Source organism: Panthera tigris, chromosome C1 (genome assembly GCF_018350195.1).
Source record: "Panthera tigris isolate Pti1 chromosome C1, P.tigris_Pti1_mat1.1, whole genome shotgun sequence".
Classification (NCBI taxonomy): Eukaryota; Metazoa; Chordata; class Mammalia; order Carnivora; family Felidae; genus Panthera; species Panthera tigris.
The window spans coordinates 97,986,628-98,271,004 of NC_056667.1; the positions used below are offsets into that span (position 1 = coordinate 97,986,628).

At 45.2% G+C, this 284,377-nt stretch overlaps 3 protein-coding genes and 1 long non-coding RNA gene across 4 annotated transcripts; 2 read left to right on the top strand and 2 right to left on the bottom strand.

The window, feature by feature from the left end:
* The first annotated feature begins 18,455 nt into the window (after positions 1-18,455).
* Positions 18,456-66,036, top strand: VANGL1 (VANGL planar cell polarity protein 1). Its single transcript, XM_042993807.1, has 8 exons — positions 18,456-18,540; positions 27,212-27,415; positions 34,383-34,515; positions 38,641-39,248; positions 58,589-58,722; positions 60,267-60,399; positions 61,287-61,521; positions 65,738-66,036. Exons 2-8 carry the CDS (start codon positions 27,345-27,347, stop codon positions 65,996-65,998), a joined length of 1,575 nt encoding a protein of 524 aa, XP_042849741.1. The 5' UTR covers positions 18,456-18,540; positions 27,212-27,344; the 3' UTR covers positions 65,999-66,036.
* A 12,149-nt stretch (positions 66,037-78,185) lies between these two features.
* CASQ2 (calsequestrin 2) lies at positions 78,186-141,938 on the bottom strand. The gene is made up of 11 exons (XM_007073457.3): positions 141,402-141,938; positions 118,689-118,773; positions 115,817-115,917; positions 114,336-114,447; positions 108,927-109,000; positions 103,099-103,229; positions 101,612-101,657; positions 94,212-94,266; positions 83,900-84,000; positions 81,690-81,764; positions 78,186-80,143 (listed from the first exon to the last, which is right to left on the bottom strand). Exons 1-11 carry the CDS (start codon positions 141,633-141,635, stop codon positions 79,931-79,933), a joined length of 1,227 nt encoding a protein of 408 aa, XP_007073519.1. The 5' UTR covers positions 141,636-141,938; the 3' UTR covers positions 78,186-79,930.
* Positions 141,939-144,864: 2,926 nt separating this feature from the next.
* Positions 144,865-253,843, top strand: LOC122240749. Its single transcript, XR_006220484.1, has 6 exons — positions 144,865-144,890; positions 167,153-167,235; positions 204,299-204,401; positions 242,748-242,841; positions 250,841-251,116; positions 253,645-253,843. It is a non-coding gene; the product is annotated as an uncharacterized LOC122240749 (long non-coding RNA).
* On the bottom strand, positions 206,435-206,866 carry NHLH2 (nescient helix-loop-helix 2). The gene has a single exon (XM_042993808.1). The coding sequence runs from the start codon at positions 206,864-206,866 to the stop codon at positions 206,459-206,461; it is 408 nt and encodes a 135-aa protein (XP_042849742.1). The 3' UTR covers positions 206,435-206,458.
* Positions 253,844-284,377: the final 30,534 nt, after the last annotated feature.

Sequence of the window (284,377 nt, forward strand, 5' to 3'; positions counted from 1 at the left end):
AGGGGTCCAATGGAAACAGATACAAGTAATATGCCTGATCCAGAATTTAAAACAACAATCGTAAGGATACTAGCTAGGCTTGAGAAAAGCATAGAAGACACCAAATTAGAGGTGGGGGGGGGGGACCATAGCAAATTTTTAAAAATAATAAGCACATATTTTAACTACATGGTATGCCCCCCAGAATTGACAACAGTTAGAAAATAACAATTTTCTAGTTATGACCTCAACACTGACCCAAGAAGAGATAGGACCCTGGAAAAGAAGTTGAATCAGGAATTTTGATTCTCATGGGATCTCAAAGGAGGATCTCTACAGACATGCTCCAAAAACTGTGTAGAAAAATAAGGGGAACAATTAGGATTACTCTTAACCCACACCTATACTGAAAGACCATTTACTTACAAGTGGGCAATGAAGCTTTACAAGGAGCAAAGCAGAGCCAGCTTCGGAGACCTCTCTGGAGTAGAGAATTTAGCGGGGATTTCATGAAAAAGGCACAACAGGATTCGAGCAGGAACAGAAGGAAAATAGCCTCCACCAGAAAGTAACACCAGGAGAACCTTCTGTCCTGAGTGGGGAAATACCGATGGTAAGTTTGAGACCAAGTAGATCAGAGAAAAACACCTGAGCCTTGAGGACCTTAGGGAGAGGGACATCCCTTAGAGGCTTGATAGTAAAAGGAAAGGAGAGGAAACATCTGAATTTCAGTGTCCTCGGAAACAGCATCACAAAATCAGAAGCCACACACCCTTCATGAAGAAGCTGAACTTCGGGGCGCCTGGGTGGCTCAGTCGGTTGAGTGGCCGACTTCGGCTCAGGTCATGATCTCGTGGTCTGTGAGTTTGAGCCCCGCGTCAGGCTCTGTGCTGACAGCTGAGCCTGGAGCCTGTTTCGGATTCTGTGTCTCCCTCTCTCTGACCCTCACCCGTTCACGCTCTGTCTCTCTCTGTCTCAAAAATAAATAAACGTTAAAAAATTTAAAAAAAAAAAAAAAAAGCTGAACTTCATTGTGCCAACTGAAGAGGGCACTGTTGAATTAAGAAACACAGCAAACTGCGCTCAGTCTGGGTGCCCACAAAAGCAGAGTCTGAGACCAGGTTTTGCGTGCAGGTAATCTGAGAAGATCTCAAGTAACAGGAGTGGAGCGTGAGGGCCAAGGTTACGTTATGGAGCTGATTCTTGCTGTGCGCTGGGCCCAGTCTTGCTGGGAACCCTCTGTGGAGCCCTGTAGGATGCAGACTCATCTGCCCTGGAGATAGAAGAGGGGAGTGTTTATTTAATCCACTGGTTGAAATTTAATTGAATCTCATTGGTTCACGTGGCGGCCACGAAGATGTGTTGGTCAATGTCCTTTCGAGATTTCCAGGTACTCTGGGCTGGCAATGCGGAACCTGCTTGGGATTCTCTCTCTCCCTCTCTCTTTCTCTGCCTCACCCCACTTTTGCACACATGCTCTCTCAAAATAAATAAATAAAACTTAAAAAAAAAAAAAGGATTTGGCATGCAGCTGTAAGGAGTGAGTACACTTAGCCCAAAGTCTCAGCTGCAGGGCCTCCGGGATCGGCCTCAGCTTCTGAGCCGGTCCTGCCTTTCTGGAGCAGCACCCAATTCACCAGTGAGCATGGTGGGGGTCCTGGGATCTTGCCATTTCTGCCCAACATGGGAGTCCTCTGCTGGGCAGCATTTGTTCCAGATCTCTCTGTGGGCCCAACGCTTTATCAGATCTGCCTCACCAACCGAGGCTCTCCCTGTCCAATCCGGCTTCCTCCAGTTTCCTTTCACAGGTGTCTGATCTGCGGGTGGTATCTAGGGGCATTTCCTACCAAATTCTCCCCCTGCCCCCATTTTATCTTTCAGTAAGCCCATGCACCCCTCACTCTGTCTCGGCATCTGTTTCTTGGAGGGCTCAGCTGAACTGCCCCGTGGATGTTAACTCCTTTGGACTTCAAGGTTGTCACATGTCGGAGGACGGCCCAGTGCGCTCTTGCGGGCGCATCACAGGGCAGCAGCGGAGAAATCCCAGAGGAAACAGCTGGAGGTATTCAATGCAGCTGAGGCCAGGTGCCATCAGTTGATGCCTGTGCCCAGGTGGCTGCCTCAAGGAATGACCAGAGCGACACAGGTGACCTGAGAAGGTGGGAAGCCAGACATCAAAGGTGCCTGATACAACCAGTCACTGTTGGCACACTCACATCCGTCCCGGACACACCGAACGACACAGCCTTCGGTGTGTGGCCAGACTTCATACAGAAGACGTAGCAAAACAGAGTGCGTGTTGCTGTAACTTCAGTGGGTCTAGGTTGCTTGCCTGGTGTGATGCTTCAAGACCCTCATCCTCGGGGGGTCGGGGCCCTGCTGGGGGCACAGTACTTCTGTGCGGCAGGAACCTGCCTCCAGACCATCATGGCAGCTATAGGGCCAATCATCCCTCCCAATATATATTTTTTTTTATGAAATTGATTGTCAAATCGGTTTCCATACAACACCCAGGGCTCGTCCCAACCGGTGCCCTCCTCAATGCCCATCACCCACTTTCCCCTCCCCCCATCCCCCATCAACCCTCAGTTTATTCTCAGTACTCAAGAGTCTCTTATGGTTTGCCTCCCTCCCTCTCTGTGACATTTCTCCCCCTTCCCCTCCCCCCTGGTCTTCTGTTGAGTTTCTCAGGATCCACACATGAGTGAAAACATATGGTATCTGTCTTGCTCTGCCTGACGTATCCCACTTAGCACAATATCCTCCAGTTCCATCCACGTTGCTGCAAATGGCCAGATTTCATCCTTCCTCGTTGCCAAGTAGTATTCCATTGCATATGTAAACCACATCTCCATCCCTTCGTCAGTTGATGGACATTTTGTCTCTTTCCATAATTTGGCTATTGTTCATCCCTCCGAATCTTGCAACTCCTTTCTTGGCCTGCCGCTCCGCTGCGAGAAGGAGCCCGACATGACCAGGTAGCAGCTATAGCTTTGTTTTATTGGAATCCTCACTGTGTCCCCTGGTGGAATATGTATAATGCACCCTCCCCCCCCTCCCCACTAAGTGAACAGCTGGCCAGGATGGGAGAAGGTTAGTCCCCCCTGGACTTCCCCCATTTTCTAAGGGCAGCATTTTGGGGCTCCTCATATTTGGCTTGAAGGTAAGGGATTCTCCCCCACACGGGGGAGAGGAGAAAAAACTATAGCGTTCTCCACTTCGCCATCCCTTTCAGAATTTCCTGCCTTCCTCACTGATTTAATGCTTTCTCTTGATAGGCCCAATGTGGGCAAGAAACCTCTGGGCCAGCTCAGCTACTCCTTAGCACGTCCTGTGGGGATGGGTCCAGGGCCTCTCTCTAGAATCCAATGGTATGCATCATCCACTGCTTTTAGCTGTGAGGCTTCAGCAGAAATTCTGAGACCCCCATCAAATGTCCAATTCAAGATGAAAGTAGGGTCAACCTCATAGAAATGGAAATTAAAGCAACAATGAAATATCACTCTTGACATACAGGGTTGGCAGAAATTATCACAAATAATCACAGGGGTGCCTGGGTGGCTCAGTTAGTTAAGCATCTGACTTCGGCTCACGTCGTGATCTCACAGTTCGTGGGTTCAAGCCCTGCGTCGGGCTCTGTGCTGACAACTCAGAGCCTGGAGCCTGCTTCAGATTCTGTGTCTCCCTCTCCCTCTGCCCCTCCCCTGCTCATTCTCTGTCTCTCTCTGTCTCTCAAAAATAAACATTAAACATTTTTTAAAAATAGAAAGAATAATCACAACCAATGTCAGACAGGACCTGGAGACACCCTGCAGGCTGCTGATGAGAATTTGGTTATCGATTTTTCTTTCCTTTTTGTGGTACAGGGAAAGAGGCTTTTGTATCTGGATGACACTAATTATAGTTCACTGTGTGTGTGTGTGTGTGTGTGTGTGAGTGTGTGTGTGTTTAATCTAATATGCAATATATTGAAGTTTTAATTTTTAAAACCTAGTTTATCCTAAACCTCTAAATTCAACCTACAAATCATCCTGTTCTATTTACAAATTCAACAATTAAAAAGGATTTTCAAAAATCATTTCTACTGGCTCTTTGATCAATGCTCAACTAGCAAGTTTCACAGGTTAAATCCTTTTTAAACATTTACTCCCCCTTATTTTTTAATTAATCCTATTTCCTTAGACATTTGAAAATACAATCACAATTTAACATGTTGGATTCTTCCAGGCAATTGAGACTCTTGTCGTGGCAGACTTAACAAGGAGAATTATTCTCAGCAATTATTCTACTACCATAAATTAATAAATCGGTCTTGCAAATGTGGCATTTCAGATTCTCTTACCCATTTCAAACATCATAAAAACAGAAAAGCAGACAAAGCGTATACAAGGCAGCAGAATGATTTCAAGAATTATTACAAATCCCACACGATATCACCAACCGGAAGGAATTTGGCGTCCATTTTTCCATTTTCTGTATACTTATTTGTAGAGCTGTCCAGGGTTAGAGATTGTTCCTTCAACCAGGGGAAACAAAATTACAGCCTCAGCTGAACGATCCTGTTCACGATGCAGATTGAAAAGTTGACCCATCTTACTACCTGGTGGGAGATGGGTCTCTCTTCCACGGCACCGCTTACTTGCCTCATCGCCCACTTTCTCGGGAGTGCCGTGTTGACACAGGTGTAGGTGATGAGCCGACAGGGGGTGGTCCCACAAGAGAAAGGAACCTCATTCGTAACTCCAGGGTGGTGAGTCTGCACATCTCACACTTAGAGTCTGATCTCTCCTCCATGCTAGAATGAATGGAAAGTGCCATGCAAGCCCACCCCTCTAGAATGCATTCTTCCCATTTAAATCAAGCAGCTTCAATGGGGTGCCTGGGTGGCTCAGTCGGTTGGGCGGCCGACTTCGGCTCAGGTCATGATCTCGTGGTCCATGAGTTTGAGCCCCGTGTCGGGCTCTGTGCTGACAGCTCAGAGCCTGGAGCCTGTTTCAGATTCTGTGTCTCCCTCTCTCTGACCCTCCCCTGTTCATGCTCTGTCTCTCTCTGTCTCAAAAAATAAATAAACGTTAAAAAAAATTTTTTTAAATCAAGCAGCTTCCACAACAGGCTTTCCTCTTTGTAAAAATGCGATTCTTGGTTCAGATAGTTCTCTCATATTCAGCCGGGGGAGTAGCAGCACAGTGGCAACACTCTTATTAATGAATCTTCCGGAAACAAAGCCCTTTCGTTTCAGAATTCGCCGTGGTTGAAACACGCATACGTATACGCACACCTCATAAGTTACGTTGGCATGTTATATAGTTTAGCAAATTGTCCACTTAGCCCTTCCCTGTTCGTCCAGGCGGAGTCACAGACACACTCTTTCTGCCTTCACTTCTTTCTAGTTTCTCAACTTCCATGCCTGTCGTTCAGGGGACTGGACCCAATACTTGGCCACCAGGGGTGAGCCTGCACGGGCTCAATTCGCAGCCTCATCCTGCTGCTGCCTTGCTGGTCTGTACCCAGCCCCAGACTTCAGTGTCCGCGGTTCACAGAACATTTCTCTAAAACACCAGAAGCCTCCCCTCGTCCCCAGCCTCCTTGGCCTGGACCCTCCCCTCCTCTATCAGTGTTTCCTCGAGGGTGGCCCACGATCACTCAACACAGAATCACCTGCAGTTGCTTGCTCGACTGCCAAACCCCAGGCCACATCCCAGACATACTGGATCTCTGAGGACAGACACAGCAGTCTGCCAGTTTGAAAGATGACCGCATGCGCTGCAGAGTTTGAGAACCATGCCCTCGATCATTCTTGTCTATGCCTTCCTTGGACCGATGGAGATGGCATGCTGTTCCCTGTGGTGAATGACCTTGGAGTGAAGGCTCTATTGGCCCTCTGCCTGCGGGCATCACCTCTTACCGGCATGACCTTTGCAATGAGCTCTTTATTGGGGGTAATATTCAGTCAGTTTACCCAAATCCCAGCATGCCCTGTCCCATGGCTTGACTTCTATTCTTGCTTAATTTGACTTGACTGCTTTTGTTTTTTAATCTAATGATAATTTATTCCATGAGTGCCCCACTTTTAACAACTTGAAATGCTAATGACCCTGTGAAGCTTTGCTCTGGGCTAAGTGAAGATTCCACATCATCGGGATATTCTCTGAGAGGTCACTCGTCACAGACTGATGGGTCTCAGGCCAAAGAACTACTTCTTCCAATGAATCATAGAGCTGGAAGCCTGTAATGAATTATACAGCGGCAGTGTGATGCCCTTCCAGGCAGGGGACAGCCCCCTTTAGGAAAGGTGGTCAATTCTCTTAGGAAGGTGAGGCTCTTCCTAAGGTTTGAGCTGCCAAATGAACAGTCCACTCAGCTGCTGGGCTGGCCACGCTCCTGGAGAGCAAGTGTGGGCAGCTGGCTCTGCACGGCTACAGGTAGAACAGGGAAGCCCATCCTTTGCCCCCTTCCACTGATGAACAGAACCCCACGTCCATCCAGGTGGGCCCTCGCTCCCACTCTACCCAGCTCTAACACCTGCCTTGTGGGTTTTCACCATCCTATCCTCCCTGGCTTCCGCGAGCAGACAACTGCTAGATGGACCCACACCAGTTATTAATAGTTTGCTGTGTTACCTCGTTTTCGAATCTATCTATCTCGTTATTCTTATCCTCTATCTCGTCTCTGTGAGATACCCACAGAATCTTAGAATGTCAGACCTTAGATCATCTGGCCCAGCTCCTTCTTCATGAACAAAGAAATGGGATGGAAGTCAGGGAATCGCCTGTAGAGGCCCACACAGTGGTAGCCTGTGGGAGCCCTGCCCTCATTTCCAGAGTCTTCTCTATACCCTCCTACGGCCATATCTGGATGGGAAGAAAAAGGAACAGTCCCCAAACACTGCCCTACCTCTCCTTGTCTATCGCCGTCTCCAGACTTACCCTCGCCTCTGCATGCCAGATCCTCGTGTCCGTCTGTCTGCTTGACAGCTCCTCTTGTATATCCAACCAAACATGTCCAAAACTAACCTCTCCAAAGTTCCTATTTCAGGAACTGGCATGTCTGTTCTTGCAGTTGCTTGAGTCAAGACAACTTGGGGGTCACCCTTGCTCTCCATCTCTCATAGCATATTCTAGGCATCAGTACCTTCACTTTCTATTCAGTAACTTTGCACTGCCTGCACAGTTAGGTCAAAGCCCCAGCCATCATTTCCTTGTATTGCAATGGCATCCCAGACCTTCTCCCTGCATCTACACCTTTCCCCTGCCTGCAGTCTACGCTCTACGCAGCACCTGGGGTATGAGTGTGTCTATGGCTCTCCTCTCCTTCAGGCTTCCCATGGCTCCCATCAGGTACAAGCCATGGTTCTCAGCATGGCCCATGAGACCTGCCTGCCATGACACCCCCCCCCCCCGCCCCACCTCTCCCATGGCTCCCTACTTCTAGGGAGCCACTCTGGCCTCCCTCTTCTCCCTCCCACTTGCCCAGCATGCTGCAGGCTCTAGACGGCTATTCGGCTATTCATTCTTCCCTGCTCTGCTGACTACCCCCCCACCCCCCGAGCTTAGGCACTCACTCCCTCACTTCCTTCAGGCCCTGCTCAAATCTCTCCTCATGAAAGAGGACTTCTGAACACCCTATACAGAATTTAATAGTGACCCTTCCCCCATGATCCCCTTCCCCTTGTTGTGTTCCTCCCCAAAGCACTTACTAACTGAAATACTTTACATTCACTTGTTACTTTTTATTGCCCTGCACATGGGCTCCATGACAGTGGGGGATCTGTCTGCTTGCTGCTAAATCGCCAGCGTGTAGAGGGGTGCCTGTCATTGGTAGCTGCTCAATAAACATTTGGTGAGTGAATGGACAAATGGATGATTCTTGCGGTGGATGCTCGGTGGGGCACTTGACGTCCATTATCTCATTTCATCGTCTTGACAAACCCGTAGGGCAGGTATCGTTATGTCATTATCCTCCCTTTACACTCGAGGAAATGGATTCTCAGAGGGTTAAGAACTAAAACCAAAGTGTTCACAGGGCTCATTGCTGGCAACTGGTAGAGTCAGGATTTGAACTCCGTTCTAATGGATTCAAGGCCCATGCTATTAACTTAAAATGGAACCAAAGGAATCAAACAGACTACCTATCCTTCTTAGAAAGATTAGCATTTTAAAGACTTGGGATGGAGACCATGGTACACTATTGAATCACTGATGGTGGGACTCCATACAGTCTGGCACTAGACCTTCCCAAGCCCTCAGCTTTCATGGAGGGGCCTCTGCTCACCCTGTTTGCAGCATGGGGAGCCTCACCCAGTGCCCATCCGTACAGCTAGCCTGGAACAGGATTCTCACCATGAGCTGTCATTGTTACCCTGCTGGGCTAATTCTGTCTCGTCAGTGGCTGGACACCTGCATCTTACCAAGACATTAGCACTGACAGAAGAGGCACATCTCCAGGGATGTTCTGAAACCATAATAACATTAGCAATCCCATGTTTGCCTGCCCCTCCTGCCCTTTGAGCGCCCTCTGAGTTGTCTCCCACCTTTGCTGGGGCACTTTTCTCCTGCCATTCACACATCCTTTTCTTTCATCTCACATACGCAAGGCAAACACACAGGTTTCCCCCGCTTCCTCAACTTTGGACAGGCAGAACTGCGCGGGGGGGAGAGCGGCTTCGTGGGAGTAGGAAGGGCATTGCAGGTTAGGGGACACTTTGAGGAAGTCCATAATGTCAGAGAAGGGAGGGGCGTTCTTGAGAAATGGCAAGTAGGTGCGTGTCTCTGCATCGTGGATGGTTGGGGAGCAGGCTGGGTGTGCCTGGGAGAGCACAGCTGTGAAGGTCAGTGGGGAAGACAGTGGAGAGCACAGGGCAAGGTATTCATCTGGACCCTGAATCCAGTGGAGATGCTCTCATCACACCATCTCAGTGCCCCTTCACCCTGGATGGGGCAGTTCTTGGCCAGTGGGGTTTCGGCAAGCCACCGAGTCGGGCTTTTTGTTCTTCGTTGATCACTGGATTCTTGCCTCTGACCGAGATGTAAACACCTGTGACCCTCACCCCCTGGGCAACTCCTATTCACCATGTGCTCTCACCTCCCAGGACCCTCAGGCTTTCTGCCTGTCCCATCCCAAGGAAGACCTCATACACTTCTCCTAGCTGGAGAGTCCCAGGCTCATCGCTTACCCACGGAGGACCATAATCTCTCCAAAAGCTCAGTCTTCCACGTGTAACGTGGGAGACTTACCTCTTCTGGCCATTGAGAAATAAAATGAATCTGATGATAAGAGAATGGGGCTTCCTTCCAGGATGAAGAAAACTGGCAAGATTGTCGTCCTCACGCTGACAATGAGGAAAAGCTGGGTAAGCTGCAAAGTGATAACTTCTATGGAGCCCATGAGAAGTCTGCGTTCACGAGGCAACCAAGTAAACCAAACTCCAAAGAGGGACAGAGGCAGAGTGGTACACGCAGTGTCTCCCTTCGGCAGAGCATGGGAGACAGATGTGGCTGCCGAAGAAACGGGTAGGAAGTGAACTGAAATGTTAGCAAATTCTTAGAGGCCACAGGTGGGTCAGCGTGTCCGTTTGGAATAGCTGGGAGCCCTAGAAAGTAGGAAAGCTGCTTCTCTGGCAAACTCTTCCTCATGAGTCTTCTTCACTGGGTGCTCACAAGAAATATTGGGGGCAGGGAAGGAGACTGCCAGAGGCTCCTCTCGGACATAGGAGGGAAGAAGGTAACACATGGCTGAGGGGGACAGGCACAGAGCCCTCCTTGCTTCCCTGGCCCCTTTTCTCCAATGAAGCAAAAGCATTAAGCCACTGAGGGAGGGTTAGTGAACCTCTAGACCCAGGGCTTCTCAGAGAAGGTAGAAAACCCTCCCCAGGACATAGGCAACGAACCGTTGCTGCTGGAAAAAAGAGTAGAAGTCAAAACCCTCTACCCCCAGGGGGCAGCAAGAAATACCCAGGGTCCAGACTTCTACACTGATTCCAAGAAGAAGACTATCATACTGGGATAGAGTAGATCAATGAACAGAAGCGCAAGCACAGAAGCAGACCCATGTGAATGCAGTCAACTCTATTTGACCAAGTACAAGAGCAACACGACGGACTCTTCAGGGAGTGGTGCCCGCACAACCGCACGTCCACGTGCCAACAGCTTTCTTACCGAGCTCAAAATGTAAAAAAGATTGTAAGCCCAGAAGTTAAAGCCTTTTGTAATGAAAAGGAGGAATTTTATTCGATCCTGGAATTTATGATTTATTTGACTTTCAGATTCTCACCAAGGCGAGAAAGAAACACAAAGAACACTGCAGAGGAATTCTTTTTTTTTTTTTTTTTTTTAAGGGAAAGGTAGGGAAAAGAAAAGTGGTAGAGGATGGGGTGGGAAGCAGTCGTTAATCAGAGATGGGAAGAGGGAATAAAGAAACAACAGAAAGAAATCTGTCTTAGCTATCTGTGACCAGCGAGAAATTCCTGACTGGGAACCAGAAGGCCTGGGTTTAGCCTCAGTCTTGTGAGCGTGCGAAATGTCACTTCACATACCTGAGCTTCTGTAAAATATCTGCTTTAGAGGATTGCCAGGAAAATACCTTTAAATGATAGATTTAAAGTTTTTGCGATGCCTGAGATGTAATTGAAGAAGACAACAAATCTTAATTTCTCCTCTTGGCCTGGTCATTTATATGTTTCACAAATCAGCAAAGTTTCCGTAGAAACTCTGTTTTAAAATTCAGGTTTTAATATGATTCAGGTATGATAGGCCAACGGATCAGGAGACAGTTGCCTTTGAAAAAACAGTTCCTAAGAGGAGAGGACACACGGCACTATGCAGGGTCCCATGGGGAGGTACAGGGTCACTTAGGGGGCAGAGGGATGGACAGAGAACAAGGCCCAGAGCCTCTATGGCTGTTTCACGTGAGAAGGAGTGAGGCGGGGCCAGCAGGCTTAGGACCGGCTACCTTGGATAATTTCAGCAGGTTCTGGGAGGAAGGTCTGTCTCTACTTGACTGGTACCTGGTCCTGGGGTGATTAGGGCTAGTAGACAGTGGCCCAGAGCGTGAAAGCCCGATAAAGGGGGTAGATGGGGTATGGGGTCTGGATTGGTGCTTTGCATGGGAAGAGCAGGGTCACAGGGGGGTCTGCCAGCTCCAAGAATTAGCTAATCCTGGGGACGGGCAGTCCCCCGAGGTCAGCAAAGCCCCAGAGGTCAGAGCCTCAGAAGTACAGAAAACAGAAAGGCATGATTAATACAAACCCCAATCACGAAGGTGGATTCATGGTGGTGTTCTGCCCTGCCCAGACTTGCCCCCCCACCCACCCCGCCGCAGCACCCATGAAGACCGTTTATGAGACACGGGTAAGCAGTTCTGAGTGTGGGCCAGAAGCTAGGGCCTTCCTTCCGTGCCGAGTCGGCTCCACAGCCGGGAGGAGCCTGAGCTCAAGCCAGCAGTGCCAGAGGCTGGTTCAGGCTCCGGAAATAATGCCACCTGCTGTTAGTCTAAGTAATTAGCTTAACGCGGCAGGCAGGGTGTTATTCAAGTGTTTCTCATAAATAGGTAATGAATTACTGATGATGACTCCCTAGATTAAAAAACAACACTGAAGGAGAAACTTCCAGGCCCCAGAAGGTATTATTAGCCAGTTCAGCCCTGCCCACGACGGGCCCTGAGGACGACCCTCTGCACAGCCCCGGCAAGTGGAATCGCTTCCAGGAACACCCAGAAGCACCAAGAAGGCCCTGTGCGCTGGCTGGGGTCTTCATCAGGCGCTCTGCCCCTGGCTCTGTCCTTTCACTGATAACAAAGCTGCCGAAGCAGTGCAAGGGGTGACCGTAGGCTTGGCAGGATCCTGCTTCTGAGATCGGGGCCCTCCCCGGCATTTAGTTCCCTCCCAGCCCCCGAGGTAATGATAGCCGTAGGGCCTGGGCGTGGGCCTACCTGCCCAGACTGGCACGGGCACCAGTCCCTGGCCCGGCTGCAGAGCCCGCAGGGCACTTGATCCGAGGCCACGGCTGCTTGTTTAGGCTCCCGTGGGCCCGGTGGCTTTACCCGGAGCTCATCTGCTTTCTGGTCCGCAGACTACACGCCCACACCCAACAAAGCTACTTGGTAGAAAATCCCACCATTGCAACTACTTTTTCACGTTTCCATTGGCTGTCCTACCCTCACCTCGAACTCAGCTCATCAAAGACAACAATTCTTAGACACAGAAGAGACTTTAGAGAGCATTAAGTCTGGGGTCCCCTTAAGGCCTTCAGGGTATGTGAGCCCACAGAAATCATTTGAAAAAACGAGGGAATGTGCATTTTTCTGTGGCTTCGACCCCAGCGGCAATCAGCTTCTCAAAGGCCCCTGAGGAGCCGTCCATACACCTCCTCTCCCAGCCTCCCAGGTTCTGTGAGAGCATCTTGCCTCCTCCTTCACGGAGAATACGGAGATGCCCTTGACCTCTTACACCCACCCTGTCTGATCACCTGTCTCCACCTACGCAAGACCTGTCCTTCCACCGGTCTCCCAAGTTACCTTTCCTTTCTTAATTTCGAAATGGAAGATTTCTTCCCCCTGGTCTATAAACAGGCTCCAAGGGCTTCCTCTGTCAGAACACAATAACAATGACACCTGTCTCACCTCCGCCTGTCCCTGTCTTATCTCTTTGCTTCCCACAGTCTGCATCTCTCTACCCATTTCTTGCTCCTTTATCCACTGCACTGTCAACTGCACATAATCTCCAAAATCTTGATGCGTTGTCAGCAGCCTGTCTCCTCCCGGTTCTAAACCCACACTGCTTAAAAGCAGGGTAGCTTAGGGATTAAAGACGGGGCACCTGGGGTGCATGGGTGGCTCACAGGGTTAAGCGACCGACTCCGGCTTGGGTCATGATCTCACGGTTCATGGGTTCGAGCCCTGTATCGGGCTGTGTGCTGACAGCTCAGAGTCTGGAGCCTGCTTCGGATTCTGTGTCTCCTTCTCGCTCTCTGCCCCTTCCCCACCCACACTCCGTCTCAGTTTCTCAAAAATAATAAATACATGTTAAAAAAAATATTTTAAAGATGAGGCATCTGTGGCCGGCCAGTCTGGGTTCAGAGCCCGGCCCCGCCTGTGAGCTGCTGGGTGACCTTCTGCAGCTTTCTTCACTTTCCTATGCCCGAGTCTTCTCTGTAAAACATAGACGATACAATACTTTACAACGGTGAGGAATAAGTAAGACCTATAAAATGCTAAGTGCGGTGCCTCGTATATAACGAATGCTCAGTGTGCTCTACTAACGTTTGCACCTACACACCCCAAAGGTACTGACATTTCAACATGCCTAAAACTGAACTTACCTTTCCTCCTTGCACTTCTTTCTCCAGGCTCGGCATCTGCCTAGGATGACGCCATCTGTCACTTGGGTTCCCTGTGTCTCCCCAGCCTCCCGTTGGGTCTTCCTGCCTTCGCTCTTTCTTCCCCAAACCACTCTGCACACCTCACCTCAGCTCAGTCCTATTCCTCTCCATGAAAACCCTCCAATAGCTCCCGACTGCCCACCAGATAAAGGCCAACTTCCAGGTTCCACCCCGTAAAGCCTTCGGAATTCTGCCCCCTCTTCCAGGCTGTGCCCACCCCCTCTCTCACTCACCCCAGCCCTGCTTCCTCCCTTATGTTCACTCCTTGCGGAACTGCTCGCAGGTGCATGCTGCCTTCCTGTCCTCCCCCCATGACACCACCAGCATCGGAGCGCCTCAGCCCTCCAGATCTGAGTTCCACGCTGCCTCCTGCATAACCCCCTGCCCCACTCTCCAGCTCATCGGCGCCGCACGCTGCCGTCTGATACGGCCTCCTGGACATGCTCTGTCACACTTCTGTGCCTCGGCCCAGAATGTTGCCTCCCTCATTATCTGCCAAATACTCATCCTTCCAGTTCTGCTCCCAGGGTCATGGCCAGGTGAAGCCATGCAGGCTGAGCTCCCGTCCTGGGACTGGCTCAGTCACAGCGCTCTCAGATGTGTTGCAAGGCTGTAAGCAGCAGCTTCATCCAAGCAGCCTGGGCTCCTGCAGGACAGTGAGGTTGCACATGCCTGCCCACATCCCTTCTCTCTCTTCCTGCTATGTTTTCTCAGTAGTGCTTGTTATCATCTGACCCCAATACACATGTTGCTCCTTTGTCCATCTCTGTCTCCCCTCTAGAATATGTATTTTACCAGGGCAGAAGCTTGGGTCTGTTATGATGTATCCCCAGAGCCTAGAACAGTGACTGGCACATAGTAAGTGCTCAGTAAATATTTTGTTGACTCACTGATCGGTTACATTACCTATCTTTGTATCCTTAATAGTTGATACATCGCCTGCCTTGTGGTAGATACTAAGTGTACGGTTTTGAATGAATGGATGGATGAATGAATACTTTATGGTGTTGTTGCTAGCCTGTTTAAAAAAGTTCAAACACTGGAGTTAGATTCAAAGTTCTCTCTACCTTCTAATCCCGCCACTCAATATCAAATGTGCTGTGTTTAGCATGAGTGCTTATCTGCTACTGCCCTTGACTGTATCCCAGACTACTCGTCTCTTCACACCCCTGTCCACACTCTACACAGAAATACTATTTACACATTTATTCAACTCATATTTATTAAGCACTTGAGATAAGCCAGTCACTATTCCAGCCACTGTCATCTACCTCTGCCTATTCTCTTCTTTCTTTCCTTAAAGTAAGGACAAGTTGACCCTGACTGACCATCCAGGTCCCTGTCACTTCTCTCCTTAGACACTAATAACCCATAGGTTAGCACCCTCATCACTGGCATTATTAACCTAGATAAGATGTGGCTTTTACATACGGGCCTTTTTCACAGAAAACATCTCTGTAGAGAATCGGCACTTTATGACATTTCAAACATTTTGGATGGAAATCTTTCAAAAAAATTTTTTTTTACATTTTTTCCTTTTTAAAAATTTTTTTTAACATTTATTTATTTTTGAGACAGAGAGAGAGAGAGCATGAACAGGGGAGGGTCAGAGAAAGAGGGAGACATAGAATCTGAAACAGGCTCCAGGCTCTGAGCTGTCAGCACAGAGCCCGATGCGGGGCTCGAACCCACAGACCGTGAGATCATGACCTGAGCCAAAGTCGGATGCTCAACCGACTGAGCCACCCAGGCGCCCCTCCTGTCTTCTTAGAGTACTGTATACAGAATATCCATCTAATCTTTATAACTCAGGTTCATCACTATTATTCTGTGATGTGACAGTGTGCCAAGAGAGGTAACTGGCAAAAGGGCAGGAATTTGGGAATTAAACAAGCTTCATAATGACCTTTGCAGACCCTGAGGTCTCCTGAGGTCATCCCCTGTTCTGCTTTGATAAGTATCTTATCTACGGTGGGTTTAGAAATCAGATGATGAAGTTTATCAGAAATGTTTGCAAACTAACTATAGACAGTATCTAAGGGAGGATATGAGAGATTCTCCTACTCATAAAGTCTACCCACTTTAAAGCATGGGTTTTATACAGTCTATTTTGTTAATCAGAGGACTTTCTCCTGTAACTGCTGTTTCTCAGGTGTATTCAGAATTCTTGAGGCTGGATAAGGGACTTTTAAAAATTATGCTTTTGGTGCATTTAGCATTTTATGTACTGTATTCTCTTCTGTTGTTGACTGTCTTTATGTACATGTCATAACTTTTCAATTAGATTGTTCCCTGGTTAGATTATAAACTTCTCAGGGTGTCTAGGTGCCTCAGTCAGTTAAGCACCCGACTCTTGATTTGGCTGAGGTCATGATGCCACGGTTTGTGAGATCGAGCCCCATGAAGGGCTCTGCGCTGACAGCACGGAGTCTGCTTGGGATTCTCTCTCCCTCTCTCTCTGCCCCTCCTCCCCACATAAATAAACACTTAAAAAAAAGATTGTAAACTTCTCAAGGGCAAGTGGTATTTTATAGTCACTCATTTATTTGCTAAGCTTTTTTTTTTTTTTTTTTTAAGCAACTACTATGTGGAAAGATCTTGGATGAAAATAAAGGTAAGACATGGTAGCTTCACATTATTAGGGAGCGAAATGCAAATAACCAATAGAAGCTAAGAAGGTAAGTGAAAAAATCCAGAGTGCTGTGTGAATTCAAATAGGGGAGAGGAATGTTTCCTGGTTGTGAGAACCGGAAAATGCTTTGGTAAGAGGTAGCCTTTGAGCTGGATCTTGGCAGACAGGGAGAATTTTAGTGAGTAGCATTCTAGGCTTTGGGGATACCATGAGAATGGTCAGGAAGGGAGAAATACACACATGAGTTGGTGAAACATACAGTCATTCAGGAGTCTTGAGAGCACCCAACATGTTGTACCCCACTCCCCTACTTGAGTTTGGCATAAATGGAGAATTGAAACAATGGAGTGGCCGTTGGAACCCGCAATTTTACCTTCACTACTAACTCAGGTTAAGTTGGAGGATTCAACTTTAGGCAAGAGCTAAATAAGCCTGATCCTCTTTAGGATAGAAAAAAGAAGCCAGGGCAAGCCTCCAGGTTACACAGACCACCATTCAGCTCCTGACAAGTTTTCCAACTCTTACCTTTTACACTTGGATACTTGAGTTTATTGAATTAAAACATAGAGTGGATGGCACTTAAATGCACATTTATTACCTTAAAATAGAGTTTATTATACACTGTTCCCCTTCCCCCGAAAGCACATAGTAACGGTAGCTAGATTTAATAAACTACGGTGAATTATAATCACTTCCCAAGAAAATTTAGTGAGGATTTGTGTATTTCATGGGGGCTATCCAGGAGCATCATAACTAGGAATGGAAATCCCTGGCCTGTTCTAACATTGAAGAGTCTATGTTTTAAAGATGAAAGACACATTTTTTTTTAATGTTTATTCATTTTTGAAAGACAGAGAGAGACAGAGCATAAGCAGGGGTGGGGCGGAGAGAGAGGGGTACACAGAATCTGAAGCAGGCTCCAGGCTCTGAGCTGTCGGCACAGAGCACGACACGGGGGTCGAACTCACAAACCGCCAGATGATGATCTGAGCTGAAGTCGGATGCTCAACCGACTCAGCCACCCAGGCACCGCGGAAGACACATGTTTTTATAAAGCTCTACATTTCTGCACCTGAGCACGGTGGATAGACAACTGGTTTTACCCTTAAGAAGGTGGCTACCCGCATCAGCAGGACCTGCCCTCTGGAGACAGGTGACAGGTTGGTGAGGGGTGGGCAGATGTCCTGGGGTGGCAGGCTGGGGGTGGGGTTCAAGGTTGGCACTTTGAGCATATGATGTCCTCTGAAGAAGTGTGACATGTGGGAGAGACAATGGGGACGAGAGGGATGGGGCAAGAGGTGGTGAGGGGACAGTGTGGGCTTTGGGGTTGAAGTTCCCCCCCCTCCCCCAAGGCTAGCTTAGGGTGGGCGTGTGTTTCCCCACACCAACTGCCCACAGTACTTCATTAGACATGCCTCTACACGAGAGCTCGTCACGTGAGCAACTTTGGGTTCCAGCCGGATTCCAGACTCTCCACAGGGATGCTCAGCCCTACCCACGTGACACAACTAAGTAAGAAGAATGCAGATATTCAAATAAACAGATGACAACTGTTCAGCGCCTGCCTGGGCACCAGCCACTTTCCATCATCCTCCCCAGACGCTGCAAGGTTGGCATTCCCATCCTCTCACTTTCTGGACAGGGAAACAGACTCAGAGATGGAGCCAAAGGGGTTGAATCCGGACTGAGCCCCCCACCCCGGGGGCTGTGTGCCTTCAGAGGTGTGCTCTTCCAGCAGTTTCCAGAAAACTGGCTGGGGTGGGGATGGGGGGGGGCAGTGACTGCTCTGTCACAGGAGAAGGGAGAGGGTTGGCTGTGGGGGTGTGGGGGTGTATGGTTATTCGTGGGCTCATTTCCTGGGCTGTGTGAACTTAAGTGTGAGTAACGTGTATTGGTTGGGGGTATATGGACATTTGCAGCTCAGTACTTGGGATGTGTGTACATGAGTGTGTGTGTGTGGGGGGGGGGTCAGTCCCTGGTCTGTGTGAATGTATGTGGGGCCCCGGTCAGGGCAAACAGGCTTGGATTTTGTGCACGATTGTGAATATGTGTGTGTGTGTGTGTGCGCGCGCGCGAGCGTTCAAGGGTGCAAGTATGTTGGGGTGCGGGGTGGGGTCGAGGCCGGGACATGCGTTAACGATGTATGAATGAGTGAGTGAGCGAATGATTGAGTGAGTGTGTGTGGTCAGTCCCTGGGGCCTGTGTGTGCATGAGTGTGCACGCGCGTGTGTGAGTGTGTGCGAGCTTCGGGTGTGGAGCGACCGCGGGCGGGGAGGGGCCGGGAGACGCCAGCCGGTCCCGCCCTCCGCTGCAGGTGGGCCGGGCCCGCGGCGGGGCCGGCCGCGCTCGCTGCTCTTGGCTCGCGGCCGCGCCGGGCTCGCAGGGCTGGGCTCGGGCTGCGGGGCGGCGCCGGGACAGGAAGCGGAAAGCGGCAGTGCAGCAGCGGCGGCGGCGGCGGCGGGGCTCTGCCTCTACGGGAGCCCAGCGCAGGCCGCAGAGCCGGGGCCGCTGTGAGCCGAGAGCGCGGGCCGGGGAGCCCGCACGGCCGGCGCGGAGGTGAGTCCCGCGGGAGGCCGGGCGCGGGGCGCGGAGCCGCTCCCCGCCGCGGGACCCCGCGCCCCGACCCCGGACTGGGACCCCGGGTCCCCGCCCTCCTCGCCTCCCGCCCGGGAGCCCGCTCCCCGCCTGCGCACCGCACCCGGATCGTGCCTCCGGGGTCCCACTCCTCTCCCGAGCCCGCGAGGTGCGCCCCTCCTGCCCCGGCCCCTGCCCCGCCGCCCCGGCGCTCCCTCCCCACGCCTCGGACGCCGCCGTCTGCCCCGGCCGCACTTTGGGGTGCGCCTCGGGGTGCGCGTTCCGGCCGGCCGGCGGGGAGTGGCCGACCTTCCCGGGGCACCCGGGCGGCTGTACCGGCCCAGCGGGGCGGGGGGCCGGGCCGCCCTGCGCTCCCTGGGAGTCGGGCGCGCACCGCGGTTCCCACCCTGCCGCGGGGCTCGACCCTGGAGCTGCCGGCCCCGGGCCAGAAACCGGCACAGAGCCGGCCTGTGTTCGCACCTCGCTTGCAAAACTGAGCCGACCCCGGAGGCCTGGGGGGGGGGGGGGGGGGGGGGCGAGTCCGGTTGCGCCCGGGAGAGCGCAACAGGCAGGTAGGAGTTTACTTTCAAAAACGCCGGGGTGGAGCAGAAGGCGTCCGGCAAGTCCCCGCCCGAGGTGTCCCCGTTGGAGGAAATCTCACCGCACCGGGGCAGCCTTCGCCACGGGCAGGACCTCCCTTCCTCCTGCAGCCTTTGAACTGCCCCAAGCAACGCGCCCAGAGAAGTGTGAAGCTTTATAAAAATTTAAACGCGTCGCCGGCGGAGGCAGGCGGGGGGCGGAGCCGTGGCCTGGCGGCCGGGAGGTGAGCGGCTGAGCCTCGGAGCTGAGAAATCTCTTGCTCGGTTTTCGCGTCTTCAAACCAGGTCATCAAGGCCCAGCCGAGGAGGTGTCGTGAGCCCGTTTAGCTCCTCGTTAAGAGATGTCAGAGCGCTTAATATTCTGATGATTGTGTGGCTGGCGCGTGCATTCTGTTGAGCCCTTTGGACCAGGCTGTGGTTGGAAGTGCATGTATTTTTAGACCTTTATGCCAAAAGCCAGCAAGCTGTAAAGAATCTGGCCGTTTTCACTGATATGTTTATGAATTTTACAGAGTTGCTGGAAAATATTATAGCTTGTGTCACCCATCAACAATGCTAATTAGCATTCTTCCTCCTCAGGGTGGGTTGATTACACAGCTCCTAGGCTTTTTAAAGTGACATGGCAGAAACTGCCTAAAACCAGGGAAAAGTAATTAGTCATTTTATGTAACTACTAATTAGAGTTTTTAGAGCTGAATTAAATCAGCGTGATCTAGCTGGGGCTTTGATTTGTGGGAGGAAACTGTTTTATTCTGCAGTTCAGAGAAAAGGACACTCTTCACCTATCCATGAGCCTTTAGAATTCCCAAACATTGGTGTCTGTCAAGGTAATTAGTGAAATTATTTGGTTGCAACTTAATTTGTAAGTAAAATGGCCGCATTTTGAGACGGCATATTTGCAAGGACTGCTTGCCAGGCAGTACATTTTTATTGTCTTACGTGTTTGAGCACCAGGACAGAACCATAAAGGAAAGTTTCCTTACCAAGCACCATTTCCATGTCACCTTAGTCTATTGAAGAATTAACAGGCGTTGAGTGAGGAAGTTATTCTCCCCTCCATCCCCCGATACACACAAACACCCTGTTTGTCACCCCAGACCTCAGCGGCATTTTTGGGTTACATGGGTGCTTATCCCATTGTATTTTAATAAGCAGTTTCTACCTTTGGACCTGCAGCTATTTCAGATTCTTTTCTTCCGGACTCTCTACAACGCTTGGGACACCGGGCCTGTGAGCAGGAGTTGAAATTGCAAAATTCTTTGTGGGTTATGTGTGGTTTGGGACAATTTATGATGGTTGCCTGCCCTCCAATGTGTAAATAAACAGTTCTGGTAATTGCTGTATTGCTATTCGTTTTCCATAGCTAAGCGCACAGGTTCTGGAATTAGATTCTCAGAGTTCAAGCCCTGGCTCCTTCACTTACTGTGACCTTGCTTTCCTTAACGGTAGCGTGACATTAATATCTGATGTCCTTTACATTGTTGTTCTCAGGATTAAGTGGGATATTGCATGCAAATGATTTAAATGGTCCACAACACATAGTAAGCACACAAGTAACTAGTCTGTTAAATTGTTATTGTCATGCGCTCTCTCTGTAAGGTAACTAGCTGTGGTTAGGGGACTAGCTGTGTGTGGGCATGTGATGCGGGCATCGTGCTATGCCATTTTCCAGAAGGTGGACAAGACAGGTTTAAGTGGACCATGTTTCTGCCAGCAGCTTTGGTCTCGCCTGCAGCCTGATGAAAAGGTGCATGCTGCTGTCCCCATTAGTGCCTTTCTGAATGCCATTTATTGGACAGCAATCATTGGACTAGGCACCATGGGATTTACAGAGGAGGTAGTACTCATAAAAATCTGTTTGTTTTTTTTTTAATTTAATGTTTATTTTTTTAGAGATAGAGAGAGAGACAACATGAATGGGACAGGGACAGAGAGAGAGGGAGACACAGAATCCGAAGCAGGCTCCAGGCTCTGAACTGTCAGCACAGAGCCCAATGCAGGGCTCAAACTCACGAACCGAGAGATCATGACCTGAGCCGAGGTCGGACGCTTAACCGACTGAGCCACCCAGGTGCCCCTAAAATCTATTTTTGAAGCTTAAAAATCTAGCAGGGGATAAGGGGGTCACTTGAAAACAGATACTCATCATAGAACCCCAGACATGTTAACCATCCACAGCTCTTCAGAAATCCACACCCTGCTGCTGGGGGGTGTTCCAGGGGTAATTAGTGACTAGAGCCAAGAGCAGTTATTCGAGGAAGGTGAGTTGAAATCTTTGGCAAAACAGGTAAAAAAAAAAAAAAAAAAATGAGTTTAACATTTTCTTTGCTTGTGTATAGTGGCCCAGAATCATTCATTTATCAGAGTTCTGTTGTAATGAAAATATCAATTGGGTTTGTCACAAATGCCACAGGCCTTCTGACCCCCCATCAGCGACCTGGAGGGTGTTTTATGGTTTAGAGAGCACAAGTTCAGCAAAATGTTTTGCAGGGCTTTACCATACCCTTCCCACCCTCCCATACTTACAACCCCAAGGCCCTCCAGATAAACCCAGTGGAACACACAGTTTTTTCTCTGATCCCTTTGATAGTCACTTCCCACCTGGGACTAGTAAAAGGAGGCCCAAGGAACAGAATGGATGTCACTAAATTACTTAGCTACAGTTAACGGTATTAGTTCAAGGTAGAGTAGCACTGACCAAAAAATGTACATATAGTGTAATGCAATTGGTATGGAAGTCTTGTGCAATACTAGGGTATTCTTCCTAAGGAAGAAGGTATTCCTTCCTTGGGGCGGGCTCTGTGCTGACAACTCGGAGCCTGGAGCCTGCTTCGGATTCTGTGCCTCCCTCTCTCTCTGCCCCTCGCCCGCTCACACTTTGTGAGCTTGAAAAAAATAAACTTAAAAAAAAAGATCTTAAAAGTTAATGGAGTAAACCCTTTAGCATTCTATGTATGATAAAAAGTAATATGCACAGTATGCATAAACATGATTGCACCAGAAACTTCTTTCCCTTGGATTTACTGCAGAAGGAGCAGAGTGGCTCTTTAAATACAGTGTATGTCTCCATACCCCTCACAAGATAACTTTCTACCCTCCAAACCAGAGTTCCCGTAATTACTTCATAGCTGTAGGCAGAGCCGTTGATGTTTTTATAATTTCCTTTTCGTCAAGGTTAACTTGTGTTTACCACTGTCATTACCGTAACATATTATTTCCCTCGTATGATTTTCTGAACACTGTGTTTTTCTTTTAAGTAGTAGTCAGGTATATTTTATGTGGGTGAACTTGACTTTAGGGAAAGATCCTCTCTGAGGCCAGTGACCTTCAATTTGTTTTTAATAAGGCATGGCGAAGGGGGTTCTCTTTGACATTTGTGCCTGGGAATCCCAGAATTTAAGATGCTGCCATGCAGTCAAAAGTGCCCTGTGCACCTGTCCCAGCGTTGCCCTCCTGGCCTTCATGAGATGTCACTTGACCAGCCCTCACCCTTTCCTGGTGTTTGCCTCCGTCTCCCACCCAAGCAGTGCCTATAGCGGGTACTACAGGGGTGAAAGGCAGGAGGGCAGTGGTGGGGGGGGGTAGAGGGGGTGGTCAGGATGTTTGTGGGAAGCAGCTGAATGAGACTGCTGCTGATTTTTACTTAGTGCGTCTGCAGTGAGATTGTTGTGTGAGCAAAAAGTTGGTGGTTCTGACATCACCACTAACCTAATCTCTGCGTTACTTTCCTCTTCTGTAAAACTGAGAATGTAAACTAGACAATGGCTAGGGTTTCTTCCACAGTGGATCTGTGGCCTCCAAGGCCTGAGGTCTGCCACAGAAACCCTTACTCAGCACACATTTATTGATTGCCTGGTATATTTCAGGAGCTGAACAGACAGTAATGAATGTGGTCCCTGCCCTCCTGGTGCTTACAGTCTCCACTGGAGCCAGACATTAAGTAATCGTGCAATGTATGATTAGAAATTGTGACATAAAGGAAAAGTATAGGATTCTGTGAAGGGGCCTCATGTAGACTGGAGGGTCCCGAAGGGCCTCTTGAAAGAAGCAGTATTTATTTATTTTTGAATTTTTTTTTCATGTTTGTTTTTGGAGAGAGAAAGCGTGAGCAGGGGAGGAGCGGAGAAAGAGGGGGGCAGAGGATCCAAAGCGGGCTCTGTGCTGACAGCAGAGAGCCGGATGGGGGGCTCGAACTCACAGACTGTGAGATCATGACCTGAGCCAAAGTTGGAGAGCCTGGTGCCTTGAGGGGCCTGGAGCTGGAGAAGGAAGAGTGCAGCCTGGGAGGTGGGCAGGGCCCACACACCAAATGAAGGATTTTGGTTTATGCCAACTGTCGTGGGACACCATCCATGGACTGGTTTCAAGCAGAGAAATGACCTCCACGTTGTGATATGAAAGATCACTCTGGGTGCTGTGCACCTGCCAGTGTGGGTCATCTCTTGGGCCAGGATGATAGAGGGACAGTTCCAGATTCCAGGATCCATATTTATACTATTTTTTTATTATTATTTTGACAGAGAGAGCGCACGCACAGGCGCGTGCACAGATGTGCAAGTGAAGGGGGGGCAGAGAGAGAGAGGAAGACAGAGGATCCGAAGCAGGCTCTGCACTGTCAGTATGGAGCCTGATGCAGGGCTCGATCCCATGAACTGTGAGATCATGACCTGTGCTGAAACCAAGAGTCTGATGCTTAACTGACTGAGCCACCCAGGGGCCCCTATGTTTACACCTTTATGTGACTGTCCTATTCAGGCCAGTGTAGCAGCCTATCAGTTTATTACCCCAGGAACCTGATTCCTTTTCATTACTTTATTATTTTCCTGATAAGGCATCCCTCTGACCTTATTTGAATCCTGCTACTTTCTTGTGCATAGAGGCGAGCTGTCTCGGAAACATAGCATTGCAGTGATAAGCTTCGCCATGGGTGTTCCTGTGGGCTATATCGAAGCTCTTTCGTTGGCCCTTAAAATGAGTCCACCCGGGATTTTGTCCATTTGCCTGCTGTTGCTCGTGCGTAATCCTTACTCAGATCTTGGACAAGAGTAGATCGCTGAAATAGAGACAGCATGACTTAGGAGAAAGGGCCCGAGCTCTGTGTAGACTGGGTTCTGTGGGGAGACCTGCAGGCTTCATAATACACGAGCCCTCTGTCCACAGAGCCTAGGGGAAGTGGGTGGCTGAGCACCAGGAGAGTGACGGAGGCTCCTGAGGACTGACGTCAGCACTTAGGGACAGCAGGATGTGTGCGAGTCACAGGAAAGAGACTGTCAGAAGTGGCACTGGGCTGGACGAACGGCGTTGGTGCAGTGACTGTACCCCCTGGTAGAGGAAATTGGAAAGAGGTAGCCGAGTAGGAGATGTGCCCTGGGGATTCTTTCAGTATTTGTTGAGTACCTACCACGTTCACAGTTTCTTGGTGTAGGCAAATCATAGCTCCTGACTCCAAGGAGCTTATGCGAGAATAAATCCGTGGACAAAGAAGAAAGGGCGAGTTTTGAGACTGAAGGGATAACCCGATGGGGGGAGAGGGAAGGCGCGTTGGAGAAATGGTAGCATCAGTACCATCAAGTCAGAGGCTGACGGGCAACAGAGAGCTCTGGGACGACAGGCCGGGGGCCGTGTGCGTGTGCTGTTGTCACTGCTGTGTCCCAGCAGTGCTTACCGGGGCCTCCTGTGGCTGCTTGCTAAATGCAGAGGTAGATGAATGCAGAAATGGGGTCAGAAGGTCTAGGGAAAGGAGGACAAGGCTGTGACCTTTGGGTTTGGCCTACTTAGAGCTAGTTCAGTGGAGTGTCGAGGGAGGAGGATTGGGGTGACAGTCAAGAGGGAGGGAGTGGCAGCAGATACAGACCACCCCTTTGATGAGTACAGGCAGGACTTGTGGGAGAACGTGGACGTGGGTGCCAGTAGAGTCAGGTAAAGCCCTTCCCCAGAGGGCACTCAGGAGCCCAGGATTTCCTTTGAGGGACGTGCCTGGAGTTGTCCTAGTAGATGGCCGGAGGTTTTAATGAGGACTTGGAATGACATCCTTGCGCGGAAGGAGGAGGGGAATGACGTCTGGGTTGCCATGTGCCTTCCGCAGGGAGCCTGGTTTAATGCTCTCACCAACCTTAGGAGGAGCTCATGTGAAGTGGCCTCATTTTATGGGCGGTGGGTGAATAGTGGCTCAGAGATGTCATGACTGGGAAGCATGAACAGGACCAGCCCAGGTCTCAGGGCCTGGGTCACCTGCCTCTGAGACAGGCCAGCAGCATTTAGCCAGAATTAGCTAATTAGCTCCTGGTACTGAGAGGTTTAGTAATTTGAGGTTTCATAACCAATAAGGGAGTAAAGCCTGGGATTGGAACCCAGCTCCCGATACCGTATCTGTTTCCATTTTCAGATCACCCCTGGGAGAACAGTGGCTGCCTGATTTATCCCAGTTTGACAGATGAGGAAACTGAGGCCGACTTCAAGGCAAGCGGCCCCTCCCAGGTCGTCCTGGACAGTGAAGAGGTCTGGCTAGAACCCATGTCCCCCCACTGCTCGCCTTGGGCTCTTGATGGCAGAGGAGAAATGATGAGTCCGGACACCCAGGCCCAGGGAGGTTCTCCCAGGGTCACAGCCCCTGGAAGTGAACGTGCCTCACTTAGAGCGAATGCTGAGGGCAGACGCATCCTAAGCGGTGTTTGAGGCTGAGGGCCTCTAGGTTTACAGGTTGTTGGCAGGGTCATTGTGGGGGGCGGGGAGGGCATTGGCATTTGCAGCTCCTTTGTTTTCTCTCCACACTTATCTCACTGGCTTTGTTTGCACTGGAAGGAGGGGCCCTGAATGGGTGGAGACCAGCTCTCGGGTGAGGGATACAGGGGCAGACAGACTTGTGGTTCTCAGGCTTCTAGAAGTCAAGGTTGAGCATGTGGGGCTCAGGAATGTACTTGGAAATGTTTCCCATTTATTTCTATTGCAATGCAATATCTAATGAAAACTTGGGGAAACACCCAGGAGCCCGCAACAAATAAATCACCTACTTCCATTTTCTGATGTTCCCTCTTAATCATGTTTACATAAGCCTTTTATATGATTGTAACTGTAACCCAGATTCAGGATGTATCTGTAATCCTGCAGTGTGCCTTTTATTTATTTATTTTTTATTAAAAAAAATTTTTTTTACATCTATTTATTTTTGAGAGAGAGCACGAGCAAGGGAGGGGCAGAGAGAGAGGGAGACACAGAATCCGAAGCAGGCTCCAAGCTCTGAGCTGTCTGCACAGAGCCCGACATGGGGCTCGAGCCCATGTGAGATCGTAACCTGAGCTGAAGTTGGACGCTTAACCAGCTGAACCACCCAGGTGCCCCTGTAGTCTGCCTTTTAAATTTACCATTATATTGTAAAACTTTCCATACTTCGTAATTATTTTAAACAGCTCTATGATTTTTCTTTGGGTGGATGAATCATGTTTTCCTTACCTATTCCTCTGCTTTGGGGGCATTTAGATGATTTCTCACTTTCCACTGTTATAGACGATGCGGTAGTAGTTTTTCTTTAAAAAAAAAAAAATTTGTTCCCTAGGATAAATTCTCAGGTGTTTGGATTCCTGGATTAAAGAGACAAAAAACTTTTTCTCTCTTTTCTTTCTTTCTTTTTTTTTCATTGGTTTTCAGCAACTGCAAGCAACATCCCTTAAAAGCTGCTTCCCTGTGTATTGTTCTTGGGACCAGCAAACTGGCAGTGGGGGCTGGGCACTGTCTAGGCTGTGGGATGGGAAGTCACTTCCTCCAGCCTGAACCCATGCAGCGAGGCTGTGGCCAGGAAATGGCCAAGGGCCAGGTCTCTCCCGGCTCTGGTTTGCCTGCTGCTGTGGAAGGGGTTTGGCCTGCCCTGCACCTGCCTCCCAGACACCCGGGGAAGCTCATTGCTGCCTGGGCAGTGCATTTAACACTCAGACACTTCTTCCTTGGTCACTCTGTTCCATAACAGAGACCCCAGAGGAAGTGGTTGCCGTCATTTATCTTCCAAGATCTTTGGGTTGCCTTTGACAGTAAATCTCTTTTTTTCTCTCCACTTTTCCTAGAATTTGTTCCTGTCGAAGAGCGGCTCCTGGATCTCCAGACCCTTTGCAGTCTTAGGAGGCGAGTAGGTGAAATTCCCTACCTCTGAGGAGAAACACTGCCTGCTCCTTCATCAAGAGCAAGCTCCCCATTGCTATGGATACCGAATCCACATACTCTGGATATTCTTACTATTCAAGTCATTCGAAAAAATCTCACAGACAAGGGTATGTAAGCTCTGGGTTGTTCCACATTTCCTTCTGGGGACACTGGCGGGTGGGTCCAGATTTCAAGAGTCACTTTTCAAATGGCAAAGCCAGGTTGCAGGGCTGCTGATGGCTGGAGGTTCAGTCCATGGTGCGTGAGAAGCTGCTGGACGTTAAGGGCATTTAACTCGCACTGGGAGTAACTATACCACCAATTTATATTTTACAGCTGCCATTACGGTTGACGACCTTAAGTGTTCACAACTGATTTTATTTTATTTATTTATTTATTTTTAATTTATTTTTTTTTAAATTTTTTTTTTTTAACGTTTATTTATTTTTGAGACAGAGAGAGACAGAGCATGAATGGGGGAGGGTCAGAGAGAGAGGGAGACACAGAATCTGAAACAGGCTCCAGGCTCTGAGCCATCAGCACAGAGTCCGACGCGGGGCTCAAACTCACAGACCGTGAGATCATGACCTGAGCTGAAGTCGGCTGCTTAACCGACTGAGCCACCCCGGCGCCCCACAACTGATTTTAAATTAAAGTTTCTCCCTGCAGTGGAAATGTTTTTCATTTCTAAGTGCTTCTCATAGATGACAGTTCTCCCAAAGCTTTACCGAGAATGTAAATGAAAGTTAAAAAAAAAAAAGTGTTAATTTGTTGCTTTTTACCCAAAGCTGCTGACTCATTGTCCACTAGGCATTTGCTGTGAGGTTAATGCACTAGGTGGTGGGATTGGCCTGGTGCCATATCTCTCTCTGACTAGTTTTCCCAGTGAACAGGCCCAGGTTATGAAAAAATGCCATCCGAGGTGATGGGGCCCTGTTGCCCTCCTCTATGCAAAGTGCACAGGTCTGCACTGGTGTGCCTAGAGCCTGCGGTATTCCAGACCTGCAGAATGTTTGGTGAGGAAAGGAACAAGGGAAGGTAGGAAGGAAGAAAGGAAGGAAGGGAGGGAGGGAGGGAGGGAGGGGTGCTACTGTAACTGGTTAAGAATACGGATGGTAAAGTTGTAGTGCTGTGTGCTGCCTCTTACTTAGACTCCTCACCTATGAAATGGGTATAGCAGTACCCTACTTACAGGGCTAGTGAGAGGATTAAATTAGATTGTGCATGTAAAGCGTTTAACACAGCACAAGGTAGGAGGTCACTATCCCGTGGCCGTATCAATGCTGTTAATGGCCTTGGCATGTCAGCATTACATTCAAAGGTCCCAACTGGCCACAGCCCAGAGGTCCAGCTGTGGTCACAGCCCAGTGTGGGCTGGGAACAGTAGTGGAGGTGGTGTTTCCCTGACCAAGCAGTTCCTCATACAAGCAGCTGAATGCAGAGTGGGATTTTGTTTTGTAAAACAGCAGTAAGATGTTTCTGTCTAGTTGACTTACTCGTTGGTGAGCCCACACGGATTTACACAGGCAGCGGGAGGTCTGGGAGGATATTCTCCAAGCTGCCCGCAGCGGTCACCCACAGGAAAGGGTCCAGACACGAGATGGTGACTGATGGCAATTTTGTTTACGCTTTATCTTTCTGTACCCATTCAGTCTTCCCTAAGGGTGTGTTTCATAATTAAGAATATGAACGGAATGAAAGAACATAAAACAAAAATCTCTGAAGATTGTTTAATGACCCGAGACAATGTTTATGAATTGGTGTTATAAAAAAACAGGAGTCAAAACTTTGCACGTTACAATAGTTACATATTCTTATGAGAAAATGAATGGTAACATTGACGATGCTTGTCCTGTTTCTGAGTATCGGGTTATTAAGATTTTGATTGTTGTTGTTGTTTTTGAAACCTCCATTATTTTCTAAATGTTCATGTATTGGTCTTTTAATCCTAAAAATGTGGGGCAGGGATGTGAATGAGCTTGCCCCAGACCCTGGGTAAGCCTTTCTGGCAGCATGTGGAACAGAAGCCTGCTGAGTGAGGCTTCAAGTACCATAGATGAGCCCAGATCCCGAGAAAGTCAGAAACCCTCTGGTGATCAGAGATTCATCACAAATTTCAGCCGCTGGGTACATGTACCAGACGAGTTCTAAAACACCAGAAACAGCTGTTTGGAAACATCATCAGATCTTTGGCTCTAGCTGGAGAAAGCCATTCCGTCAGTGTGCCAAGCTTCCCTTTTCCACATGGTGGTGACAGAAGTAGGAATTTGGGGTTCTGTTGGTGCTTGGAGATGAATCGGGGAAGACGTGTTCTGAGTAGGAACCACCTCTGGCCTCCCCTGCCTGTATGTGTGTCTCAACTGTCACACTTCAAGGCCCCAGGCTGTGCTCTGCTGTTTCCTCCGGCCTCTCAGGGGCCCCCCAGAAATTGATACAGCAGTGCTCTCGTGGTGACTTTAAGAGACAATAACTTCCAATTAAAACAGCCTGCGGAATTCTTAGTGCCTTTTTGGACCCATGCGGAAAGTCCTTGGCGAATGATAGCACAAGCTGAGACTTTTAATAAAGCAATCAAGGAATGTTCCTGAATACCTATTTAGAAAAGCTCTGGGTGAAGGGATGGGGAAAAACAGCACCCACATGCGGTGAGTTCTCTGAGAGCCCTGGAGGGTATGGTAACTGACGATGGGACCCAGCCTGTAGTCTGTGGATGGTGGATGCCAGGGAGTTCTTTGTCCGGGCGTAAAGAATATTAAGTGGTAATAATACCCCTCACTGGCGCATAAGCAGGCCCTAGACCCAGCCAAGGGTATTGTGTCCCTCAGGAGTGTCCCCGTGAAGGCTGCTCTGCTCAGGGATTTGTCAGAAATTTGAATGAAAAGTAGGAAAGGGGAGGGACCTTGGTTTTTGGTAATTTTTAGTAGGCCCCTAACTCAGGAATAATGAAGTGTACCAAACTTGATATGCCCAGTGACTCGGCGATCATCTTTGGGGGACTGGCTGGGTTCCAAACAGATGACAAGTGACTCCTTTTTAACAAAGAGGTCAGTGGTCTGGTTTTGTGATGTCTGCTGTCTCCAGAGGGTGTCCAGTTAACTTGCTGGGAAAATGGTGCGGACTTCAGCTGACCTTGCCTTACCTTTTGCGTTCCTGGAGTTACATACTACAGCTATAACAGTGATGCTAAGGAACTCTTGGCAGGTACCTGCTAGGACCCTCAGGCTAGGATCCTCGTGTGCTGAAATGCATTGTTCAAAAGAGGGCTGCCTGAGCAGTGAGGGAACTGGTGCTTTTGTTCCCAGGCCGCCCCAGAGTCAGTTTGCCAGGTGCCCAGCCCTCCCACCCGACTCCATGCCGACCGGAAGCGGCCAGCCAGCCCCGCAGTCAGCAGAGAAAGGACAGGTAGTGGGTGGTGGTAGAGAAGGAAAGGGAGGAGTGACTGGTGGGGCCGGCTTTCCCCAAATAGAAATAGACCAACAACAGACACAGAGCTGAATAGTCTTCCCAGGAAATGCCGACTGTGGTGGGAACGGAACAGGAATTGATGGGGGTTCTGGCTGGAGCCAGGGCGTTTTACAGCAGCCCCCAAGGGCTCAGCTCTAGAGCCGCCTGGGTAGATGCGTTTGCACACACATACACACACGCAGGTACAGACACGTGCTGGGGCCTCCTGCGTGCCGTCGCTGGCTTCTCCACCCTCTCACCCGCATGCACATGGGACAGTTACACTGATCTGGACTCTGATGGGCAGATGCTGCATAGAGACCGACTCACAGGTAAAGACACCGGTTCCTGTGGCTGACACAGCTGCCCGGCACACCGGTGATCCACACCACTGAGGTGGAGCCGGAGACCCTCCCTGGCGTGCATGGCTTTGTCACAGCCCTCTTGTGGCTTGGTGGCCTTACCCACCCCCCTGCTTCAGTCTCCTGTTTCCACTCTTAGATCCCGCAAACAGCAGGGAGCCCTCTCCCGGAGTGCACTCGACACGGCATTTGGAGCCGTAGAGATGGACATGTGAGCACCCACTGTAGTGAGGCGGCCATCCTGCGGCTCAAAGCTCTGCACCCTGGACAGCACCGAATGGCAGTAATTTTGTTGGACTTCTCCATTTAGGACTGGCTCCGACACCTTCCCGGAGCGGTAACTCACAACTGGTGATTTTTGTAAAAGCCGTGTGACCACGGGCACCGGCCCAGTGTTGACAGACCCCGCTGCTGATGCTGTGTCCTGACGCAACGCATGCTGGCCTGAGCCTTGTCCCCAGCCTCATCCGCTTAACGCTATTTTAATAAAGAAGCCACGCTATGCCGCAACATCGTGAGGCCAGGCGTTACACTCACGGCTCCCATTATTGAGCCCCTGTTGTATACAGGCATGTCACAAACAGCCAGGCTGCCAGACAATCACCCCCAACAACCTCCTCCCCAGAGCATTTGGGGGGAAGCACCTTGCGGCAAGTTTCCCCGGACCGCCCGCATCTTAATCACCGGGGGTGCTGGTGACAAATGCAGATTCCCATTGTCTGCCTGCCAGAATTCCCTAGGGGTGGGGCCAGCGAATGTACCTAAATCCCATCCTGGTGCAGGTGTGGGAAGCACTGGTTTAGGGTATCTGGCTCTGGGGGATGAGAAACCTTCCCGGGGTTATCAGATAGTAGGCTCCTGTCTGGTTTACCTCAGATGTCACCAGGGGAATGGTTAGGCTGTCACTTCTCCTTTGGGTGCTGCGGGGCCCTTTAAGAGCCGCAGGGGTGGAGGTGGTCAGGTTGATGGCTGGCCCTAGAGAGGCTGTTTCCATCCCTGGGTGCCTCCCCACTTGCTTTCTGCCTTGGCAACGTTCAGGCTCAGCACTTGGCACTCAGTGAAAGAATTTTGATTTCCAGTGGAATTTGTGCTGTCACAGGATTTGACCCCTGGGACTAGTGAATAGATAGATGGGTTGGGGGAGCATGTGACTTGGCTGACGGCGGAAAGAGTGATGGATGGGAAAGCGGTTGGGGATGGTGGAAACACAGGGTGGAAGGGGAGGCTCCTGGGTCTGGCTGATGGAGGCCCTGGGGAGCGGGGGTTCTAGGCTTCGTCTACACTCTTCATCCTGAAGACTGCGCAGGCGCGTGGGAAGGCTCTCCCAACTTGTTTTTTGTTTCGCACACTGGGTCCTTTTGAAGTGAGTGTCTTCGGCAGCCCAGAGCGTTGGACCCATCGCTTCGTGCTGTCCAAGTTCACAGTGCCTTTGTGGCTGCCGGACGCAGCTCCACAGGCAGATTTCATGGCTCCGGTAGTTCATCCAACAGAGGGTGTCAGGATGAGCATTAGGAATGTTCGTGCCACCAGATCTGCAGATCAGCGCAGCGTAGCGGGTATGAGACGCGGTGGTGGGAGCAGACCTGGGTTCACATCCTGCTCTGCTGCTCACTACGGCTTTGGGAAGTCAGTTAACCTCCATGACCCTCAGTTTCCTCATCTGTAAAACAGGGACCAGACTACCAGCCTCAGACAGTCACTGTTAGGATTGAATGAAGTTAATGAATTAAAGCACACCGTGAGGTGCTCCCTAAGTCGGAGTGGGAGTGGAATGATTGGCACTGATGGATGCATCTCTAGGTAAACAGACAGATTCTCTGCTGTTGCCCTCGTAACCTGGTTAAAATAAAACACCCAAGTTGACCAGAGCACGTGTATTTCTAGACTCTAATTTAGCAATAGATTGGGATGATAAGTTATGCTCTAGCAGTTGGAGATGCTGTCACTGAGAACTTCTGGGACCAAGAAAGCCTCCCTGCTCTTAGAAGTAAATAACCAATGATTATCCTAGGGAGGTACTGATAAGGTAGGAGTTTGCCCCCAGGAAGTCTGCATGTGATTTTGTTTGGTAAATGGTAGGTTAACAGGACACTGTGGAGAAGGAGTTGGATTGTGTATTAATAGCTCCTTTTATATCTCCTTCTTCGAGGCCCCTGTACTGAAATCTGCATACGTTATCTGTGGGGTATGATCATTATCCCCATGTCAACAGATAAGGAAACTGAGGTTTTCAGAAGTTAAATAATTTGTGCAAGGTCGCACATCGAATAGGGGCAGACCTGAGATCTGACTGATGTCCCCAGAGTCTATGTGTGCAGTGCTCTGTCCTGCCTGGGGGGCCTTGGGAATGAGGGCAAGTGTTTGAGGGAGGACTGATGTCAAGGAGGCCCTATAAGACCGGAGGTTGAGGGAGCTTACTCTTGGCCACCGAGGGGCTCCTTTGGGGGGGGCTCCTGAACTGAGTGTTCACAGACGGGGGTGGGAGTCCCAGTTTCCGTAGGTGGTTAATGGCCAGGTTGTGACCACACTCAGCTTCACACAGTAGTTGATCCCTGTTGTAATTTCAACATTGACCCGAGGCAGGGTGCTCTCACGGTTGCCCTGGAAGACCACCCAGGAAGTGCATCTGGGGTAAAATGAGGCAGCAGCCTGTTTTCCGTAGGAAGCCTGAACATACACACACATAGACAGTTGCACCCCTTGGTGTCATTTGTACTAGCTTTTTGTGTTCCTCTGGGTCCTTTGGACTCAGCCAGAGCCTATGGGAATGACTTTCAGTTTGAATTTCTAGGAATGAGAAGTAAATGCTTCTCTGTGCTGGTTTAGAATTTCCTTTCTTCTTGTGTTGTGCAAAGGTGTAGGGTGACAGTGTGTCCCAGATTTTTTTGGACAGACCAAACTGTAAACATTTTGCAGTGTTGCCCCCACAAGAAAGTCCTAGAAAATGAATTTAGGCAGATTGTAAGCAAATCAAGTCAGCTACAGAAATTCTAAAATTCACAATGTTAGGCTTTGAAAAGGTGTATTTTCAATTCCACTGTTGAGGGTGGAGTGACAGTCTCTGTGTTGGGTCTTTGGATGGCAGGAGGAAAATACTAAGTTGGGAGTAAAAATTAGCTTATTCCTTGTAGGCGGGTGGCTTGGGTGGGTATTGGCTGCGTGCGTGTGTATATGTGTGTGTGTAGAATTTTTCTAAGCTCAAAATCAAATCTGCAATGTATTTTGATGAGAAGTGATTCACGTGGTATAAACGTGCCAGCTGATGATCAGTCATTTTTGTTTTTTTCAGGGAGAGAAATAGAGAGAGACACAAATCACCCCGGAATAAAGATGGCAGAGGGTCAGAAAAATCTGTCACCATTCAAGCTCCCACTGGAGAGCCCCTGTTGGCAAACGATTCCACTCGGACAGAGGAAGTTCAGGTAAGGATCAAAGGCAGTCTGTAAGCACACTGCCACTGGATCAAGACTCTTTTCAGTAAATGTTTTCCTAAGTCTTGTTGCAGTAGGTTCTCTTGGGTTTTTATCTTTATTTTTCTAGCATGATAATTAGTTTATCTATGTCTCGTGGTTTCTTGTTGGTCTAAGGACAGCCTGTCCTGCCATTGGCTGCCTTGGGGATTGTTCTGAAATGCGATTGGTTGGCCTGCTTTGACTATGGTGTTGAAAAGAAGCCAGCCGGGCTGATGACAGGGCAGAGAAAGGGAAAGTTACAGGCTGTCGTCTCCAGAGACTCGTTCCAAAGTGGAACGGTACGGGAGGGAAGGAAATGTCCTCTCTAGCAGCCCTGAGTGGCATGGAGAAGAAGAGGTTCAGAGAGCCCAGACTGACCGCTAAGAGATATATGAAATAAATCGGGGGCTGGACACTTAGATGCCCGGTAGGAAAACCAGGAAGAATGAAATAGGCCCTCAGTCACAGAGAAGGGACACACACATATCAGGCAGGCTGGGGGCTGAGCAGCAAACTGTGGGGCACCTCAGCGTCCGGACAGAGGCGTGGAGCGTTGGGGTCTGTGGCAAACTAGAGAATGCATTTCCTCTGTCAAAGGAGCAGCAGCTCTCCAGCTCTGGACACGTCTTACTGCTCACGGGTGCGGGAATTCTGTGTTTCTGGGTGTACTGGTACTTAAGAAGAGCGGGAAATCAGGATTTTATGTGAAGTCACCCAGTTTTAAAATATTGGCAGTGTATTAAAAGACACCGTGTGGGTTCTTCTCTCTGGGTCCTGACTATCTGGCAGCCCGCCTGAGTTAAATAAACATCTGAGCTGTACTCAGAAACACGCTTGCCTACCTTCCACAGCTCTTGAAATACATGCACGTACAGCCTTGGCCCCGAATAGACCGATGTGTGCTCACACCTGCAGCTGCACACATATGTGCATCTTTAAGCAGACAGAGGCACTTGAAATTGGGATTCCTCAGAGCACACGAGGTGCTCTCAGAACCCAACGCTCAGCTGTGGGATGAAGGTGGAGTTTGGCCAGTGATGAGTAAATGCCGTTAGTAGGAACGTCGCACTGTCTGCCACGGCTCTGGGAGGGCCAGAGGGGTGGCCTTGGCTGGCTGACCCTGAGATTGGACGCCCTCGAAGTGCTGCAGGGCGGCAGTTTCCTTCCGCATGCGGATTCCGCAGTGCTGGCGGCCCGCTGGGAGGACATTTCTTCTTTGCCGCTTCTCTACACCTTGGAGCTCACCGGGAAGCTGTTTGTGTTTACACTAAGTTGATGTGATGGGAAAGGCCCTGACATGGGTTTTTGGAGGCGGTACTTCTCTGCAGCTCTGTGACCAAGGGCAGTCATGACCTTTGTGGGCCTCAGGCTCTTTAGATAGCAGATTTAGAGGATCTTAGGTCCTTTCTGTTCTAAGAACCCCAAGCTTCGGAGGACGCTTCGGACAGCTACGCTCTTTAGGCACAAGGTGTACATCCATTCTTTAAATGTACAGGGGATTTAGTTAGAAACGCTGGCTAAACCATAGCAGTGTGGTGGTCAACGAAATGACCACGAGACACTAGGAATAATTACTTCCACACTGATTATCAACTGAATATTAGGCCCAGTACACAACATGGAATCCAGTATTTACGTTTCACTCTTTCTAGGTGTTATAAAGTAAGTTATTTTATGTAGGCTGTGAACTCACCTTATATTACAAGTTGTTGATTTTTTTTTTAATGTTTGTTTATTTTTGAGAGAGAAAGAAAGACCGAGTGCGAGCAGGGGAGGGGCACAGAGAGAGGGAGACACAGAATCCAAAGCAGGCTCCGGGCCCTGAGCTGTCAGCGCAGAGCCCAAGGCGGGACTCGAACTCACGTACCTTCAAGATCGTGACCTGAGCCGAAGTCGGATGCTTAACCAAATGAGCCACCAGGCTCCCCACAAGTTGTTGATTTTTGACGTTGTGGCTATTTTTTCCTCTATATCGGTGATTTTTTTTTTCATTGAAGGAAATTTACCCACAGAAATGAACAGATTTAAAGTGTAGGGTTTGAGAATTTCAAACAGCTGAATAAACCCAGAGAACTTACACTATTGATACATATGTTTTTATTCCTCTACAAAGTTCTCATGTTCTCCCCAGTCAATTCCCGTCCCCACCCCCACCTCTTCAAGACAGACCCTGTTTTGATTTCTACCGCCATAGATTGGTTTTGCCTGCTTTAGAATTTGATATAATTGGGATCGTACTCTTTTGTTTCAGACGTTTTTTAGTCAGCGTAATGATTTTGAGATTTACCAAGTTCTGGTGTGTTTTAGCAATTCATCCTTTTTTATTTTCGCTGAGTAGTATTCTGTCGTCTGAATATACTACAGTTTGTTACCCATCCTTCTGGTGATAGATAGACATTTGAGGTGTGCCATTTGGGGCTACTGTGAATAAAGCTGTTAAGAACATTCTGGCACGGGTCTTCTTGCGGATGTGTATTTTCATTGATTTTGGATAAAACCATGGGAGTGTCATTGTTGGATCATACAGTTCAGCATATAGTGAAATTTGTATGACACTACCAGACCCGTTTTCAAGAGTGCTTGGACCATTCGGTACTTCCCTCAGACATGTGTGAGTGAGTCTTGGTGGCTTTTGGCTGTTGTCCTAGAGAGTTTGTGGTATGTGATACTTGTAACCTTCCAAGTCGAAGACCTGTTTGTTCATCGGTCAAGACCATTGCCACCGCCCACCAGTCCTTGTCATAGCCTATCTGTTCATAGATCATGATTCTGATCATTTCTAGATCTAAGGTTCTTGTTCAGTTTTGAGATCCCAATTCTTGCTGATTCAGCTATCAACTTAAACTAGATTTTTCAAAGTTGGTGTCTTACACATGAATTTCACCCAGTTTGTCCCTACATCAGACTATTTTCTCCAAGTTAAATCATGTACACAAATCTCTGAGGCAAAAACCTCTTTGGAACCCCTGTGGCTTTTCATTGCCTTTGTAGTGAAGTCAGGTTTGCTTGCCAGCAAAATAGCAGAATTGTTTGAAAATCTTAACAAGTGGATCTTGGTAAAGGAAGAGACTGCTTGCTCCAAATGGAAGCTACCTCAGACTTTAAAAAGAGAGAGGAAAGCACAAAAGTCAGAGACACTGCAATAGTCTGGTAGTTCTGTACCCTCGATATTCCATGTGTCAGTGAGAATGTGTGTTTAGGGAGGAAGTTTTTTGTTTTTTTTTTAAATTTTTTTTTCAATGTTTATTTTTGAGTGACAGAGACAGAGTGTGAGCGGGGGAGGGGCAGAGAGAGAAGGAGACACAGAATCCGAAGCAGGCTCCAGGCTCTGAGCTGTCAGCACAGAGCCCGATGTGGGGCTTGAACTCACGAACCCTGAGATCATGACCTGAGCCGAAGTCAGATACTTAACCGACTGAGCCACCCAGGCGTAGGGAGGAAGTTTTGCGTTGTCCTGGCCTTCCATACTTGAATTTGCTTAGGTTGCTCGCTGAGAAACATTGTCACGGAGTGCTTGACGCTGATACTTCTTGAAGAAAAAAAAAAAAAAATAGCTACAGGTTAGCTGTGATTTGTACATGGCAGTGAAGGTCCCTGGCTCTTCAGAGCTGCTGGGGGGTATTATAATACCTCGCTTCCGGAAGTTGGACTCTGTTGGCCTTCGTAACCCAGCCATGAACTGAGGCGAGAACACAGAGTTTTCTTATGTTACGGGTGAGCCCTCACATGTCAGTCTCACGGCGGGATTGCTTATTGGGCCAAAAAGCCTCTCCGGAGATTCCAGCACGGGGGATGATAATCCACATGATAAGATGAATCCCCCAACAAACACACCAAAAGGGTAGACTGCGTTTTCTCTGTTTGGAAAGGTCAGTATATGACCCCCTTGGAAAAATGCCAGTGAAAACCGTTCAGGTCAAAACCTCCTGTATTTGAAGACTTAAGCCTCCGTTTTCTGGGATGCCCGTGGGTGTGGGCTGGCTCAGAGAGGAGGGCCCTCCGTGGGCACCGCGTGTCCAAATGCTTGCTTCGTGGCTTTTGCCAGTGACCTGCCGCCTGTGGCTCTTCACGCTCCCTGTTTGTGTTCCCCGTCAGGATGACAACTGGGGAGAGACCACCACGGCCATCACAGGCACCTCAGAGCACAGCATATCGCAGGAGGACATTGCCAGGATCAGCAAGGATATGGAAGACAGCGTGAGGCTGGATTGCAGGCGCTACCTGGGCCTCACCGTGGCCTCGGTCCTTGGACTGCTGGTGTTCCTCACCCCCATTGCCTTCATCCTGTTACCCCCCATCCTGTGGAGGGACGAGCTGGAGCCTTGTGGCACAATTTGTGAGGGACTCTTCATTTCCGTGGCGTTCAAACTCCTCATCCTGCTCATCGGGACCTGGGCGCTCTTCTTCCGCAAGCAGAGAGCCGACGTGCCGCGTGTCTTCGTGTTCCGTGCCCTTCTGTTGGTCCTCATCTTTTTTTTTGTGGTTTCCTATTGGCTGTTTTATGGGGTCCGCATTTTGGACTCTCGGGACCGCAACTACCAGGGTATCGTGCAGTATGCGGTGTCCCTCGTGGACGCCCTCCTCTTCATCCACTACCTGGCCATCGTCCTGCTGGAGCTGAGGCAGCTGCAGCCCATGTTCACGCTGCAGGTGGTCCGCTCCACCGACGGCGAGTCCCGGTTCTACAGCCTGGGACACCTGAGGTAAGGGCTGCTGACTGACATCTTTCTAGGAGGCCGCACGTGAGGGGTGAGGACGGGTGCCAGGACCAGAGTCTGACTCCTTCCCTGAGGTTCTGGGAAGACGTGTGTGTGTGTGCGTGTGTGTGTCTGGTGGGGGGTGTCCCTGTCCGTGGACTTTCCTGACTGCGGGGTGGGGTGACACAAATGCTGCCTGTCATCCAGGCTGGAGTTTTGTTGGGCGAGCTCTCAAACATGGCAGCTCCCAACAGAGCTGGAGGAAGGATGCCTAGTGATGGCTGCTGGCCTTGCCCCTGAAATTGGCCTGTGGGCAGTGGACAGAGTGGCCAGCACCTCCAGGCTGCTCAGAATCGCTCATTGTTCCTTTATTTTCCACGCCCAGAGGCGTCCTGGTCTAGGCACTAAATTATATGGCCACCCTAGTGACCCTCCAGTAACGAATCAGGTGCAGGTTGGAGACCCTGAACTTGTGAGAGTTGAGTGTTTTGAAAATGTACGTATGTGGGACAAAGTTAGAAATACATTGAGATGTCATACTTTAAATCTGCGTATATAATCTACTTGGTGGTCAACTAAAAAAGCGGTGGTCGCATTTTATCTCATTTATTTTATTTTTATTTATCCCGACGTAAGCGCTTCGTGTAGATTGTCACGTTTAGTCCTCACAGAACCCTTTGCTATAGGTACTCTTCATCCCAGTTTTTTTTTTTTTAATTTTTTTTTTAACGTTTATTTTTGAGACAGAGAGAGACAGGACATGAACGGGGGAGGGTCAGAGAGAGGGAGACACCGAATCTGAAACAGGCTCCGGGCTCCGAGCTGTCAGCACAGAGCCCGACGCGGGGCTCGAACTCACGGACCGTGAGATCATGACCTGAGCTGAAGTCGGCCGCTTAACCGACTGAGCCACCCAGGCGCCCCTCCTCATCCCAGTATTACAGATGAGGGGGATTAGGACACTTAAACAATGTGTAGAAACTAGTAACGGCTGGCCTTCGTTCGCAGTCACCTAGTTGTCGTGAAGCTGGGCCTAGGTTAATGCCCTCATCATGGTATGTCTCACTTTGTGTGTACGGGACTATTTGTCTGTTTTCTCCCACCAACTGAGGAAGGGGCTGAGGACAGGGGCCGTGTCTCCCTCTCATCGCATCCCCAGTGTCTGGCCCCGGAGCGTGGCATACAGCCAGCACTCACAGGGCTCCTGGTGAACGGATAGCCTGGGATGACCGACTTGGCCGTCTCGTCGGGCTCCCCTGCCTCCTCGGGCGATATATGTTGAGGTGTGTAACCTGCCTGGCACCTGGTGAGCCCTTAGTTAATTGTGGCCATTACGGCCTCTGATCGTGCAGCTGGCAAAGCGGCCAGTATCGGCAGGCGCACCTTAGTGGATCTCAGAACAATGGGCTTTGTCATAGTTCTGGCTGGGACACAGGAAGGTGGCCCAGCCCTGGTTTGCAGCTGGGCCAAACCGGCTCAGTGTTGGCACACACCCTCTTTCGTTCCTCTGGCTTCACCTGGGCCACCCCAGGCCTGGGTGGTGGGGGGGGGGGGGGGGAGGGGGTGGTTAGCATTGGAAGCTGCTGCCATCCTGACCGGTCCTTGGAGGGAATTGGTGTCTGAGTCACGCGCCCTGCACGGCAGAATCCTGTGTTTCGAGTCCTTTGCAGATGCCCGTGGGGCTGTGAAGGCAAGTAAGCCGCTGCTGCTTGTTCATCTCTGCTTTCTTTCCCCCTGTTTTGCGGTGGAGAATGACCAGCAGACTTGCATTAGACACCTGTCAGGTGCGCAGCCCGGCACTGGGGCTCCTGATGCGCGATGGCTGCCTTCAGTGCTCTGTTGCGATGCTCCTGGGGCCCACGGACCCTTCCCGGTTGTTCTCACCATGACCGACAACTGCCCAGCCTCTCCCTGCCAACCCTGAAGCCGCTAACCCCGGCCCCCAGGGAAACCCGAGCGTAGCACCTTGCCAGCAGCCCCGGGGGGGAGCGTGCTGAGGGGGTGCCCTGGTCTTCCTGGTGGCTTCTCTCCGGGCCCTTTGTTTTCCTCCTCTTCCCGCCTTCAGTAAGGCCCTCTTTGTCCTCACATGGAGACCCTGCTTCTGGGGTGGAAAGGTGGCTGGGGAAGGGGAGACGCCTTTTCTACACGAGTGCCTGGCCGCCCCCGTGACAGCCGGTCTGTGCGAGCTGGAGCGGGCTTGGCACCTCTCCTGCTGGCACCGTGTGGGCTCAGTCACCCGCCGACTCTTGGGCTAAATCTGGTCTGCGCCCAGCGGTGGCCGGAAGAGTCACGGGGCCAGAAATAGAACTTCTAAACCCTTTCGTAAAGTGTGGAAACGGGAGGGGTGGGAGAACCAGAGACACAGAGCGAGGCCGGGAATCAGATCAGCTGATGTGCGCCGCCCTTCTCCCCTCCCTTTATGTAAAGCCTTCCCCGTGGCAATGACCTGACGGGCTTAGGTGCAGGGCCAAGGTGAGTTCTTAGTTCTTGTTTTGTCCTCAAAGATGATTTTCTTGAATCGACTGAGCTATTTTTGACAGTTGTCAAAAGAATGCCTGTTCTTTCGTTTCTCGAAGCAAATATGCTCCTCGTTAGCTCTCACAAAAGGCACAGTGGCCCTGTTTGTTGGCAAGAATGGAATTATGGGCTTATTTGAAAACTTCCAGAAAAATAAAAGATTATTGTGGTACAAAGTGAAACGTTGTCAATAGACTAAGATATTACTAACGTTTGTCCAGTGCCTTGGGGATGACAGGGGGCTTTTTAGATGTCTGCTGTCATTTCCCCTCTCTTGCCCTGCCAGGGTGGGGCAGGTGGTATGGGGCTGCTGCCCTTTACAGAGGAGAACCCAGGGTGCCTAGGTGGCTCAGTCGGTCTGACTCAGGTCATGATCTCATGGTTCGTGAGTTCGAGCCCGACATCAGGCTCTGTGCTGACAGCTCAGAGCCTGGAGCCTGCCTCACGTGTGTGTGTGTGTGTGTGTGTGTGTGTGTGTGTGTGTGTGTGTCTCTCTCTCTCTCTCTCTCTGCCCCTCCCCTGCTTGTGCGCTCGCTTGCGCTCGCTCGCTCTCTCTCAAAAATGAATAAACGTTAAAAAAAATTAGAGGGGAGCCCAAGCTGCACACAGATCAGGGACCTGTGTGCCCTCCTGAGGGTCCCACTCCTCCCCTGCAGCACCCTGGGTCTCAGCACATCTGCTTTGTAATTTTGCATGCACACCTCCCTGGTCACTTGTTTTGACCTCATTCTCACAATGAGCTGCTGACTTTTCCAGGATGTCACCAAATATTGGTAAGTTTTGATCTGACCACATTTGGGGAGAAATCCAGAAGAGAGACAAATGGCATTTGATTATCATAGTTAATATATTTCTCAGTTTTGAGCTCTTTAAAGCCAAATGCTGTGAATGTTGGAGCATAGAAGCCAGTCGAATTGACTGAATCTGAGATGTAGGACAGCAGTTTACAGTGAAACCCTAAGGTAACAATCACCTGGTCCTTACCATGTGCCAAGCTCCTTCTTCGCTCCTAACAGAACTCATTTAATCTGAACGGTCCTGGGGGAGGCACCATCATCCTCATCTTCAGAGGAAGGAACTGAGACACAGAAGAGTTAAGCTGGTTGTCTGCTTGTGACTGTGGGAGCCAGAGTTTGAGACCAGGCTGTCTGGTTCCAGAATGTTCTTAACCTTTGGATAGATGCGTCCATATTCGCATCACTGCTTTAAGAACACGTGAACGAACTCGTCAACAATTTGGAGTTGTTCACCGTGGGCTAGGCTGGGTGCTGGCGATTTTTTTAAAATAACGTGATTCTACTGAACTCTCAGCTGCAGGGCTGGAAAGGAGAGAATGCAGAGAGGATTGCCAGAGATGTCCGGCTTGCGCTCTGCAGCCATTCCGTAGCCCATTGGTTCTTTTTGTTCAGTCAGTCAGCACACAAAACCTGGGCCTTGAAACCATAGCGGTAGGCAGCCGACGCCCCCAGCCACCTCGGGCTCCCATTCTCAGAGTCTGCTTGTTCTTACTTTGCATATAGTTCTAACGTTTACTTACCGACTTCTGTACCTCAAACAAGTCCACAAGTAACACATTTCAAGTGAGAGCTGCTATAGGGAGGCATGTGAACATCAAGGAAAAGTGGTAGCCGGGAGTCATCAGCAGAGAGACTGGAACCACAAAAGCAGGTAGAACTCTTGCCTGTTGACAGTGACCCGTGTTCTGTAAGATATTCATTTGGCTGAAGCTCCGTTGTACCTAATTCAGCGAGCAGGCTTTGACTGTGTGGGTTTCTAGGCATGCTTCATTCATTGACGTGGAGAGTATCTTATAAATTGGTGCCGACCCTGCACCTTTTTATCAAGGGTCTGGTTACTGACCATAGAACCACCTGTGCTTTAGAAGAAATGATTCACGGATTGCTTTTTGAACAGTGCAGGTTTATGGTCATGCATGATCGTAGCATTGCTGTGTTGAAAGGGGCTGTCGTGTCCCACCCCCAAAATTCACAGGTGGAAGTGAGAAACATGTCACTGGAGAGTGGCGAAGAGACCGTTTTTATTATAAAGTGGCAAGGAACTTGGCTGAACTGTGTTCATGTTCTGGTGTTCTGTGGCAGGGAGAACTTGTGAATGATGGAATTGGATTTCTAGCTGAGGAATTTTTTTAATAGTTTTTTTTTTTAATGTTTATTTACTTAGCATGCATGCCAGCGTGTAAGCAGGGGAGGGCAGAGAGAGAGAGAGAGGGAGAGAGAGGATCCCAAGCAGATGCTGCACTGTCAGTGCAGAGCCCGACCTGGGGCTCGATCTCATGAACTGTGAGATCATGACCTGAGCAGAAATGAAGAGTCAGGTGCTTCGACTGAGCCACCCAGGAGCCCCGATGTTTAGCTGAGAAATTTCTAAGCAAGGTGTTGAGGATGCAGCTTGGGTCCTCCTTAACTGCTTATAGTAAAATGTGACAAGGAGATGTGTTACAGAAGGAGAGGTCGTTAAGCAAAACGGAATCCAAACTTGAAGGTTTGGAAAATTTTCAGCTTATACATACAGCAAAAAATGATGAAGTGGATACTAAAGAGAACAACATCAAGGGTGTGGTCACACAACTGTTTGATGTTTTCTAAAGTTTATTTGTTTGTTCGTCTGTTTATGAAATCTCTACACCCAGTGTGGGGCTCGAACTCATGGCCCCGAGATCTAGAGTTGTGTGCTCTACCAACTGAGCCAGCCAAGCTCTGTTTGATTTAATCCGGATTTGATCAGCCATTCCAGCAGAAGCCAAGAATAAAGATGGGAAGATGGATTTGTCCCAGTAGTAACACTGTCACCTGGGACTAACGGATACAGAGAAGGGGGTGTAGAATGAAGGAAGGCTGAGAACATGTGTTATCCTCACGAATAGGGAGGAATGACCCCAAAGATGATCCAGAGATCATCGGGCTGCCACTCCCACTACAGGCCCAGGGACCAGGTTCCTTTCTCATTGGCTTCAGAGGTTGTGTCCCCCACTTGGGGCCACTGCTGAGAGCTGCTTGGGCAGGGCGAGCCCTGAGCCCCGAGGACACCGTGTTGAACCAAAGAGGATTACCCTTAAGATCAAGATCTTAGGATCTAATGGAATTGGCCTTGCTAGGTTTTGGACTTGTCTGGGACCCATCAACCCTTTCCTCCAGTTTCTCCCTTTTGGAATGAGAATGCCTATCCTATCCCTATCTCATTAATATATTGGAAGCACATAAGTTGTCTGGTTCCACGGGTTCACAGCTGGAGTGGGATCTTTGCTTCACTGTAGGTTATACCTTGAGTCTCAGCACTTAGATGAGACTTTGCGCTTAGGGCTGGTGCCGGAATGAGTCAAGACCTTCTGGGCTGTTGGGATGGAATTGGCATATTTTGCATGGGAGAAGAACATCAATTTTAGGGGCCAGGGGTGGAATGTTATGGATTGAATTGTATCACCCAGAATTTATAGGTTGCAACTCTAAACACTGGCTTTATTTAGAGAAGGGGTATCCGAAGAAGTCATTAAGGTTCAGTGAGGTCATAGATCTGATAAAACGCATGTTCTTATAAGAAGAGACACCAGAGAGCTTACACACACACACACACACACACACACACACACACACAGGCGCGCGCGTGTGCTCTCTCTCTCTCTCTTTCTCTCACCCCTGTGCTCACGGATCGAGGAACGGCCATGTGTAGATATCATGAGAAGGTTGTCATCTGTAAGCCAGAAAGAGGGCTCTCACCAGAAACTGAATCGGCCAAACCTTGGTCTTGGACATCTGGGCTTCTGAACTCCAAGAAAATAAGTTTCTGTTGTTTAAGCCACTCAGTCTATGGTATTTTGTTATGGCAGCCCGAGCTAAGACGGGAACATGACACAGTGGTGACTCTTGAGCCCAGAGCCCCAGGAAACCATGGGATCAATGAGCGCAGTTCAACCCTGATGAAACAGAGCTCATATTGTCCCTTCTCTGGCTCACGCCTGCGTCCTCACAGCTCGAGTGGGAGCCTTGCTTCTCTCGAATGCACTTGGGTTTTCTAGTTAGAAGTGAGAAAGCGAGAGTCTCTGGGGGAGATTAAGGTTATTCCAGTAATTCCAGGGCAGATCTACCTCCCCTTGAAATCCTAGGTCTGTGATCCTGGGTCAAGCGATATCCAAGCTGGTAATTACACCGCCGATCAGATTTGACCGTCCCGCTGAGCTGTGGGCCCTCCCTCTCACATTCAACACTGGCATCAACGGGTTTGGTTAGGACCCAGCACCATTGGCTGCAAAGCTGGGGAGTGTTTTTAAATGACCACCGGGGATTTTGGTTCATGTCATTTATGATCATGGTTTCGTACACAGTTTTCATTTTTAGAGAGGTGTGTTTTGTTTAACTGCTTTTCATTGAAGACGTTTGCCAGTCCCCTAAAAAAGCAAAGGATAAAAACGAGTAAAAGCTGAGGAGTAGAGTGGAAAGGTTTTTGCTCGGATCTGCGTTGCTGTGGGAGAATTGTGAGGGCTGCCGTTTGCGGTTTGGCCCGGGGGTGCCTGTTCGAAGTGGCTGTAATGAGGGTGTGAGACGCTGGACACTGCAGCCCTGTGTTTGGACAGCTGCCTCTTGGCAGTGGCCACAGCTGGGAAGGCTTCCCTCGCACAGTGTCTGCCCGTAAGCCCTGCTACGAGCCCCTGAGGGGCCAACCCTCACAGAGTGCAGCCACCGAATCGCCAAGGAGCCCGTGGATGCAGAACTGGTCTAGATGGCCTTCCCATGGGGCCACAGGTGGCTAGGACATGCCAACACACAAGAAGGCGGATGGACAGGTGTCTGCATTCCCTGTCCTGCAGAGCCACTGCCCGGCTCCGCTCTGTGCCCGTTTTGGCTCCGTCTCTGCCGGCAGAGATCTAGTGGGCCAGGCTGATGGCCCTCAGAATTCCCGACTTTTCATGCTCTGCTCCCGTGGTTCTTCCCAAGGCCAGAGGTACTGAGGCTGAGAAATGGGAGGCTGGCTAAGAGAATGCCAGTCAGGCATCCCAGGTGGGTCTGGAGGTACCGTAGTTCCTATCTAAATCTCTGTCTTAGCCCCAAGCAGGCAGTTGTCTTTGATGTTTATCTGGTGTGATTCAGCTCAGTAATTTGAAACGCTGAGAAAGCTGAATTTCCATCCCAGGCAGGGCCGGCAGGTGCGGCCCAAATTGGACCATGCAGGGAGGTGGCGGTATGATGGGGTCGGTGCCCTGTCCCGGAAGCAGGGCTGCGGACTCTTCAGGCAGACCGTGGCAATAGCCAAACCTGCCGCTTACAGGGAGGCGTGTCTCAGATTTGCCAGCATTTCTGCTTCAGGAAGGGCCGCCAAGGGGACAGCCCGCCATGACGGGATCACCTCCGAAGGAGGTCTCAAGTGTTGACGCCACACTCAGAACCGCCCGCCCTGTGGATCATGGCATCGTGGCCTAAAAGGGCAACACGCGGGACAGCGTTTTGTTGTCTGGCTCCTGAGACCAGAAGAACCAGGCCGGTGCATGTAGCCGTGAGCTACCTCTCGTCCTCCCAGACTCCTCCCAGGGAGGGAGAGCGTGGTCTCTGCACATGTTCTCAGTGTGGTCTGCCTGACATTCGGGAGGGTATTTTCCAGGGTGATCGTTTGTTAAGAGGGGGGACGTAAAGTGCAGAGAGAAGGGCCCCGGTGCTCCCCCAGACTGCACTTTGGAGGCCATTCCTTGGTGACCAACCCCCTTTGAGCTGCTCCCGGCCTCTAGTGTCTCTGCCTCCTGATGGGGAGCCCCTACAGGGCTTGCGTGCAGCCCCATTTGGTGCCTACGCCAGGGACACTTTCCAACCCATAAATATTGATTCAGAGAACTAGGTTTCTGCAGCTTCCGTGTGGCTGGGGAGCCCGCAGGCCGGGGTCCCCCCCGGGAATCCACGCAGCCTGGAAGGGAGCCTCCCTGGGCCGCGCCAGCGGGACAGGGCCCCAGCTGTGGGGCCTCCGTCAAGGTCGGCAGTCTGCCTCCCATCCCAGGATCTCAGGCAGCAATGTGTGTCGCACCTGGCCCATTGTGACAGAGTCCCTGAAAATCCAGGCTTGTGCCCAACTCTTTCTACCGTCCAGTCCAGGTCTGTCAGTAAACACAAGCCGTTTCCCATTTTCGCCCCTCCCTGTCCTCAAGTTCCAAGGTGATCATTGCCTGTTCCCTGTGTGGGATTCGTGTAAGCCACATCCCCAAAGGCGGTCTCGAGACAAACATTTTAATTAAAAGGCAGGAGGGCCCAGAGATGCAAACGCTCGTGTGCGCGGTTCCCAGGAGAGGTGGCAGCAGCATTGAGGGGTTAATTATACTCGCGTCTCTGGGACTCGGCATGAACATTGCTGCACCTTGTCCTGACTCCTGGTCACCCCAAAGTCACTTTATCTCTACATCCAGGCCAACAGCGAAGGCCACGCATCCAAGCTGCGGCCTTGCTGACTCTTGTGGGGAGAAGTTAGTCAGAACTGAGCCCATCTGCCGGCTCGCCCACACTGGGAGTTGTCCCAGAAAGTCGAACCATTTTAGCGTTTTCTCAAAGACCCCGGGTTCAGGCCTAAAAAGCCGCCGCCGGATCAGGCACGCCTCTAAGAGTAGTAGGAGAGAGGGAGGCCTTGGTTACTGTTAGCATCCTCTGGATCTTCCTGGCCGGCTCTCCCTCTCTCCTACCCACACACTCCCTCTCTGTCGCGCTGTCCCCCCCTCACCATCTCCGACCTTTGCCATCCTCTCAGCCTGGCCCTGCTCTTTCCCTGTTTCCATCCATCTTGCCCTAAATACAGATGTGTTCACTTCCTAAAGCTGCGGCGGGACCACAGACTGGGTGGCTTAAAACAGTTTTCTCTGTCCGTTCTGGAGGCTGGGAGTCTCAAATCTAGGTCCTGGCAGGGCCGGGCTCCCTCTGAATCCTTCCTGGTCTTCCTGGCTTCTGCTGGCCGTCCTTGGCACTCCTTGGTTTGCGTCCACGTAAGTGCAGTCTCCGCTCTGTCATCACGTGGCGCCTTCTGTGTGTGTCCCCTTTTCTTTATAAAGATACCAGTAGGACCTTAACTCACTGTAATTACATCTGCAGGGATCCCATCGTGAGGTCCTGGGTACACACGTGGATTTGGGGAGACACTTCACCCCACCAACAGGGTCTCAAAGCTGTTCTGTGACTCAGCAGGGTGGCCCTGTCGCTGTTACTGTAGTTGTTTGGGAGGGTTGCTTCACACCAGCCTGCTTTGCCCACACCCCTTCCTCTGCCTGGAATTCACCTTACAGCCCGTTGTCCACATGGCGTGGCCATCATCCATCATTTAACGCTTAGAAACTCCGCTTCGCCTCTGCCGCAGATCTTCACCTGAAACCCTCCACCCCTCCCCTGGTCACAGGTTCTGTCACAGTCTGTGGGTCACCACCGACGGGAGCTTAAGCCTCTTAAGGTTCTTTTCACATCTGTTTCCAGGTCCTTGGGATCTAGCGGGTGCTCCTAATTCATACTAGCCTGTGAATGGTGTTGGAGAGACTGGTTGTTAGGATTTTTTTGAGTGTCAGCATCCTTAGCTGGCTAGTAGAGTAATGAGTACTTGCCCTGAAAGCAAGCCCTTGCGGATTTTGCTGTGACTGGAACCCTGCCTCTTCAGTGCCTTCCTGTCGGCACACACCGAGGTAACCAGATTAATGGCAGCTGTCATAGTGTCACGTGGGGCACTAACATGTAAGAAATGCTTCCACGTTTTTCACGCATGAAGAAAGCTGTTTTTGTTGACAGAGCTAAAGGGAGCAGATGAATATTTAAAAAGAAGTGGCTAGGGGCACCTGGGTGGCTCAGTCAGTTAAATGTCTGACTTCAGCTCAAGCCACGATCTCACGGTTCGTGAATTCAAGCCCCTCGTCAGGCTCTGTGCTGATGGCTCGGAGCCTGGAGCCTGCTTCAGATTCTGTGTCTCCCTCTCTCTCTGCCTCTCCCCTGCTCATGCTCTCTCTCTTTTTCTCAAAAAATAAATACACATTAAAAAAAAAAATTTAAGGGGCACCTGGGTGGCTCAGTCAGTTAAGTATCCAACTTCAGCTCAGGTCATGATCTCACGGTTTGTGAGTTCGAGCCCTGCCTCAGGCTCTGGGCTGACAGCTCAGAGCCTGGAGCCTGCTTCAGATTCTGTGTCTCCCTCTCTCTCTGCCCCTCCCCTGCTCACTCTCTCTCTCTCTCAAAAATAAATACACGTGCAAAAAAATTTTTTTTAATTTAAAAAGAACTGGCTAAAACCTGCCTGAGGCCTCCCCACCTGGCCCTGTCAGGGGAGGGCCTTTCTAGCTGCCCGGAGAGACATTAAAGCCTGTAAAGCGCGAGGATCTCAGACCGGCTGAGCTCTAAAACCTGAATATTTCTGATTTTAATAGCATGTCTTAATTTAATTACGGAAGCCACAACCAAATCGAAGGAAAAGCGAACAAAACAGGGAGCTCTCTGTGTGTGCATGCGTATGTGTGCATATTTGCATACACGTGTTTCTAGGCCTCGGTGCCCTTATTTGCGCAGGAAGAGAGTTAAAAGGGGGGAAGTTTATGGCCACAATTGTTTCCTTCAAATATTTGATGAGCTTTCACAAGAAAGGAGGGTTTGGGTGCAGAAGGAAGCGGTGGCAGGACCCCTGGGTAGAACTTAGAGGAAGGTCATTTCAAGGCCAAGTGAGAGAGAACTTTCTTTTCACAGAGAGGCTGGTTGCCATCCGGGGCGCCATAAAGAGAATCGGTATGTGGATTGGGAGTTTGGCCTAGACAGACTCAGATTTCTTTGCTTCTTGTGTCTCTGCCTGGGTGAGCATTAAGGTTCTCTTCCTTCTGCGAAGAGTAACATTTTGTGATTCAGGGGCAGGGAAGCTTAGGTCGTGCTTTCACCAGAGACGCACGAAGAATCGAGCCAGCAGCCAGCCTCAGCCCTTTGCTGCCAGATGCTCATTGCCCTTAGGAGCGGGACCGTTTGCATTCCATGGCCGTGTGCAGTTCACAGATGCTTTTCCTGCCCTTCCTTCGTTTGCTCTTCGGGACATCCGCACGCAGCCCTAGGTGCTCTCTGGCGTCTCGGCTCCGGGGACCGAGAAACAGGCCCCGGAAGGGAAGGGACTGTACAGAGCTACAGGGCCGCGGGAGCAGATTTGGGGTCTAGGCCTTCTGACTCTGAGGCTGCTCCTCGTCCACAGCGTGTGTCATGGGTGCCTCCCGGGAGCAGGGCCCGGTTTGCAGGAGGCTGGGGTTGGCAGGAGACGCTGTGTAAAAACAGGCAGTAGCACAACTCTAGGGTCTGAGGCAGTAAGGAAAGCTGTGCAGAGGGGATGTGTCCTGGCTTATTTCCTGTGGCAGCGCCCTGTGGCCTTGCTTCGGGCCAGGTACTTCGGAATGTAGTATCTCATTTAATCTTTCGAACGTACCTGAAGGGGCGCCTAGGTGGCTCAGTCAGTTGAGCGTCCAAGTCTTGATTTTGACTCAGGTCATGAGCTCACGGTTTGTGAGTTCGAGCCCTGCGTTGGGCTCGCAGCCTCACTGTGATTCTCTCTCTCTGCCCCACCGCGACTTGTGCGTGTGCGCGCCCTCTCTCTCTTCCTCAAAATAAACTGTACAAAGATTTTTATTTTCATTTATTTTAGAGAGAGAGCACACAAGCTGGGGAGAGGGGCAGAGGGAGGGAGAGAGAGAGAGAGAGAGAGAGAGAGAGCGCCTTTAGCAGGCTCTGTGTTCAGTGCAGAGCCTGATGCCAGGCTCAATCCTATGACTCTGGGATCATGACCTGAGGTAAAATCAAGAGTCAAATGCTCAACTGACTGAGCCACCCAGGTGCCCCTAAATAAATATACTTTTAAAAAAAAATACACCTAAACCAGGCAAGCAAGCAACTCCTCCTTGAGAGCAAGAAGGTAGAGGTCTCTGGTTTTTCTCCCAACCTAAATGCCAGCTGACCTTAAAGTCTTGGAAAGCCATAGAATTTGTATTTGTCTCCATTGATATTTAAGCTCAGGAGTTAAGTACAGGTGTCACCAGACTCCAGTCAGATCCTGGCGTATTTGGATCTTGCCCTCTGTCCCTGGAATTAAAAAAAAATTTTTTTTTATGTTTATTTATTTTTGAGAGAGAGAGAGAGAGAGCGCGCAAGAGCGAGCATGGGGAGGGGCAGAGAGAGAGGGAAACAGAATTCGAAGCAGGCTTCAGTCTCTGAGCTGCAGCACAGAGCCCAATGAGGGGCTCGAACTCACAGACCACGAGATCATGACCTGAGCCGAATTTGGATGCTATTTGTTTTTGAGAGAGAGAGAGAGAGAGAATGGGGGAGGGGCAGAGAGAGAGGGAAACATAATTGGAAGCAGGCTCCAGGCTCTGAGCTGTCAGCACAGAGCCCGATGTGGGGCTCGAACTCACAGACTGCGAGGTTATGACCTGAGCCAAAGTTGGACGCTTCACTGACTGAACCACCCAGGAGCCTCTGGTTCTTTTCTTTTCTTTTCTTTTCTTTTCTTTTCTTTTCTTTTCTTTTCTTTTCTTTTCTTTCCTTTCCTTTCCTTTCCTTTCCTTTCCTTTCCTTTCCTCTTCTCTTCTCTTTTCTTTTCTTTTCTTTTCTTCTCCTTTTCCCAGTTTTTTTAATGTTTATTATTTCTGAGAGAGAGGGAGAGAGCAGGGGAGGAGCAGAGAGGCAGACAGAGGATCCACAGCGGGCTCTGTGCTGACAGCGGAGAGCCCAGTGTGGGGCTCGAACCCAGGAAGTTCAAGGTCAGAGAATAAGCGATAGAGCCGAGAGTCGTGCTGTCTGGGGCCAAAGCCCGGTACCAGCTGCTCTGTGCACACGGTTTCCCACAGCAGAGATGCGGAGAACAGTAGCAAGCGTAGCTGTGTAGGACATTGATTTGGTTTGGGTTTGGGCCTTCAGAGTTCATCTTTCAAAAATGTCTTTCAGGTTCTTAGGAACTAAAGCACAAACTCTGCTCCCAGGTGTTTGTCTCTGCCACAGTGCACGGGCAGGGCGAGCCCCTTGTCTCTGTTCCCACGGCAGTCGTAACAGACGCCAAAGGCCATGACACGTCTCATTCCACCGTCTTTGTCCTGAAAAGAAAGTGGGCCAGTAAGGCAACATTGTCAGCAGTGAGTTTCACATTTAAAAGTGGCTGTCGAGGGGCGCCTGGGTGGCTCAGTCCGTCAAGCGTGCGACTCTTGATCTCGGCTCAGGTCATGGCCTCACGGTTCCTGAGTTCGAGCCTCGCATCGGGCTCTGTGCTGACAGGGCGGAGCCTGCTTGGGATTCTGTCTTTCCCTCTCTCTGCCCCTCCCCCGCTAATGCTGTTTCTCTCTCTCTCTCTTTCAAAATAAAAATAAAAAATTTTTAAAAAGGTAAATAAAGGTGGCTGTTGAATTGCCTCAGACATGTGTGCTGACCCGTTGCAGGCCTGTCTTTCCCACGAGTTCAAGTTTGGGTCAGCCTGGGCCAAGCAGAGTAGAGGGGTGTGCTTTCGCTCTGGCAATGATGTCGGCTCTTCTGACCCTAAATATTCCATCGTCCGTGTGGTCTGTCACATACCTGGCATTCCTGTCCGTGTCTTTACGTGCAGGTTCAAGGGAATTTCTGTTACAGTTCTGCCTATCACCGTGCTGTTTTCCACAAATCCGTGTGGTCTGTGAGCAGTTATTTCCCTGGATCGTGATGCAGGGGTGTGTGTTGGAACACGATATTGATTGAGCTCAGCCTTCTCTATCTTGCGGGGGGTGGTCCTTGCCGTGGCTTTTGGGTGAGGCCATGTCTATAATCTGTACGTCAGGCTCCACCTGCCTATAATACGGGGTTTCTGCGTGAGGGTTGTTTAGTCAGATTACTAGTTCTCGGAATATGACGGCGATAAGAGAGATGGCAGGTTTCTCACCAACTTGATTGTTCTTGCCCCCGCTCCGTCCCCAGAGACCGTCCGGTCTGGAGACTGGGACTAGTTGAAAGATTTGCTTTTCTCCATCTCTGAGGCCCTTTTTGCCTTGGAAACCCCATGGTTTTATGAAATGCATGCTCTGGACTGATCGTATGCCTGTTGGGATTCTGGGGTTTCCTACAGGAGCAAGTTGAGCCAGTGAGTAGTATGTACTTGGGGGAAGTCATAGGAGGTGTCCCTTGCACACTGGGGACTTTGATGGCCTTGCTGAAGAGGGAGAGTAGCACGCTTGAAAACCTCACAGGTCCTGTGTGGTGGCTGTTGATGCTGTGCGTTTTAGGGACAGATCAGTGGTGACCAGAGAGTTAGAAAAGGCTTCCTAAAAGAAATTGGGCCTGCTTTGGCCTTGGAAGACCCCAAGTTTGGAAGATGGTGAAGGACAGAGGCTCGGAAAGATACTGAACCTTGACAATGGCCAAGGACAAGGGTGTTCCTGCATCCTGGCATTGTAGGCCATGGCTGAGGCCAGCACTGGTGCCCTGCAGGATGTCCCCTCGGTGGCTGCTGAATTGCTCTTTTACTGGAAGCTAAATGCCATATTAGTAGCATGTCACTTTTAACCTACAGTCAGTTGTCGGACAAACTCAGTCCACGGCATGAATCAGGATCCAGAATAGACATGAAAAAGACCTTAGACTTTGGATTGAAATAGACCTCAGACTCACGTGCCATAGCGGATGACACTTAGCTGGAGCAGAGTTCCTCACCTGGGTCCGCCAAAGCCCTTTTCCCTATTTATACCCAGGCTGAGGATGTATGAGAACAGAAAGATGATTGCCAGAGGCAGGTAGGGAGATAGCACCTAGGAAGGAATCTGATAGCCACAGTGAAGGCTGGAGTATGTGAAGAGATGTGAAGAAACAGCCTTGAGTACCCAGCATGGGGCGTGGGGACAGGTGGCCTCTGTCTCCTGTGGGGTCTGACATTTTCACGGGGATCTGTACGTGGCACAGCTCATAATTAACACATGAAACATTCATCCTGAGTCACCAACAAGGCTTAAGTCACGTGTAGGTTACTGTCTTTAAAAAGGTGAAAAAAGGCATATTGAATTTTTTTTTAAAGTTTGTTTGTTTTGAGAGAGAGCACATGAGCAGGGGAGGGGCAGAGAGAGAAGGAGAGAGGGAGAACCCCAAGTAGGCTCTGCACTCAGCACACAGAGCCCAAGTGAGGTCACGACCTGAGCCGAAATCAGGACGCTTAACCGATTGACTGAGCCACCCAGGTGCCCCACATTTTAATCCAGATTTCGCAAACATTTAAAAAAGATTTTTTTTAATGTTTATTTTTGAGAGAGAGAAATAGACAGTGAGTGAGCCTGAGCTGGGGAGGGGCGGAGAGAGAGGGAGACACAGAATCCGAAGCAGGCTCCAGGCTCTGAGCAGTCAGCACAGAGCCCGACGCGGGACTCGAACTCACGAACCTCAAGATCATGACCTGAGCCGAAGTCAGACACTTAACTGATTGAGCCACCCAGGCGCCCCACAAGCAGTTTTTTGAAGTTGGGACTTCAGTTATGTGTTATTTTTAGTTATGTGGAGCTTTCTGTACCCAGCATTGCTAGATCTGTTGAGTGGTGCACAGACGGTTTTCTATGGACGAGGCCATGCACCCCTCTTAGAGGCATTTCTAACCTTCCCAGGGGAGTCCCTCAGCTCCTGTGTCAGCTTGTCAGCCTGGAGTGGGGCTGGCCCGGTCCGTGGCTGCTCCTGGGAAACTCTGGTACCTCTGTGGAGGTGACAGTCCTGGGGAAGGCGAGCACTGCCTGACTTTTCCCCCTCATTCCGAACTGTTTTCCTGAGCAAAGGTTCTCGAGGACTCGGAGAGCCACACAGGTAACGTCAGCAGCTCCTTTCCCGGGTTCCCTGCCCCATCCCTGCGCGCTCCCCAGGGCCGCCTGGGCTTTGGCGTAAGTGGGCTTCGAGGGAGGCTTGTGGACTTGCCCGGTTTGGAGAGTGTCTGCCCGCAGCCCTGTGCCAGAAGGAGGCAGGGCGTGGGGTGGGCACCCCGGCAAGCGAAGCCGTGCTGGAGCTGCGCCTGGGCAGGACATCCCTTCTCCAGGCAGCACAGCACATTGTCTGTGGTTTCAGGGTAGAGAGGCTGGGAAATGGGGCCACTGGGCTCCCATCCAGCTTTCCCTCTCCTGCCTAGCAGGCCCTGACTGAGTTAGCGGGATCCCCTGGGCTCCTCTCTGCGGCCTGGCTGGACAGAAAAGCCAAACCCAGCAACCACAAGAGGGTTTGCTTTGACGATGGGCCTGAGAATAGCCTGTGAGTTGCCCTTTAAGTTTTAAGTTTTGATCAGGGAAATAACTTTCAGCTGGAATCCAGGAGCCTAGGGATGTTTTCACCTTTCACGTGCATATGGTAGTGTGAGAGGAAATATTTGCACGCCAGCGTGTCTGTGTGCATGAACTGAGACATTGTGTGTGCAGGGACTTCTGGTCTCACCGAGCCCGGAGCCTCTGGAGAGACAGTGCACAGGGAAGGGGGTGGGATGGGTGCTTATGAGGGCGGGTGTGTGTGTGTGTGTGTGTGTGTGTGCGCGTGCACGCGCGTGCACGTGTGATCAGGCCGCAGAGAGTCTCTGGATGGAGGGGTGGGGGTGAAGAAGTTCTTGTCCCGCTTTGGAAAATACCAGAGACAGCCGTCAAGGAAGAGCCGGGTCGTTCTGAGCTGGAGAGCCACTGAGCAGACTTAAGACCGGTGACACAAAACCTCGGCTCAGGGACCCCTTGGCTTGCTCAGGGAGTCTGGACCTTCCCTGCACTCTTCCCTGTGCTCCCTCAACCCACACGTATTCCCGTCAGCTGTCACAGGGCTTGGGTTCTCTATAGGGCTGGCTAACAAGCAGCCCCTTGCATCCTGCCTTTGCATTCCTGGGGCTGGGCAGACGGAGGCACTCAAATGTGGAAGGGATATTGAGCAGCCGTGTGACTGAATGACTAGGGCTTTCAAAACACGCATTTGCTCGTAGGACTCTTACTTCCATTATACAGGGCTGGTCTCACCAGATTCTCCCAGCCTCCCATGAGTGTGCCTGTCGAGGCTGATACTAAGCAGCAGCCGAGGGTAGACCATTGATTGACTGAAGCACTGTTGGGATATAAGTGGGATAGCTTTGCCATGGCCCTGCTATCAGGGAGGTTAGCTGATTGACTTCTGGATCGTTTTAGACTCTGTGCCAAACAAGGGGAGCCAAGCCGGGGTTTGACAGAGTGTCCAGCTGATAGGTTAGGGGGCTGTGTTGTCTTTCTGTGAAGTGCACATCCCTGAGCCACTCAGAGAGTTACAGTGGCCATCCAGGAATGGAGGGCAACCCTGTCCTGGCACCTGGGCTATTGTAAGTGACCCTGGTAATCTCACCCACTTAGCAGGGGCTAGGAAGGAAAATAAGCAGGGCAAGATAAAAATAAATTTGTAGAGTTGGTGTCAGCACGTACACTGTCCCACAGGGGCCACGTGTCACAAGGAAAGAGCATAGGCTGGAGGTTTGTAAATCCAGATTGGAGTTCCAGCTCTCGTGTGTGCCGATCAGAGATTTTTTTTTTTTAAGTTTATTTATTTATTTTGAGAGAGAGAGCACACGAACAGCCGTGGAGCAGAGAGCGAGAGGGAGAGAGAGAGAATCCCAAGTAAGTTCTACACTGTCAGCACACAGCCTGACAGGGTTAGAACTCACAAACTGCAAGGTCATGACTTGAGCTGAAACCAGGAGTCCCATGCTCAACTGACCGAGCCACCCAGGTGTCCCTGGTCAGAGATTTTTGAATGACAGTTTTCTTACCTTGAATGGTTGTGGGAGTCAGACACGACGGTATGCAAAAATCAGTGCTGTATGAACCCAAGTTTTTCTTTGAGGTGGTGAGTGTCCTGACCAAGAGCAGGTTCTTCTGCCACCAGTAGGGAGCGTGGACACCCTCCCTCCTCTGCCCCTGTACCTGTTGGCCTTACCTCTTCTCTGCTGCTCTCCTAGGGGCCTGACCTTGGGCAGGGAGAGCCCGCTGCGTATGCCTCTACTGAGGGCTAGAGACAGCAGAGGGCCAAGGGCAGAAGGCCTCGTAGACCAGGAAAGGTCAAGGTCTCAGCTGAGGGCTCAAGGGGTCTTGCTCCCTCTGAAACATGGAGCTCCAGCTGGCCTGGGACAGATAGGATGGAACCCAGAGGAGGGATCGGGATTAACTAATATCTGCAGGCAGCATGCATTTATGTATTTATGTGTTTATATTTATTTATTTTATGAGAGAAACAGCTCAAATAGGGGAGGGGCAGAGAGAGGGAGAGAAAGAGAATCCCAAGCAGGCCCCGCGCTGCCAGCCTGGCCACCCAGGCGCCCCACTGGAGCCGGCTTCTATCACGTGCCCTCTGCCCTGTGTGGTTGTAGTTGGTTCTGATTTCTAGAAAACCGAAAACCCAGCCTTCCTTACAACAGGGGCGATGGGGCTTAGAGGGAGCCCCTGCACGGAGACCTGAGAAAGCTGAACCTACACTTGGTCCCATCACCCGTTAGCCCCGCCACCATCTGTAAGGCTCTTGACCCTTGTGGGGTCCTCGCTTCCCTCGTTTGTAAACTGAGAAAAACGGGAAAGTTCCGTGCAGCCTAAGCAAATCTAAGTTATAACTGATTCCTTTCTCAGCTGTTGTCTCGGTGGGATGTGGCTAATGACATAGCCCGGGAGAAGGCACAGGAGCCGCTTGATGACGGAACTCAGTCTCACCTTTAAATTCTCGTCCCGGAGACAAATGGGGTGGTGAAACCCAGGAGCCGCTGCCAGTCTGCCAGGTTACCCTTGGTGTCCTGACTCCAGAAGAGGATTTTTTTTTTTTCATTTAGGACCTGCTTATTCAATGAAAAAGCATTGCATTAATTCTGCCCTCTTTTCTCAGTATCCAGCGAGCAGCATTGGTGGTTCTGGAAAATTACTATAAAGATTTCACCATCTATAACCCCAATCTCCTAACAGCCTCCAAATTCCGAGCAGCCAAGCACATGGCCGGGCTGAAAGTCTACAATGTAGATGGTACGTGCCTTGAAATGGTGTCTCTCGTTGGTGGATCTAGGGAGCACAGTTTGGGCAACTCTTTAGCTTCAACCTTATGGTCCGTCTGTTTGGTTCTCCCTCCCCTCAGTGTCCGTCTCTATGGTACATTCTCAGTTCAGAACCATTTTTTTGCTTTGCTTTGCTTCTCTTTTTCCTTTTCTTCCCCCTCCCTCCCTTTTCTTCCTTTTGTTCTTTCGTTCTCTCTCTCTCTCTCTCTCTCTCTCTCTCTCTCTCTCTCTCTCTTTTCTGCAGGCAGACATACTTCCAAAGGAATGTTGATTTACAGCCCACACATGTGGGAGGTTCATTCATTTTGGGATTTTCTGATTGAAAACAATAGTGATGTACGTTTCCTGCATCCTGCTCAGAAAGCCGCTTTTGAAATTTTGGATAAGCTACCCACAGACTCAGCTCCCTAGGTCCGTGGAGTCAGTAACTTTCAGTAGTTCAGGCATCTGGTGAGATACTTACAGGGATTTCTCAATCCTGGCTAGGAGCTGGGGCTGAGTGGGTGGCCGGAGGCCAGAGGCCAGCCGGGGGACGTCAGAGCTGCATTTCAGAGCTATCAGATGGTTAAGTGCAAGAAACAGGACACAGTGTCATTTCTTGCTCAGTGCCTTGGGTCAGGGCAAGAGCTTTGCAGACCCTATAAGAGGATCATATTGTTAACAAGTCGAGTGATTTATGGATGGTGTCCATTTTTACTGGCGATATCCTCCCCATTTTTGGCAGGGGGAGGTGGTTTCATGAGATATACACTCTGGTGGGATTCCCAGAGGGTTGGTAAATTTCACCTGCTCTGAAAACTTAACATAAATTCCCACGAGTGAAACCAAGTTATTAACTAAGTAGTTGATACAGAAGAAAGCATGTGATCTGCCTTGTCCTTCTGAAAAGCGAAGGTGGTCTGTGGGCAGCTGGAAACAGGGCCGCGAGTTCCAAGTCTGTATTAACAGACGGGCCATATTGCCAGACCTCAAGTCCTTTTTTTTTTTTTTTTCCAATAAACACTGTGACCACTGTGATATTCCAACATGGCTTGCTGTCCTGTGCATAATCCGTGTCTCCATGTCCCTTGGCTTTCTTTTTTCTCTGTCCTCGTTCTCCCCGTTGCGTCTCATTCTCTCTCGTTGTCTTGTTGCCGAAACGTGATGTTCCACATACCCTTTGTGGCCAAACTGAAACTTTATGTAGCCGATGGTGAGTAACCTCTTCAGTGTACTCCGTGTGTTGTTTTTGGCCAACGTTTTAATCACCTCCTCCTGAGTTCTTTCTCCATTTCCACTGATCCCAGGGGGTTTGGGGGAGATTTCCTTCCCCCAGGGAGAAGTGTACTCAGTGTACTCACTGAATGTGAGTACAGGAGGTCCTGTCCACCCTCCTGGGAAGCTCCTTCTGAGATTTGTGTAGGTGCGGGTAGGCGGGTAGACGGTACTGACAGACCGCGGTACTAGCTTTCTGCTGTACTTTGCGGCCCCATGGCATTAAAACAGTTCTTCCGCCTCCACTGTCCTTCCCCAAAGGCCCCAGTAACAATGCCACTGGTCAGTCCCGGGCCATGATTGCTGCTGCCGCTCGGCGCCGAGATTCCAGCCACAACGAGTTGTATTATGAAGAGGCTGAGCACGAGCGGCGGGTGAAGAAGCGGAGAGCAAGGTCTGTCATCCCCCCACCCCACCCCGACATAACCCCCTGTCATAGTAGACTTTTTATTTATTTTTTTACTGCCGGAATGAAATCTCAATGTGTAAATGTGACATGCTCAAGCCTTAGGACTGTCTCCCGTCCCAGGGTTTCTCAGACTTCGGCGCCCTCGGGAGGGCTTATTAAAGCACGGATCTGAGGGTCCGGGCCCCACCTGCAAAAGTAACTGACTTACTATTCAATGGGGCTGGAGCTGGGCCCAAGAATCTGCACATCTTACAAATTCCCAGCTGATGCTGAAGCCATTGGGCTGCGTGGCCCACGCTTTGAGGGGCCCCCCTCCTACACCCCCAGGCCCTTGTTGGTTTCCAAGTTCTGATCACGTGAACGGAAGCGGACAAAGTTGGTTTCCATCGTGGATGCTGGGCCCCTTCCTTCCTTTTCCCCCCGAGGCTGCTGGTGTGGGTGGCTGGATCAAGGGGGATACAGCTCTGGTTCTTTGCAAGGCTGCTTCTGAACCGCCGGCCACCCCTCAGCGTGTGCAGAGCCCTGTGTGTGGCCAGAGTTTGAGTAATCTTACAGCTCTTTTCCTGTAACCCTTCGTTGTGGAGATGGAAGGGTTGAAGCGAGGCCCCTGAGCTCATTCGTGGCAGAATCGACTTGAGCGGTCATCCCCCCGTCCTAGGGCTCCTTCCTCTTCACCCCTCTGGCTCCCCTGCCTTCCTTTCTCCCTCTGTCCCCTTTCAGCCATCTGGACTGGCAGCTAAGGAGGTGAGCCCTGGGTGAGCTGGCAGGCCGGGACGCAGAGGCGGGCGGGGGCCCTTCCAGACCCTTTAGCACCGCTCTGCTCTCAAGCCTGCAGCGGGCCCCGTCCTGATGACTGTTCTGTTGCCCGCCAGGCTGGTGGTGGCCGTGGAGGAGGCCTTCATCCACATCCAGCGTCTCCAGGCCGAAGAGCAGCAGAAAGCCCCAGGGGAGGTGATGGACCCCCGGGAGGCCGCCCAGGCCATCTTCCCCTCCATGGCCCGGGCTCTGCAGAAATACCTGCGCACCACTCGACAGCAGCATTACCACAGCATGGAGAGCATCCTGCAGCACCTGGCCTTCTGCATCACCAACAGCATGACCCCCAAGGTGCCACCTGTCCCTGAGCCTGGGAGGTCCCGCCGTCGGGTGTGCCCGGGAGTGATATGGTCAAAGTCTTCTCTAAAGCACCGACTCGTGAGAATTCATGACTCCCGCTTAACTTTGTATTATCTGGGTGCGATTGGTTTTTGTTAAATGGCCCTTTGATAGCCTCTAGGTTCACACAGAGGAAGGACTTTGACTTAGAGACAGTATAGGCAGTAGTTAAAGGAACTCGGCGGGTTCTGGAACCGAGCAGACTCCTTCTAACCTTCCTCCTCCACCAACAAGCTGGTCACCTTGGGCAAACACTTCAGTGGCTCTGCGCCTCACTTTCCTGCTCTGTCCATTGGGGCTAATGGTTAGTACCTACCTCATCGGGCTGCTTTGGGAACTCAAAGAGCTCGTTCATATGAAGTGCTTAGAACAGTGCCCGTCGTATGGTAAAGACTGAATAAATGACTGTTATTAGTGGAGGAAAGAATGCCAGCACTCTGTTAGGCGTTTTGGATGTCGTGGAGTTTGTTTTACTTGAATGGTGTTTTGAATTATGACATGAGCATACTTTCAGGGATATTGCAGGAAACGGCTGTGCATCTCAGAGAGGGCTGTGGCCAAGGAAGCAGAATAGAGTAAATGACCTGTCACCAGACAGAGGGGAGCTCAGATACCAGCTCCACCAGTTGATTGGTTGGTGACTTTGTAGAAGTCACTCTACATTTGTTTCCTCTTTTATAAAATGGGGACAGTGGCAGCATCTACCCGATAGGCCTGTTGTGTGAAAGTCATGTTAAATGTGGCAACACGACGTGTAAATCACAAGGTAGGGAGTAAATGAGCTTGGCGTACAGTGCTCGTGAAACGATTGGTGGCTTTTGTTCTAAGGGCCCGTGTACACGCATCGCCCTGTACATGTACAACGTGTGGCTGTGTTGTCACTCATCAGTAGCAACCGTCAGGAAAGCAATACAGAAATATTCAGTGGGGGTCTGTAAGGTTTCATTTCCAATTTCTTTGACTCACTAATTCCTCTCCTAGAAAAAGTATTCAGCGCAGTCAGATACATACACAAATGTACATGAAGGTGATTTTTGCAAAATAATCTGGAATAACTCCACGCCGGCCATCACTTAAAAATAGAACAGTGGCTTATAAATCACTGTATGTCACCTGTTAAAAATAGAAGAATCTTTGTTAGAATATTAAGTTACAAAAAACGGAATGCAAGAAAGTACGAGTATGATACATCTACACATGCAAAGTGATAGCTGATACCATGTGGGACGGAAGCCGTTTTCCTTTTATTTGAGATGTCTTACTGTCCTGGTTGCTTTCGTTTTTGTTTAAAAAATGTATACTTTTGGGGCGCCTGGGTGGCTTAGTGGGTTAAGCGTCTGGCTTTGGCTCAGGTCATGATCTCACAGTTTGTGGGTTCGAGCCCTGCGTCGGGCTCTGTGCTGACAGCTCAGAGCCTGGAGCCTGCTTTGGATTCTGTGTCTCTCTCTCTCTTTCTCTCTCTCTCTCTCTCTCTCTCTCTGCCCCTCCCCCCCCCCCCCCCCGCTCATGCTCCATATCTCTCTCTCTCTTTCTTTTTTTTTCTTTCAAAAATAAACATTTAAAACAAAAATGTATACTTTTTCTGAATTAAAACTCATTTCACACTCTTTCTTTGTGTAAAAATCCAGGCATTAAAGAAAAATATGTGCAAAGGGAACTCTCCATTCTACTACCCTAAACTGTTCGTAGTGATAAGGAGTCAGTATGTATGCTTCCAGAGGGGTGTGTGTGTGTGTGTGTGTGTGTGTGTGTGTCTGTCTGTCTGTCTGTCTGTCTAAAGTAGAAGTGGGAAAAAAAGCAAACCACAAATGGGAGCTTATGCACACACATGCACACACACACGCAGTTTGGAAACTTGCTTTTTTCATTTAAAACGATCCCTTGGCTGTTTTCCCATGTCAGTACCTTCCAGATCTCTGTCCTACAGATCTAACTCGTTCTCTTTAGTAGTTGCATCTTATTCCACTGAATAGCACGATTTGTTTAACCAGGGCTTACGATGCACATCTGGATTAAGATCTTTCACTAGTTTAAACCAGGGCTCAGCTGTTTTTGTTAATCGAGTTTTATTGGAACACAGCCACACCCTTTTATTTCCATGTCGTCTATGGCTGCTTTCTCTCTACACAGACTGAGTTGACCAGTTGTGCCAGAGTGTGGCTTGTGAAGCTGAAAATATTTACGTTAGAGAAAATGTTGCCAACCCCTGGCCTAAACAGGGTTGCAGCAAATATCTTTTTTACATGTCTTTGTGCATCTGTGTAACTATTTCCGAAAGATAAATTTTTGGTAGAGGAACAGCTAGATCAAAGGTACAGATCTTGCCAAATTGTCCTTCCTATGCATGTTACTATTTTACACTTTTGCCTCTGAGATAGGATTGTTTATTTCTCCCACACAATTGATGTGTTGGGTGTTACCATTCTTTTTAATCACTGTCCTTATGATGTCCAATGATGTCTTTAATCATAAGAGGAAAAAAATATTTTTCATTTTAATTCCTATTTCTTGAATTATTAATGTGGTAGAACATCTTTTTTACTATGTTAATTTTCTATTAATATTTATTCTATAAATTATTAATTTCATTTCTCTGATTGCTGAGTTATTTCTTTTTCTCATGACTCATAAGAGCTGTTTCTTTTTTGTGAGAGAGAAAGAGAGAGAGAGAGGATGAGCAGGGGAGGGGCAGAGAGAGAAAGAGAATCTTAAAAAAAAATTTTTTTAAATGTTTATTTTTGAGAGAGAGACAGCATGAGTGGGGAAGGGGCAGAGAGAGAGGGAGACAGAGAATCTGAAGCAGGCATAGAATCTGAGCTGTCAGCACAGAGCCCGACGCAGGACTCGAACTCACAAACCATGAGATCATGACCTGAACCGAAGTCGGATGCTTAACCGACAGAACCATCCAGATGCTCAGAAGGAGAGAGAGAATCTTAAGCAGGGGCTCAATCTCAGAAACCGTAAGATCATGACCTGAGCCAAAATCAAGAGTCGGACGCTTAACCGACAAGGCCACCCAGGTGCCCCCGTAAGAGCTATTTTTATATTAGAAGGATGTTGAGGCATGGCTGTACTTCCCGCCTTAGAATATAAGCGTACAGATCAGAAATAATATACTTGGCAGCAGAGTGAGGTATAGAAGGAAGGGGATGCACATAGAAACCATCCTGTGTCTAGGACCAGAGTGCTATATCCCGATATATCCTGTCTGAATTGCTGGCTCATTCTTTTCTTGCAGCTTAATCGGTGTATTTATTGATTTAATACACCACTGAGCCGAATGTCACACGGGAGTCAGGCCAGTGATTATAAGCGCTTGGAGGAGGGTGTGTTCATGTGTCCAGAGGTTCAGGTGGTGGTCTGAGGAGATGTAAACGCCCAGGAGGAACAGTGCATGTGGACACCATTTGGGGCAGAACGGGGGCAGGGGGTGCTGTCCAAGAACTCCCAGGAGCTAAGGAGCTAAGCACTGTTGGAGCGGAAGGACAGGGACATGGGCTCTGGCATCCCTCAGACTTGCCCTGTGCACATTGGTCCCACGGGAGATCACCATCGCTCACACTGGTTGGGTTTCCCTTGTGCCATGCGATGGTTGGAGGTAATCTTTTCATCCCCACAGCGGCCCTGTGAGTTAGGAGCTGTTACTCTCTCCACTTACAGGGAGGTTAAATGACTTGTCCGCAGTCACACAACCTGTGAGTGGTACAACATGCATTTTCAAGCGTGCAAGTATATCCTTTTATGTGTTAGGCTTACATTTCCCTGGTGTCCCTCGGGGCCAGCCCTTGCCCTGAGGAGCTGTCCGTGCAAGAGGAGGCAGGCCCAGCACAGGGACAAGTGGTGGCATGTGTGGTGGGGCCGAGCCTAGGCTGGGCTGGTGCCTCAGCGATGGCTTCCGGGCAGATTTGGATGCCAGCCACCACCACCCCCACCCTGCCCCACCTCTGGTTGGAAGTTGGCAGAGGGGAATGAGGACGTCCAAGGAGGTTTCCCTACCCAACAAGGTCTCCGTTGTGAGGGTCTGATGGGAATACGGTGTGATAAATTGAGTTCCATCTTGGTTTGCTGGGAAACATTTTCATTGGCACAGGATGAATAGGTCCCTGGTGGCACTGCCGTGGGCGTGGGGTGATTCTTCCCTGATGGCCTTTCCCCTCTTTTCCAGGCCTTTCTGGAACGTTACCTCAGCGCAGGCCCCACCCTGCAGTATGACAAGGAGCGCTGGCTCTCGACGCAGTGGAGACTGGTCAGTGATGAGGCTGTCACTAACGGACTACGGGATGGAATCGTTTTCGTCCTCAAATGCTTGGACTTCAGCCTCGTGGTCAATGTGAAGAAAATTCCATTCATCGTACTCTCGGAAGAGTTCATAGACCCCAAATCTCACAAATTTGTCCTTCGCTTACAGTCTGAGACCTCAGTTTAAAAGTTTTATATTTGTGGCTTTATTACAAAAAAAAAAGAATATATGAGATATATATATATATATATATATATATATATATATATATATATGTATGTATGTATACCAGAGGGGCATCCTTTTTTATTCTTCTTCATCACTGACTGAAACTGGCAGATGATAGACCAGTGTCCTTTCACCATCCGCACTTTATTTGGAAGGAAGCAGGGGATGTCCACCCTGGAAAACAGTGACTGACGACATCTGACTTCTGTGGATGGGACTTCTCTAGAAGCTGTTCCCTGGCGCTTCTGTGACAGCTGTAAACCAAAGCGGAGCTGGTGGCTCTCAGGAGCCTCGCCTTACAGCATCTAGTCCCCGCCTCTCGTCCAGGACCACGCCCTCCTGTCACTTCTGGTCCACCCCCTGGTAGAGCTCCCGGGAGACACATCTTTATTCTGTTCGGGGAAACCAGACACGACATGTCCACACATGTGTTTGTGTAAGTAAACGTCCAGCACCACATCACCCATGGGAGCCACGGGCCGTTCAGGAAACGCCTGCCTTCATCTTTGTTCTTTGTTGCCTTAAGTGCTGCAGAGAGAGGTCACGACAGAAAATGTGCACTATCCGTTTACAGCTCTACGTGATTTTATGTTGTTTTCTCCCCCAAGGAGAAAGCCTGCCTGTCCTGTTTCTGACCCTGCTTCCCTCGAGTTGAGCAGGTAGACCTTTCCTGACCCCACGATTGCCCACCCATCTCCCTCCACCTGCCCTCCCCTGCACGCACCACACACCAGCCAGGGAAGGCTGCCGGGACCTGGCTCTTCACGCGGGCTCACAGGCTTTGTGCGCCGCCTCCAATGGGCCCCGGGGATTGTTTGCACAGGGAAGCATAGAATGCCTACCAGCTAGAACACAGGGCGAGCAAGCCTGCTAGGCTGTCCCTCCCAGGCTGCAGTGGGAGCCCCCCGCCCTCCCGGTCCTCCTCCCGGCTGCTCATAGGGACCAGGCGGAAGACTGACACCGGGACTCAGGGACTGGCAGGTGCAGCTCCGAGCCTCTCATTTCCCACGGGGATGAGTCCTCACCAAAGCTTCAGAGCCGGCTGCCCTGCCACGGGAGACCAAACAGTGCCTGGCGCAGTGACAGCTGCTGCTGTTCGCTCCCTGCTTTCTGACCACCATCACTGTGCAACTCATCACCTTTGCCACTTAGCACCAGGGAAGGAGCTGCTTTGGCCCTGGTGCTGGAATTTCTTGTAGTTATTGGGAAAGTGGGGAGAGGGATTGGGTAAGCGGCCGAGCTTGGGAGAAGGAAAGGGAGGGAGCCAGTCTTAGGATCCCGAGCCATTCATCTGTGATTGGTTTCTGAAATGCCGCTGGTTTCAGTGGGCTCACCCCTGGCCAGAGGGAGCAGCCGCGGCTTGGGGGTGGGGGTTGTGGCAAGCTGACCCGGCGGAGGCCTGCTGTAAGGGAGACCCTGTCTGTGCCTCCGTCTGCCTTCCTGTATCATGGCAAACCTTTACAAAGTATTTGGCCTTGCTTTTCCCAGGAAGTTGGGGGTATTCAGTCACCTCGCTTTAGAAAAGGAGAACGCTGTCGGAATGTTCTCTGTGTGTGTGTTGGCTCGTACCTTTACTGGGCTGTGCGTTCCAAAAGTGGTGCAGTATTTGTGTATCATTTTTCAAAATCACAATTGGCTTTGGATATTGGTAACGCACCTGTACCTGAAAAAGTAAACAGCATTCTCGAATCAACAGCCTTCCGCTCAAAAAGACAAGCGTTGGAAAAGCAGAAAGGAGACACCAGTCAGTGTGGCCTCGAGCCAGGATGTGCTGTGTCACTACATGGTTCTGTTTATGAAAAACACATACCATGTAACCATGGTGCTTTTTTCCTAGCTGTTGCCTTTAGGTCCTTTCAAACTGGACATTCCTTATGATATCTTTCTCAGGAAATCTATTTTGGGAGATGGGGCAAGGAAAGGTGTAAGTGGATGAGACTTTGGCTGTGCAGCAGTTCTAATGTCCCAGGCTAAGGGTGTCAGAGGCTTCTGCATCAGGGAGGGACACAGCGGCTGGAGACGCCATAAGTCCATGGAGTTCATATACAGGACACGTAGTTCGTAATGACACTGTTCATCAACATTCTAAAATACTGTGCCTCTGACCCGATCTTAAGTCCCCAGCCCAGGAGTTACGTTGGCGTCACTGCCTTGGTGTATGTATTCCCAGCAGGGTGAAAAAGGGTTTAAATTAAGGAATTTGTTTTCTCTCTCCCCTCCCCCCATCCTCCCTCCCCCCAGTCTTTGCATAGGAGAATGTCAGCCTTTCTGAAATTATTGTTTCGGTTTTAAATTGGATATCGATTTTTGACACTGGCTTCGTATTGAGTCCCCTTTGAAAGAAGAACAAAATAAAATGCAGGATCTTTGGATAAAGCCTTTGCACTTTCAAAACCTTAATAACTCGAGTTGCTGGTGCAGTGGGAACATTGTAAATGACATTAAAGAGATTGAAGGTTTCAGAAAGCTGCGTCACACACTCGAAAACGATGCGTTTTCATTTCAGTCCATGGAACCAATAGGCTATTCTTTTTAAAAGAGGGTAAACTGCCTGAGGGCTAGTAAAATATAGGAGACTTCACATTAGACGAGTCAGGATTTCATTTGCCTTAAATGTTTATAGATTTCCTATAACTTTCAGCCTAAGGTATTAAAACATGAATGTTCAATGTGAGGAGTAGAGGACCCCGAGTGCGTGCCTGAGATCACTCTGTTCCCTGCTGCTGTTTTAACCAGTGGGTAATTTTTGTTCTTCGGTGCCTACTTCTGATGGTGATTATAATTTTCAATCGTCCACGAACTGCGTGTTACAGTTAAAAAGTCTGCATTCCTAGAGGGGGAAGGAACTCTAAGCTTTCTGGTTTATTCATCCTCTGCGTTATCGGTTAAGTCAGAAGCCAGAATACTTTTGCTGAAGTTCACGAAGCCCTTGAGAAAATGCCTGGCCAGGTTTTTGCCCGGCTCTCATCATCTTCCCTCTCTGTCCTTCCCTTTCACATCTATGGCCAGGAGAAACTCTGTGCAGAGGCGGGTGGAGGTAGGTGGCCCTGGGGAGGGCGGGGGAAGGGGTGTGTGTGTGAGTGCGTGTGTGTGTGTGAGTGCGTGTGTGTGTGTGCGTGTGCACACGCGCGCACATGCAGCATTGTGGCTCATTGCTAGAGTTCGCCTTTTCAGTGTGTGGGGGGGTGATGAGATGAGGTGTCCCCCTCCCCTCTCATGGCTCCCCTTCATTTTGCGTGCATGTGTTTAGATACCGCTGTATCTCTGTGGCAAGTGCTCTGTCGAGATGGCAGGAATTAATTACCCTGACTCTCCTCACCCACACCCCCGGCGCCTGGGGAAGTGAGTGTTAGTCACTCCACAAAACCAAGAGAATCGGGCCCTTGGTTCACACGCCCTCTGGCTGGGCTCTGTGATGTAACGTTCCCTAAATGGGGATGCACATTGTGGGTATGTGTTTCCATATCTGTGTGCATTTCTCTTGAGGGTAATTTACAAGACAGGCGGCGTCTGGTTTATATGTTAGCCATCTGAACATCTGTGTTGTCTATAGATGGGTTAGTTCTGTCAGCAGGTAATTGATGCGTGTGTTTGTATGGATGAGTGTCTTGAGGGTGTCTGTGTTTCCCCCATACCCTATGGCGGAGAGAGTTCCTAACAGCACCCAATCCTTCGGAAGGCTTCTCTAAAGTCCGTTATTTCTCCCTTGGCTCCTATATTCCTTTCCATCAGTTATACTGGCTTCTCCCCAGGAGTAAATGGCTTTAGCATAGAAGTGTCTTCTGGAAATTTTGATGTCCTGCAGACAATCCATTAAACTCTCTCCTGCCTCAGGACCCTATGACCTGAAAACAGTAAGAAGCAGAGAAAGAAAGGTCAAGCTTTCTGATAATCACTTCTCCAAGTTCACTACCTTGGAAGCCTTATTCTCTGTTTCTGAATATAACTTAAAAACTGAGCTTCATAAAAAAAGATAAGACTGATTACTAAAAGTAGCACAGAAATGTTAACATAATATTTAAATAGTCCAGCAGCGATCCTGCGATTGTAAAGTGATGTAAGTATTTCTGGGAAGTGTTTATGCTTTATGGATCTTGTTACAAAAAAATAAATAAATCACTACTGTGAATTTACTATGAAACCTTGTGATCACATTCCATCGTTAATAAAATATGAGTCGTTCTTAAGCCCATAGCACAGTTCTTAAATGGTATTCAGGGCAGTAGTGAATCAAGGTAATTTAGACACTACATTGAAGTTGCTGTATTGCACTTTAACCAAGTTGATGCCTAGAAAATTAGATTTCAGGTCATGTTTTTGACAAAACATATTTTGGTCAGACAAGGAAGAGAAGGGTGCCGACACTGTGTCTCAGGTATCACGTCAGGTGCTGTTCTAGAACGGGAACTCCTTGGAGGCAGGGTTATCTCAGTTTAACAGGTGAGAAGGAAGACAATCAGGGAGGGAGGGACCAGTCTCAGGTCTCATGGCTAGTGAATGGGATTTCAAATCTAATGTTTGATTCCAGCCCCTCGCTCTCTGTACCTCGAGGTGTGATCTAAATGATCTGGCATCTGGGAATGTGGAGGAGGGACCTGAGGACACTTGACCTTGAATCTGAACCTGGGGGTGAGGGTTCCTTGGAGGTGGTGGAATCCCTTCGATTCTTTCACTTTGCACCAGAGCTGTGGCCCCAGGGGGAACCTCTCTATGTTGCTGGCATGTTTTTTGCGATTTCTAATTGAAAGAATTTGAGAATGCCCCACCCCCAGGAAAACCAGCACGACCGAGGTGCTGTTGTTCTGGCAGCCACCCTTTGCTTTTGCCCCTCTGGCCCTCTGCCTCCATCCTGCTGGCTTGGGCAGGTGGGCAGCAGGCAGACCAGGCTTCTTCCTGAGCTGAGGAAGCTTCTCACTGGTGCTCTGCTTCACCTGGTTAGGGTGGGAGAAAGACCACCCACAGGCCCAGCCTCAGGAGCTCTGGAACTGGGGGTCCCTGGCCTCCCCGTGACATCGGTGCTCTCAGCAAGCACTTTGCACCCCACTCTTTTTCCCCACAGTTGTCCTCAACAGTTTTAACAGAACTGATGAAACAGAACTCTGGAAACGCAGTTTTCCTCTCTTCTGATGCCTTTAAGTTTTGTTCCTTGGAGTACAGACTACCTTTTTCTCTCCTGCTGTTTGCTTTCCATAAAGGACAGGAAAACGAAGATGGGGCTCTCATTTCTCAGCATGGCTGCTCCTTAGGGATTGGCACAGATTTCCAAAGGGTAGAAAAGCAACTGTAAAACTGCTAAATAAAATAGAATTTGGGGACTCTGTGAGTCTCCCTTGCCAGGCCTTGTCCCATTTTTATTTAGATAATCCAGTTTGCTTTGTTTCATCTGTAAAATAAATCTCTTTTAATGGGTTGTTTTAGAGTTTCCCCGATACAACAACAGATCTCTAACAGCCGAAGCATTAAGTGAAAGGTTACTTCCCATATGGCACTAAGGATCTACAATTACGATGTCTCGCAGCTTGAAAACACCAGTGGTTTGACTTAGGGGAATAAAAACACTCTTACCTTGAGCCTGGGAGGGGTGGGGCGCAGTGGGACAAATGTGATAAATGCCAAGGCTTTGGTCTTCAGAGTGTCTTTGGCACTTCTTCTGGCACTGAAATAAGTTTTGCATACAGATGTTTGAATGTACAGTTGTCTGGTTTTGTGTTTGCTTATATTTACCGGAGTTTGCCCATGTAACATGAGCTTTCATTCTGAAGGAGCTGGTCATTTAGGAGTCGTTAAGCCCCCCAAAAGCCCAAAGCCTAGGAAAGCTTCATCTCTGAGGACCAGAGACTGTCGCTCAGGGAATTAGTGATGGGACCCAGGCATGGGATCTGTGGGTGACAAGTCTAGTTTGACTCACGTCATAGGGAATTCAGATCGTTGCACACTGTCACCATTGCAGGGGCCAGGTAGGAAGAGGTACCCCTCCGTTATAGAAACAATGGAATATTCGCTTCATGTGGTTCATCGTTCTTCAAGAAAAACGATCGTAAAATTCGAACTCTGGTGGTAATTCCTTATTTTTATAATGGATTTGCTGTAGGGTTTAGTTAAATAGCAAACTCCCCTGAGGTCCCTAAATTAGGACATTACCCAAACTTGATGTCCAAGCAGTCGTTTGTGAGTACAACTGTTGTGTAGAGTACAGGACACTGGCCAGAATGAGAGCGGCTGGGTCCTGACTCATGGGGGTGGTGAACATCACTCACCTGGTGAATGACCACTTACTCAACAAAGACTCTAGAGAGAAGGCCAGCAGGGCCGAGTCAGGTCTTCAGAGAAGTTCATTTGCCAACAAATTGCTTTTGTATTGAAAGAAATTTTCACTTGTGGATCTACAACCCGGAAGATTCCATGACAAAACCATCTGTCTCTGTCTGAGGGAGCCAGAATGGTTTGTGCAAAAACGGGGCCAGGGGACTTTGCGTTCTTTCTTGGTAGTTGATGCTGTGCTTTTTGTAACCGGGAGGGGGCAGTTTTGCTAATCAGTCTCTGCTCCCGTCACCACGTATGTATGAGACCTTCTGAATAGGCTCTGATGAGGCCTTTCGAACATCTAAATGAATGGATCAACCAGCAGTCATCCGCACGAGGACACTTACACACATGCACAAGGTGTATCCTAGGAGATGTCTTCTCATTGTGACATCTATCAGTACCAATGTTAGTGTTTACAGCTGACACGGCGTACCTGGCAGCCAAGTCATTTGGTCCCCTTTTGGGTCCCACCCCCAATCCCAATTAACTGTTAAAACATTTTACATGTTGCATTTTTTTATACTGTAAAACTTGAAAAATAAACTGAACTCCCAAATTGTATTTGGCTTCTTTTTTTCATGTGATTATTTCAATCTAAAAAGTTGTTTGGTGTTTTTCTTTTTCTTTTTTTTTTTTTTTTTTTTAGGGAACATTTGCACTCTTGTATGATTTTGATACCCTCTTAAAAACACGTCAAGGTTCTGTGAAAACCAAGACAATTATAATGATAGATTGAATGAAATGTGGATTGCCACTGTAATGAAAACTATCTGTTGTGATCATTTTATGCTCAAGAGAATGTTTTAAAATGAATAGATAACTGGACATTAAAATCATAGGCTCTAAAAATGAAGATCAAATGGGCCTTTTGAATAAATCAGCAAGTGAAAAAAGATCCTGGAGTTAAGTAGGGAGGAAGAAAAGTGTCAGACCCTGGATTTGTTGGTAAATATTGGATTATTTGGTGAGTGGTTTGGTAATTCAATGTTAATTATTGAGGGATTTCAGATAGGTAGGTCTATTCAAAAGGAACTTGATTATTTTCCAAAGAAATGTTGGAACTTGCCTTCTGCTACACTCAGCTACTTTTTACCTGGATAGAATGCTGATAGCACACAATCAAATTCTCACCTGTTGCATGGACAGGGGTCAGAGAAAGCAATTGATTTGAAGATATTCACTGTACAGATTATTGACAAATTCTGTTTCTCTGGGCCATCGGCCAAGACGTGCATACTTTATATCTGCACAAGCAAACCCTGCTGGAGAAAAGATTAAAGTTGCCTGCAGACATAAACTGAAGAGTCCTCTCTTTTTCATTCACTACCCATTCTACTGCTATGGAATTTTGGAAGAGTTTTGAGAATATCAGATGATAAACTATCAGATTATGGAAGTGGAGTGAGAGATACCAGAAAGGCACCAGTTAAGTCACTGCCTGCATACCCAGTGCCAGAGACCGGGCTCACCAGCAGTGGCGTGACATGGACATTGTCCCTGCTTCCGGAGAGACTTGGCAGTTCCCTGCTGGTGTCAACGTGTCACGCAAGCATCTTCTGGTTACACAGGCTAAGGTTGACCTGGAAAAACAAAACTGCATTCGACTTTTGGGTATGTTCTCTGTATTTACAGTTGAATGTGTTACTGAGGTTCTGAGAATTTGTACTATTTCAGACAAGATGATGATGCATTTGTAGGACTGACACAAGCTTCTTTAAACATTTTCCTTTTCTAGCTTTTTGCTCAGCGCTCCCATCTCACCCACTCATTTCTGCCTTCTGTGATCCGCGTGTGTGAACAAGCGTCAAAGGGCCGTTGATTGAATACTTGAGCGAATGAGTGAATGAGAACACGATAGCATATTCAGGGCTGAAGCTACCAGCCACAATCTAATCACATGTGATTATTTTAAGGGAATCATTGGTGTTTTGGAGGGTCCTAGGGTTAACCTTGAGCATTCTAGCCATCGCTACTCTGAAGAGTTCAGACTGTTAAAATGCCAGATTAATTCCAAAGAGGTCCTTAGTTCACCTTGCAAGCATGTGGGTCTGCAGATGCATTACAATAAATGCGCAGTCAGGTGGCTGTGGTTATCCTGTTCCCGGAGGGTGGGGTCTGGGATTTCTGCTGCCATCCCATGCCGCTTTGCTTCCCGTCGTGGTGCCTGTATTTCTAGGTGACTGTGCTTACCTGACTAAAGAACTTCACACATAGGAAGCTTCCTCACTGAGCCAAAGAGTTCCTGTGTTCGTATTTTATTATTTTATTTATTTTATTTTATTTTATATTTTATATTTTATTTTATTTTATATTTTATTTTATTTTATTCTATTTTACTCTATTCTATTCTATTCTACTCTACTCTTTTTAGCAGTTGGCTCTCCGAAGCAACACTGAACAGATGACAGCATTGCCAAAAAGTCCCTGCATGACTTTGGATAATCACCAGCATATTCTTAATGGTACTAATAGCTTTTGATAATCACTAGCACATTCTTAGCGGTGCTAATCACTGTTAAATTAGCTTTGCGTAGGGCTTAGAGAGTACTTAGTCAAACAAGTTTGTTAAGTACCTATCAGAACTTAGGCACTGAGGATAGAACAGAATTAGACAAAGTCTTTTCCCCAAGGTTGCTTTCAAACGAATAGACATACACATAAAAGCATAATAAATTGTAGTTTCTATAAGAGAACTTTACACAGGGTGCAGTGAGGGCTCAGTAGATGAGGTGGCCAGTTAGCTCCAAGGTCACAGAAGAGTCCTAGGATGCACCCTACTTTATACTTAAGGTAAGATAGTTGGGAGTTCGCCAGGCAGGCACAGATGGGAAAGGACAGGCATTCCAGTAGACGGAATAGCATGAGCCAAGGCTTGGAGCTGTTAAGCAGCCAGGAAGTTTCCACAGACTTTAGCTTCTAAGAATAGAGGAGGCAGGTGGTCAGGAAGCATCATGGGAGATGAGGCTGATAAGGTGGATAAAAGGCAACACACATAGACCTTGAGTGTCCTGCAAAGGAAACTGGCCTTTACGTAATTACAAAGGTACACCTGACCCCGTAGCCTGTTGCCAGTGGTGCTGATAAAACAACTTCTGATAAAACAACCACTGGGCGCTATAATCCCAAATGGGGCATGTGGACGCCATAATTCCAAGACAGACACTCCACGTAGGCAGCAGAAATCACCCCGTCTCGTCCGATGCTTTCCTAATCCAGGATCCCAGATCCCGCCAGCATCAGTCAGCGCTACTCACACTTTGCTTTCTTCATACGGAGGCGAGACACTTCAAGGACTTTGGGTTTTGCAAAACCCATCCCGTTTCTCCTCCCCAACCTCCCACGACACATCCCGGCTCTGCATTCACAGTCAACGACCTTTCCATTCATAGCTCACTCTTTGGCTTCTTCTAGTCAGAAAAAAAAATTTTTTTTTAAACACCTACTGGGACTAGAGAGTCACTGAATTTTAAGCATGTGTGTGACATGATCGGTTTTTCATTTTAGAAAGATCACTTGATCGCAGCACTCAGGCTGGGTTGGAGATGGGAGAGCAGTTGGAACCCTGCTGTAACCCAAGTAGGAGATTGTACAGCCTCAGTTACACAGCAGGGGTGGGCGCAGAGGAGAGCCCAGGACCTGCTCCCTAGTCGATGCAGAAGCAGGACACAACGGAATGGCTGTAAGATTTCTGGCTCAAACACTGCCAGAGGGGGATACCTCTTCCCCACTCCTCTGCTTCTATGAAGAAGGATCATTTCCTACGTGCTGCTGGCCTTTTGCCTAAACCTTACTCCTGTCCTGAGATAGAGCAAGTTACCTGGTTAGTGGGTAAACAGACCTTTGTCCAGATTTCTTGGGGTGAAGTTCTTGGGGGTGAAGTTAGTGTGGAGGGTCTGGTTTTTTTCTCTTCTCCTCCATCCTCGCCCACTGAAAGGAAATGGCCTTGGTCCTCTCTACAAGTCTGATTCCCTTGGGGAGCCCGCAGTTGGAGGCAGGAAGCTTGGGAAGCCCATTCTTCTCATATCTAGTCTCCAAATTGCTGCTCTTCTGTAATAATGGTGATTATTAATTATTATTAATTACTAACATTGCACTGCTGACTTCTTGACCTAATTTGGGGGAGATCTTTAAAGCCCCCAAACTGCGTTGATCTTAGGTGCCTAGGGGACCTCCAGATGAAGCTGTCCAGGAGAGATGGTTGGGGTGAGGGGTTTGAAAACAGGAGAGCCTGGCTAGAGACACACGATGCCGGTAACCACAGGTGGAGTGAGATCACCTGGGGGAGTGGATGAGCCGTGGTTCCTAGCCTTGGCTTGTGTCAGTCCCCAGTGACTCTAAAATGTAGATGGTCAGTCTCCAGCTCTGTAGATGGCACATCAGGGTGTCTGGGCTCGAGACGGGCATCTGTGTTTTCTAAATAAGCTTGGAGGACAATATTCTGCTGCTCGCTGAGCAGGGTGGAGAATCCCAGTGGGAGTGGGAAGTTGGAAGGCAGAGCCCCAGGACCCACCAGCACTTACGAGGGGTGAGTATGTCTGCATGTATCAGGATTGTTGATCAAAAGCTACTTGGTAATGATCTATGACAAATGACATTACTAGTATGGGCTTCCTGCATTATACACACTAGGGCCTGGACAGTACACAGCCTTATTGTGGAAAAGATCAGCTCATTTCTAGCTATGAGATGTTACTTAAAAAAATACACTGAAAATGATTGTGCATTCTGGATAGCACAATGAATTTTTTCCCCGACAGGATGGCCAGAACTTGCAGTTCTAATTAACCTCCATTTCAAATATGGGAAAAGTTGAGTACGGCCTCCAGGGAAGGAATATCTTGGCTTAAGCAGCGAAAAGAATTGTGGGAAATTCACTTGCGTCCATCTCAGGACACTATCCAAGGAAAAGAACTGGGATCCTTTGATTGCTTAATTTAAGGAATTTGATTTAGTTTAAATCCTTGATTTCAGTATAAAAATGAAGTTACATTTATACTCCTTTAAAGTGTTTGTGTGGCCCTGGGAAAATTCCTTGGGCCCTCTGAGTCTTCGCTTCCTCATCTGTAAAATGGGGAGAATAAGAACTTTGTGAGGATTAAATGACATAATACATGTAAAGCACATAGCATCGTGCTCCAGGCACATACCAAACATTCAATAAACACCAGCTCAAGAGGTTTTAGACCAATAACTAAACAGCACTACTACATACAAACAGTACTAACTTAACACTCAGTGCTTCTAACATGGGAGTACCACGACATGATTTAGACTTAATGCATATTACTCAGCCTCCAGGAACAGGGAATTTTTCCTGGGCTGGAGAACAGACCACTTTCATGACAGACCACATTCCTTGACTACTTGAAAGATTAGCTTCAAAGATTGCTTTGAACATTTACCTCCCCAAGAGCTTATTAGAGGTGTGGTTGGGTCTGGCTGGGTCACAACATAGTCCAGCTTGGGAAGTGTCTGCCTTGCTTTGTGAAGGGGAGGCCTTGTAAGCATTGTTATCCAACAGCGCTGGGGAATGGTACGTATTCTGGTGAATCAATCATTCACCCACCAGTTCAAGAAACGAGTGTGTACTTTGTGCTGGATAAAGTGCTAGTTGCTGAGGATACAAAGATAAATAAATTCCTTGCTTCCAAGAAGCCTACAGTTTAGTGAAAAGACAGGCACATAAATATGTTACAATTTAAATGATTTTTTAAGTTCATTTATTTATTCTGTGAGAGAGAGAGAGAGCACAGCAAGGGCAGAGAAAGAGAAAGAGGGAGAGAGACAGAATCCCAAGCAGGCTTTGCACTGTCAGCACAGAGCCCAGTGTGGGGCTCGAACCATGAACCTGAGCCGAAACCAAGAGTCGGATGCTCAACCGACCGAGCCACCCAGGCGCTCCTATGTGTTACAATCAAGGACAATTTCCATGGTTTGGGGTATGCACAAAATTCCATGGTTGCAGAGGGGAAGGCAGCCCCTTCAGATCACCTTGACAATTGGATACACAGTGATACCACTCTTCCAATATGGGACTCCATGAAGAGGAGGAGGAGAAGTTTAGGGGAGAAGGTAATGAGTTGGGGTTTTGCCATGTTGTTTGCATTGCTTGTGCAACATCCAAACCAAGATGAATGGGGTCTAAAACTAAGAGAGTGGTCAAGGTTAGAGACCCAGACTTGGACGTCATTAGCCCACAGGTGGTAGCTGATGGGCACAGATGATAGTACCTTGGAAGAAAGTTAGAGTCAAGAGATATTGTGAAACACTATCATTTAAAGGGCAGGCAGGGAAAGAGAGGCCAGAAAGGAAAACAGAGGGAACAGAGAGGTAGGACAGGAACCAAGAGAGAATGAGCAGGATCAGGAAAACCAAGCGAGGATTTCCAAGATAGTCTCAATATTTTCAAAGTATAAGTTTAATGGCAGTGTTAGTTGGCTACTATTCCATACAAGGATTACCCTATTTCCAAAGCATTTGCACCATGTCTAACACGTGTTAAAAGATTGAGAAAATAAATTAGAACGTTATAATGCACACTTACTGCTAAAACTATCAAGCACAATGTAACTTCTAGATAGTTTTGAAGGCACTTTGGGATTCTCTCAGTGCCTGAGGGTGCCATTATGAACTCTAGCTATTGTCCTGTGCAAGTGTGGGAGGGCTGACAAATGGAGCATTGGTTGACCTCTAGATAAACCAACTTTCACTCCCCAAGGGAGGGCTCACTAGCAGCAACAGAGAAGGGTATCCAGATCCCAGTTCAGACTAGGAAGCCAGCTGACTCAATCAGGGGCATGAACCCAGAAGAAAAAATTAAAAACCTGTAATCCTCCCACTTTCCCCACCCCCTTGTGCATAGTGCAAGATTTGTCGTCGCTAAAGGGAAGTTCAGAAAGCAAATCTACCTCTGATCCCAGATCCTAACGTACTAGAAATGATGGTGATATCTGTACACATAGGGTTCAAGGCCTCCCGGTAGCTATCCCAACACTTGGATCTGAGCTCATAAAGGTCTCACCTACACTTGAAAGAATCAGTTTAACTGATTTATAAACTCATTTCTAAGGCTGAGCCCTCCCTAAGAGAGAACCTCTTGCCTTGAGGAGGGATCCCCACTGATGTTCCAGGCACGGGGGCCAAATGGATTAATTGCGGGTCTCCCTGGGCTCCGACTGTAAGGTCACTCTATGCTCGGAGTTTGCCAGCTGTCCATTCTGTTACCGTCACATCAAAGACAACAAGTAAACTTGAGTAGCGGTGTCAGGGATTGTTCGACCAGACCACTGGATTCCAGCACTGCTACGACCGCTGACGGTCTGGCAAAGAACAAGAGTTTTTCCAAGACAATCAAGACAGTCCACATGGCAATAATTCCCCCACTTGTTCCTGCTGAGTGGGATTACTGGGTTTAGAGGCATTTGCTGAATGGTACAGCTCCTGATGAGAAGGGGTTGGGGAAAGGGATGGGCAAGGGGGAAGGAGCCGGCGGGCGGAGGCCAGGGCTGTGTGCTGTCCCCCGCCGTGCTGTCTGCATGGTCGTGTAGCTGTGATTTTGCTTTGATCAGTCATCCAGGGTGGGGGCTACTCATCATCGTCATCACTGTCATCATTATCCTCATCAGAATTGTCGTCGTCATCGTCATCGTCATCGTCATCATCCCTGTCGTCCTCATCTTCATTGTCGTCGTCTTCAGTGTTTATCTTCCCGGAAAGCACATCCTCGATCCAGTCTTCCAGCTCCTCAGCTGTGGGCAGGTCGTCATCATCTGGGATCTCCATCCAGACGCTGTCGGCCTGCAGCGAGGGACCGAGGGACCGAGGGACTGAGTGAGTGAGTGCAGGAAGGACGAGTCAGACCAGAGGGGTCCAAGCAGCCTGGCTCAGTTGTCAGGGACGTGTGCACACTGTTAAACGTGAAAGCCTCAATGCAGAACACTCTGGGTAGTATCGCACTTGTGCAAGATAAAAGGAGGGGTGTGTGTGTGTGTGTGTGTGTGTGTGTAGTTTGTGCAGAACGGTTTCTGGGGAAGGAGGAAGAGTGTGGAGGCAGGGCTGTGGAGGGTTGGCAGGGGAATGGGCGGAGCCCAGCATGCTGAGACTGGCAGCTGCTTCAACCCGGCCCCTCCTTAAGATGCCACCTCCCCCCACCCACACACCCTGAATTTCTTCCTTGCTTCTCCACCCTGGAGTAGTTCCTCCAGATCCCCAGCACTCCCCACCCTAACCTGCCTGCTCTCCTTATCCCAAGCATTAGGTTGTTACTGTGGAAAGTGCTTGGGATGGGGAGGAGGGCCAGGATTGGGGCGGTTTCCAGGGGTATTGAAATCAAGTATTATTATGAGTTGTAATTATGTTTGCACTGGTTTTTTTCCCCCTCTGATTACATGAGCATATCTACAAGACACCTATTTAATAAGAACAAACATGTATATAACATTTCTGGTAGGATGGCCATGAAACCACTTACCAGTGGTTCCCTCGGGGAATGGGAAAAAGAAGAAGGTCAGGGCAGTGGGAAATACTTTTGCTTTTCACCTTATCGTCTGCTGTTTTACTTAAAAATGTTTTAACTTGAGCAAATTTTAAAACTTGTTTATTATTATTAATTTAAAAGGCAGTTTCGAAAATAAATAAGTACAGAATTTCCCAGGTGACCAGACTCCCAGCAACAGGGTAAAAGGACATTGCTACCTGGGCCCCATTCACAAGCATTTCCACCACCATTAATTAGGGCTCTAATGACTTCTCTGTGACCATCTCTTTCTGTCCATTATTTGCCCATTATCTGTTGTATCTGTGCCCCCTTCTGTTTTTTGTTTTTTTTATGGTGGAGTTGTATCAGACATCTGGGCTGAGATCTAAAATTCCTCATGCTCTGCCAGTCCGCCACACCAGCTTGCCTCCCTGCCCTCAGTTCAATGGCACCTGCATGGTGAGAAGAGGCCCCCTCTTCCTGTGTGATCTTCCTCCCCTTCTCCTGTAACCCCCCTTGCTGACCAGCCACTGTGCAATGGAAGCTGCATGTGTGGGTTCTTTTGCATTAAAAAAGTTTGTTGTGCTTGGGGAGAAAATTCACAGGAGAGGCTACTTGGGTGGAAAGCTCCAAATAGTAAAACAGGACAGCTGGCCCTGTAAGCAAGGAAATATGGCCATACATTTCCAAGGAAGTGCCCATGGAAGCGAATCATGAAACCATAGATTAAGACTGGCTCAGACACTAGGCTTGGGCCACACCGGCAAGTTTTTCATTTCGGGACAGGCTAGACTCGTATACGTGGTGGCCCAGTCAGGACGGGACAGTCTGAGGGTGCCTGAGCAAGCTTTCATGGGGTATACTCACATCTGTCACATTCACCACCCCAATCTGTGGCTTGAATAGATCAATCTTGAAAGTCTTTTCCCAATAGGCAACAAGCTGAAGCAACAACAAAAAAAATGAGATTAGACAGCAGACAGAGGGCATTCCCTGTTAAGGCCACATTTTGTGGCTGGACCCACCTGCCATCCCATCATCATAGGTCACCAGTGATTAAAGGTCTCCAAAACATCTGCGGGCACTTTGAAAACTGAAGACTTGGCCTCAGTCCTCAAGCACTTTAAATAAGTATGAAAACAAGATGTTATAACACAAACTATGAAAACATGTAATATAAAATCTTCTACAGCTGTAAGGAAGAATATTACAGAGATGGTCTGACGTTGATTCCCAAATTACTTGTGGCTCTTTTATAGTTTATGTGTGGTGAGAGAGCCATTTTCCCCCACTTCTCTTTCAGTGGCCCATTTAAAAATCCCTTACCTTGCACTACTCTGATCCACAAGGTGGCTGGGAAGGTAGTGAAGTGCCATCCAATTAAAAGGGTTGGTGGCGGGGGAGGCGTACGTTGCCAGGCTTGGGATCCACATGGACTAGACTGGGGGGGGGGACTAAAGGAATAAGGGGCCGTGGGGCTAAGACAGTGCAAATGTTCAATGACAGAAAGTCTCCAAGGCAAATATATGGCTTGATGGGGACCAGGGATAGTCAGGAACCTGGATGTCGGGACAGTCTAAAGATTTCTCCTTTGTAAAAACCAAGATAAACAAACACACAGGGCAGGTTGGGAGAGCTGCTGGCCATCTGCAAGCCTGCACAACAAAACAGTCCGGGTAAACTAGAAATACAGTCTGGCAGAGGCTAACTAAAAAATGTCATAATATCTAGGATCTTATGAGGCCATGACTCTGTTACGATTACCCAGAATGATGACAGTGACCTCAGGTGTCAGGAGAGTCTCTGCCTTCGATTCACTTGCTCTGTATGTAGGGTTGGGTTTCAGGACCCTCAAACTCATGAAATCCCCTCCATTTTGACTATTTAATCATGATTTGATCCGTCGTGTCCTATGCAACAAATGGTAATTTTGGGAAGAAGACAAGTTATCATTTGTAATCTAATGATAACTAAATGTGTACTGGTCACCAGCAGCTGGCTCATCCTAAAGTCCACTGACTAGCAGGCAAAACTTTGACATCACATAGTCCTGGGTCAGGATATCACGTCTACCACATAGTAGCTTCAACCTCGCCAGCTGTTTTTCTTTTCATCTGTCAGACAGGGATTATGATAGTCCCTACTTCATAGTGCTGTCAGGAGGATTACATGAGATGGTCCGTGTGAAGAATTTACTATGGTTCCAAGCATACAGTAGAGTAAATTAGTTACATCCATTATCACGACCACTGGGCTCATGTGCTGTACGAATTCTGTTTATTATTCTCTTTAGAAGTAAGCATAACCCTCTCTCTCTCAAATAAAATTTGAAAAAACTGGCTCAGGTCATGATCCCAGGGTCGTGAGATCGAGCACCCCCATCGGGCTCCGCGCTGAGTGTGGAGCCTGCTTGGGATTCTCTCTCTCTTTCCCTCTGTCCCCTCTCCTCCCTCTCTCTTTCTGTCTCAAACAAATTAAAAAAAAATAAAAATAGGCATAATCAAGGCTTTCTGGCCGTTGATCACTGACACCAGCAAGAGTTTGGACTTTAATTTTCTTACACATTCAACATGTGCTAGATACAATGCTAGGACCTGGGAGAACACAATGCACGTGGAAGATGGTCTTTGCCCTCCAAGAATTTGCTCCTTCTCTCCATGAAGTTCTTAACTCCATGCAAAATGTTCAGGTCTGATTTTAATTTCTTAGTAACTCTGGTTCCCTTGGAATGACGCTCCCCCCTCCCCCAGAACATGAAGGAGGCGATAGCAAGGGAGGTGGTGGGATGGGGACAGCAATGGACGTGCTAGCAGAAGAAATTCACCCCGCTCACTCGCGTGGGTGGGCCGGAGGAACCCCTGGTCTCCAGGGAGGTGAGTGCTGGGTCTAATCGTGTCAGTGCGAAAGTCAGTGTTGCCCCAGTGGCCAAGGTCTCCCACACTGGATGGGGGTGGTCATCGTGTTTCTGCAAGTGCGTCTCCTGCTTCACCCCCTGCTCATGCTCCCGGGACTCACAATAACACAAGCATGAGACTGTGAAGGTGACCGCCAAAGGTGCCGGGGTCTGAGCCACTCACCAGAGGAAAGTCATCCGGGTCAATCCACACGATGCTCAGGTCAGGGTTGTCCGTGTTGTCCCTGGCAACCTGTTTCAGGATTTCCAGGAACTCGTAACCATCTGAAGCAGGATTCAAGAAGGCTGAGTAACCCCAGCACAGACATGGCTTCCAACACCAAGAGCAGGGAGTGTGGTTTTTCCATGAGGGTTTCTTAGGCTTATTTGGTGCATACCCTTAATTATAGGATTATTCTATAAAATGAGTCAGATGAGAACTCCAGCCGCAAAGCAGCTTCCTCAAAGGAAATGATAAAAATTTTAAATAAAAAAATTAAAAGTTCACAGGGAAGCGGCTGCTTCTTAACTCAAAGCTGGGCTCCATTGGCTAATCTGCACATGAAAACTGACCAGGCTTGAGTCAGCAAGTACAATCCTAGATCAGAGGAACCCCTGCCTGGTCCTCGGTTCCCTGTGCCCTCTTTGGAAACCAGTAATTTGCCATCCCTGAGTTCTACATACCAAGAACATGTAGCCTGGATGCTTAATTTTCTACAACCTGGAATTTGTAAAACTTTCAAATTATGCTTCTGATTTACAGCTGGTTTCATAGCTTTGAGATAGCAAATAGGGTTTCTCTTCTTCCCTCACCATTTCCTTGTATGTCTGCCTTCCCCCAACCAGGCAGCAGCATTCATTGCCCCCAGGGGAGGGATGATTCATAAGAAAAGCAGAGACAAGCCTTGTGAGCCTCAAGAACACAGTTTTTTGTTTTTGGGTTTTTTTTTTTTTTTTGTAATAAAAATAAAAAATTAAGCCTAAACCTTTAAGGACTGGGAGCATAAAATTTATACCAGAAACAAAAAGTTTTGGAAGAATGTTTAGTAAGAAAAAGCACACCCTAACCCCACTACATCCCCACCCGACTCCAAACTAGAAACAAAGAGTGGAGACTCTGGGAAGTATCTGAGAATGAGCTCTGTGCCTGTGCGTATGTATGTGTTTGCGCATACGTGTTTTTACGTGTGTGTGCACAGATGTAAGCTGGTGTGTACATGTGTGTCCACACACAGAAACTCCACACTTCCAGGGAAAATCAGAGCATAGGGGCCTCAGGCTTTGTTTCAGAATGAAACTCAGGAAAATGGAAAGGCCCCCGAATCTCCTGGAGGACCCCTCCGTGCAGGAGCACTGGGGCAGAAAGGTCTGTCCCGAGGCCCCACCGAGTTCTCTGTGGTTCTGAGGAACATGGACGATGCCACAGTTGGGATGGACAGGACCAGAGGTGACCTGCTGGGAACAAGGGCTGGAGACCATATGCAACCACAGCCGATGCCAACCAGGTGAATAGTGCACCTGTCTGTGCCCCCGGGAAGCGGCAAGACCCCGGACCTCTAGGGATGGTGGGGTGAGGGTTGGGGTGGGGGGCATCGATGATCAGACCCAGTTCCCACTGGGTACAATTCAGGTTTGGTTCTAGACAATAAAGTTCCATGTCTGGCCTAGCTGATGTGTGGCCTGAAATGTACACCCTCTCTACAAGCAACTGGCCACCTGCCTCCTAATTCAGTCTGGTAACTGCCCTTTCATTGTAAAGGTTTCTTCTTGTGCTGAGGTCCCAGGCACTTGGTGCTCTTCTCTGTTTAACAAGCCTCGCCCCTCTCCAGGAGCTCTAGCCTTTGCTTGGTAAAGATTTTTCTCTGCCCTTCCTCATCGCCAATACATTCCAGGCAAAATGCATGCGATCCTTAGCAATTCGGCTCTGAGTGGGTGGAGTCACCCACACTGTCACTAGCTCACGCTGCTAACTGTGAGATTCAGACTGGGCCCCCTCAGGCCTTGCTATCTGGAGAGCAGAGTTACTGCTAGTAGTCAAGAGGCCGCAGACTCTTCCAGCAGAGATATGCTCTGCCTGGGTGATTTTTCCACCTAGTTTCTGAATTACGGGTCTCCCTTGATACCCAAAAGTAGAACGTTCCTATGAACCAAAATGCTGTAAAGCGAAGAAGCAATAACATTCTATAAAATCCAAAATCCTCTTTGGATTTCTTTTCATTAGCAAAAGCAGGTGTTAACATAGGACTTTTGTAAAAGTAATGTGATGTAAAGCAAATGTTCGGTTAGCGAGGGAAACCTGGAGATCACGAGTTACCTTCTAGGACAGACCCTTGTGAGGAATAGGGCCGCAGGCTTTAGAGTTCATTGTCATTGTGGGGATTGGATGGAGTTGGGTCTGGGGATATTACTCCTGGTGCCTGTAGGAGAGGCTGAGAAGGTCGAGCACTGCGTATTATGATACATAACCCACAGATTCCCTGTTCTGTGGCACAGTTCTATTTCCTGATATCTGGACACCACGGATCTCCCTTCTCTGGGGACAGAACCATGCCACAGAACAGGGAATCTGTGGGTTATATATCATTACACAGACCACAAGGGGGAATTCTCCAAAAACACTTCCATGACTAGTTTTAGCAGCCAGAAGGAAGTACTCTGGAAGGTAAGAATCAAATTTAAAAGTGAATTTGGGGGCACCTGGATGGCTCAGTCGGTTGAGCATCCGACTTCAGCTCAGGTCACGATCTCGCGGTCCGTGAGTTCGAGCCCCGCGTCAGGCTCTGGGCTGATGGCTCAGAGCCTGGAGCCTGCTTCTGATTTGGTGTCTCCCTCTCTCTCTGCCCCTCCCCCGTTCATGCTCTGTCTCTCTCTGTCCCAAAAATAAATAAACGTTAAAAAAAAAAAAAAAGTGAATTTGAGGAGCACCTGGGTGGTTTAGTAGGTTAAGTGTCTGACTCTTGACTTCGGCTCAGGTTGTGATCTCACGGTTTGTGGGATCAAGCCCTGCCTTGGGCTCTCTGCTGATAAACAGAGTCTACTTGGGATTCTCTGTCTCCCTCTTTCTGCCCCTCCCCCACACTCACTCATGCTCTCTTGCTCTCTCTCAAAATAAATAAACTTTTTTTTTTTAAAAAGTGAACTTGACAAATCAGAAATTCACACAGAGGATGAAATTCAATGACACAGACCCTGATTCAAGTAGAAACTAAACTCGAGATACAAAAGATGAACTTGCATAAAGGGAGGCAAGAAGCCAGTTGGACACTGTATTGCAAAGGGGCAAGGGTGTCACCAGAACTACGACTAAACAGGGGCGCCTAGGTGGCTCAGTCGGTTGAGCGTCCAACTTCGGCTCAGGTCATGATCTCACGGTCTGTGAGTTCGACCCCCGTGTCGGGCTCTGTGCTGACAGCTCAGAGCCTGGAGCCTGCTTTGGATTCTGTGTCTCCCTCCCTCTCTCTCTCTCTCTCTCTCTCTCTCTCTCTCTCTGCCCCTCCCCCACTCATGCTCTGCCTCTCTCTGTCAAAAATAAATTTAAAAAAAACTTAAAAAAATATGACTAAACACACAAGATAGCACTATAGTTTTCTGACGGAAAACCCTACAGAATGTTGGAATAAATACAAAGAAATGCTATGTACAGGAACCTTTTCTATTCTACATGCTAGAGCAGGCTTGGAGATAAAAATAAAAAAACTGAAGGAATAAAAATTGGGTTCTGCAAGAAAAATCAAATGGACTGGAGTTTTTACATAAACAAGAGAAGTGAAAATTTTGGCTTAATGCTTATTTTTAGGAATATAAAAGATTTTTGCATCTATAGAGTAAGGAAATCTCAGAAAACATTCACAGTAATAAATGGATAAATGAGGTTGACATTAAAGCAAGAGAAACCTCATCCAGATCCAAAGGCAGCTTTTTGACTTTCAGGATGACGAATTCCATAATGGTCATAATCCTTCTCCTCCCTGGACATTTTCAAGAACAGAACAGACGGAAGGAGCCTGGCATGATGCTTAAACACACGGACCCTTGGGGCAAACAACCTTGGTCCAAATCCAGGTTCCACCATTTTGAGTGTGACTTAGGGCAAATCTTGGTTCCTCATCTGTAAAGATGGGATGATGATAATCATAGCACCTGTTTCATAAGGTGGTTGTAGGTTACATGAGTTCATACCTCTAAAGCACTGAGATGGTGCATGGCACATAGTAAGCTTTAGCCGTTATTCCTAAATCATCTGGATTCTTCTGCTTGAATACAAGGAATTTGACCATTCATCTCTCCATTCAATGCATCGGTAATAAATACAATGATCTGGGCGCAAGTGGTGGGTAAGATACAGTCTTGGCCCCATGCAATAGAGAAGACAGACTCATAGGAAGTTACACGGGGAGACAGTATGTGATGGGGTGGCTCCTTCTGGCCCCTGTTAATGACTCTATGACTGAAGGCTTCAGGGTGGCTGTGCCAGTAGGTGTAGCTATGAGAATCTTGCCTCAATATGTGGGTTAGAGCAAGGTTTGTCTCCTTTGTTTTAAAGTCATTAAGCTAACTTGGATATTCCTTAGGGACAGCTTCTGTTTCTTTGTAAAACAGGTGTCCAAGCAGGTGTCTTGGGAAAGAGAAACAGCCATGATGGACCCTCCTTTTCTGACCGGGAAGGCAGGCGTAGGAAGCCACTTTTGTTATTCGATGTAAAGCAGAAGATGAGCCCACAATTGGAATCACATGAATAAATAGGTGGGTTTGAAATGAATAAATGTTTACTTCATCAGTGATGCACTAAGCTTAGAGACCTTGTAAGAGTGTGGCCGTATATCTTTAATTGTTTTTTGGGGGAGGGGGACAGAGAGAATGTGTGTGCAGAGTGGGCGTGTGTGTGCGTCCGGGAGGGGCAGAGGGAGAAGGAGAGAGAGAATCTCTCAGGCAGAGCCTACGAGGGGCTCAATCTCACAACCGTGACATTATGACCTGAGCCAAAATCAAGAAGTGGATGCTTAACCGACTGAGCCCTCCGGGCACCCCCATGTATCTTTCAGAAGGAATAGTCCACGATTTTTTAAAAAGCTAGATTTAAAAAAAAGGAGGAAATATTATTCTGTGCTTTTGGGGGGCCAGTAGTTATTTAGACACCAAAACAACTACAGGACTAGTCTCTGCATTTAATATTCACATCTGGTCCTGATGGGGTTAGGAAGATCTTAGTATCTCCATTTTAAAGAGGATGGAATTGAGACACAAGGAGAGTATGTGGCTTGCCCGGCGTCACCTGAGAGCAAGGGGCAGAGCCAGGACTGTGACTCAGGTTTTTGGGCTGCACGTCTAGAGCCATTTCCGCTGTCGTTTTCCCTCTGAGAGTTCGGCACTCCTACCAAAGCTGTTGCCATCTTCTTCCCTCAAAGTTGTGCCTGAGATTTGCAAGCTGTGAAAGCTTCAATAGTAGGGAAGCACGGGGCTCCAGGAAACAGCATGGGGGCAGCGTCCTCTGGAGCAGGTGGACAGGGCCGCACCCCTCTTCTTCCCAGCCCCAGTGTATTTGGTTGGCTAACTCAGCAGTGTCCCTGAGTGTGACTGGAGTCTCAGAGATCGACCTAAATAAAGAAGAGGGACCTGGCACTGTGACAACTGTGACTCCCTCCCTGCCACACAGGCTTGGAACCTGACGTCCCATGACCCAGCGCTGAGGGCCAGTGGGGAGCCAGGTTTCCCACGGCAGGCGAGAGGCCTCTGGGAATCACAGCTCTGTGGGAGGGGAAACTGGTGATTATGCTCTCCTCCTCCCAGGCAGGGAGGATCTGGTGGGAATGAGGCTGGACCAAGCCCTGGGGGACAGTCCCAGCCGTGACAGGAGCCAGGGCTCTGTCTGGCAGAGACCTGTGTATCTCAGAGCCAAGCCCAGGGGCTGGGGGCCTGGATTTGAGCCCCAGTTCGACCACTTCTTAGCTATGTGACCTGGTGACGTTATTTAAGTTCTCCATGCCTTTGTTTCCTCATCTGTACATCAGGGAAGATGATAAGGACCATACCTAGTACATAGGGTTGTGATACATGCACAGTTAGCACTTAGCAAGAACCCCAAATGCTAAGTTCGATAAATCAGATTTGCATTTGGAAGCTCAAATAAGCAGTCAGCATGCCCACTGCAGACAATTGGTCTCAAAAGCATTTCCTAAGAACCTCAGGCGGTCGCAATCCGGTTGGAACAGGGCTTGGAGACGTTCATTCTGGGGCCAATCCGCGTCTGCACACGGCAGCCCGTCCTCGCGTTTCCAGCTTGTTAGTGCGAATATTCCCTGGGCCCTTGGAGGATATCCATCCAGCATGCGCTCATGTAGAAACGCCAGTCTGCGAACCTTTCAGCAGGTGTTATAAAGAAGATGTCAGCCTGATGCAGACACATCTAGGGGCGGCAGAGGAGAGGCGTTCGTTTTCAAACCTGTCAAACTGTGGCTCCGGGGGCATCCTGAGCGCGGGAGCGGGAGAGGCTCTGGAGGAGGAAGATGGAGCCGCACACAGGGCCTGGGGCCTGGGGCGAGAGCAGAGCGCCAGACGTGTCCTTCCAGGGCCCAGAGAGCAGGCACTGAAGTCTGGGAACCAAGCTCACAGCTGGCATTGTCAGGACCGGTCGGAGAAGAGCCCTTGAGGGACCCAGGTCACTAGGATAGACGGTCGTATTCCAAATCTGGGAACATCAGTGGACAGAGGGGAGGACAGCTGACCTCCCTCCTTTATTTGGCACTCTCTTCTCACTTCCCCCTTTCTCTTGGCCTCCCTGTCCACCCTTCCCTGCCCCCTCCTCATCTCCGCGTTCCAGCTGCATTGCGCATGCTCAGAGCCTGTCTAGGGCCAGGTGGCCCGGCAGGTAGGGTGCTCAGCTGCGCCGGCAAGAAACCGAAGCTCCTGTGTCTCCTCTGCCTCTGGCCATGTGATCTCGAGCACACACTACGGAACTTCTCTGTCTCTTTCACATGGTGGAGGTGGAGGGGGTGGTGAAGGGCAGCAGAGAGGAAGGAGGGCGGGCCGAGTGATCACTGGAGGTCATTGAGGTTGTAACTGCGAGGGGCCCCCAAGTCTGCAGCAAGGCCCTCCTGTGAAGGAAGCCCTCACAGCTCATTCCTGCTCTGCTTCCCCCAGCAGACCACCCTGGCCTCAGCTTCCTCAGTTGTAAAATGGGAACAAAACGAGGGACGCCCGCATGGGGTTCTGTCTCATAAGCAGACAAGTGATCATGACCATTTATTTCATCATAATCAGGACGGATTCGGAGGTCAAGAAATCCTGCTGGAATTTGAATCTTGGCTTAGATACAGCAAGTGATTTGGGTCATTTAACTTCTAAAACCCGCTTTTCTCATCTGAGCTGGGTTGACAATAATCGCACATATATCGCAGCGTGGCTTTGGGGACCGGATGAGGTCATCTCCATATAGCGCGTTTCCTCAAGACTGTTAGCTCTTTAAGGAGAATCGTATGCACTTCCTGGACGTATGATCATTCTTTGGCCAGCGGGTAAGGATTTGGTTGGGGCAATCGGCCATGTACAGCTTGTTAGCAAGAGCAAAGGTATATGAGCAACCACTGTCTGGGCAGGAATGAAATTCCTAGTCCTGCAGCCAGGCCCCTCAGCCCCGGGTTACACATCAGTGACCTTCGGATAATGACTGACTAGCCACACAGTCTGGACTTTCGCAGAAAAGCCTTTCCCTTTCCTAGGCCTGAGTGGGCCAGGCCCTCCCTTGATGAAAAAATCTGCTACGAGACCACACGCCCCCTCTTTCAGTGCATTTCTTCCCGCTTCTCAGTAACAAGCCCAAGCTTGGGCTCCTTTGGGGAAAGACACAGCTTCGGGCCCAGGGATATTTGTGCAGGGAGGAGGTGAAAGTAGTTTCAGGAGCTTGATTCATTACAGCAGCAATCTCTGTCAAACAGGTTCCTACAACTTCTTGGAGGCCTCTTTGTTCCATTGTTCCGAAGAGCCAGACAGGCTTCCCCCACCATCCTGGAAGGGAGCAGGTGGGGCAGGGTGGCTGGGGGGAGGGAGGAAGCCCCCCCACCCCCACCCTGAGTCTGGCCAGCACACTGCTGCTGATGGCAATTCCATCTCTGTTCACACAACACCAGGAATCCGACTCTGTTTGATTATACCTTGTAAACCCTGGGCAATTGGCTTCCTTTGCTATTTTCTCCTCCAGGGGCAGAGGGGTAGCCAGAAACTGTGGAGAGAAGCTGGAACCATTCGGGCATTTCTTTTTCAGTCAAAGACTAGATATCCTGGGAGAGTTTTTTCAACTCTGCAAGTCAGTGATGGGAAAACTGAGACAGAGTGGACGTTCAGAACTTTTAATAAAAAAAAAAGGGGAGGAGGAAACCCTCAGATAATTTGGAGCATACATTTGGTCTTGATACAATGGAACAGTGTTTGGCCCTAACACGGAGTGAATTACTGATGCATGCATGCTACATAATGGAGAACCTCGAACACATTAGGCCGAGCAAAAGGTGCCGGGCGTAAAAGGCCACAGATTACATAATTCCACTTCTATGACATGTCCAGAATAATCAAATCCATGGAGATAGAAAGTGGAGTAGTGGCTGCCCAGGGCTGGGGGAGGAGAAACGGGAGTCACTGCTGATGGGCGTGGGCTTTCCTTCTGAGGGCCTGAAAACATTCTGGAACTAGATAGAACACAGCTTTGTGAATATATTAAAGCTACACCAAATCACACACTTTAAAAAGGTGAATACTGTTGGGGCGCCCGGGTGGCTCAGTCGGTTAAAGCACCCAACTTCGGCTCAGGTCATGATCTCATGGCCCGTGAGTTTGAGCCCCATGTCGAGCTCTGTGCTGACAGCTTAGAGCCTGGAGCCTGCTTCAGATTCTGTGTCTCCCTCTCTCTCTCTGCCCCTCCCTGCTCCCACTCTCTCTCTCAAAAATAAATAAGCAATAAAAACAATTTTTTAAAGTGAATATTGTCATGTAGGGATTATCTCTCAAGTTTGATTAAAAATTGTATGATAACAACATTTAAGTCTCAATCTGCAAGAACTACGCAGGCTGATAATGTATTAACAGCATGCCAGTGGAGTCTTGGGGCTCAGTCTTGGTCAGTCATGTGCTGATCTGATCACCTCCTGACAGCTGTTTATTGAGTATCTACTATTCATCAAGGCACTGCACAAGGACCAGGTAAGCACTGATGGCCAAGACCATCTCTGGCTCCCTCATGACCTACCACTAATTCCTTGTGCCCTCGTGGGAAGTTTGCTCAGCTTCTCGGAGCTTCCTGGTCGTCTCTATGAGTATACAAGAGGCCCCAGGCAAAGGCCACAGTCCTACATTGCCTGGAGCGGCAGTTCCCAAACCCAATGCTGTGTTAACTAACTCACCTCGGAGTTCTGTGAAATTACAGGTTTCTGAAGGTCCTGTTATAATCAGCCCCAGGTGGCTTTGGTGCTTGTGCTTCTCTGTGCTGGCAGGTTTGGAATCCCTGCCCGGGCACCTTATGGCCCAAGGCCTGGCTGTTTAGCCATCCTAAATGAAATTCCCTGCCTTCTCTGGTTGCAATCTGGATTTGCCAGGTCTCCCCAAACACACTTCAGAATGTCCACTCACACTTTCCCTTTGGGGACGATTTATCTCACAGGGCATTGCCAAAGGGACCTAGCATTTTACCGCCGGCAATATTGATTATTCCTGCACTTCACTCTTCACGGATGTGAAAAAGAGTGAAGCCAGGGGGCATCTGGGTGTTCAGTCGGTTAAGCGTCTGACTCTTGATCGCAGCTCAGGTCATGATCTCACGGTTGGGTTCTGTGCAGACAGCACTGAGACTGCTTGGGATTCTCTCTCTCCCTCTCTCTGCCCCCAACCCCCACTCAAAATAAATAAATTAATTAAAAAAAAAGAGTGAAGCCAGGAAATAGTCATCCAGGTTCCCAAATAAAACCAAGTTACTCATCCATTTATAGGGTTATTTTGCACTTTAGAAATTAGCTGCTAGTTTTGTCCAGTTCTCATTATTTGAGGGAATATTTTCTATGAAGTTTCCCAAGCACATACAGGATTTTACAAACCAAAGGGTACATTTGTTGTAATTCTAATGTAGGATTGTTATTTATATAGGCTAGATCACAACACTGGTAAATAAACTTTTAATGTGAACAGAAGTTCTCTCTCTCTCTCTGTCTCACACACACACACACACACACACCCTGTAAAGCTAGGATGTTTTCATATCCTCCCCAGTACTCAGTGCTCCTTCCTAGTTTGGCCAGCTAAGCAGAACAGAATGAGGTTATGATTCATCCACATCCCTTAGCCACGAGCACAACTGAAAATGAAGTCCTACGTAACAGGCGACCACCAGGGGGTGCCCAATATCTTGCAGTGGCCTTGCAGACAGGAAGTGAGGGAAGAGAAAGGAATGAGGGCCGGCAAAGGTGAGAAGGCAGATCTTGCTCAAGGTACAAAGGGGAAGATTGGGGGTTTCCTACCTGGGTCACTCCTCTCTGCAAAGGCCACAATGTGGATCCCATTCAAATCATCTTCCTGGAGGAGAAAAGAATCAAAGGTTATGCTCCCAGGGGGAGAGATACTAAGGAGCAAGTCAGAGACAGACAGGGAGGCTGGAACGGAAATGGGCAGCGGGAAGGTGGCGGAGGGGCAGTGGACACGGGGGCCAGGGGAACAGAGGGGCGCACAGTAAGGAAGGAAATATTGACGAGCAACTGGGAGGAACACGTGCTGTTTGATAAATGGGTTTGCGAGACAGGAAAACACCACTACACACATCAGCACTGACAGGGCCTCACTCCCATGGGCTGCTGGGTCCAGGAGAGCTGCAGTAAAAGGCACAAGGAGGAAAAACGTGAGTCTGGCCCGTCAGGCACTCTGAGGGCAGCAAGCACTCTGCACCTAGCTCAGTAAATGCCATTGTCAGCCTGTGTTTCAAGAATTCACCGCCAGAACCAGCAATTAGGGGAACTTCTGAATGCTGCTGACGGACCCTGCAACCGGCCGCAAACTGACAGCAGACAGGACTCTGAGGCAAATTAGGATGTGGGTCTGTTCTGTTCACACAAGAATCATATACAAGCGTAGGGCTTCTCCGCTAACACACCTCCTGTTGAAGAACCTTTGTAGTCAGTAAGGGGCACCTTGCTAACGTTGACTTTCCAGGTTTCCTTCCTTGGGGTCCTTTCTGCTTGAGTCCCAAAGCTTGCCGAAGCAGTAAAGGCCTGTAACGGATTTCTATGAGTGTGGGGGGCTGTGGGAAGAGTGGATGTGGGAGCTAGAGAAAGGTGAGGGTGTGACACTGACAAGTGGGTGTGGCTGTGGAGACCTGGGGCCAGGCCAAGAATCGAGCAGTTATTTCACATCTGTGGGCAAGTGGCACTCCATGTTTCTACATCCTGGACAGAAAGGACCATACATACACCTGTGTCTCCTTCACATCAACCCATCCCATCCCATCCATAGCAGGAGCTTTGGAGGACCCTCTGTGATGAGAACCATGATTCCCCAAAAAACACGGAGAGGAAGATATATAAGAAGGAGGCACCGGGGACAAATCTGAGTGAATACTAATGAAAGGGAGTCACTGGGTACCCTGGCTGTCACACTAGAATCATCCTATAGAAAAAACTCCAGGCATCTCAACCCTCCCATGATCCTCTGTTTTCATTTCAATTGATTTTAATGCCGGTGCAATCCTATCTAAATGCTAATTTTTTTCCCTTTGAGTTTGGAATGGACAAAACCTCCAAAAATTCTAAGAGAGATTAAATGGAAAATATTATTGTTAAAAACAAGAGAGTGGGCCTGGGCTTGGCCAGATGCCCTGGGGAATTGAATTGTACGGATATATACGTGTGTGCGCGCGTCTGTGTGCAAGTTTATTACACAAATCCGACAGCAACCAGAAGGGGAGTCTGAGGTTTGACTGTTTTACATTTGCTATTATCGCCAAAGAGAATATCCTGATCAGTTCTCATTAGGCGATCCTGTGTCTCTTGTCTCCTGCCATCAGCTGGAAGTGAGCAGTATTAACTCTGTGGAGCAGGCTTCATTTCTGTGTGTGCTTCTGGAATGCATTTGGAAATTGGTTTTGGAATTAAGAATCTATATTTGTTTCCTAAGAGTCTGCTCATAATATGCCTGTCACTCCCCAGGCCTAAGACGGTGCCTGGATGGCGGACTGATGGGGCTCAAAGATTCAGCACACAGCCCTGTGCTTAACACTTGCAAAGAAGCGGGTGCATGCCGGGTGCCAGATATTTTCAGTAATAAACTCACAGAGCGAGAATCCACGGGCAAGCCTAGAAATCAGGGTTGCTCAGTGAGAACCCAACATGGATGAGTGAGGAAGGACCAAGATGGCCACCCACACGACTGAGACCACCCAGGGGCTTTCTCCGAACCCCACAGCCTTCGCTCCAGATCACCCATTTGGTCTTTGGATCATATTGCCTTGGAAACTATCTTTTTAATAGCACCAATATTCCCTTCTCAACCAGATGGCAAGCTCTCACAGGGAAGGGATTATGCCTTGAAATAACAATGGTTAAAACGGCCACAATAGTATCTGCCACTTGCCATTTTTTGTATCAGTACTTTGTAAGTACATTATTTCGAAATCTCAAATGAAAGTCTTATTCCTGTTGAGTGCTTAAAGAATTGAAGTGACTTACCTAAAGCCACAGAACTAGCATGGACATGGCTGGGATTCCAGTCAGTTCTGTGTGGCCCCACATGCTTGTACTTTCTCACTGAAAGAGGTCCAGAATAAGCCACTGTGGCATAAAAATTACTTTGAGCCGAAGGCATATGAATTCCTGAAATCCTTTACCTACCTAAAAAACAGAGCCGCCCAAAAGAATTCAATTGTCATCAACCTGCTCCCCGAAAGTAGCTCTAATTTCTCAGATAGATAATATCACAAAACTATCAAATCTCCCATCTATTCCCCAAGGGCCCATTTCTCTTTCCAAAAAAGTCATTTGTTTTTCCATAAGTTCTTTTTTACCTCAACCTTCTAACAGGTCACCTATTCTCCCAGAACTGCCCCCTGCCTCTTCCATTTCCAATTAAGATGCTAAGCCCCTTCTTGAGTCACATTTCCTTGTAAACTTCCATGCATAAATCGGTCATTAAATCTGTTTTTTGCTCATGCTAATCTGTATTTTGTCAGTTTAATTTGCAGGCCTTCAATGCTGAACATAAGAGGGTAGAGGAAAGTCTTCTTCCTTGACATCACCTAAAGCAGTAGAATGGGTTCCATGAATCTATTGTCCCCTGCAGGGTGTGTAGGTGTTTCAAACTCAGATTAGTGACTCTTAAGTTAAAGGAGGCTGATAAGGGGCCTTTATGTAAAGTGACTGAGCCCCAGAACTCCAAAGAACTGGAGATCTAGAATTACTTTGGTGAATACTTTACTCTGAATTCTCTTTCACTTTGTATGTCCATCTGTCATAGCATCAACACGCTGGACTGGTTTATACATTTTGAGACTGTTTCATTTGCTCAACCTTGAACTCCTAAGGACATGACAGCAATGTTCATTTTTATAACCCCTGTGCTTAGCACAATGTAATAGGTTCTTATTAATGCCCATTGACTTAAAAAAAAAAAAAAGAATATGGTGATCAGAATCTTAAACACTTGTTGAAAAATCTACAAAATATTAGATTCCAAGAAGAAACTATTACCCACCAACCAGATAAATTAATTACCACTGTTCCTGTTTTGCTCTGTTTCCTTCCAGGTTCTGTTGAAGGTTTGTTACTCTTGTTGAGTGGAGAGATGCAAAGGAAAAAACATGCACTTAAAGCTGAAGACTCCCTGGTGCAATGGGATGCTCTAGGGGCTTATCTGGAAGTTTCTGCCCCACCCCCACCCCTTTTAGAAGTACTACTTTGTTACTGCCACAGACAGAGGATTATTTTCTAAGGAACTATTGACTCCCATCCCTGTGGGCTTTTTCCCGGGACTCTGACCGCTTGCCAGCATGGCGAGCCGGTTGGAAGATAAAGTGTCAAAGAGGAAGGACACGTCAGCACTCAGTCTGGACCACCTTGCCCCACTTTGATATTCTTTAAATATTCTAAATAAACAAATAGCTATTCGATTTATACACAGCAAGTATTGCTGGCCACCAATTTCTTTAGTAATATTCAATTCTGTGTTTTTTATGGCTTGCTGCTTTAAAAACCCGCACAGCTGGGGAAAGAGAAAAGCCGCTAGTTGCTCTAGCTTGACTTAGTTTTTCTATCTTATTTAAATATTTTGCAATGTCTAGGGAAGTGGGTGGTGAAGTTAAAGACTTCCAAGTTCATTAACTGGTCACTTTCTCCAGGATCTGTAGTTTCATTTGCTGCAGCCAAGTGGCCCATGGAGATGCTGTTCTTTGGAGCAGAGCTCTTCTAGGTGGGCAAAGGTGGACGGGGAAGGTGCATGGAAGGTGGCTCCCCAGAAATCCCTCTGACTTCTCCTTTTTAAGGATGGAAAGATGATGCTGGAAGGGTCTGTCCTGGCTTCCCGCCCTAGATGGAGACTTGGGGTTCGTTAGGTCTGGTTATGGCCTCTGGGGAAGTCATGTGGGTTTTCCATGATGGGGTGTAGGAAAGAAGTAAGCCAGTCTAGCTGCCCTTTCCTCTAGCAGGTTTAATACACAGCCCTTTCCTGATTAGAAAACAACTGAATATATAATAATGTAGAAAATACCAGCCATCATTGTTATATCATAGCAAAAGGCTGTAACGTACCTTTTTCCTTAAGTGAAAAGGAAGCAGAGAATGACTTCCAGTGAAGCCAGACAGTGGAAGGGTCTTTCTGAACATCTGCTTCTGACATAATGAGAAGGAGCATTTGTACTGGGCGGTTTGGGGTGGCAGGGTGTTTGTGGTCGGGGGAGGGGCAGGACACAGGCTCTTGTGCCATAGCACGTTGGTGTCTTGGGTGTGATATGCTGTGTCAGTGAGAAAAGGCTTGAAGGCAGGGCATCTCTTAAGGATGAAGAAAATAAAAAGAACTAAGAATAAAGGCCATAGCACAATAGAACAGTGAGAATCACTCTCAATTTAAAATGGTACTTTGTGGGGGCCCCTGGGCGGCTCAGTGGGTTAAGCATCCAGGTTTGGCTCAGGTCATGATCTTATGGGTGTGAGTTTGAGCCCCGTGTCAGGCTCTGTGCTGACAGCCTGGAGCGTGAAGCCTGCTTCAGATTCTGTATCTCCCTCTCTCTCTGCCCCTCCCCTGCTCACGCTCTGTCTCTCTCTCAAAAATAAATAAACACTTCAAAAAAAATCGTAATTAAAAAATAAAATGAATAAAATAAAATGGTACTTTGTGGGGTGCCTGGGTGGCTCAGTTGGTTGAGCATCCGACTCTTGATTTCAACTCAGGTCATGATCCCAGTGTCATGAGATCAAGCCCCGAGCTGGGGTCTGTGCTGAGCATGGAGCTGCTTAAGATTTTCTCTCTCTCCCTCTGCCCCTCCCCTGCTCATGTGCACTCTCTTGCTTTTTCTCAAAGATAAGATGAGATGAGATGAGGTGAGATGAGATGAGATGAGATGAGATAAATAATAAAATGAAATAAAATAAAATAAAATAAAATAAAATAAAATAAAACAAAATAAAATAAAATATAAAATGGTACTTTGTGTCATGAAAGATAAACATCAAGAGCCTATTTGGGATTAAAGACAACTTAGAGAAACATAACAACAAAGTATGAATGTGAGATCCAAGATCAGATCCTGGGCCAGGAAAAAAAAAAAAAAAAAAATATATATATATATATATATATATTTTTTTTTTTTTTTTTTTTTTTTTTTTTGTGCTATACAGGGCACTAGTGAGACACTGGTCAATTTGAATAAGGTCCATAGATGAAATAGAATTTTACTAATTTCCTGATTTTGGTAACTATATTGTGGTTATGAGAGAAATTCGTTGTTTTTAGAAAACGTCTGAAGTATTTAGAGGTAAGGGGAGTTGTATCTGCTACTTACTCTCAAATAACTCAGCGGGAAAAAAGTCTATATCTGTATCTGTCCAGAAGTGTGTGATAAAGCAAAGGAGATAAAATGCTAACATTTGGGGAATCTGGTAAACAGATCATGGAATTCTTTACATTATTTTTTGTAAGTCTGAAATTATTTTAAGTAAAAGGTAAAAATGTTTTTAAAGGAATATTATTTTTAAAGCACTGTTATACACTTTTGTTATTTTTAAGTCTTGTCACAAGACCTCCTAAAGGTTACATTTTTGAGGGGCGCCTGCGTGGGCTCAGTCGGTTAAGCGTGTGACTTCAGCTCAGGTCACGATCTCACGGTCCTCTCATGGGTTCGAGCCCCGCATTGGGCTCTGTGCTGACAGCTCAGAGCCTGGAGCCTGTTTTGGATTCTGTGTCTCCCTCTTTTCCTCTGCCCCTCCCCTGCTCATGCTCTGTCTCTCTCTCAAAAATAAATAAACATTAAAAAAAATTTTTAAGGTTAAATTTTTGAAAGGTTTAAATGTTAGGAAAATACGTTGCCAAAGCACTGGGTTGTTCTTAAATAGGCTGCTCCTCCAGACGGGACTATTTGCTCTTCTGTGTCCCATGAAATGTTTGCTCTGCCCTCAGATGTACAAATAAGTTACCAGGCAGTAAAACACAAAGTGTTAAGTTACTCCATGGTTCTGTTCATCTGTCACTTTGGGCTCTGAATTAAAGAATAAATAAATAAATAAGTGCCTCCATATTAATTCCTTTCTCCTCCCCCAACAGCCCCTGACAAAATGGTGCCTTATGGGGACATGGCTTCCTCTAGGGGACTCTACTAAAGAGAACATGAGATTTGGCTCCAAATGATCTAAACTGAAGTCCCAAGATCTAATGCTTATTAGTTTTGTATCCTTGAGTAGTTAACTTAATCCACATGACCACCAGTTGCCCCATGTAAAATGACGTTAAATATGACCTGTTCTACATTACTCTTTGGAACTGTTGAAACATCCAGCTTAAGAGGATACATGCTTTTAAGAGACTGTTAAAAACTGAGAACAAACTGAGGGTTGATGGGAGGTGGGAGGGAGGGGCAGGTGGGTGATGGGTATTGAGGAGGGCACCTTTTGGGATGAGCACTGGGTGTTGTATGGAAACCAATTTGACAATAAACTTCATATATTGGAAAAAAAAAAAAGAGGATACATGCTTTGAAAAATGCTCCACAGACTTTGGTTGTTATCATTTAGGGAATTTTGTGTAAAGCTGAGGTAGGAGGGGAGGTGCACCTCCATGGCCATCTTTCAATATATATCTTTTTGACCCACCTGACACATCATCTATGACACAGACCCAGGGAATAATCTGACTTAGCGCTTTCCAGCACCTTGAGTTGACATTTATGAAAAGGGCTACCGTTGACTGGCCAAACACCTACCATGCTCTGGGTTCTTCGCACTGCTCGTCCCTAACAAAAAGCCCTGATTTGAGAAGCAGAAACTAACTAAAGCTCAGAAGGATAACATAACTTGATGCAGGATGCAGACCTACCAGGTAGCAGATTCTGGATTTGAACCCGCATCTCTATGACCCCCACAGCCTGAGCTCCTTCCATTATATTACCCTGGGTCTCTGGTTGCCAGTCAACAGAAGCCAGTAGTCACTGTGGGAAACCAACTCAGAGATGGAGTAATCTTACCTAGTGGGTGGTACCAAAGACTCTTCAACCGGGTCCATGGAGAACTGGGCTTTAATTTAACTTAATTTAAATGTTGTCCACGTTTCAAATACTCCACCCTCCAGACATCCATTCCAGCACAATAAAACTTGGTTTAAGTTTGGGGACTCCCCTCTTGGGGAATATACTCGTGTCTAAAAAGGCAGAAAGGGTTTGCCACTTTCTTACCCATGTTTCAAACATATCTTCTGGGCGCAGGCGACGTAAGGTGGGTCTGAAAAAAACAAAGGTGAGCTTCTTTGAGGAGGGATTTCCAAGGCAGACACTGCAGCCTCAGCCCAGCGAAATGTACAATGAGATGCTGGTTCATCTGCGAGGGCATGAAGGGGGTGAAGAGCTCTAGAAATCTCCCCTAAGGAGACAGAGCTGTTCTACCCTGCTTGGTCACACACAGAGCTGAGCCTGAAGCTCCCAGCCTTTTCACAGACCCATGTGATCCAAGGATTACAAACAGTGGGTCAGAGGGCTCAGGCTGGGCTCATTCCCTGGGCAAGAAGCCATTTCCTTCCCCATTGACAGGGGACACTCCTGAGAACCCAGAACAGGCCCAGAATGAGGACACCTGGGAGAGAAAACAAAAGTCTTGGTTTTTCCAGCCCAGAACTGCATTGTCTTGTCATTGGGTCATCACCCAAAAGCTCTTTAGGGATGTGTAGGAAGAACAGGCAAAACTCTATTTTGCTCATGGTTTTATGTCTTTCTGAATGTTGGCAAATAGTGCTGGACACGTTGATATTTGCTCCTCCAAATGCCACCTCCCTGTGGGGACCAGGACGACCAGGTGATGCAATCATAATGCTCCAGGTTCAATGAACAACGTGGGCACGTGTTGGAGAAGGTGGGTGGTGAGGCAGTGAACCCACCACCATGTTCCATGTTTCAATATTGTCCCTCCCTCAAGAGCAGGGGTCAACAAACTAGAGCTGGCGGGCAAATCCAGCCAGTGCCTCCTGTATTTGTAAATAAGCTTTTATTGGGAAACAGCCACACCCATTCGTTTACATGCTGTCTACAGCTGCTTTCACACTACAACATAGAGCTGAGTATTACAACAGAAACCATCTGGCCCGCGGAGCCTGAAATATTTATTCTCTGGCCCTTTATGGGAAAAGTTGGCCGATCTGTGCTACAGAGACTCTAAGTCGTATCAAAAATTCCTCTCCCAGAAGTTCTGTGTATAAATGTTCAGCCATGGCTAAGCTACTTAACTACTCGTAGCCCAACTCCTTGATCTGTAAAATTGGGATAATACTAATTACTCCATAATGTTGAATGTTAGATAAATAGTTTCCATAAGCACTTAGCATGGTATTTGGTATTTGGCTGTCACTAAATCTCTTCTGTTATTATTGTGGAATTTGACTTGTATCTTACTATGACTTAGGGGGGATTTGCTGATTGTGGGGAGGTGGTCTAACCCCATTTGCAGGTGTAGACCCATATTTAGAAAAGGTAGCAACATCCCTGCCCAACTGATCAGTGACCAACAAAGCCATACTACTGACGTCAGTTCTACTGGGGCAGTAACTCCAGGTTGTTGTTCTCGGGAGGCCCACAATGTTAGGACCAAGAGGTTCTTCTCCCTTCCCCAGACCCTAGACCACGACCACCACCACCACCACCACCCCGTATCCCCTGCATGCCATCTGGGGCACCTTTGGTGCTCCTTGACAAACTCCACGAGCTCCTCTTCTGTGTAAGGTTTGTCAGGTATGGCAATGGGCTCTTCCATAAATGGCTCGTAGAAGTCAACCTCATTCATCTTCAAGGATAATTTCTTTGCAACCTGTAACATTCAGAAATCCGACAATAGTTTCCTTAAATGCCAGTTTAGAGTGGCAGTGGGTTGCCCATCTGTAAGGAGTGCATGAGTTTTCTGGCAAAGACATGACAGTGTTCTTTACAGTTTTAACTTAAATGTTCAAGTAGTAGAGGGGCGCCTAGGTGGCTCAGTCGGTTAAGCGTCCGACTTCAGCTCAGGTCATGATCTTGCAGTCCGTGAATTCGAGCCCCGGGTCAGGCTCTGTGCTGACCGCTCAGAGCCTGGAGCCTGCTTCGGATTCTGTGTCTCCCTCTCTCTCTGTCCCTCCCCCACTCATGCTCTGTCTCTATCAAAAAATGAATAAATGTTAAAAAAATTTTTTTAAATGTTGAAATGGTAGAAACTCATCGCCGATGCTTAGCTCAACTGACTCAAGAAGGACCGATAGGAAGGAAAAAACCTATCTGGCAGATGAGGTCCAGGCAGGAGCAGGGAGCAGTGGGAATAAAAAGTGTGAAGTCTAATTGCACAATCGTCATCACGCCACTGTATTTGCCAGGGCTGGGGGAAGAAGCAAATGTCAACAGAGCAAGCTCAGTGTTCTGGGATGCATGGATTTAACTGAACCAATTTTGATAGCACAGGCAATTGATGGAAACCATTTAGAGCATACAAGTACTCAGAATCAGAGGTCAACCCATTAATCCGTCCTCAGTCAGCCCCTACCCCCTCCTTTCGATTTAGGCTGAAAGCACTGGCCCTAGGGTTCTCTCTCAGTGCAGGGCTTGTCCTACGGGTTCTCAGGCTCTGGGAACTGCCCGCTTTGTTGCCAGCCAGAGGGTGACCAGCCATCCTGGTTGGTCCAGAGTGGAGGGCTTTCCCAGACTTTAGACTCTTAGTGCTAACACTGGGCTAGTACCCGGCAAGCCAGGGTGAACTGCTCACCCTCTACCAAATAACAAGCTCGGGGAGCCAGCCTGTAGCCCGGGAGACATCGGTGCTCTTGATTAAAGTGGCCACACGGTCTGCTCTCAGGGCAGAATGGTTGCTGTGTTCGCCTGCAGAGCTGCTGAGCTCAAATCTCTTTTTGTGAAATGATTTGAGAGGCCTGGAATGTGCAACGCTTTGTAGAAAATCAAATGCCATTCTTTTCTAGTTCAGAGCTGTGGTCCAAGAAAGCACAGGGATGAACAGTGGTTCCCTTGAAACGAAAGAGGAATTGCCTAAGAGCTGACGCCCTGTGGTGGTAACCGATGGTACAGAGGCCCCGGGCAGCCGTGACTAATTGGGGAGGGGGAGGAACTGGGTATTACATAAGCTGTTATACAAGGAGGGCCATTCTGAGCCAACACTGGTGTCCCTATGGCTTTTGTCATCAATTGCTATTAATTCCAGGTCACTATATTCCAAAAGACATTTCTTAGGAACTACAGTCAGTCAAAAGAGATTTATGGTCATGTTGATTTTGAGGGACAGGGAAGTGTGGCGTTTTTTCTTACTGATCCCCCCCTCTTGTACGGGGCCAGGGGTGGTGTGGATGATGGGGTGGGGAGTGTAGGAGGGAACCAGCAACCACACAACCAGTGTCTGGGTTTTCAAACTGTTGTTTACAAAGCTGGGCCCGTCAGAGAATGGGCTTAAAATGACACTGGATTCTGGGTTTCTGACTTCACTTACTACATATGTTAGGAACCAGGGAACTGTGCTTATAGAAAGTGGGAATTGACAGGACGCGGGAAAACAGTAATAGTAGCAAGCACAAGGGGTGCTCACTGTGTGTCAGGCACTCATGCAAGGTGCTTTCTGTTGAGTCCTTTATGAATCCTCACTTGGATTGCTGAGGTGAGAACCATCATTATACTTATTTTACAGATAATGAGCCAGAGGCACAATCTGTGTATGCAATTTGTCAAGATCACATATGTGGAGGGGGATAGAGCCTGAATTTAAATCCAGGCAGTGTGTGTGTGTGTGTGTGTGTGTGTGTGTGTGTGTGTGCGTGTGTGTGTCCGGTCCGTGAGCGCCAGTGTCTGGCTTTGCGATGTTAAGATCATGAACGTACAGTTGGATTGTGATGTTCTTAGGTTTCAGTCCTGGGAAACCTGAACAAAATTTTCCAGATAGTCACCATGTCCCCGCCACCACCACCACAGAGTGCCCCGCTCTGTATCCCTGAGAAGCCCTTTCTTCCACTCTTGCAGTGGTATCTTGGATAGTAAGCCTGCCGTCCTTAGCTCTTAGATTCTCTTGCTCCATTTGCTCCAGAGATGTTGTGGCTTGGTTTGGGATCAGGATGCGTAGATCAATCAGTACTGGTCCCAAACCTGTGGGCCAGGTAAAACTCCCCAGGGAGCTCTCCGAAAACACACATTCCTGGGCCTGGGCACAACCATAAAAAAACACCAACTTCTAGATGTAGGGCTCAGGAACCCATGATTTTAAAAGCGCCTTGGGGGATACCAATATGGACAGCGGTTGGAAACTACTAACTCCCAAATCTACATCAGCGGCCCTGACATCTCAATGTCTTTATGGATCTCTTACTCATGTATTTAATATCACATATTTATTGGTTTGTTTATTTACTTTCTGTCTTCCCAGCTTCACCTCACCTCCTCCCCTGCCACATTAACTCTAAATTCTACAGGGACAGGAATCTGTTTTGCTCGATGTTGTGTTCCTGGCATCTAGAAGAGCTTCTGGCACATAAAAGGCACTCAATAAATATTCTCCGAATGAGAAAATGAATAAATAAATGAAAGCCATCTCTAGTTATACGTCTTCCCTGCTTGCAGAAAGAGAACTCATCAACCCCATCCTTATGTTGCTCAGTAGATTCTTCTTCCTAGATTCCCTAATGTTTTCGGTAGCTTCAAAGTCTTTGCTGTCTCAAAACAGAGACTTGCAATCTTATTTTTGAGTCTTCTCTTGGCTTTCTCTCCCTCACCTCAATAGTGGCCAAGTCCTCTTGTCATCTCGACCTCTGCCAGTTGGCTTTTTCGTCTTTGAGACTATATGAGTGCCTCCTTGCCCCTGGACTCTCCTGACTTCACACCTCTACAAAGCACCTCTGCTCTAGTGTGTCCCTCTGGGCTGCCATGCTGTCTCAACAAAAGGTTCTTCCAGCTCCCTCTTCTTCACTGGCGCCCCCTGCTGGACACCATTGAGGCAGCTGCTGGGAGCAGCCAAGCCTTCTGGACTTCACCATCTTCTTCTTGTCTTGGGCTCTGTCTCCCAACTGATGGGTGCAATTTTCAAGCCCCAAGTGACACTGAGTCCTCTAAGTGTGACTGCTTTTCTGTGTCCCATGTAGAGGAAGACAGGGTGTCTTTCTCTTTTTAAATGTTATAAAATCCAACAAGGCTATGTGAACGGGGACACTTATGACTCAGTGTCTTACAGAGTTTTGAGTGAAGAGGTTTCTGAGTTTTTAATTATAGCCTGACCTCACCTTCTTCATGGGCCACAGACACGAAGCCATATGGTTAGGCTGGGAGGCACGTCTGAAAACAAACACTACCCTGAACACAGTGTTGGGCCACCCTTCTCAGAACTGAGGCTTTGTTGCTTGGCCAAGCCCGTCTGCCTGGTTCTGTTCCCTCAGATGATTTCTTACCCAGGAGCCACGTCAGTCACTGCTGGCCTATCATAAATGAACATCAATGATGTATTCAGTTTAGGCTTCCCTGTACGTCCCCTTCTCTCTAAAATTATCTTCCAACCTCCATTTTCCTGGGCTTAGATGGCTGCCTTTTATGCTCAGCAGGACTAACATTTGCTGAATGTGCCAGACGCCAGCGAAGTGCTTCACGTGTATTGTTTCTTTCTCTGATGTACAGTAAGTAGTATATGGCATTGACTTTGAAGTCAGGCTGAGCTGAGGTTATATCAGGCTTGACTACTTACTCACTATGTGACCATGAGCAAATCACTTAATCTCTCGGTGCCTTGGTTTCATTCTGTGTTGACTGAGAATACTAATCCTCCTTTATAGGAACGTTGAGATAATCGAAAACAGCTATGTAAAGCTCTCAGTACAAAGCCTGGCATGTAAAAAGTACTTAATAAACGATAGTTACTCTTCTTCTTGGCATTCTTGCCCAAGATCTCTTTGGACTCTAATCCAACCAGTTACGGTACATTTTCTTCAAGTTTAGGTTACAAGACTCAGATTATAGACTCTCTTCTGGATCCTTTTTAATCCAGAATTTTTATCCATAGAGGTGGTTCAATACACACATATACAAAGATTGAATACGATCTATTTTTGTCATACTCCTTCCCTGCTTCAGCACCTACAGGCTTCCTTACAGGCTTCCTCTTGTTCTTCACAGAATACTTGAACTTCTCATAGTATAAAGGTACATCAGAACCCCTTCCCCCACTACCTTATTCCTCAGTAGGCCACTCTCTGCCTAACTTTTACTTGAATGTGATCAGGATTTAGTCTGTCCTAGATTTATTTGTTCTAGTAAATATGGTGATTTAGGGTTTTTAGTTGGTGTGTGTGTGTGAGAGAGAGAGAGAGAGAGAGAGAGAGATTGAGAGAGACAGAGAATCATATATGTGGAGGTGTGGATGTGAGTGTGAATGTGTGTATTGAGTATAGCTAGGTAAGTGTGGTGTGGATTTGAGTGTAAGTGTGTGTGAGGAGGTATGTGTTATATTTGTGTGTTGTGTGAGCGTGTGTGTTGTATGTGTCTTGTGTGTTGTGTGCTTATGTGTGTGGTGTTATGTATGTGTGTTGGGTTTGTTGTATGTGTTATATGTGTGGTGGGTGTTTTATATGTGTGTTATGTATGAGTTTTTGTGTTATGTGTGTCTGCTATGTGAGTGTGGGTGTGTGGGCATGCACTCTGAATCTCAAGGGCAGGTACAGGGTATTCTGCTTAAGTGTGTGGTACCAACGAAAGGGCAGGGGTTTGGGGCATAGGCGGGGATCGCAGCACTACCATTAAATCACTGGAGACCTTGGTTATTACTGAATCTTTCTAATTCTGTTTTGTCATCTGGGACGTGGGACTTCTTACCTTTCAAAGTTGTTGAAATGATTAGAGATCATACAAATGCAATATTGCAAGTTGTACTCAACATATGGAAAGCCCTTGATAAATAGTAGCCATTGGAGTCAGAACTCCAACCACAGTAGACCCCAAATAAACTACCCATTGATTCGAAGTCCCTCACATAGGCCGTTCTTTGGCTGATGAAAGCACTTGCCACATCCAGAAAAGAAATAACTGGATTATAGACAAGTACATCAAGGACTTCTCTTGGAGACGTAGGCAACTTACTGAAGCGTGCGAGGCTCCAAATGACCAGTGGTCCTCCCCATTCCATCCCATCCTAACTCAACAGAGTGGGGAGCATGCAACCCTGGGAAGGGGGAGAATCGCTCTAAAAACAAGGAAGCAGTGACCGGTGTCCTGGCACACTCCGCTGATGCATCTCCCACTCTTAGTGATCCAGGTGGCAAAGAGTGGTCCATCATTTTTCATGGACTGTTTTCAGAAATACTCTTCGATCCTCTGGATTTATCATCTTTGTACCCCTCTCCCATTCAAAAGTGATGTCCTGCCATACATCTAGCACTTCTGGAGAAAGTATTAATGGATGGAGGATGGTTAATGTTTCCAAAAGAAGAAAACAGTACTGTAAAGTTCAAATTTTAATCCTACGTGCCTACAAAAGTATTTAAATCGGGGTTTCACAGGTACTTACCCCTTTGTCGAACGTAGCAAAAAATTTGATGTAAGGTTGGAAGTGTTCAGCTGCCTCTTCAAAAGCCTTGTAATCTAAGAGGGAAAAAGATCAAAGAAAGAGACATTTTCAAGATGCACACTGCAGACATTTCTCTCTTTAAATAATGTCGAGAAAGTGGGGGGCCAATTAATCCTGACTGGATAGTTATTCAGAAGATATTATTTAGATAGATAATGATTTAGTACTATTTAAACCCACAATTTCCCCCCAAGGTGTTTGAATTGACTGGTATTCACTTGAGCTAAAGAAGAACCCTTTACCACATTTTTATGTGTTTTTGGGAATTGGTAAATGGGAAGGAGAAAATGGAGGAAACTCAGAGAGGGAGGAAAATAGAATATTAGACTCTAAACCCAAGGGAAAAGTTCTTCCACTCAAACTCACCACTAGTTGTAAGTGTGCCCTCTAGAGAGAGTGCAGCTTACTATAAATGAGTGCTAAGAAGAAAATCCACCTTAGTATGTAAAGCAACCTCAATTAAAGATGACATCATGAAGGTACTTTCAACTTCTTAGCAGGAATACCCCTTTGGGTAAATCCTCATTTTTCTTTCCCTCTCATTAATGTTTTATTTTATTTTTGAGAGAGAAAGAGAGAGAGAGCGCGCGAACAGGGGAAGGGCAGTGAGAGAGGGAGACACAGAATCCAAAGCAGGCTCCAGGCTCCAAGCTGTCAGCATAGAGCCTGACGCGGGGCTCAAACCCACAGACTGTGAGATCATGACCTGAGCCGAAGTCGGACGCTTAACCGACTGAGGCACCCAGGCACCTCTCTTTCCCTCTTTTTAAGGTTTTGTTTTTATTCTGACCCCTTGGGAGGATGATTTAAAATTAATCAAGCCTATGCTTGACTCTGGTCCCAAACGTGAGTCCAAACTGGTCAAGAGAGGCATGAGACACATGAGGATGGCCATACTGTGCCTTACTACATTGGGATAGCTACCTGGCAAATACACTGGTCTTTCAGCCTTAGAGGTGAAGGTGATGGTGATGGTAATGATGGTGGTGGTGGCTCTGCATAATGTCTATAATCCTGAAAAGTGGTCATCCTATGATTCATTCTTAAGATTAGCTTTCTCCCATTTTGTGGAATCCCCTGTCTCTTAATCATTAGAAGCATAGGTTTTGGCTAGGATTCTAGGAGCATGCAGACTTTTCTAATAGTCAATCAAAAACATTTCAAGAATAATACTGGCTCAGGGAACACCAAGATATAAGACAAAGCCACTGATCTCGAGGGCTCACAACCCAGAGAGGGTATGGATCCTTAGAGAACCACAGTGCAATGTGGTTGCTAGAATAGAGGTAAACACAATAAACACAGATTGGGGGGGGGGGTTGAAAAATTTACAAGAATGCCTGTATAGACTGATACACGTTCACACAAACCCACCCCCATAAAAGTAACTGGGTAGCCAGAAAATATATCCTATAGACTGATAGTTGGGGTAGAGAAGGGGGTGGAGGGAAAGAAGACGGGTGGGAGGTATGGAGAATGCATAGAGAGAAGGTGGGAGAGAATGGAAGTGTTTAAGCTATACCGAAGTCATTTATGTGTATCTAAAGCTGCAGTGGGCTCCATCAGAATCCTCCTTCCCTGACCCCCTTGTCCCTGATGAATCTCTCCCTACTTCGTTAACTTCTACCCTGAGGGAAAGAATGGCCTAAACCTGTGTCCAGAGAATTCCCTTCTTCCCCTAGGGAACCAGTCTATATCCCTTTTAAGATGAAGAACGTTAGATAGAGCAAGGCAAGTCCCCAGGGTGGTGCTTCAAACTGTGGCTGAACCTTTAACCTTGCCCAAACAGCAGCTGTCTTGCAGGGAACCTGGTCTAACCACCTGCTCGGTCTCACCTCATGTGGTCCCAGGTATTTCCTGCCTTCATGTCCTGTTCTGATGCTGACCAGCTCCGTCCTGGCTCCTTCAGTCTGACCCTCCAGTTTCCCCTTCTGGAATAGGCTCCTCAACATTCAGCCTTCAACCTCCAGCTTACTGCAGACTTACCTTAGCATTTCCTCACCTTTCTTCCCATCTCTCAGGGGTTTCTGTTCTAAGTATTGTACCACCCTCCCCCGCCCCCGCAAGCTCCAGATTTCCCCCAGTTTGGAATTCTTAACATCAGCTGAATTCCCCCCAGAGAGTTCCTGTCATGCTCTTTCAACACTAGCATCCATAGCTACAGGTTAAAGCCAGATGTGAACCTTCGTGTCCAACTTCCTTGGTAGATGTAGCCCCCCAGTTCTTCCAGGTCCTTTCTAATTTGGTCCCAAATCACTTAGGACCCTCTTCTCCCAAGACCATTCCAGTCTAACTATGTGTGAAACCCCTCCAATTCTCCATTGTCCCTCCATCGTTCTTGCTCTATAGGATGGCTTGGGATCACTTGTAGAGCCAATGCTCTTGGTGCCATTAAAGTTCCCTGACCAATCACCCTCAAATTACAGCAGAAATACAGGACTGCTTCCCTTGGTGCCTTACCAACTCCTAGCTTCCCCATCCACGGACTCCATCCTCTTTTGCAGGGCAAGAAGAAACAGAGAGATGTGGATGCCTGATAGAACGTCGTGATGCTTTCAGTCAGTGTGTGGTAGCAACGGTGCGTCACAACAGCCTTGAGAGACATACATTTTCTTGTGGTGATAAACTTCCTACGTGCTTTCCACAACCATTCAAAATTCTACAGTAGTTAGTATTATATCTGAAAGTCATGGCCCCCTCTGTAAACTTCCTGCATTCTGGAACAATTATCTTCTGCCGAAGACGTCAGCAAGCATCACAGCTAAGACAGCCTTGGAGAGGCCACTCCCCTGACTTCCTCACTGGATCTTCTCAGGTGTTGTGATTGTGACCAAAGTCCACATTTGTTCGTCATCAGTGATGTTTTTTGGTTTGTGACACTCTGTAAAATATTCCATTTTTTCGGTTTTAATATACTCTAATGTTTGTATTTTCTACTAACATCAATGGAATGAATGTATGATTGCTCTTTTTTACTGTGTTCATCATCATCATAATCAGTATTATTAACCTGGTCTGGTATCAGGTATTCCTAAAGACAAACCGTGTCAATTTAAAGATAAAAATTCAGCCTTACAAAGGAGATTGAAGTGGCTCACTAGTGATTTTATTATTTGAATCTTCAGGGGGAAAAAAATGGTAAGACCAGGAGAGCAATATCTGTGTATTCCTAAGGAAATCCTTCATCGTTATTTTCAAATATATAATATGGAAAACTTTGAATTTGAAATCTATTCAGATTATCATAAGAATATTCCATTTATCGATGAAAAAGAAAGTAATAGCCATGAGGGCTAAAAGAATGCTCACACCTTGGAAGGATAGTTTAGAGATTAGATTTCCTGAATTCTGTTCAGTGGTGAGAAAAGACCGCTCATCCATCAAAGACAAAGCAATGACCATTGTCCTATCATTTGCCACCATCCAAAGTCTCTTGTCAACTGTGACCATCAAGAATAGAAGAGATCATTTAAACCCTTCACCGGGAATAGCATGTTGCTGTTTCAAAAGCTATCTCAAAAATCTAAAAATATTTTATTTGAAGGATTTATGCAATGCAATATTTGATAACTTTTCTCTTCTTTTATTATTGTTATTATTATTATTATTATTATTATTATTATTATTAGTGGTAACAGTAGTAGTATATAAAGAAAGCAAAAGAATGTTTTGTTTTGTTTTTCCACTAAGTCCAAATCCTTTCCAGTTTACTCCTATGGGCTGTATAAGCATTCCCACGTTTTGTGTGTGCCATGGCGTGAAAAAAGTGTGTAAGTCTTGAAAGTACAAAACAGTGTTTAAGTGTGTCAGCTATAAAGTCAGATTCCTAGGACTGACATCGTGGCTCTACAGTTTATTTACTAGCTGTGTGACAGTGAGTGACTTTAACCTTTTGTTCCTTTCATTTCCTCATCATTAAAATGCGGATAATACGGTAACCACCCTACAGGCTAGTCATGAGAAAGAAATGAAGGCATCTGTATGGAGCTCCTGCCATAGGCCTTGGCCCATGACGTGTGTTTATTAAAGGAAGCTGTTTTTGTCAATTGGTTTAGTAGGGAGAATAGGAACCGGAAGATGTGCTCTTTATCCCAGTCTGGGCCTGGCCTCCCTCCTTATCTGCTGTCCTGAGCTTAATGGAGGAGAGAGAAACAGAGGACAAAACAAACGGAGGGGTGGGGACAGAAAAGGAGAAAGTGAAATAGAAGGAAATTAAAGAGAAAGAAGAAGGGAGTAGGCAGAGCACCCCCACAGTAGTCAGCATCTAAAAGAAACAGAAAAATCGAAGTGAAATCACCCAAAGGACAGCTGGGCAAACCTCTTTGGATAGCCACCTTCTGCAGGCACGCTGCTAAGGAGGGCAAGTGGAGAGGCTTTTACATAACACATGAGAAAACGGTTACGTTTGGTTACGGGAGAGGGAAAATAGGTGGGTTGTTGGTGCAAAGACCAAGGATGCCAGCTGGCAGACGGGTAACAGCTTTGCAAAGGATTTTCAAAATATTTTCAAAATATTTTGGACTTTCCAGAAACATCATAAGCAGCCCTCCTTTGCATGTCCCCCACGCACTAATGCTACCATGGTTATGCCCACTCCTTCTATCACTCTCCTTCTCTCCACGGCTGAGACTTCAAGAAAAGGATTACTTCATTGGGTCATGCTGCCAAAGCTGTTTGGAAAGAGGTACTCCAGTAGTAGCCTTGCTGGTCCCTCCTCTTCCTGATTCCCACACTCTACCCTCTCACCCCCGTATGGGTGGTGGTAGCGCTATGAGGCATTCCTGTGCCCGCCCAAAACCTGACCACAAAGCGTTCAAAGGGATTATACCCAAGGGTGAAGCTGTGCTGTTGCAGGGAGCCTTGGTGGTCAGCTGTGGGGTTGGCGAGCAATTTTCTACACTGTGTGGCAGCTGCAAAGCCCCGCCTACTCAAATTTTCCTTTAATCCTGTCCAAGTGACTGAGAAGCTCTCCAACCGGTGACCACAGGAGGGGCTAACGTCACGGAGAGAGAGCCCACTATTTACTTATTTTAGGGGAGAGTCCCACTGGTAGGTGGCCAGGTGGAAAAAGGGGAGGGAGACTTTTCTCTCTTCTGTAAAGCACTCACCTCCCCGCTTCAAGATCAGGGAACATGGCCCCAACCTTAACGCTCTTCCAGCATCCTTGCCTGTTTTGCATAATTCTTGGACATGGGTCCCACCCATGGCAGAGGGTGCAAGAAAGATTCTCCCTCCATCCCACCCAGCACAGGATATGCTGGTAGCCCATCTTCTTTATGGGCGACATGTAACATATCTGGTTGGGAATCTAGGCTTTAGAGTCCCAGATGGGGCTGACAGACAACTTACACTCCGAGTCTTCACTCTTGAAAAAGCCAATGAGCTTGATGTGGTCCTCGATGCGTTCAAAGGCTTGGACTTCCAGTTTGCTGTTGATGATCTCCACGGGATCCTCAATTAGCTAGAATGCCACACACACACACGTGTATGAAATATGTTCCAACAAGAGAACTGTTCCTTCCTCAGTGGGGAAATCAAGCACACATGTAAGCTACTTTGGCAGGAAGCTGTGGACCGCATGCATCCCCAGTGAGCACAGCGGCAGCGCCTTCTGAGGAATGGACTTAACTCAGGAGTAGGTCGACTGGGCAATTCTCTCTGTCTCCTCCTCTATTGAGTTTGGAATAGTCTGTGACTCAATTCTGGCCAATGGCTCTCGGGGTAGATTTGCTAAAAGCTTTGGGAAAGTTCTCCTTTCTTTTAAAGAGAACTAAGGAAGCCAGATCCTCCCCGCACCCCCGCCCTTACCGCCCATTGCATATGAATGAGATGTGAGTATCAGCTCCTGCCACTGGCTTTCTTGTAACCAACCTGAGAAGAGTCAGCTGGAGGACAAAACCAACACTCTGAAAAGCAGACTACCTGTGATTTGTCAATAAGTCTAAAATCTGCCCTCTCTCTGCCCTTCCATTTGTGCTTCTAGGTAGCTGAATTTGGTTTCCATTACGTGCATCTAGAAGCCTCCACTTGGCTGACAGAGATGCTGGGTTGATCCAGAGTTTTCTGTTGCCTCCTTCACATTTTTAGGGCTTGTAGGTATCGGTCCATGAGAGAGCCGAGAGACTCTTGGGTGCTTTTTTGCAGGAGGTGGCCTTCAACTCTCTTTTGACTCACTCTTTCCGGGTTTTTGAGGCCGTGAGGAAAAGGCCACAGGCCACTGTGCGCTAGCTGGTAGATAGGAAATCACCAGCGTAGATGTCATTTACCTGTACAGGTATCTGTTTGAAAGCATTCGACTTCACAGATATTATTGAAAGTGTGAGTTTATTTATGGATAACATATTTTTTATAATGTCTGTTCTTCTATCTGCCTGAGTATATGGATCTATAGTGTCGTGCTTCTGTGGCTGAGAGGGAGTATGATATCGGGGGCTCATTAGTCCTGCCACCCTCAGCTGATTGTTATTCTATCTCTAAGTGATTACCCATCTCTCTTTCCCACTCTCTCCAGAAGCCCTGGAGCAAAGCCAAGGGGGCGTCAGGGGCTCCTGGTGTATAACTGCTAAGAAAACTAATGTGTTGCCTACACGATCCCGATTAGTGACCCTCTGGTCACTAATAAAACAGTTTCTAAGGTAACTTAAGGGCCAGCTTCCCAGTAGAAAATAGCACTGTGAAGTAGGCACTCCCAGGTTTTTTGTGAAGCATGAGGAATCTGTCTTAGACCAGGACAGATTATCCAGCTACTCTGTTTTTACTTTGGGGTTTTACATCCCCCTGTAGTTGAACCCAAACAGCTCCAAGCAGGGCCACTGTGCATAAATGCTTACGTCCAGGAGAAACTCCACCAGGACGTCAGCTGCAAATTCGCCATCAAACTCAATTGTGCGATCGCCCTTAAGAACATACAGACTTCCTTCTTCGTCAAAACCTGGAAGAAACAAAGAGTCCCCAAGACAAGGTCATCCTGATGCAAGAAAAATCATCCCCCGGGCTGAAGTCTGGCTCAAGATCTATGGAGCTAGCATTAACCTCAGGATCAGTTCCCCTTGAAACCACCCCTGTAAAGGACACCCTAAGTACACATTTAAATTGAAATAGTCAAGAACCAATGGCCCCACCTGGACTTTAACTTGATAGAAAAATCTATTCTCTACCCTACCACTGCTTTCATTTTCCAAATATGCTGCCAACCTCATTCTCCCTATAAAATGTTTCAGTGCCCACTGCACTCCCTATAAAATGTTTCAGTGCCCACTTGACTCCTTTTAGCCGGGCATTCCAGTCCCTCCATGACCTAGTGCCAATCCTACCCTTCACATTCTCCCTTGGGTAGACCCGCTCTCTTTGTGTGCTTCCCTCCTTCTTGCCCTCATGCTGATGTGAAAGAGTGTGTAAAGGAAAAGTCACAGAGTGTGGTTCTTTACACAGATGTTCTCCTGGTTCCTCAAATTTGGAGTGACCTCCAACCCTGCTCTCATCCTGGTCAGTTCCTTTGGATCTCGGCTTAGGACTCATCTTTCCCAAGAAGGCCACTCCAATCTCTCTCACCACCATTACTCTTCTCTCAGCTTCATTTACAGGTACTCACTGGAACAGTAAGGTCTCCAAAGGCAGGACCACTGTCACCTTGGTGTCCCCAGAAGCTTGCACAGAGCCTGGACACATCAGGCACCCCATAAATGTCCGTGGCCAGAATGAGCGGCTTGCTTTTCTATGGTGGCTGAATTCTGCACATCTTTTCCCAGTTAGCTGATAATGCTGCAAGGGAAAGTTCTGCCTCTTTTCTGCCCTCCATTGCTGCTGGCGTAATGCCATGCACTTTAACAAATGTTCGCTGGAAAACTATGTTTCCCTCCAGGAATGCTAAATAACTCAGGCTGGCATTTAGTCCAACTGCATGGCATCCTTAATTCCTTAGACTAATTGTTTTCAAACTCTCTATTAGCTGGAGAATGCTTTCTCCAAAGGAACTCTCCTGTAGAGCCTCGAGAGAAGAAGAGGCTGGCCCACTGCCTGCTGTGTCCCAGGGCACATCTGAAAAACCCCAGACACATTCTGGAGCACCATTTGTAAATCTAAAGGGTCAAGGTGTCAAGTATCCTTGAGGCCAGCAATGACCAACAACAACGGGTAACTTGGGAACATCAGCCAGTGTCCTGATGTTGGAGTTTTCTTTGAGTGAAACCAGTTAGGAGACTTGTAGTAGTTCAGGCATAGCCTGACGGAGACCAAACTCAGGCAAATGGAAGGAAGGATGACGAAGAAAGAGCAGGTTCACAAAATATCACTGTCCTGTAAACTCTGAGAGCCAAACAGTCCAAAAGAATCTGCTCCAATTCCTCCAGGCTGAATGTAGAGAAAAGTTCATTTAGATTTTTCAAGCTCTGTCTGCTTGAGAATACCCACTGGTCCACTCTTATAAAAGCTTGTCCAGCATTTCCCTCCCACCGCCCTAAATTCTTAGATCACTGGAATACTAGTATTTTCCTCTAACTAAATTTACTGGAAATTCTCTCAAATTCAACTTTCCATGAAAGCAATGGGAAAGAAGACTAGGGTAGCAATAGAATCTGGGGGCAGAGAAAAAAGTCATTAAATTGCTTTTGACTAGGGAAGCAGTTTAACATACTCTGTTCCCCTGACCAAAGGGGGAAAATATTCCTTAATTTATCCTCAGGGAAAGAGATACCCCAGACATTCTTAATAATTTGCTATCGTTTTATAACCATGAGTTCTTCCTTGTGTCTAACCGAAATACAATCTCATAAAATTTAAATCTTAAAAAAAAAAAAAGCTGGTCTTCTTGAAAATAAAATAGAGAACAGTTGTTTGTAATGCTCTAAGATAATGAAACTTCACGTACCTGAAGCCACTAATCTTTTTCCCCCCCTGCGTTTACTACCCCAAATCCAATTAACCTTTCTTCAAAGGTCCTGTTTTATAAGCTCCTGCTATATTTAAATAGCCATTCTTCACTGGTCATGCAGAAAAGGCAAAATGGGCAGTACATGTGTGTGGGTGTTGGGAAACCAGAGGAGCTACCCATATTGTCTCTCCTTGGGATTAGGGGTGTGAGCGTCTTAAAGTGCACTTGAACTTGAGCGTGACGTATTGACACAAGAGATCACAACACGCACCGTGTGGTCACTTAACCATGCTGCGTCTAAATCCTCCCTCTCGCCCTTAATGATAATGCCCAGCTGGGGTTTAGCTTTACATTTAGAAACCACTGGGACCCCAGGGTCACTACTATTAACGTTATCTTGTGTTGGCTGCTTCAGCCAAGAGATAAGGAAATAATAGATGATGGAAGAAGAGATTTGCTCTCTTCCAGAGAGATAACCATGGCAGTGAGATGAAGAGGCTAGGCTTTTAGCCTGTTCTAGGAGCTGAAAAGAAAGGTTTGACTTCTTTGATGTCAATTTCTATGGTGATACAAAGATAGATTTGATGATTCATGTGAAATCATTCAATTCAAGATATATTTGATGATTCATGTGAAATCATTCAATTCAATTCAATTCATTCACTACTTTCATGAAACTCATCCCCAACCCAAGACTAAGGTGTGCAGAATTGTTTTGTATTCATTGAAAAATAGTCCAGTTACCATGCAAGAAGAAATGAAACTGTACTTTTTTTTTTTTTTTGCAAGACACATTTGTTTCTTCCTGGTATGCCTAAAGAAGTCCCACTTACCCAGTTTCTTGGCAAGCTTGGCTTCTTTCTTGGCATCCACCATCACAAAGCCTATATCTTTATGTTCCAGGACCTGGGCCACAAGCTGAAGGGAAAGACAAGGCAGACAGTAAGGGGACCAAGGGCAGAAAGATGGTACAATATGTTACGGGATAATATTCTGACATAACGACAAGAAGACTCCTCCATACGTCCTGTTACTCTGACCAATTCAAGCAGCAACAAAGAGATTCCATGCCATACCCCAGGAGAAGGATGGTTTAGCAGAATGCTGAGAACTTAGGAGAAAAAATATGAGGACCAGACCTAAGATATAGGATTTGGAAGTACATCCACTGTCTCACACCCTCCTCTGCCCTTGAGGTAGATCAAGTTTGAACTGAGAGAAAGAAAAATCAAAAAGGAAGCAAGGAGTATTTGGACAGCCGCAGGTACATGACAATGGGCCCAGAGCCCTTCCCTTGCCACCAACCAAACATGGAGTCAGGTGGGGACACAAGATATCACAAGGTACACTTTGTGGTCACTTAACCATGCCTCATCTAAATCCTCCCTCTCATCCCTGAAAAAGCTGAGGAACCTTAAAATGAAGGAGACCTGTATCCCCAATACTCAAGCATTTTCCTTGGGTTCCTTCAGCCCCTGGGCTTGTGGAGTTGAAATGCCCACCGGGTGTATCTGGCCAATAGACCCAAGACGGCTTCTGACGCTTTCCCATAGCCCACTGAGAAAAAGAACCAGTAGAGGACCAGAATGGAACCATCAGCCCCAAAAGTGAAAAGGGTGCAGCAGGGTCCTAGGTGGACAGATGGCTGGACACCAGCACAGGACTGGCATCACGTGAATCTTCCTGAAGCTCAGATTTAAGGAAGCAGGGAAACCCTCAACTGACAGAGATCTATGTCCTGCCATCTGGTGAATGGAAGCTTAAATAGAAACAGTGAAGGAGATACTAGAGAGATCATGAAACATTAATGTCACTTTTCTTTAAATTAAAAAAAATGTTTATGTATTTATTTTGAGACAGAGAGTGAGAGCCAGAAGGGGGCAGGGAAAGGGGGAGAGAGAGAATCCCAAGCAGACTCCATGCTGTCAGCACAGAGCCCCACATGGGGCTCGATCTCACGAACCGTGAGATCATGACTTGAGCCACAATCAAGAACCGGATGCTCAGGGACGCCTGGGTGGCTCAGTAGGTTGAATGTCTGACTTCGGGTCAGGTCATGATCTCATGGGTTCGTGAGTTCTAGCCCCGCATCCGGCTCTGGAGCCTGCTTCCGATTTGGTGTCTCCCTCTCTTTGTCCCTCCCCCCCTTGTGGTCTGTCTCTTTCTCTCAAAAATAAATAAATGTTAAAAAAAAAAATTAAAAAAAAAAAAGAACCGGCTGAGCCACCCAGACACCCCTTTCTTTAAACTTTTTAAAAAAGGTAATTATAGATTAATGTGCAATTCTAAGAAATGATACAGAGATCCCTTGCACATTTTACCCAGGTTCCCCCAAAGTAACATCTTGCAAAATGATAGTGCAATATCACAAACTAGACATTGGCTTTAATGTAGTCAAGATACAGAACATTTCCATAACCACAAGGACCCCTCATGTTACCCCTTTAGAGTCACATCCTCTTTCTCCCAAACTCATCCCCTCCCTAAAAAGATTTCTACAACCTTTTCATTTGAAGAATGTTACCTAAGTTCAATCACATAGTATGTAGCCTTTTGGGAGTAGTTTCTTTAACTCATATTTCTCTGGAGATTCATCCAGATGCTTATGTATATCAAAAGGTCATTTGTTTTTTATGTGCTGAGTAGTATTTACATGGTATAGAAGTACCACAGTTGGTCAATTATTCATCCATTGAAGGACATCTGGGTTGTTTAAAGTTTGGGGCTATAATGAATAAAGTTGCTATAAACATTAACGTACAGGCTTTTTGTGAAGGTTGGTTTTCATTACTCTAGGATATATGCTCAGGAGTGTGGTTTCTGGGTATAGCAACTGCATGCTTAATGTTTAAAGAAACTGCCGAAGTGTTTTCCTGAGTAGCTGTACCACATGACATTCCCACCAGCAACGCAGTGATGAGCTGTCTCATTCTCCCACCTCCTTGCCAGAATTTGGAGTTGTCACTATTTTTAATTTTAGCCATTTTTACAGACGTGTAGTGATATTTCGTTATGGCTTTAATTTGCATTTCCCTAATGTCTAATGAGGCTGAACATTTTTTTCATGTGCTTATTTGACATCTATATGTCTTTCTCCATGAAATCCTTATTCATGTCTCTGCTTATTTACTAAAACAGGTTGTTTTTGATTGTTGAGTTTTGAGAGCTCTTTTAATATTAGTCTTTTTTCAGAGATGTGGTTTACAAACATTTCTCCCACTCTGTAGCTTATCTTTTTATCCTGTTAATAGGGTCCTTCACAGAAGAAAACATTTCAATTTTGATGAAGTCCAATTTATCGGTTTCTCCATTTATGGATTGTGCCTTTGGTGTTAAGTCTAAGAACTCTTTGTCTAGCCCTATATCCTGAAATTTTCTCCTAATTCCTTTTCTAAACATTTTATAGTTTTAATTTTACTTTTGGGTTCATGAACCATTCTGAGCTACGTTTCAGTAACATGTGAGATTTATCTTGTTCTTTTTTGTTTTTTGGCCAGCACCATTGTTGAAAAGGCCATCTCTCCCCCATTGAATTGCTTTTACACCTTTGTCACAGATCACTTGACACAATTATGTGGATCTATTGCTGTTTTCTCTCATATGTCTGTCAATACCACATGGCCTTGATTACGGTAACTATATAATAGCTCCTGAAGGTGAGTAGACTGCCTCTTCCCACATGATTCTTCTTTTTCAAAATTGTTTTAGCTAGTTTAGTTCCTTTGCATTTCCATATAAACTTTAGAATAATCTTGTATCTAATTGTAAAAAAAATACTTCTAGGATTTTCATAGGAATTACATTGAAACTTTTTTTTTAATGTTTATTTTTGAGAGAGAGACAGAGCATGAGCAGGAGAAGGACAGAGAGAGAGAGGGAGGCACAGAATCTGAGGCAGGCTTTAGGCTGTAAGCTGTCAGCACAGAGCCTCACATAGGGCTCAAACTCACAAACCGCAAGATCATGACGTGAGCTGAAGTCAGATGCTTAACCAATTGAGCTATCCAGGTGCCCCTGCATTGAATCTTTAAATCTGTGTATTAACATGGGAAGAAGTGACATATTTACTATGTTGTCCTCCAACTCAGGAGTATGGTATGCCTCTCCATTTATTTAGATCTGCTTTGGCTTCTCTCATCTGCATTGTGTAATTTTTAGCACACAAGATGTATGCATGTCTTGTTAGATTTATACCTAATTATTTAAATGTTTTGAGTGATTATTAATAGCATTTTAAATTTTGGTGGTCATGTGCTTATTGGTGGTAAATAGGTATATAATTGCTTTTTCTATGTTTATCTTGTATCTTGCAACCCTGCTGAATTGTGATTAATGCTAAGAGGTTTTTGTTTTGTTCTTTGCAGATTCTTTTGGATTTTTCTATGTAGACAATCATGTCATTCACAAAGAGGGACAATTTTTTCCCCATATCTGTATGCCTTTCTTTTTTTGGGTTTCCTTATGGCACTGACAAGAGCTTCCAGCATTATGTTCAATAAAAGTGGCAAAAGCAGACACCTACGCCTTGTTCTCAATCTTAGGACTTGGTCTACTTTTCCTTTCCGTTCTATCAGTTTTTGCTGCACACATTTTGCAGTTCTGCCCCTTTGTGCACATCCCTTTAGTATTTCCTGTTTTCTCTGTGGAGTGATCCTGGATCTATTTGGCTCTGCAGTTTGTGCTATAATCCCTCTACTTCTTCTTCTGTGGTTGCTTCTCTCATTTTCTCTTCATTCCTACATCTGCCTTCATTTTTCCCGGCATCTCTGTCTTTTCCCTTGGATTTCCTTTCCTCTTATAACTTCTTTGAGGGCTTTCTTTGCCTCTTCACTCTTCCTTGCCATTTTCTTTCTTTCTCTCTGCTGCTAACTACTTCTGTTCCTTTAAAGCTAAGGATATTGGTGGGAAGCACAGAAGCTGCTCTGTGGAGTGTCCCTGGTGACCACGGGTGGAGGGGCAGACAACAAATGGCACCACCTGCCCCTAGGGCAGTTTTCTCTCCTTTCTTGGATTTTGGCTGAGAATAGGGAAAGCAGGCTTTGGGTGAAAGACATCATTATCAGTGTTTATGTTATGACTCATCTTGAGCTTTCCTGCAATACTTAAACAGGCTAATATTTCTGGAAAGTCACTTGGCTTTAGCCTATTGCATTCAATTCATTAGACAAGGTCATTTTTGAAAGAGTTTTCTGGTTTTCATTATAAGCCACTCTGTCCTGCTTAGTGCTATCAAAATGTTGATTTAAATGCCCCCTTGTCTATCATGCAAAGTTAATAATGATACTATTAAGTTTCCCTACTCCTACCGCAGGAGCCGTTAGCAGTGGCTCTTAAAGTATAGCATGCATTTAAATCACCAGTTAAAATGGGGCTTCCTGAGCCTCAGCACCAGAAAGTAGAGAACAGAGCTGGGTGGGGCTCAGAAATTTATATTTTTACAAGCCACACTACCACATCTCATGATTCTGACACAGCAGATTTCACACTACACTCTAGAAAGCACTGCTATAAATGATTGTCAGTTGATCCAAAAGTGATACGGTGTAATTTTTTTCACCTGTGACCCTCAGGCCCACGCGTGGCTCTGTTGACCCCTCTACCTCAGGCATAGGAGAGACATATTAATAATAGTAAGAATATAAGACATTAACTATGAGAATGAAACAGAAGTTTTAACTGACCTCTCCTACGTATATGCCACCGTGTTTTGTTGGGTTTTAGGCCGATGCAAAAACCCAGGCATGAAAAGCGTGGCCTCCAATTACTTTATTGATATTTATATGTGACTTTTGAACCTATATGAGCGAGAGGTGCTATCTCAGATAAGCTGAGTTCTGTTTCTTGGGTTTCCTGTTTAACTAAGCATAGCCGGTCACTGTCCTAGGATCAGATGGATGGACAGAGCTGGCACTCACAGATGGGCCAGAAACCCGTGCTAGCTGAGACCTGCCCACCTCCTCCTTGGCACAGTCCCGGCAGTGTCTGTCACTCTCGCCTCCCACCCTGATTAGGCCCAAAGCCTGCCCACTTGAGCTCTGTCATCGCTCCCATCAACCCTCGCAAGCACCCCTCATGGGTTGAGCCAAGGGTGGCCGGGGCTGGCAGCAACCCAAGAGAGAGCAGTGAAACTGGGTTGGGGGAGAACGTCTGTGGTGAAAGTCCGGGCCCCCCCCGGGCTGAGTCCTGACATGACCCAGTCCCCCCAGGACCGAGAATCCCTGCCAGGCTGATGGGGGCTGGCCGGACATCGTTTGCCTCTCGCACTTGGCAACATCTTGCGTCGCCCTTGCTCTGATCCTAAATCTCCAGCTCATATGTTCCTTTCCCCACTCTCCAGCAGCCCAGCTCACTGCGCTCTCTCAGCTGCTGCCAGCCTTGGCGCCCCTGGCTGTAAAGCCAGCTCCAGGCTCATCTTTCACTCCAGCCTCCTTTCTGTGAATTCCAATAGCCCATGGCAGGGGCGTGGCTCTCTGACACTTATTTTGCAGTCAGAGTCATGTCTAAGTCTCTTCTGTTTTGTCCATCTCTCCTCCCTAAGGGGAAGGACCCCATATTGTGCCTTGGGTCTCTCATCTAGCTCCTTAGAGATACTCGGCATGCTTTGGATGAATGGATGGATGGGCCCATGCACTTCATAAGTTCAAGGGACTTCTGAGCCAAAGTGGGAAGAGGCAATTGTCACTAATTACAGTGATTAAGAGTTACAAACATGAGGAAGAGAAAAAAATAGAGTCAATATGTCTCCTAAATTCCAAGAAAACTGGAATACTCTCATCCCATCTGACTGCAATTTTCTCCTGTTGACTTATCATCTTTCTCCTGCTGGTTTTGTTAGTTTGGTTGGTTGGTTACTTCTCTGTCGTCTGTCCTAGAGACTGGGGTCATCTCTTATTGGTTGGCATATGCAGTCCTGGGCACTGGTGCAATGCTTGTTCTTTCCAGAAACATTAGGATTTGCTTTGACCACAGATGATTCTATTTTTTTTTAATTTAATTTTATTATTTTTTTATTTTTTTAAGTTGGCTTCACACCCAGCACAGAGCCCAACACAGGGCTCAAACTCATGACCCTGAGATCAAGACCTGAGTTGAGATCAAGAGTCAGACACTTAACTGACTGAACCGTGCAGACACCCCAGATGATTCTTTTGAGTACAAAACTAACTTCATAAAAAAAAAAGTTGTACTAAATAATATGCACAATTCAGTGTAAATAAGCATATATGATAGTATACCCTTTCTATCTTTATATTGCATTGTATAGATATTTATTACACCAGTGTTACCTCTGTATTGATGGAATCAAAGTAGATCTCATCTTAAAATGAATTAATGAGTCTCTTCTTTAAATAGTTTATCCCAGTCATTAAGAATACAGCACTTGGCATCAGCGACCTGGATTCCTGACTTGGCCCTACGTGCTGTGACTCTGCTATAAAATATGGATGATTACAGCCTATTTCACAAGGCTGTTGTAAAGATTACATGAGATAATGCATGCAAAGTTGTTGACACAGCTTTGGGCATGCGGTAAGTGCCAAATAAATGTTATATTTTGTTCTTAATATTATGACAGCTGGATAAGGTTCTGGACCTTGTGCCAATTCCAAAGGATCAAAGCCGAATGGAGTGGAATGGAAAGAAAGCAAGAACTATGAATTGAGGACCTGCTATGATCAAGGTACGTGCTAAACAAAAGTGTGTAAGGCATGTTAGAGCATCAAGGACCGTGTGATTTCATTAAGTGAGAAGCTAATGAAAAATTACCTGGTAGGTACTAAAGAAAACAAGGGTTATGGAGACTTAGAGCTTGTGAGCAGGGAGGTCAAACCATGCAGAGCCTAGTGGGGGCTGTGATAAGCAGCGTGGATTTAACTTCCACACACTCAGAATGAACTCTCAAATCCCTAACGTGGCCAACAGGGCCCTGCCCAGTTTGGCCTGCCTGCCTCTCCAACCTCATTTGGGGCCACTCAGCCTCTTACTTAATACCCTCTTCTTCGGTTCCTCAAAACGTCAAGCTGTCTCCTGCCTCAGGAGGTCTTTGTACAGGGTATCCTCGTTCAGCTGTGTCCCCACGCCCAAGGCTGGGCACCGGCTGCAGCTGTCTGCCAGAAATGCCTGGTTCTAGTCACACAAAGGCACGGAATGTGCCCCGCTTCCACGCCCCCACCCCTCTTCCAAGAAGAGCCTTTCCTTCATATTTCACCAACTCTTACTAACCTTTTTTTTTTTTTAATTCTTTTAAAAAAAATTTTTTTTAATGTTTTATTTATTTTTGAGAGAAAGAGAGAGAGAGAGAGGCAGGGGCAGAGAGAGAGGGAGACACGGAATCCGAAGCAGGCTCCAGGCTCTGAGCTGTCAGCACAGAACCCTGATGCAGGGCTCAAACCCATGAACTGAGAGATTACAACCTGAGCTGAAGACGGACATTTAACCAACTGAGCCGCCGGGCACCCCTATCAACTTCTACTATCCTTGAAGTCTACACGTAAATGTCAGTTTCTCAAAAGGCACCCCCTGACCCCCAATCTGAATTGGGTGCCTTCTGTACTCTTGTCCAAGGAAGCCTAGGCTTCTCCTTCATACCTCTTTCTCAGTTCATAAGCATACCTCAACCTACACAATCATTTGTCTATACCTACTCATTTGATAGCCTGTCAGCTCTCTGTCCACTTCTGTTTTTCTCCCCATACTCTCCTCAGTATAGTACCTGACCAGAATGGATCTCAAAAAACATTAGTTCCCTGCTTTTGGTATGATCTCATCTAAATGTAGAATCCAAAAACAAAACTGAACTCATAGATACAGAGAACAGATGGGCGGTTGCCAGAGGTGGTGTGGCAGGGAGGGGGGTGGCTGAAATCAATGAAGGGGGTCAAAAGGTACAAATGTCCACTAATAAGACAAATAAGTCCTGGGGGTGTAATATAGAGCATAATGGGTATAGTTTTGTATATATATTATCCATATTTATATATATATTATATATGTTTATTTTATATAATACTGTATTGTATATATATATATATAATACTGTACTATATATATAAGTATATATATATATATATATATATATATATATATATATATACAATACTGTATTGTATGTCTGAAAGTTGCTAAGAGAATAGATCTGAAAGTTCTCACAAGGAAAAAATTAGCAACTATTTGTGGTGATGGATGTGTTAACTAAACTTACCACAGTGATCATTTCACAATATATACATGTATCAAACCATTATATTGTATACCTAAATCAAATACAATGTTATATGGCAGTTATATCTTAATAATAATTGTTTCATTGAATATTTTCATAAAACAAAAATAAGATATACTGAAGTCATCTGGTTACATTAACTGATGGAAGTGTTATATTACTGAATTCATCTGTAAAATGAAAATATGATAAACACTGCCATACTTTTCGCCTATCATTTAAATCCCAAATTCATAGGATATCACATTCAACTCCTGATTTTCAGGAAAATCTATTTATACAGCCAAAATCTGTTCTGAAAAGTAGAATAGTTACTGTCTTTTGTATCCGCACATTGAATATGTTACTATTTCACATCCATGTTGCACATGAAGTAACCTATAAATTGCAATTTTAAGGGACTATGGTAGGTACCATCTGTACAATATGGTGCACAAATTTCTCAATTAAGCACTTTCCTATGGAAATTTCATAAGGAAATTTCTGACTTTCCTTGAAGTATCAGAAGAGCTGGAACTACATCTCTACCTTTTAGTAGATAAAAACACCATTTGTTTTTTAAGTAAATGAATGAATGAAAGAGGAGGCTGCTTGGAAAAGGAGAGGCCCACTAGACTTTGAACAAGGAGAAGTGTGTGGATAGGCAGAGGAGAGCAGCGAGGGCATCTCAGGAAGACAAAATGGCAGAAGTGGAGGTTTGGAGATGCAGACGTGCAGAGTGAGTGTAGAAGAGGCTGACTTACTTGAACAGAAAGCTTATTTGAGGGCACTGAATGGAGTGGTGTATTTAAGGTACACAAGAGAAAGAGTGTAAAGGATGTGAATATTAGGACGAGCAGTTCTGAGTTGGGGGTGTTTGGGTAAGAGAACGATATGGCTAATTTGAGCTTGAGGAGGGTTGATCTGAGGGCATAGCCCGGACAGACAGAAAGAAGAGTGGAAAGGAAAGGTGACCAGCTGAGAGGCTGATGCCATTGTCTGCATGGGAGATGACTGATCTCAGACTGAGGCAGCAGCAGTGGGTGGAGTGGTGATGCTACAAGCGAAGAGTCCATCAGACTGGCCACTCTTCCATGGCTTTGGAGAGAGAAGGGAGGGAGACCACACAAAAAGAGGAGGCAAGATGACTCCAGGGTCTCCAGCCAGGGAACGGGGTGAAGGACAAAACAATGGCATCAGGAGGGCATGCCAGAACCGGAGGCAGGGTTCTCAACTTGGATTTAGATGCAATGCGTTCATGGCAAAGTCCAGCCAAGAGCTCGAGGTGCCAAGCTGGCGCTCAGGGGGGAGAGGGCCCAAATGGAGTGGTGGAGGTGAGAGGTGGAAGTTTAAGGGTGGGTGGCATCTTCAGGGACAACAGTGGGTAAGGAAACCACAGGGTCAAAGACTGACCACCTCATAGGAAGCAAGAGCAGGAAGACAGAGGAGCCTGCTCTGGAGGTGGAGAGGAGTAGGGGGCAGAAATCAGAGAAGGACAGGGAACGTAGTGACTCCAAAGTCATGAGAGGAGAGTGGCTTGAGAAGAAGCAGGTGGTCGGTTCGAATATTGCAGGGAGGAGTCATGGACAGTAGGACCACCATGAGGTCTCCTTTCAGGACTGGTAAGTCACTGGTGACCTTTTAGAGAAGAGCTGGGCCAGGAGCCAAAGCACTGGGAGTTAAGCATTTGAGTGGGTGGCAAGGACATGTTAGAGCAGGTGTGGATCACTTGTTTAAGAAGTTTGCCCATGAAAGGTAGGAGAGAGTGGCACAGCAGCACTGGGGGGCACGTCGTGTGGGGCACGTCCCGTGGGCCTCAGGACAGCATATGCGGAACACCAGGGCCCCATATTTGTCCCTCCAAGTCCAGTCCCTTTGTGGCATGCCTCACCTCCAGGGACAGATTGAAGAAAGCTACATTCATACTGCATTTCATGGTCAGAGGGAAGGTGGGGAAGGCATGGGGTAACAGAGGAAAGACAGTGGCTCCATTAAAGGGAACTCAGTGTGTGTGGGGGATACCTTCTGCAGAGTCAAGAATCCGAAGAAAAGGGAGGACTGAGGAGCCTGGGGAAAAGTATCACTGATCTTTGCTCCAAGTGAACGTCCCTCAGGCCAGTCATTAAAAATACCCTGGCTGCAATCCTGTTCTTCCCATGTAAGCCAAGAAGCAAACTGTTTTCACCCACTGTCCCTGATACCATCTGGCAACGTGTCAAGCAATTCAACAACTGTGTGTCCTCCCTTGAAACCGGAGAGCTGATGTTTATCCCCGGTAATCTCCTGTCACTTTCCACCACCCTCAAATGAGGCCCGGGCTATGTATAGCTGGGCATTGCACGTGATGTCTCCACGCGGGGGGGCAGGCAAGGGAATGGAGCAGCTATTTTATGAGAGTGAAGTAAATATTGGGGCCTGTTGGGGCTGGAATGGGTGGCCTCTGATTATTGGGGTAAGAGGGGAGCTGTTGACTGTTTTATTGGCACCGTGAGGCTCTCACTTTGCTCAATGCCAGGGAAGAAACCCAAGGGCCAAGGCTGTGTGTTTTACACTCTGCCATGTTGAGAGCAGTATAGCAACTATAATAAAAGTATCACCCATTGGGTGTTCGTTCTATGCTCCAAGGCCTTGCATGAATTATCTTATTGAATCTTCCCCAAACCCACATAAGAGTAGAAGTTTGCAGATGAGGAAATGGAGGCATAGAGAGGTCAAACAACTTGCCTAAGGCCACACAGTGCTTAAGTAACATAGCTGGGTTCCCGACCTGACACCGTGGCTCCGGAGCCCCGGCTCTCACCCATTACATTCTACTCCTGCACCTGGGTCTTAGAGAAACCCGGGCTCCAGTCATCAGCTGTGAGACTCTGAGCAGATCACAACTTCTCCCATCTCAACTTTCTAGTCTACAGATGAGATCTCATTCTTGTAGAGGTTACATGGGAGCAAGTGCTTAAGGAAGGTTTGTTCCCTCTAAAGTCACTTGGGGCAACACCATGACATTGAGCTGGTAGTCAGTGAATCCGAGCCCACATCAGCATTACTTGGAGGAAGGTCTCGTGAAAACACAGATTTCCTGGGCCCACCTCAGAGTTTTTGACTCATCAGGTCTGGGATGGGATTTGTGACATGCACTTGCATTCATGACGAGAAATGCATCCCTGGTGACGCTGATGCTGCTGGTCCCAGGCCCACACGTTGAGAACCACTGCTTACAACGGTCTCTAGTCTATAATCACAATCTTTTATCACATAGCATCTTGCGATGTCCATACAGACTGAATGAGAAAGGCCAGGTTTTTCCCTTTTCACACTAAAAACATTGTTGCAATGGAATTTTTTTTAAAAAATGGCTTTGACTGACATGGGACCAGGCCACGCCCTTTAACCTTGTTCTCAGTGGGGTTCTGTTGTGCCCCAGAGGCTGTGAAAATGACATCTGGCAGTCCCGGACCTGACCTCTTCTGTAGCTCCCTCCTCAGCCTGCCTTAGAAGGGAGTCCCACAAAGTAGTCACTATGTTCTGGAAGCCAGAGAGACACCAGCCCTTTTCTTTTTAAATTTTTAAAAAATGTTTTTATGTTTGAGAGAGAGAGAGAGAGAGAGAGAGAGTGCATGACCACAAGAGGTGGGGGACAGAGAGAGAGAGACAAGAATCTGAAGCAGGCTCCAGGCTCTGAGCTGTCATCACAGAGCCTGACGCAGGGCTCAAACTCATGAGCCATGAGATCATGACCTGAGCTGAAGTTGGACGCTTAACCAATGGGGCCCCAGAGACCAGCCGTTTTCTAACTAAAACTTCCATAGTTTGGTGCACCTCATCCAAAAACAAACAAACACACAATGCAAGAGGTGCTTCAGCTGACGGAGAAGCTTCCTAAAGATAAAACAATGAGCAGACCAGGAGCTCTTTGACTTGTCGCTCCCAGAGCACGTGGTGAAAAGCAGAAGAGAAGCCTGTTGCTGCTTGGCTGAACCGTATCAAATGTCTGACCAGTGTCTGTTTTGCTAGCATCTGCTAATGACAACAAATAGCATGGATATCCAAAGCGTGGGGACAGCAACATGCTCTCACGTACCCAATAGTTTCAAGAACAGCCCTTTGTTGTGTGCCAAACATGTGCCAGTCGCCTTACACATCCCCTTGTTTCTCTTTGTAAGAGCTCTGTGCTGAAGGTATTGCGGTTTCTAATTTTACAAAGGAAGGCTGCAGGAGTGAAGTGACCTGCCTGTGGTCACACACTAGTGCAAGGACTCCAACCAGGTGGGTCTAACTCTGAGCTGTGTGCTTCTCTGCCAGGGGATATTGAGGGCTCCCGTTTATGTGTTGTGTCCACTTTTTTCTTTGAGTCTGGGGGATGCTCTCATCTTCTTCATAAATAAATCGGGTGAGTGTGGTCAGATCTGTTTGGTGTCCTGAGCCAACTTGGCCGTGTGTGTCGGTGTGAGGTACAGGCAGGTGAGCATGTGAGGGAGTACCTGTTGGCTCGCCTGGCCCGCCTCCATGCCCAGCACACAGCAGATGGTGAGGAGAGGCCGGTCTGGCGTGGGGCACCAGGCAGCAGGCAGGCACTCCTGGAACAGGCTCTGCGGGCACTCAGAAGCGGGTCTGGCCGGCCCAGCCCAGCACGCTGCAAGATGGCGCACTGGCCATCTTCCTGCATGGCTGTCCAAACAGAAATGGCTTATCTGGATAAAATCACATCCAGTTTTCAGAAGAGGGAGCCTCTGAGGCTTTTTTGTACAGACTCAGTACTCTGGACGGCTGGCTTTCTTGGTGGAAGAAGTCATTTTAGATGCTAAGGCCGAGCTGTCAATTATACAAAAATCCTCCACACCAACCACTGAGACTCAAACTACAGGAGAGTGGGGCTGCTGCTTTTAAAGAAAAACCGAGTGATTCTGAAACATTTTATTTTTGACTTTTTATTTTACTGCTTTATCTTATGATGGTTTTATAGTGGTGACTTTCATGGTATCTCACGTCTCCATTTAAACATGTTTAACTTTGGGAGAAGGTCTACCTAAGGGATTTGATGGCCAGACTTGAGTAACATAGTGAGAGAAGAAACTTCCAATGGTTTAGAAGTTCTGAGTCAACAGTGTGTTTTCCATTTCGTGAATCTCTGTTCCATCTCTATATGGAAGGAAGAATTTCACTGTCGTCAACTCAAGCCATGATCTTATAATAGCACTTCTGTCTTTCCAACATCTGCCTCTGGGAAGTGCACAGCAAACTCTCATCAAATATTTGGGCGGCACTTGGGCTCTAAGGAGATCTGCAATTTAAGAGTGGGCATGGTTATACATCGTGGGAGAGAGGACTGGCTTTATGTGAGGGTTTGTTCCCAAAGCCAAACCAAAATAAGCCTGACCTCATCCAGTTTTACAGAGGGCAGCAGGTGCAAGTTTGGAGAATGCCATTTTTGGGCAGTGAACAGTTGGAAGAAATACCTGAATCCTGTGTGTGTTGCTATTCTCTGCCCACAGTTCCCACATCATTCCATCTGTAGATTTACTCGACTCCAGCAACTTAATTTTGCCTTCATCTCCTGGGGTTTAGGAATGCAATCATGGGGACATTTGCCAGTGCTAAATAGGTTTGAAGGCAGGGTCAGCCTCACAGAGCCCAGAAGTTTCTGCCCATGCTGGATATATAGTTGGGACTGAGAGTCCTGTGGTTTAAAAAAAATCAGTTTTACCCCTATGTCAGTGGGATTAAGCAAAGATGACAAACAGGTCCCTGAATCTGACAGAGTCAACCTAATTTTATACTATTCCACTCAATGCTTTTTTGGAATAAATTTAATGTTAAAAAGAGATCAAGGACAAATATATTTTCAATATAGGCAACACATTTATAATTGCTTGCCTTTCCCTCTCTTTCCATCCATCCATCCATCCATCCAGTGTTTTCTGGATTTTTATTAAATCCCAAGTAGGTGCTAAGCATTAGCCCATTTGCTCACACTGGTCATTTTGGTTCAACATAATCCAATTGTACAATTAAATGTTGCTCAAGCATGGGTGAGAATCCAGAATACAAGCTAAAGACTCTTCTCCCTTTTTAAGTTGGCCTTGCTTACAAACACAAAGCAATCCCTTTCAGCTGTTCCTTGGTTTAGAGGAAGGAACATGTCATTTGGAACCAAACAGACATGAATTCAAATCCTGATACATGCTCTGCCATTTTATAGCTTTGTGACCTTGGGCAGTCTACTTTCAGGATCAGTTCTTTGCACATGATGTGAACAAATGTTGTTAAGAGTTAAGTAAAGTAACATATATAAAGCGCCCATACTGGGTACGCTTCATGGTAAATTCATAACAAGTGCTATCTCCCGTCTCCTCCTTCTCTTCTGTTCACTTAACATTCACTCAACAAACACCACTGAGTGCCCACCATGAGTCAGATGCTAATGTAGGTGCTGGCATACAGCAATGAAGAGAACATTTTGCCTCTGCCTTTGTGGATTTACATTCTCTAAGGGCGTCACACAACGGGCACCGTGCCAGCCAAGCTCTATGGAGAAAAGACAGAGTAGGGAAGACAGGTCAAAAGGAGTGCTCAGAGAGTGATCTGTGTAGGAGGTCAGGGAAATAACTTCTTTCATAAGATGCCATTTAAGCAAAGAACTAAAGTTTTTTGAAGGTGAGTTCTTAGCATTAATGAAAGAACATCTCCTTAGCTGAAAGGGGCCATGCCATCTGCATTTTGTAAGGAAGCAGGTATGAATATTTGATGGATCAATGAAAGGGTGAATGTTTCTCTTTGGGGAGCCATGGGCTAAGTTTCACATTATAGAACACTCACGAGTTTGCTGTAACCAGTTTTCTCATAGTTTTCTATTAAACATGGTAACACCTTAGTATCCCCTCTTCTCTAGGGTTCTCTGATTTGTCATTTCTTGGCGGAAAAGGGCAATGAAACACAGCAACCCAATAGATGTTTTTCGTCTTTCTGAAGGTAAATGCTGGACCCTGACTGAAGATTACTTTCTGATCTGACCTTAGAAAACCCTGTAACTCAAAGGGAAACCTCTCAGGTAGGGTAAGGCTTCCCATGAGCCCAGTCATCCCCTTTTAAGGAGGTCCAAAGTTTCAATCACTGACTCTCAGAGAGGACAGTGGGAGTGCACTGGGAGGCTTGGGTGAGACCCAGAGCAGATTTGAATCCCTACAGCCCCAGTAACCAACTTATCCCAGCAGTTCAAACCAGAGGTGTGCTAACCGGTCCAATAGCACTGGAGAGAGGCAAGAGACAAAGGGTCAAGCAATGACAACACGATTCTGGTCATCTAGAAAATTTCTCTAACCCAAGAGGCCAGTACTATGCTTTGGAAACTTTAACATGCCTATGAATCACTTTGGAAATGCCATTTAAATGGAACCAGCACCCAGGTGATGTCACTGGAACTGCTCTGGGTTCCACATTTTGAGCATCAAGTCTCAAGTGCCTGTAAACTTGGCTGCACGTGAGAATCACCCAGGGAGCTTTTAAATCCTGTAGTACATAGATATCATCTCTTACCTCATCATCAATGAAATCAGGATCTGTGGGGAGAAGACCCAGGCACCAGTATTTTTAACAATTCTGTGGTGATTCCAATATGCAGCCAAGGTTGAGACCTGTTGCAACCGGCCAAGAACACGGTCTAAATTTCGAGCAACAGGTGAAGAGAATTAGCAGTTGATAAGCACTGGGTATATATTTCAGACCCTCAATTAGGCATCCTACATAGATGAACCTCCTAAACAGTAATCAGCATAACCAAATGATAATACCTGATACGTGTACAGCTTCTTATAATGTTATGAGAAATTTCCATTCACCTGCTTTCATTGAAGTCTTCTCATTCACTGATAGAAACTACGTGACTGGTTTAGCAGAGGAGCAAAATGCGGGGCTCATCTGTGACTTGCCCTGGATCCAAAAGCAAGTGTCAGGGAATTTCAGCACTCTGAACTCCAGTTGTCTGCTTTTCCTGAGCATGGCTCCCTCAACTGAGGTCAGGTGTAAGGGGACAGCCATGCTCAGAAAGCACACACGAGAGTCACGTTAATGACACTGGGCACACTGCCGGGTCTGAAGAGGTTGTGCTCCCAGCCAAAGATATTTCACCGATGTGCAAATCGATTAGGAGACTAGGTTATGAATAGAGAAGGGAGCTCGGTCTGTTAGGGACCTTGGTAGACTCAGAGCAGCAGCAGCAAGAGATTTGCTTAAATAGTGGCAGAACCCAGAGGCCGACATGGCCCAGGATTCTGATCCTTGATTCTGCTACAGATGGTGGAACCGGCCTCCCCCAGCCCCACAGGGTCTCATGCATAATCTGTGCCAGAGTCACCATCTAAAATTATTGGAAAATAATCTGCTTACCAGTCCTGGAAAATTGGTCATAACAACAGGCTGTCTTCTTCCTGGTGGATAGGCCATTTCCAATAATTTTATGTGACCATCCTGCAATCAATATCTAAGAGGGCCCAGGACAAAGCCACTGGGCAGATTGTGTGCGGATGGCAGCAACTTTCATGTGGTGAGTGGAAGTCGGACTTCCATAAGCAGGAAGAAGAGAAGGTCCCCAGAGGGGGACACAGAGGAGCAGCCTCGGACCTCACACCCCAGCTGAGGCCTGTTGAAAATAACAGGAATACCAAGTCAACCTGGCATGAAACTACCAGGATGGTGTGGCTGTTCCTGCAGGACCCTGGGCTGCCTGCCCTAGGGACTGCCTAAGGGACCTAGCTCCCCCTCAGCAACTGAACCGGTTTTCACTGTTCACAATGAGGAAGGCACAGCTCGTTCATCACTCGTTCACTGGCTCACTTGTTCATTTATTCATGCTAACGTTACTCAGAGTCTGGTAAGAGCAGTGGGTATTTGGTGAATTAATATTTCTGTTCAGGGATTCACGATACTTATTTTCATGTTCCAAATCGCTCAGTAACTTGCCTGAGAAGATCCCCCAAGGCTTCTCCTAATCCAATAAATATATATCGGTTATGGGTTGGCCTGTTTGCATGCTCCCACAAAACACATGTACACACTTAATAGTATCAGCTTTGAACATGAGGGGTGCCTGGGTGGCTCGGTAGGCTGGGTGTCTGCACTGTGACTGAAAATGTGGAAGGGGTCTAGTTAATAAACGGTGTTGGCGAAAAGGCTTAGTGCATCAGGCACGGACTTGGCAAAGCCCGGGAGAGCAGAGGGAGAGCTGAACATGGGGAGGGGGTGCTTCAAGAATCTGTGATCATGGGCAAGCCACTCGTCCTCTCTGGGGCTTAGCTGCCTACGAAAAAGGAACATGGCACCGTGTCACAAATCCGGAGCTCTCTGAAAGTGGCCTGGTGTCCTCAGTCTATGAAGTGATAGGGTTAGGCTGGGGCCGTCTAAAATCGTGACTCAAGAGTGGAGTGCGGACTGCAAGTTGCCGGTATTTGTGAAGTACTTCCTGTTTGCCAGAAGCTGTGCTCTTGCCAAGCCACCACCGCCGTCTCCACGTCACCAACATGGAGCCCGAACGCAGGGGGCATCCTCCTTGGGAACGGGGCCCCAGGTCTACCTGACTCTGAAGCCCATGTTAGAGTGCACCACTTCTCAAGTATTTCGACCCAAGACAGATGGGTGATGTTGGAGGACTTTCTGTGACACCCTTTCTAGAGCGCGTGATAGCAGCAGTAACTTGCACGGCAGTTTCAAAGGAAAAGTAGAAGCAAGAAACAAAAGGACAAGGAGGAATCAAAATCACCGGGCACGTCCTCCTCCTGTGCTTGAGTCCGGTGAGGCTAACAGAATCTGGCTGCTGTGGTGTAACTCAGTTATGGTCTGGGCTGAAGCTGAAGGAAACAGCATACAGCATGGCAACTCTCTTTATAATTGTGTTGACACCTCAACAGGAAAATGGGGGAAAGGCACTGAAGAATAATTCATGGGAGAAAGAAATACAAATGGCAGATAATTTTATGGGAACATTCCATCTCGCTAAAAATCAAAGAATTTTCATTAACACTACAATGAAAACCTCAACAGACAAAGATTTTTAAAACTGAAAATTGTGTCAACATCCCCAAATGGACAACTTATCTTAAGAATATGCATGGTCATACCATGGAGTGCTAGGCCAGCCTTAACATTGTTTGTCAAGAATATTAAACTCTTTCGTGACACAGAAATACAATGTACTGAAGTGAAAAAAGTAGGAAACAAAACTGTAGAATCGGTATAAACCCACTGAAAACTGTACGTTTACATATAGACAGAAAGTACGGGGGAGAAATCTATCAGAACGTGAACCATGTTGCTTTCTGGATGGATGCTTTTATTGCCTTCTTTTTCCTTTTCCATATATTCCAACATTTCTAAGTGAGCGTGTGCTATTTTGTGGATAAAATGCCCAACCAGGAAGCGGGATTCCCAGCTGCCTGAGTCCTGTCACTACAAAGCCACGGCTATGAAGTAAAGGTTCAGAACAATCTAGATGGTGTTCAAAGAGAACGTTTCATCGAACATGGCATCCATTCAGCCAGCCTCTACAGAACTTCTCTATAGAACTAGCTACCACGCACTGCCCCTGGTGCCCTCCAGAGCCAGACCCTGGCCAAACTGGAAAGCAGTTTGAGCTCGGTGTCACCTGGTGACATTCAATTTGCCCTTTTTCTGCCCAAGCTTTCAGTGACTTTCTATTCTTTCCCTACTCCTCTTCCCCCTTGTCAAACCCTGTTCCCGCATGGGACTCAAACGTGGTCAGATGCAGGTATAAGTGACTGGCAACATTTTAAAGGACTGCTACTCTCAGAGGGGCTTAACTGTGTTTGGAGAAAAATCCTCCCCTAGAGGAATGAGACCCTCATGGGCAAATTTTAGGAAAATTGGGTGGGAAGATCCCCGAGGGCTGTCAGAATCCTTGCTCTTGCGGTTCCCTCCCCAGCCCTTGCTTATTGGCCTGGTAAATTTTCCTCGTTTTCACAAACCAGTTCTTCCTTGTTACACCTTCTGTGTCTCTCCCTGGGAAGCAGGGCCCTTGCTCTTTGTGCTCTGGGAGTACCTTCTAAGTTGCTCTACTCTTAACAGTGACCCCATTGCACTATAGTTTTTTATTTGCCCTTCTTCCATAATAGGTCAAGAGCCACCTGAGGGTCTCATTTTCCTGTGTCCACAGCATCTATCCCAAGACCCAACATCTAAGTAACAGACAGATGACTGATTGATCAGCATTCAAGACCCTGAGCCAGGGAGTGACCTGCTCACCCTGTGGAGGGGGATGTTTCTGGGTCATTTTTCTTGTCATCCCTTAGAATGGCAGGCAAAGTATACACAGATGACCACAGTTCCTCTGGGTTTTTAGCAGAATGGGGTGGGCCTTACATGACAGGTTATGAGCTCCTAATCCCTAAAGATGTCTCAGGTGTTTCAACTGGGGGATAGCAACTAATAACGGTAGAATGAAATCAACTTAATAGGTTGGAATCAATATTTTTTTTAATGAAGACAAACAGAATAGACTAGAACAGAAAGAATAAAACAGAAGACAAAATAATTTTGTTAAAAACCCAAGTATTTCTCCAAATAATAATTAGTATTGTCCCATGAAATCTGTGTTTCCGTTGTGTATGTGTCCCTGATTACTAGGTTGTGGTGAATTATGACACAGAGATACCAGAAGCCACCTTCCTGAACTGGCTGGAGGAGAGGAGCCAACTGTCCCCTGCACTGTCCGCCCATGGCTGAGACCTCACTTCCTGTGGACATTGGCTGGGGGCTGCGTCCTTGCCTCTTATCCCCCTAAAGCCACCGCGCTGGAACAGGCAGCATACTTTCCTTCATGCAGGTCTCAGGTCCAGGGAATTCAGAGGACAAAATAACTGTTTTGACTATGAAGAAAATGTAGAGGCTTAAATCACTCTCTTTCTACCCATGGGATTCTTGGAATCAGTTTTGTCCTGGACTCTGAGAAAGAGCCTGCACCTGACAGGTACCCCCAACACCCCGAAAACCTCCCTCCATTCTCACCCCCCACCTCCATCCTCACTAAGGGAGCATGGTCTCCTGCCTGGTCGGGGCATCTGCATAAGTAGTGCCTCCCTCCAGGGCTATGCGCTTCTCAACCGTGAGTGTGATACAGCTGGCCTCACCAGGTCTGGGCCCGCGGCAGAGCAACTCTAAGGCAGACTCAAAGCGATCCTCAACAGAGTATCTAGCAGCTAACTGAACTCTGTCTCATTTGGTTCTAGCAATATTGCAGTGCAGGGGCTAAGACCACCTTTGCCTGCACTAGTTGGGTGACCCGGGGCAACTTACCTTCTCTGTGCCTCAGTATCCCCCTATAAAATGGGGATGGGAACTGTACCTATGTCACAGAAATACTGTAAGGATTAAACTAGCTAACATATACAAAGTGCTTAGAACCGTCTCTGTAAACAGTAAGCATTCACTAAATCTTAATTATTGTTACATAATTATCTCTTAAGCATGTATGATGGTTTTTTCTATATTTATAGATGAGAAAATGAGACCCAGAGGAATTAAGCAACGTGCCCTATGTCATGTGCCCAGGAAAGGCAAAGCCAGAATATAAATCTAGATCTCCCAACCCCAAGTTCTGTGTCCTTCTTCCCCTAAGGATGCCCTCCTCAGTTTTAGCACCTTGCAGGGCATCAACTATGTCCTTTGGGTCTCTGCCAGGCACTCTTGGATCAAAGGGGCGTGAAGGGATGGTGAGCCCAGGGGAAAGTGCCTTCTCAGGGCCCTAGGTCTTTGCGGGAGATACATTCTTGGGGGAGAGTATGTGTACATGTGTGCATGTGTATGTGTGTGTGCACATGTGTTTTAATATGATGAGGCATCAGAAATGGGAAGTCATTGCTTGTACTGGCATTCTTTTTGAGTTCCAGGCTGCCAGACAGTGATGAGCATATAGGGTAGGATCTTTATGCCTTCAATTAACTTTTTCAGTCTCTCAATAACTGAGTACGGCAGTTTGAGACAGAGACAATGATATGAGCGAGGATTTCAGGGGCTGAGTAGCAGCTATGCTATACGTCCTGGTTTTTTTCCAGCCTGCAATGTTCCCATAGATAGCACAAAGATCTAAAAACTGTTCCTGCTTTCTCTTTGCATGCAACCCACAAGATGAACGTCCACTTGCAGCCCCCAGGATAAGCCTGAGACAAAACATAATGGTAGTGGTGATATTTTTTAAACGCTTAGTTTTTTGTCAACCTGAGCTCTCTGTAATGACCAGACTGCCACATATAAGTGCTCTGAGAATAGGTGCTTGTATGATGATCGGGAGACACTTAGGATTCTGAAGTACTTTAAAGTATCCAACATATTTGACTATATGTCACATGGTTTTCATGGAGTTTATTTGAATCTTTTTTTTTAAGATTAAAATCTATATGAGTTTCATACATGGTAACTCTCGTAATCACAATATTTGATTAAGCTGAGCTTTCTGAAGTGCTAGTTAACAAGCCGCTGTAATTCTCAAATGTCTCTTTCCACAGGTTTGTGCCTGGGCTGGGCACGGGGCTGATAAGGGATCTTGGTGACTACTAGAATTCCTGGCACTCACAGGTGCTCCTGAAGTGTAAGTGACCTTACACTGTCCAGGAGGCGCTGCAGGAATTGGCCCTGGAGCCCTCACCAAGGATTAGAGGATGGGCCCCACAGTTCCAGGCTTAACAGACAGGCCATGTAATGCAGATAAAACAAGAACTGACTTCAGCATCTGCCCTGAACTCACACCAAGAACTTTCTGAGGCAAAAAAAAAACCCCTCCCGTTAATTAGTGAACGTGCAGCTAAAGATCTTCACACATGTACACTGTGCAATGTTGACTGAACCCAGATCACAAGAGACAAAGATCACTTAGTGATATTCCCCGGCTCACCCATGGAGAGAAGCAAGGTCAAAAGCCTCCTGTCTCTCCAGGATTGCGGCAAAAGTTCAGGGAGCAGAGGGTGGGGAGTTAGCACACCGAATGAAACCAAAATCGTCTCTGAATTGCATTTCACCAAGCCACTTAACCAAACTTTTAAAATTATCTCAGAAAAATAGTTGCTGGGACTATTGCCCTTGAAAACCCAAGAGGACCATCGTGGGACAGGTTTTAAATCAGACCCATGCATTGTGCAACACATTCGATTGTCCCTATTTTAGGAGTCAGGCCCCACCCTGCGTTGTTCACACACCCCAGCTTTGCAACAAAAATATCTTCAGATTCACATGACTAAAATGCAGCCGGACTTCAGGACACAGTCTCTGCTCCTGCGTTCCCACATCCCCAGGCTGCTGGCCAGCCCGTGCTTGCTGGGACAAGGTGGTCAGCATGCCCCCTGCTTACCTCCAGCACAATTTCTTTCAGTTGGAACTGTTTCTGTGCGACTTTGTCTGAAGACACGGGCTCGTGGTAGTAGAGGCAGAGCAAGTCGTATTTCTTCAAAACCTGCTTGAAGTTCTTCTCAGTGAGGCTTACCACGCGGTCCTTGCCATCATACGTGGGGAAGTTGAGTCCCTCTTCTGCCCTGCAGGAGGACAGCAGGTAGACCCCCACGATGAACAGGTGCGTTCTCTTCATCTGGGAACGGTTTTCGCTTCACTTTCCCAGAAAGACTGAGGGCAGGAAAGTGGCCGGAAGACTCTCAGAGGTCTGGTTGCAAGAAGCGGGGGAGCAGAGAGGCAGATTTGGTCCCTCCTCTCTATCCCTCCTGGGCCCGGAGGACCAACTCTCCACTGCCTGGGCTCCAGCTACTAGTACTCCTGGGCACAGGACACAGGCGTGCGGAGACTGAGGGCCGGGCCGGGCCAGGCCCCAGATACCTCGCATAACTGGGCCCAGCCCCTGTCTCATCAGGAACTCCATTTTTAGGATGCAGTTGTCTCAGGCTAAAAATAAATCATGCAATGAATAAAAAAAAAGTTAGATATGACACTGTTGAGGGATTCGCTGATACAGTTTGTCAGAGGGGTAGCAAGGGAGGAGGCAGGAGGGAAGGAGGAGAACTCGTGCACAAGGAATAAGGAGGACAGCAAGGTCAGGGAAGAGAAACTCAAGAAGGAGGGAGAAAAGATGAGAGGGGAGAGAGATGGGACCGTAAACGAGACCAGCTAGTGGAGACGTCTGCATGTACACAGGGCCACCCAGGCCTCGGAATCGTTCAATTAAGGAGAGAAGTCAGCCTGTCCCCTCTGGGTGGGCTGCCTGTCCCCCTACGTACTCACTGCTCACACAGTCCAGTCCAGGCGGACTTCACGTTCTGCACCTGCCTTTCCCTGCCCCCCATCCTCTCTTCTTGGGAACTGGGCCCCGGGTGGCCTCTGTGCCATGCTCACATGGCCCTGACAGGCACTGGGCAAGAGATACAGGGACACCCTCCCTGTCAGACCCCCCGCCCTGGGGCCTCAGTTCCTCTCCTTCCACTCCTGCCCACAGCTGAACACTGCTGACACCAGGAAAACCCATCTCCATTTTAAAATAAATTTAAAATACTTTAAATAAAGTAAAAGTTCAACAGTCTTCCTCAGAAACTCTCTTAGATTAAACTCTCTTAGATTATGACAGACCATCTCTGTTATATCTCTTTTTTTACCTTAACCCCTAATGTGTCATTTTTGTCCCTTTCCTCTTCATTAGAGACGGACTGGTACACAGAGTCTGGAAGTTGGACAGATGACAGTTCCAATCCCCGTTCTGCCTTTTAATGGCTGGATGCACTTTGAGGCGTCACTCACTCTCTCTGGTTCTCAGCTCCTCCCCCTGCCTTGTCACATGAGGATAATTATGACTATATTGTAAGGTTTGGAACACAGAGATGGAAAAGCATTGTACAAAGCAGGTGCGTGGTAGCTATTATACTTACTTCATTCTCACTGGAGATGGTGGAACATAGGTTATTATAAGACTTGTCAGTTTCTAATAATAGTGGTTTGTGAATCCTTTCCGGTCCACTTTCTCCTTGAACCAAGCAGGCAATTGGGGCAGAGTTGATAAGCGCTCATTTCACAGGTGAGCTAACTGAGATTCAGAGAGATCAGCAACTTGTCTGAAATAGCCTTCCTAACTGCCAGTGTGAGGATTCCAGGTGCTGCTGGCTGCTTTAACTATGAGTCAGGGCAATTTCTTAAGTGGTTCCTCGACCATCCTTTCTGGTCAAACAACAGCCCAGTCATGTCTTTCCACTCCTTAGAGTGGTCTATGGCTCTTAAAATTTGGACCAAAGTTTTGTCTTCCTTTGGTTGGAAAATCAGCTTTGGAAAGAGTGAGGACTCACTCATGCACAACATTTACAGAGGATTGAAGGAAAAGAGGTTTGTCACCCTACTCGAGGAAGACCAGGCCCCTCCTCTACATCAAGAGGGCCTTATGCTGAGAAGTAGGGTGACAAGGAGCTGTCAGGACACTTTCATGTCCAGGAAGCCAGGACCTTGGAGAACCCATCAGTGAAAACGTGAAAACCTTCAGTTCTTTCTAAAGGTGAATTCTCTCTGCTTTTAAAAATGGAGCCAAAAATAGCCATTCTAAGGCGTGGTTAACTTTCCAGGTCATTGGCAAGCACCAGAGATCTCTGCTTTCTTTAGAAAATTTCCCAGGAACAAGATTTCCGAGTGAAACAATGTATGTCTTGTCTTTTCCAGGTCAGTTTCCCAAACCTGTTCCCATTGTCTCAATCTCACGGGGTTACCTTTATTTAGAATATGCCCCACTTTTCTTAATATGAAAGGTTTTTAAAATTTTACTGAAAAATTTGGAAATATTTAAAGTCAGAGTCTTTGAATTTCTTGACTTGAAACTGATAAAAAGTACCAAGGAAAAGAAATACATTTGGAAAATGTAGTTTAAGCCTTCAAGTCTGGCTTCTGACCAACTGCATGTTAACAGAGAGAAGCTCTAGTGTGGAAAGTTCCAGTCCCCAGATCCTGGACTCTACTGGGGGCTTCGCAGCCCAGCCCCGAGGACACATGCTATAGAAATCAGGTTTCTCACTGTCCACGGTCTATTTTTTAGGTACCAGTCATTTCTCTGGCTGCTTTTATTTTCCTCTTTTTGTTTTTCCTTTGCATTCTTGCTCACCAGCCTTAATTAATTCATTTTGTAAACAGGGAATGCTTCTGGACATTTCTGAGTCAATTTTGTATCTATCTACGAAATCAGCCCTCTCATTCGGGTTTTTAGCTGCTGCCCCAGTCAGTGTGTCACCCCCACACACTCCTAGTTTGTGATTGTGCAGAAGTGTGTGTATCCTTATGTGCCTGCAGCAGTATTTTTGTTTCGTTTTGTTTAAACCGGAAGGGATAAAACAAAACAAAACAAAAAAATAAATGCAAATAGATGTTAATTATTATCACAATGCAGGCCCGTTGTTCTTGCCAGTTCTCCACTTTGTGAGAGGGCCCTACCTACAGTCCTTTAATCTAATCTAACCCCTTTCAATTCTTTATTCTCGTCAGGTGCCAGAGTGATTTTGCATATATTATTTAATTTGATCTTTACAATAATTTATTTCACAGATTAATCAGGACTTGAAGCCATGGTCTTCCCTCCGTTTGTTAATTATATTTTTATTGGGCATCTTCTACTTACCAGACACTTCTCTGGGTACTGGGGATTGGTCGCTAACCTGATTTTACATGAGTTTATAACCTCGACAGACGATGATCAAACAAGCAAAACGTAAACGCGGGGTGTGCGCACGCATGCACAAGCACATGAAGGTGTAGGTGCGCGCATGCGTGTAAGCCTGCGCGTGCGCGCATGGTGTGTGCATACGTAAGGGCAAGTAGAGGCACGTGCTCTGAAGAACAACAGAGAACAACGGAGAGTCCGAGACCGTGGGTAAGTGGAGGCACCTTTGGACGGCTGGTTGAGGAAAGCTCCTCTGGGAGGGGACGTGGGAGCAGAAGAGAGGGGAGCCGCGAGCAGGCTGCCCAGGGGGAAGGCGCGAGCCTCCATGCTCCAGACCTGGGGGACTCCACCAGCGGAGGGCTGTGTCCGCCTCCCCCTTCTTCCGCGCTCAGAATGCACCTCCCAGTGAAACATGTGGACGGGATCTCACCTGCACTGGAAGGTCTACAGGGCAGAGACTCCGTCTGAACGACCCGGAGGCAGCCCAGCGAGAGAGCTTCAACAGGCGACAGGCGGCCGAGGGACCTGGGTTCGGGGCTGGTCTGACGCAGCCTGGCAGTGCGACCTCGATCAGGACTCCTCCCTCCCCTCTTGGCCCTCATATTCCTCATTTGTGGGGGGAAGGATCAGACTCACTGGTCTCCCCTGGTCCCTCTTTGGCTCTCAAATTTTTAAATTTGCTGAGGCTCGTAGAGGATTTTCTTTTACCAGGATAGGCCTTGGCACAGCCCTCAGGTTTGAGAAGTTTGATGACTGACTGCCTGCGGAGGAGGGTTTGATGGGCGTGACTCTGGACAAGTCCGGGCTTATCTTTCTCCCAGGACTTCACTGCCTCCAAACGTCCCTTCTTTGGCTAAAATACTCCACCCCGTGGATAAAGCGGAGCACAGCATCTTTCTTTCTTTGATCCGGTTCTTCCCTCCCACTGGGCTGGGCCAGTGGCCCCGGGAAGTCAGCCTGCTGGCCTGATAGTCCCAGAAGCGCTTGTGTCTAGGGCCTGGTGCTCCCCGCTCTCAGGCTTCCTCTGGTGGATTGGAACAGGCCTGAATTCAGGCCGTCCCAGGAGCCTTCTGCCCAGCACCAGGAAACTCCTACTAAACAGCACCGAGCAGAAAAAGACCAGTGCTGGTTGAAAAAGAGCCCCAAAGTTTACCAGTAATAAGACCAAGTTGTAACTAATGACACGTCGTCAGGGAAGCGCCCAGTGTAGACCCCTGGCTGACTCACTGACCTTACACAATAGTTCTCCTTGGAAACATTTCTACCCTGGGGATTTGTTTCCCCCAGGTAGAATGAGCCTTAAAGTAGCCGTATAGTAGCAGATTATTGTTAACAGTAATCCTCAAAATCAGCCTGGCCTGTCACAGTTCTCACTAAATAGTCATTAAGTAAATTGGAAGCACTTAATTTGTGCTAGGCCTTATTTTAAAGTACTATACAGGGGCACCTGGGTGGCTCGGTTGGTTAAGTGCCCAACTCTTGATTTCAGCTCGGGTCATGATCTCATGGTTTGTGAGTTTGAGCCCCACATCAGGCTCTGTGTTGACAGTGCAGAGCCTGCTTGAGGTTCCCTCTCCCTCTCTCTCTGTTCCCTGCTTGTGCTCTTTCTCTCTCTAAATAAATAAGTAAACTTTAGAAAATTAAAAGAAAAAGTACTTTACAAATTTAACTCATTTAGTCTGAATGCTATGAAGTTGGTAATTTTAGTATCCCCGTTGAACAGATGGGTAAACTGAGGCACTGGGAGGTTAACTACAGGTGTAATTATCCCCATTTGACAAGGGGGGTAACTGAGAATCAGAGAATGAGTGATCCTCGAAAGTTTATTCAGCCATTAAAAGGCAGATTGGACAGAAACTCTCATCTGTCCAGCTTTCTAGACCCTGTGCCAGTTGTTTACGAGAATGTATGGAATCACGTATTATCTGTTCTTTATTTTTTTAATCTGGCTTCTGCCACTCAGCATAATTATTTTTTTAGACTTGGTCATGTTGTTGCATATATTAATACCTCTCATTTTCATTGCCAACTAGAGTTATATTGTATCAGTATACACAGTGTGTTTATCCATTCCATATTGGTAGACATTTGGGTTTTTTTCATACATAAACCCTTAAATTTAGGTCTGTGATTTGAGTTAATTTTTTAATAAGTAATGGTGTGAAGTATAGATCAAATTTGTGGTGTTTTGTGTGTATGTGTATGCGTAAGGATATCCGATTGGTTTTGCACCACTTAAAAAGTCTGTCCTCCACTGAATTACCTTTGCACCTTGTCAGAAATCAGTTTTATGTATACCTATAAGTCTATTACTGGGCTCTGTTTTGTACCTTTGATCTGTTTATCTTTTTAAAATATCGATACCACATAGACTTGATAATTGTAGCTTGGAGTGTTTTGAAATCAGAGTAGTTACCTTCCAACCTCCTCTTTCAAGTTGTTTTGTCTTTTCTAAGTTCTTTTCATTTCCATGTGAACTTTAGAATGAGCTCATCAAGTTAAAAAAGCTCATCAGGATTTTGATTGTGTCAAATGTATAAATCAATTTGGGGAGAACTGACATCCTTACAATACTGAGTTTTCTGGAACATGAATGAGCAAGGTAGATCTCTCCATAGATTTAGGTCTTCAATAATCTTTCAGCAGTGTTTTGTAAATTTCAGTATATTGTCAGATTTATTTGCAACTATTTCATGTTTTTGATGATTAAAATGATAAGCTTTTAAAATTTTGATTTCCATTTTTTGTTGATAGTATATAGAGATATACTTGGCTTTTGTATATTGGGCTTGTATCCTATAAACTTGCTAAACTCAATTTTGAGTTTCTGGAAGCTTTTTTTATGGACTCCACTGCATCTTCTGCATAGTCATGTCATCTGTAAATAGAGATCATTTCATTTCTTTATTTGAAATTTTGATGCCTTCTGTTTCTTTTGCTTGCTTCATTGCACTGGCTGGAACCTTCAGTACCATGTTGATAGACATGGTGAGAGTAGATATCCTTGCCTTGTCTCTGATCATCTGAGAAGAGAATTCAGTCTTTCAGTATTAAATATGACAGTAGCTATAGATTTTTTTTATAGATGCCCTTTATCAGGTTGAGGACGTTCATTTTTTTTTTTTTTAGTTGTCTGAGAATTTTCATCAGAAATGGATATTGAATTTACTTTTGGGGATAGGTGTTGAAAATACTTTTTCTGCATCTATTGAGTTGACCATATGGTTTTTCTTATTTACTTTGTTGATTTGGTGAATTACCAAATTGATTTTCAAAGTTAAATCGACTTTGGATTTGTAAGATAAACCCCATTTAGTCATGATATACTGTCCTTTTTATAAATTTTGGATTAAATGTACTAGAATTTTGTTTAAAATTCTTGCACCTTTGTTCATGAAGGATATTGGGCTGCACTGCTTTGTGAACATCCAGATTGCACATCTGTATTTTCCTTCTGCCCAAAGGACTCCCTTTGCCATTTCTGTGGTATCAGTTTGTTAACAATTGTTTTAGCTTTTGCCTGTCTCTAAATGTTTTCATTTTGCTTTTGTTTTTGAAAGATATTTTCATTGGATAAAAGTTCTAGGCTGTCAGTTCTTTGTTTTTGTTTATTGGTTTTGGTTTTTTTTTAGTACCTCAGAGTTAGTCTGCTGTCATCTTGCTTGCATTGTGCCCTACAAGCAATTGCTGTCATCCTTGTCTTTGTTCCGTTGTACATAATTTTCTATTTTACCTCGGGCTGTTCTTAAGATGGTCTTTTCATCCTTAGTGTTACGCCATTTGGTTCTGACTTGCCTTGATTTAGTGACTTGGTGATTTAGTTTTCTTCATGTTCCTGGTGCTTGCAGTTTGTTGAGCTCTTTGGAACTTTGAATTTATATTTTTCATCTAATTTGTTACATATTAAGCCACTATTTCTTCAAATATTTTTCTGCCTCCTCCCCTCTGAAGAACTCCACCCATACAAATAGAGTCACTTGGGTTGCCTCACAGCTCACTGATGCTCTTTCCATTTTCTAAACTTCTTTTTTCTGTTTCCTTTTGGATAGTTCTATTGCTGTGTCTTGAAGTTCACCAGTCTTTTCTTCTCCAAGATACAGGATTTGTTAATCCCAGCCAGTGTATTTTTCATCTCAGATATTAATAGCTTTCATTTCCTAAAAGTCTGCCTTCACTCTTTTTATGTCTTCCTTGAATTACTTTTTTGAATACATGGAATACAATTATAATAATTATCTTAATGTCCTTGTCTGCTAAGTCTAACATCTGTGTCATATCTGGGTCAGTTTCAATTTTCATCATTATGGGTCTTATTTTCTGCTTCTTTGAAAAAGCCAAATATTTGACCTGATGCCAGACTTTGTGAATTTTATCTAATTGGGTGCTGTGATAAGTCTTCTTGAACTTTGTTCTGTGATGAAGTTAATTTTTGGGGGGGGGATCGTTTAGTCTCCGTTATAGTCTCAGTGTTAAGGTATTTTTTTGGCAGGACCAGAGCAACACTTGACCTGAGACTAATTATTCTCCACTGCTAAGGCAGGATTCTTCTGAGCAGTCTACCCAGTGTCTCACCATTATGAGGTTTTTCAGTTTGGCTAGTGGAAACTGGCCTTCTTAGGCCATACGAGCACTAGGTGCTGTTCCTCCTAGTCTCATGTGTTCTTTTGCCTAGTCTCATGTGTTCTCCTTCTATACATGCACTCCTCAGTATTCTGCTCAGGACTTGAGAAGGGCCCTCAGGACTTGACCTTCATGGTTCTCTCTCTGTGCAGCTCTCTTCTCTGCTGCAGTGGCCTGTGAACTGTGGCCTTCTTGCCGACCTGGACCCTCAGCTCCTCCTCCTCAGTGCAGAGGCCCTGCTCTGGTTATCCTTCCCTGTGCCACCACCTAAAAGCTCTCTCTGCAGGCAGTATATTGGGGCAGTTGTAAGGCTTACATCATTGGTTTCCTTTCTCGGGGATCACACTCTTTCATCGCCTAATGTGTAATTTCTCAAAAACTATTATTTCCGGTGTTTTTATGGATTGTTTGCTGTTGTTTCAGGTACAAGTGTAAACTGGTCTTTGTTACTCCATTTTGGCAGGAAGCAAAAGTCTTGGAAAATTGAAATTAAGCTATGGGCTGTACAAACAAAATAGACAAAAACTGTTTTTATGATGTGATGTTGATCATTCTCATAGTTTGCAGTTAGCTCATTTAGTTTTTATATTTTTTTTAGTTTGTTTCTAAATAGGAGAGCTAAAGCTAAGATTATGTTAGGATGCAAATAAGAAAAACCCAGTGCAAGCTGGTTTAGCTTGTTTTACTGAAGTGGGGAGGGTTGTAGGGTTGGTATGATTCGTCTGCTTGACAGTGTCATCAGGATCTCTTCTGTTTCCATCTCTCTGTTCTACCTTCTCGTGTCTTCAACCATATTCTTATGGGCTGTGCCTGGTTGTTAAGAGATGACTGCCAACAACTCCTGGGCTCCATGTTTTCTCTTCCACTTCCAGGAGGACAGTGTGAGTTCTTTCCCCCCAGAAACCACCAGGAACCATCTTCTCCAATTTCTGAAGTTAAAATTAGGTCATGTCCCCACTTCTGAAAACCAGAGTCCAGGGGATGCACTTATACTGAATCACTGAGGCTCTGGTGGGATCAGCTTCCCCCAAAGCCCTGGACTGCCAGGAAGGCGTCATTGTCCAAAGTCAGAGAGGAATGGGGGGAAGCAATCACAGTGTCCACCTGGGTGAGTGCGTCAGGCTGTTTGTAAGCTCTTTGGGACAAGTAATACAACATAGTAGTCTCTTTAATCCTAATAAATGAACAGTTAAATTCACTATGATAGTATATTTTGGACTCTGACTTTAGAAACGTTGGCTGTATCTGGATATGTGAATTGGGATTTGGGTTGAATAAAGTGAACTCATGGATTTATGAAGATACATTTGTAGAATTAGTTAACATTCATATGCTTCCTCTTGTGTCTTAGCACCAGTGTTCCTTGTATTTTTTGTCTTTGCACAATAATGTGTTGTAGGCACAGGTTAGAAAACATGATGACTAAGAGTAAAGATAATTGAAAGCTCTGCAGTAGCCCAGACTGCTGTGGCAGCTGAGTGATAATCTGAGTGCCTGAGTCAGGAGCTGGCCTGTCTGACCCCACTAAGGGCCATGTGTACTCCTATTTAATTGGAGGCTCTCAAGCAGTTTTATTTTAAGTGGCAAGATATTTAAGTTATTATTTTGGGTACTTATAAAAAAAAAGGAATCTTTGTGCTGTTAATGTCATGAACACTTGAACACGTGGAACACTGTCACAACCCGCCCCTCCCCCCTCCCCCCCAGCTGACAAGTGCTAGAATAGATCATCTTTAGGGCTCACCATTTGTCAAACACTGTTCTGAGTGCGTCACATACAACAACAAATATATATCCTCAGATACCTCATGAAGTAGTCCCTGTGATTATCCATAGTTCACAGATAAAGAAACTGAGGCACAAAGAGATGAAATTCCCTTGCCCAATGCTACACAGTAGTAAGCGATGAAGCTAGAATCTGAACAGCTGGGATTGATGCTCTGGACGGTGTGTAATTAACCACTACACTCTGTTAAGGGCTTGGGGCAAATTTTTATATAAGTAATGGCTTTTTGCTTCACAGGTATCAGTAAACCGACATAAATATGGGATTTTGAGCAGACATCCCTGTATTTCACACTGAGCTCTGAAGTCAGGAAATGTTATTGCTAGTGCTGTCAGTTTTTCTAAGGTGTAAGTCCAGAAGGCCAGATCAGTGGTTCTCAACCAAAGGCAATCTGACAACCCAGGAGCTGTTTGGCAGTGCCTGAATACCTTTTCAGTTGTCTCAAGTCACAGGGAGGGGATTGGCGTGTACTGGCACCTAGTGGACAGAAGCCAGTGATACATGAAACTTTCTACAATGCTCAAGACAGGTCCCCACAACAAGGAATTGTCTGTTCCCAAAATGTCACTAGGGCTAAGGTTGAGAAAACCCGGGCTAGACCAAAAGATTCCTGCTGATGTGCTGATCGAGACTCCCTCCATCTGGACATTACCCAGCATTGTGGTCTTTGTGACTTAAATAGCAATGGTCTTCATCTTGCTCACAGAATCTGAAGAGTATGTGAAGAACCTGAAGAATTGGTTCCTTGTTTGGTATGTGAGCACTGGCTTTGCCTCTGTCTCTAGCCTCACGGCTTGTTGTACAGCTTGTTGCTCTTTATAGCTCTGTCTCCTTGCCTGACAGGCTGCAGGATAAGTTTAGACTGGGAAAGACACCCTGTCCTTAACTGTTCCAAGACAAGCCCCCCCAGCCTGCCTGGTTCTTTTACCTTTCCTGTGGCCCTTTGATTAGCCCTTCTGCCTGTCCTATTTGCTGGGTCCTTTGGTGGTAGCCACCCATTCTCTGAAACTCCCCTGATTATCCCCATTCAGGACACAACCAGCCTGCTAGAGCGAGATGCTGAGTGTGTGTGAGATGTTGTCCTGTGGAAAGTTCTCAAGTGCTGAGGAGGGTGTGGACACATGACCAAAGAGGAACACGGGGCAGAGCCGTCTGCTGTTGTTGCGGTGGCACCCTGGGACTTGTGGGCTCTCAAGAGCAGGAATGACATCCTCTAGATCATCATCTCAGCAGTGTTCTGGGAATAGGCACTGTACCTTGCAGTGTATGGTCTGGACTTGTAGCATCCAAAAACATTCCTCTGCCACTCCTTCCGAACGTAAAGGGACTGCTAATCCTTCCTCTGACTCATGACTAAAACCAGCTTCCAAAGCGGTGAGGTTCTAAAACTTGAAGGAGGGGCCTCATGGCCACAAATACCTCTTCCATCTGTTTGCTGCTCCAACAAATTCCTGCCCATTCAGTGATCATTATCACTCAATCCCATTTTATAGGTGATCGTTCTTACACTCAGAGAAGTTAAGTGACTTTCCTGTGGTGACACAACTAATAAGCTGGATGGTCCACATCTATGTATTTCAAACTCCCTACTCTGTGGTAGGTTGTTCTAAGAAATTCCATGGCCTTATTAAGTACTGGGAAGGACCAGTCAAATTATTTAAGGGTCTAAATGACAAGAGTAGGTCCCAGTAAAAAACTCAAATGGAGCTTCTAGACATGAAAAATAAAATGTCTGAAATAAAAAATATACTGGATGGGATTAAAAGCAGATTAGTCATTGAAAAAGACAGTAAAAAATCAGGAATTAGAATAAGGGGAGGGATGAGTAGGCAGAGCAGAGGATCTTTAGGGCCGTGAAAATACTCTGTATGCTGTTATAATGATGGATACGTGTTATTGTACACTTGTCCAAACCCACAGACTGGGCCACACCAAGAGTGAACCCTAATATAAACTGTGGACTTGAGGTGACTGGGGGTGTCAGTGTAGCTTTGTTACTTATAACAAATGTACCACTCTAGTGGAGAGTGTTGATAACTGGAGAAGTTATGCATGTGCAGGGGGGAAGGGGGGGGATGTGGAAGTTATCTGTACCTTCCCTTCAATTTTGCTGCGAAGCTCAAACTGTTCTAAAAAATAAAGACTTTTAAAAAATACAGCGCTAGAAAACCTCTTTGATCTTGGCCACAGCAACTTCTTACTCAACACCTCTCCAGAGGCAAGGGAAGCAAAAGCAAAAATGAACTACTGGGACCTCATCAAAATAAAAAGCTTCTGCATGGCGAAGGAAACAATTAGCAAAACAAAGGCAGCCAACAGAATGGGAGAAGATATTTGCAAATGACATATCAGATAAAGGGTTAGTATCCAAAATCTATAAAGAACTTATCAAACTCAACACCCAAAAAACAAATAATCCAGTGAAGAAATGGGCGAAAGACATGAATAGACACTTCTCCAAAGAAGACATCCAGATGGCTAAGAGACACATGCAGACATGCTCAACATCACTCATCATCAGGGAAATACAAATCAAAACCACAATGAGATACCACCTCACACCTGTCAGAATGACAAAAATTAACAACTCAGGCAACAACAGATGTTGACAAGGATGCAGAGAAAGAGGATCTCTTTTGCGCTGCTGGTGGGAAAGCAAACTGGTGTGGCCACTGTGGAACACAGTGTGAAGGTTCCTCAAAAAATTAAAAATAGAACTACCCTACGACCTAGCAATTGCACTACTATTTATCCGAAGGGTACATGAGTGCTGGTCCAAAGGGGCACATGCACCCCAATGTTTATAGCAGCACTATCAACAATAGCCAAAGTATGGAAAGAGCCCAAATGTCCATCGATGGATGAATGGATAAAGAAAATGTGGTATATATATACATACAATGGAATATTATTTGGCAATCAAAATGAATGAAATCTTGCCATTTGCAACTATGTGGATGGAACTGGAGGGTATTATGCTAAGTGAAATTAGTCAGAGAAAGACAAAAATCATACGACTTCACTCATATGAGGACTTTAAGAGACAAAAGAGATGAACATAAGGGAAGGGAAACATAACATAAAAACAGGGAGGGGGACAAAACAGAAGAGGCTCATACATATGGAGAACAATCTGAGGGTTACAGGAGGGGTTGTGGGAGGGGGGATGGGCTAAATGGGTAAGGGGCACTAAGGAATCGACTCCTGAAATCATTGTTGCATTATGCAAACTAATTTGGATGTAAATTTTAAAAAATAAAAAATAAAACAAGTTTAAAAAATGCAAAAAAAAATACAGTGCTAGAAAAAATTGGATATTTATAAGGGAAAATGGACCTCAAACCTCACTTCATACCATACACAAAAATTAAATAGACTTAAACATAAGAGCTAAAAAATAATAATAGTTTTAGTTGTGTGGGGGAAAATATTTGTGTCTTTGGGTTGGGCAAAGATACTATTAAGAAAATAAGAGCCACAGACTGGGAGAACATTTTTATAAACCCTATATCTGATAAATAACTTGCATTCAGAATATATAAATAACGCTGACAACTCAATAATAACTCCACAATAACAACCCAGTTGACAATTGAGCACAAGATTTGAATTGGCACTTCACCGAAGACAGATGAATGGCAAATAAGCACATGAGAAGGTTCTTAACATCAGTAGTTGTTAGAAAAGTGCTTATCAAGATCAGAGTAAGAGATCACTACACCACCTGCTAGAATGTCTAAAATTAGAAAGACTGATCACACTAAGTGTTCAAGAGCAAATGGAACAACTGGAATTCTATATTCCTGATATGCATGCAAAATCGTAAGTGCACTTAGGAAAACCTTTATGTGGTTCCTTTTAAAAAATGTACACTCACCATAGAACACAACAGTCTCCTAGATATTTATCCAAGACAGGTGAAAACTTACGTCCACACAGAGACCTGTATACAAATGTTTACAGCAACTTTATGCATAATAGTCAAAAACTAGAAACCAAAATTACGAATGAATGAAAATTTGTGGTGTTATTCACGTGATGTATACTATGTTTCATCAGTAAAAAATAACAAACTACTGATGGATGCAATAACATGAATACATCTCAAAAGCATTATGCTTAGCAAAAGAAGCCAGATACAAGGCTACTTACTGTATGATTCTATTTAAATGAAATTCTAGAAAAGTCAAAACCGTAGCTGTTAGTTTTCTAAGAATTTTATGAGATGATTATTAAACACTGCCAATATTAAAATAATATAAACTTACAATTAAATTACATTAAACACAACGTTAGTAAATACTCATAACTCGTAAACTTTCTGGGGCTCCTGAGTGACTCAATCGGTTAAGCGTCCAACTCTTGATATTGGCTCAGGTCACAATCTCACGGTTGTGGGATCAAGGCCCACATCGGGCTGTGTGCTGACAACTCATGGCCTGCTTAGGATTCTTTCTCCCCCTGTTTCTGCCCCTCCCCTGCTTGCATTCACTGTCTCTCTCAAAATAAATAAAAAATTTATATATTAAAATTCATAAAGTTTCTAATTATTTTACTACAGTTTATTAACATATATGTTCTTGAGATTAGATCTGTTGTATTTGTATGGTGGGAATGCTATGGGAATTCTATGTAATGTTGCTGTATTGCACACCTCTTTCCAGCTCTGCATTCAGTGACTGTCATGCTGAGAGCAGGAAATTGACCATGGTGGGAGTAATTACACCATGGAAATTGACAAATGAAAAATCAGGGTTTTGTCTGATTCTTCGTTTTTCAAGGGAGCAGTTTTAAAACATTTTCCAACACACCACTGAAGGTACAGACAGGAGACCCTTTCTCCTGGAAAGGAAACAATGTACAGGTTGGAAGAAGAGGCCTTTCTGGGGAGTTTGAATTTGAACTATCCCTTGAAGAATGGTGAGATCGTAGACCAGCTGAGAAGGAAGGAAAGGGCATGTTAGGCAAGGGAGACAAAACAAAAGGCAAGAGACAGCCTAGTTTGGCTGGAGTGGAGGCTGTGTGCAGCCTTAATGAGCAGTAATGCTTAAACACACAACGGACCCACACTGAGGAAGGTTCAGAATGGCAGATACAGTGGACATCTGCTGTTTTTCTTTTCCTTTCTTCTTTTCTTCCCTTTTCGTAACAGCCACATTGGAGCCAGCCATGTGGCTCCGGTGGATTCCACCCATCACAGAGGATACCCTGCTTTTGTCCTGAGCAGTAGATCCCAGGGAGGGATGCCCAGCCTAGGATGGTCCAAGCAGAGTCCTCCCTTTGATGTCTTTTAATGGACATGGTATGTCAGTGGGTATTTTACTCTTGTCTAATTACTAAGCTTGAAGAATGACTGTCCAGAACTGATGCTGCTTACTTCAGGAGGTGATAATGGGATCAACACATAACAGAAGCAGAGATAGAAGGAAGAGAGAGAAGTTTTGAAAGTTGCTTTTAGATCAGCTCCTCCTGTCCTTGAGGTTGGATGTGTGAACCAATAAATTCTCCTTTTTTTGCCTAACATGGATGAAAATTTGTTTTTTGTCCCTTGCAAAGAGACATTGGTGAACAGTACCCCGTGATCAGGATTTTATTATCATGTATTCTTTTTTTTTTTTTTTTTTTAGTTTATTTATTTATTTGAGAGAGACAGAGACAGCACAAGTTGGGAAGGTGCAGAGAAAGAGGGAGAGAGAGAGAATTCAAGCAGGCTCCTCACTGTCAGTGCAGAGCCCGACGTGGGGCTTGATCTCACCAACCATGAAATCATGGCCAGAGCCAAAACCAAGAGTCAGACGCTTAACCTACTGAGCCACCCAGGTGTCCCTGTCGTGTATTCTTTATTCCTGAAGACCTGAATTTATGTGTATAAGAGCAAAAAGGAAGGGCCCAAACCTTTCACGGACAGGTGTCCTACTGCTGGGAGAGGCTTAATTCCCACCTTTTATGCAGTCTTAGAGGGCATTCTTGCAAATGAGGTGATCTCTCCAGCTTGGAACAGGAGGGACCTTTGAGGTCATCTAGGGCAGAGGTTTGTTTTAGTTTGCAGACTGTGTCTTTTCAGCTGTTGGCTTCCACAGTGCCTCATGGATTGTTAAGGACCCTATAGAAAAGTTCTAGGCTCCCTGCTCCAATGAGAGAAGCTTTGCTTTTTTTTTTTTTTTTTTTTTAAGTTTATTTATTTTGTGGTGAGGAGGGGCAGAGACAGAGGGAGGGAAAGAATCTGCACTGTCGGCCCAGAGCCCGCCACGGGGCTCCATCTCCTGAACCGTGAGATCATGACCTGAGCTGAAATCAAGAGTTGGACACGTAGCCAATTGAACCACCCAGGTGCCCAGCAGCTTTGCTTTTTTCTATTGGGTTCATCTTTAGACTTTATTTGACAAAAGGCTTCCACAGCTTAAAAGACAGGAAAACAAAGCAAGGGGATCGAATCCAGTTCTCTAATGCCCTTATGGGAAAAGTGAGGGTGATGGCCTATCTGAGACATACAGCCATCCAAGTGGCAGGCCCAGCATTGGGGCCCACAGGCTCTGGCTCCTAGGGGGACACTGTCCTGCCTGACTTGCTGGGTCTCTTAGACTTTGTTTCCACATTACCCCACGTGAATTCTTCTAGAGCCAGTACCCTGAGGTCAGTGTGCAAAACACCAAGGTTCACATCTGCCCCCTATTTCTAAGAAATGTGTGATTGCCTAGGAATACAAAGTCTGTGAGGGAAGACAGGGTTAGAATGCATTCCCATTGAATGCAGTGCGCTGCTTTACAGCATCTTCCATTTCTGAGCACTTCACAACAAAAATGATAAATCACAAATTAGAATCATACCTTGTACAGAAACCACATATGCAGTCTAAAATAGACCAAGACATTGAAGGTAGGTGGTCCTCTGGTCACCTTCTGCACACAGCTGGAACCCTCCCTGCCCTCTCTCATCAGTAGTCCCTTCACTCCTTCTCTAGCACCTTCAGGAGCAGGAAGTGCAGTACATCAGAAACAGCCGTTTCATTGGCAGACAACTCAGGTTATAAGTGCTTTGTAAGCAGATAAAGGTTAAATGAATTTAGTGAGGTTAAATCAGTTGAGATTGAGCCTGAATCCGCTTCTAAATAATGTTTCCCCTTTTCCCTGATTTGACTGGAAACCATATGCAGCCAGTCCTGACCCCACCAAAGCCTGACAAAAGGTTATCCCGTACTTTGACGTTTTGATACACCTAAAGTAGCAATTTCATTCCCTTCATTTCCTAGAAGGAACAGAACGAGGTTTCCAAATCCTTTGCTACTCAGAGTGTGTTTGATGGACTAGCAGGTCAAAACCTGGGAACTTGTTTAAAATGCAGACTCCACTCACCCCAGGCCCAGTAAATCAGAATCCATATTTTAACAAAACCCCTAGGTGATTCCTCAGCCCCTTAAAGTTTGAGGAACGCTCTTGCAAGTTGCAACCACTGGCTATAAGGAAGAATGAGGAGAGGTTCTGGCTACCCTCTGTGACACAGAGGTTGACCTGCGTTTTGAGTGTTAGTGACAGATCCTGACCGTCTCCAGCACTCCCTCTCAGGGACCAATGTGGGAGTGTTTATCAGTTTCCAGAGTTTCACTTTCTAAAATAAAAGTGTTGGTTAACTTCACTTGCCCTAGCTGGACATGAAGACATGCCTGAAACCTGGTGTGTAGGGCCCTGCCTTGATGGTTGGAACAACTGGCAGTACTTATGGAGGCCTGTCTTGCTAATGGCAAGTCAGCTGGAAGCATCTTGGTTTAGGATGGATAGCACATTGTTTCTGCCATGCTGTAGTCTGACATGTCATGTACACTGAAACTGTTTTCTTACGAACTCGAACCCCAGAATCCTCCAAGGAGTGAGCAGAGAAGAATGCTGGAAGGAGAATCACATGCAAAGTGTGTGTGGGGGGTGGGGGGGGGGGGGAGGGGTGACTACTGAACAAGAATTCTTAGAAACTGTTCCCCCGTGTTTCACCTCACTTGGGATTCTCGCCCTGGGGTCCATCAGTTCCATTTAAAATTCAGGCTCAAGGGTAGACAAAAGTGTTTCTCCTTGTTCTTCATAACAGCTGAGACAATCTGACATTTTCAAAAAGAATTTAACTAAACACTAAGGGAGAACAAAAAGGAAATAATAGCAGACAATACAAATAGTGAGTTTCCAGAGCACTAGTTTCTGATCCTAAAATAACCACATGCTGGTCTTAAGGATGGTGTAATAATTTGCATTATTGTTAAGCAAATATTCATTTCTTACCCTTCCCACTGTGTGTGCAATATACATCCTTGTCACATTGGTGTTGACTTTCACCATGTGACTTTCTTTGACCACTGGAATGTTAATAGACACAACATGAACAGAGGCCTTAAATGTGCTTGCATGGCTTGCTTTTGCATCCAGTGATCTGCCGTGACAAGGACATGCCTTGGGTAGCACTGAGTCTTCAGCCTGGATCTGAGCATGACACATGGAATGGGCCTGAACCCAACCTGAAGCCAGGAGCCCTGCTTGACCCACAGCCCGAAGCAAAGCCTCCCATGTAGCCCATTCTAGATCAGCTGAATAGCAGAAAAACTGTAGACCATGAACATAAATGCTGGTGTGGTGATGTACTGAGTGCCGAGCTGACTTGTTTTTCAGCATCATTGTGACAATAGCTGACTGATACGGATGATGCAGTGTCACAGGCCCTGTCCGGAATCCCTTCCGTGGAGCAAGTCCTGCCCATCTCACTGGCTGCTACCCACAAGCTATAGCAGAACCTCTTGACCTTGTTCCTGTTACCCAGACAACAGGGTGAAACACAGGACCTGCCTCCAGCCCCCTTTGGAGGGTGACATTTACCATCCTACTCAGGCAGAACCTCTCCCTCATCACCCACCTCCATAGTAGAAAGCAGCCTTGCCTTGCAGCTAGCCTGGCCCTCTTCTGTTGACCTAGGGTATAAAATGTCTGAGCCACACAATAATTGATGCAGTGAATAGTAAGACCTACTTGCAATTGCAGAAGCCTTTTTTTGCCCACCTGTCCCTGCAGCTTGGAACGCTCCTCTTTCCCTTCCACATGGAGTGAACCCTACTTGTCCCCTCGACTCTCAGCTCCGGTGCCACACTCTGAGGGGCCTTTCCTAACTGGATCAAGTCCTCCACGGCCAATCCCATAGCTCTTTGCTTCTTCATGGCACTCAGAGATGCCGTTTTACATTTACTCGTGGGAAGATTTGTTTAATGGCTGTTTGCCCCCCAGACTGTAAGCTTCAGGAAAGCAAGGGTAAACTTCTGGTTGTTTTTGCTCACTGCAAACTCCATGCACAGCATGTACCTGGTATTCCGAGTCCTTAGTAACTACAAATCGAGTATAGCAGCCTCATTCTCCCTCTAAGCCTCAGAAATGCCCCTTTCCTAGGCAGTTATTTGATTTCTGGGCTTTCCTTCCTTCCTCTAGCACTTTTTATCCCACAGCTCATGAACGTACATGGTTCTCTCCTAATTTCAAGGTCCCTTCCAGCCCCCTAAGGACACACACATGCAGGAACAGAAATTGGATCTTCAATCCCAAAAAGATCTTACCATCTGAATCTTGGATGTGAGGGCACATTCCTCTCAATTACAAAAGAGGGAAACTGAGGCACATTGTTTCTTCCAAGTTTACTCGGTCGGCCATTGGCAGGCTGTTGACAGGAAATTGGTTCTGCCCCTTTTGTTGTCACTGTGGGCATAAATTGTTTTCCTCCTCTAACGATGACTTTGGCACCAAATACCTTTGGTCTGAAACGCTCGCTCCTCATTAAGCAACCCTGGCTTTAGAGGGTCTGCGGGTTGAATAAGGACGGATTGGGAGCCGTCCACTGGCCAGGTGTTTGGTAGCAGCTGCCACTTGCCTTCCTTTGTTTTTTTCCACCATCACTGGTTTGAACCCTCATCGAGAAGGCCACTTTGTCCGGGACGGGAAGGTAATTTAGTCTCGCGTCTGTTTGGCAGCTCCCTGATTACCAGCTGAGCCTGATTACACAGTCTGTGTGCCTGTCCCCAGGACAGACGTGCTGCTGCCATGCTGGAGGAGGAAGGTGGCTCCAACTGTGAAATTGCATTTTGGAATCTCACTTCCAGTGCTTCTCTGTGGCTAACCCAGACCCAATTCCCGTGGGGAAAGGGCTCCCAGTCCCAAAGTTAATTTCAAAGCTGCTTACTTGCACCCACTTTCTCTGTCCAGCAGGGGGTCCTAGTGGATAGACCAGGCTCTCCTGTCTCTAGACCTGTCTGCCCCTTTCCTTGGATTCCCTGGAGCTTCTTCCCTTCCTCCAGCAAGAACAGCTTCCATTCATGAGTTAACAAGTTTAACTAAAACACTCAGCAAATATTTATTAAGGACTTCTGTGCCAGGAACCTGAGGTGTAGGTTGAGTAAGACACACTTCTGACCACAGGAGCCCTCACAATAGAGATGGAGACAGCCACGCGGCCTGTTGGGAGTTACAGTAGTGGGAACCCAGAGGAAGAGATTGGTTTCCTCAGAGAAGGGATAGAGCAGAGTAGTTCCTGGGAAGGCTTCACAGAAGTGGCACCATCTTGATGGGGCCTTAAAGGGAATGAGATTTTGTTTCTAAGTGAGGAAGTAATGGCAGGACGGAAGGAGCGTTGTGAGTGACACACAGAGGCATGAAAACCCCAGGTGTGTGAACAAACAGTGTGGGTAACCAGTCTGGTGGCGGCGGGGTGGGGGGGTGTTGGACGAAGGTGGGGGTGTGCCTGTAGGAGACACTGTGAGGAGCCTGGGCAAGAAGAGTGTGAAAGATGAGAGGCTGGAAGGTTGGGCTGAGATCAGAGAGTGAAGGGTGCTGTATGACAAGCTGGTCCACCGTGAGGCAGGCAGAGCCACAAACGTGGGTGCCTGTTCAACATGGAGCAGGTAGGTCATCAAGCTTCTGCAGGAAAAGATCACTGGTATATGGTAGATTAAAGATTTTTCCTAGAAATGCCAGTTTCTGGAAGATAAAACACGTGCCATAAATAAACCCAGGAAGATTGTTTTTGAAAGGTCATTTGATAAAGTGGCATTAGGGACACATTGTGAATAATTGTCAAACAAAAAGCTGTGGCTGGCATCCTTTGAGCACTTACGGTGTACCAGACGCGATATAAGCACTTTATGTATATTTCTTTCATTTGACCCTTAGAACAACATGATGAGGCAGATACTGGTTTCCCTGTTTGGTAGTTGAAAGTGGCTGGTAGTTGGTACTTGAAACAATGGGCATTCGGTGAGTCAGGCAGTTTGAAGCCAGTCAGTCTTGACTCCAGGGATGGTGCGGTAACTTACATGCTCTTTAGGAGACAGCCAGAAGCCTAGGTTAAGGAATGCCAATTTTCTACAGGCATTTGGGAGCCACGGAGGGTTCCGAGCAAAGAGGAGATCTCCTCAGTTGACGATGACTTCTCTGCTGAGCACATAGGGACAGCCTGCAGAACTTGCAGGGGCAGCACTTCAATGAATGGGGCACTAGCAAAGGGAGGCCAGGCCTGTGGGTAGCTCTTCCTGAAGAAAGGCTTTGTGTACATCTCAGGAGCCAAGCTGCACAGAGTGACAGGCTCTGAGGACAGAGGGCTGCCTGTGCACATCGAAGAATGGCACAGACCTGGTTGCCTACTGGTCTTTTTAATCATCCATATGCCTTAAATCACCCCTCAGCAGGAGCACATGCAATTATGAAGGCAGAGAAGAGATCCTAACTTAAATTCCCTATGTCTTCTTGAAACTGAATTCAGCAATCTAAAGACCATCTCGCAGACCTTTACCTTGTCAGTCCGAACACCTAAAATGTGTGGCGTTCCTTAATAAGCAGGGGTAAAACTTGACCACTGCCAGGAAGCTCTCAGAATTCCTGCAGCCTGAGATGCCTTTCACCTGCTGCAATGGAGTTGTTGCCCTGGGATTCCCCATTTCACTGCTTTCCAGCCGCCTTTGTTTTTTTTTCTGACCACCTTTCCAAATGAACCTCTGAATTTCATTCCTGCTCTTCCTGGGGTCTGCAAATCCTCTGTAATGAGTAGCCATCTGCAGATTTCATTTTTATTCAGCCTCCCCTCCCCCTTCAGATTGGTAATAAAAATATTAAATAGGACTAAAGCCAGTGCTGACCCCCACGGCGCCCTGCAAGACAGCCCCCCTTGGGACTGGCTGCCTTTTATCACTGGCCTTTTTTCCCTATGGTTGTTTGGCCAATTTAGAGCCATCTTCTCTGCCCTCAGCCTGGTCCATCTGAACCGATTTTGAAAATAAAAATATTGAAAGATATTCCAAGATTTTCTAGTTGAAGTCCAGATCTGCATTTTTTTTTTTCTATACAGCAGGAAACAATTATGGTATACAACAGAGTTCTTTTTTTCTTTTTCCCTAACAGGATATTAAATATCAGCATGTTTTGATGTGATCTGGATAGTTGACAAAATGTTTTATTTTCAACAGGTTCTTTTGAATCCTGTGTTCCTGAGTTAACAATTGCTAATAAGGAATAGAAATTCTACTCAATTTCTCTTTTTGATCACAAACTCAGGCCTGGAGCATTTTGTGCTTTGGTTTCTTTGGGCATAAAAAAAAAAGTAAACTGGCGAATTTGTGTTCATAACAAACTCCAAGGAAATATTTGATAGCACTACAAAGGATTGTTTATCGCCTAGAGATGCTTGTCTTCTGATACAAATATTCCCCTGTGTTTGGGGGATCCCACCAAGAGACATGCCACAAAATCCATTTAATTGAAAAAAAAAAAAGACTGTTTTTCTTTTTTAGAAAATAGACTTTATTTTTTAGGGGAAGTTTTAGGCTCACAGGAAAATTGAGAAGAAAGTGAAAATTTGCCCCGTACCTTCTGCCTGCACACACGCGTCGCCTCCCCCACCAGAGCAGTACATTTGTTACAGTCGTTGAATCTACATTGACACATCATTATCACCCAAAGCCTATAGTTTACATTAGGGTTCACTCTTGGTGGTGTACATTCTGTGGGTTTTGACAAATGTATTTTGACAGATGTTTTGACACGTATCCATCATTATGGTATCTCACAGGATATTTTCACGGCCCTAAAAATCCTCTGTGCTCCACCTACTCAGCTCTCCTTCTCCCCAACCCCTAGCAACCCACTGATCTTTTTACCATCTCCACAGTTTTACCCATTTCGTGTTTATTCTACACATTCCACACCTTTAGAAGTCCTAGAAGAGTAAAAGTAGCGTCCTTCTCCTTGGGGACTGCACTCCGCATGTATGAATGTGCTATGAAATATAAATGCATCTGTTCCTGGGCATTTTCTTTTTTCGCTCGCCCTCCTGAGACCTAGGGCTCATGGAGTCAAAAGCCCATGTGGTAGCATCTGGCCATGAGAAGACATCTTTTCAGGCTCTGTTTATCTTTGCCTCAGTACCCTCATCATAGTAATGAGGATGGACGGAGATTTAAAAGCAAATATGATCTAACAAATAGGCCAGACCACTTTCTAATCCAGCATCCAGAACAAAAGATAGCACTTCCCGGCATTAGCTCACCAGGGGGGAAACACCCTCAGCTCTTTCTGGAAAGCCTTTTACTTTCTCTCAATATATGTATGTATCTATTTCTTAAAGTCTTTTATTTGTATAAGGACCCCAGAAGAGAGACCTTGAATACTTGGACCCAAATTTTTAAATTTTTTTGTGACATTTTTCTTGGTCAAGAGCTTTAACAAACAAGACCATCCAAACTAGAAACCTTAATAAAAATTTTTACGCTACAGCTGAACAAGAGAGCATGAGATAATAGGAACCCCACCATTCTCAATATATTTAAGCTCTATTCTATAGAGAGAAGACGTGATAAAGGGGGAAAGGATTTTATAATTCACAGAACACCATTATATTCCATCACAAATATATTTGTACTCAAGATATCACCATAGCTGATAAAGAAATTTCTGAAAATACTATATTATATATACTACATGTAATAGGTGGATTTTTCTATACACGTGATATTTGCTTGTGTTATATGGACACATCTTTTTGTGAATGTATTTATAAAAACGTATATAAACATAATTTTACTGGTTAGCAACCTCATTGAAATGGTGATGTGGGCCCTGGGCCTGGCTTTCTTTGTATCTCAGTACATCAGGTCTCAATGGCAATAGAGTGGGAGCTGTCCCGTTTCAGAGTCCCTGAAGCCCAGGTTTGTGTTTGTGTATGGGGAGAGTTAATGAGAACAGAATGGCTTTCTTTCCCTGCTTCCCCAATCCCATCTGTTCAAACAAAAGGCTGAAAGGGAAAGAGAACGGAGACCCTGCTGGTCAAGGGGGGAGGAATAATAACACATATCCTTGGGCAACATTTCAGCACATGCAACCCTTTTATACTGTGCTAAAGCTTTTATTCAGACAAAAGGAAGTCAGGCCAATGTAGGTTCCCTTTTAAAAAAATCATTATTAAAAAAAGTACATTAGGCCCAAAGGCTAGTTGGTTTTTTTTTTTTTTTCAGTGACTGCATTTGTAAGTGTAGATTAAAAAATGGAAAATATGTAACGAAGGAGAAAGCAATTTGGTTGTAGTGAAATCTGCTGAGTAACCCATGTGTGTAGGGAGCTGTAGAAGACTAATTTTATTTTGCATGAAGTTCAATTAACAGTATCACAAAAGGAGTAAAAGAAGGCACTTTCTGGTCTTCCTAAGGAGAGTCTATGAAAATATTATAATTTCCAGTGGTGAACAAGAAAACACAATGCCCTCTGCCCCTCAGGTCAATGGCTTGTCAGCAGAAGCCCAGCAAGGAACTCACTGGAAGGTCAGAGCTTTCCCTGGAGCAGTTCATTGAGCTTGACTGGCTCCTAAAGATGGCTTCTAGAATACCAGTGGGACACCTCGAGGTATTATTTTATAAGGTTTGTTGATACACAGTGCTACTTAGCAAGGCAGAAGAAAAGGCTTTCTGGGGATTACTCCACTACATATAGGTCTAAGCTACTGGGCGCTCCTACCACAGAGGGGAAAGCGAATTTGCCATCAAACGATTAATTTTCTTGTATCTGTACTATAAACCTTATGTTTCAATAAATCAGTCCTCACAGTAGCTGTGTTGCCATCATGTACAGACAGCCTTATCATTCTTTTGGAGGTGTGCAAAACTAATGCTATCTTCTCCTCTCGAGTTAACTCAGATGCTATCACGCCAGTGACAAGGAAGATAAGAGGTGAAGAGATTCACAGAGATTGCCAAGGAGTGAAGAGGTCTAGGTCACTATATATTTGGGAAAAGAAGGAGACCACATCTTCAAAATACTCACCAGGGGTGCCTGGGTGGCTCAGTCAGTTAAGCGTCCGACTTTGGCTCAGGTCATGATCTCACGGTTCGTGGGTTCGAGCCCCGCGTTGGGCTCTGTGCTGACAGCTCAGAGCCTGGAGCCTGCTTCAGATTCTGTGTCTCCCTCTCTCTCTGCCCCTCCCCCCATTCACACTCTGTCTCTGTCTCTCAAAAATAAATAAATGTTTAAAAAAAAATACTTTTCCAAAGGGTAAATAAGAGAAAGGAAGAGAAAAGTCAAATATGAGTGTTAAGAAATGTCATGTTCAGATCTCCTGGGAATTGTGGATGTCTGAGGAAATTTCATAAGGAAATGCCGTTAAGAATCCCTAATAGGGACACACCAAGGTATAGAGAGCTAATTCCCTAGAAGGTCTACCGTCTATCCATGAAAGGCAAACTAGACCTAAATTCTAAGGGGGCACAGACTCTGAAAACGAGACATTTCCTACAAGGGAGCCTTGAAGGTTAGTAAAGCACAAATTTAGCCACTCTTGGTCATCGTGATGGCAATATTTTCTCCTAAGCATTCCTTTTCATCAAGTAGGCAACATTCAATTATGCATGCAAATGGCAGAGAAAGCAGGGAAAAGGCAGTCCAAAGCAGTGATTGATCAAAACCGTATTATCTGGCTTTCACCTGCTTCATATTATTCTTTTTTACAATGCATTTTCTTCCCTCATTATTTATTTTTGCTTGGGCTAATTTTAAAATGAGTTTTTATTCCCCAGGTACTTCGGTCAGTGTTTGGCCCAGAATGAAAAACACACCCCTTATAATCCGCGGAGGATGTAATCCACGGCATTAATAACTGGTGAGCTGAATGCATTTGCCTACTCCATTTCCCTCCTCTATCCCTAAAGGAAACGAGGAATATAAATATACCTACTTTACAGAATAGATGAGTTTTTAAAGGTTTGGCTACAAAAGGAAATTTTTGGGTAACAGAATTAGATTTTGCCATGGACATTCATCAGAAAAGTAAAGCTGTGTACCGGATAAACAGTCTTGTTCGAGGGGATAATGGGAACCATACTTAAAAGATAATAAGGCTTTAAAGATCACACATTTGAAGGAAAGGTGGTCAAGGCTACCCGTTGGGGTGTGGCTACCATTATACCATCCACGCTAAGTCAGAAGAGAAATACAGTGTGGTTGGTACAGACTCCTTAGTTAGCACAAGGACTCCTCTGCCCCCACCCCCAACCGTACAGTTTCAGGCACCTTTAAGGAATGTTTGGCTCATTTTTGCCATCGTTTTGGGTAAGGTTGTCACACAAGTATGTGGGACCCCTTCTCTCTACCATCCTTGACAAAGTGTGCATACATTTAGAATGAGCGGCTGTCTTCTGTGCATTTGACTTCAACTCAGATACATGGATGTATTCCATAATCATTCACTGTGAGGAACTGAACAGAGGCTGCAAGTGATTTGGAAAGGCTGGCGCCCAGGTGCATATGAGGGAGCAGATGACACGGTCTGCCAGGTTTGAGGCTTGGATATTTATTTATCCTGAGGGCGGTGAGGGGCTTCTGGAGGTAGTAAACAGGTGACTACAGCAGTAGTGCCTCTCTTCTTTATCTGGTGTAACTGAACTTTTCCTCATTAAATGAATGCGTGGCATTAAGAGATTCCTGTAAAGAAGCAGCAGACAAGCAGTCGAGAGAATGGTGGGGCCAGATCGTCTACTCTTGGCCTGAGCTCTCAGCCACATTTTGGGGTAAAAACAAAATGGATATACTTAGTTCTGACAAGAAGACAAAATAATTAAGATTTATCAAGACACTTTGAAATACGGGTTAGTAACATTAACTACAGGGTACGATCCATAGGCTTATATTGTGTTTTCATGAAATGAGGTATCTTTTTGGCCAAGTCTGCCATGAAAATCTAATGGGGAGAGGGGTCAAAAGGTACACACTTCAGTTATGAAATAAATAAGTCCTGGGGATAGAATGTATAGCAGTATGGTGACTATAGTTAATAATAATGTATTGTATATTTGAAAGTTACTAGGATCTTAGAAATTCAATTGCAAGAAAAAAATGTGTAACTGTGTGTGATGATGGATGTTAACCAGACTTACTGTGTTGATCGCTTCAAAATATGTATGAATATCGAATCATTATGTTGTACACCTGAAACTAATACAATGTTATATGTCAATTATACCTCAATTAAAAAAAAAAAAATCTAGTGGGGAAATAAACCAGGCATAGAACTCCAACTCTGAATTATTGCACCATGAGTTGTTTGTTTGCTTTTTAATGAAGTATATCCAACTACGTTGCTCTCACTAAATGTATCGTTATGAATGATAATATTAAGAGTATAAAGAGTTTTTATGCCATTGATAAAGTAAGATAATTTTAGAAGTATTTTACCTCATCTTTGTTTTTTTTCCAGTTACTGTGGCTGTAGAACACATCGCTCCCAAACTTAGCAGTTTAGAGCACTGACAGTATTGATCCCACTTACCATTTTACAATGTGGGCAGAGCTCAGCAGGGATAGCTGGTCTCTGTTCCACATGGTGTCACCTGGGTCGGTTCAAAGGCTGGGACCTGCATCATCCCCTCAGGGAGTTGATGGGGACTGTCACCTCCTGTCTGCCTGGGCCATCTACTCTTCTGTTTCAGCTCAGGGCCCCCAAGGCACACATCCCAAGAGAGAAAGAGCCAAGCAGAATGGTATCTCCTTTTATGACCCTGTCTAGCTGGGGTAGCCACAGACTTGCACCCAGGTTCAAAGGGAGGGAACACAGACATCACCCCTCAACGAAGGAGTGTCAGAAAGAATAGGTGGAAACAGAGGATGTTGATAATAGCCATCTATGGGAAATCCGGTTTTCCAATTGGTCATTTTTATTATCTTGCTGTGTTTTATGTGCTTTACACAACACGTCAGTATATGTTCATATTTCACCCGTAACCATGTATATATTTATGAAATTGTCCACATGTTTTATAAATTAGGGCACATGGTAAAAATCATTTGAAAACCCCTAATTAGAGGATTGAAGGCAAATAAAACATTGTGTATTTGCATAGCATGGCAGGCACTCAGCATATTTTAGCTTTTGGGTTCTTCCTCATTGGCCTTCAGATTAGCAGAAAGTTTAGTACCCTGTAAAAGCAGTGTTACTAGGATTCCTCACCTTAATTAATCTCTCTTTCCCCTATATTCTGATGGTATACTACACCTTTGGTGCCACATTTCTCACATTTTTTTTTCTCATTCAAGTTATGTATGTAGATATATAAGACCAAGTCTTACTCAGCTCTGTGTACCCAGCAGCTACTAGGATGCTCTGTACATGGTGCGTGTCCCCTCCTCAAATACCAAGTAGAATGGAGTTGCCAGAGATTTAGGACCTTTCCTCCAGGGAGGAAGGTGGTGGTAGGAGGGCTGATTAGCTTAGGAGAGAAGGGAGAAGGGATGTCTGATGTCTGTTCCTCTGACCAACAGCTCTCGCTATCATGTCCTATATGTCTTCCAAGCCAACTCTGAGGGCCATAATAGTGGGGCAGAGGAGAATGACTAGGCCCTTAATCCAAAGAACAGTAAATATCTACTTTTCACCTTTGGCACAGTTGCTGAGGTCTCTGATCCCGTAGCTCATGGCGAATGGAAATAGGTACAGATTATCAGTCATGACATGTGTCACTGACTGAATAAAACTTTGAGCCAATTGATTCTTGGTTTCCTCATCTGTAAAGGGGTGGAGTCATTTTCATAAGTTCTCAGGTGCCCCGCAGCCCAAAAAAGTTGTGGTTCTTCAAACCCTTGAGGTATGGTTCTGTGTGGGTGGTCATGATGGGGAAGTAAAGGTGCTGATCCTGAATCCTGGTCAAGGCATGGTGCTGTTCTGCAGGCTTGTGGCTTAATGAAAACCATTGAAAATACAGATTATTCCCCAGTGCCTAGCATAGTACCTGGCCCAACGTAAGTGCTGGAATATTTATTGAGTATGATATAATAAAGAACACAGCTGGTCTTTGTCCCTGGTTCCTGGCACAGAGTTTCAAAAATCCTTGGAATTTCCCATGTGATAGTAGAGTCTTTTATTATCCTAAGAGCCCCTTTGACCATACCTGAGTTTATGCTAATGAGGTGACTCTTGACGGGCCTTAAATAATTTCAAGGGAGGGACTGGTTATGTCAGAAAAACCAAGACATGGTTATGATTAGAGTATGGAACTTTCTTTCAACCCCACCCCCTGACCTCTGGGGCGAGGAGCAGGGCTGGAGATCAAGTTCACTCAAGCGGCCTGTGATTTAATCAGTGGTGATAGTACAGTGAAACCCCAGACAAAAACTGAAAACCGGCGCTGAGGAGAGCTTCCTGGTTGGTGAAGAAGTGGATGTGCTGAGAGGGTCACATGCCCAGAGAGAGCAAAGAAGTTCTGTGCCTTTCCCGCAAGAACTTACCTATGTACCTTCAGTGTTTGGCGGTTTCAGAACTGTAGCCTTCAGTCATTCTAGTGAATTGTCAAACCTGAAGAGGGGCTGGGACATTGGAACCCCTGAATTTGTAGCCAAGTCACACACAAGTGCAGGTATCTGGGGATCCCCCTTGCAACTGGCATCTGAAATAAGGGCTATCTTGGGGACCTTGCTCTTTATCTCGTGGGATCTGGTACTACGAGTAGTTAGAATAAAAGGACTTTACCCTTAACTTCTTGGGTCTGTGCTAACTCTGAGTAGTTAGTGTCAGAATTGAATGGAATCATAGGACACCCAGTTAGTGTCAGAGAATTGGTGTTGGAACGTAGTAGGTATTTGTATCAGTGATAATAATGACGTTAGTGAGCACTTACTCTGTTCCAGGCGCTCTTCCGAGTGCTTTACATATGTTACCTCATATGACCCTCATGACAAAATGGTGAGACAGAAGACATTATTATCCCCATTTACATGTAGGAAACTGAGGCACAGAGGTAGTAAGTAATTTCAGTGTCACACAGATGGTAAATAGCAAAATTGGGACTTAAGCCCAAGCAATTTGGATTCAGAGCCCACGTCCTAAACCCCCTCCCCCCCCACGGTCTCACTGTTCAGCTCTCTTTTCTACACCCTCAGGCAGCTAGCTGATGCAAAACTAAAAGACTTGAAGATGTTGGGCATGTCTGATGGCCAATATTCAGAAACATGGAAAGGATTTCTTTTAAGACACTTTATAAAAGAGGCTGTGATGTAGTTGCCGGTTCCCTGAGAATTGAAATGATGCCACATGCCTCATCTCAACTCAGATATTAAGTGTGAAATTCCTCAGACCCTATTAATCAAAGCAGTCACCAGAATCAATATTCATTAAACAGCCATGTGCATGAACAAAAGTTAATCACAAAGAAGGCATAGACACTGCTCCCAAGTTGGCTCTACCCAAAAGGGAAGATATCACTAATGGAGACAAACCTTCCTTCCTGTCTTGGGTAAATAGAGGGTAGAAGGGACTCCCACTTATCCGGATGGATTTGAAGCACTCCACATCTGCCCCTGTGCCCTCCTCATATCTCTTCATATGTAAAGTATTTTCTATTCGGAGGACAGAGCAAGACTAGATTAATAGCAGGGCTGGTGACCCCTATCTGTAAAGGGCCTTGGCCTCTCATAAAAATACTTAATAGAGTTCTTTCCCTTTAATTGCATGCCACAATCTTTGGGGGCCCATCCATCTCTACGGCTGCTCCAGGCACTGGCCTCCCTTTGTATGGTGGTTCTGCCTAAGTGTGGAATCAGCTGATGAGGCCAGGGGTCCCAAGGCAGTACACCATCTGGTCAAGGTCATGGGTGGCAGATTACCAATTAGGAAGCATGGCAGGGAGGATGTTGTGTGGCTTGGGGCCAGGAATAGATGGTGGATCAGCCATTAGTAAGGGAACCGGTGTAGGTGTTGCAACAGATTAATACACAAATCTTTGCTCCCAGGGGATCCTGCATGAAATCTTAGATTTGGTCACTAGGAGCTTTTAGAGGTGGATAATGAAGCAACTTTATTAAAAGATGAGCACGCGCTTAGAGCAGTGAGTCTCAAATTTTAATGTGCAAATGAATCACCTGGGTGTTTTGTTAAAATATATTTTCTGATTCAATGGGTCTGAGATGGGCCTGAGATTTTGCATTTATAAAACACAAGAGATGTTGGTGCTCTGGGCCAGGGACCACTCTTTGAGTAGCAAGGTCTTAGAATACATCTTACCTGCTTCTCTCTTCTCTTCAGAATACCTCTTCTGCAGTAATCAACATCATTGGAACCTGGTTTCCATAGATGTGCCTTCTACCCAACTCCTTAGATTAAATGAGGTCCCTCTCATATGTTATGTTGAATAAGAAAGACCTGGTTTCTACACTTTATTTTTTCTTTTACTTCTCATTTTCATTTTAATTATACAAATAATGTGTGAATATATCTGGAATATTTTAGCCAGCTCAAATGTCATTTAATCTGAGAACCCTTTTAAGACTAAGAACCATGATACCATTATTATTCTCAATAAAGGTAATAATAATTCTTTAATATCATCTCATCTCTAATTCATGTTTAATTTCAGGTAATTTTCCCCCAAATGTCCTTTTATGGTTTGAATAAAGATCTAAATGATCTCTACAAAATTACATTTGGTTGGTTTGTATCTTAAATTTCAATTTATCTTCATCTCTAACAGCTCTTATTATTAACCAATTATTAGTATTAATAATAACAATTATTATTATTATTTTGGAATTCATCCCATTTATTTGTTGAAGAGACTAGATTATTTGCACTGTACAACTTCCTTCGTTCTGAATTTGTCTGATTGCATCCTCTTGGTGTCATTTAACCTGTTCCTTTAACCCCTGTATTTCCTGTTATTGGGTAAAGCTGACTTAATTAGATTCAGTACTTTTTTTTTTTTTTTTTGCCAGTAATACTCCATAAGTGGTGCTATGTGCTTTCTACTCTGTCACGTTGGGAGGAACGTATGACAGATTGTTTCACTTTTTGAGATGTTAGGATTGATTGGCCACTGGGTTCAGATGATGTTAACTTGACTGCTGTGAAGTCCACCATCAACCTTTTGTGCCTGGTGTTAGCCTTCATTGATAACACTTGTCTGCACTCTGTGCTTCCCTATCACACCACTTTATTTATCAGTTTTCTCTGCTTTATGGTGGATCCGTTCAAGGCAGAATTATGTCTCTCTCTTTAGCCCCTAACCAAGTACCTGGCATATAGTGGGTACCCAATAAATAATTATTGACTTTGTGAATTCTGCCTCTAACATCTCCTGAGATCAGTGGATGCCTGCCAGAGATCGGCTCTCAGGTTACATCCTTTCTAGAAGGTATGCAGGACTTTTAAAGGCTTCGTAATATCAAAGGCATTCCTTATAGCAAGGCTGCCACTTTTGAGTTTGATGTCATGTCAGAGAAAAGGTATTTAAGACATCACTGGAGTTCTCAGGCCCCCTGGTGCCACAGAGGACATAAGGAGAGAAAAGGAAGAGTCTTTGTCAATCTTTGAGTCAAGAAACGGGTTTGGGGGTCAGACATATGGTCACAGGCAGAGACTTCCTGAGGGGCACAGAGAAGGGCTTGCTTCGGGAGAGAACCGAGGGATATTCCAGGCAGCAGTTTCTTACGTGACTGTGTGCTCATTTGAAGCATGATAACCTCTTTTCAGAGTGGAGGAATCACTGATGCTCTCATTGAACTTTTTTCTCTTTCTTCAGAATGTCTTTGAATTCAACAGCTTTTGTGTGGAACAGTTCCTCCAAACTGTTCAACTTGTGCAGTGATAGATGACCTTTGAGCTTTTTTAGTACATTTGGTTTTTTCTTTAAACTTTTAATGTTTATTTATTTTTAAGAGACACAGAGAAACAGAGCACAAGTGGGGGAAGGACAGAGAGAGAAGGAGACACAGAATCCTAAGCAGGCTCCAAGCTCTGAGCTGTCAGCACAAAGCCCGACGCAGGGCTCGAACTCACAAAGAGCAAGATCATGACCTGAGCCGAAGTCGGACGCTTAACCGACTGAGCCACCCAGGCGCCCCATTCTTTAGTACATTTGTGACAGGGAATAAGGGGTGGGGGTTTGCTAAAATATCCTAGCTGAGGGGGCAACATCTTAGCTTTTGGAGACTGAAGGGGAAACCACAGCATGTCCAGTAGGAGGAGCCCTTATCAATGAAGATGCCACGGTATTTTAAGTTGAAGAGGAAATGCCGAAAGAAGGTTGAAGATGGGCAGTGGTTCGATTTAGAACGTTCAACTTTCCGATGGGGCAAAAGCAATATGCATTCAGTAGAAATTATATTTTGGACTTTGAATTTTGATCTTCTCTTGGGTTAGGGATATGCGGTAGGATGCTGGAGCTCTCAGTCGGCCACATGATCACGAGGGTGAACACCCATTGCACTGATAGCCATTCTGCATGCAGCCATTCTGTTTTTCACTTTCAGTTCAGTAGTTAGTAAATTACATGAGATATTCAATACTTCATTATAAAATACACTTTATGTTAGGTGATGTTGCCCCACTGTAGGCTAATGTAAATGTTCTGAGCATGTTTCAGGGAGGCTGGGCTAAGCTATGATGTCCAACAGGTAGGTAGGTTAGGTATATTAAATGCATTTTTTGATTTAATGATATTTTCACTTTATGATGGGGTTTATCTCAATTTAAACCCCCTTGTAAGTCGAGGAAGGTCTGTATCAGCTGAGGTCCTGAAGTCACCGCCTAAAAGAAATATGTGAGATTAAAAGAGAAATGCTAACGTCCCAGGTTCCTCCCCTGTTTCTCTCTCTCTCTGATTCACAAGTTTTAAACTTTAAATGAGTGGTTCTCAACTGGGGATAATTTTGTCCCCCCCCCCCCCAAGGGTCAGTTATCAATGTTGGTGACATTTTTGGTGATGAGGACTGTGGAGTTGCTACTTGCATCTGAAGCCTACAGGCTGGGGACACCACTAAGCACGCTACCATGCACAGGACAGCCCCACAGCATAGTAGTATCTCGTCCAAAATGTCAGTAATGTTGAGGTTGAGAAACCCCTGCCTTAAAGCAGTCTTTTGTCTGTTCACCAGTTGTCCCTTTCAATGGTACAAACTCTCCGGCTCTTCAGTTTAGTGTCTTCTAACTGAATTCCTAAATTCCCACTCTCAAATTCCTTGGAGTCTTTCTTCAGAGTTATCCAAGGACTAGTTCTGGAATCTTCAAAGTCAGGTGTCCCAAAATGTGTTTCTCTTTTACTAGCCAAATCTCTGCCCCTCATGCCCATCCCAAAGTACTGTGTTCCTCTTTTTGTGTGTTTTTTTAAAACTCTGTTTTTCATACCTCATATTGTTTTAGGAAATAGAGAACAGAAATATAGAGAGCAACTAACGAAACAAATGAAAACATCTCTGGTTTGGGCGCCTGGGTGGTTCAGTTGGTTAAGCGTCCAACTTTGGCTCAGATCGTGATCTTGTGGTCCGTGAGTTTGAGCCCCATGTTGGTCTCTGTGCTGACAGCTCAGAGCCTGTAGCCTGCTTGGGTTCTGTGTCTCTCTCTCTCTCCCCCTTACCTGCTCACCCTCTGTCTCTCTTTCTCTCAAAAAATTAAAGCAAGCAAGCAAGCATCTCTGGTTAAAATATATATTCTTTCTGAATACTCCCTATGTTCTCTATATCAGAGTTAAGGAAGGTCCCCCTAAGGTCCAGTTAATCAGGGCCTTTGGGGGACCACTTGTATTCAAAATTAAGAGATTAATACTTGACAGGAAAGGCTAGGACGTTTTAACCTTTGCTGAATTGAAGAGCAAAAAGCTATGGCATCTCTAGCATCACTGAGTTACCTTAAATATTTTGATGAAGATAGTTGAAGACCCAAGTGATAAAGTTGGGAGACTTACGGAAACTCTCAAGTTTCTAGCTCTTTTCCTTTAAATAAAGGGTTGTTTCTAGAATCTCTTCCAGCTTCAGACTTGGAGTCATTGTCAACTCTTAGGAACAGGGGGCTAGACTGAAAGTAGTCAGAAGAGACACAAGCTAAGAGGGCAGGACTAGTTGGAAATAACTTCTAAGCAGATTGCAGTGGAAGAGGAGATGGTAACAGAAGGCATATTTTCCTCCTTTATGTCCTTCTCTGGAGACTGTTGTCTTTTCTTATTCAGGATCCTGGTCATACACGGAATGTGAGATCTTGAAAACACCTTAATAGCCTGCAGTAGAGTGCAGTGTATCTCCTGACTCAAGTCCCCACCCTCACCTAGTAATGTTTCCTGTACTGAGAATGCTGGAAAAATTCCTAACCTTCCCTCAACAGCTGGGGTCTGGCATCCACCTTACGTGCACCAGCAGGATTTGGATTGTGGAAGTGAGGGAGGGGCTGTCGTCTTGCTCCAGTGGTTGTTGTTGCTGAGCAAGGTCAAGGACAGAGGGAAGGCCTGCAGCAGTGTCATTCTCTAGCTTCCTGACGTAGAAAGGTGGTTTGGAGGAAGTAGCAGAGGATGTAGACCCTTGGTTAGCAGGCATGGAAGTACGGACTTGAACTCTATAGTTCTAGTGCGGGCTTTCCAGAACCCAGCCTAGAATCCAGTCCTCTAGCCCTTCCAATAACTTGCTACCACTGCGTTTCTTGTATTAAGTTCCTTTCTGCTTACAGTACCCATATTTCTGCTGTCCACATTGAGCCGTGCCTCATACAAGGTCATAAACAGGTGAAGAACCTCCTGTCTTGCTTCCCACTGATCTAGGTGCAGTGCTGAGGGCCCCGGTGTACTGGAGAGAGGGAGATAATGAAGAGGAAGCTAAACCAGGACGTGGCAGGGCCTGGGGAGATGCAGAGTGGCTTTACAAATGTGTATAGGGATGTATTCTGAAAAGTCATTCATTTAACTGAAATATTGTAAAAAAGTTCCTGATGCCTAGTCTTGGAGTTGAAGCCAAGAATGGGTTTGGACTGCAAGTTGAGCAGATATACCTATTGGTCCAGATCCTTTTCTGGATAAATGTGAAGAGGAGGTGGGTGCCACTCATTCACAACATCTCACGTTCTGTCAACAAACCGAGCAAGGGGTAAAGTGAAGAGGAAGGTTGCACACAGAAAGCTTGTATTCACATCAACTCGAACCTCAGATTTCCTGGCTGTAGATCATACACATTGCTGAGAAGCTTAATTTCCCTGTTGTATCACAGCATGTTATCCGAATAACCTATAAATTTACACCATAGTGATGTATTATGTTTCTAGGGCACACTGTAGATTCTCACATCTGTTGTTCAGGGCAAATTCTCTTTTACAGAATCTGGAAATTGCCGGCAGTTTTGACACAACTATCTGGCAAAAGAAACAAACTGGAGGGGCAGAGGGAGGATATTACACTTTTTGCAAAAGCTGAAAACAAAAAGGTAAAATGCTTTGTTGGATAATAGAGGTCAGAACCAAAGCAAGCTCCTAGAGGCCACAAGGAGAACAGCAGAGCGACCCTGAATTCTGGAGAAGCTGGAAAATATTCTCCCAGCATTCCAGGTGTCCTTGTGCCCTCTGTGTGGTACACAAAGTATTCCACTTAGGTTGTTTTTGCAGGACGTGACTCTAAAGTTGCCTCCTCTGGGGTGAAATACTGGGTTTTGGGCTGTGTGCTTTTCTGCTGTCACCCCTTGGTGGGATGTGTCAGGGGTACCCAAGACCAGCCTCAGGCTCTGTGGTTTGTTAGAGGAACTCCCAGCATTCAGGAAAGCTCTTATACTTGTGGTTAGAGTGTATTACAGTAAAAGGATGCAGATTAAAATCAGCAAAGGAAAAAGGCATATGGGGCAAAGTCCAGGAGAAACCAGGTTCAAGCTTCCAGATGTCCAGTCCCAGTAGAGCTGATGGGATGTGCTTAATTCTTCTGGTAGCAGTGTGTCAGAACATATGCTAAGTGTTGCCAACCAAGGAAGTGCACCCCAGCCTTGGTATCCAGGGTTTTTATTGGGGAGGGGGGTCTGTCATGCAGGCATGCTGTGCTGTGTGGCTGACCTCAGCTACTCAGACTCCATCCCCAGAGCAAAATAGGTGTTCACCACAAATCACATTGTTAGCATAAACTATCTGAACAAACTGCTAACATATGGCCCAAGACTTCGGGCATACAGAAACACTCTTATCAGGCAGAATATTCCAGAGACTCTAGAGCTCATCTCCCAGGAGCTGGCCAGGGGCCATGCCTAAATCAGGTGTTTCTTGGGAATATGCAGAGTTTGAGAGACTCAATCCTCCTGAACTAACCTTTTCCTGCATGTGGAGAGGGTTATACCCTCCCTTGGCTGGTGGCTCCAGGACTGAAGCCTCACTCCATAGATACTTAACACTCCCCCAAAAGCAGTGGTTTGGGAACCACAGGTATCCACACAGGCTATGTGCATTGAGCATAAGGATTGACTGGTATCCACCTACCTGCAGAGAGCCATTTAGAGTGGAAAGCCTGCTGGTGGAGGAAGCTGAGGACATGAGTCATCCTTGAGGGTGCCCCAGCCCTTTGCTCCCATCTGGAATACTTACTAGGAGTCCCTATGTTACCCGTAAACATTTTTCCAGATCTTTTTCCCACTCCTTGGCCTCTCTGTTGTCCCAAATGTGTACCAGTAGCCTCCTCCCTCACCTTCTGGCCCCCTGTCTCTTCCTCTCTGCAGCCCGAGAGAGCTTTATTAAATATAAGTCTGCCCTTCAGTGACTACCCATGTCTTGACTCTGAGTGGAATGTTCTCTTTCCCCTACTTTCCAGCCTCTGCCTCCTGTGCCTCTCGTCTCTGCCTTTGGCAACCCAAGTTGCTTCTGGTCCTCAGTTCAGAGTTCATCATTTCTCAGGCAGGCCTGTGCATTTGCACCAGCCCTACTGTCTGGAACACTGCTGTCTTCTCACTTCCTCACCTGAGCCCAGCCACCCTTCTACTCCTTCCAGATTGAGCCTACATATCACCTCTGAAAGTCTTCTTCAGTTCCCCCTTCACCCCCACAAGCCAGGTTAGCTGCCCTCCCCTGTTTGCTTGTCTGCCTCCCCTTCTAGACTGTTCTCACTGAGGGCAAAGATGGCGTCTTGTTAATTTTTTTATTCTGACTACCCAGCACCCTCCCTACCACATAGTAGGTGCTCAGTAATGGCATAATATATGAATAAGTGAGCGACTGGACTAATAACTGAGTGAATAGATGTGAGCGAGAACCCAACTTGAGCCAGACACACCTTGCCCGCCCTGTGAGAAGTCGATCTACCGTGTAGGCAGTTTCATGCACCAGCCAGAAGCATCGACTTTGCGTGCATGCGTGTCTCAGCGCTGCCCCTTAGTAGCTGTGTGAGCTCAGGCCGGTTACCTAATCTCTCTGAATCTGTTTCATTATAGTAAAGCAATATAGTGATACTTTGAACATTAAGTGGCCTGAGGCCTGTGAAGCGCCCAGTACGGGGCCTGCCACATAGTGCTTCATATAGGGAGGGCTTTTATTGCTCCCAGTTCATTTGCTTCCATGTCCCATCTGGTCTCCCACCTGGACCAAGTGGAAGAGCCCTCATTGCTATAACTTTCCTGAATTTCCAAGTCTCATGGTCAGCGGGTGGGAAAGTGTCTTGTTCTCCTGAGACTGGGATGTTAGTGGAGAGGTAGGGGAGCTAAGTCTTGAGACTGCTGGCGTTGTTTACCTGGAGCCTTTCCTTCTAGATCTGGTCACTGGTGCCCTTGACTCCAGGAGCTAATCGACCACCAGGTCCTCTGATTCTACCTGCTCAGAATTCTAATGCCAATTGTCATTGCTGCTGCCCGTAGGCTTGAGCTCAGGCCCTTCTCCCTGAGCCCTAGTCCATTGAAATCATGTCCTCTCCTATTGCCTCTCCCCTAACCATTCTGCCCCTGACCCATCCCCAAACTGCTGTCCCAGTTCACCGTCCTCAGGGGGCCATCATGAAGGCTAAGTAGGTGAATGCCTCAGAAGTGTTTAGTGGGATGCCTGGATCACAGTGAGTACTCCATAAAGGGTCAGTATTATTAGATCTGATACTATCATTCCTCTGCTTAAAAGCCTCCACTGGTTCCCCACTGTTTACAGAATGAGCTCCACGTTCCTGAGCACAGCATTCAAGGCCCTCAGTGATCAGAACTCCACCTACCCTAACCCTTTTCAGCTTTGTCCTTGTCTTACACCACTGCTGCCCTATGGAATACCTTTTCCTATTTGGCCTGTCGAAACCTGCCCACTGAGGCCCAGTGCAGATACAATTTCCATGAAGCATTTCCTGATTCACTTGGTTGTAATTAATCATCTTTTCTTTTGGACTCCCATAGGGTGTAATTTATATTTCCACTCTACTCCTTTTGGCTCTGTGTTTGCTTTGGTTAATCTGTCACCAGATTTCTTTCTTCCGTTCAACTAGAGGATAAACCCACAAACAAATTGTTAGCTGAATTGTTGACTGTAGGAGATGTTGGCACCTGGCGGTAGAAAATACCTGGGTGGGGACAGAGCACGTGTGGGAAACAGCTGCAGGAGAGGCTGTTGGAGTTGAATTGAGAGAAGGTGTGTGGGGGCAATACGCCAGGGCAGCTTGTCAGGGAGACCATGCTGGCTTTCTAGGCGCTGGAGATACACGGCAGCCAATGGTCCTGGGAAGGCGTCTGCTCTTTAGAGAAGATGTGGACCTCATCTGAGTGGAGTCAGATTAAAGATTAGCCAGCTCCACCACCCCATGGGCCGTGCTGCCTCAGAGACACAAGACCGTGGTGGCACTCCCTCCTCTCACTAAGGGGTCACAGAGTTGAACACAGGCTCCAACCCCACAGTTGGCCGGCAGGCAGGCGAAGGACAGAGTGAGAGGGAGGGAAACCCCTCTCTATGCACTCAATGTCTGGGGGTGCGGCGGGTGTTTCCACCTGCACATGGCTTTGAAGGGAGTCCTCTGGGCCTGTGACGGGCAAGAGAGGCTAAGTCTCGGGGCAAAGGAAAAACGTGTCCAGCTCATCCTCTGTCACAATTCTGCCTCAGACACAAAGCTCCTCCCTCTTTCTTGCTGGCTTTTCTCCTGTTAATTCCTTCTCTCCTCTTCTTCCTCGGGTGTCTGAGTCACCTTACGCCACCTTGTCTTTGCTAATTGTCCCAGTGCCCAGACAGCAGCTTCCTCGTTCCAGGCTAATGTTCACAAACATAACTTATTTTTCTAGAGTAAGTATGTGGTAATCCCCGATGACAAGTATCAGGAAAGCCACATAAGCGGTGTTTCTATCACACAGGATTTAGGAATGAAGGATCAGAGACGTGACTGTCCTGATACTGACTGTGTCTACACTCTCCCATCACAGTTGGGGTGGTAATGCAAAATGCACCATTTTCTTACTTTGGCTTTGGTCGACCTCCATAGGAAATTATCACTATTTTACTTGATTAGCTTTTGATGGACCACTTTTCTGGAGAGCTAACATGTAAGGTGCCCCATGAGGCCCAGGGAGGGGTTTGGATTGCAGAATGTTTCTCTGTTCATGAAAGAGGGCTGTCCTGTGGCACTCTCCAACTTTCTTTGCTTTTATCCCATAACACCAAGCACACCTCATAATTCTTTATCTCATAGGTTCACCTCAGGAGATGTGGTGGCCAGCAGACCTGAGAATCCAGCCTACTCAATAATCATATTTCTCATGGTAAATCTAAAACTTGGAATGTGCCTTGGGAGAGAAAGGAGAGAAATGACAGGAGACTGGAGATAGGACTACATACTCGTCTCCTGTTCCCTGGTCCCACCCTCTACCCATCAGTTCACACGTATTCTTATCTAAATGAACAAATGGAGAGCCCTAAAGAGTAAAGGTAAAAGCACAAAAGAGCAACCATTGGCCAGACAGGAGCAGGTGGAGTGGGGAGAAGCTTTGCTGAGAAACCATGGAAGGATTTGAGGCAGGTTGTTGATGGAGCCTGAGGCTTCTTGAGGCCCTAACTGGGGGAGTCCCATCCCTTACTCCATCGTCTACCACTGCCTGTGATTAGAGATTGAACTCAGACAGCCCACTTCAGTAATTTATAGTCTACTTCCTGTTCCCTAGTATGCATGAGTAATCAAATCAATTAACCCCTGGATTTTAATAAAAAGAAAAGAAGTCCCTCTTGGGGCACAGGGATCAGATGGAAAACACAGAAAGACAGCTATAATCTAGTTATTCTTTCCTCACCCCTGGTGTGGCATGCTGCCGCCATGATTGGGGGTTGTTGCTCGTGAAGTGGTGAGCAACTTTCCATCTGCTGTGCAGGGGGAAAACCTCCAAACTAGAGCTGGGTCTGTAGGTGTCTGATGAAAGGAAGGCAGCAACCCAAGTTTGAGAGCTCAGATTGTTTAGGGTGTCTTCCTTTCCATAGCTGTCCATTAAATACTCCTATTCCCATCGTCCTCCAAATCATCAGAGTATCACTGGTAGATCTTCCCTGTTAACTCCTGTTAAGGTGGACAGTGCCTTAGCTCTATACACCTTATTGACCCTTCTTCCCTCCTACAACATAGTAACATTACTATGGTTTAATTTCTCTAACTTCCGGAAAAATATGTACACCCCTTTTTCTTGTTTTGTCATTTCTGATTTCTTCATGAAGGCTAATAAAAGCCCTACACTTCCTTCTGCTCTTCCTCACCGTTCTATCCCTCAACTATAATCAGCCATGCTTTTTCTTTTGCATTTCCAAAATTGGCAACATTCTGTTTCGTAACTCTTATGATGTCTGCCATAATTTGTCTATAGCTTTATTCTGTAAGGTAAAAATCAATAAACCAAATAGACCTGAATCCGTGAAAAAAATATATGTTCTTGAACAGGAGGCCTCAATATCATAACGATCTTTTCTTCCTAAGTTAGTTTATAGATTTAATGCAATAATAAAAATACCATCAGACTTTTTTTTACAGAGCTAGATAAATTGATTATAGAGTCCACTTTGAGGGAAAAAAGCAATAGCAGTTAGAAAAACCAAGAACAGTGGGGCCAGATTGAGGGCCTAAATCTACTAGATATTAAAAGCACATCACAAAGCTTCTCTAAGCCTTAATAAAAACAGGATAGTATTTGCCCATGAATAGACAGAACGAAGAAGAAAAGATTTTATAAAATACAGTAATATTCAATTGCATTTGGAAATTTAGTATATGATTAAGGAGAAATTCTATTAGGGGCACACACATTTAGGATTATGTCTTCTCGGTAAATTAACCTTCTTAACTTTATGAAGTATCCCTCTTTATCTCTGGTAATAGTTCTTGTCTTAAATTCTACTCTGTCTGAAATTAATATAGTTACATCAGATTTCTTGTGGTCGCTGTTTGCATAGTATATCTTTTTCCATCCTTTTGCTTTTAACCTTTTGGGACCTTGAATTTAAAGTGCATCTGTCTTTGAACTTGTCATTATTTGAGCTAGGAGGGGGTTGGGGTTGGCTGCAATTTCAGATATTTTCACCTTTAGATTCTATTTTGATAAGTTTCCAGAATGTGGTCATTGTGAAAATACACAGAACTGGAGGATTTCTCTGCCTACCAGCCTGTCCGTCACTGGAAAAAACTTGGGGAAAAATCCCACTTCCAGGAATCTGCCTGGAATAAATAGTAAATATGTACTGGCAGAAATACCAAATGACACACGCACAAAATTATATATTTACTATATAAAAAACTAAAAGCAACCTTAATGTCCATCAACAGGGAACTATCCTATATACTATGAAACATCTGTACAAAAGAATATTGTGCAGCTACAAAGTGGCATTATCTAGGAATGGAATGATTGAGTTATATGCTTAAGTGTGTTTAGTTTTTGAAGAAACCAACAAGGTTAAAGTCCACACAAATACTGGTACATGAATGTTCATGGCAGCTTTATGTGTAATAGCCCAAATCCGGACATAACCCAAATATCCATAAGCAGGTGAATGAGTAAATAATGTGATTTATCCATTCACACTGGAATACTTTGGAATCCATTCACAAAAGGAATACTACTCAGCAATAAATAGCAACAAACTACTTACTGATAATAGCAACCACATGGGTGAATGGTTAAAATCGTTGTGCAGGGTGAAAGAAGCCAATGAAAAAAAATACATATTATATTATTCCATTTATATAAAATTCTAGAAAATGAGATCTGATCTATAGTGACAGGAAGTGAATCAGAAATTGGTTGGGTACAAGGGTCACAGAGGGATAAATGACACAGAGGCACAGGGACACTTACGAGAGCAGGAAAAGTGTTTGTTAGCTTGACTGGGGTGCATTACATATGTAAAAATGGATAAAAGTTTGTATTTTAGGGGCTCCTGAGTGGCTCAGTCAGTTGAGCATATGACTCTAGATTTCCACTAGGTCATGATCCCAGGGTCATGGGGTCAGGCCCTACATCAGGGCTTAAGATTCTCCCTCTCTCGCTCTCTCTCTCTCTGTCTCTCTCCCCCACTTGTGCTTTTTCTCTCAAATTAAAAAATAAATTAAAAAATAAACATTTGCCGTTTATTATTATCTTTTAACTATACCTTTAAAATTTTTTCTTCAAAAGGAATGTGAATATTTCTATGTTTTCCTATGGAGTGATGTCCAGGATACATTAAATGAAAACACGATATGAAAAGAAGTACATCTAGTATGCCACCATTTAAGAAATTGAAAGATATGGTATCTATCTGAAAGATATGGTATCTATCTGTATTTATATGTTTATTTGCTTACATAAAAAAGTAAAGGATAAACTTTAAAAGCAAGTTTTCTATAGGGAGAGGAAGGGAGTATAGTAAGAGGTGGTGATGGAAATATAAGGTCAATTCTTTACATATATCTAATTCTATAAGTAAAGCTATTGAAACATGTAAATAGTCTACATAATTCTAAAACAAAATTAAATTTACAGAAGCAATTCTGGAAAATTGAAAGCAAAACGAAGCAAGTTATCCCAAATATAAACCCAGTTGGTGGGTGGTATTACCACGCAGAGAAAAACTACTTTAAGTAACTTTAACCATAAATATGATTATGTATCTCTAGTGGTATATACCTTAAGAAAAAAAGAATTTCCAAAAAAATTCTTAGAATGTTTCAGTTATATTTTTCATAGTAGTTTTGTTTCTGCTATTCTGTATTGTGTTTTTAATGTAGGATAAAGCAAATAAGTAATTATATTTTTGTCATTGAGAACTGGTATATTCAGCCTAGAAGAAGGAGATATAAAATTAAAAAGGGCAACGAAAAGCCCTATATAGTCTTGAATTTCAGTTGGAAGTAATGACTTATCCTAAAGCAAAACAAGCAAACAAAAATATTTTCTAGCTCTTTAAACTGCAGGAGTGTAGTAACAATGACCTGGCCAGTAGTAATGAGAATCCCTATACCCAGACTGTGATCTTATAAGCACCACCGGGCACTAAATAGAACTATAGCATCTTGGAGGAAAGACTGGTTTAAGAGCTGGGGAAAGATACGTATACAATGTTGCTAGAACATTCTGCCAGGTCAGAAGCAAGAATATTGTGAAATATACTGAGGTCATGTCAAAAGCATATAGAAGCCAACCTGAAAAGGCTCTCATTGGTCAAGGATGGGGCAGTGTATTTTTTTTTAAATTTTTTTTTAACATTTATTTATTTTTGAGACAGAGAGAGACAGAGCATAAACAGTGGAGGGGCAGAGAGAGAGGGAGACACAGAATCTGAAACAGGTTCCAGGCTCTGAGCTGTCAGCACAGAGCCCAATGCGGGGCTCGAACCCACGGACCGTGAGATCATGACCTGAGCCGAAGTCGGACACTTAACTGACCAAGCCACCCAGGCGCCCCCAGTGTGAGTATTAATAAGGATAATAACTGCAAGCAATGGAAACACATCAACTACTTTAGATCCATGATTTCATAAACATATTTTTACAACACAATAAAAATTCTTATTAGTCATCTTGGTAGGATGCTAGAGAATTAACTTGTTAATAAAAATGGGTAAGTAAAGTGAAAGAAACAACAATTTATCCTATCTTTCCTATCTGAGCTATGCTTCAGGTTAATCAAATGGTTGATGACAGGAAGTTTATCTCTACAGAAGTGTCTCAAATAATAAATGAAGAATGACAGAAGTAGAAGACCCAACGAACAATGGCTAATTAATGACCATCAAAGACTGCTAATATCACAAAAAGAGACCAGCTAACCTCCTAAAGGAAGTATACACCACTGCCTAAAGAGCAGGCTAGCCAAAAATTCAAACCTGAATCTGGCCAAACTTCTGGATCTACTTCTAATTTATAGAAAATGCAAAAGATGAATGATAACAAATGGAGATTAATTAGAAAAATCCAGATTGCAAGAAACTCATTGAGAAAAACAATTTGGTTTCTATAAAAAATAAATAAAAATAAATGCAAGAATAGAGGGAAATCCTACAAATTAAGGAGACTTGAGGGACATAACCAATGTTTAAAGCTCATTTGAAAGAATTATTATTTAAAAGTAAAAACTGAACTATTTATGGATGTAATGATATAATGACTTGGCTATATTTCCAAACAATATAGGAGGTGGGGAGAGGAAGAAAATATCAATGAGATAAAATTTGCCATGAGGTGGATCACCGTTAAAGCTGGGTGATGATAGAGGCTCATTGTTCTACACACTATTTTTGTGTATGTTCTGAATTTTTCATAATAAAAAATGAAAAACAAACTGCAAATAACACATTTTATGACCATGAAAATATTAATCCCAGCAAAGTTGAATAGTGTGCTATGGTTTCAGAGGCCCAGTCTGTGTGTCTCTCAAATGTTTCTCATGCCAAACAAATGTAATAGATAAAAACATAAATAAACAAACATAGATACTCTTTTTCTTACAGTATACTAATTATTAATTTTTTGGGGTTACATTTTAATGTTTTATATTTGGGCCATGTCTTTCTTAACACATTTCACCTTTCAGAATAGATCCCAGATTTGTTCTTAAAGTCCACTGACTTCTTGATTGTATTTGGGCTGGTTGCCTCATATTTGAACTTGGACATTTTAATGAAGCTTTGTATTTTTTCTGACATTTCTAATGACCCTTCTAATTGCTTTAGCATAGCCTCAAGTTTGTTTTTCCTCAGATATCAAGTGTGTGGTGTCTCTTTTATAATCAAAGGCATCCCTGTTGATATCTTCTAACTTTCTGCTCCAAACTGGATTATTTATTTGCTTTCAGGGTTAGCTGTACCATTAACCATTGTCATCTGGACTTGGCTGCTTTGCTGTCCTCAGTAGGACCTCTTCTTTGTTTTATATTATCTTTTTTGGTTGAAGCTCTCACTTTTCCTGCAGTTATGTATTCAAATAATTCACTTAGAAAGGATATGTGGAAGGCAAGCTTTCTGAGGTCTTGCATGTTTAAAAAAGATTATATTATGTCTGTACACTTGATTGATAACTTGGTTGGATATAAAATTCCAATTTCAAAATCTTTTTTTCGTCAAGTCTTTGAGAGTATTGCTTTACTTTCTTTTGACATAATAGTTTCTTTTTTAAAAAATTTTAAAAAATTTACACCCAAATTAGCATATAGTGCAACAATGATTTCAGGAGTAGATTCCTTAATGCCCCTTTAGACCCGTTTAGACCATCCCCCCCTGCCACAACCCTCCAGTAACCCTCAGTTTGTTCCCCATATTTATGAGTCGCTTCTGTTTTGTCCCCCTCCCCGTTTTTATATAATTTTTGTTTCCCTTAGCTTATGTTCATCTGTTTTGTCCCTTAAAGTCCTCATAGGAGTGAAGTCATACGATTTTTGTGTTTCTCTGACTGACTAATTTCACTTAGCACACCCTCCAATTCCATCCACGTAGTTGTAAATGGCAAAATTTCATTCATTTTGATTGCCGAGTAATACTCCATTGCATATATATACCACATCTTCTTTATCCATTCATCCATCGATGGACATTTGGGCTCTTTCCATACTTCGGCTATTGTTGATAGTGCTGCTATAAACATGGGGGTGCGTGTGTCCCTTCAAAACAGCACACCCGTATCCCGTGGATAATGCCTAGTAGTGCAATTGCTGGGTCGTAGGGTAGTTCTAGTTTTAGCTTTTTGAGGAAACTCCATATTGTTTTCCAGAGTGGCTGCACCAGCTTGCATTCCCAATTATATTTTCTTTTGACACAATATAAATCTTATTCTTTTATAGGACATCTTTTTTATTCCTGAAAACTCTTAGGAGTTCTTCTATATCTTTGAAGATCTAAAATTTCCCAGTGATGCCTTAGATGTGGTGTTTCTGCATTTATCCTGCTCAACACTGATAATATAATAATCACAATGAAATAAAATTTACTCATTATATGTTGAGGATTGTTGGAAGTGCTTTATATGTATTATCACATTCAACAACCCTGTGAGGTAGGTATGATTGTTTCTCCCACTTTACGTATGAGAAAACTGAAACAAAGAGAGGCTATATGACAAGGCCTTTTTAATTCAAATAATGTTGTATACTTTCATCTATGGAAAATTTTATTGTATTACTTCTTTATAATCCCCCCCTTTCATTTATTTCATTTTTTCTTCTGGAATTACTATTTTAGATCTCCTGAAATGAACCTCCATATTATTTATTTTTTCTCTTATATTTTCCATATTTTTGTTCAATGTCATAAAAGATGGCCTTGTTTTTATTCCCTAATCCTTCTATTTTTTTTCCTTTAGGAAATACATTGTTTTATCCCCCAAAATTATGCTGTTCTCTGGTTTTCCTGTGAATACCTTTATTAGTATAATCTCTCAGAGATACTCCTCAGGGCATTTTTAAAGTTATTATTATTTTCTTAATTATCTTTGTTAATTCTGATGTCAAATTTATTTATCTTAGTGTTTCTCTTTTATGCTGTAGCTGTCCTTCAAATGTCTGGTGGTATTTGGTTATTTGTACATATTTTTAAATGAGGAAGTAAAAAGGTTAACCATGAGCTCTATATAGGTGGGTGATACTTGCTGATCGTTGGACTATTTCAAAGTTAAGTGGTGAGAATTTCATATTATATGAAATTTGGACTATTTGGCCCCATAAATGCCAAAACAAAAAAGAGTTTACTTGGGCTCTTAGCACCCATGTGAGGTAGTTCTTTTCTAAAGAAATTGAGAAGAATCCTATTTTTTCCTAAAAGTGCATGTCTAGCTGCCTTTTCCCATGGTGGTAGGAGTGAAGCTGGGAATGGCAGGCAAGTTCATTTGTTCCACATTTAAATCTTTAATCACTTTCTCAATGTTTGACTTCACTTCTCACTCCCAACCCTCATTATGTCTGCTATTCACAACTTGAAACCTTCAGAACTTGCTGGACACATCTCTGACGAAGTCTGCTCAGCACATAGTTTAATTAGGCTAGGGTTTCCCCAGTTCTGCTCATCTGTCAGCATGCCTCCACCTTCTACCAAGTGTGTTGAGATTATTCTTTTGCTGATACCTTGCCTACTGTTTTCTTCATCGTTTTGAACTTACACCTATGTTTATTCTTTTACTATAATTCTAATGAGGCCTTGGAAGAAAGGAGATAAAATGTGAGATCAGTCTGCTCTCTTAATCTGGTTGCTCCATGACTCGTTCTTTTTTTTTTTTTAAGTTTTTATTTTAATTATTATTAGTTAGCATACAGTATCATATTAGTTTCAGATATACAATATAGTGATTCAGTGATTCCCTACATTACCCAGTGCTTGCTCCATGACTCATTTTACTCATTCTGAGCTAAAATATACTCAATATCTAAACTTTAAATATTATTTTATTAGTTTTTTTCTTAAGCAAGGAGAAAATAATTCTGTAGAGATAAGTGTTCACTTATCGACCAAAATCTCCCATACTTTAAAAAAAATCCTAGCCCTTCCTCAAGTTTAATCATAATAATAGTAAAAAATAGGGGTGTAGTAAATAATAGTAAATAATGTAGTAAATAATAGCAAAAAATGGGGTGCCTGGTGGCTCAGTCAGTTGAGCATCAGACTTCTGATTTCAGCTCCGGTCATGATCCCAACCAAGGTCATGGGATTGAGCCCTGTATCTGGCTCCAAGCTCAGCATGGGATTCTCTCTCCTCTCTCCCCCACCCTCTCCTCCACTGAAGCACTCTCTCTCTCTCACTCCCTCTCTCTCTCTTTCTGTTTCTTAAGAAAAAAAAAAGTAAAAAATATCTTCAACATTTATCAACATGTGAGACTCTCCCAAAGGTAGAGCCTGAAATCCCCCATACTCTGTATCGTGGGAGGGAAAAAGAGAAGAAGAGAGTGATGGGGAAGGTGGCAGGGGGGAGGGCAGAAGGGGAGCAGTGTTAACTTACTACATCTTTGTCCCCAGTAGTGGGAGGGGGAAGCTTTGGCAGCTTTGGCTCCTCAGTCTGCCTGGATGTCAGGCAAGCATCCCAGGACTCAGTCACCCTTAGACTTGGGATTTGGGTTTTTTTTTTTTTGGTCAATTTGATAATCCATTTAGCTTAGGAACTAAGGAATAGGAGCTCCAATTTGAAGGTATTATATAGGAAAGATGTTGATTTTGAATCTGTTAGAGAGGGAGATGAAGAAAGACACAATCTAGAAGACGATTTTTAAAAATAGGTACATCCAAAAAAAGCGTGTGAAAAAAGTAAATTAAAGTTACTTTTACATGGCTTATTATTGTTGAAAGTATGCCCACTTTTGTGAGTAATACCTCTTTTCCCAACACTCAAAAACCATATATAATAGATTTTAAAATTTTATTGGGACTTCATGTCACCTGGGCCATTCTACAATCCAATCATTTTCTTGTTAAAAATTTGCCCAGCTACTACCTTGTGCTAGGTCTATTTCCCTTCATGATTCTGGAAAATTCATCTGTAACAAACCTTCAAGTTTCTGGAAATTTTCAGGATGCTAATTTTTAAAAGTTGGGTTTAGGGATATAATTTGCATTCAGTAATATTTGCTCTCTTTAGATGTATAGTTTGCTGCATTTTATATAGTCGCATAACTACCACAATCAAGATATAGACTATTTCCATCACCCCAGAAAGTGTCCTCATTCTTTGCAGTCAGTCTCCACACCATTCCAAACCCAAGCAACCACTGGTCTTACTTCTGTCTTTATATCTTTGCCTTTTCTAAAATGTCATATGGATGGACCAGTATGGTGTGTAACCTGTTGTGTCTGACTTCTTAGCATAATGTTCTTGAGAACCACCCGTGTTAATGTGTGGATGATTTATTCCTTTTAATTGCTGCACATAGTGTTCTGTTCTATGGTTGTACTGTAACTTGTTTATCCATTCACTGGTGTGTGGACATTGCGTCCTTTCCACTTTAGGGCTATTATGAATAAAGCTGCTAAAAAAATTTATGCATATGTCTTTGTCAACATACGCTTTCATTGCATTTGAGTGAATACCTAGGAGTAGAATTACTGAGTCATGTGGTAAGTGTATGTTTATAACAGATTGCCAAATTGTTTTCCAAAGTGACTGTACCGTTTTGCATTCCTGCTTGCAAAATATAAGAGTTCTAGTTGCTCAGTATCCTTGCCAGTACCTGGTATTATAAGTTTTTGTTTTTAATTTTTTAAGTTGTCCTAAGAGTTGTGCAGTGATATCTCATCATAGATTCCATTTTTATTTCCCTAGCAACTAATGACATTGAGCATCTCTGTGTGTGCTATTTGCCATCCTTATCTCTTCTTTGGTGAAGTGGCTCTTTAAATCTTTTGCCTACTTGTTTTCTTTAATGTTTATTAACTTTATTTTGAGAGCGCACGAGAGAGAGTGTGCACATGCACATGTGCATGTGTGAGCAGGAGAGGGGCAAAGAGAGAGGGAAAGAGAAAATCCCAAGCAGGCTCCTCACGGTCAGTGCAGAGCCCAACATGGGACTTAATCCAACAAACCAAACCCAACTGTGAGGTCATGACCTGAGCCAAAATCAAGAGTCCTGCACTCAACCGACCGAGCCACCCAGGCCCCTCTTTTGCCTAGTTTTCAATTGGGTTGCATGCATTCTTGTTGAGTTTTAAGAACTCTTTATATGTTCTTGGTGGATTCTAAACATCGTTCTGAACACCTTACCTCTTTCAACATTCCCTTGAAGAAGTTGCTATTGTTACACCCATTTCATACATGATAAAAACAAGGTATAGAAAAGCTAAGTGACTTACCCTAAATCTCATGGCTAGCAAGTAGCCGTGCACTGGGATTTGAAACCAGGTGTTTTGATTTTAGAGGTCTTGCTCTCACCAGTGGTTTTAAACTTTCTGTAAGGAGCCAGATAGGAACTATTTTAGGTTTTATGGACTATAAATTCGGTTGCAACTACTTGATTCTGCCATTGTAGCTCAAGGGCAGTCATAAACAACAAGTAAACAAGTGGGTGTGGCTGTGTTCCAGTATACTTTTATTTATGCACACTGAAATGTGAATTTCAGTAACTTTTACATCCATGAGTATTGCCAACCCTTGATCTAAACCATACTTCACTGCTTTCTGTTTGAACTACTTACATTTTCCATTCATATGTCCCCAAACCCCAGTCTTTTTTTTTTAATTTTTTTTTTACTGTTTATTTATTTTTGAGAGAGCAAGAGACAGAGTGGGAGCAGGGGAGGGGCAGAGAGAGAGAGAGACACAGAATCCGAAGCAGGCTCCAGGCTCTGAGCTGTCAGCACAGAGCCTGACGCGGGGCTTGAACTCACGAACTGTGAGATCATGACCTGAGCTGAAGTCAGACGCTTACCGACTGAGCCACCCAGGCGCCCCCCCAAACCCCAGTCTTAAGCACTTCTGCAAAACATTTATCTTCTTGTCTAAAAAATGTATATTCCTTTTAGCATGTAGGTACTCAGTAGATACCTGTTGAATTGAATTCAAATAGCTGAATTGAATTGGCATATAGACGAGATAACACACTTCATTCCTAATCCTCTCTCCAGCTATTTTTTAAGTACCTTCTCCAAGGCTGTTGTTCTTTATGTGTCCTCCACAATAAGGAATTTATTATATCCTCTATAATAGTGGGTTTTGTGATTTCATAATCATTTGTCTTCCTCTCTGGCAATTTCTGTGTCAAACCCTCTTTAACAGTTTGCAAAGCTTTCCATGATGTTCTTTTAGTTTATTATTCACATATTAATTGAGGGTACATCCTAGGTGCTTATAACTCAGTGGCCAATAAGTCAGATTGCCTGCCTTCAAGTAGCTCAAAGCCTAAGGGAGGAGTCAGAAAAATAAATAAGCCAGTACAGTGTAGTGACATCAATGATATGACAGAGGCTGGCACAAGGGGGTTATGGGAGCATTTAGAAGTCTCCCGGCTTAGGGGAATCACAGTCTACATTAGTTGACCCTTGCTAAGTGCCTTTCAGTTTGGTATTGTAAGCCATAACCTCTGGAGGCAGGGATGGAAGGGATCTTCAAAACCAACTTTGGAATCACCTATTCACTTTCTGAAACCTCCTCTTTACCCATTTTATGACTTTCAAATGTAAGAGGCAAAAACATCACCTGTCCCCTGATCCCTCTAATCGTATTCAGGAACTTCATATATATTAAAAACACATTTTGGCTTCTCCTCACTGCATCATTCACTCTTACCTGGGTCAGAAAGATGACCAGCAGGTCTGGAACCCTGGTGAATTTCCACTCAAATATTGATACCTGCTCTGAAGGGAGAGCAGACCTCTGGCTGGCATTGTCAGGCACGCTGTCCAGATCAGCAGATTTGCCCGTGGGTCTCCTTGAGACTGGTTTTCTGTAATTTGCCATTGCCTCTTAGTCTTTCCCAATTTGGATCTCAGGTTGTGGCTTTTTCCTTTTCCTTTTTTTTTTTTTTTTGTTGTTGTTGTTGTTGTTGTTGTTCACAATGTGGTCTTGGCCGAGATGCCTTTCTCCTTATGTTTATCAGTGGTTGAGAATATTGTTACCTGTAGTTATGCAGTTGATACCAGTACTAATGACCACTGTCTGTGTTAGTGTTTGTATTGTGGTGGGGGTTGGGGGGGGGAGGAGAGGAGGGCCCTGAGGAGGAACAAGTTGCTGTATTTGGAAAAGAAAGGCAGAATGGGGTGGGGCGAGTGTTGGGAGAGAAGGGTTTCCAATCACTGGCTTGTTATAGACACCATCTTGAGATTATTTCCTCTTTTTATAGTCATAATTATTATGTGAACGTTTTGCATATTGATTGTACCTCTGTTCGCAGGAGCTGGAGACTGTGGCTTGTTTCTGCAAACCCCATTGTGCTTTTAATTCCAGAGGCCATCTCTTAGTATCACTATCTCTTTGAGGGGCAAACCACCAAGAGATCCAGGCTGTCCAATAGAAAAGAAAGCCTGATAAAAATTCCCTTGTTCTTTGTACTAGAAAATAATTTTAGCATCACATTCTGTCCATCTGGACATCATTAATATTGTCAACCACTCCCTTCAGTAGCCTTTAATGTCTAAATAATTACTCCCTGTGGCCATAATCCGACATGATGTCACTCCCCTCCTGATTTGCATTTCATAGATAACAGACAGCTTGGGAATTGCAGGGGGCTTTGTGAGCTGTTCTGAAAGCCTAACACTTACTCCCACCATCACCTCGATCACATCATGTCCCCTCCTCTAAATCTGTCACCGAACCACACAACCTCCCCCCCCCCCCCCTGTCAATTACCCTTTTCCTTCTGTTACACCATCCCGGGTTGTGCCGATACCAAGCTCATCATCCTGATTGATAACTGGAAGTGAAGTTGACTACTCGGGACACTTCAGTGCTTTTCTGAACGTGGGCATCTTGACAGGAAGTTCAACTCTTCATCCTGTGGGATAACCACTTCCCCCACCATGCGGATCACTTTTCCACTTTGCAGTCCCACCTCTCTGCAGGTGCACAGCCACCCGTCTTGAGTAAGCCTCGCATCCCAGCCCGGACCACTGCTCCAGGCCTGTTCACGGGTGTCTTCCCGATCACCCCCTTGTACCCTTTACCACCCAGACACCGGCAGGCAAAGCTGCCTGTCACGTAGCCAGGGGGGTGTGAGGCCAAGGTGCAGGCCATTAGGAAACAGAAAACTGTTCTCTTTTGGAACATTTATTTATTTATTTATTTATTTATTTATTTATTTTTATCTTCTCACTTAAGTTTTTCCCTTTCATTTCTCTTCTTCTTCCCCCATCACCCCGCAATCTCCCTTCTCTCTGTCCCCTGACCAACTTTTGGTGCCTCTCTTTCCAGGTAGTTATCTTGCTTCTCTGTGTCCAGGTTTGGCCTTTGTCTACACAATACCAAGCATCTGGATATATGGTAAAAACATGCTGTCAAGTACCCAGATGTTTGGGAACATCTGGGTATTTTGGCAACCAGCAGCAACAACAGCTGCATAATGGAATTCATGTTTCCCTTTTCAGTCATCACTTGACATCGGGTGGACAGAGTCTCACCAGCCACAATCTAAGCACAGCCACTCGCTGCTGGCAATTCTGTTTTTCATCTCACATGGGGAATTATCTCTGTCAATCATTTTATTGTCGAAGAAAAGGGGAAGAAATTTGTCTCTTCTTTGGCCTGCAGTACATCATCACTCTATGCCTCAGTTCTTTTCTTATTGAAAGAGCTAGTAGGAGCTGACAATTTCTTTAACCTTTCCTACCCGAGAGGCAGGGAGAGAGAATAAGGCATGTGAAACGCTGTTTTCGCCACACGAGTCTAGAGAATCTGACAAGAACTTGTTTCCTATTAGAGTCACTCTCTCTGGTTTGAGATCTCCCCCCCTCCACCCCCCGCCCATTCTCTCTTACATTCTTTGTACCACTCTATCTACAAGAGAAAGCAAAATGATAGTAGTGTATTATTCCTGCCCACAAAAGGCCCACATTATCTGTTTGTATTTTTCTCAGGTAGCTTAGAATAACACTGCTCTGCCCCAGCGGGGCCTTCAGTAGAAGGATGATCTCTAGAGGCTGCCTCAGACAGCCAAGTGTTCATTGTTATCTCTGGTTAGACCTAGCAGCCTCAGTCCCCTCCAAAGGGTTCCTGAAGCTGTAGGACATCACCACGGCAGGGTGGGCGTTAACTCTGGCTGCAGGACAAATCCCAGCAGTGTGGTTCAGTGGCTGTGCCCACCCGGGGCTATAATCAGGGTGGCGCATCTAGGTCTGCACGTGCAGATTGGCGCGGCTTGATTGAAGAGTGCACTCGTGAGCGAGCCACTTTCTCGACCAAAAGATTAAGGCAATGGATGTGTTGGATGTTTGTTTTCAGGAGATGGGACGGAATAGAGACACAGACCCCCCAGTCAGTGCAGTCAGAAAATACGTCAGTCTATTTAGTGAAACCAATTCCAGGGTGAGTGCTCGCTGGCGCCGTGTAGACGCGGCCTGAGTGGTGGTGGATCTCAGAGGGTCAGCAAAGAGCCGCAGGGTCGCGAGCCTACGCGGGGGCCCCCAGGGACACAGTGTCATCCCCACGCCACGTCCCCGGCAGTGCTCACTCGCTCCAGGTCCTCTTCGCCATCCTCCCGCAGCCAGAGCCTATTCTGGCTCTCTGTTCTCCTGCAGTGAGGCCTCTCCCCTCTCCCCCTCTCCCCACTCTCTGCCTCCTTCCCTCCCTCCCATCCCCCTCCCTCCACCTTCTCCCAGAGGAGGTGACAGACGGGCCTGTAATTTGGTTCCATTCGCTCGACTGGAGCAACACCTGCCCCCCTCCCCTGGGACCAGAGGGTCTCATCCTAAACCCTACAAGAAGCCAAAGACAAATCCGGGCCCACATGCAAATACAATGACTCCGGGGACAGGGACACAGAGCCCGCAGCACACACCCCAGCCGCCAGCGTCCTGGCTTCTGCCTGCAAACCAAGAAAACCAAACACCTCTTGAAGTCCCAACTACCAAAAAAATCACCCAGAACTTTAATTGGGGTTTCAGAGTTTTTAAAAAATTAATCATGAGCTACTGTAGTAAGTACCATTTCCTCTTGCTCACACCACAGGCCAGAACTAAGTGCCTGGCATCAGGGCATCTGGACAGCAAAGTCCAGAAATAGAACTAGATACGAAGAACAAGGTGGGGAGACATGAGCGTGTGTGTGTGTGTGTGTGTGTGTGTGTGTGTGTGACTGCCGTCGGCCCGTGGCATCTGTCACACCAAGGACGCAGTAGACGTGCGATTCCTGGGTGGGCTCATTTTCTTTGTGCGAACCTTTAGTGTCTGCACCTACCTGTCTTGTGGGAACATTCGTTTCTGTTTCCACTGACTCAGAATCGTGCAAGAGCACTGACCACAGAGGCTTTCTGACCACTTCCCAAAGTCTAGGTGTTGTCAAGGTCACCCTGCAACCGTGACTCCTTGTGGACCTTTCCCAGGCTTGGCCTGGGGCCATGCAGCTTGATGCTTTCAGCACCCAACTTCCCAAAGCCAAGCTCAGAACCACACCCCACACTTGGGCCCTAGCCACCTGCTCCACACTAGAGGGCAAGTCCAGTGGGCTGGGCCAGTGTCTGCTCCAGGGCCCAGGATGCTTAAGAGAAAATGTGTTCTTTCAATTCCTGTAGTTTTGGGTGGTGTTTTGTTTCCCACCAAAAAAATAAACTCTTGTATTTTTTTCCTTTTTCTCCGTTTTCAAAGTATAAGGTTTTAAATTTTACTGCCCCCGCCCCAGCTTCATTTTCCATTCAGAGCTTACCAGCCGTGTGACCTTGGGCATGTGCCTTAATTTCTCTGTGTTCCAGTGTCTTCATCTGTGATTTAGGAAAAATAAGGGCTCATAAGTCACTGACTGTTGGGGGACCACGTGAGTAATCATCAAAAGTGCCCTGCCCAGGGTAAGTGCTAAAGTCTGTGCACTTCTTGCTGTTTTGCTGTTAGTCGCGGGGCTACAACTCAGGGAGGACAGTGTGGGCTGTCTGGGAGTCAGAGGCTTCTAGGCAGCTCTGCTGCTGACAAGGTAGGAGACTGTGGCTGAGCCACTTAAGCACTCAGGACGTCAGCTGGCCATACCTCTGTCCTGAGGGCCTGAAGGACTCACAGAGCCGGCATATGTGACAGACTTCGTGAGCTGGAAGGACCGTGCTGGGGGCATTTGTTGCTGTTGTTAATAATCCTCAAGCCTCTGCAGATGCTGCTGTCAGGGAGGGCTCACAGGTCCTCACTTCTAATTCCCCAGAATTCTTCCTTCTCCAGAGCACCCCCTCACCCCAGTTCCCAGCCAACAGCTAAGAGAATCCACCTGGTTTTTTGTTTTTAAGTCTTTGAAATCTGCCTGAGTTGGGCTCTGGCAATGTTGTCTTTTACCCCGGGTTGTAGTTAACCAGCCATCACCCACTAACTACCCAGGTGGTACCCCCACAGCAGCTTGGGGCTGTGGAATGACCTCCTGTGTTAAACTGGCCAGTTCTTGGGCATGTCCCTCCATTGACAAGGCAGGGAGAGGGTGGTAAGAGGGGCATTCATGGTGTGTGTGTGTGTGTGTGTGTGTGTGTGTGTGTGTGTGCGCGCGCGCGCGCACGCGTGCACCTGTGAGAGAGAGAGAGGAGAGAGAGTGCCAAAATTAAGAATTTTTAAAATAGAGGACCATCAGGGGCACCTGGGTGGCTCAGTTGGTTAAGCGTCCGACTTCGGCTCAGGTCATGATCTCACATTTCCTGAGTTCGAGCCCCGCATCGGGCTCTGTGCTGACCGCTAGGAGCCTGGAGCCTAGAGCCTGCTTCAGATTCTGTCTCCCTCTCTCTGCCCCTCCCCTGCTGGTGCTCTCTCTCTGTCTCTCTCTCAAAAATAAATAAACATTAAAAATAAATAAATAAATAAAATGGAGAACCATCAGAAAGACGATCCAACTGGCTGGAGGAAAAGATAATTCGGAAAGGTGGGTTAGGCCAGCTGTAAAATTCCCCCCAAAAAAGGAGGTACTCACTGATGATATTCAGAAAATACTGCTAATTTGTTTCACACTAATAATGGTAATTTAGTTATGTTAAAAGAAGGTCCTTATCTTTTAGAGATATTTACTGATGTATTTATGGATGAATGATGTGATGTTTGGAATGTGCTTCAAACAGCCCAAAGGGGTAGGGGGAAAGTGTGGATAAGAGTATATATGAAATGTCATCATATTAGAACGCAGTGTACTATGCCCTTTGCTTTTGTAGATGTTCTTAAACTCTCCATTAAGAGTGGTTTTTAATGTAGTTACTCAGAAAATTCATGCTGATTGATTTTTACTCACCAGGCCCCAATCACTCACTCCTGAACTGAGGCAGCCTCCCCCCATAGCAGACCTCGCCTGCCTCCAGCGCAGCTCACCTCCCACTGCTCCAGGAATGACCCCTAACCCTCACTACTTTTATCCCCTAGGAGAGGACTCACCAGGTGCTGCTCCACAGACTCAGCTCCTTCCCTTGAGTGCGTCTGACCTCCTGAGCCTTTCAGGCAGACTGATCCCCATGTCCTTTCCCCTCCCAGTTAGCCCATCTGGACCCCAGGAGATCCCCTTTCCTACATCCACCACTCTTACACCTGCCCCGTGATTCCTGATATCCTAATATCCTGTCCCTTTTTCCTAGTGTCTTTCTGGAATGATCATCAAGGAGGTGAGGAACTTCCTTCCTGATCTGGAAATACTTAGCAAAACTGGACAGGAAATTCCAACAATTCCTCTCTTCATTACCTCAAAAATAATTTAGTTGCTTAACTTTCAAAAAGCTTACCTGCTGTAAGAGCCATTATAGTAAGTGCTGCTGAGCTCTTAACATGCACCGGACCTGTTCTAAGTGTTTTACATGAATTAACTCAATCTTCCTAACAATGCTACAGGGTAGGAACTACTATCGCCACCACCACCCCCATTTTACAGGTGAAAAAACTGAGGCAGAGAACTAAGTAATTTGTTTCAGGGTCACTGCCAGGCAGTGGAAGAGCTGGGGTTTGAACACAAGCGTGCTTTGTCAGAGCCCGCGCTCCTGACCACTCTGCCTGTCACAGCATCAGTGCTGAGGGCAGAAACCACGATGAGAAGATAAAAGGCGTGGGACAGGCCTCGCACATGGGGTGGCGCGGGGGCTTCAGATGTATGCGTCACTTGTAATGTCTGCATTTATGTTTCATTCCATCGCATGCTGTTTACTTCCCTGTAATGTTTTCTGTCTTATAGGACAGGGATTTTTGCTGTCTGACCTCTTGTAGACCTAGCAGTGTGTCCTATGCACATGAATACAGGTGGTAGAGACCACAGATCGTTAATACACTCATGAACTATTGATGTATTATTTTTAGTTTCTCCTATACAGTGTCCTATGCATACTATAAATGCAAAGTAATGGTAATAGCTTGCATTTATGCGGCACTTACTGTATTCTTGCTCTTCTGGCAAGCACTCTACAATATCCTGTGGAAACCTCATGATATGCATTTGAGATAGATGCATATGTTGTCCCCTCCTACACATCTGAAAATGACAGCTTGAGGAGGTATGGTGACACGTTCCACATCACACATCTAGAATGGGTTGGAGCCAGAATCTAAACCTGGCCCCAGACCCCTGGGTTTCAAACACAGGGATAGGAGAAACAAATTCTGGTATAAGGTTTGTGCGTGGGACTCAGGGAGCTGAGTGGCTAATGCTGCCCAAAGAAACCGAGGAAAGTGTTGTAAAGTGGCTACATTTGAGTTAGGTGACAATGGAATGATTGGAAGTTTCTGGGCAAAAAATAAGAATGGAGGAGAGCATCCTAGGGAGAAGGAGAGCGAGTACAAAGGCACAGATTATAAAGGACCAGGCATCTCCAGAGAAGAGAGGAAATCTGAATTTGGCAGGAACATTTAACCTCAGGGAGAATGGCTGAAGATGATGCTAGAGAGTGTCTGCAACAAGCCTGTGAAAGATTTCTATGCCTGGAGAAAAAACTTGAGCTTTATTTATAAGCAATGGGAACTCAAGGAGAGCTTTCAGGCAGGGAATGGCAGGCTATCTTTAAAAGCTGTTTCTCGGGGCATCGGGAGAATGGACCTCAATGTGCTAAGGAGTGCGGGTGGGGTAGACTGAAGAGCCAGCCCCACCGTGGTGGTGAATAGTAATGTCGCAGACAGTGTCCTCCTCCAGGAGGAGCCTGTCCACAGCTGCCACCTGCCTGCAGCGTCTTCCTGCAAAGTAGAAAGAGGCTCCCCTACCACCCGACGGCTTAGTCCCAAGCCCAGGCACATGCTGAACTTGGCAAGCAGGGCACAGGCTCAATCTTAGCCTCCACGGGTCCACTTGGTTGGGGGGCCTGCACTCCTTAGGCGTTACCTGAACTGGAGCTTCTCCTAAGCACATGCATGAGAAGATGGGGTACAAGGGCCAAAGGTAGGGTGTGTGCATGGCACGGCCCCCCTTTAGCAAAGGAAAACCACTGAATGTGACCCCTAAAGGCAGGCACTTGGATAGACCGACAGACGTGGTTTCGTGGCCCTGAGAAAGTTATGTAATTTCTCTAAGCCTCAGTTTCCTCAACTTGTTAAATGGAAGTACCTACCTCAATGGGCTGTTGTGAGGATTAAAAGAGCTAAGAATGCACACAAAAACAGGATGTGAGGGCGATCTGGCCGTGACATCTGTCACCCCATTGATCACCAGGGTTGATTCAGCTGATCTGGCTGGCTAGGCGGGGCTCCACGTGTGTCCCTCTGGAAGCGCGCTCGGTCGAAGAGGACGACCTTCCCCGATAGAGGAGGACTGTTCTTCAGTCAAGGGCATACGAGTAGCTGCGCTCCCCTGCTAGAACCTCCAAACAAGCTCTCAAGAATGCACACAAAGGTCTTAGCGCAGTAAGCACATAGTACACACTGACTACACGTTAGCTGTTAATATATCTACCACACCAACAATGAGCGAGAGCCCGTCTAGGCCTGGGAAAGGGTATTGGCTGTACATGCACTTGAGTTGGCTGTCCCCTGCCCCTCATCCCTTGCTACCCCAGACCTCAGTGGGAGGAAGGCGGCAACCAGAGACAGATAGCAGTGACAGGGACTGGATACACCACAGCACTCCTGAGGTGGGCTCTGTCTGCTTACCTCATCCTAACAGACACGTGGTCATGGGGCGGGGCCACGGGAGGAAGCCCCAAGAACAGGATTCAGAGGGGGAAACAGGCCTTCCGTCCTCCTCCATCCAGCTCCATTTCTTTCCATATACACGCCCTGTCCTCAGTCTGCTCTTCCTTTCCTAATCTATGCCACCACCCGTACTCTCTGCCACTGGCCCTCCCATTATCCTCCCCACCCCCCTGCCCGGGGAGGGGTTTTTTGCTCAAGACTTTTGCCCCTTTTCTCTGGATGTCTCTGGACAGTGGCAGAAGCGAAGCAGTCATCTGGGCATAGAAATACCCAGCACAGGTGGCCTCGTCAGCTGGGCCAGGTGGGGCTCAGTTTTCTGGGGAGTGGCAATGCACTGGCCAGTTGTTGGGCAGCTGGGACAGAGGGAAGAAGGTGAGAGAAACATTGGGAGGAACTGTGGTCCCCAGCGTGTCTAGGGAGGGAGCGAGCTGGGGGTGAAGGACAAGGCCCCTGGCAGTGGGGAGTGGAGAGAGATCGGCTTGGGCTGTTTTGAGTGGCTTGTGCACAAGACACGTTAACAAGATGTGAGAAGACGGCCCTCCAAGTAGCAGTGATCTTGGAAGCGGCTGGTTAGGTGGATCCAGGTGTCTGCCTCTTCTGAGAGGCCTGCCCTAACAGCAGTCACAGGGCAGCAATGCCCTCAGCTGCCATTCTCAATTTACCCTGCTGTATTTTTCTTCACGGCAAAACTTGAAATTAAATATTGTTTACTTGTTGTCTTTTCTCCAGTAGACTTGGTCCCATCTGTTGCTCTTTTCGTGGCATCTAGAACAATGCTCAGCACACAGTAGGTCCTCAACAAATATTTGTTGAATGTAAGATTTGAATGATTGCCGTCATTCTACAGACAAGAATTATTACTCCCTTACCTGTGGCTGAATACATGTCGCTGAGCCCCTGCTACATGCCAGGGATGAGTCAGTTACCTTCTGGTGTAGCAGAGCACCACAGTGCTCCCTTTCTCTTTGGAGGGTGCTGAGCTGCCTTGGATCTGAAATTGCACAATCCTCTCCTGGCCTCACAGGGGCCGTGTGCCTGGGAAAGGATGTTGCCCTTTGCCCTTGGTTCAGTCCGCCTTACTTAACACCAGAGGTGAGGGCCGTGGTCTGGGAAGTGAGTTAAAAGATCCCCGCCTAGCTGTCAATGGGAAGTCTGTGTAGGTCAGTTGGAAATTGAGCTCATAAACCAGGAAAAGGGGGCTGTCAGAAGGTTCTGGAGGTCAGAAGTTGACTCCATTTCTTGGCATGGGAGCAGAGCCGATTTTTCTGTCATACAAGGGAGAAGTGCCATGAGGACTGAGACTGTTCCTGGAGGGGGAATACTTCAATTCAAACACTCAGTCCAAAGACAGCATGTCTGGAGGCTGGAGGAACCAGCCCCTGCTGCAGTGGCCAGGACTTGGTCCAGGTACAAAGCCAAAGCAGGTTCCATTCTTTTTCATGCCCTAGAAAGTGTGTTCTTACTATGCACCTCCATGTGAAGAAGAGAATGAAGTCTCACTTACTAGGTATCTGTGAACTTGACTATAAGATACCTGGGTGAAAGGTGAAAATGCTCAGAATCCCAGATATTTCACAGACATAAAACGAAGTATCCATATAATTAGAATTTTTACTTGGCAACCAGAGATTTGGTGTGATATAGACTCATGGTTCATAATATTCTATATGTGTGTGTGTGTGTATATATGTTGTACATATGTATAGAGTTTTAAAGTTATTCATGTGTTCTGCTTATACACGGACTATTTCACATCTTTATAGGCTTTGGTAGATGACATTCTTCACATCCCAAGGTTGGTCCAGGACTTAGTTTTTTTTCTTGTTTGCAGGTGTCATGTCTGGATTAGATGTTCGAGTGCTACAATATACACCTTGTTCTTAACAAGTGCCACGAAGACTCAGTGTCATCATCTTGGGGTCTTCTTACTGCCAGTAAGTAGCCGTGTGATTTAGTGTAGGGCACGTAAACTCCCTGTGCCTCAGTTTCCTAAATCAAATTTGAAGAGGTTGAGTTAATTACTAAGACTCCTTTTAGAGCCAAAAAACCCATGATTAAATAATATTTTTCTGCAGGCATTATAATTTATTCCTCATTGGGAGGAACATGCTCTGTGTCACCATCACATGTAGGACATCTATAGATGATCAGTATCCAAGTTTAGGAAAAGTATCAAATACCTCAGTACATAAATTTGTTAATGTTTGGGTTGTTGGGGGTTTTTTTGTGTGTATATTTTTTATTTAGTTCCTTTCTGAGGATTGTGTCCATTAAGATACTTCATGCTCAGCCAGTATGTTTATTATTTTTCAATAGTATGCTTTAAATAAAGGAGAGAACTTTATTTGATACCTTTATTTATATGCAAAACAGCGCACCATTCATGAGATATGAAAAACTTGTCAGATAGAAACCAGGTTATATCTATTTTCACTACAAAATATTGCATTATATAAAGCAACAGAGACACAAAAAAACCCTGAAAAAGACTAAAATCTTTGGATAGCAGATGTGTGTTTTTTTTTTTCCCTTGTCTCTAAAATACACTCCTTGTTTTAAGAGTTTCACAGCTGAGAACATGAAACATTTTCAGGTTATAGACTTTTCTTTTTGGTTGTCACAGAGGAAAGTAGTTTTGAAATCTTTTTTTTTTTTTTTTTAGGAAAATAATTTCCTAAAATCATCCCACGCACAAACAGCACACACACACACACACACACACACACACACACACACACAAAGAAGCTACTGTCCTTATAAACAGTTTGTAAAGTACTTTTCAGACATAACTACACATAAGAATAACAACACTTACTTTTTTTAAAAAACTATAATAGTGAAGTGCTAATGTTGCTGATCTCACAACAAAAGAACCTTTTCAAGAACAAACATCTTAATATATAAAATATGTTTAGAAACAGGGAGAAGTGGGAAATTTGTTATACAAGTGCAATATAATTAGAGCAAAAAAGAAAGACCACAGTATAATCTCAACAGACACATAAAAAGTTAGACATAATTATTCCACAGGAAAAATTGTAAACACTTGACTATAAATAAATTGGCACAGAGTATCCAAAGTAAAATTATCACCACTCTGAAAAATAAATGTCTTGAAAAAAATACTCTACTCCTTCTAACATAAATAAAAATAGGTTGTCTTTTGCTAACTGTACCTATGGGTCCACATGTTTAAGGTCACAAATAGATGTTTTTGGATATATAAAGGGGCACTTTGCCTGAAAAAGCAATCAGATATTAAAATTTCCATTTAAATATGGATTCTCCTGTCTACATCAGTGTCCTACCTTGGGGTTAAAATCTCACCAAGATCAAATCTTCCCACAGTGTGTCTGTTCTTAATCTATCTTTTAAGCTTACCAATATTCAGGGTTTGTTTTATTTGGATCCTAATATAATCTTCCCTTCCACAGCAGAATGGAAACTCCTGTTCCACAGTTCTGTGCCTTAAATCTCTACACTGGAGGAGAGTCCCTCCCACCCCCTCCAAATGTTAGGTGATTTGTCAATTAGAAAAATCCCAGATAGTCTAAAGTTAGGAGGCTTTACTCTGAGCTTCTGAGCTCCTGCCCTCATTCTTTCAAAACGTGAAGATCTGTGGGAGATAAATGGAGAACTCAAAGCCTCCAGTGAGCTAAAGCAACCACCCTTAAAGGGATCCTAACACGCGATGGGGAGGTTTGGAGGCTGTGCGTTGCGGGTGCCTCGGGGAGGCTCGCCTGGAATAACGCCCCCTGCAAACCCCGGGGCTCGCCAGACAACCCCACCTTCCCGAGTTGGAAACCTTCCCTCGACTCCCCGCTGACCGGAGAGAGCTCGAACGCGTGGCAAGCTTCCTCCCTCGTCCAGGCCTCTTGCGACGGCTGTCCGGCTGGGCGGCCCTCTCGTCCACCAGCCCGGCGGCTGCCCCCCGGGGCCGGTGGCGCTCCCCCGGCTTCCGGACAGGCGGCCTCCCGCCGCGCCCGCGGCCCTACACGTCCAGGACGTGGTTGAGATAGGAGATGTAGCAGATGGCGAGGCGCAGGATCTCGATCTTGGAGAGCTTCTTGTCCGGGGGCAGCGTGGGCAGCAGTTTGCGGAGCTCGGCGAAGGCCAAGTTGAAGGCCTCCACGCGGATGCGCTCGCGGGTGGCGTGGGCCGAGCGGTACTTGGCGGTGGCGCGCCGGCGGCGGCGCTTCTCCTCGCGGCTCAGCTGCTGCGGGTGCGGGTAGAGCGCGGCCCGGCTGCCGCCCTTGCCGTCGCCCTCGGCCTCCTCCACCGGCTCCAGGTCCGACACGCTGCCCAGTACCTTGGCCTCCGCGCCGCCCAACGACTCCGGGTCCGAGTGCGCCGAGCTGGGGTGGTCCGAGTCGGCGGCTTGGTCCGGACTCAGCATCATTTTGGAAGCTGAGGGGGAGTCAGAACATCAATCAATAAAAGGAAGGGTCTTCCTTGGATCCGAGGGAGAGCGGGCGAGGGCCTACCGGGCCGGTCCTCGGCGCGTCCCGGGTCTCCTCCCCACCCCAGGAGGGCGCGCTCGGCGGAGCTGGCCCCGCGGGCAGGCAGCGCGCGGAGAGGGGCAGACCCGAGGGCCCGAGCCGCGCGCCTCCCCGCGCCGGGGCCAGCGAGGTCCCGGCTGGGCCCCGGCCGCATCCCGGACCCGACTCCTGGCCTGCGGGAGGCCGAGACCGGCCTGTGGGCCCGGCCCGGCGGGGAAGCGGCAGGCCCAGAAGGCTGCGCGCGCGTCCGGTGCCTCCTTCTGCCAAAATACCGACCCCGCCAGGCCGCCTGCCTTCCTTCCCCTTCCCTGACAAACGAACGATGCCGAACGGCGAGCACTTCTGGGTTGTACGCGGGGCGGGGGGGACGCCGTGGGCGCCCCGGCCCCGAGGACCTTGGACCAGGCAGCCGGAGGCCGCGGCGCCCGTGGGCCTCGCACCAGTCTGTGGCGTGCGGGGCGGCCGCGGCCGTGGAGGGCGCCCCGCGCTGGAGGGGAGCCCCGGTCACTAGTGCGGACGGAGGGCAGGCGGCCCGAAGGGGGCAGCTTCTCCGTCCCCCTCGCGCTTCCCCGGAAAAACAAAGCAATGACTGAACAAACGCGAAGGCTCCTTTCTCCGGAAAATTGACCCTTTTGCCCTCGCGGCCCCCCGAAGCACCATCTGTCACGCAGACAGCCACACACATCGGGGACCTAGGGACGCGGCGACGTGGCATGAGACAATGCGCCCAGCAGCCGGCCGGCCACCTCACGGGAAAATGCCGCCGGCGGGGTAGTGGCGGGAGGGGAGGCTGGGAGGGAAAGGGAGACCCGGGGCGGGAGGACGCGACCCGAGCTTCCTCTCCAAGGGCCAAGCCCGGTGCTGGGGGGGGGGGGGGGGGGGGGGGGGGGAGGGGTCGGAATCGAGAGCCCCGCAGCGGCCCCGGGGCGGCCTGGCCCAGGCGGAGCGGGGCTGTGCTCAAGCTCTCCTGGAAAGACGCCTTCCCGGGAAGGCCGCCCCGCCGGGCTCCTGCCGGGGCCTCGAGCTCCGACACCGACCGCGCGCCTCCTGGGAGGGGGTTGCCCACAACCCCCGGGGCTCGGGTGGCCTGCGGGGGGGGGGGGGGTGGTCCGGCCTCCAAGAAAGGGGCCGGCACCTGCGGGGCAGCGCGCACCGACCGCCGGCGCCAGTAGGAGAGCACCAGGCCGCGGGCCCCGCGCGTGTAGCCCGAGAGACGCTCGCCGCGGGAGAAATCCGTGGCGGCGACGAGTCGGAGGGCTCGCTTCTAGAGAAACAAAAGCCAGGGAGGTGAGCTCCGCTCCTCGCGCCGCGCTCGCCCAGGAGCGAATGTGTCTCCAAGCCGGCTCGTACTGCGCTGCGAGGAAAGCGGGTCCTCGAAGGCAAAATAAAAACAAATGCTCCAAGTGAGCTACATGTGACTCCCTACGGGCTTCTCTCGGGTACGTTTATAAAGGAGAACAACTTGCACCTGTACATTCGGCTTGAAAGGGCATAAATAAATTGGCGAGTGGTGGAAAATCACAGTAAGCATCGACATAGTTGTAGTGCGGCTAAAAAGTTCCCGGGTTGCCTTCAAAGCATGCTAAATTCTCCTCCAGATATCTTTTTAAAATAGTCACAAATAGCATGTCGTGCATACATCCATTTCACAATTAGCTGAAGGACATCTATGAAGACGGTATGAATAATCTAACTTAGTTCCAAGGTGGGAAAAAAAATTACTGAAAGGAGCCTTACCTTGTAAAAGCCTTTTCGATAATCTTTTCTCCAATCTTTTAGAGTTACAAGTCCCAAAGAATAGAGGGGAGAAATTCCGAAGTATATATTAAAAGCAGCAAATATTTATTACATTCGAGTGTGAAAAAGCAGCTGTCATCTCGCTGGTGTCCACAGCGAGGGACGATAGTGTCTCAGGATGTGGACGATGTAAATGATTGTTCACTTAGTTGATAGACCAAAAATGCCTTCTCCTTTTAATTGTTCTCAAACATTTCGGGAAATTCGTTGTTGATTTTTTTTTTTTTTTTTAAATGAGGTGTTGAAAAGTCTGGTGCCTTTTTTCCTCTTCTGGGTCTCTATAAATAACAAAAGAGATGCAGAGATAAACACAATCACATCAAAGGGCTGATTCCTCCACTTTCTAATAGTGGAAGAATCAATAAGAAAGATGGTTACATTAGATAAGATCCCGCTCCTGTAGGACTCCTTTCCTTCCCTTAATACCGTGGAGAAGAAACTGGGAAGTGCAAGGCAGAGATGCGATCTTCCTCAGAAGTGATTTTTTTTTTTTTTTTTTTTTTTTGAGATAAGGCTTTGTTCAGCTGATGTCTCCCCAGTCCCCAGGAACACAATACTGTAACTCGGGGCTAAGCTTGCCTCTTCCTCTCTCCTCATTTACTTGTAGATTGTATAAACAGGCACCTATTTGCAGTTTCAAAGTCTTCCAAGGCTTGCTAACACCTCCCACCCCCACCCCCTCCTTTCTTTACCTTATAGCAAAATACATATAGTCTGGCTTGGAGACGCTTGGAGAAAGGTTCGTGGAAAGTGAATGTCTCCCGGAGTAACAGTGACAGGGACGCGGAGAAAGACGGGAGAGGGTGGGAGAGCCAGAGCAAAGAGGCAGAGATGCGTGTGTGGCTTCTTGGCTCTCCTGGTACCAATTGATTCAGCCTGGAGATGGTGGAAGAGATAAAGGCTTAAGAAGGGGGATGGAATTTTTTTCCCCTAAATTGATATTTAATGGGAAATCCTATTGGACAGAAACCTGGACATGAGTCACTTAATTGGACTTGACATCTGTCACAGTGTGGGAGTTTTCACAGCCCAAATATTTTAGCAGATCAGATTCCCACTGAATCTGTGCCATAAAATATAACAGTTGAAAGCAGTCCATGATAGAAACCTTAGCCTCTAAACAGAGTCTCTAGCCATTATCAGACTATTTCTCTTTTTCCGATTATTGATGCAGTCTTTAAGTGCAAATAAGCAACATATTGACTGTGGAAAATTTCTCCTCACATATTAGAAAACCGGCATCTTCCCCTAATGTTTGGGAAAGTATTTGTGTCCAGAACATGAAAATATATACTATATATGGTACTATAATAAATATATTCACGTATGTAGTGGCCAACATTTATTAGTGATCATCAGAAGATATTTGATCAAGACTTGATGAAGCATATTCATGTTTTTGAAATATATCCTGCCACTGGACTAATTTTCCAATATGTGGTTTAAAAAAAAAAAACAAAAAACCTTTCAATAGATTAAGTCATTGGTGGAACTGGGAACAGAATCCAGGCATTGTAATTTCAGAGAGCACTCTAGGAGACCATCCTACTTTCCTAAATATGTTTGTTTTTCTCTTTACCCATTCGCTCATTCAAGTTAAAGTCTGGCATATTACATGTGTTGATTATTGCGCTTCATTTTTGCTTATTTTACCATGTGAATATTTAGCGTAGGGGCAGTGCATTGGGCCAGGATGTAAACACACACAAATCACCAGTGTATTGCAGCACATTATGCCTTTGCTATACCCGACCCCGTGGCCCTGAATTTATATGCCTTATAACAAAAGGGAAAATCTAGTTCAATTACTTGGCCACTTTATAAAGACACTGTTAGTCTCCATCAACTAAGTATTATTTGCAATCATTTTGGCTTTTTTGATTGTGTAAGCTTAAAAGAAATAAAGAAATACTGTAGCCTTATTCTCCATGTCAATAATTCCCTGGGGGAACATTTGTGGAGAGAGGACTCCTCATTTTTCCTTCTTTTTCAATTTTGCTCTAAAAACAGGTTTTATCATCAGGGGAGAGGATTGATCAGCCTACCCCTGGGAGTGACCCTCATGGCTGCCACCAGTCCTGTTTGCCTTTGCACACATATTTCAGCCTAGGGGAGATGCCTGGACCAGAATGGGGTGGGGGTGGGGAGAGTAGGAAGTGTCTCCAAGGAAAATGGGCACCAACACTTTCCAGCTTTGCCTCTGCCCAGCCCCAGCACAGAAGCATGTTTTAGATATCCCCAGGACGTTTCAGCAGAGGCAGAAGCCAGCTGCATTTAGGTGGCAGTGGAAAGAGGTGAGTGGAGGAACTCCCCAAGGTGTAAAGATGAAGGGAAAAGGGAGGTTTCCCCACTCTGGCCAAGCATCCACACATAGCCAGACCTGTGCACCCAGATGCGCACCCACAGATACCTGTAGTCTCACCCCCCACTACTCATGTAATCTGGCTGGCTCTGTTAGACTGCTACACATTCAGACTGACAAAGTGAAAAACCTGGTAAGTCTAATCACCGTAGCTCATGAGACCATTGCTGCCGTGGGAAGCCACTGGTACCTCTAGTTACCCTGGTGTTGGAGGAAGGAAGGAAGTGGGGGGAACATACCAGGGCAGGTCAGATCCTGCCAACGTGTGTGTGGATCCAGATACGTTCTTTTTTACATTCAGGCTTACCGATTCCATACTGACAGCCTGCGTGTACATAAAGCCCTTGTAAACAGGTACACGCTTAGCCTCATACATAGCCATGGCTGGATGCACAGTCATGGTCACAAACATGAATTCACGCTCACACACGTGTGCATTCTCCCTTCCAGGAAAGCCTCCCCCTCTCCTACTGCCACCTTTGCCTTTTCTAAGACCTCCCTAGCACAGATGGTCCCTCCTTCTGTGCTTCATAAGCACTTTTTTTCCTATCCCCCTTAGAGATTACATATCGTACACGGTGATTCTCGGTTTCCATACCTGTGTTTCCCACTAGGCTGTGACGCTCCCAGGGCAGGTCTGTAGCTCATGGCCCCAGCAAGGATGTCTGAGTTTGACACATTGTAAGTACTCAGTACTATGGTGAATGACTCTCTATGTACAGAGGCAGCTGGAGTATTTGTAACACAGAAACATTTCCATCAAAAGACCCTTAGTTTCATCCGTATCGGTTTCCTCCCCTATAAAAGTGAGGATAATAATCCTACCCTCCTCACTTCACAGGCTGGTTATGAGACTCACCGTATGTGAAAGTATCTTCTAAAATACCAAGCATCATACAAATGAAGATACTATGGAGTATTAGGAGTAATATTAGGTAATATTATTAAATCAGTAGGGAGGTGGCAAGCAGTGATTTAAAAAGCCAGACTTCCTGGCTCTATCATAGGCTAGCCATGTAAACTTAAGGGATTTACTTTACTATCCTGGACCTCAGTTTTCTGTCTATAAAATGGGAATGAGAAAAGTATATCATGTTGTTATGTTATGTCATTCTTTTTCTAAAGACGAACAAAGATAATCTGTGTACTTAACTGAATGCCTAAAACTCATGCTCAATCAGGTTGACTATTCATATGGTTAATAATATTACTGTTATTGTTCAAAATAAATATTGTGAACCAGAAATACAAAATAAAATTACATGAAATATAAACATATCCATATACTCACCCCAATTGTGTGTGTGTGTGTGTGTGTGTGTGTCTGTCTGTCTGTCTGTCTGTCTGTCAACTAACCTACAGTGAGCACTTTCCATGTCAAATATAGGTCTAGGGACTTTACACATATTAACTCATTTTATCTTCATCACAAACTGTTGAGACAGGTACTGTTGTTATCCTGGTTTTGCATATTAAGGAAATTGGGACACAAAACATGATCTATTCAAGGGTGTACAGCTAATAAATTATGGAGCCAAAATATAGACTGAGGTAGTCTAAACTCAGAAACTGCCACCACTGTGCATTTACTGCTTCTATGGTCATAGTATCCTATACAAATATACTCAGGTAGAGGACTTATTCACCAAAAGAAATGCATATTCTGAAGGAGAAATATATACACACGCAAAACATATATAAAATACCACATTTTGCATTCAGAGGTGGTCAGTGTGCAAACAGTTTTAAATACTTACTGTGCATCTAGCATTGTGCCAGACGTTACTGGACTACAAAAGCTTTATAATTATTTGTTAATTCCACTAGACAGCTGTTTCCAATCTATTTTCTTCCATTTTGCACCCTATCAGCAAAAATTTTGAGCATACACATCCAGTATATGTATTTTATTGTTAACAAACTTTATGCAGAGACTACTAGCATATTCTATAATTATAAAGCATAAATGAAAAGACATTTTTAAGTAATGCTAAACATAAAAATAATTTTTGTTAAAAATTTGTATTAAAATACAAAAGCCTATTAACTGCAAAAAATATTGATAATATATAGTTTTTGGAAACAATAAGCTTCATTTTATTGTAATCATTGCTTAACCCTTTGTGATAATGTGATCTGATGGTCTGGTTTTTAAGCCCAACTTATTTAGAATCTGGTTATGGCAAATACAACAGAAAGGGATGTAATACAAAAATTCAAAGATCCAAATAGTAGTTCATCATTGATTGTTAACTAAATTCTATTTCTGATTTTTCTGTATTATCTATCAAATGTGCCAAAGTTTCATTGAAATTTGGCTAGCAAATTTCCTTCTAGTGGGAATTTATTATTCTTTTAAGAAATGAGTTCAAAATCCCTGAAACTCTTTATTTGGACACTTTTTTTTTAACAGTTTAGATTTTTCTAAGTATTTTAAGTGTTCGCATGTAAGAGATTTTGACATACGGGCACATTTCCATTGTTTTGGACATCAAAAATCACATATAATAGAACAATTTCCAAATATCTCTCTTTAAAATGCCTTTACCGTGGCACAAATTTTCTTTTTAAAAATCACTACTTAACTCTTCTAAAAATACATACTTGAAGAGACACATTTAAGGTGTTTTGTTTGTTTTTAATCTGTTAGCTTCCAATTGACATCCTTTAGTCATAAAAAAATAAATTTGGAACACTTAAATATGAACAAGATCTTTTAAGAGATTCTGTAAGAGCTTTGCTATGTACTAATTGATTCTTTGTGGGACATTAGAATTTCATGGTCTCTTCTGGTTTCATGTATTGCAAAGATTCTACCATATTCTAAAAGACTCGTATTTCTAAAACTACGTGGGTATATCTGGTATACTTCTTCAACTTCCTTATGGAAAATTCTTGCCTAGGAATTATTTAGTGAATAAATTTTGTTTGTGAGGTATTTCTGGCCCCAAGCTCTATATTTGAGTTAAAGAAGCCATTTCCTCAGTGGTTATACGTCCACAACTTTTCCATAAATCATTCTTTAAAAAAAAATTTTTTTTAATGTTTATTTTTGAGACAGAGAGAGAGCATGAGCAGGGGAGGGGCAGAGAGAGAGAGACACACACAGAATCCGAAGCAGGCTCCAGGCTCTGAGCTGTCAGCACAGAGCCCGGTGCGGGGCTCGAACTCATGGACTGTGAGATCATAACCTGAGCTGAAGTCGGATGCTCAACCGACTGAGCCATCCAGGCACCCCCATAAGTCATTCTTTTATTAAAGATCATTTCCGTTGTGAGTAGCTCCTCTCCCATACATTTTACCTTTAATGCCCTCTTAAAAAGAGAAGTTCTTGGGGTGCCTGTGTGGTTCAGTTGGTTGAACGTCCAACTTTGGCTTACGTCATGATCTCACAGTCCGTAAGTTCGACCCCTGCGATGGGCTCTGTGCTGACAGCTCAGAGCCTGGAGCCTGCTTTGGATTCTGTGTCTCCCTCCCTCTCTGCCCCTCCCCCGCTCATGGTCTGTCTGTCTGTCTCTCTCTCTGTCTCTGTCTCTGTCAAAAATAAATAAGCATTAAAAAAAAAGAGAGAAGTTCTTTGTGTATATGATTATTGAAACAGAATCTGTGAAGTACTGTGAGCTGAAACACGTTAGAAATAGCTGCTCTTTTTTCTCATCCCACTAAATAGCAAACTTCCAACACTACGTGATTTGGTCTCATACTTGTTTCTTCAAATCTCCAGCGGTGTGTTGTGTCCCCATGCCTATCAGTGAAATTTGCTGACATGGGAGTGCATTTTAGTTTGTTACCTTCTTAGTGTTTGTGTACTATTTCAGCCTTCTCCCCAAGAGTGGCTTTTGCTATAAAATATGAAACCTTAAACAGGGCGCCTGGGTGGTTCAGTCAGTTAAGTGTCTTAACTCTTGATTTCAGATCAGGTCATGGTCTCACAGTTCATAGGTTTGAGCCCCACATCGGGCTCTGTGCTGAGAGCACAGAGCCTGCTTGGGATTCTCTCTTTCTCTTTCTCTTTGCACCGCACCGCCCCCCCCCCCCCGCCCCCGCACACTCTCTTTCCCTCTCAAAATAAATAAATAAATATTTTTAAAAAGCTTCTAAGTATTTACCATTATATTTAGTGAAATGTTTAAAAACTTTTTTTTTAATCTTCACTTATTTTTGAGAGAGAGTGACAGAGTGTGAGCAGGGGAGGGGCAGAGAGAGAGGGAGACACAGAATCTGAAGTAGGTTCCAGACTCCAAGCTGTCAGCACAGAGCCGGATGGGGGGCTTGAACTTACAAACCATGAGATCATGACCTGAGCTGAAGTCAGATGCTTAGCCGACTGAGCCACCCAAAAGCCCCAGATTTAGTAAAATGTTTAAAAGTACTAGATTATGACATTATTTTAATTTTTTTAATTTAATTTATTTTTAAATTTACATCCAAGTTAGTTAGCATATAGTGTAACAATGATTTCAGGAGTAGACTCCTTAATGCCCCTTATCCATTTAGCCCATCCCCCCTCCAGTAACCCACTGTTTGTTCTCCATATTTAAGAGTCTCTTATGTTTTTGTCCCCCTCCCTGTTTTTGTATTATTTTTGCTTCCCTTTCCTTATGTTCATCTATTTTGTATCTTAAAGTCCTCATATGAGTGAAGTCATATGATATTTGTATTATGATATGATTTTAAATGTCACTGAAAAACTTAAGAGGTTTGCTTTCATGTTTTGGATGGTTAATTTTTAAAATCAGTTCATTGAAGTTTAATTTATACAAAGTAAAATTCACCCTTCAGAGATGGTTCAAATTCTATGAATTTGACAAATGTATAAGTTCATGTAACCAGTATAATCAAAATCTAGAACATTTCCATCACCCTGAAAGCATCCTGGTCTCCCTTAGTAACCAGTTCCTTTGTCCCACCCAGCCTCAGATAACCAGTGATCTGATTTCTGTTCCTATAGTTCTGCCTTTTCCAGAATATTGTAAAAATGGAATCATACAGTGTGTAGATTTTTGAGTCTGGCTTTTTTCCTCAACATAAAGCTATTGGGATTCATCCATGTTGTTGCATGAATCAGCAATTTGGTGGTGGTGTTGTTATTTTCCTGGATAGTAAGCCATTGTATGATGTAGCACAATTTGTTTATCCATTCTCAGATGAATCGGCATTTGGGGTGTTTCCAGTTGGATACTAAGACTGCAGCTAAGAGAGGCACCTGGGGGGTTTAGTCGATTGAGCAAAGGACTCTTGATTTTGGCTCAGGTCACGATCTCACGGACATGAGATAGAGCTTAAGATTCTCTCTCTCCCTCTCCCTCTGTTTTTCCCCTGCTCACTCGCACTCTCTCTCTCTCTCTCTCTCTCTCTCAAAAAAAAAAATACAGCTAACAAATTTGGTATAACCATGCCCATACAGGCATGTGTGAGGGCATATGTATATACAGTTCTCCTGTAAATAACCGGGGTGAGATCATTGGGTGGTATGGTGTTTGTTGATCTTCATGAGAAATTGCCAAACTGTTTTACAAAGTAGTTGTATCATTTTACATTTTTGCCAGCAGTGCTCCAGCTGTCCAACAAATTCCTTAGTGTTTATTATGTTAGTTTTTAAAAGCTTATTTTAAGCCATTCTAATAGGTGTCTGGTAGTATCTCATTGTAATTTTATCTTGCATAACCCCCACCCCCTTTCAGCTTTACTGAGGTATAATGCATTTAATAAACTGCATGCATTTAAAGTGCACTGTGTAATAGAGTTTGGGGATATGTGTAGAGCCGTGAAACCATCACCGCCACCAGGGCCATGAGCATATCAATTATACTCTTATCCATCCCCGCTCATCCTCCCTCCTGCTCACCCCACAGGAAACCATTGGTCTAATTTCTGTCACTAGAGGTTATTTTGTGTTTCTAGAATTTTATATAAATGGGATCAAATATTAGGTTTTCTCTTTTGCATGCCTTTTCTCAGTGGGTCATTATTTTGAGATCCATCTGTGCTGTTGTATGTATCAATAGTCTGTTCCTTATTACTGCAGGGGAGTACCCATTTTACCACTTTCAGAACTCCTTATATGATTGCGGAGATACAAGTTTCTACGAGAATTGAGTCACGTGAGTCAACTCATATTTCTTCTGCCTGGAGAACGCCCTTTAACCTCAGGTCAGCTGGCACTGAATTTTCTCACCTATTGTTTTTCTGAAAATGCCTTTACTTGCTTTCATTTTTGAAAGATTTGCACTGGGTATAGAATTCTAAATTGACAGCTGTTTTTATTTTTTTCTTTCAGTATTTTAAATATGTGCTGGGTTGGGTTTTTTTTTTTTTTTGTTTTTTGTTTTTTTGTTTTTTTTTTGGCTTGTGTAGTTTTTGACGAGCAGTCTGCTCTAGTCCTTATCTTTATTCCTCTGTATATCATGTATTCTCCCTCTACCCCTCCAGCTGCCATCAAAACTTTTTCTTTATTTTGGCTTTTCAGCAGATTAACTATGATGTATGCAGGGCTGTGTGAAGTATTTTGGTTTGCTAGTTTAGTGTCTATCCTCTTTGGAGTTGTCTGAGCTCCTTGGATCTGTGATTTATTGTGATTCATTATTTTGGGGTAATTCTTGGCCATTATTTTTTAGATATCTTTTCTTTCCCATTCTCTTTTTCTTCGCCTTCTTGGCTTTCAATTATAAGTATGTTATGATGTTTGATACTCTCCTGGATCTTTGGAATGCTCTGTTCTGTTGTCATTGTTGTTGTTGCTGTGGCCTTGTTCTTTCTCTTTGTGTCTTTTGTGTGTGTGATGGGGGGGACTGGTAATTTCTATTGGCAGATCTTCAAGCTAATTGATTCCCTCAGCTGGGTTCCATCTACTGATGAACATGTTGAAGACATTCTGCTTCTCTGATACTGGGTTTATCATTTCTAGAGTTTCCCTCTCCTGAAACTCCTCATATGTTGGTACCTGTTGTTGACCTTTTCCACTATATCCTTTTACATACTAATTATAGTTATTGTAAAATCCCTGTTGCTCATTCCATTATCCGAGTATTACTTGAGTTTGCTCCTACTGATTGCATTGTCTCTTGACAGTGGGTTTTCTGTGTGTGTGAGTGTGTGTAAAGTGTAGTTTTCCAGTGAATAGCAGATGTTTCATGTAGAACAGCAGAGACTGAGATAAATATTATTCATGCCAGGAAATGATCGTGGCTCTTCTTTGGTTGGACTGTTAGTGTGGAGAATTGAGTCATGTGAGTCAACTCAGTCAGCGTTGGGCTGGCTGTGGGTCTTGGTGTTGCTATGCTGAGCTTCAGTACAACCATAGACTTTAAATTCATCAAGTGGCGGGCTACCTTTGCCTCGTGGTTAGGATAAAAGCTGTCATGATAGAAGCTTTTCTCGGGATTATCACTCCACCATCAGCTTTCGGCCTAGGTCTCTCGCCATGTGCACACCCCGTCCCCAGCTACAGACTGCTGGTGTTTATTGCTTTGTACCAGGCTTGTGTTGGGAGTACAAGGACCTCTCTGTTGTTCTACCCTGGTCTAAGTCTTAGGGAAGGACCTATGTACTCAAGCCTCAGGTGTGGGCCCCTCTCTGCGTTCCTGCTCCTCCTCCTTATGGCGCTCAAGTTCTGTCTTGGATTTGTGATTGATCTTGAGCAGGAGTTTTCTTCCTTCTCCCCCACTGGTAGGAAACCTCTGCTTGACATTAATTCAGGATCTTGGGCTCAAGATGGTTTTGTGCTTCTCCCCTAGGACTACTCTTTGTATAACCTACTTTCGCCCCACAGCAGGTCTTTTTCTGTGACTTGGGCAACAGTCTTTGCTGCCAGTCCCCCAAAAGCTTAAAGCTTTTGTTTCACATGGGAGAAGAATCTAGGGAAACAAGTGGTGTTTTCTGCCTGAACTCCACGCCTGCCAGTGACCTCCCATACACCTGTTCCACCCTTACTCTCGTTCATGAGCATTCAGTAAAGGCTTAAGGATAAGAGCTTATGAAAACAATGAACTCCCCTTGGTGGGGCCCTCACTGTTCTGGACTGACACACGAACCCCCTCTTGGCCTTTAGCAACCCCTTAAAGTTACTGTAGTTGTTTCTCGTTCCTCACGTGTTTCTTGGCCAACACCTTTCTCTCATGTACTCTTCCATAGGTGAGAGAGTTTGTGTCTTCCACCTCTTATTAGAAGGACTTGTGTGTCTTTGGAACTCAGGCTGTTTCCTTGTTTTGTGATTTCAGCTCTCAGAAAGGTTCGCTGAAATTTTCAATTTTATTTTTTATCTGGATTTTGCTCAATATTAGGATGGGAATGACAGCTTTGCAGCCCTCCACAGCCTAAGCAAAAGTGAAACTCCATGAGTAATTGTAAAAACTCATGGTTGTCATGACAGCATGGCACTATCATCAAATGAGCTATATCTAAGGATAAAAGATACCGTTCGATTGAGTGTCATTGTTCACTAGTTTACACTGTTAACAATTCTACATTTTTAGATAAGTTCTTGATGGACCTGCTTAGCTCCACGTGGTGTTTGTGGAAATGTCTGATGTAGCACTCATGTCTGCAATGGAGAGAGTGACGGCTGCCATCTTGTTTGTTGGCGTCTGCATTGTTAGTATGATATATAATTTATGGCATCTTTATTTATTTATTTTTTTTAATGTTTATTTATTTTTGAGACAGAGAGAGACAAAGCATGAACGGGGGAGGGGCAGAGAGAGAGGGAGACACAGAATCGGAAGCGGGCTCCAGACTCTGAGCCATCAGCCCAGAGCCTGACGCGGGGCTCGAACTCATGGACCGTGAGATCGTGACCTGAGCCGAAGTCGGACGCTCAACCGACTGAGCCACCCAGGCGCCCCTAATTTATGGCATCTTTAAATGAATTATTTTTAAGCCATTGGTCTCTTTGTGAGGGTTATTTTCTTAAAGCTAGATAATATAATTGCAAATCCTCTTAACCAAGCACATTCAAACTGCAATACATCACAGTACATTGAAAGGGATTAAATGGCAGAGACCTCCACTGTCAACCCCTGTAAGTTTGACAACTCCCACTCTGCCCTGAGGATCCTTTTATACCATACATGACATATGGCTACACGACATAAACCCAACTGAAGGAACGAGGATCAGTCCACATATTATATGTCTGTAAGGCTTAATTTCTCTTTTTAGATAAAACGTTTGCTAGAATATTGGACATAGAAATTAGAAATTATAGAAATTCGAGGGACACCTGGCTAGCTCAGTCAGTAGAGCATGCAACTCTTGATCACGGGGTTGTAAGTTCGAGCCCCACGTTGGGTGTAGAGATTACTTAAAAATAAAATCTTTAGGGGCGCCTGGGTGGCTCAGTCAGTTAAGCGTCTGACTTGATTTCAGCTCAGGTCGTGATCTCACGCTTTGTGGGATCGAGCCCCACATCGGGGCTTACTCTCCCATGTATGGGCATTTAGGTTGTTTCAGTACCTCACAATTATGAGCAATACTGACACCTATATCTGAAGTAATGTCAGTTTTTGAAAATAAAATGGTGTTTTCATTTCATACTTCCCTGGGTAGATTTGCCCATCTTGAGGTCCAGAGGGAAGGTACTGAAGTGCACGGAAGACGTCAGGGAATGGGAGCCGCGTGCAGCTTAGACTCAGCGATGGAAAACCCACACGGTGGGGAAAATGATCCTGCACTCTGGTGGGGACAGTAATGAAGGGATGAGCAGTTGCATGGAACATATTCTTGAAGTCAGTGGTCCCTAAAGAGGAGTGTGTATACCCCAGGGGAAGAGCAAGTTAATCCTCCGGGCTACAGGAAGAAAAGGTTCGAACCACTTTTAAATTTTAGCTAAGATGAAATAACTGTTACCATTCTTTAGTGCACAGAGTGACAGCGATGACCTCGATTGGTCACCAGCCACATGTGCACCCTGCTGCAGGGAGGGGATGGCAGTGGAAGTCACGCGTGTTATTTTGCTCTCGGTGAACTGCAGGGCATAGTAGCCTCGGTGTTAAGGGGGTAGCACTGGTGTGGCTACTTTTTGTTAAAGCAAGACCTTTCCACCATCGGAGAATCTTCAGGGTATGTTTTTTTATGAGATGAGAAGTGCCCCTCAAGATCTTGTATCCCCCATGGGAATTTTCCAGTGAACTCATGCAAAATTACTCTGAAGAGCCGTGAACTAGAAATGGAATTTAACACTTTTCTTTTGTAAAAAGGAAGTCCTCCAAACATACTGACCTTCCTATGACAACAAACGACAGAAAGGAGTTTGTAACCAAGTATATGTTTTCAAAAATAAATAAACAAGCACACTTAATCTGCTCTGCCAAAGTAACAAAAAGTGAGCAAGTAATAATGTTTCAAAAAAACTGGTGCTTCTGAGGAATCATTGAAGGATGGAAATGTGATTTTGTTACCAGAAAAAAAATGTGTTTCACCTATAAGGAAACCTCATACCTCTTCCCTTTACAAACAATTTAGAGACTAATTAAAAGTATAATGTTTCCAAAAGCTTTCAATAACTTTTAAACCCAGATAAATACTAAATATTAAATAAAAATGTAAATATTGAAATGCAGTGCCTTCTGAGGGGCCTGGGTGTCTCAATCACTTGAGTGTCTGACTCTTGATTTTTGGCTCAGGTCATGATCCCAAAGTGATGGGATCCAGCCCAGAGCAAGGAGCCTGCTTGAGATTCTCTCTCTCTCTCTCTCTCTCTCTCTCTCTCTCTGCCCCTCCCCCACTCTTGTGCACATGTGCACATGCATGCTCTCTAAAAAAAAATTTTTTTTTAATGCAATGCCTTCTGAGTAGTTTGCAGGAAGAAGGTGGGTTTTGGCAGGGAAAAAATGGAGCTTCACTAGCCAAATTTGAATGAAAACCAGTATGTGGAGGCAATGATACACGTCCTTCGTTTGGGTCTCCACATGTTGTAAGATCTCTTTTCACTATGCCAGTCTTTAAAACCAAGAGTCAGGATAGACGAAGCTTAGAACCAGAACTTTGAACTGCTGAACTACGAAGAGTTCAGCCAAAATTTTAAAAAATTAAGCATATTCAATAACATTGCTCTCTCTACTTATCATTTGTTAACATTCATTTTAGTGGTATTAAAAAGGGCTTTCATATTATTAATAAGGGAAATGTATATATTTTTTTTAAATATGACTTATTATTTGTGCATTCCCTATCAGTACATTGGTACTACATGTAATTTATAAATAAAGCAACAAACATATGCCGAGGGAATGTGTTCAAACAACTTTTTACTGTTTGTGATGTGTGACCAAATGTTTGGAGAGCCCCTTCTAAAAAATGTAGTTAGCAAAGGACCGCTTCACCACTACTACATGACCAGTAGAATTTTTTTTATTATTTCTTTTTATTTCCCAATTTTCAGATAGGGTTGATAATAGGGTAGGGCCTTCCCTGCTTCTAAAGGTAACCGATGACACTTTATTTGCACTCTCTAGATAGATAGCTATAAATAGGTAGATAAATAGGGATCTAGATCTAGATGTAGAAAGATACATAGGTATATATGAATATATATACTCACACGCACTCACATAATCTTTCCTTTTTCAACCATTTGAGAATGAGTAGCGAATTGCGTTCTTTTATTCCTAAACATTCAGTGTATATTACTTAAGAACAAGGACATAACCACCCTATAGTTATCCAAATCAGGAAATCAATGTTGACATTGAATGCAGAATTTAAAGATGTTAACCTGATAATAAATGTAAGACGGAGAAAGTAAAAAAGTAAGAATAAATCAAATGCCTGCCTTCGTTGTCTCATCTGCAATATGAAAACTAAGACCATTTAGGTTGTCTCATCTGCAATATGTAAACATAAGGAACATTAAGGAAATGTGGAAAGCACTTTGAAATTTATTTATTTATTTTTTTATTTATTTAATTTATTTATTATTAAGTATTATTAAGTATAAAGTATTATTAAGTATAAATTATTAAGTAATTTATTTATTTTTGAGAGAGAGACAGAGATGGAGTACAAGCGGGAAAGAGAGAGAGGGAGACACAGAATCAGAAGCAGGCTCCAGGCTCTGAGCTGTCAGCACAGAGCCCGGTGCGGGGCTCGAACCCACGAACCGTGAGATCGTGACTTGAGCTGAAGTCGGACGCTTAACCGACTGAGCCACCCAGGCGCCCCAGAAGCACTTTGAAAATCTTTTAAAAGTTACACGTTAAAGACTGTCATAATTGCTTTATCAATTTTATTTACGTCTATTTATTTACGTCTATTTTGTCTATGTAGCTGCTCTTAAGTCTAACTGTTGTAAACACTGTTTTAAAGTGCTAGGCTGTCTTAATGAAAAGTAAAAATCCACTGGTTAAGCTTACCATTAGACTGAGAAGGTGTAATAAGGCTGGTCTGCGGTTACACTGAGCCCAGCTGCAAAACAGCAGGCATGGCCAGAGGTGGGGAGATATGCATGAGTCATTGTCATCGGGTCTCTGTGGATCAAGAACAGTACTGCTGCCTCGCCGCGTTCACTGCAAGAAACTGGACTCGATTCGTAGCTGGTGCAATTTACTGCTAATTACCAATACCTTGTAGATTATCGGAGGTTAGGTGAGAAGGGGAGGAAAACAGCCCTGTCAACTTGATGTCGCTTGTTACCAAGAATCCCCAAGAGACCAGGAACTTGAAAGCAAACAGGAGCAGAAATTTATAGAAGACACTACACAAGGTTCTTTTTTCAACTTGACTCTCAGATGGTTGGAACACGAAAGGGAATATTCTGGAGTCCACTTACTTGGTGTCTGTCTGTCTCTATTTCTCTCTGTCTCTCTCAGATGGGCTATAAATGCCACTGCTCTCCTTGCAGAGGGTAAAAGGATTTGAGGAAAGCCTTAGCAGAGAGAACGAAGGGTTCTTAGACTGAGTGCCAGAAATAACCCAGCGGGTAGTAAAAGTGGGGGGCAATTTTTAAGAGGACAGAGGGGTGTTCCAGCAGGTGTATGGCATGGAGGAAAAGAGGAAAAAAACCCAGAAACTTTCCATCTTGAGGCTCTCTTTCACCCAGTCCTGAAGACCTTCAGGATGAATCCATATCTGAGGGAAAAGCAGCATTATGTGTCCTTGAGATTAATCGAGAGAAGACCCAGACATTGATAGGTTTGAGAAATCCTGATCTGGACATCAGGCAAAGAAAGGGCTAGAAGGTGAGTTACTCCTTCCTGAAGCTGATAGAGAAACCCACCCAAGATCCCACAAGGTAAATCAGGTTTTCTCATTTCTTCCTCCAGTTGAAGTTTATAATTTTAGAAGAGAAGGGAGGGTAGGAGAAATGACAGCTGGCTAAATAGGTGGTGTCAAAAACCAGAGTTTGTTTTTCGAAACCATGGCTGTTGATGCTAGAATGATGGGCTCCTGGCAACAAGAGGAAGGTATCTTTCAAAAACCAGGATAGCACGTTTGGCAAGAAGCCTTGTGATCTGATAAGGAGGACTCCAAAAGGAAATGTAGCAAAGGGAGCAGAGAAATGCGCTCAGATAAAACTGTAAAGATACTATGTTGTACACGTTCCACCTGCCCATCCAGATCCACTCTCTGCCCCACTCCCCGCTGCTCTGTGCCTGGCAATCTGACCATAAAGGCTGCAGTGATGCAATGATGGTCAGATTCCTGTTTTGCTTGAACCAGTGAGGGCCACCATAGAGGCACTGTCTCTGGGCTCAAGTAACCACATCTTCCCCTTGCCCTTCAGTCCTAGAAACGGGGTTGCCTCCCTATGGTTGCCACACCCAGAGTGCTGCAGTATCTTGCCTCGGTTTCCCCAAATCGTGCTCTCTCCTTCATAAGTAATATCTGAGAACTGCTTCTTGCCCTTTTTGAGTATGCTCTATCTGACAGATAGTTATATATGGAGGATGATGGGTGTGAGGTGGAAGAGGGGAGTGTATGGGAAGAAGCGCCCACTGAGTTTCTATGGAAAAGTCAAAGGGAAGAGACTCAGCAGCCATGACAGTTGTGGCAGGAGCAGTGGTAGTCGTGGCTTCACAAGACTGAGTGGGAAAGAACGTATTTGCATAATAAAATGAAGCAGTCCTCAGTTCAGATTCTTAAATGCAATCCAGGCAGTGAGGCCATAGTTCCAAAGAAGCCGATGGATCCCTGGAGTTTAGAATCACGCTCTCTACCAGGAAGGTGTGCACCTGTGTTAACGTGAATTTATTTCCGATGGACTCATATGGCAAAGAGCAAACCAGCGAGGAGACAGAAGCTAAGCATGGAAGTGTGGGATTGTCTACAGCAGTGCTTCTCAACTGGGGGCAATTTGACTCTCCAGAGAAAAGTTGGCAACGGGGCAAGACATTTTTGACTATCTCTGCAGCAGAGGAAATTGTGGTTCTGGCATCCTGTGGGTAGAGGCCAGGGATGCTTCTAAACATACTATAATGCACAGGACACCCCCCCCCCCCCCCGCCCACGACCTGGATTTGAATCGCTGCTCCATTCCTTCTAGGCTAGTGATCTTGCCTCTCCAAGCTTCAGTTTCTTAGCTTTACAATGGGGGAAATAATAACACCCATCTCATAGAGCTGCTGTGAGGATTAAAAGGGGTGACGCATATACATTGTTTGGCACAGTGTCTGACACGTAGTTCAAGTTCTCCACAAGTGTTCGCTCCCGTTAGGGTAATGATCCTCTTCCAGCACAGATTATAACTCCATTAAAACTAATTCATGAGGAAGAGGGAAGTTTCGGCAGAGCTGATAGGTTTCTCGATGAAGTGACTAGAGGGGTGTGTCCGCCTTGTGAAAATTTGTGGAGCAGTACACTTAGGACTTAAGGTGTATTCTGTACCTATGTTATAACCCAATGAAAAGCTTACTTAAAATAATAAAAGTCTCTGGGGCCCCTGGGTGGCTCAGTCGGTTCGGTGTCTGACTTTGGCTCAGGTCATGATCTCACAGCTCATGAGTTCAAGCCCCGCGTCGGGCTCTGTGCTGACAGCTCGGAGCCTGGAGTCTGGTTCAGATGCTGTGTCTCCCTCGCTCTCTCTCTACCCTCCTCCACTCATGCTCTGTCTCTCTCTGTCTCAAAAATAAACAAACATTAAAAAAAGTAATAATAAAAGTCTCATTCTGTCTTCCTCCCAAAGCAAAACAAAACAAAAAACTACAACATCGAATAAAGTCTTGATTCCCTTGCTAGTGAATGTCCCAGAAGGTGGAAGATGCTTTGAAAGAAACAGTTGCTTTCTGCGCTCTCCTGACCCACACTGGCAAACTGGAAGGAAAGAAGTGAAATCGACAGCCTCACATCCAAGGGACCTGACATGAGAGTGTAGAAAGAAAATGTGTGTTGTTCTGACACATACCCTGGATTTTAAGAAAACGGAATTCAGAAAGTTTAAACTAAAAGCAGCTGTGATCCCATAGTCTGAATTTGAAAAAGGGAAGGTGGCTTAAGTTCTAACTCTCGATCCTACATTGCCACCAACAGGATGTTTCCCAAGGAAACAGGTCAGTGTGGCCCCCGCGGGGGCTCTGTGATGAGTTTGGGTCCCTAGGAGCCCTGCACTGAGTGAACCAAGAACATCCAGCCGGGAGCAAACACAAAGAATGGGTCCCTTTTTCTGTACGTAAAGGACAGAATTAGGGGAGGCTTGGAAGCCTACTAGTAATCGGAAAGACCTTTCAGTTATCTTTGGGGTTGGAAGAAGAACAAGGAAGCTTATGTCCACAGCGCAGTTTGGGTGTTAACAGCAGCACAAAGAAGGCAGAACAATTCATTTCATGTGTTTCTTTCATCTTTTCTGTCAAGGAAAATGATCTTCAAATGGTAACGGGTAGTGTGATACTGGCTAGGACAGGATTTGAGTACGTACCGGGTTGAATAAACAGTAAGAGTCTCCCTTACTCGCTTTAAATGGACTCAAATCTGTTGGCTGGATGAAAGATGTCCAGGTGTGTCTGTGAACCCTTACATAAAACCTGAGGCGAGTGGGGCATGAGGACCCGTGCTAGCTTAAGGACAAACGTGGTTCTCTCTCCTAAGAAGTGGGGTACATATTTCAGAAACCAACACCCAGTGGGCTTGATGCTAATCCCTGAAACAATCCTGGGCTGTCCTAATTAGCGGACAGCTTGTGAGTACTTGGGGGAATAAAGGGGTAAAAATCCCTGGACTCAGCATGATTTTCCAAGGACAGGTGTTATACTAACAGTCACTGATGTTTACAGAGCATACACCATGTGTGAAGTTTTAAGCACTTCGCTCATTCAGGCCTCAAATAATCCTAGGCAGCAAGTACTACTGTTATCCCCATTTTTCAGATGTAGAAACAAAGGCACGGGGTTGGGGGGGGGGTCAATTAATTTTTCAGAGGGCACACAGCTGATTTGTGACAGGACTGGAGCTCACACAAGGCAAGCTGGCATTAGCACCTATGTGCTTCCTTTTTATTACGATTTTCACCAAGCAACCAATAATGTGCATCCACACATTCTTCAGGACGCAAAGGGAAATGCAGGCTACCCTGGGGTACACGGAGGCAATCTTAGAAAATCCAGTCTAGATTCATCCCTTGGTGCCCCTTCAAGGCTTCCCAGAGAGCCTCACATTAGTAGTGTTTGCCCTCCAGGAAAATAAGTGTCTCTCTTGTATTTCCCAGTAATCCTAAAATTAAGAGTACATTCCTTGGGCTCAAAAGAGGTGGCTTAGGTGTCGGTGAGACACCAAGAGAGCGTTTTGCCCTGGAAAATCCCAACATCCCCAGGGACTCCATCCGATTTCTATGGCAAAGTTCTAGCACAAAGTTCCAACGAATCACAGTGAAGATTCATAGTACCTGGGATTTTACCAGGTGATTGCCCACATATTTGAGCACATCTGTCAGCATTTTCTGGTGCCAGGGCGTGATGAAGACCTATTTATTCATAAGACTGTTGCCAGGGTACCTAAGTGTTTTAATCAGTTCTTGAAGTAGTTCTTTGCCTCACAACTGAAAAGCAAATATTTTCCTGTTTCTCTTTTACATACAGTCTCAAGCTGTTGCTGGAGGAGCGTAGTGATGTTCAATGTTAGAACCTTCTCCTCCTGAAAACTCTTGTTTGCTAGGTTGGTCGGATTAGGGGTGATTTTTTTTTTTTATCCTTTCAAAGATGTTCTTTCATGTTGACATAAAATTCTTCGAAAAATAAGCATTTTTAAAAAGGTTACAAAAAAGGTCTTTTCCAGGAGGAAAAGCAAAATGTCTTGGAGAGTTCTCAGTGTGGGGACATGGAAATAACAAACAAATGGATCAAGAAATGCCAATCTGACAAACAACTTAAACCTAAAAGGAGATGGCCAGATAGCTAAGTGCTGTGAATAATCAAGCATATAAAATTTTTTCTGTGGATAAAACTTACAGTTAATTAAATGTTGCATTTTTTTTTTTCATCCAGATATTCTGGTGTCTGTCAGATAGGACTCAAAAAAAAAAAAAAAAAAAAGAAAAGAAAAGAAAAGAAAAGAAACAAAAAACATGGCTCAAAGTACATTCCAAAGCCATTGTTCCTGTCAACATAATGTGCCTGAGAAAAGAAAAGAAAAGAAAAGAAAAGAAAAGAAAAGAAAAGAAAAGAAAAAAGAAAAACAAAAAACGTGGCTCAAAGTACATTCCAAAGCCATTGTTCCTGTCAACATAATGTGCCTGAAGAAAGTGTTAATCCTTCTGACTAGGCCATCAGACTTGACGTGACTGGTGTCTCATTTCTGCAGGGCTGTGAGTGATGAGGGTTAATCTGATAAACTGATCTCAGTTAAGGTGATTGTGGCTGGTAATGCCTCCTCACTTACGCTTCCCAGATATCTTGTTTTGTTCATGTCTTGATGTTTGAATCCAAAGGAGTTTGTGAATTTCAGGTCCCTAGAAAGTTCAAGTAACTGGATCTGGCTCAGGAGCTACGTGCACTTGTAGGTGAGGCAACCCTTAGGTCCAGCTCGAGGATTTCTTATGCATTAGTGATGGGGACCACAGAAATGGGGTTTTGACAGCTTCGAAGTCTGTGGCCAGCGAAAAGTTAACACACCGCCCAAGATACCCACATACAATTTCTGGAATCTGTCAAGTGTTATTCTAAATGGCGAAAGATGTGCTTAAGTTATGGCTCTTGATTAAGTTAATGGGCTCATCCTGACACATCCACATGGGCCCTAAATGCAATCACATGTGACCTTGGAAGAGTGAGGTGGAGGGAGTTTTGAGAGGCACATGCAGGGAAGGTGATGTGAAGATGGAGCCGAGTCCAGGAACCAGGAGTCAGGGAGCACGGGGAGCCACCAAAAACCGAACAGGCGAAGAACGGACTCCCTCCTATAGGCCAGGGAAGGAGTGTGACCTGCTGACATCTTGATTTCAGACTTCTGGCCTTCAGAGCTGTGAGAGACCACATTCCTATTAGTTGGCCACCAAGTTTGTGGTGGTTACCCCAGCCACAGACACCAATGCAGGGTCTGCTACTCTTGGGTTCAGACTCTGGGTCCAATGTAGTTCTGTGTCATCGTAGACATAGTTTGTTCTGAGCCTGTGTGTCCTCATATATAAAATAAGACCAGATGTGTGAGGTATCTAGTACATAGTGGTTGGCACCCGGTACTACCGTGTGAATGTTGATTTTTGTGGATAAAAACAACTTTGTGCTTGCAGCTTGCAACAGTATGTCCGCAAAGAAGATGAGGGTCACAGCTTAGCAGAGACGTTCTGTGAGCACATCTGAGGAAAGTGTGTGTGCTCGTAGGTGTGAGGAAATGGGTACATACGTGGGTGGTGGGCCAGGCAGGGGGGTGGTGGTGACAGAATCAGTGGGGGAGAGATTGTGTTGGAGGGGTCAGCGAAGGGATCACAGGATTCTTGTACGATTAGAGAGCAGATGGATGAAGCCCCTTAGAATTTAATGGGAAAATTCCCTGGTTTCTTCTTGAAGGGCTTAGCTTTTTATATCCACATCCATATTTTAAACCTCATAACTGAAATCTAAGTACACTCTTCATTTGTAGCTTGTCAGCTGAGGGAAAATTACAGAATGGGTCACAGCAGCGGGAAGATTACGGGTTGCATCTGATAAATGGCTATTTATATGTACTGAGCCGGCTCTGGGGTATTCTCAGGGTATAATTTCATAGCAGAGTTAACATCATCACATAAAATATGACAACAGGTTTTACACTGCTGATCTGGAATGAAATTGCAGCCCTTCTATAATGAGCAAGTGAGGCCCAGAGGCAGAATGCATTGAGCTTCACCAAAACCTGTCACCTCCAGTCACAGGCCCTTTGAGGGGAGAGAGGACAAATGGGCAGAGGTGACAGGACATTCCTGACTTTCTCGTGGCACCCAGCAACCCACCTTAGGAGGAGCGGTTTCCCGCCTCCGCATCACCCAGACCGTTCCCTTCATTCCACGGACACACTTCCTAAAGCCCGGGGTGTAAATCATAACCCCATCCCTCCCATCGACTCACAGCATCATCGCCGGGATGACGGCCCCTTCGCTTTTATTAATCTTCAATTGGCAAGGATTCTGAACTCGCCCTCACTGTATGCCCTCAGCCCGGTGCTTAATGATTTATGAAAAATCTAAATGCCCCCAGAGGTGGTCCACACTTGAAGGAACTACCAGAGTAAATATTTTAAGTGGATCCTTTTTGAAATGAAAATAATCACAGCGGTGTTCATCTCCGTGGTCAGCTGGGAGTTTGCTTCCTCTAATTGTAGCAGGGAGGGGCTGTCTTCACAGTGTTGGGGAGGGGGGTGCACACCTGTACTTTCCAAGCTAAGTTTCCTCCCTGAGTAGGTCTCACTTTAAGTGAAAACGAAACTTACTCTGTTTACAGCCTAGAGCCGCCTGGATTTCCATGTAGTAAACTCCCTGGCTTCAAAGAACTCTGCCTGGAGTCTGGGCACCTTTGAGGGACAGAAACGTGTATTGGGGTATTGCATTCAGTAATGAAGTTATCACTCAGTTTTTTACATCCGTGGTCATCTTCTCTTATATAGCTGGTCAGCGTCACCCATTTTTCCCCTTTGGGTCATCACAGACACGAAGAACCTTTATCATATTTACAGAACACATTTGAATATCAATTCCCATTCCCACCCCAAATAAAAGGCCAGCTGGAACCGCATGCAGGGAGGGTTAAGCGACCACAGGATTAGCTGAAACTCTGCCTCTATTGCTGTGGGCAAGATGGTGCTTGGTCCCCAGCTGTTCCCCGTCACAGCATCTGCTCCGTGGTTTCAAGTTACTTGTCAGCACCAACCATGAGTGAAAGAAATTCTTAAAATTTCCAATCAAACATCTAAGTCCTTACCTACCTCTGACTCCCAGTGATATCACGAGTCACACCATTCTTTCCCCTAGTCCGAGGCAGGCCTGCAGACACAGAAAGCCCTAGAATAGATTAAATTGATTAGAATTCAAGGCAATTCGGGGATGAAAACCAGACTCATGGAAATCTCAAAAGTTACATTTTCACATTATTCAGTTTCAAAGATCAAATCGCCCTTCTATTGTTAGAGATTATGGCATACAGTAGGAACTCCCTGAAGTTTTATTTTAAAAATCACAGAGTAGGGGCACCTGGGTGTCTCAGTTGGTTAAGCGTCTTGAGTTCAGCTCAGGTCATGATCTCACAGTTTGTGAGTTTGAGTCCTGCATCCAGCTCTGCGCTGATGATACAGAGCCTGCTTGGGATTCTCTCTCTCCCTCTTTCTCTGTTCCTCTCCCACCTGTGCGCTCTCTTTCTCTCTCTCTCCCTCTCTAAATAAATTAAATAAATAAATAAATAAATAACCTTTAAAAAAATTACAGAGTAGAATTCACCTTTCGGTGTGCTGTGTGTAAATTTTTACACTGCATGGATTTTGACAGCCAGGATGGAGAACTAGTGGAATATCCCAAAGCATTCCCTCCTGCTACCTCTTTTTAGTTAGACCCTCTTTCCACTTACAGTCCCTGGAAACCACCGATCCGTTCTCTGTTCCAACACTGTCTTTTCCAGCGTGTCCTAGAAATGGAATCCTATCACATGCTGCCTTTTCATACTGAGATCTTTCACTTAGCGTAATGCATTTGAGTTCACCTCTGTTATTGCGTGTGTTCATAGTTCATTCATTTTTATTGCGGACTAGTATTCTGTGGTGTGGATGGATTACGGTGTGTTTATCCAGTCACCCACTGAAACTCTTTTGGTGATTATGAATAATGCTGCGATCAGCATTTGTGTACAGTTTTTTGAGCGAACATAAGTTTTCATGGCTCTAGGATAAATACCTGTTAGTGGGATTGCTGGGTCGTATGATAAACATGTATTCAGCTTGATGAGAAACTCCCAAGCCATTTTTCCGGAGTGGCTGTACCATTTTGCATTACCACCAGCACTGTGTGGGAGCTCCTGTTGATTTGCATCCTCACTGACACTTAGAATTGCCATTTAATCAGCGCGTCACTAATAAATTACATTGAAGCATCTTTTCATCCATGTTATTAATCTTATTAACCTGAAGCACCTTATTTGCCATCCATATATCTTCTTTGGTGACGTGTATGTCAATTTTTGGCCCATTTTAAAATATGTTCTTTGTTTTGTTCATTGAATCTTGGGTTCTTTATATATTCTGGGTACAAATCCTTTGTCTTATAGGTGATCACAAAGACTTTCTTCCAGCTTAGAACTTGTCTTTTCACAGGATGTTAACAATCTCCTTTGCAGAATAAAGTCTTCTCTATTGTATGAAGCCAAGTTTAACCATGTTTTCCTTGTGGGTGATCCTTATTTCTTATTTCTGAGAACCTTTGTCTAACCCAAAGTCAAAGTGTTTTTCCAGTTTTTCTTCCATGAGTTCAAATTAACTTTATATTTAGTTCTAATTTAACTCATGTGTTTAAAGTTAAAACTAATTCCGTATTCAGTTCTGTGATCCATTTTGAGTTAAGCTTTGTGTATTCTATGAGGTAGAGTTCTTTTCCATTCTATTGAGTCTTGCCAGTGAGTTTTTCAGTTCTAAAGCTTCCATTTAGTTCCTTTTGATAGCTTTTGTTCTTACTGCAAACTTCTATCTTTCCATTTATATAAAAAAATATTTACCTTTACTTCTTGAAGCATGGTTTACAATAACTATTACAAGGTCTTTGTCTAACAATTCCAATACTGAAGTCTTCTCAATGTTCGCTTGTGTTGACTGCCTTTCCCTTGAGAGTTATCTATGTCTCCCTGTTCTTCTGTATGTGAAGTGATTTGGGGTTGCATCTTAAATATTTTGACTATTATGTCATGAAACTCTGAGTCCTATTTAAATCTAGAAAGTTTATACTTTTTTTTTCTTTTTTAACCAGGCAGGCAACCTCGTTAGGTTCAGATGGTACAACCTGGTCTACTTTCTGTGGTCTGTGATTCCAATGTCCATTTAGTTTTGAAAGCATTTACAAGCGCTCTGCTGACCCGCCCAGCCTATATACCGCTCAGCTGCCAGTCTGAAACCTGGGCCATGGTCTTCCCTACAGTTCAGCGTTCAAAGTCTTCACGGGGCTGATTCTAGGCTGGTTGACACATACTCAGTTCAAGCGTGAGCCAGGAACTTCATATGCAGTCTTAATGGAGTCCTTTCTCATGCCTCCCCACCCTGCTCTGCACCCTCTGTCTCCCAGGGTTTCCCCTTCCTAGTGTTCTGGTTGGAAAGCTGGGGCTTTGGAGTAGGGTTTGGTCCTGCCACGTTCTCCCTTTCCAGACGCTCTGGCTTTCGCTGGGGCTGGCTTGCTTGCTTATGTATGTATGTTTGTGTGCATCCACTGGCAGTTCAGGCTGTTTTAACATCCAGGTCAGGATATATAAGGGGCAAAAAGAGGACCCATCCCCTTCAGAAAACAAACCTCAAAACAGAAGCCTCAGAAATCACCACCACGTCCTCTTCTTGACTCCAGTGATCCTTGCTCACCCTGCCTGCTCTCATCCACCTGTCAGAGCCTTCTGAAAGTTCAATTATGTGGTTTTGCCCAAGGTTTTTAGTTGTAGTTAATAAGAGAGGTGAGGTTGCCTGTGTTTACTTGATCTTGTTTGGAACCAAAAAAAGCGAATATAAATTTTTCTGAATGAATGGGAAAAAGGAAAAAATTCTGTCTCATTTTAGGAACTGCCTATTTTCTCTTCCCAGATTTATGTATATCTAAAAATGTTAGCCTTTCTTCCTGTCTCTTAAGGAACACAAAAAATTTTTCTTTATACTTAATTCAGGCTCCAGGGAGATTAATTCTGGTTTTTATTTAAATGATTAATACTACGTTGCCAGCCTTGCCACTGCTCTTACTACTTGGCTGACGTAGACAGGCCTGGCATTCAAGCCTGGGCTCATATGCTCTCTAGCTGTGTGCCACGGGGAAGGTTGGAGGGTTCCATCCATAAGACAAGCAACTAGGACTACAGGGTCCCTAAGTCCTTTCTCCGCGAGCCTTCACTTTCCAACGCCCCAACCATTGGTAAGCCTGGTGCTCCCACATCCTTCTCCCTCCAGCCCAGGACACTCTTTTCTTCATGTTGTGCTCATTTCCTCTTGTGATTCAGCCCAAGACCTGCGAGGCTTGCCCTCTGTTCCAGTTCTCTGCACCCACCATCACGTGTCCACCATGCAATCCTTGATTCTTTCTTCCTTGAACTACAAGCTCTGGCCCTTCTTCTGTGAGGAACCTGGACTTAATTTTCCTCACAGACTTAGTAATGAAAAAAGAGGGTTTAGTCTAAGCAGTCCTGTGCAATCACAGCCCCAGCTTATGGATCAAGACCGCCATGAGGTTGGCTCTCAAAGACCATGCTCTTGAAGCTTTATACTTCCGGAGCCCTTTGGTTGATTTCTTCTGACACACTTGTCAGAGAACAGTCTGGAATCAATAGAGCAATCAATAGGTTCCCTGGGGTTCCTAAGCCATTGGTTGGCCAGACATCATTCTTCTTATTGGCCTCCTGCCCAGTGGTTCTCAACTGTGGGGTTCAACACATTGGTGTTTTGGAGGCAGTTATGGCTTTTCTGGCTGGTTACTTGTTACTATCTGTGTTTGAAAAATCCATGTTTATGAAAGGTTTCCTTTTTACAGTAGTTGCCCTTTCTCTCTGGTTTCACTTTCCACAGTTTGTTAACCACCGTGAACTGTGGTCTAGAAACAGATGATCCTCCTTCTGATATATTGTCAGAAGATCAGTAGTAGCCTAATGTCACAATATCTACATCATTTACCTCACATCATCACAAGAAGAAAGGCGAGTACAGTACAAGAAGATATTTTGAGAGAGATTGAGAAAAAACACATTCATATGCCTTTTATTATCATTTATTATCATTGTTCTGTTTTATTAGTTATTGTTACTCTTAATGCGCCTAATTTACAAAATTTATCATAGATATATATGTATAGGACAAGACATAGTACCTATATAGGGTTTGGTAGTATGCACAGTTTCAAGCATCTACTAGGGATGTTGGAACATATACCCCACAAATCAGGGAGGGCTACTTATTCTTTAAACTGCTACTTATGATCATGCATAAACCCAAGCTGTCTACACCAGCCTAAAAGAGTATTTCACTGAATATTAGCCCCACAGGTTGGAACTCAGATTTATTTGAAAATACAATGCCTCCATGATCAGTAAGTTTTAGAAATATTGGCCTGAGCAATGTTGATCTTTCCTGTAGGACTTGACCTTGTATATAGTTCCTGTGTTTTATGGCTCTCCAGGGGTGCTAGGTAGTATAGAACTACTTCAAAAATTTATTTGAACACAATACTTTTTGAAAGAGACATCTTGAAGGATTTGTGTTCAGTGGAACTCACTAGCAAATGGTGGTGTCCACTGTCCCTCCTTACCATTAGCAGGAGACGGCAGGGAACCCTAACTCCAGAGTTAAGGTGCTGAAGGTCACTGCTGCGTTTTCATATAAGTTCTTCCCCTCTGGTCCCCCATCCAAAGATCCTCCCAAAGGGTCTTCTGTCAAAGGCTTTTTTGTGACTGTTGAGATAAAGACCAAGTTCTTAATATAACCTGCAGCACAACTTTGTCTTATACTACTCTCCCTCTACCTCTACCTTCTGGCCGAAACTTTTTTTTTTTTTTTTTTAGTTTTAAAAACTTACCATACACCTTTTTACTCCAGACCCTTTGCCCCTATATTACTCTTTGCCTAAAACCACCTTTTACCCCTAAACTTGATTTGTTCAATCCCTAGTTATTTTTTAGATATCAGCTCCAACTTTGTTTTTAGAAGGTCACTTCTGACTGTGCTCCAGGCCCCTTCCCTCCCCCTATTTTTCACTCCCTCCCCCCTCCTTAGATGGGGTCCTATTGTTGCGTGTTTTCATAGAATGATGACCTTTTCCTTCAAAGTATATATATATATATATATATATCAGTTTTAATTATAGACTGATCTATGTGTTTATTTGTTTGATGACCGTCCTTTCCTCGAAATCCCTGCACTGGTCCAAAAACAGTCTCTGCACTGCATGAAAACAGGGCCCATGTTATTAGTCAGTCATCATTATACATGAAATGTTTGCTAAATGTGAAGAAATGGTATCTATTCGTTCCTGAGTGGTTAATTCAAAGTCAATAGAAGAACCTCATAGGCTTTGAAGCAGTCCACTGGCTCCACTCAGAGTGGCCACATGTCTCACGACGAAGTGGATTGGAGCCTTGTGTCATGTACATGCCATTAATGAGCTTGTGAATTTGCTTGTTGACCTAAAGAATGTTTATTCCTCTGTCTCCTTCAAACACACTTCTGTTCTATTACAGGAGATCTTTCACGTGGCTGTGTTAATAGTGGCAGCAAAGAGCATGAAGCAATTGATCCATAGAGCAGAAATGGTTACCCAGGGGACTCTTCCTTCCAGGACTCTGATATCAGAAAATACATGGTTGAGGGAGCCTAGAAAACCCACATGGGGGCCTCAACTAGCAATCTGGGAGTTGGCCCAGGAAAAGTCACTTTAGGAGCATTCTCTAGAAGTCACTCTTTATTCTTTGGTCATTTGGTCCCTGGTGTATGTCTCTGTTATTTATCAAAGACCGACTGGGTGCTTCTAGGTGTTAGTGATACGAACATTAAAAAAATATGGTCACTAGAGACACAGCAGACTGGTAGAGGAGACTTGTGCATAGGCTGAACTGCCTTTCTGGTTCCTCCCGGATATCCTATTAACATATTTCAGCTGGCACTGCAGATCTTCCAGAATTATAATAACTAACACTTAGCACCGGATATGTCACAGTCCATTGGACTGTTCACAGATATCCTGCTTCTCCTCCCTGCAGGAATGTAGTGGGCTCCCAGTTCCTTGCCCACTTGAAGCAGTTACCCGCTTCAGCCAATGAGATGTGTGACACATCTGAGAAGAAATTTTAAGACCATTGCACATAGTGTCTCTTTCCCTTGCCAAAGCAATTGACAGTTCTCCTAATAGTGGAAGCTCTATCTACCTTGATCTTGTAATGGGGAGATCTAGAGCAGAACCCTCACCTTAGAAGCAGAAACCACATGGGGCTTAGTGGGCAGTTCCTGCTATTGGGTAAAGAGAGCTGTTAAAGAGTACCGTAAGTGTTCTCCCCCTGGCTTTATGAATCTCTGTGCGAGGGCTCAGAGAGGTTCCATTCCAAAGCTTGTGCACAGAGTTGCTCACCTTGTGCTACTTGGCCTTCTATGCTTGGAGAATACGACTTTTTTGTTAGACACTAGCAATTGGGAGTTTCCGGTTACTGTACCATAACCTAGCTCATTCTGACTTACACAGTTTCCCAGGCTCTGTTTCAAGCATCTTGGGTATAATGAGTCATTTAATTTTTATAACCACACTACAGAGAAAGTACTGTTATTCCTACTCTGGAAATGTGGAAATCAAGGCCCACGGAGATTAGGTGACAAACTGAAAATGTGACAGAACTGGGATTCAAACCTAGGGAGTCGGACTTCAGAGTCTGTGTCTTTAACCAGTGGTACCATAGTGCCTCTTGATAACCCTGTGGTCTCTTATCTTTTGCCGTCTCCCTGCTCCCTTGGACCTCATGCCCTAGAGGCTAGGTCTCTACTCCTAGAATTCTGAACGCCAGGCGCTAGTCTGAGAAGGAGATCACCAACTAGTACTTGGAGAAAGCCCACGTACAGCAATGTTATTACCATTTAACTATTTTCGCTGCTCCTATTTTAGCACCTGGACTTCGAACACACCATCAAAGAGATCCTAAATTGGGACATCCAGGTTCCAGATTACCGTATCGGGGAGATCCTAACAAACCTATAATTTAATCTGTGATACATAGGCAGTGTCTCTCATCCATCAACAGCTCAGTCACTAACAATTATAGAGAAACATATCAGAGCATAGGAGAGAAAAGAGGCAATATTTTTGGACATAGAGTCACAGAATTAGATTGATGACAATCTCTTTTTCATGAAACACTCTTCATTTTTGATCCTTGCATGGCCCTCTTTGTTCATATGTGTGTTTTCATGTATATATTCGCTGACTTGTTTTTCTTAAGTAATAGAAGTAAAATGCAGGAGCCCCCTCCCCATCAACACGGGAAGGAAACTGTTGGCAATAGCTTACATTACAATAGCTTGCATACTTGTCTTCCATCCTGTCCTTCTGTGGCGCCCACCCACTGTCCTGACTCCTGTGTGTGTCATTCCCCTGCTTTTTTTTAACATGTAGTTTTTCTTTTTTCTTTTTTTTTTAACTATTCTTTATATTAGAGGATACTCTCCTGAATGCAATCTTGTTGGGGTTTTTTTCCCCACTCAATATTATATTGTTAAGGCATCTGTTGGTGGCCATGAGAATGCAGGTGTACTTGACCAAGGGCCCTCTTCTCTGCTCTCTATTGTGAACATTGCTGAGCTGTGCCAAGACCACGATTCCTGCGGATCCCTAGGACATTGCTCCCAGCTGGTGACTGAGTGTGGTCGAGACACTGAGACAGCCCCAGTCCTGGGAGACACAGGGCTCCTGTGACAGCTGACGCTCACTCAAGGACACCGAGGTGAACTTGCCGAATCGTCTGCAGATCTAGTACAGTCTACATCCCTTCCATCCAACCCTCCTTTCCTCCTCCTTCACTTGGGGTCATATTTGCATCGCAGTCTGTGACTCCCCCAGACTTCCTCCCATTTTCTCCACAAGCATTGCTCCTAAGGAAAACTTCCCACAGTTAATCCTACCTTGGCATATTTCCTCAGAGGTCAGATACAGCATTCACACTGTTACATGTAACAGAAATCTATTGCTTCCACTGCTGTATGGTGTTCGATTATATGAATATACCAAGGGAATGGATAAATACACTGTGGTATATTCTAATAATTGCAGATTTGGGTTGTTTCCAGATTTTACCATTAGGAAGAATGCTGCTATAAACATCCCTTGTATGTTTATGTGTTCGGTAATTTGTCTTGGATATATATCTAGAAGTTTCTGGGTCATGGGGCAGGTATCTGGCTGACATTTAAGATAATGTCGAACTGCTTTCTGAAGAGTTTGTACACATTTACACTCCTACCAGTGGAGTATAAAAAATCCTGTGGACTCATAGCCTCTCCAATACTTAGTAGGTTGGAATTCTTAATTTTTGCTACTTAAATGGGTATAAAATAACCACTGTGGATTTGATTGGCATTTCCCTCAAGGTGAACATCTTTCTATGTTATTGCCTCTCCTGTAAACTGCCTGTTTATGGCTGTGCCATTTTGGGAAGTGGGGGGTGGAGATGTTTTTTGACTGAAATGTAGGACTTCTTTATATGCCCCTGATAATTAACCTGATAATTCATGTGTTGAAAATACCTTTTCCCAATCCAATTTGTAAGTTGTCTTTCACATCCTGTAAGGTGGCTGTTGGTGAGCAGAATTTCTTCATTTTAATAAGACATCAAGTTTTAATAGTTAGCATTTCTGTTTAAAACTTTCTCCCTATCCCAAGATTAGAAATAGATTCACCTAGGGCTCAGTCAGTTAAGCGTCCAACTCTTGATTTCAGCTCAGGTCATGATCTTGTGGCTTGTGAGTTTGAGCCTCGTGTCAGGCTCCGTGCTGGCAGTGCGGGGCCTGCTTGGGATTCTTTCTTTCCCTCTCTGTCCTTCCCCCACCTCTCCTCCAAAATAAATAAATAAATAAACTTAAAAATATATATGTTCATGGAACGCCTGGGTGGCTCAGTCAGTTACGCGTCCGACTTTGGCTCCAGTCATGATATCACAGTTCATGCGTTCGAGCCCCACATTGGGCTCTGTGCTGACAGCTTAGAGCCTGAAGCCTGCCTTGGATTCTGTGTCTCCCTCTCTCTCTGCCCCTCCCCCATTCACGCTCTGTCTCTCTGTGTCTCTCAAAAATAAATGTTAAATATATCTATATCTATATCTATATCTATATCTATATCATCTGTATCTATATATTCACCTATAATTTCTCCTAAAAAGAAAAATAAAGGTATTATTGTCTTTGTCATTTAAGTCCTTGAGTTATCAAGAGATATTTTTCTGTATGGTACAAACTTAGAATTAGTTTCACTTTTCTGACACAAGAACAGACACTCAGATCAATGGAACAGAATAGAGAATCCAGAAATGGACCCACAAATGTATGGCCAACTAATCTTTGACAAAGCAGGAAAGAATATTCAATGGAGTAAAGACAGTCTCTTCAGCAAGTGGTGCTGGGAAAACTGGACAACGACATACAGAAGAATGAACCTGGACCACTTTCTTACACCATACAAAAAAATAAACTCAAAATGGATGAAAGACCTAAATGTAAGTCAGGAAGCCATCAAAATCCTCAAGGAGAAAACAGGCAAAAACCTCTTTGATCATAGCCACAGCAACTTCTTACTCAACACATCTCTGGAGGCAAGGGAAACAAAAGCAAAAATGAACTACTGGGACCTCATCAAAATAAAAAGCTTCTGCACAGCAAAGGAAACAATCAGCAAAACCAAAAGGCAACCGACAGAATGGGAGAAGGTATTTGCAAATGACATATCAGATAAAGGGTTAGTATCCAAAATCTATAAAGAACTTATCCAACTCAACACCCAAAAAACAAATAATCCAGTGAAGAAATGGGTGAAAGACATGAATAGACACTTCTCCAAAGAAGACATCCAGATGGCCAACTGACACATGGAAAAATGCTCAACATCACTCATCATCAGGGAAATACAAATCATGAGATACCACCTTACACCTGTCAGAATGGCTACCATTAACAACTCAGGCAACAACAGATGTTGGCAAGGATGTGGAGAAAGAGGATCTCTTTTGCATTGCTGGTGGCAATGCAAGCTGGTGCAGCCACTCTGGAAAACAGTATGGAGGCTCCTCAAAAAACTAAAAATAGAACTTCCCTACAACCCAGCAATTGCACTAATAGGCATTTGTCCACGGGATACAGGTGTGCTGTTTCGAAGGGACACATGCACCCCCATGTTTATAGCAGCACTATCAACAATAGCCAAAGTATGGAAAGAGCCCAAGTGTCCATCGATGGATGAATGGATAAAGAAGGTGTGGTATAGATATACAATGGAGTATTACTCGACAATCAAAAAGAATGAAATCTTGTCATTTGCAACTACATGGATGGAACTGAAGGGTATTATGCTAAGTGAAATTCGTCAGTCAGAGAAAGACAAAAGTCATATGACTTCACTCCTATGAGGACTTTAAAAGACAAAACAAATGAACATAAGGGAAGGGAAACAAAAATAATATAAAAATAGGGAGGGGGACAAAACCAAAGAAACTCATAAATATGGAGAACAAACTGAGGGTTACTGGAGAGGTTGTGGGAGGGGGGATGGGCTAAATGGGTAAGGGGCATTAAGGAATCCACTCCTGAAATCATTGTTTCACTATATGCTAACTAATTTAGATGTAAATTTTAAAAAATAAAAAAAAAAAAAAAAAAAAAAGAATTAGCTTCACTTTTCCCCCCACCATACGGATATTCTTTTTCTCCCCCAGGTTAATTCATTACATAGTCTCTTTTCCCCTACTGACCTTCCATGCCAAGTCTTTCAAATATCAAATTTCCATATATTCAAGGGTCTGTTTCTGAGGTCCTATTATATTGGACAGTATCTCCACTAGAAACACATAATCTTTTTTTAAAATATTTATTTATTTTTGAGAGAGAGTGGAGGGACAGAGAGAGAGAGAGAGAGACACAGAATCGGAAGCAGGCTCCAGGCTCTGAGCTGTCAGCACAGAGCCTGATGCGGGGCTCGAACTCACAAACTGTGAGATCATGACCTGATCTAACTCTCCATTCATTTAGGTCTTTCTTCGTTCTCATGGAGGTGTTGCAGATACTTTGTTCAGTGTACTGCTAGGTGCCTAATTTTGTGTGTGGTGCGATTGTTATTGTAAACGGTGTCTTCTTTTCAATTGCACTTTCTAGTTTATAACTGTTAGTGTATACGAATGCAGTTGACTTCTATATAAGCAAAAATATTCTGGTAAAAACAATGATCACGATAACAGCCATTATTCAGTATTTCTAGCTTTCATTTGCTGAGCACATATTCTGTGCTGGCCATGATGGTAAGTGCTTATATACATTTTCTCCTTTATTCGCAGCACAGCCCCATGAGTTTGAAAATAACTCGGATGAACAGATTAGAAAACCAAGGTGCAGACCGATGGGAGCACTTGAAATCACACATCTAGACAAGTAAGCCACTGGGGTTCAATCTTAAAGTGTTCTGACTCTAAAGCATACACTTTTTTTTTTAAATGTTTATCCCTTTTTGAAGAGAGAGCACAAGCGGGGGAAGGTCAGAATCCGAAGCAGGCTCCAGGCTCTGAGCTGTCAGCATAGAGCACAATGTGGGGCTCGAGCTCACGAACCACAAGATCATGACCTGAGCTGAAGTCGGACTTTTAACTGATTGAGCCACCCAGGCTCCCCTAAAGCATAAACTCTTGACTATCAGCAATTTATAGCAGTTCTCGGTTTTAAGGGGAAACAACCATAACAAAATAAACCTCAATCACTGTATAATTTTTTTGCATTTCCTGTTTTCTCAGTTATGGCTGCCACATACAGGTGATATCTCAATGTTGTTCAGATTGACCATCTACAGAAGGTGCAGAAAACTGTTTCTCTAAGAGTATGGTCACCGGTGTCTTTAATAGATGAGCCATCGCATTCTTTACTGGCAACAACATCCACTTACTCTATCTGCCCCTATTATAATCAAGATTCCATGATTTAAGAGGGGGTAGGGAGAGGGCTATGACTCCCAGAATCTGACTCTTTCTCAGAGAGAGGGAGACTTGGTCTGCGGTGTTTATTTTTATGTGGCTTTACTGGTCATGTGTTGACGGTGGCACACACCATTCAGCCTGGTTTGTGATGAGCAAGACAGTGCTTTCAGTTGTGAACCTGATACGCCCTACACCCCAAAATCACACAGCAAAGAAAATATAAGGTCACCCAAGACTAAAATCCTCACATTGTAACAAGCCAGTGTACAGCAGATATATAATCATTCCTTAGATTTGTAGAACAAAGAAATTTCACAGTGCCTATCCAGCTAATTTACTCTTCCTCGGGAAGTAAGGTGAGTAGGTGCCGCTATGCCTCCTTTATAACGAAGAAGGTGAGACCCAGAGAAAGTGACTTGTCCAGGGTCACCATGCAGTTGGGAAATTGGAGCTATAGTTCACCCCATGGAGTGTGTTCTCTCTACCTCTCTGTAGACTTTCCCCTTTATTATTTTTTTAAATGTTTATTTATTTTTGAGAGAGAGACAGAGCATGAGCAGGTGAGGACAGAAAGAGAGAGGGAGACATAGAATCCGAAGTAGGTTCCAGGTTCTGAACTGTCAGCCCAGAGCCTGACGTGGGGCTCGAACCCACGAACCGCGAGACCATGCCGTGAGCCAAAGTTGGTGCTCAGCCAACTAAGCCACCCAGGTGCTCCTCAAAAATGTTTTTAAAACAGACTTTTAAAACCTGAAAAATACTCCATTATTTTGGTATACAACAATTTATTCAGTCAATTGCACATAATTCAGTCGTTGTGCTCATTTAGGTAAAGTTTTCCATTTTTCCTAAACATCTTTGTGTCTAAAATGTGTTCACCCTTCTGATTGTTTCACAATAGATTCATACATGTGGAATTCTTAAAGGACAAGACTATTTTTTAAGATTTTTGATGCAAGACTGCCTAACTGCTTTCCAGAAAGACTGCACTAATTTATACTCCCTCCACAGTGGGGGGAAAAATGCTGATGTTACCAGACTTTGAGTGTCGTCATTTTTCAAACACTTTGTTATTTCAGTAGATTTAAAAATGGTATCCTAGGGTTATTTTATTTGTTTGGGTATTCCTGAGGTGAACTTTTGTTTTTCTAAGTTAATCATTCATATTGTCCATTGCCTACCTTTTTTTTTTTTTTTTTTTTTTTTTTTTTTTTTTTTAGTGTAACGGCAGTATTTCTCTTTCCTTCTTTAGTAATGAAGGATATAAATCCTTTTTTCTGAAATATTTGTAGCAAATGTTTTCTGCCAGACTGTTGTAAGGCTTTTAAAAATTGTAATGACTTTCCGATGTACTTAAGTTTTGTATTTTCGTCAAGGAATCTATTGTTTTGTTCTTATTCCCTCGATTAGTTATCTGTACAGGATTTCCTTTTCCACCCAGAACTCTGACAAATATTCATCTCGATATTCATTTAAAATTGTCTCCTATCCATCTGGTTTTATTTTGCTATATGGTGTGTAAGGCAATACATTTTCTCTTTGTTTGCAAATAGCCAGATTTTTCAACAGATTTGCATAGTTTGAATCTTGATGTTAAATTGGACCAAAAAAGGCAGGGCGGGGGGCGGGGGGGGGTGGTAATAGGAATATTTGGTGCTGGAGGGATTCATAAAGCTGCAGTGTTGGAAATGCCGATGGATGTCTGGGTGATCACCAGGAAAGGAAAACAGGAAAAACCAGTATTTGACAGCTGGTAAGTGGGTTCTAGGTTGTTCCTCCTTTACCCCTTCTCCCCAAGTATGGAGAGTTCACCATACCACAGTGAACTGTCCCAGATTCCAGTAGTCAAAAGTCAAGGGGCACCCCCAATTGTTTCCTGATGTGAAGATCTCACTCAACTACTGGAGAATGAACTTCTCTCCGAGCAAGTTGGCAAGGATGCCAGGAGGGGTAGAGACGTATAATTGTCTTGTGGATAGATGTAAGCTCAAGACTTGTCCACATTCAAACTGTTTGTGTTTCCATGGTCTCTCACAAAACTCTGTGTGTGTCTCTAGCATTGCACTTACAACATCATATTGTAATTTTTCTTTGTGTGTCTTCTTCCTCCTTATCCTGCGCCTAGGGTTTTTTTTTTAATATATGTTGTTGTTTTTTTTTTTAACGTTTATTTTTTTGAGACAGAGAGAGACAGAGCATGAACGGGGGAGGGGCAGAGAGAGAGGGAGACAGAATCGGAAGCAGGCTTCAGGCTCTGAGCCATCAGCCCAGAGCCCGACGCAGGGCTTGAACTCACGGACCGCGAGATCATGACCCGGGCTGAAGTCGGACGCTTAACCGACTGAGCCACCCAGGCGCCCCTTAATATATGTTTATGCAGTATAATAACAGTAAAGTGAATAAATCTTAAATGTACCATTCATTGAGTTTTGATAAATGTAAAGACCCATTTAACTGACACCCCAAATAAGACCTAAAACACTGTCATTATTCTAGAAAATTCCTCTGTGTGCTTTTCTAGTCATCACCCCCTCCATCCAGAGGCCACCACTATTCTGATTTCTATCCCCACAGACTAGTTTTTCATGAATGGGGACTTCATATTGATTCTAAGTATGTGTTCCTCTGTGTCTGGCTCCTTCCAGTCTACCACATGATATTTGGGGGTCATTCCTATTGTCTCAAGTGTCCATAGTATGTTTCTTTTTGCTGCTGAGTTCATTCTAGCCCCATTTGTTGAAGTGCCTGTCCCTCCCACATTGATTTGCTTTGGCACCTCTGGCAAAGATCATTCGATAGTCATTGTGGGTTTTTTTCTGCCCCATTGATCTATTTGTCTGTCTTTATACCAGTAACTTACTGTCTCAGAAATTGACGAGTTAATACTAACATTTATATGGAAACATAAAAACAATAGTCTTTTAAAAATCCCATAAAGCTTTATAGTGACACTTAAAATCAGGTTGTGTAAATCCTCCAACTATTTTATTTTTTATCAACTCATCAGTTTCTACAAAAACCTTCCTGGGAATTTCACTAGAATTGCATTTAATCTGTAGATCAATTTTGTGAGAACCACCATCTTTACAATGTTGATTCAGCTACCCTGTAAGTATGGTATATCTCTCCCCATTTATTTGTCTTAATTTCTCTCAATAATATTTTATAGTTTTTTAAAAATGTTTATTTATTTTGAGAGAGAGAAAGAGTGAGTGGAGGAGGGGCAGGCAGAGAGAGAAAGAGAGAGAGAGAGAGAGAGAGAGAGAGAGAGAGAGAATCCCAAGCAGACTCTGCACTGTCTGCACAGAGCCAAACAAGGGGCTTGAACTCACAAACCGTGAGATCATGACCTGAACCAGAATCAGGAATCGGATGCTTAACCGACTGAGCCACCCAGGTACCCCAATATTTTATAGCTTTAAGTGTACATGTCTCACCTATCTTTTTAAAAAGTGATCTGTATTTCGTGATATTGATTCTGTTGTAAATGCTATTGACTTTTAATTTCCTTTTCCAATTGTTTATTGGTAATACACAGAAATATAATTAAATTTTCTATATTGACATTATATCCTTAAACCTTGCTGAATTACTAGCTTCAGTAGGATTTGGGGGTAGATTCCTTTGATTTTTCTATATGCAAAATTGTGTCTCTGTAAATAAAGCTAACTTTATCTTATTTAAACTTGGTCTCTCCCAGTCTTCAGGACTCTTAATGGAAAGAAATACCATGTTGACTAGAAACAGTGAGAGTAGACATCCTTACCTTGTTTCTGACCTTAGAGGGAACATGGTCCATGTTTTATCATCCATTGTGGTGTTAAGTATAGGGTTTTTTTTTTTAATTTTTTTAACGTTTATTTATTTTTGAGACAGAGAGAGACAGAGCATGAACGGGGTAGGGGCAGAGAGAGAGGGAGACACAGAATGGGTAGCAGGCTCCAGGCTCTGAGCCATCAGCCCAGAGCCCGACGCGGGGCTCGAACTCACGGACCGCGAGATCGTGACCTGAGCTGAAGTCGGATGCTTAACCGACTGAGCCACCCAGGCGCCCCAAGTATAGGTTTTTATAGATGCCTTTTATCAGGTTAAGGAAGTTCTGTTCTATTCCAAATTTGCCTAGAGTTTTTCTCATGAAGTGATGGTGAGGTTTGTGAGATCCTTTTCCTGGACCTGCTGAGATGTTCATGTGATTTCTCTCCTTTGTTTTTTAATGGGATGGGTTACATTGTTTTTGTTTTTGTTTTTGTTTTTGCTTTACCCAACCTTGCATTTATTTGTGATAAACCTCACTTGGCCATGATATATTATCCCTTTTATATATTGATGGATTTGATTTGCTAATGTTTTGCTAAGGCTTTTTGCATCTCTGTTCATGAGGAATATCGGTTTGTAATTTTTTTGTAGTGCATTTGTCAGATTTTGGTATTAGGAATATGATTAGGAATATTAGGCTTTTTAAAGAAGGTCAAGAGGTAACCTCTCCTCCTTTGTTTCTGTAAGAGATTAAGATTGGCATTATTTCTTAAGTGTTTGATAGAATTTACCATTAGCACTATGTGGGCCAGAAGTGTTCTTTGTGGGGGAAACAATTTTAATGGTGAATTCAACTTCTTTAACAGATTTCAGGTCATTTATTTCTTCTTGTGTCCCATTTTGAAAAATTGTATTTTTCAAGGGATTATTCATTTCATAAACATTGTCAAACTTGTTGGCATAAAGTTGTTTGGAATATCCCTTTATTTTTCTTTTAAGATCTGTAGGATTGGGGCACTGGGTGGCTCAGTCAGTGAGGCGTCCGACTTCAGCTCAGTTCATGAGTTCAAGCCCGTCATTGGGCTCTGTGCTGGAGCGTGCTTTGGATTCTGCATCTTCCTGTCTCTCTGCCCCTCCCCTGCTTGTGTTCTGTCTCTCTCTCAAAATTAAATAAACATAAAAATTTTTTTTTGAAAAATAAAAATAAATAAAAGTAAATATTTTTTAAAGTTTAAAAAAAAGCTCTGTAGGATTTGAGGCACTATCCTTCCTTTCATTCTTCATAGTGGTCATTTGCATTTTCTCTTTATTTTTTCCTTGTTCAATCTAACTAGGGATTTATCAATTTTATTGATTTTCTCAAAAATTATTTTTTTTCTTTTTTGCTGTTTATTTCCTCCATTGTTTATCTGTTTTCTATTTCATGGATTTTCACTCTTTATTATTTGCTGTTTTTCTATTTACTTTGAGTTTAGTCTATCATTCCTTTATTAGCTTCTTAAGAAGAAAACTTGGGGAGCACCCAAATGACTCAGTCAGTTGAGTGTCCGACTCGATTTCAGTTCAGGTCTTGATCTCCGGGTCATGGACTCAAGCCCCGTGGTGGGCTCTGTGCTGGGCATGATATATATGTGTTTTTCCTTGAGATTTTTTTTTTTCTCTAGAAGAGTATTGTTCAATTTCTAAATATTCTAATATTTTTGAGATCTCTTTTTGTTATTGGTTAAATTTGTTATTAGTTAAATTCTAGTGTGGCCAGAAAATATACTCTGTATGATTTTTGTGTTACCCAAATTTTTCTTCATTTTTCTTCATTCCTATGGGAATGAAGATGTGCTGCAATCTTTTACATGCTAACCTGAAACAGAATTCTCTCCCACTTAACTTAGTTTCTGGAAGACGGGAATTACACCTTAGAGTTGATGTGTGGCAGGGCTTGCCACATAACAGAAGTTCAGTAAATATAAGAATTAAGTTATTAATGAATGGTGAAGATTGGGACAAGGGAAGGGTTATGACTAAAACATGGATTTACTGTCCAGTTTAACTCATGGTATAACATGCAAACACATGGCTCCATACAGTTTGTGAAAGAACTCCAGGAAGACAGAAGGATGGGTATGAACTCTACAAATCCAAATGTGGTTGAAATTGATCTCAAAATGTAGTAATACAGTAATTATCATTTTCATTGTGCTTTGTAGTTGATAGCTTAGATACCTTTTCTCATAGAAGGGAAGGCATAATGTAGAATGATCCATGTCGTTTCTGGAGACCTCGCTATTGAGCTCAGAAATTTAGTGGACGTAACCACCAGAATTACAAGAATCTATTAAGAAGATGGATACTAACAAGAAATGTAAAGTGGGGACGGCTGGTGCTAATGAGGCTGATAATAACAGCTAACATTTACTGAGCATTTATTTTGTAATAAGCGCGATGCTAAACAGTGTATGCTCCCAACAACCCTATCTTATGATACCCACCTCACAGATGAGACCCAGACAGCAAACTGATTTGTCCAAGGTCATACAATTAAAAATAAGGAAGCCAGGATTTGATTTTGATGAGATGCAGACAGCAAACTGATTTGTCCAAGGTCACACAGTTAAAAAATGAGGAAGCCAGGATTTGATCCCAAGCACTACAACCTTTGAGATTTGTGAAAAAGTTCTGAAGGCTGTTATTATTCCCTGGGACTTGTCATAAATGGAAACTTCGACTCTCCAGGTAGGGGTAGGATTTTGCACACATATTTGATCTGTATCTCCCTCCAGAAGTAGAGTCAGCAAGGGATTTTCAGTGTAAAAGAGGTATTGTGAAAAGCCAGTGTGTGGGGGCGGGGGCTGAGGGACAAGGAAGGGGAAGCCAGTCTGTGAGGGGCAAGTTGAAAATTAAAGTTTGAGACAGATCTAGTACAGGCTGAAAGGGGCCAAGGACTGGTGACAAGAGTAGAACCAAATGGGGACAAGAACAAGACAGAAACCAGAAGCTAATAGTGCAGGACCACTATTTGACCCCGCATGGGCCAGGCACTTTTTTGTTTGTTTTTAATTTTTTAATGTTTATTCATTTTTGAGAGACACAGTGAAAGTAGGGGTGGGGCAGAGAGAGAGGGAAACACAGAATCTGAAGCAGGCTCTAGGCTCTGAGCGGTCGGCACAGAGCCCAACATGAGGCTCGAGCCCACGAATGGTGAGATCACGACCTGAGCCAAAGTCAGACGGTTAACCAGCCACCCAGGCGCCCCTGGACCAGGCAGTTTTAAAGCCATTATATCATGTGATCTTCACAGCCACTCTAAGAGGTAATTACTACTGTGTCTCCCTTATAGATCTGCACCAGCCATGTGTGGAGTGTGTGTTAACATTTGATGGGCTTAGAATTCCAAGATCTTAAGCACTGTTTGTCTCCAGCCATAGTGGAAAGTTTTGGATCAGAATCTGAGGGTGAGAAATGGAGACGGGACAGTCAGGAAGCCAGTGACTGGGACAGATCCCTCTTGGTACTACTGCCATTACAAGCTGGCTTCTGGTGAGCCATCTAGTTTTTTGCTGGTACTGCTCCTGGGGCTGCTAAGAGACACCCAGACTTCTCAAACAAAGTTGTTAGTTATGTTTGGCAAGGGACAAAAACACATCCGTGGCTTGATCAATACTGTTATTGGTGCTCGCAGCATTTATGTTCTTTTCATATTCCCTATCCAGGAAAGAAACTTCAAGTTGGAAGAGGCAAGGTTCCCACAGATGTTGGTGACAGAAAATGGAAACCCAGGCAAGAAATAAGGAATGTTCTAAAGGCCTGCTCAGGATCCCAGGGCCTGGCCAGATAAATTAACTTCTAGGAGACTTGTCTGCTTTGAAGAGCTGAGACTTTGAGGGAAGGGGCTAGAAGCCCAGCCACTGGAAAGTTACGATCTTTTTAAAAAAATGGGCAGGCAGTTTGGATGATCTTTGGTCACGCGAGCTGGACATTGCCTCCAGGTGAGAAGCAAGGAGTCAATGCATTTTCCCGGACGTACCACATTTCTTTCTGAGAGTTGCTAGACTGGTTTTTGGGTATTGTGTAAATAGAATGCGTTTGTAGCAGTCCTTTTGACAGCTAAAGTCCCTGTCCTTGAAGACAGACGAGATGCACCTCTGGGCAGGAGCAGAAGGTAGCCGGATCAGGTAGATGAAGAACTGATTGAATATAGAGCACTAATTAATAGATTGATGACGATCGGGAAAAAGGATCTTTCACACTGCAGGTTTCTGGCCTCCGTCTTGCCTTGTTAACTATTTTTATTAATGACTTGGATGAAGACGTTGATGGCCTGGTGATAAAATTTGTGGGTGACACAAAGCTGGAAGAGCTAGCTCATAAGTTGGATGGCACAATTGGGATGCAAAAAAGATCTGACGGACTGAAACAATGGACCAGATCTAATAAGATTATGTTTAATGGGGATAAATGCAAAGTCCTGCACTTGTTTAAAATAAACAAACAACTAAGATGGAATGAGCAGCAGATGCGCTTTGATAGTAGCCTACGTGGAAATGATAGAGATGTTTCAGTTGGTTATCGGCTCAAAATGAATCACTGTTGCACCGTAAATTTGGACTGTAATGGGAAGGGGGTAGAATATAAGAGAGGCAATAACCTTTCTTCCTCCAAAATGATGGCTCTTATTTTCAGTTTGCCATATGGCAAACATCTTTCTGTGGATTCTCTCATCCAGTCTCACTATCCTGTCAGGGGCTACTATTACCCCATCTTACAGATAAGGAAACTGAAGCTCGAGGAGACTGAGTAACGTGTCCAAAGTCGCATACAAGAGCCGGGACATGAACATGGTGTTCTGATCCCACCTTGTGCTAAACCACCATTCCAGGCTGCCTTTGGGCCTTTTGGCTTACACCTAGATAGAGCTGATATACCTTATACCTTGGTATATCCAGTCACCTTATAAAAGTAATATCTCTACACAGACAGAGTTGAAGACTTGAGATCATAGACATATGGGATGAGAAAAGGCAGGCTGGGCCATGGTGGGAGGGACGCAAGGAAGAAGGCGGGTGTTAGGATCCCTGCCTTCATATGTATAACAGGCTTCAAGTGTTCCTTCCTGGAGTCCTGGAAGGCAGAGCCATGGCCAAGGGGGTGAAAATACAGAGGCATGTTTAGGTTCAAGTAACGATGCACTTTCTAATAATTTGAGCACTCTTGACAATGGACTGGCATCTCGTGAGGGAGTGTCCCTAGATGGCATACAGCACGGGCCAACTGATCACTTGTCAGAAGCAGACGCTGGACCAGGTGACCTTTTGAGTTCTCCTCCTACTGAGGCCATCTCTGCTTCTGGACTAGTCCTAACATCTGGACTAGGGAGTCGGGGCATTTTTAGGCACCGGGGCAAGTCCTGCGGTTTTTGATTTATTGCGTTTCAACAATGAATGCTGATAACCTGTTCCCCTTCAGGGAGTTTTTATTTTGTTTTATTTCATTTCATTTCATTTCATTTCATTTCATTTCATTTCATTTATTTATTTATTTTCTTAAACTTCTGTTCTTTGGGGATTTTTGAAGTATGTGCTATACTCTTTATCCATATAACAAAAGCTGCCAGGCAGACCCACTGTGGAAGGATTTAAGAACAAATAAGGAAACAAACACATATAATGCTCTCTACTTCCTTGTGGTGTTTGTGTCTTCTCATTTACAGCCAACTTATCAGATAGCTGATACTGTCAGGATGTTTTGAATAGCTGCATATATACCTTTCACTCTGCCTTTGCTATCCTAAAGTTGGCCCTTCTGAATCCTCTCTCCCCTCTTCTGCTGCGGTCTGGTGAAAGAACTATTACATTAATAGTTAGGACTACAAATAGGAAATGAGTAAATAGGTTCAGAGAAAGGAACCAGAGACCTGTTCAGTTAGTAAATTGCATGATACAATCTATAATACATGGACTTTGGTACGTCCATTTGATTAGAGACTTCTCTCTCCCCCACTTCCAAAACTCTAGAGTATATTGTATCTTTGTTCTGGGAAGCCTAAGGTGTGTGGACTAGTGGCCCCATATATAAAATGCTTTTAAAGTTCGGCTTCCCATGTCAGGAGAAGGAACAATGGCCCCGCAGTGAGGCCGCCACCCCAGCACGCACCGGCCGGCTAAGCCGTCGGAGCATCCCGTGGGGCCCCTGTGTGTTGGGGAAAACAGTGGCTGCCCAGGATAACGAGACCATGTCAGGCATTGTAGGCAAATATGCTTGGGCCAGCACTCCACAGTCTCACGCTGCAGTTGTGTGTTCCTAGGGAGCCCACACCATCTTAATCATGCCTGCCAGGGAAGAAATTCTCCTTTCTCTTTTTTTCCCCAAGACGTATTTCCCCTGTATCATTTAAACATATTAAATCACTGTTAGTACGCAGAGTGGGCATCATGTTAGCATAAAATCTAATCAGAGCGAGTCTGCTGGTCTCCAAAGGCTTTATTCTTTTTGTCTCTTTCCTCTGTTTTCTTGTTAGACTGAAGAGCCTTTTCTGACATCCTCATTTGTTCTGCTGTGTAATAGCATGGGATCTTTCAGAGCTGTCGACATCTGCTGCACTCTAGAGAGCTGCAGAACCGAGCCAGCAAAGCAATAATAATTATGCCCAAATGGACTGCAAAGGATGTAAGAGATAAGAAGGAAGACCAGAAAAAAATACACTCGATGCAATGGTGTTCCAGCCTGAAGTGAGTGAATGTGTGTGCGTGTGTGTGCATGTAAATGTACAGTCGCTGAGGCCATACACCTGTATGTGCGTTGAGGACACAAATCCTTTTCCTGAGAGCAGTGGACTGGAAATCAATCTGGCTCAGCGCTCTCCAAATTCCCAATCCTTGCTCCTTCCCCCAGAAGGCCACACTCAACGTAGGTGCGGCTTCCTACATTGCAGGGTAGTTTGTAGGACACCGTGGAGAGAGACCTTCTTCCTTCTGCCCCCCGCTCCGCCCTTATGCATAGCTGTGTCTTCTTCCCTGGAACTACTCTGAGGATAAATTCGGCTTGTTGGAAAGAGGCTGTACATCTTCCTGATTGTCAACATGCTAGTTATTAAATACCTGGCCTGTTGGCCCTCCCCTAGGATTAAAACTAGCAAACTGGCATCTACTGGATGCTTAGTATTTGCCAGGCACTGTGTAAGCCCTTCATGTGCAGGATCATTCTTCCTTAAATAACTCTACCAGCTTGGTGTCACTGTATCCCCATCTGCAGGTGAAAAGATTAGGGCATGGAGGGTCCCCCAGCTGACAAAGAGGGGCTTCAAAAATGGACCCTGGGCCTCTCCTACCCTGGCATCGGCCTTCCTGGATACAAGGCCATATGCCCAGAGGCCCCGCTTGTGCACTGACAGAGAGACTGGTTTTTAAGGCTGTGGTTACTCGAGAACAAAAGAATCGGTCATACCGTTCATGTGTGACTCTTCACAAAGCAGCCAGGCCGTTCAGTGACACACTTGGTCACTTTCATGAACAACCAGTCAGTTGAACAAAGAGAACCGAAATAAAATAAACTCCCCAAACCAAGGGGGCCCAGGTTTTTTTTTTTTCCTCCCCCATTGGGTTAGCTGATTATTTTGCAGAATCCGAGACTCCTACCGAGGCCAGTTGTCTTGAGGTCACTTAGGGCCCAGGAAGGGCGAGCAGGCCCCACACCTGGTCTCAGGACCCTGCTTCAGCCAGAAGCCAGCGCACCTGGGATGGACCAGCCCTCAGCACCGGTGGGAGGCTCGTCAGTCAAGAACATATGGTTCCTGCCTGTGCCATCCGCCTCCCTCAACCCTATTCCAGCCCTGGCCCCACCATATAGCCCCACCGGTCCCACTCTGGAACTTATACCGTGATCTCCCGACATCCTTTACTTCTTCAGAAGCCTCCTTAGAAGGCCCAGGTGACTCATTTATGCTGGAGTGACCCCTCTTAGGAAGATTCATTTTAACTAGAGGAAATGCTTGAATTAGACCAAAGGATTACATCTCCAGTAGTGGTATCATAGGCTTCCTCTTCTCCTAGTAAGGGAGCCAGTGGCTCTGGGGAAAGCCTCCATGGCATCTTTATCATCACGCTCTGTGAAAAAGGGAAGAGCCTTTTTCCATCTACTTCAGTGGCTGAATGAGGGTGGAGCAGAGACCAGGGTACAGAACTTCACACAGGTGTCCCACTCAAGACTTGGGAGTCGTGGGGGTCCTTATGGGAATGCATTTCACAGACTTAACAGTGTGAAATGTGAAATTCAACACCCAGTAACATTTTGGAGCGAAAAGAGAAAAAAAACGTCCTAAACAGTTAAAAGCTTGGGCAGAAAAATGGGCAAACAGGGATTATTCTGGGGATGGACGGAAAAAAACCTCGAATGGGGGGGTGGGAAATAAAGTCACGTGCACCACAACATCTACCTGCAGCTGTGTTGCTGAAAATCCCCCAACAGGAAGCGTGAGCAGCCAGCGGGATGGAAACTGCCAGTACAATGAAGCATCAAGGAGGGCCAGGGCTGGTTGGGGCCGTGGATGAAACTGGAGCCCATCTGGGACCAAGAAATAACCTGGCTCCTCTCTGCACCTGCCGGGCATCGGTACACGTGTGGTCAGGCACAACCTGGGCCAGAATTAATACATTTTGTTAATGTTTTTATTTCTGAGAGCGAGAGAGAGAGAGAGAGAAAGCACGAGCATGGGAGAGGCGGGTGGGTGCAGAGGACCCCAAAGAGGGCTCTGCGCTGACAGCAGCAAGCCAGACACAGGGCTTGAACTCAAAACCTGAGATCATGACCCTGACTGAAGTGGCACCCTCAGCCGACTGAGCCACCCAGACACCCCCAGAATTAGTATTCATAGCCCAGTGATAGTAATGGTCACACTATGTTCATCGATGGTAGCTCCTAGAACCACAAGTAGCCAGCAGGTGAAATGTACTCAGCTAACCGTGATTTGGGTTATAACACATCACATCGTCCTCTTGGCTTTTGGTTTTTGACGTGATGATTCTTTCACCTCCGTAAAGAGTTGTAAGCCATACAGGAACTCTAATGACAATTCAGGAATTCATAGGGTACGTGTATGATTCTGTGTTGTCTTCCTGAGTACCCGTGTTCAGTCATTTGGATCCGTAGCTGATCTTCCCTGGTGAATTGGAACAATGTGTGGAGAGCCCCCAAGAGAAGGAACTCTGAGATCTTAGGGAGGCCAGTGGACACAGGGCTCCTATAACCCTTTCTGGAAGGGGTACAGATGCGGGAGAGCTGGCCCCTGAGAGCATCTATACAGCCAAAGGCCACTGCCTGGCTCAAGTCCATGCAGATCAGCATATCTGCATATTGTAGTTCAGTAGGGACTGCTGCTCTTGATTTAATTAATAGTTTGTTTGCATAATTTTCCTTAGGAAGGACTATTAGCACATCAAAAGGACGTTAAAAGTATCCTTGGTAATAATAAATACAAACCTAGTTTATCACTTTGTCAGTTTCAACAAACACCACTCTGATGTGCTAACCTTTCCCATGGAGGCGCCCTAGTTAAGTCAACAGCCAGACAAGTGGGAGAAGGGAACATAGGCCCAGTCTGTGAACTGGTTGTTGGGGAAAGCCAAAATAATTTCTGTGAGGATACATTTTTTGAATTCCCAAATACCTGAAAAACGCCAGAGGGCATGCGTATGACTTTTCCTTCCTCCCTCCTCCCACTTAAAAGCTTTTGTAGAGAACCTGCTGAGCTGGTAGCACTTTTCTTTGCATCTCAAGGGAGCACTTTGTAAAAATGTTTTTAGAACACTCATTTTTATGCACCCCCCTCTCCCCCCGCCCTGCCCAGGGGAAGAAGGAAAGGTGGGTCATTTACATGAAATTAAAGATTTTTGTACAGCCCATCTCTGTCCCACCCCCGAAGAAGAGAGAGGGAGAACAGCAAATGTCCTTGAAACGTCGGTAGCCATGCGAGGTTTGATTCAAGAAAGAAAATGCCTCTGAAGGTGGAAGGCAGGGAACCACAGAGAATGACCAAGCCCCTCAGTGGCTCAAGATACGCCAAAGTGCAGGTGAAACCAAACAACCTGATCATGAACACCTCTGGGTGGGACGGAGGAAGCTTCGCTCTGTGTGGCAGGTATATTCAGTAAAATCTCCCCAGCCTCTCCATGGAAACTTCGGCAGTTAAAGCCCGTGGGCCACTTTCAAAACCTAAAATTCAACTCTTTTAGCTAAAAAGAGAAGTTATTTATCTTAGTCATCTGTGTACTACATCCAGCCTCATTTTCTTCAACAAAAGATACTAAACATAGTCATCGCCTGGCATGTCTGAGCCTGGTCTTATTAACTGGAAACTGGAGAAAGAAGTTCAGAAATTGACAAAAGATCACCGAGGCAACTAGAATGACATCTGAAGTAGACGGGCGGTTTTGCCCTTTGCCAGCATCTGCTCCTGCTCCCCCAGGCCCTTCGGAACTCTGGCTCTGTGTGGCATTTCCAAGGGCTTCCAGGAAAGAAGGTCCGAGGCCACCTACCTCCCAACTCCACTCTCTCCAGGGGAGTCTGATCTGGTCTGGCCGGGGGTGATCTCAACCTACTGCCAGCGGTTGGTTCAGAAATGAGCATGTAATCATTTGGGCCAGTGAGGCAAAAAAAGATTTTTCTTGGAGCCTCTGGGGGAAAATATCCATATTCTTCAGAGACTGCCTTGGGAAGCGTTTCTCTGGCCATCACATGTCCCTGGATGTGAGGCCATCTGCTACATGTGCCCTGCTACCAGGCTGAGGCTGAAGGTGCAGGTGGAAGAGGGCAGAGCTTAAGAGAGCAGCAGGAGGGGCGCCTGGGTGGCTTGGTCGGTTAAGCGTCCAACTTCGGCTCAGGTCATGATCTCACGGTCCATGAGTTCGAGCCCCGCGTCGGGCTCTGTGCTGACCGCTCAGAGCCTGGAGCCTGTTTCGGATTCTGTGTCTCCCTCTCTCTCTGCTTCTCCCTGGTTCATGCTCTGTCTCTCTCTGTCTCAAAAAAATAAATAAACGTTAAAAAAAATTAAAAACAAAAAGAGAGCAGCAGGAAAGAGGGCCAGGAGCCCCAAGACCCCGTCAACCCCAAAGCCTCAAGTTCCTCTAGACTTTGGTTTTGTGAGCCATACTTTATCTTAGTTTATAAGCCAGTTTGAGTTTTCTGTTGCTTGCAAGAAAGGAATCTTAACTAATACAAGTTGTCAAAAACTAGAAACTTCTAAGTAGTCCTCATGAGAAAGACAAAACCTGTTTGTTGCCTGCGTAAAAGAAAGAATATAATATTGACTAATGGATGAAAAGAAGAGAAACTGCATTGCAATAGAACTAGGATAGAAAAATCTGTAATTTCATGTAAATGACCCACCTTTCCTTCTTCCCCTGGGCAGGGCGGGGGGGGGGGGTGTATGTATAAAAATTAGTGTTCTAAAAACATTTTTACAAAGTGCTCCCTTGAGATGCAAAGAAAAGTGCTACCAGCTCCACAGTGCAAAGGGTTAAACTATCAAATAATTTAGCGCTGAACCTAAGGCACTGTCATCACTCAGGATAGTTTGAATGTGACCAGGTAAAGTGATCTAAAATCCTAGATATCTACCAGGGCCGTACTCCACCTCAGCAGAAGACCTGTTGCAGAGCATGAAGCAGATACAACCTAGTATATAATCTAAAATTGCCCCGGTCAAGAGACTGTTCTGGAGGCTCTGACAATAATCATACTGTTCCCAGTGGAAGGGCATGGGCTGGAGGAAAGTCACTTGAACTTGGGGAAGCCAAGGCCGGTTTTGTGCAAAAATAAAAATGGAAGGCTTCACGAAACTGGAAAAGTATCCCTCTCCATCTGAAATACACCCCCCGAGTCCCTGCTGTTTGAAATTGTTAACTGGAGAGTAAAGACAGAGATAAAGGATCTCAAATGCAAATTTCCATGAGAGCACTAACACAGTACTAACAGCTTGGCCACTCGAAAGTCTGTCTCACTAGTTCAAGAAAGTATGCAAAATTTGTAAAAGTCAGATATTTTAGTCTTGACAGGTCAGACTTCTGTCTCTTTCGCCTCCATCTTGCTCTCCTACCAGGTGCCCACTCCCATTGGGAATATACATGAAGACGCAGCGAATACTTTTGTGGTTTTGTGCCATATCATGAAATCATTTTTCAAATTTTTGCAAATGACATTAAAAGAAATTATTCTGATATCTACAAATGAATTGAAACCAAACAAAACCAACCCAGACCATTCCAAAAGTAGTAAACCATTAAGAGGAAGAGATAAATTGCTAATAGAAATAATAAATAGGCTCTTAGATTATTTAATGATGCAATTAATGAAGAAAAGTGATTATGTGAACATATTTAAATTTCTTTATGATTTGACAAGGATATTCATGTTGACAAAGATAACATAACTCGTAATTACACCACTACAGTGAGGACATTGGCAACAAACTCGTTAACAGAGAGCACTGTCAATTCAAAACATCTAAGATAAGGCACAAAACAACAAAAACTAAAAATGCTCTGAAATCTTAAGACTCACATATGACAAGAAAAAATTTCCCCAAATTGACTATAATCCTAAACATTTATGTGATGATACCAATAATAAGACAAGAGGCTCACAAACTTTCCTAAATTATTAATAAAAGACAAATTTGATCAACCACGTACAGGAACGATTTATACTTTCTAGATAAAAAATATAAAATCTTTGCCATACGAAGAGGTAATCCAGCATATGGAGTTCATAAAAAAAAAAAGAATGAAAAATTATAAGGGGTTTTAGAAAATCAAGTAACAATATCATGGTAGAATAGTATATGTGTGTTGAGGATGGAATTCAGGAACTCTCTTAGAGTTTCTTGTTTTTAAGTTTATTTCTTTCTTTTGAGAGAGAGAGAGAGTATGTGTGTGCAAGTAGGGGAGGGGCTGAGAGAGAGAGAGGGAGAGAGAGAATCCCAAGCAGGCTGCACACTGTCAGCGCAGAGCCCATGCAGGGCTCAATCTCACGAACTGTGAGATCATGACCTGAGGTGAAATAAAGAGTCAGACACTTAGCCAAATGAGCCACCCAGGCACCCCTCTTAGAGTTTCTAAAGTGGAAAAAAAAACCTAAAACAAATGAGGATCACTTCCCTGAACGATGGTATCTAGAGAAAAGAAAATTTACTTTGGACTTGAAGTGTCTTGAGTTTAAATCCCAGTCCCTCCACTTAAATAGTTGTGTGATTGTGAGACTTGATTTCTACATTTGTAAAAATAGGCAGAATATTAAGTGTCTTTTAGAGCTTTTGTGAAAATTAAATGCTACTACTAAAATTAAATGAAGCTATAAAAATTAAATGAATAGGGCTCTTCTAAAGTAAATGTGCTCAGTAGAAGGTGTTCTGTAAATGTTAGCTTCCTTCTGAAATATATAGAGCAGGATGTCAACTTATGCAAAGAATGTAAATTTGTTCTGGTCATAAATGTCAATGCATTTTCTGACAATGCCCATGAATTTGTATAGACTATATGGATTATGTTTCACCTTTTTGCCTTATCCTCAAGCTAATACCAAATAGGCAATGACATATATGGGCAATTTATGAAAGAAGAAATAAGAATGTCTGGTAATATAGCAAGAGTTGTTTAACTTACCTGGTCATCAGACATGGATGTAAACAACCAAATACCATTTAATCACTCAGATTGGCAAAAGAAGATTGATAAAAAGAATGGAAAAGGCTGCCTGCAGTTGGTAAGGGTCCAAGAGAGTGACACTCTCATAACAATGAGTGGCTGGAGTTCAAATTGGCACAGATGTTCTGAGGCCAGTGTAAAAGTACAGTTGCCCCTGGGGGTGCCTGGGTGGCTCAGTCAGTCAAGCTTCCAACTCTTGATTTTGACTCAGATCATGATCTCAGGGTTTCATGGGATCGAGCCCGCATTGGGCTCTGCACTGACAGCGTGGAGCCTGCTTGGGATTCTCTCTTTCTGTCTCTGTCTCCATCTGCCCCTCCACCCACCAAATAAATAAACATTAACATTTTTTAAATGCCCCCTGTTTAAAAAAAGAAAACGTACAGTTGACCGCAGAACAATTACAGGGTTTAGGGGCTCCAAGCCCCCACTTCCTGCACAGCTGAAAACTGTATAACTTTTGACCCCCAGAAACTAACTACTAGTAGCTAACAACTGACCAGAAGCCTTACCAATAAACTAAGGAATTGAATAATTCATCTTTTTTATGTTATTATGTGTTATATGCTGTGTTTTTACAATAAAGTAAGCTAGAGAAAATAAATGTTATTAAAATTATAAGGAAGAGAAAATTCACATTCACAGTACTCTGCAGCAAAAAATCTGTGTATAAGTTCAAACCTGTGTTGTCCAGAGTCAACTATAGACTAAAACAACAACAAACAAAACCCTTTAAAAAATGTTTATCCTGGGGGCTCCTGGGTGGCTCAGTCGGTTGAGCATCCGACTTTGGCTCAGGTCATGTTCTCACAGTTTGTGAGTTCGAGCCCTGTGTCAGGCTCTATGCTAACAGCTCAGAGCCTGGAGCCTGCTTTGGATTCTGTGTCTCCCTCTCTCTGTGCCCCTCCCCCACTTGTGCTCTGTCTCTCTCAAAAATAAATAAACATTAAAAAAAATTTTTTTTAATGTTTCTCCTGCATTTAAAGCTAAACATGGCCACCCAATGACCACTTCTAGTTTGCTTCAAAAAAATGTATACACGTCCTCCAAAAGGCATGTACAGACCGTTCATAGCAACTTTATTCATAGTAGTTTAAATGGCCATCTACAATAAACTGAATCAAATTGTGTATTCAAACAAAACACTACATAGTGATATAATGAGTGAATTACGGGGGCGCCTGGGTGACTCAGTCGGTTAAGCATCCGACTTCGGCTCAGGTCATGATCTCGCGGTTTATGGGTCTGAGCCCTGCTGTACTGACAGCTCAGAGCCTGGAGCCTGCTTCAGATTCTGTGTCTCCCTCTGTCTCTCTTCCTTTCCCCTGCTTGTATTTTCCCTTTCTCTCTCTCAGAAATAAATAAATTTTTAAAAAGTAAATTACTGCTATACCCTGTAGCATGGATGAAAATCACATACATCATGTTGAGTGGAAGAAGCCAGAAACAAAAGAAACACACACCCTGTCATTCCATTTCTGTGAAGTTCAAGAACCTGAGGTAGGTACTAATTAGGAAGGGGCATGAAGGAGCATTCTAGGGAGCCGTATATGTTTAATACATAGATCCTAGGTAGTGGTAATATAGCTGTACACACAGGTGTAAAATTCAAATAGGCGTATGCTTAAGATTTATTCATTGGATGTGTATATGTTATGCTTCAACTAAAACATTTTATGAAAACAGCCTTTGATTTAGCAATTAGGTTTTCATCCTAAAGGAAAACTCAGAGGAATACAAAAAAGGTTTACATGGAAGTACGATGTTTTATTTATAGTAGCAAAAATCTAGGAATCAGTTAATAAGGAAGTAGTTACATAAATTATGGTGCCTTTAAAGAGTAGAATGCTGTGTCATCTTTAAATAAGATGAAACGGGGGCACCTGGGTGGCTCAATCGGTTGAGCATCTGGATTTCAGCTCAGGTCATGATCTCGCGGCCCGTGAGTTCGAGGCCCACGTCGGGCTCTGTGCTGACAGCTTGAAGCCTGGAGCCTGCTTCGGAGTCTGTGTCTCCCTCTCTCTCTGCCCCTCCCCCACTTATGCTCTGTGTCTCTCTCTCTCTCTCTCTCTCTCTCTCTCTGTCAAAAATAAATAAACCTTAAAAAAAATAAAAAATAAGATGAAATAGAAGAATAGTTAAAAATGTGGAAAGAAGGTCATAATATATTGTGGGAAAAGGATGGGTTAACCAAATGGTTTTTAAGGCTTAATACTATACTTGGTTAAAATATGTGAGATACATATATTTCTATGGAAATGTATATACCCATAGAAAATGCTGTTTCATATACAACCCACACACCTATCTCTAGTGAGATTATAGGTATTTCTTCTTTTCTTTCTACTTTTAAAACCATTTTATACATTGAATTGTGTCTTTTTGTAATCTGCAAAAATTTAAAAATTTAGAAAGGGAAAGAAAAAAACCAAGAGCAAGCAAACTGTTACATACATTCTGCATTCTAGATGTGCCTTAATCAAGGTGGTTAACCTCTCAAACCCAATTCCTATCTGTAAAATGTGGGTAACGGCACCTGTCTTACAGCATTGTTAACTGGATTGCATTAAATCATCTATATAACGTGATCTATATACAGTGGTTAGCAGTGTGTGTGATGGCCACACCATGAGCACTTTATTATTATTTTTTTAATGTTTTTTAATTTATTTTTGACAGAGAGACAGAGCGTGAGCAGGGGAGGGGCAGAGAGACATATGGAAACACAGAATCTGAAGCAGGCTCCAGGCTCTCAGCTGTCAGCACAGAGCCCGACGCGGGGCTCAAACTTACCAACAGCGAGATCATGACCTGAGTCGAAGCTGGCCGCTTAACTGACTGAGCCACCCAGGCACCCCCACCGTAAGCACTTGATAAATACTAGCCACTGCATTCATCTGGGATGTTGGCTAAGACTCCCGAGTTACCAGCGCTGACTTAACGGTTCTTTTTACTGTGGGTCTCTATTCACATGGTTATCACTTGTTCCTTTAAAGGGCAAGCAGAACACTGCTGGCTATGGGGTGGAGGGTCCTGACGCGTCCTGTCATCTGAAAGGCCACAAGGAAACCCTGTCTGATTAGGGGCACGCATTCTGACAGCCAGGCCTCAGCACTCTTGGGTAGATGCATCACATCCCAACTGATACTGAGAGCCAGGAGCCCGAGTGGGGCCCAGGTTCCACAGCATCCTGAGCGCTACAAATCCAGCAGAAAGTTAGAAACATGCCAATTGCTTTCTGTGGGGTTTTCTTCCTCCCGATCACTAGGGACGTGTATTGCACAGTCAGGTTTAATTTCAGTCTTTCATTGTGTGTCCTCTTTCCTTTACTCCTGCTTTCCCTGTTTTTGTTTCTATTTCCACTTTTTTTTTTTTTCCCTAAACTGTTCATTTCCTGGGCTGCTTCTGTGCTTTCTTCTCCCCACACCAATTCGCCCCCACCTCGTCTCCTCTCTCCCCTCCTTCCTTTCCTTTCTCTCTCTTCCTTTGCGTCTCTCTTGAGACAGGTCTAGTGGCCTGGTTGCCATCTGCTGCCTTTTTTTTTTTTTTTTTTATGAGGTTGAGATCAGATGGCATCTAATCGATCGTCATGGTCTCCATGGTTACCAGGGTGACAGAGCACTTGGGAGAGACACATTCTCCAGCCTGGGGCTGTCAGATCATTCCTGTGAGGGGGAAAGAAAATAAAACCTCTTCCATCATATTCACACATTTACATCTTTCCCAAATGCACCAAAACACAGACCCTGTTTATGTTTTACATAGCTACCTACCTAGTGGCTCCAGGTCAGGGAATGCAGAGTGACTTTTTCTATTAAAAAAAAACAAAACAAAAACCCAGAAAACAACAACAACAACAACAACAACAACAACAACAAAAACCAAGAAGCACACAAGCACAAGGACTTCACTTCCAGTAAAGATCTTTTTTTGAACCCCAAAGTACCCCATGACCCCCATAGACCCAGAGCATCATCTTTTCTTTTTCTTTCCCTTTTTACTGTTTGGACATTAACTTAGTAATTCTAATGAGTTGTCATTCTTGCAGTAAATCGCGGAGTAGTTCTAAAATGAACAGTTGACAACTATTTGCTTTGGAGAAAGGAACAGCCACTCCCAGAACTATCTATCCACACTTGAACCTTTGATTACGATCAGTGGTGACATTTGTTGGGACTTCTTGTTTGGCCGAGAAATATTTGTAGTACAGGAAGCCATTTTCCCCAGGAAGAGCAGTCACATAGGATGAACTGTAAACAAAATAACCCTTCCTAATACAAAAAAGTGCCGGGCATGACTGTGGTCTGAAGCGCTTTAATGCGCAAGGGCGGCCCATCCGGCAGAGATTTAGAGAGGCAGCCGGGCCTTATTAGAATATGGTGGTGTTGACAGCCCAGGTCTGGTTGAAAAAGACAGGAGACACATCTTGGTACCAGGTAAGGCTGTATATAACGAATGGAGCACTTGCTAGACTTTTGGAGAAACTCTGAGAAAAGAAAGCAAGCAATCAGCATATCATTAAGTAATGGTAAAACACACCTTCAGCGTCAGGCACTGATGACTTGGGGCTATCGGCTATTTTACTTCCTCTCCTGGTAATATTTGATGCTTCATAGCGATTATTAGAAACTGTTTTGTTTTTAATCTTTGTCAGAAGAAAAAAAAATACCTTAAAATCATGGCACAGGTAGAGGGCCTCTGAGCAGTGATTTTTCATTTAAGGAAAAACGTCACCCCAAAGATGGGCCGTACCTCCTTCTCCTTCCTTTGTCTCTGACGTCTCCTCAGACCTCCTCCACCTCCTGTACAGTATCTTAGTAAGACTCAGATATATTCATCCGCGGTGCCTTCGGCTGTTAAGCAAATATCACACTGATATTTGAAATAGAAATGATGCCATCAATTGGAGAAGAGACTTTAATATAACGGGAAAATAATTTCTCATGAACATGAACCTTCTTATTCACTTTGCGCCTCTGCCTCTTTGCTAACGCCTGTCCCCACCCCCTTCTGGCCACTTCTTCCTCTCTCCCCTCTTTCCTGGCCATCTCCGTAGCATGGCCTCAGAACCGCTCTGACTTAAGTCCCGTCTCCTCAGAAGAGCTCCCCCCGCACCGCCTCCCCATGGCACGGAGGCCTGAACCCCTATTTTCTTATGGTCTACACCCACTCAGGACTTACCTGTGCTGCCTGTACCCTTGCTGATATGTTTGTTACGTGTATCTTTTGCCTGTCATTTCAACGGTAAGCTCCAGAAGGGAGAGACCGTGTCTCCTACTTTGGGGCTCTTCCCTGACTTTCTAGGTAGTCAGCCCTCGCTAAATGTTTGAGAGGGGGTGGTAGCAGCCCGTTGTGCCTACGGTGGCCTAGCCGGCTTTCCTTTGTAAGGCGTTGGTTCTCAGCACGTCTTGACCTGCGCTGATGTTACTTTGCATCAGCCGGAGGCTTTCTCTACCTCCTTGTCTCCCTTGCCCATACTCTTGTGTACAGAGAAGGTGGGTTCCACCTTGGAATGAAATGAGTCATTTGTTCCCATCAGGACAACTGCCACAGCATGGTGTCAACTCACTCTTGCCTTTGGTAAATTGAGTTTGTCAGTGCTCAGCCACACAGCTGAGTGAAGTGTTGTGTGATGCGGGGCTGTCTCCTGGGAGAGAGAAACTGGCATAAACCACATCCTAATGGGATCCAGAAACAAAGAAGCGTGAATGAAGTGTTAATTGCATTCATAAAGACATTAACAAAGGAATTAAAATGGCAGAAGCTTCCGTTCCCCCACTCAAGATTCACAGAAAAACATGTTATCCAAAGAATGTTTTAACAATAATCATCAAAGTTTATTGCTTGCCCACCACAGAGATAACTCTCAATAAATATTAACTTTTCAAAGGACAAACATTTTTTGTTCATTATCTCGAGTGTATTAACTAGCAGACAGTTGATTCTATCCTACCTCCAGTTCTTTTCTTGCTCCTTGCTGCCTTTGTATGATTTAAGTTTCCAGAAAATCAAGAGGCATTTTCAATGCTGCTTCATTAGCCATAAGGAGGTCTGTTAACAGTTTGAACCTAATCAATCCTACAGTTCTTATTAGAGCAAAATGCTCATTATCTGGAAGCCTTTTTGCTTTTTGAAGTAAAATTGCAGGACTGGGGGTTTATTTTACAGTCCTTCTTGAATATCTCCGAGATCATCTGCAATGTGGGCAACCTGGGGCTCCCTCCCCCTGCCCTTTGGCAGGGCCCTCAGCTGCAGACAGCCAGGCTAAGCTGGCAAAAGGTCAGAAGGCTGCATTTGACTGAAGACGGGTCACATTGATGAAAATCATGCCTGCTTAATGAAGTCAAGGCCACGGATTTGGGGCGTTTATGGTTCTTCTCATTTCACTCAATTTCACCTTCACAGACCATACCACTAATCCCAGCCAATCATCCTGCATCTATGTGCAACCAGTGACTGAGGGACAAAAGTCAATGAATCTCATCTGGAAAACAGAGACTGGAAATCTCTGTCTATACAGAAGTGAAACTAAAAAGTGTGTTCACGTGTTGTGCCTCATGTAATTCACACAGAAACTCTATAAGCCCCGTGGAGCAGACACTCCTACCCTCATTCTGCAGGTAAGAAAAGGAAGACTCAGGTGCCTGCATGGCTCAGTTGGTTAAGCGTTGGACTCTTGATTCTGGCTCCGGTCATGATCTCACGGCTCGTGGGTTTGAGCACCATGTAGGGCTCTGGGCTAAGCACAGAGCCTGCTTGGGATTCTCTCTCCCTGCTCTCTCTCCCTGCATCTCTCTCTCTCTCTCTCTCTCTCAAAATAAATAAATAAACTTAAAAAAAATTTTTAATTAAAAAGAAAAGAAAAGGAAAACTCAAGTTCAGTCAAATCCCAAGATTAGAATTCAGGTATTTCTGATCATTGACTGCTCTTTCTCTACTGCAGGAGTCTAACTGTCTCGGGATGTCATTGGATTCTCACAAGAATCCTGTGAAGTAAGACAGGCTGTATAAACAAGTAGGTTGATCTGCCAGGAGCCCTATTAATGCAGTCAGTGGAGCAGGTGGTCTCAAGCTCAAGTCCAGAATTGGGCTGAAGCCTCTGGTTACCTGAAAAGCTACAATTTTCAGTCTAGTCTAAACCATATTCATGGATAGGGGCAGATTTAAAAGTGACAAACACTAGTGTCTTGTGTGTGTAGGATCAACATGGGTCAGTCGGAGGAAGGGGGCCCAGAAGTACGGTCGGCACCTCAGGAGTGCTTACTTCCTGTCTTGAGGATCAGACCCACTGAGTCTCCGGTGCTTCTATTTCTGTTGCAGATATCGGTGGCATCTTCCACCCGACATGAGCTACGCATTACGTTTCATGATATTGTAAAACCTAAAATAAAATTTTTTGGAGTCTGTGCTGCTTTGTGTTAGCTGTGCTTAGTGTCATGTCTATCACCATATACAAAAGAGCTGGTTATCTTCATTTCTCGTTAGAATACATCACTACTTGATTCCATAATTTTTTTCTTCTTTTTTTCAAGTCTATTCATTTATTTTGAGGGAGACAGGAGTTGGGAGGGGCAGAGAGAGAAGGAGAGAGAGAGAATCCCAAGCAGGTCGTGCACTGTCAGCACAGAGCCTGATGTGGGACTCGAACTCACAACACCAACCATGAGATCATGACCTGAGCCAAAATCAAGAGTTGGTTGCTTAACTGACTGAGCCACTCAGGTGCCCCTTGCCTCCATAATTTCCAGGTTATGACAGATTTAGCTCCAGTGTAGACATGTCACCATGTTGTTCAAGAATCTGATCCAAACAGCACTTAGAATGAATTATCTAGAGGTTATTAATATTACTTGTATTTATAATATTTATATTTTTATAATTGTTTGTACTGATTGGAGCATCTTCATGTCTCTTCTATGATGGGAGACTAGTAAATTGCAATCTCACTTATCCATGGCTAGGAGTGGGAGGCAAAGATGTATGATAAATGGGGGGAAAAAATCAAAGTAAGCAATTGGTCAGTTACATATTCAATGTAGACAGCTGAGATTAAAGCTTTACTGTTTTCTTTTCATCAATAGGAGAAAGGCTGGATATTTTTCTTCTGAATTCCCTTGATTAGAATAACTTCTAGTTGCCTATACATACATGACTGAAGACATGAAGAAGTCTGATGCTGTAATTATCTACTGATATTCCAAACACCTAGGTAACCATGGGGTAAGAATCTAGTCTTCTAAGTTGTCTTCTTTTTATATTGATAGTTGGGTATTGATGAGACACAGCCTCAGATGCCACCTGAATACTGGGGACAAAAAAAATCTTTCGGATGTTTATTCATTCTGTTTATTGTAAAAATAAGACAATTAGTTCATGTCCCTAAGTTGAAATTATATCATTATCATAGGGTGATCATTTATTCACCTCTAGTCATGAAAATCCAAATGGGTGAAGCCATTTTATAGGGCTGTACTGTCCATTATGGTAGATACTAGCCATATGTGGCTATTTCAATTAAAATTAATTAAAAATAAATAAAATAGTCAGTTGCACATTCCAGGTGCTCCATAGCCACATGTGGCTAGTGGCTACTGTATCAGAGACTACAGATTTATAGACCATTTTTGTCACCGCAGAAAGTTCTATTGAACAGAGCTGTTCTAGAGCGGAAGATCGGAATTCATACAGACCACAGAGTTACATCCCATATCCAATCACGTAGTCATTTGTAAAACAGTAAAGTTTCAGGGACAGTGACTTGTGGGACCAGGCTGCTGGGGCCTGGGCATCAGTGAGGGGGTAGCCTGCAGGCTTCTTTCTGAGTTGTAAACAGGCCTTGTGTGTCATGGGAGAGGATGAGCCAAATCTCTGGAGGAAGGGCAGGTGCAGATGAACCATTTCCATTTTCCACTCCTGCACTCCCAGAACCTCGGGTCCAGACCCGCCGCCAAGTCACACTTGCACAGAAGCCCAAACCAAAGCGCGTTTTGGATTAATTTTCTGGCGGTTATTTCTTTGCAAAATCTATCTTGTGCCTTTGATTAAGGACTTTCTTTTTGCCATGAATTTCAATGAATCTGAACGTAGCAGTGTTTTCCACCAGCCATGACATTTAGCACAGGCACTGACCAAAAGAAATAAAGCTTCGGACAAGCAAGAATTATAATAGACCCTGAATAGTACAATCCAGAGCTCCTGGACTGGCCATCTTTAAGTGAATGCCATTCACTGGCTCATCACCATTGCTAGTCAGCAGGTAAACATATCCATAGACTGAAGAACGGTCTCTTCCTAAGATGGAGAAAGGGGGAACATTCTCCAGTGTTCATTGCATTAGCCCACGTTAAACTTACCAAACCTTAAAAGTACTGAAGCACCCATCACATCCTTGTCTCCATGCATCTCACTAAGACCATCTCTGCTATACGTATCAAGAGATTGAGTCGTAGTGTCTCCATAAGACTGTTCGGTCATTTGCAGCAAGCACATGGGAAATACAACATCATTATTTTATCACATAATTCTTCAAAATGGGCTTATTGGGGGAATGTGTTCTCTTTTCTTAGTAGACTGTAAGCCCTTGACACTGCTAATCATACATATTTGCGTCTCACAAGTACCTGATACAGTGTGAGGTGCTCAGCACCTGAATTCAGCTCCATCAATAAATAACTATTGAACAAATGAATGAATGAACGATAACAAATTGGTCCCGCTGACAGCTATAGAAAAGGGGACAGGAGGCAGAGATGCAAAATTTGAGAAGAAACACAGATTGTGAGCTGATTAAAAGTGTATCACTTCAAAGCTTCCTTTGAATCTCCACAGGGATATGATGGGACAGAAAACATCTTTTTAAGGGCAACTGTGTGTTTCAGCTGTGCGTTTGCTCTATATTGTCTCCTTTACAGAAGTTCTTTTCTGACATTCTGCCTAATAGTATCCTATTATCTTGTGTTGGATTGTTTTCTATTAATGGCTGAATGGCACAATAACGGAGCTGGGGGACACTGAAAATGATTGACGCAATTGAGCCCAAACCCATGCATTTCTACCCAAAACAAAGGAAAAGGAATCCTAAAACAAAAGTGACCACAGGAAAATCTTGCAATCCACCTCCTACTTCAAATCATGTCTGAAAATCAAGATCCAACCCAATCCTCAACATTTCCAAGAGAAGAGAGGCCGAGTAGTTAGTATGTGTAAGGCCATAAAGGGGAGTTTATAAAAATGTGTGTAACCTCTTTCAGGTTTTAATAATGCTGGTCACGAACAAATTTTGTGATGCAGCTTTTTAGGTCATGCATCTTTAAATCACCACGGTTCCTATTTGTCTCTTGTTCCAACTGTTTTCTGGTGTCTCTTCTTGCCGAAATGGTTTCAATTAGAGCCTGGAAAGGCTTGTTACCAAACTCTTGCACAGTGCTTGCCAACATGGGAATTGGTTTTAAATATTGCTGTTTTTCATCCAAAAAAAAATCCCCCCTTCCTGCTTTTGAGTTAGAAGAGATTATTCTCAGACAGGCGTTTAGCTGATTTTTAATGTCAAAGAAACTTAATTTGCAAACTCGTTAGAAACTCTTTAGTAAAAGCTGCCTAGTAAAACAGATGATTAATATTGGTAAGCTCCTCATTTGCATATTAATTAGTCTCCATACTCAACTAATTAAAACTGCACTGCCTGTTTGAGGACTTTTTTCTAGACTGGTGGTCTTGTTTCTATGTGCAAGCGTGTATTTTAACTAAAATAAGGGTTACTGATCATGTCTGTCCTTTTCTAATGTATTCTTTTGCCCATCTGTGACACTTAGGACTCCTTGAGAGGTCATAGAACCTTCCTAGCAGCAATTTCATTGGCCTGAAGGTCACTTTTGTCTCAGGATTTGTGTGCTTCTTCAGGTTTAGATGGGGAGAAAACAGTTGGATTATCCATGACTGGTAATAATTGAAGATTACTAAGAAAGGCACCAAATGGTGTCTCAATATATATATATTTTTAACATTTGTTTATTATTGAGAGAGACAGAGACAGAGCATGAGCATGGGAGGGGCAGAGAGAGGGGGAGACACAGAATCTGAAGCAGGCTCCAGGCTCTGAGCTGTCAGCACAGAGCCCGACGCGGGGCTCGAACCCACAAACTGTGAGATGACCTGAGCCGAAGTCGGACACCTAACCAACTGAGCCACCCAGGTGCCCCTCAATATTTGTTTTCTTAAATCTTGCTCTATAAAAGTATCTTTCCAATGTAACATATTTTTTTGACATTTAATCTTAACTCCTCTAATAATTTATTCTACTTTTTAATTTTTAATAAAGAATTATTAAAGTAGGGAAAGTAGGCTAATCTGTTTTAGAAAATTATGCCTGCAGAAAGCTCAGTTATTAGGACCACAAGACCTTAGTTCTTATTGGCAAGAATATTATTTCCACTGTAGACAAAACAAAACCAACTAAACAAATGAGAGGAGAAATTTTATTAGTCCCAATAATCAAGTGACATTGGTCAAATAGCTGAACTTCTCTCTCATCTACAACAACCAATATATATATACATATATATATATATATACATATATACATATATGTGTATATATATATATATATATGTATATATATATATATATATATATGTGTGTGTATGCATCGAGTGTCTATATCAGGCATTTTCATATGACCCTCTGTCCTCAAACTGAGCTATATGCCACTGCTATGTTCTTCCATAGCACCCACAGTTTACTCTTCTGATAGTCTATATCTAGTAGTACTATAATCATATCTTTATTTTTTCCTGCCCCTTACTGGATGCTTCTCTATGGCAAGGCCTTTGTCTTGTTCATTGTTATATCTCCCAGTGCTTATCACAGCATCTGTGATCTAGCCTATGCTAATTAATAATTGCTAGATATACATAGACACAATAATAAATAAGCTATGTTTCAGTTACCTATTACTACATAACAAACAGCCCCAAAACTTAGAGACTAAAAACAATAATTTATTATTTCTTACGATTCGGTAAGTTGACTGGCTAGTTCTTCTGCTCTTTCATGCAAAGGTTGGAGGTCTCTAAGGGGTGGGCTCGGTTGGGATGGCAGGTGGCCTAGAATTCTCTCTCACCATCAAGTTGGTTCCTTGAACCACCTGACACAGTGGTAGCAGTGTCCCCATGCACAAGCCCTTATTGAATCAGGTGTGCTGATGTCTCATTGGCCAAAGCAAATCATGTGGCCAACCACAGAGTCAGTGTGGGAGGGGATTGCACAAAGGCATGAATATTTGGGAGACCCCGAACGTAATAATCAACCACAACATGTCTCTACCTTAAGGGACTTCCTAATCAAGGGAAATGGTGAGTATACAACTTACCCAATGTGGTAAATGATGTACCAGAGATACCAACATGCTGCTAAGGACATAAGCACAGACAGTAATAGAGCCAGAAGATCTTAATTTGAATCTCTTCCCTTTTACGAACTGGTATGCAACCTTCCTTGGGTAAGCTATTTAGCCTTTCAAAATATTGCCTTTATAAAAATGGATATTGGTTTGCTTGACATTTGTTGCAACCTCCTTCTGATATGGCTTCCTGATCTGCAAAGCCTTAAAAACCTAAAAACTATATGTGTTAGACTCCTTGCAGCTAAAGGTCTTAATGTGACTTGGCTGAACTAATCAGATGCACGCCATGCAAGCAGACTTGGGAATCACGGGAAAACAGGCTTGAAGGGCATCACCTGTTACTCCTGTGGATCTAGCAGCTACAGCACAACTCTGGGGCCAACGGTCCTTGTTGGAGTCATGTCCCGGATGCATGGCTTCGATGGAAGGATCTTAGAGTCTGCAGTAGGGGGAGCAGATTCTGGACTCCTGGTGCAGTTGAGGGAGCAGTTCCCATGGCAGGTTAGTTCTAGGGTGGTGTTTGGGGAAGCCATTATTCCTGGAGGTCTTATCTGAAGCTTGCTCCTTGAGGTCTTTCAATACTTTTATAGGTACCGAATTCCCTTTCTGTCTCAAATAGCCAAAGGAGGTTGTTTTCTGCACTGAACCCTGATGGGTATAGCTCCTTCTGGGATTATTATGAAGTTTACATGAGATAGTTTATATAGTGACTGGCACTTGGTGAGTACTTAGTAAATACTAATTTTTCTTCTCTTATGATTTGTACGTACAAAAGCACGGATGAAACATCCAGATGTTTGAAACATTCTGATAACCCTCTTTATCGGTCTCTTAGTTTTCAATTGACACGTCAACACAATCTTTAATCAAAACCCTAGAGTCATGCCATTACACAAACATAGAAATAGAGATGCGAACCAAATCCTTCTTTTACATATTCTTCTAACCAAGTCTGGTTGACTGTGTATTAAAATTAAGTACCTGGGGGTGCCTGGGTGGCTCAGCTGGTTAAGTATCCAACTCTTGATTTTGGCTCAGGTTGTGATCCCAGGGTCGTGGGATCAAGCCCTGCATGGGGCTCTATGCTGAGCACAGAGCCTGCTTAAGATTCTGTCTGTCTGTCTGTCTCATTCTGTCTGTCTGTCTGTCTCTCTCTCTGTGCCCCTTTCCCTAACTTGTGCACTCTCTCTCTCTGAACAACAAACAACAACAGAAAGATTTGTACTACATACTTTCTAAGGTTTCTTTCTTCCTTCAAAATCATGTGCTCTTTATGTCAATAAGCAATCAACTCCCAATTCTGATCTATACAGCAGTCCCAGTTTGTCTCAGGATGCTAGGCTTCTCTGGTGGTTTGGAATTGTGAGGGAAGAGTTGACATGTTTTGGTAGACTCACTATTTCTCAAATCTGCTAGGACTGCTGTTCCCTTATCAATAATAATATATTTTCGTGAGCAAATGGATCATGGATCTGGGCTTCCTAAACACAATTCCTGCCTCCCTTCCACTTTGAAGAAAGCACTACCATTGTTATCATCATTGAAAACATTTATTGAACAATCACTATTTATCAGGCACTTTGTATTTTCTTGAACAGGTGATTTATAGCCCATTTAGCATCCACAGTGCTCTATCCACTTTTTTGATATCATGAAATGGGGCTAATAGAAGTTAAGCAAGTTGCCTAGACTCACAGAACTAGTAAGTGGCAGGACTAGATCCTGACCAGGTTTGTTTGAACCAAAACGTTCTTTCTTAACCACTGTGTTAGATGGCCTCTCAGTTGTAATAACAACAACAACAACAACAACAATAATAATAATAATAGCAGCAGTAGTAGTTTTGAAAATAGTGTTATTTTAGCTCACCTTTATTGAATATTTACCATATGCCAAGCACTCTACTCTTTTATTCACATTCTGAACTAATTCTCATAATTTAAAACTGAATTTTTTTGTAACCTAAGTCATTTACAATCCTATTATAACCCTCATTTGATAGATGAAGAAATGGAGACTTATTAATCTTAATTGTCATGGCTAAAGTTATTCAGCCTGTCACTGGTGTAGCTTGGCTGAGAGCTTAGGGAGTAGAATGTTCTTACATGTCATGCCTTATTGCCTCCTGTTTCCTGTAGCAATGGTATTGAGGGAGAAACCTTGACTCTGCCTTAATTTATACAAAGAGAAAATTGTCTACATATTTAAAGGCATATAAGTAACAAGTGCCTATGGTGCTGCCCACAACAGATTCAGCCCAAAAGTGCGCCATGACTTCACGACAGCATCGCTGGGAAGCACAAACACAGAAGCTTGTGATGGCAACTATGGGAAACCACTTTGTATTTCTTTAAAAAAAATTTTTTTTAATGTTTATTTATTTTTGAGACAGAGAGAGACAGAGCATGAATGGGGGAGGGGCAGAGAGAGAGGGAGACACAGAATCAGAAGCAGGCTCCAGGCTCTGAGCCATCAGCCCAGAGCCTGACACGGGGCTCGAACTCACGAACCGTGAGATCATGACCTGAGCTGAAGTCAGACGCTCAACCGACTGAGCCACCCAGGCGCCCCGTATTTCTTTTTTAAACATAATTTCTAATGTTATGTAGACTGTGTGTATAAAGTTTATGTGTTTTGGGAAAAGAGTATGGTCATTTTAAAATCTGAATCAATCTTATAAATGAACTAGATGCCTACTAGAATTAATAAGGAGAGAAATTGTAAATCCAAGTAATTAATTATTAAACACCTGACAGCCAAATATAGTACCTGTGGGCAGAGAGGCCCTCTCCTTTGAGGTGGTAAAAACTAATTGCAGAAACAGAGTTGCTGAGAAGTCACACTGGGAAACGTGGGGTGCACATAGCAGTTGTCGCTTTCTGTTTGTTGAGCCACATTAAAAGAAAGGTGGAGATGTAAGAAAAAAGTATTTAAAACCCATTGGGGAATTTATTCAATAACTACACATGAAAAAGAAGAGGTGATAATGAGAGCCAAAGAGAAAGGCAGGGAGGGATGTCCACTCTGGGTTGCAGAGGGCTCTGTGATTCTTGAAGCTTTCAATCACTAAAAGATTGAAGGTCTGGCACTTAGTAGGTGCTTATTAAAATAACCAGCTAATCAATGAATGGATGGATGACTTTTTTCCCTCGAGGTTGAGAAAAGAGGAACAATGTTTCTGTTTTTACACATTGAAAATAGTGCTTGTTATGTTTATGTCCCCCACCCCCCAATTCATATGTTGAAGCCCTAACCCCCATTGTGATGGTATTTGAAGATGTGGCCTTTGAGAGGTAATTAGGGTTAGAGGAGGTTATGAGCATGGGGCCCTGGTCTGATGGGATTAGTGCCCTTGTAAGAAGAGACACTGGAGAGCTCAGGCTTTCTCCCCAGCTGCACAAAGAAGGGGTCACATGATGACACAGCCAGAAGCAGGTGATCTGCAAGCCAGGACAAATGCTCTCATCAGGAGCTAGAAAGGCTATCATCTTGAGTTTTGACTTCCTAGCCTACAGAACTGTTAGAAAATGTTTAAGTACTCAGTCTGTGGTGTTTTGTTATGGCAGTCTGAACAGGCTCGGATAGTACCTAATACCCAAATCCTTATAGATCTTTAAATCTTGCCCTACTTGGGGCACCTGGGTGACTCAGCCAGTTAAGCGTCCAATTTCAGGGCAGGTCATGATTTTGTGGTTCATGAGTTAGAGCCCTGCATCGGGCTCTGTGCTGACAGCTCAGAGCCTGGAGCCTGCTTCAGATTCTGTGTCTCCCTCTCTCTCTCTGCCCCCTGTCCACCACACTCATGCTCTGTCTCTCAAAAATAAATAAACATCAAAAAAAATTAAAAAAAAATCTTGCTCTCCTTGGGAACACATGTAATTATACCACAGTGTATATTTGGTATAGTGGTATATAACACAGTGGAAAACACACACACACACACACACACACACACACACACGTACACACACGTACATACACATATACACATATATAGTATATATACACTTCTATATAAATATTGGTCATTTTAATGTTTTATTTTTTAGCAAGTAGTTAACTTTGAATGTAAAATAACTTCCTAATTGAATGGAAATCACACCAATCTCTGACTTGGAGGTCCACGTCTGAGGAGAAGTTGGTATTCAAATCATGCAGCCCTAAGGGCTCTCCAGTCAATGTGACGGTACAATACCCAACATGTAGGCAGTATATCAAGTAAGAAATTCAGATTTCTGCAGGATGGGCAAGACACAAACCCACACATTGCAGCTCACTTTCTCTTATTTTCTCTCTTTTTCTCTTCTCTTCACATTGGGCCTTTGGGATACAAAATGGATAGAAAAGCAAACACAGGCCAGGTGGGCCCAAGATGGGAAGTGCTAGGCAGCCATGGGGCTGCCCTGATAAGAGCTTTCAGAGGAGGTTCAAAGCCCTCGGGGCCTGCTTCCTGAAGTCAAGTTTATGGGGGTTAGAGAGAATCAGGAGATATAGTTCTCTCTCAGTCCTCCTCACAGTGAATACAAACCACTTGTGAACAAACCCCCAGTTATGAGAGCTCTCCCTTCACCTGTGGGAACAGCCCGTTCCTTGGGTATACACAGTGGAGAGCTGATACCTTTTTCTAAAATGTGTTGTAAAGGTGAGTATCTACCTGGGAGCATGGTATATGAAAGAGAGCAGATTCTGGAGACTCAAGTCAGATCTAATCTGTACTACTTCTTAACTGATTTAGTACATTGCTCGATCCTTCTGGGACTTTCTCCTTCTCTGTAAAATAGGGCAAGGAATTTTCTTCTCTAGCTGCTTCAGTGGGTTGATCTCAGAAACAAGTGAGGTACATTTGGGTATAAGAAATCCTTTTGTGCCATATACTATCCTACACCGGTGGGTGGCAGCCTCCGGCCCACAAGTCAGATCCACCCCACTGTTTGTTTCTGTATGACCCACAAACTAAGGGTGGTTTTTATGTTGTCAAATGGTTGAGAAGAAGAAGAATATTTTATGATGTGAAAATCATACACGATTCAAACTTCAGTGTCCATACAGATGAGCATAAGTGCGTATTATCATGGCTACTTTAACACTATGGTGTCAAAGTGGAGTATGGCCCCCCCAAACCCAAAATATCTAGTATCTGGCCCTTTACAGGAAGAGTTTGCCAACTCCTGCTGTACACAATTCAAGGGATTATTCTCTTTTTATGAAATGGATGCACCTTTATTTACAAGCAACCTGTCCCATCCATTGTTCAATGGGGAGAGCTGACCCTCTCCTAGCCATAAAGTTGGGCGTGCCTGGTAGCTCCATATCATCAGGAGAAGTGATGTAATGTATAGGGCAGGCTGCAAGACCCTAAAGATACCATAGTCACGGGAGCAGATCCTCCATTGCAGGTCTTCTTCAATTCACTCCTATGGTCTTGGATGAGGAGAGGGGAAAAAGTCTTGCTTAGAGGTGACTCTACTCTAGGGAGTGGATGGTGCAACATGACATCCCTACTCAGGAGGGCCCTGGAGGACAATCAGGAAAGAAAATCACACCAGAAGGCAGAACTTCAAGAGGGACACTCCTCTTAGAAGGAGACATGGCTTGAGGTCAGGGTCTATTCTATTTCATAAGCAGTAGCCAGTAATATGGTTGGATGGTCAGGGACTTGGAAGGCACAAGATGGGAGGGTTGATAGCAAGAAGGTTTGGAGGAGTCCATGGCAAATCCCTGAGAATGGTCTAGAAGGGTGGCACTGTCAGTGTCCCATGTAAATGTTTATCCAAAAGTCCCTTCCAAAGAGGAAGATTTTAATCAGGTGGTCAAAATTACTTGCTCTGCAAGTTAGTCAACCTCCTCCCCCAGTTACCCGGGCTTATTCAACAGGCTCATGAATAACCAGTACTGGCTATGATGGTAGAATCAGAAATATTCCTAGGCTTAATATCATGGACTGCCTGCCCTCCTGTCCTGCTGCTGGCTTTTGCCACTCCAGAGTGCCCAACTTGCTCTCAGTGTTCACCAATATGGGGTCCAAATATGGTACCGTATTCTCCAAAAGCCTAGCCAACACACCCCTGTTCCCCCCTGGTAACCTTGGACTCCCGTATTCAAGTGGGGAGACAGAAATTTGTCCTCTCTAGAGTAGATATATGCTCTTGAGTTCAGAATTGTTTTCCCTGTCCACCATGATTCTGCCCCCCTTGTTATCTGTAGAAACAAAGATGCCAGACATCCTTCCATGGAATCCTACAGAGCACTGGTTCTGAGCAAGGAACTTGCTGGTCTTTGAAAAAGTAAAGCAGAGACTCACAGGATTTATTTCCCATTTCCCAGAAGCAGCTGGCCTTACAGAATAGTAATGACAACTAACATTTATAGATCTTCTTTGACTTATGTCCCAATAAACTCATCGTGAGTTGAAAATACCATAAGTCAAAACTGCATTTAATACACCTAACCTACCAAACATCACAGCTTAGCCTAGCCTACCTTAAACATGCTCAGAACACTTATACTAGTCTGCACTTGGGCAAAATCATCTAACACAGCTTATTTTATGGTAAAGTTTTACATCTCTCATGCAATTTATTGACTACTGTACGAAAGTGAGAAACAGAAGGGCTGTGTGGGACAGAACGGTGTCAGTGTATTGGTTGTTCACCCTCATGATCATGTAGATGACTGGGAGCTGCCACAACTCAGCATCATGAGACAGGATCGTACCACATGTCCTTAGGCCAGGAAAAGGGCAAAATTCAAATTTCAAAATACGGTTTCTACTTTTGCACCATTGTAAAGTCAAAAAATTGTTAAGTTGAACCATCATAAATCAGGGACCACCTGGACATACCAGGCACTGTTCTAAGCACCTCACATATACCAACCCATTTAACTCTTACAACAGCCCTTTGAGGTAATCACATCATCATACTAGTGTCTAAGAATGGTGAATAAATTGCTTCTGGTCACCTGGTTAGTAAGGGGGACACTGCGATTTGAATCCAATGTAGCTACAGAGTCTGTGCTTGTAAACACTGGTATACACAGCCTATAACAGAAGTGCGGAACAGTCCATCAAAGACTCAGTTGTGGAGCCTCACTGGAAACTAAAGCAGGTGAGGTTATGGTGTGGCATTGGGAGTTAAAGTTTATTCCCTGAATTCGCAGCCAATATATGGTGCCATTTCAGCCACGGCGAGGATAAACCTATCTGGGAATCAAGAAGGTAGAAGCAGGAGTTATGCCTCACTACTATTTGTAAAATTCCGCTTATGTTCCCGATAACTTCAGGCTCCACTGATGTAGAGAACTTCGCATCCAAAGAAAGAACAGTCTGGGGGGGAAAGCAATAGTCCCACTGAATTAGAAGCTGAGACTGTCACCTAGCCATTTTAAGCTCCTCTTGCCAATGGTGAACAGGCAGGAAAGGGAGCTCTGCTGTATGTCAAGGTGCTTGAGCCCAGCTGTTTAAGGGGAACGGATCAGTGTTCATTTGGCTTTAAATAGCAACTATAGCAATACTTAAAAGTGATCTAAATCATAACAACCTAAATCATGGGAAGGCTGGTGGAAGGCATCCCCAGGGTGGATTCAGCTGCTCAACAATGTCATCTGAGCACCAGGCTCTTTCCAGCCTCCCACTTCTCCTTCCTCAGCTGCTTGGCAATGTCTCCCCGCATGGCGCCAAGATGGCTGCCACGCAGCCTGGAGGGAGGAAATGAGCGAGGCAAAGGACCAAACAGGAGTAGGCCGAACACAGAGGATTTTTAGGAGCAGTGAAAATACTCTGTACGATTCTATCATGGTGGGTGCATGTCTTCTACATTTGCCCAAACCCATAGAATGTACAACCCTAGGAATGAGCCCTAAGGTAAACTACGGACTTTGGATGATAAGGGTGTGTCAGCGTAGGGTCATCCAGTGTGACAAATGTCCCACTCTAGTAGAGGTGTCCATAACTGGAGAAGCTATGCAGTTGTGGAAGTCCAGGGTGCATGGGGAATCTTTGTATCTTCCTCTTAATTTTTCTGTAAGCCTAAAACTGCTCTTAAAAAAAAAAAAAGTCTTAAAAAAAAAAAAATCCCTAAACCAAGGGATATCAGAGAATGTATTTTTCATCCGGCCCCAGCGGTTTCTTGGCCAGCAGTGCTGTGTGGCAGCGTCATGGTCCAGTGCTGTGTGGGGTACTGGCCCAGGCGCCCCCATTCAGCTGTGCAGGTGTGCCTGCTGGCTGTGGCTCCCACTTACCGCCTCCACTCGTTCCTGGTCATTTTCTGACCCCGATTCTCCAGCTTCCCCAGTGAGTCCGGGAGCCCCCAGTACCCCTTTAGTGCATCTGTTTGTTTTTTTTTTCTGCTTTTGTCTGCAAGAACTGATTTCTGTTGTGTGTAGCTAAGAAGTCTGAATGATAACAAGGCTGTAAAAGGACTTCTTAAGAAGAGTCCTCGTTACAGCCCTACGAAGGAGGTATTACTGCGCTCTCTACGATTTGCAGATAAGAAAGCTGGTTTGGAGACTGGTCACACTTGGTACAAATGGTAAATGACCTGGGTCTGCCTGACTGAAAAGGCCCGGAGTCTCCCCGGTGTCCAAGACCATTATTTTAATTTCCTTATGCGATGGGAGGGTCAACAACAGGTCTTACTCTACAAACCTTCATCACGCTGCTCAGCCATAATTGAGGTTAATATCAAAAGCATCTTATCCTGGAGTCTCTCCAAAGGATTTTGTTCTGGGAGGGCCATAAGGACATTGGTCACTGGCTAACGTGGAGTGAGGTCAGCGGCAGACACTGAGTGTGGCCGCAGGCAACGTGCTCATTTTAACGGACTTCACCTGCCTTGCCCTGCACTCATTTATGAAGCTTATCCACCCACACGCCCTGTAAAAGAGACTTTCCACCTCCATCCGCCCCTGTCGCCAAAGCAGACACAGTGAATACTAATTGCCACGGCTGATGAACGATGGACAACTTGCCCAAAGGCCACCAATTTATAGACAGACCAGCCCGTGGCTTGTGCAGCCCATCTTGAAAAGATGGGCCTTTCACATAGCTCTCCTAGGAATTAGGACTTGGGAAACTGGAAGGCTGAGTGGTTTAGCAGTCTAGCAGAAGGTGAAGGGTGCTTGATGTCCAACGGGTTAGAAAATCACACAAAATCTGATATTACAAGGAGGCAGAGCCTATGCTCTAGACGACAGAGGACAGGGAAGTTGGTTGGTGGAGAGATGACAAGAGCAGATGGGCAGAGAGACCCACAGAAACTCTGAGAGAGGACAAGGAAGGGGAGAGGGGGGAAAGCAGAGATGCCAAGGGAGACCTGGCCCTGGGCTTCCGGGACTTTCTGAATTTGCCCAGAAACCTTGCTGGAGCTCTGTTGCTCACGATCACAGGATCCTGTTCGAAACGTCCATTCTCGTTCACTTTTAAAAAGGAAGCTTGCAAACCGATTTGTCTTTTGTCGTTTTGGTCTTACCCCGTTCTTCCTCCCGTGACATAACTAATGGTTCCGAAGGCTGGAACCATGAGAGAAGGGAAGTGGAAGCAAGATGTTGGGATACTCGACCGACCTCAGAACTGGACTCTGAAGGGAAGAACCTGATTATGTGGTGCTGAGACTGGGGCTTTTAAAACCCCTCTGCTCCCCTTTGTGCATAAAGGCAGAATTAATTGGGAGTATTTTTCATTTTATATGTTCTAGGAGAAGCGGAATGGAATTCTTTTTTCTCTTCCCATTTCATGACTGTCAACGAAACACATAGGTCCGTTTCCTTATAAAAGGTATCTTTTTTTTCTTCTGATTCAACAACCTGCTCTACTTAGCCTGGGGTGTTCTAAACACACACACCGGGATCCTATCTCTGTGATGCCAAGCAGGTGGTTTGATTGAGAAAAGGCAGAGTGCACAGTCATTTTGCTATCAGTTACCTGAAAGACTAACATGTTCCTCTTTCATGTGAATTTGCTTCAGACCAAAAGTGTCAGCTAACAAAGACTGAGGCCTCTCTCCTTTTCTGAGCCCACGATAATGATCCCCTGGGACAGCTCCGGAGGGGACAGAGACGTGGAGGGTAGTTTCATCTTGAGCTGTGTGGCTTTCAAAGCTTCTTCAACCAGTCTACAGACACGGGTCTCCTGGGCTCCTCCCTGTTTCCATCCCCACTTATATGCTATTGTCATACTTTGCCTCCCATAGCACAGACTTAGCAAAGAAGGAAATGTGGTACAGTGCTTAAGCCCATGGACTCTGGACACAGACTTCTAGGGTGAAAATCTGGCCTGTCTCAGGGCACTGGGGTGGCTCAGTCGGTTGAGCGTCCAACCTCGGCTCAGGTCATGATCTCACAGTTCATGAGTTTGAGCCCCGAGTCAGGCTCTGGGCTGACAGCTCAGAGCCTGGAGCCTGCTTCGGATCCTGTTGTCTCCCTCTCAACCTCTCTCTCTCTCTGTCTCTCTCTCTGGTCCTCCTCTCTGCTCTCAAAAATAAAATATTAAACAGATTAAAACAAAAAATCTTGCCTGAGCTAGCGTTTGGCTCAGACCTGTGACTTCTTCAGATGCAGCCCAACCAAACTCAGCCACTTACAAATAGATAGATCTCTCTGAACCTCAGTCTCTTCACCTGTAAGATGTGGATGATATTATTAGTTTCTATTGCTAGAGAAAGTTGACATTTGTAAAGGGTTCAGGATAGTGCCTAGTACATAGGGCACCATGTAAGTGTTTGCTCAATCAATACACAAACCTGCTCCAAGGAAAGGAGACTCCTCCCCAACAGAATAGCCAGGCTGGCAGAAACAGAGCTTGGCTTCAAAAGAACTGAATTGTGTTTCTTATTATACAGGGATTTTTTTCCCCCTTGCAGGAAATTTCCATTTGCTAATTAATCTTCACTAAGCCAGTGACTATTCTCAAGTAAGAGAGTGTTTCAAATTATAGGTAACTTGTTTTTAGAAAAAAAGGAAATTAAATACAGAAATGCACCATTTAGGTCAAGGGTAATTAATTGGCAATTTAGTGCATAGAAATCAGCAACAAGGCCAAAAAATGGAGCACTTGAGAGAGTTGTGTCAAAACACCTGGGCAGAATCCCAGCTCTGCAACCTTTCAGCTGACCTTGGGCAAGGCCCTCTCTCTCCTAGAGCTTCAGTGTCTGCAAAATGGG

What these genes read in the sequence shown, in the direction of transcription:
- VANGL1 (XM_042993807.1), top strand. Translation starts at nt 27,345, where the DNA reads ATGGATACCGAATCCACATACTCTGGATATTCTTACTATTCAAGTCAT. An exon ending in CTCGGACAGAGGAAGTTCAG is followed by an intron (nt 34,516 to 38,640) that starts GTAAGGATCAAA and finishes GTTCCCCGTCAG; the next exon opens with GATGACAACTGGGGAGAGAC. An exon ending in CCAACAGCATGACCCCCAAG is followed by an intron (nt 61,522 to 65,737) that starts GTGCCACCTGTC and finishes CCTCTTTTCCAG; the next exon opens with GCCTTTCTGGAACGTTACCT.
- CASQ2 (XM_007073457.3), bottom strand. Translation starts at nt 141,635, where the DNA reads ATGAAGAGAACGCACCTGTTCATCGTGGGGGTCTACCTGCTGTCCTCC. An exon ending in CAAGCTTGCCAAGAAACTGG is followed by an intron (nt 115,918 to 118,688) that starts GTAAGTGGGACT and finishes TGTTTCTTCCAG; the next exon opens with GTTTTGACGAAGAAGGAAGT. An exon ending in CAAGAGTGAAGACTCGGAGT is followed by an intron (nt 109,001 to 114,335) that starts GTAAGTTGTCTG and finishes TTTCCCTCTTAG; the next exon opens with ATTACAAGGCTTTTGAAGAG.
- NHLH2 (XM_042993808.1), bottom strand. Translation starts at nt 206,866, where the DNA reads ATGATGCTGAGTCCGGACCAAGCCGCCGACTCGGACCACCCCAGCTCG.